Source organism: Sabethes cyaneus, chromosome 2, assembly GCF_943734655.1.
Source record: "Sabethes cyaneus chromosome 2, idSabCyanKW18_F2, whole genome shotgun sequence".
Taxonomy (NCBI): Eukaryota; Metazoa; Arthropoda; class Insecta; order Diptera; family Culicidae; genus Sabethes; species Sabethes cyaneus.
In genome coordinates this window covers 216,621,597-216,865,389 of record NC_071354.1, presented here as the reverse complement: position 1 = coordinate 216,865,389, position 243,793 = coordinate 216,621,597, and the positions used below count along the sequence as shown (strand labels likewise).

At 39.2% G+C, this 243,793-nt stretch overlaps 4 protein-coding genes across 7 annotated transcripts; 2 read left to right on the top strand and 2 right to left on the bottom strand.

The window, feature by feature from the left end:
- Window positions 1–266: 266 nt before the first annotated feature.
- On the top strand, window positions 267–9,548 carry LOC128736646 (uncharacterized). Its single transcript, XM_053831132.1, has 3 exons — window positions 267–417; window positions 9,167–9,410; window positions 9,473–9,548. Exons 1-3 carry the CDS (start codon window positions 267–269, stop codon window positions 9,546–9,548), a joined length of 471 nt encoding a protein of 156 aa, XP_053687107.1.
- A 1,203-nt stretch (window positions 9,549–10,751) lies between these two features.
- LOC128734267 (ARL14 effector protein) lies at window positions 10,752–11,507 on the bottom strand. Of its 3 annotated transcripts, none has more exons than XM_053828349.1 (2): window positions 11,399–11,507; window positions 10,752–11,345 (listed from the first exon to the last, which is right to left on the bottom strand). In XM_053828349.1, the coding sequence occupies exon 2, from the start codon at window positions 11,333–11,335 to the stop codon at window positions 10,793–10,795; it is 543 nt and encodes a 180-aa protein (XP_053684324.1). In that variant the 5' UTR covers window positions 11,336–11,345; window positions 11,399–11,507; the 3' UTR covers window positions 10,752–10,792. The 3 variants fall into 3 exon arrangements, with proteins under 3 accessions (XP_053684324.1, XP_053684325.1, XP_053684326.1); XM_053828350.1 differs by having other exon boundaries at window positions 10,752–11,338; window positions 11,399–11,471; XM_053828351.1 differs by having other exon boundaries at window positions 11,403–11,442.
- Window positions 11,508–14,105: 2,598 nt separating this feature from the next.
- LOC128734266 (methyltransferase-like protein 25B) lies at window positions 14,106–16,951 on the top strand. Its single transcript, XM_053828347.1, has 3 exons — window positions 14,106–14,524; window positions 14,593–15,354; window positions 15,418–16,951. Exons 1-3 carry the CDS (start codon window positions 14,108–14,110, stop codon window positions 15,577–15,579), a joined length of 1,341 nt encoding a protein of 446 aa, XP_053684322.1. The 5' UTR covers window positions 14,106–14,107; the 3' UTR covers window positions 15,580–16,951.
- A 5,708-nt stretch (window positions 16,952–22,659) lies between these two features.
- On the bottom strand, window positions 22,660–230,305 carry LOC128733612 (diacylglycerol kinase 1). 2 transcript variants are annotated; one of them, XM_053827332.1, is made up of 19 exons: window positions 229,551–230,305; window positions 219,420–220,061; window positions 126,184–126,267; window positions 125,787–125,869; window positions 78,815–79,016; window positions 78,501–78,662; window positions 78,244–78,426; window positions 68,015–68,137; window positions 67,548–67,672; window positions 66,942–67,050; window positions 44,412–44,540; window positions 43,810–44,021; window positions 43,106–43,246; window positions 42,530–43,027; window positions 41,729–42,442; window positions 24,450–24,605; window positions 24,158–24,374; window positions 23,922–24,103; window positions 22,660–23,855 (listed from the first exon to the last, which is right to left on the bottom strand). In XM_053827332.1, the coding sequence occupies exons 3-19, from the start codon at window positions 126,254–126,256 to the stop codon at window positions 23,766–23,768; spliced, it is 3,399 nt and encodes a 1,132-aa protein (XP_053683307.1). In that variant the 5' UTR covers window positions 126,257–126,267; window positions 219,420–220,061; window positions 229,551–230,305; the 3' UTR covers window positions 22,660–23,765. The 2 variants fall into 2 exon arrangements, with proteins under 2 accessions (XP_053683307.1, XP_053683308.1); XM_053827333.1 differs by having other exon boundaries at window positions 42,539–43,027.
- Window positions 230,306–243,793: the final 13,488 nt, after the last annotated feature.

Here is a 243,793-nt window from a genome sequence, read left to right as displayed (position 1 = left end):
AATCATAAGCAATAAAGCCATTCCAGAGGGATTGATTTTTTTTGCGACTGCTTCATGCATTGAAACGGTGCGTTCAATTTTGAAATAAGAAAACAATCTGAAAGATTATGGGAAAAAACTATTAAAATCGACTTTGTAAAGTTAACTCAACGTGATAGTAAACATCTATTCCGTTTTAATTTTCCATTTCAGCGCAGCACATCCTAATTTGTTGGCCTCGCCATCCGGAAAATAATCTGCACCCGTTCCGTCGGGTCTCGACCAAAATGAATCTAATGGCACGTAGTCAATCGCCCATCGTTTATACCGCCGCCACACTAATCCTGCTGAGCATATTGCTGTTGGCGTTGGGCGGCCACATGTGCAGCGCACAACCGTCGCTCGAATCCAACAGCCTGTATGGCGTCGACGAAAAGCGTGAGTATCGCTGCATTATCTGTCGTGGGTTTTCCTATCGTAAGAATTAACCTAATGACCGGAAATGGTTTGCACTGAAAGGGGATACACAAGAGGTGCAGTAGAGGACTGGACAAAAAGAAACAGTTTTCATATAGGTATATTTTATCATTGCGACTATTTTGAGGTTATGATTGATAAATTTTTGAATCTAAGCTACGACCATAAATAGGTACGACCTAATCTTGTCAACAATTCTAAACAAAACAAGCACTAATAAATAAAAAACGATGCAGATAAATTTTGCAATATCAACCTCTGGTACTTTTGCAGAATTATCCTTCCCTTTCATCAGACAAATGAAAAGCATATCAATATCAAAGACGCAAAGTGAAGGCGATTTCGAGACTGATATTCCAGGAGAAAAAAAAACGTAAAATAAAAAGATAGCAAACAATAAAGATCTGCCAGTTGATGAAATATTCAGGAAAAAAGTATTTGGTTTCAACTGTATTCGTCTATTCTGAATTGGCTTCCATTCTACAATGGGAAAATATTCTATTACGATACTCTGGATACATTGCACCAAGTGGCAACGGCCTCAAACTGATTTTGAAGAACGTGACAGTGGTCAGTCGAACTGATCCGAAAGCACATTTTAAGATCATCTGCATACAAGAGTCTTGGGCCCTTGATGACCAAATTAACATGGTCGAATTAAAGCAGAAAAATCAGAGGGCCTAGGTGGCTTCCTTGAGGCGGTGCGTGACGTTAGACACACGGACTTTAGATGTTACAAACATTAGGCATAATGGACGTTAAACATAATCGACGTTGGCCATAATGGACGTTGGCCATAATGGATGATAGGCATAATGAACGATAGGAATAATGGTCGTAAGGTATAATTTACAAAACTTCGATCTCCTTCTAATACGCACTTGAACCCAATATCGTTCCGTGATATAATAGAATGAAAGCCGGGGCCGCCCTTTTATTACAAATTCATTTGGCATAACGTCGTTTGCCAAAAAAATAAGAGAATATTTGGCGTTATTCCGCAAAAAATATTTTATGACACTTTACAGGCCATGATTCAGGCCATAGGCAGCGAGTGTTGCCGTGGACCTACCGTCGGAAGCGGCGGCCACTGCGAGCCCCGCCCCTCGCCCACATATAAATCACATCGGTCTAGTTTTTTTTCTAGGTCTATCAACTCTAGTTAGTATTTTCTATCTCTCGCATCGACTCACTGGGCTGGTATCGAATGGACAAAACACCAAATTACAAAAGCTACCTTGCTGTAGCCTGCGTGAGTCGCATCGTTTCTAATTGCGAATTAGATGCACTTAACCTGATTTCTGCTGAGATAATCTATAGATTCGCTATAACGGAGACAACCGGAAAGTTTGACCAAATTGCCTAAAAGTACCTCTAATGCTATGTAACTCAATGAGTTGCAACTACGATACTGATACGTGTCCTGACATAAACCTTACATAATTTGATTTAGCTTTCGCTTACCACGAAAATACGGCGGTTTTTGTTACAGACGAAATGGAAGCAGATTGTAAATCAGATCAAGAAGGTTGGATACCATTCAATGGATACTTGGAAATCAAAAGAACCATCCGGCATTCTTAAAACATGCCCTGCCCGCAGTATTGATTGGGCTTTAGACACTCTTTGAATACTAGAGTCGTTGAAGAATTGCGTGAGTGCTTTTGTACCTCGCCGAGGGTCATTCTTTGCTTTCGTTTCTCGAAAACTCTAATCACTCGCAGGTCCTGCTCGTACATTGTCCACGAGTCATGCCCGTAGAGAATATTCGATCTAATTAGCGTCTTGTACTGGGCCCACTTTGTACGGGGGCTTAGTCTGTTCGATCACTATTAATTGTGTAGTCCATGGTAAGCACGACTGCTGTTAATAAACCTTTCAATTTCACTGCTAGTTTGATTGTTCGCCGTCACCAGTGACGGGTCAAAAAGTCATTAACTATCTCAAACTCATCACCGTCGATTGTAATATTATTGACTCCGATGATTCCGATTAGGTCGGTAGGTCTTTGTTCCGCCAGTCTGCATTAGAGGTGTGCGCCGATCAGATTATCGGCGGCGGCGGCGCAAGAATCATTTTTATTCGGCGGCGGCGTCGCCGGCGTGACGCCGTTCGTTACAATCGGCGGCGGCGGCGGCGGCGTGCATCGGCGTGGGAGTATTTTACACCGCATTTCGTATAAGTTTGGGCAAAATCTTTTTAAAAATCGTACTAAAATTGACGAATAAAACAAATCTTAATAATGCTTCTTTTGTGAATGATTTTTAATGACCCTTAAGTCCTTGAATTATTTTTTATTTGTATGTTTGCGAATACGCGATATGGTAGACACTAGTACGTAAAAGGCAGGGAAGATTGGGATACGCACCCCATCTTTCGATTTTATGCCATACATGTGAACGTCCGATTGCTATAGATCGAATTTAAATTTCAGTTTTCTGCCAATGTTTTTTTTTTTAAATTAAGGGATATTACATGCATTGCGTATAATAGTAAAGCAAAGCAAAGCCTGGGTGCTAATGACGACACCCCATCAACCATATATACCTTTGCCATACGGACGGTTGCCATACACTCAAGTCTTTTTTTACACGGTTTATTTTTTTCGATTACTCAAGAATGGTCCAACTGAGGGACAAACTACGTGACGAATGTCGGGCCGCTCCCAAGTATATTGAGAAATAAATGAATGGTCTCTAAGTTGTCCCGTTCTTAATAATCGAAAAAACAAACCGTGTAAAAAAAGTACTTGAGTGTACAGACGAATGCCATAATGTATGTTTGCCATAATAGACGGGAGCCATACAGGCGAATGCCATCATGTACGTTTGCTATAATTCATATTTGCCGCTTTTCTTTTTATAAAGAGTATCTCGATGCGAGGACTGGGGAAAACTAACTAGAGCACGGTAAACCTAGGAAAACGAATAGACCTAGACAGATGTGATTTCTGCGGTGGGGGGCTGTCCCCCCGCAGTGGCTGGCACTTCCGGCGGCGGGTCACCGGCGAACACTCGCCGTTGCCTGCGGCCCGCTCGCCCTGAATCATCTAGGAAAAGTTGAATATATGGATTATGGTTTCCGTCCATTATGGCAAACATATATTATGGCATCCGTCTGTATGGCTCCCGTCCATTATGGCATACATACATTATGGCATTCGTCTATATGGCATTCGTACGTATGGCTATCGTATTTATGGCTCTCGTTCGGTCACCCAGTGCGGGGTCAGTGCTACGATCCTATTGACTAATAGCCTCTCCCAGCCGTGTATAATAGACGGCGCCTAAAATTTGGCGGGTGAAATCGGCAATGTTGCAAATCGAGCAAGAACTAAAGTACACCCAGTCTGATGCGAGCAAGTATAAGCAGTATCCAGCGCTTACGCAACTGACGAAAACGTACGATAAGCAACCACCGATGCTGCGTCCATACATCCTGCTACCTACTTACTAGCGAGCGCACAATCTCGAAGTGTCTTTCTTCACAACCCGCTTACAAAGCTAACAACTTGTGAGAAGCCAATAGCCCGTGCGGACTAGCGGACTATGGATTCTTATTTTGCATTTTTTTCTTTTTTGTTCGCGAGTGATCGGTGTCAGCTGCTTGGACTGCAATGACGAGCGAGAGCGGCGACTGTGGCCGATAGCTAAATACACACTCGCAACTGTCGCAGTGCATGAAAAAATAAGAGCGAGAGTTCGTAGGAGATACTCATGCCGGCATGTTCGTTAGAACTAAAACGCGCGAGAGAGAGAATTAGACCACACCTCAGATTATAGCTTGATTTGACCCATGCACCTTCCAGCATTGGACAAAAAGAACGAGTCACAACGACTACTTGTTAAGTGTAGCTGCTAATAACCCCCCCCCTCCCCTCTTTCTCATCTTTCCTTCTTTCCTTTCCTTTCTTTTTTCCTTCTTTTTCTTTTTTCTCAAGCTGTGATTAGTTTACAAAGTTCAAAAGTTATAAAAGTCTTTGCCAAGCTTTTACCAATAAAACAAAAAAAATTGTTTCAATACTTTGTATAGTTTTTGAGAGAAAGGTACATAAAGCTTGAAAATCGTGTTTTTACAGGAGCGGCGTTTTTTTCTAGCGAGGTTGTTCCACGCCGCAGTGGAATGCTGATGTGTTCGATCGTTTTTCGGTCACTTCCTGTGGTCGGATCTTTACAAAATTAGTATCAAAATAAACAAAAATGACTGCAGAATCAAAATCTGAAATGAAAATTTGACTTTTTCAAAAATTTTGGTCGCTTATGTCTTCTTAAAAAGAAATGAACACCTGGAAGCAAGACAGAAGTTTGACAGAAAACGTTATGCTAAAGTTCGTTTACGTTAAGTCTTTTCGATTCGCTCTCAGTTGGACGCATGGTTAACACTCAGGGTACAGCAACACGGCAGTTTAATTGAATCTAAATTCAGTGTTGGGCACCGCTAATTCGCTAATTCGCTAACCGATACAATTTGCTCGATAATCGTGGAAATTTCGCTAATCACTAATCGCAAACTGCAAATTAACAGTTACTGTTTGTTTTTGAACATATCGCAATAACTTGCATTGTAATCTATCGCTGTACAAATTATTTGTAATTTATATTTATTACATGGCTTTTCTTAATTTACCTAAGATCAAAACCTATTATAATGGATAAAATGCATTACAGTTTATTAATTTTAAAATAAACAGCGGCATTTTATTTGGAATCATGGCCCAGTAACAATTCGGCTAGTCTGAGTATAAATTATTAAGTATAACTAGCGTTTCTCGATTGGTCGGTTAGCGAATTAGCGAATTAGTGGTGCCCAACACTGTCTAAATTAAAGGTACATTATAAGAATGAATTCACAAAACGGGTTCACTATGTGCTGTCAACATTTTGACCCGCATTTTTGTCAATGTTGGCCTATATCGTCGGCGTGGGTAAATGGTTTCGGCGGCGTGGGAAAAAGGACCTAGGCGGCGCGCCGGTTCTAAATCATCGGCGGCGGCGGCGCGTGCAAAAGTGTCGGCGGCGGCGGCGCGGCGCGGCGGCGCACACCTCTAGTCTGCATGTATTTTATTTTGGTATACCAACCTTCTAAGTTCCGCACTTCAAATGTACTGTTCAGCCAGCGGCATTAATGTTCTGCTGACAATATCCATACCATCAGCAAACAGAAGAATGGACTTGATTTGTTGAAGATCGTTCCTCGTGTGTTGATATCCGCTTAGTTCATAACATTCTTTAGCGTTGACCCCTACGCACCATCTATTCATAGATTTCAAGGTCGCCAACGATACTATCGACCGTGAAGAGCTATGGAAAATTAGGGCAAAAGCCTGGGTGCTAATTCCGTTATTGAAATTTGACCTTCTGTTTTTATACGACAGACTTCGCAACCAGCTATTAGAATACAGGACAGTGCGGGGTCAGTGCTACGATCCTATTGGCCTATGGAAAATTAGGGATAGGGATAGATTACTCACGATGGCGTCGGTGCTGAGTGAGGATTTCGGGCGCGTTATCAAGCCCATTTGAGACATGCAGGGAACTTCGACAAGGCGTTGGTATTTCCTGACAACCCCGCAGAATGGTTTTCGCCTCGAATCCGGTTGGTAGCAGACGCGGAGGTGCGCATGGTTCGTGCTCGATGGTTAGACCAAGTGGAGCAGGATCTGGAAAGTGTGGGACAGTCGAGAAATTGAAGACGCACAGCCAGGGACCGAGTTAGCAGGCGGAACATTATATTGCAGGTCATGTCCTGAGGGACAGCGAGCCAGGATAAGTAAGTAAGAAAGCGTTGACCGGAAGGCATACTGCAATTCGAATGAATCAACCGACCCGAAATTCACCCACAGCTCTGCGTTCTATACCGTTCATTGTAGTCTTAACCAGTCTGATCAGCTTCCCGAGAAAGCCGTTCTCGTCTGTGATTTTCCATAGCTTTTAGCGGTCGATGATATTATACGCGGCTTTGAAACCGATGAACAGATGGTGTGTGGTAGATCGGTATTAAAATTTAGCGAGTAGTTCAACGAAGTCGGTTTGAAAACTATTTACAAATCTGTTAACAATAGGTGAGATTTGGCGAAGGGTATTTTGGAGAGCACTTTGTGGATAGCATTGAGAACGACAGTTCTCACAGTTGAGCTCAACTTTTTAGTAGCTCGAGTAAATAACCCGACACTTCAACTTCTGTGATTCATGCATTCCCAGTTTTTTCAGTAGCTGCCGAGAACTGAATCAAAAGTTTCTCATTTAACTCTTGTAGCTTTTCCATGTTTGTCGGACCGACGATGTTGCTTTCTGCGCTGCTGTGATTCTCTGTACTTTTTACACCTTTCGGTCACTGCAGATCGTCCGTAAAGATTCGGCACGCGGTTCAAAACCTTTGGCGGGATGCGTTGAGTTTCCAGCAGCCTCAGCGTTCGTGTTTCCTGAGAATAATGTAAAGGGTGTCGCACATCAAATTGCATCACGGAGGAAACGCTGTAGAAAATTACCCTTTAGGTATTTTCTCTTGAAAATTTGGATAGAAGTAGTTTAGCGTGTATCACTGTGTTTACACTGTATCTTTATCGCGGTCAGATTTTCGAAAATAGGAAAAAAACGCGTCACCCGAAAAGCAACGCCACGAATTTATTTTGTGCATCCACCTGGAAAGTTCTCAACTCTCTCATCATAGATGATGAGACTAACGTCAAGGCGGACTTCCGGCAGCTTCCGGGGCTACTGTACTTTACTGCCCAGTACAAGTTAGATGTTCCGGAGGAAGTAACGATACAGAAACTTTTTAAAAGTTTGCCAAGAAATACATGATTTGGCAAGCGATCTGCTCATGTGGCATACAGAGTGCGCCATTCGTAACCACCGGGATTGTAAACGGGCAGATCTACTTCAATGAGTGTCTACAGAAGCATCTGTCTCCTCTGTTGAAGCAAGACAAGGGTCCTACGATCTTCTGGCCGTTTTTAGCTTCGTACCACTATTCAAAGGATGTTCTGGAGCGGTACGAAGCTAACGGAGTTACTTTCGTACCCAAGGGCGCAACTCAGTCATCACTAGATAGTGGTTCGAGTAAACGTTAGCGCTTCGATAGGATCTGTCGCTTATAATGTCTAAGAAATGCCAGCTGTCGTTCAAAATGTGGTCGATCTGTTATTCAGTCTGATTTGGTGACCTCCACGTTTACTTGTATGAGAGTTTACGCCGGAAGCAGATCCTACGTACGGTCATATTCCTGGGGTGGCAAAGCTGGTGATTGTAGAACCGGCTCTTGATTCTCAAGCTGCACAATCAAAGACTGATTGCCTCCTACTCAATCACCCGTCTTGCATCTCGCCTATCACTATGATCTCTGGGCCTAGCTCATGTATATTGCCGTAGTTTTGGTATATGATATGAATATCCAAGGATAAATGTACCACTATTGAGCCCTTCCAGGATATCTCCTGCAGTGCTATACCCAACAAACATTTTGGTTGTATAACAGCTTATCAGGCGCTTGTTTGCTGGAAATAATCTGTGTAATGGTTGAATAAGCTGCTCTCCAAATAAAATGTTTGTTGGGTAATGTCAAGCTTGCAGCTCCACAGTACCTCGGAGAGCTCCCTTGGAAGTTGAGAGATCGGCTGTTTCACGTCCTAAGTTGTCAGTTCATTGTTCGTTTTTATTCTGTTGGCCTATTTCAATTGTTTCGGACCGAATTTGTTTGTTCTTCGTTAATTGCGTGTTGATGTCTTATAGCGCCGGCTTCCATGGCCTGCATTACCAGCCACTGTTTCGCCCGAGAGTTATCTTGCACAGTTTAGAGTCCCCCACTGGCACGAGGACTATGATCGACCACCGCTAATACGGAGTACGCACACTTCTTGGACATCCACGTGGAGAATAGACGTTCAGAAGTTCGAATAAGCCTTCCTTTCATGTTAAAATATAACCAATATGATATAAGTCATAAACAGAAAAGATAAAACTATAATTTTTTGAACAATAATAAATAATTTTGCAAACCCTATGCACCATTTTTTTTTAATTCTGATGTTTCGCTGAGGCATCGTAGTCAAAGGCTCATGTACCTGCCGAGCAAAAAACAGCAAATGAAGTCTGAGAAGGTGAGGCACTGGCCTTTCAAAAGCATTTTATCATAGGATGGTCGATCTATATTTATGCAATTAATTTACTTATCGCAAAAATATCTGCCGGTTAAATTAAGAACTGCGGACTTCCGGGATGTATCATGAGGATATTTTTACATTATGCAGATTTCATAGAGAAAGCGGGACACGCGCCGCAATCTGGATACCTCAGTGAACCAGAACTGTACTGAATATGAAATTAGACATGAAATTCTAAATTGTACTTAAATTCGGACCTATTCAGTTTTAAAGCGTAGGCTCAACTTAAATTGGAAATTTTCATGGAGTTCAAAATTGGAGCTGAATTTTTTCTTTAAATTCGCTTTGAAATCAGACATGCAATAGAACTAGAAGCGGGACACAAAACTGGATATGAAATAGGCATTGGCGGCTATATAGCCCCCCAGTTGGCTAGTTGTGCCAATGGAAATAAGACTTCTTGAAATTTGAAATGAACTTCGGGCTTGAAATTAGAAATAAAATAAACTAAAAAGCTATTTTAAAATTTTACTTGAAGCTGGACTTGAAAATTGTGGAAGCGCAATCAAACTCAACTTGAAATTGGACTTAACTTTTTTTTTCTTTCAGATGTCAGTGACAAACGGCCATTTTTCGTAGGCAGTCGCTACGGACGGTCACAGGTGTACGGTGGCAAGGACCTACGGCAGGTGAACGTTGTGCCACGGAATGATCGTTTCTTCCTCGGTTCACGATATGGCAAACGAGCAGACTCGCTGACGAAAGAATTCGTAACGGACAACAACAACGGTGCCGAACTGACCTATCTGGCTTGCTTGCATACGGGCGTGTCCAACCTTTACCGATGCTATGGGTAACGAACTGTTTAGCTATTTGATATCTAACGGAGGGATTAATATTTTATCAAAATTTTAGCAAAGAACGAGACATCCCCGATAGTGGCCAGGGTCTACAGCAATACAAGGAAAATCTGGACTCCTCGGATCAATAAAGAAGTTTTATTGCGAACGCACAGTCAATTGCCTCCGATTGCCAACGCTATCCGTCACGCTGCTGCTATGAAACCGTCAACAAATTACTTAGAATGCATGCTGTCATGAGAATTTGAGTTAGGTCTAATGAAAGTTCATTTTTAAACGCGGTTCACCTAGCTGAGCAAAAATTAAGGTGTATGAAATTTTCCAACTAACGAAAATTTCAAACTAATAAGGCTGGGTAATTTTTGTTCAGAAAGGTGAAACGAGGATTTATTTTGTAAGCGCGCATTAAACCAGTTTAAATTTCAACACGTTTATAGGATTTAATGGGCTCTAGTATGGCTATAGAGAAGTCGTGTATAAAAATTTCCGGAAATTGTGAAACCCGAGACTTAATTGCAAGCAGCATTTATTAAACAAAGTGAGGCTTTATTTTGTACTACAAAATCCAATAAGGCGAAGATGTTCGTTCAGTTTTTCTAAACGCTGAAAATGTCACTTATTGTTTTGAAAATATGTTTCTTTAAACACTTTTCACGAAATTTTTATACTTCTTTAAATCCTATAAAACTGTGTGAATTTTATTGAAGTTTAATGCATCTATTTTTATTATACCAGTTGACTAAACTTTATAAACCGGTAGTCGTTATCTTATTGAAAAATTACATTAAATTGTGCATGAAATATTTTTGAAAATTGTTGCAAATCAATCCAGTGAACAAATCGAACGCATAACAGTACGAGTATGAGACTATACAAATTCACTGTTAACAGCGTTTGTATGTGATTTTAAAGTTTAAATATAGTAATGGCCCTCCTGTATGTAATCATTCACATATTTGTATCATTTGAATTCAATGCAGGTTGATCTCTATCGGCACTGTTCTTGTTAAGGTAGACTACGATGAATCATAATGCTGTGTAAATATATTTTACATTCCAAGAAATGTTGATTTCACATTTGTTTTACTTCTGTGTTGCCCATAACTCGAATATTACATTTGTTCTACTGAGAATTGAAATCGTGCGTGACAAAGGGACCGTTAGCGGCACAAACAGTAGTTCATTTAAATGAATTGGAAAATAAATCTAGTTCTGAAAGGATTGTTATCTTTCTGTTCACAAAAGCAAGTTTCGTAAAAAATTATCAATAGGCTTTTTTTTTAATTTGCACAGTCGTGAATACGACATACATAGAAATACTTTTTTATTCACGATCCAAAATTAACTACAAATAATATATTATTCGCGTCGAAATTCATCTCTTTATCATTAACTTATTTCTAATTATCAAATCTTTCGCATCGTGCTCGATCGTTTCGTACATCCATTTCCGGTTCACCCGACAGTGGGGACCACACCGAGTACTACCGCAACACTGGCACGGGAAGTGACATCCCGGGCAGTTCATATCCAAGCAGTCACACATATCGCGACCGCTTTCCCGATGCACTCCTTTATCGTTATACAAACCCGTATTCTTGGGCGCAGCCGAGCTAGTTTTTCTGTTTAGCTTTCGTTTTTCCCGCCGGGAAGTTTGTGGATTAAAGTTGGCTAGGAATTTTGGATCCACCTCCAGTTTCTTCAGCTGACCCGCTGCGTCTTTGAAACGAGCGCGATTCGCGATTTGGTTGGAATTGCGAAGATTAGCCGATACCGGCGTGTTGGACCGTTCCGAATTGGTCGGCGGGTGCGGAGAAGAGGACGCAGAAGATATGCCTATTCGCTCCGACTCACGGCTGCCCCGTTCGACATGCTGAGGCTCATCGTCGGAAGATCCGATTTCGACGCACTCCTCCATAATCTAAAAACTACTTAGTTACATAATTAACTATCTATTATTTTGATGATATTATGTATTTACCGACGTAAAAATTTTTAATTAATGTTGATTTTTAGCCGGCACTGTGCGCCTGCAGTGCAAAATTTGATTTTTTATACTCTTTCTGAAAAATTCTGAACAAAAAGCTTGTAAACAAAACATAAATGTCAAAAAGTTTTGGCTAGTCACCATGAGAGGGCCAATATATCAAAGAACATTGAACACTAGGACCAGAGATGCCAGGTGATTTTTTGAAAAGTCTTCACGAATCAAGGAAAAATGTCTTCATTTGTCTGCTTTCGGCTTTCCGCCCATTTAAATTGCATGGTGAAGACATGTCTTCAAGTGAAGACATTTCACTTTTTTGTAACAAAAATGTCTTCAAAATGAAGACATGTCTTCACTTCTGGCATCTCTGACTAGGACAGGATATGACCAAGGGCATGGTGTGTTGCTATCTCTTTCTCATGTAGGAGTGAAGAGAGCAACTTTCAAATGGTCCTCGGTAAAGGGGAATTCCCAGCAATTTTTTTAATTCCTGTCAAAATTAACATTTTGGTACCTATGCGTAGGACATCGAAAATGTATGAATTTGACAGCCACTTCACCCCGTAGGATATGACACGTTGTATCGCAAAAGAGCCAATTTGCTGTCAAAAAGGAGCCAGCTTCCTGTTTGGCTGATTTCATGCGTGCAACTGTAGAAACAAAAATTCACAAGGGAAGCGCAAAAGTGTTGCTGGAAACCACAGCAAACCCTGAAACAATCAAGTTTTTCACGTTACTAATGTTTTTAAGAGTTTGTTTATCGTGGCGTGTTAACATAAAACAAACTAAATCGAAATGTAAGTATTACTCGATCAGATTGGATCTATTTTTGTGTAATTATAGTGATCAACTAGGACAAGTGGCTTCTATCATAAACTGCAGCTGCATTCTTGGAAACACTTTTCGTTGCCGTAGTAAATTTTGAAAAGGAATCGCCAAAACAATAAACAAGAATAATAAGAAGTCACATATCATGTCCTGTCCTAGATTGAACATAGCTAGGGCCAGAGATGCCAACATTTTTTCTCAGTACTCAGGATCCCGCTTACGAAAAAGTCGGATGCCTAGCAGAAATCGAACAGAACCAATATGGCGCCGGCTGAATTTGACATTCAGAACCGGTTCATCTTCTTCGTTTTTCGCTCTACTCTCTTTATGTCAGAACAAGTGACAAGAGATGACACGCGCTGCTCGTTGCAGTTTCCGATTCTATAGGTAAATAAGGAAATTAGAAATTCATATCTGCAAACTTCAGTTTTTGTTCGTATAGCCACACTAAACAAATCAAACAATCTGCATCTATAACTAATCACAAAAATGTTTGTTTTGTTTAGTGTGATACATTAATAACCAGACCTTTTTTTCAGAAAATTGTTTCCAGTACCGGTGTTCTTTTGTGCGCTATTTATGCGCTTTATGTGTGTGTGCTTATGATAATGTAAATAAAAAGCTAGAAAAATAAATATAAATTTGGTTTAACGTAATTTGTATGATGACATTCTATCTTTAATAATGAAAAATAATACAAAAAAGGAAAATCAGCCGAACCGGTTCCTGCACCGGTTCTGTTCGAAATGACTGGCAGAAATCGAACAGAACTCGGACAGAAAAATCAAAACAAAACCGTTAGGCGAAATTTCTGCCCGAAACGGTTGTTGCATTTCTGCTAGTTTTCACGGGTTACGGCGGCCAGAAATCCGGCAGAATGTCTGGCAGAAAAAGTTTTTCGCTGCCAGATTTTTGTTCGATTTCGGCCGGGCGCGCCTAAGCGGGATGCAAAGGAAATAAAAATTAGGATAATTCAGGATTTTTGATTCAATTTTTTTAGGAAAGCAATATGTCCAAGTTTTCATGCTAAAAATTCTCTCACATTGCTGCTTATACATTGACTATCTACCACAGTTATTCGCGCCAACATCGATTCATAGGCAAGGTAAAACAGAACGAAATTCATTCGAATACTAACGCCACTTGGCGAAAAACTTATGAAACCTTGTCTACCGATTGAAAGATCTCGGTCTGCAGATGAAACTGGCCGAAAACAGTGATTTTCTTTATTGCCTGAGTTCCGAGATATACCGAGTTAAAGTTAACGTTCCACATCGCGAGTAATCGTGGGTTAAGACGGCATTGCTGTTTCTAGTTTTATCTTCGCAGGGTTCAATTTCGGCAGCTAAACGAAAGTGAACACAAAGTAAAGAGTTATAGTAAAATAGAGATAGACTCATCTAGAGCATAACGCAGGAGAGTAGAGAAATGAGGGTTAAGTTTCTACAGGTTTTTAGTTCAAATGTATAAAAATCAGGAGAAATCCGGATTTTTTTCAAAATCATGATAAACGAGCGACTTGTCAGGATATTAGAAAATACACCAAAAAATCTGGATAATCCTGAAAAATCAGGAACATTGGCATCTCTGCCTCTTTTTGGAAAGATAGGCGAGCTTGTACATATGCGAGTTTATTTAGTTGCGTAGACCCTTTTCACAATTCATTATTGCTAAAATCCCGAATTTGACGTTCGTTTCTAATGTTTAGAAAGTTAAGTTAGAAAACATCAGTGAAACATAAAAAACCAAAACATTCACTTCGTAATTGTTACGAATTACGTTAAACTATTAAATAAATTTTATCGTATTTACGATATTTTTAATTAAATCTAATTTTATTTAATATCAATTCATTCAACGAAATAGCATGTTATTATGCCAGTAAATTTCAACGAAAAATTCGACTTTGTTGCATACTTTGAGCAGTGTACGAAATTTTTAACAGAGTACAAATGGATTTTCGAAAGTTCCAATACCAAATTTGTGCAAGCGGGCATTTTGGAGGAGTTTCCAAAACCATGGATCGGTGACCTGGACTCGACCGCGAATGAGCAGTTCAATCGCATTCCGCTCGGATATGTGAACCAAGATTGGAGTAGCAGTTTTCAAACCTTTCTAAATCGGCTGAAAGGGTTGATCATAAACTATGACCGGTTAGAGGCGTGTTCCGTTAAAGGACCGAACCTGAAAGGAGTTAGTCCCAAGAAGATGTACGAAATTGAGAATCTTACTTCGGTTATTGGAGGAATTTGCAACAACGGTGAAGTGCTGTTGGACTTTGGATCTGGATTGGTAGTTATTTTCTTATGCCATGTACATACCTCCTATGCTTTTGTTAAAACGGTTTATTTTGGTTACAGGGCTATCTCAGTCAAAACTTACACTCGAAACACGGTTTCACTGTTCTTGGTATCGATGGAGATGCCTATCGAGTAACGGAAAGTCAAAACCGTCAAGCGAGGTTATTTCCGCAGTCTGCTAGCCATGTTAAGTTTCTCAACCATATCATTGAAGCGAGCTCATTTCAGCATTTGAAATACTTAGCTGCTGCCATGTTCAATCGCGTAACGGAACCAAATCTGGCTATTGTTGGTCTCCATGCATGTGCAGATCTTTCGATAGATGCCATCAAAATGTTTCTCGACAATGATGCAGTCAACAAATTAGTCATCATGCCTTGCTGCTATCATAAGCTGAAACCAACAGACGAGGCTTGTACCACATTTGAACAGTTCCCTGTCAGTAGTCAACTGCGGGAGATTCTGAATAACAGCAGCAATAGTTTTCTTGGCAGACCTTTTCTTCGATTAGGATGCCAGCAAACGTCTGCTAGGTGGGAAACAATGAATGAAGAGGAGCATGAACTGCATGGCAAGTCGATGTTTGAGCGGAGCCTGGTGGAAGCGGTTCTCACCACTGATGAATTCGTGAAAATTAAAAAATCTTCGGGTAGAGATGAGTCAAATTTGTTGGAAAAGTATTTGCTTTTTCACAAATCGGATCCGCAAACTAATATGGCATGGACCAGTGAACATATCGAAAGATACGAAAAACTATTCGTGAAATACCCGACCGGAGGTCGGTTGGCCGAATATTTGACTTGTCTTCAGACCTGCTTACAGGTGGGTTTAGACAATTTGTTAAAAGTCAATCTAAACTGTTAATACTTTTTGATTGTTTTACAGTCTGTCTGTGAAAATTTGATTTTACTGGATCGTATTTGTTACATCCAAACCGAAGCAAACCAAAGAGACATAAACTTGAACGTAAAATTAGTAAAATTTGCCAACGAAAGCTTGTCTCCACGATGTTCGGTTATATTGGCGCATAAAAATGCTTGTAGGTGACGATGTACTACATAGTATTGTACCTAAATGTTTAGAAAGAATGTGCCACGAATTCTCTCCTGATAATAGAAATGTGCTGAGTGCTCTATTGTTAATGTTGGAGTATCCCGACTTCCGGTGGTTCTCATCGGTTGATAACTTTTACTTATATAAAAGAAGGTTTATTAGGTACCTACCTTTTTATGTAACTGCTGTACAGAGAAATCACTCGATCCGTTGTATGTTGGGCAATTATTGCGTGACTTTCCACTTTGATAGCTCCCATTATGCAAAACAACACCGTTTGACGTTTTGATATGCCCGACTGCTTTGGTCAATAGAAATGGTTTCTATGGTTATGACAATGCTGCAATGTTTGGACTGTTGATTCTTGGAGTTCGAATTTAGAATCTTAGTTATAGAAAGGATAGTATATCTAGCATACTTATACCTAATTAAAACAAATTTGGAGTAAATTTTGGTCAAATTTTGAATTTCCGAATTTCATTTTTAGAAAGTCCGGCACTGCAGGTTATAAAAACAACCATGAGACCTCTCTAATTTACAGGCCATTGGGAGGCTCCTTTTTCACAGTCGCTCACTTTGCCTGACAGGTGCATGGCGCCTCCATCAAGTTCAAAGAACAATGCGGACGCAAGGTAGCACTTGAGCTTCCAAAACTAACGAATTATTGGAAATTTGAGAGAACTGCCCCAAATTAACACCGCTTTTATTCGTCGAGTGTTTTTACAAAAAGCCAATCCGGTATCAAAAATACTGCGTTTTTCTTTGAAATAAGTTTCAAACATAAAAACTAGTAGCGTGATATTATAGTGTTAAGTCGAGTGAAACGTACCTACAAACTGTGTAACTTTTATGATAACTAATTTTATTCGATAAATCGACTAGCAGCAAATAAGACAGCGACCATTTTAGCGCAAAGTTATCAGTTTTGTCTGTTTATGCTTTAGTTTTCTCTTGATTTTCATGACTGCGCAAATTTTACAATGCTGATTTTAGACTTGGGATTTTTATTTGAAATCACATATCGGCTTTTCCCCCTATGAATGTAGTAAATTACTAAATAAATAGTATATAATATATAATATGCACCTACATAGCATAGTTTTTACATTGTATAGTTCGACGGCCCTACACGCGTGAGTAGAATGCTGGCTGTTAGGATTATGCGCCCGTCGTCGACTGCAGTCCCTTATCGCTAGCTGATAATGGTATGATAAATTTTTGTATACGTTTATTTTGATATAATTAGAAACTATGTTTACGCTAGTCGCTTCGTAACTGATGGACGAATATATTTTTCTGTTTCGATCTCACTACTTACGACAACTACAGAGCTCTAGTTTTCTATCATTAGTTTAATAGTTCAAAGCCACGGATTCAACTTTTTACAAGATTTTTTTAAAAAATTCTAAAATTCCAAATCAATTTCAATGGCGGATTTGTTTTTATTTTTACAAGCTTGCGATTGGTTAGTGATAAGTGAATGGAAAGGAAAAAATGAAATAAAATTTACTCTGCTGTTTGAATTGTTATATCTGTTCAAGTGTGTGTATTTTATCCTCTAAAAGTGCCCCGTTTGGTCCGAAAGTGTGTATGTGTTGGCTGTTCAAAAGCTATTCTAAATTTCCGAGTGAAAATTTGAAGAATATTAGAACTAAAATTGGCTATCGAGTTATAGTGAAAACTGTACATATTCTAAAATTTCTTTACTTGTTGGTTTGTTTTGGACTAAACTTGTCTACATTTATTCAGTACGGTCACACTTACAACTCTAGTTAGTTTTCATTAGTTTCGTTTTCAATGACAATGAAGTTGGTTTCAATTGTGTGTTCATAGTTAGTAATATATAATATCTTTGCACGTTGAATACCTATTCTTTGAACGTTTATTATATAAAATCAGTATTTTAGGCCTGAAACTACTATCTGGAGGCAATCGGCTGATGCACGTATCCTCGTCGTTTGTTAATAATAAGTAACCGAACGATGAATATTTGATCGAGTAACTTAAGAGAAAACAAACAGGACTAATAGTTTTATCTGCTGTTAAACCTAAGAGAGCGAGTTATGTTTTCCTTTATTATTATTTTGTTAAACAAAATATGGTTTAGTAGTTCTTTCTCTACGTTTTGCGTTCGCTTTTCTACAGTGTTTTTCATGTTTTCGTCTTGCTTATATTTGTCATTTAAAAACTAAATTCTTAGATTATTCAGTAATACTGGTTTACCTTACGAAGCTATTTTAGAATTTCTTGGTTTATCAGATAGTATCTTCGTCAATACTGTAATTCCCTTTTCGTCAGCAGCAGACGAGCGTTAGTTGGTAATTTATAAGTATTTTGATGTAAGCTTCTATCGAACAATTCTTTTCATAGCACAGAGAACAGACACCAAACTGAGAACACTTTTTCCTAGGAATCTGATTCTGCAGACTCACATTGAAGGTGATATTTTGTACACATCTATATTTACAGCCTGTCGTTGCTCCAATATGGTAGCCTTTTCTCTATGCTAACAGTTCTCTCGCGAGGACATCGATGTCATTATATGAATTTTGAACTCTACTATGTACAGATTGTTCAATCTTTCGTTTGTTAACTGCTACTGTGGTGCTTCTGAAGCTGAAAATAAACTTCAGTTACTTACCAAATTTCACCGAGGACAATGATTTTTGACAGAAATTTTACTCCAATCTAGTAGGTTTGTTTTTGCTGGTAGAATGTATGGGAAAACATGTTCTTCTTAATAGTACCTAGTAGTGAACAGTGAAAAACAATTATTTTTTACTGCCGGTTGCTAGTGGAAGGTAAAAAGTTAAAATAATGTTCTAAAATCAGTTATATTTAACATAACTGGTTTAGTATTGAACATATCTTCTTTGGCGTGGCGTTCTATACGACTAATTCTTTTTAACTAACTCTCCCCGATTTAGCTGAAAATGTTCATAATTGTTTATTATGACTAAATATGTCATTTCACGATACCCGCCCGCCGGCAAATACTTCGTTTGGGACTTATTTATCTTCAACCTAATCTTCTCTGCTTCGCGTTTTAGTCTGACCTTCCACCGCCTCAAATGTAGGAACTGCTGACAGCATTCACTTCGTCGGCAAAGAAGATAAATTGACTGTAGGTATTTATTAAAATTTCTATCGCCGTATGCCTTATAACACCTTCAAGCGCAATGTTAAATAGCAGGCAGGAACGACCGTTTTCTTGTTGAAGTCCCCTGCGAGATTCGAATGGGTCTGACAATCCACCCGAGATTCTCACACAGCACTAGATTCCATCCATCGTAGCTATGATAAGTCAACTAAGTTTAATCGGAAAGCCGTTTTCGTGTAGGATTTTCCCCTGCTCATGTCGGTTTACTCTATCATATGCGGCTTTGAAATCAATCAACAGGTGCGTGGGGACTTGGAATTCGCGGCACTTCTGGAGGATCTGACGCGGGGGAAGGCCAACCTTCCCTGAAGCCGGCTTGATAACTTCCCACGAATCTTTTAGCTATTGGCGACAATCGATGGAAGAAGGCTTGGGAAAGCACTTTATAGGTAGCATTCAGGATAGTGTTCGCTCGGTAGTTCTCGCATTCCAGCTTTTCACCTCTCTTGTAGTTAGGGCAAATAACCCATTTTGATAAGTTCAGCTCCAATACCATCCTTTCCTGTTGCTCTTTTATTCTTTTAACTTCGCATTAGCACCCGCGCTGTGTTCTTCTCAACCAATATCTAACCCATTGGTTGCAATCGTTCGTGGTGTTTATGACAAAAAAAACTGACCGAGAAAGGTTAAGGGTAAACCGTTCGTTACCAGATATCCCATTTTGTTACCGAGAGATCATCCACTGATCCTTGTTACCGAGAAATCATCCTGAGAGATCACCAACGCTACTAGTTGTTTACTCTAATTGGGTAATCATGCCAACCCTGAAATAGTAGTGAACGAATTGCGCTACTGTTACATGATTCTGAGACTTCGCACAGTAGTGAAAATCGTTCCCCAAATGTGTCAGTATTGCAAACTCCAAAACTACAAAAAGCAAATTACAAGTATCTCCGGTCGCGTCGTTACCGTGGCCTATCATATTCGCCCGTTTAGTTATGTCGGAATAGACTACTTTCTACCACCGCCGGTGAAAGTTGGGAGCTCTAACGTTAAACAGGGGATTACACTGTTCACGTGCCTCACTATCCGTGCGACTTTTCAACAGCTTCCTACGTTCCGTATGTTAAGAGATTCGCCTGCCATCACGGTTCGGCAGTTTTTTTTAGTGACTGCGGTACGAATTTTCAAAGTGAAGAATGAATTTTTCGTGAACAGATTAACGCGGGATTCTCGGCAACAGCCAGGAGCCCCATCCATGCTGGTGTTGTATGGGAACGGTTAGTTCATTCGGTCAAGACTATAATGGATTCTCGGATGGAGGGTTTAATACTGATTACGAAGTTGAAACTGTAGTAAACAACAAATTACTACTTTGTATGCAGTCGACCACCGCTCAGATGATGGGTAGCATCATACCCGAAACTGGTTAGCGGATAAGATATTTATGTTTTCTTGTAAGAACCATAAATGTTGTTTCTCGTTTTTCCGATTAATAATGAAGAGTTACAGTTTTAGGTCGTGGAGGCGAAGAGCTTGGTAAAGGGTGTCCCACGTCAAATTGCATCATGGAAAAAACGCTGTAAAAAATTGGGTATTTTTTCTTGAAAATTTGGGTAAAAGCAGTTTAGAGTGTATTGTTTACACTGTATTTTTATGGCTGTCAGTTTTTCGAAAATTGGAAAAATGGCGTCTAACGAAAAGCAATGTCGCGAATTTATTTTGCACAAGCACCTGGAAAATCCTCAACTCTCTCATCGGGGCATCGGAAAACAACTCGGAATCGTGCAGTCGTCGGTGAGTCGTGTGATTAAACTTTAATACGAAACTCTGAGCATCGAACGGAAGAAGAAATGCGGTCAGAATGAATGTTCTATTAGCGATCAGGATCACAAGCGTGTCGTAAAAGCATTTAAGCGGAATCCCAATGTTCGGTCAGAGATGTGGCCAATAAGTTGAGTCTGTCGAAGTCTTTTGTTCAGAGAGCCAAGGACCGGGAGGGACTACATACGTACAAAGTGAAGAAGGCTCCAAATCGTGACGAGCGGCAAAATACGGTTGGAAAGTAACGGGCCCGGAAACTGTACACCCAGTCGCTGAAAAAGCCTCATTGTCCGGCAGCTTCCGGGGCTACTGTTCTTCGCCGCTCAGCACAAGTCTGATGTCCCAGAGGAAGTAAGGAAGCAGAAACTTTCAAAGTTTGCCAAAAAATACAAGATTTGGCAAGCGATCTGCTCATGTGGTAAACGGAGTCGAAAAATCGAGAAATACTGGGCTATTATGAAGCAGGCACTATGGAAGCATCCCAAGGAGGTCAAATCTGAGGAAGACATGACGAAAAAGTGAGTTTCCGTTCAGAAGAAGCTGCAGCCAGATGTTGTACAGAACCTTATGAGAAGAGTTAAGCGTGAGGTGCGAGCTTGCGATTATGGTATTGAAGTTGAATGAAATAAATATGCCAAAAGCTTACTAATGGGTTACATTTTGCTGTCTGAAAAGGTTTAGGCAATAATTTTCTACAGCATTTTTTCCGTGATGCAATTTGATGTGGAACATATTGATAATATTGAATATTGAAGTATGCAAATACCATGCTACGCCATCTCAACACGGATTCTTCCGCAAGCGTTTGGTTGAGTGGAACGTCAGTAAATTCACTTTCTTCTCTATCAGCAATATCGATAATGCTGTACAAATTGATGCGATTTATAAGAACATCAAATATATAATCGGTTGAGTTGATAACATTCATTCCGCTGTGCAAGGTTCCTCAAGGAATTGATTTAGGAGCCCTTCTATTTGCTCTCGTTTTCACGGATGTCTCCTTAATTATAGCAAAAACGGATATGTTTGAAAACTTAACTCATCATCCGCAAGTTAGATGATATGCTCGACAGCGTTATCAGGTGGTGTCTGCTGAATCATCTTGTGATTAGTATCCCAGTCAGCGTTGCCAAATGCACAGTTTATTCTGTGTTTAACAGACATTTGAAAGAAATCGCCTGTACAGAATCTGTATGCATAGAATACAGATTTTCATAGAATACACAGATTTAACAGATTTTTGAGCTTTTACAATTAGAGTGAAAGAGACGGAAATAGACCGAAATGACTCTCCGTCTCTTTCACTCTCCTGGCTTTGCATTGGACAGATTTTTGCATAATTTTTTTCCTCGATGTACAGATGGCCAGATTTTTCCAACAAAAAACACAGAATTATAATTATTATAATTATAATTATAATTATATCCCTGATCCCATGAAATTATCGCACGACATCGGACTGACGCAAGCAAAAGTTCTGCTTGTGGTCGGACGACGTCTGACCGACAATTCTTACTGGGATAGGAAAGTGTTGTGTGATTTCTTATCGGTGTCTGAAGAATACTGTTCTGTTTAACTACTATTTTGACGTGACTACTTTAAATTGTGTCGACCAAATCGTGGATCCGTCATGGTATGTTAGATTACCAATTGACGTAAAAAACTGACCGGTGGTGATGGTGAAAAATCGTGCGTTCGTGTGAGCTGCTGAAAATGCTTAAAGCCACCAATCGTAATTAAATTAAAAAATCTTAGAAATAATTCGCGACGACAGCCTACTAACAACACAATGGAGCCCCGGTTTTCGGCCATATTCCTAATAACATAGTTTGAGTGGTTACTCTTTGGTCAACAAATTATGATTCACAAATATCTTCTCTAGTTTTGATGAAAAATCACTAGCGATGAAAATATTAAAATTATTAACGATTTCTGAGTCAGATTACGTTTACTACTCATTTGCTTTTCAGCCGAATCGGAGAAAATCACTTCGAATCGATTCACAAATTTGCCAAAAACGCCTCTCCAAAATATATGTCCATCAAAATATGTGTTTTGAGTTTTGCTTTTTTATGTTTTTAACTGATTGGTTGAAATTAAAAAAAAAATCTAGTTTCATTACGGTAAATCGAGATGTACATTGCTGTTAGACTATTCTTTCTTTCTAGTTTGGCCCGTAAAGAAATGAAATGATGACCTAATTTTATCTTTCTGTAAGAACTTCAAGGTCCTAAAAGTAACATTTCACAGCATACCCACATTTCTTAACTAGATTTTTTAAAGCACATAAACCGAGCATTTTCATCACGTTGAGTTGTGGTGAGTCTTTGATACGTCGTTAGAATAATTCCACTGATTTACATCGTTTATATATAGGTACTCTAGGATTATCGTGACAGCAGTGTGTCCAACAGCAATAATATATGTAGGTAGCAGGTAATAATAATATCCGGTTCTATGATCACAATTAACAGATACGGGACGTACCTCGAATATCGAAACACAATCGCAACAACATGGGCGTAAGTTTAAGCACACGTTCATGTAAATATACAAATCTCTCGCACCGTACGTTGTGGCCCCCTTCTTTTTGGTGGCCGACCGATTATCTAACAGAATTAAAATTATTCAGCTAACATAACAATTTTAGTCACTTAGGTTTTCTTTTTCTCTACGTTGCTTTGGGTCTATACATATGTTATACTCTTTCGTTAAACGACCTGAGGGGCCAGTTTTGTAAAATGTAGGATCAGTTCTTGTTTGCAAACTTTGGTGGTGCGCTGTGTGTGGGACTATTAAGTTTCTTGTGTGTTAAGGAAGGTGGGAGAAATTTTTGTTCTTGGAGCAGAAACCAATTCCTTACTCTATCATAGTCGAATTTCGATACGAAATCGCTTTTCTTACATTATATACTGTATAATATGTTACGTTTGTCTATTAGAGTCTTCGTATAAAATTAAAAGTAGATTCAGGATCTGGTGTATCCAGCAAATATGGTTTGGAGTACAAATCCCTGGACCAAAACTTGCCGTCGTCTAATGGTTTAAGTTAAATATTACCTACGCTTTGATCTGTATTTTTTGGTATTGGTTCCTGATTAAAGCTATTGTTGTCAGTTGTCGATATTCTGCTTGCGTTGCGTTGGCATTTGTGATACCGTTCAAACGATTTCTTAAAACATGTGACGTTTTTAGGCGTCGGACAGACTCTGCTAGGGTTCGTTGGCCGGAGTATCGGAGTCCGACCTTCTTGTTAGTCATCTTTTCAGGAAGCTGAAGAATCCACCACGCTTCTCGGAGCGTGGGGCCATCAACATCGGAACTTGATTCTTGTGAGTTAGCCGAATCTGAGAGTGCGAAGAAAGAAAATGACCTTTGATGGGTGCTGTTTTCAACAATCACAAACTACCTACCGTGCAAGGAACTTGCATCCATGGTTCGCCGTCTATCTGCATTGGGAACGTCTTTTTGGTGGTAATCACCACTTCACTGCACTGTGCCAATCGTCTACCGGAAGCCCTCAGTCCCGTTCGGACCTGACCCATGTGAAGACAGTTTTCCAATCCAATCACTTCAATTCGACGATCTCCAATATCTGTGTATAAAGAAAAAGTTACCAAAAAATTATGCCTTCTATTAACACCAGTACCTTGAATTGCAATAGAAAGATCAACCGAGTTGAAACTGTTGGCCGACAGCTCTTTGTCGGAGTTTTTCAGCTTCTTCCGAAAGGGACCTTTTCGCATTCGTTTCTGTGACAAATGTTCGCCCCACAGATTCGACCCGCCGTGCGTGTAGGGAATGTTGAGCAGCGCAATGCCCTGCAGCTGTGGCCCATTCGCCAGCTCCAACGAGACACCGTCACACTGTAAGAAAGTTTTGTTAAAAAAAGACTTTTACAAACGACTCCCAGCAGGTGAACGCCAGTGCGGCTAACTTACCACAATCTCTAGATTTTCGTGCAAATTTTTGCACGAAGCAGCGAAAGTTTCCGATGTGGCGTACTCGAAGTACCAAAGCTTGTTTTTCATACGGCTGTTGAACTTGTGCGGATTCTTCTCCCGTTCTAAGTGAAACTTCACACAGATCGCTGCATCCTGTAAGGGCGAGGGAGAACATGAACCATTTTAAAAGCTATGTTTAAGAAGGAATAAAAACAGCAGTGGGAAGCTGGTAAAGAAAATGAATCCAGATCCCCAATCGGACGGACCAGTAATTAAGCGGCTTCCGGCAAAAACTCTTTTCCGTGCAACAGTTTCACCCGGCATCGCAACAATAACAGCCGGAAGTGCGATTAACTTGTGACAAGATGTTTACTGATATTCTCATTATAAAACTTTCAAGAAGTGGCTTCCTTTCCAGCGCGTCCTGTGGTTGTTGGTTGCCCGCCCGCCCGTTTGCATCAAGCTTATCAGCTGAAACTGGTGCAGCCCTGTGCTTAACGCAGAGGAACCAAAAACAACTTTAAAGCAACTGCCGCAAATGACTGCGGCAAATGTGTTGTAACTTATACCAGCAGCGGTCATACAGCCACGCCGGTTCCGTTTACGTTCGGTCGAGTTGTGTTTTCACAGTGCACCGTACCTACCTACTAATGGAAGCAGGCGGTTTGAGTTATTTTCCATATTATTGCAGCTATCGGCAGGAGGTCGGTCCGCTCATTGTTTTCTTGGTGAATCGGAAACGTGCGCTGCATTGAACAAAGAGCCATTGTCGGTCGGTGGTTGGTGAGGTGGTGAAGTGAGGTGAAGTGTAAGCTTGACAAATAATGGTAACTGACACTTAGGATAGTGGTTTATTTCGTTTTCCTACGATAGTTTAACGTTCAGTGATAGCTGCAATTTGCACTAGCATGTAGGAAATCAAGAATCTTATTTTGTAATTGGTTCTTCTAAGTGTTCCCGAGCAACAATATGAGACATTGTTTGTTATTACAAAACTGGCGACCATCATCATCATCATCATCATCATCATCATCAGCATCATCATCATCATCATCATCATCATCATCATCATCATCATCATCATCATCATCATCATCATCATCATCATCATCATCATCATCATCATCATCATCATCATCATCATCATCATCATCATCATCATCATCATCATCATCATCATCATCATCATCATCATCATCATCATCATCATCATCATCATCATCATCATCATCATCATCATCATCATCATCATCATCATCATCATCATCATCATCATCATCATCATCATCATCATCATCATCATCATCATCATCATCATCATCATCATCATCATCATCATCATCATCATCATCATCATCATCATCATCATCATCATCATCATCATCATCATCATCATCATCATCATCATCATCATCATCATCATCATCATCATCATCATCATCATCATCATCATCATCATCATCATCATCATCATCATCATCATCATCATCATCATCATCATCATCATCATCATCATCATCATCATCATCATCATCATCATCATCATCATCATCATCATCATCATCATCATCATCATCATCATCATCATCATCATCATCATCATCATCATCATCATCATCATCATCATCATCATCATCATCATCATCATCATCATCATCATCATCACTATCGTCATCATCGTTAGACTCTTAACTTTTCCTTAATAACTTTTAGTTTTTAACTTTAATCTTTCTGCCTTTTGGATTTTGACTTGACTTCTAATTTTAAGCTTGTGACTTCCACCTTTTAATTTGTGGCGTTCCGGTAAAATTTTGACTTGAACTTTAACTTGGGTTTTCACTTCTGGCAGTTGACTTTTCACTTCTGGGTTTTGGATTTTGATTTTCGACTTTCAGCATTTAACTTAAAGTTTTTACTATGGCTTTTAACTTTCGGTTTCTGACTTCCAAACTTTGACTGTTAATTTTCATTTAACAACTGACTATTGATTTTGGCTTTCGACCTTTGGTTCTTTGGCTAATGCCTTTTGTTTTCTTGTATTTCGATTTATATCTTTTAAATTTTACCTTTTATTTGTGACATTTGAATTTTAATTATGGCTTTTGGTTTTGGTCGTTCATTTTTTTTAGATTTTGCCTTCTGAAATTTAAATTATCATTTTCAACCTCGGAATTTATGCTTTTTATTTTTCGGTTTTTAACTTTTTGCTTGTGACATTCAACAAATTACTTTTGGTTTTATACTTTTTACATTTAACTTTCAATTGAACGGTTGACTTTTATGTTTTACGACTTTCGACTTCTGACTTAAAAGTCCAATTGTTATTTCGGCTTTAAGGTTTAATTTTAATTTCAATTCTATTTCAAGTCCTGTTTCAAGTCCAATTCCATTCGTAATTCAAGGCCAATTTCATGTCTAATGTTAACTCCAATTTAAAGTTCAAATTTAAATTCAATTTACTAATTTAATTGTAGGTCTAATTTGAAATAAAATTACAAGCTCAAATTCAAATTCAAGCCCCAATTTTTATATCATGTGAATTTTAGATAATGTGATTAAGGTGAAACGGTACTGAATCCAACATGGCCGAATCAATGGCACCTATATCCTCACATGAACGCCATTTTTTCGGCCATGTTGGGACTTTAATTATACAGTAATTTTCCGATTTTGTCAGCTCCCGATTTTGTCTACCCCCGATTTTATTACCTTTTTATCCCGATTTTGTCAGCCTATAAATTTTGTTTAAATTTTGTGCTTTTCAACATGATTTATAAAACTTTTCAGCCTGCTTGAAACTATTCTGACTCTCTGGGGAGAGTTTTTGAATAAAATGATGCCTTCTTGCGAGTAATTTGAGGTCAAAATTAGGGTATTCATAGAGGTATACTATATTCAGCAAATGTTATGTATTTTTATAATTTGTACAACTTTGTAAAACAGGAAAAAGTCATGCAACACCTACAAAACCGCTAGAACAGAAAAATTGATTTTAACGATTTTTCAAGTATGAGAAATAGGGTTTTTCTATCTTTGCTGAAGAGATAAAAGAAGAACTTCAATGAGTTATATTTAAACCGAAGAAAAATAAATTTTTTATTGCACTATTGCACTTTTTATTTGAATGCCGCTGGACGATAGAACTTCTAATTTTCGGAAACTCTTCCAAAGGTTTTATAAACCTAAAACCATGTTTTTCCGCTCAAAGCTCTTCGTTATTGCAAGGTCTTAAATTTTGATACAATTCTCGAAAAAAAATCCCGGTTTTTTTAGTTGCCCCATTTTGTCAGCCCAACATTTAACATCGGGCTGACAAAAACGGAACATTACTGTATTCCTTATTCCTTCTTCCTTATTCCTTCTTCCTTATTCCTCATTTCTTATTCCTTATTTCTTATTTCTCATTCGTTATTCCTTATTCGATCCGCCCAGTTAGCTTCGGGGTACGATGCTGACCTAACAAGCTAGTGATCGTGTGTTCAAATATCGACTGGGAGGTACTGCTGTAGAGTCAGCAGGATCGTTACACTAGCCCCGTAATTGTCCTGTACTCTAATAACCGGCTGCGAAGTCTGTCGATAAAGAAGGGTCAAATTCTTAACAGGACGGTTATACCCATGGCTTTACTTTGGCTTTTTTGTTCCTTATTCTTTATTCCTTATTCCTTATTTATCATTCCTTATTCTTCATTTTTCACTCCTCATTCTTCACTGCTATTTCTTCACCATATAATCACTCCTCATTCTTCACTCCTCATTCTTCAGTCCTCATTCATCACTCTGCATTCATCACTCTGCATTCTTGACTCCTCATTCTTCACTCCTCATTCTTCACTCCTCATTCTTCACTCCTCTTTCGTCCACTCTCATTCTTCACATCAAATTGTTCACTTTTCATCCTTACTCTTCATACTTCACTCCTCATTCCTCACTCTTGATTTTTGACTCCTCATTCTTCTTTCCTCGTTCTAATCACCTCCATACCTCTTTTTTCGCTCGTCATTTTTCACCCAAGGAGCACTGCTCATTCTTCACACTTGCTTATTTTTTATTTGATTGTTTTCCTTTTTATTTTAAAGTATTTTTTCGTTTAATCGCCAAAGATTGCTAAACTTTTATTTTAGCAAAAATGTAACTTGTAGCACTAGCTAACTTTATGTATCTGACCTAAAACGAATGTTAACTGGTCAAAGGATCTTGTTCAAACCATAAACTATTTGTCATTGGACGCACTACTTACGGTTTAATGAAAAAAAAAGTAATCTAGGTTATCATTTACAACTGGTTCACATTCGTCAATTTCCTTAAAAATAATTGATATGAAGCACCATAAATAAGAGACAGGTTGATTTGAAATATAATTGCCTTTCAACTAACATAAAAATAACAAGTTAAAATTATGATAATTAAAATATCATCAATTAGCTAACGTCCTCTGCACATTGATAGTTCTTTACGACTCTGATAATAAATTATTTCACACTTAACAGCAATACAATGGAAGGTATACAAAGAATTGCATGCAACTAATTGCAAAGCAATAAATTAAACGCTCAAAACCTATTTTCGGGTCAGACTGTCGTTAATTCATTCTCACTTTAAAAATTGCTGCATCACGTCACATACATGTCAGCCCCTTTTTCGTCTTCAAAACATCCGTCTTGAAAAAATTCTTACAGTACGTGGGTACAATCAGGCGAAACATAGGGTTGTTCGCGCCCTTTTTTATAACTGTTCACTTTCAAATTGAGCTAGGTTTATCGCGGTCTGAAGAAATCTTGTTGGATTGAGACTTATCACTTTTTCTGACGCACTTCCCCAACGCAGACATCAAATTAGTCTAGGTAGGTTTATAGCGGGTCCAAGAAATTCTGGCGTACTTCCCAAGCACGGATATCAATTTTCGTGACGGTAACTAGAATCTAAATTATGGAATGACACCCTGCGATAAGACGTAGTCCTACGTCAAAAATTGACAAGGTATAAGTTATCCACAGCACTTTAACGAGCAGTGTTTCGCATATTGCAATTTGGTTTGAATCTATGATGTATACTAACATACATACGACAAACTTGTATACCTCAGAAAGCACACTCGTTTCCAGATGAAATACTGCCGGAGCATTTAGAGACATCTCGAGTTTATGATAAATTCTGAACTTCAACAGTACCCTTCTCACGAACAAATTGAATAACGAACAATTTGAATTGTATTTTCAACGAGAACATAAAATATTTACCCCTATATGGTGTGCATTTAATAGTTTGGCGTCAGATGCGAAAATTTTGTTAGCACACTTTTAGTTTCCGGTTTGCTACGGCAGCATGGCAGAACGCGAACACACAGTTCAGACTTCGTACTATGTGTGTGACTTGTTTGTAGGTTTGTAGCTACCAGCAGAGACTCTCCACTGGAAGGGTTTCACGCTGTCATTGTCAGAACACTAACCGGAACAGAGAGTCATTGTTTGCCATTTCTAGTGCTATGTATAAAATTCACTGTTGGCGTGGCGTTGGCTACAAACTATAACGACCAATTCACAATTGGGGTCTGATCCATCTTTCTTAGATTGTTAATTCAAAATATAACCTATAATTGTTAGTTTTGTTATAATCTTAGTTTGACTACTTTCACGCACAAGTTCGTGCCTAGTGAAAATTCGCTCTAATGCAAACCGGGCATTAGCGATTAGCATCACTACCCGGTGCACTATCGCGATAGCAAACTAGCCCTGTATTTACAAATCATACTGAGAACAGAGCAAACCGTTCGGCGTATTAAACTGCTGGAACCGGTTAAATATAGGTCATCACCTTTCACATTTCAGATTTTCCACTGCAGTGGCAGCATCAACAGTTCTCTGCTCGGCTCGAACACAGAAATCAAGCAAAAGGATGCCGTTCCGCATGCCAGTTGCACAAAATTTAAAACCCCTGCTCCCCGGTTCCCCACCACTAATATTGTACCGGAACCAGTTCCGATTCTCGCTCCACACCGCACACACTGATACTGCTTGCAGAAAGTTGAACGAATTGGGGTAAAATATTAGACCAAAACTATTTTCCCTACTGCACCAAACATCAGTATACATCAGTACACCTAGCGTGTAGGTTCTTACGATTTTGTGTGCACCATTTTACTCAGTTTCACTGTTTTACTTCAAACTCTCCACACCCCACCGCCTTTCTTGAATTCATACTATTCCTATTATTATTATCATTATTTTGGAAGTGCCGTACCGTGTGACTGCAGCATTGCATGTCAGACACCACTTCATACTTTTATAAGTTCCGCCTCCGGTATCAAACGGAAGAACTCTAAAAATAACTGGCGGAATTTGCTAGGTAGCTAGCTAGATAGCATCGGTAGGTACGAAATTGTTGCCGGAAACACGGAGTTGCACACACACGCACACACACACACATACAATTTGTGTGGCGCTGCTGCTGGAGTGAATGTTAGCCCCCTACCGATAATTGAACGTAATGGCGTATTGCTTTGATCGTAATGTTTAGCAATGTGTATAAAATATAAATTATGCCTGAGCATCTTAGCAGATTCTTAAATACAGAGAGCAAGACATGAGGTACGGATCTTCCACACGATTGTGAGGAACGTGCCGCTCGAGCCACCTATGCAGATATCTGCTAGAGACATGCTTTAGAATTGATTGCTCTACTGCTAATAGAAACATCATATGTCATGGTGAAAAGCTATAATTTTTAATAAGGAAAGTTAGTGGGCCTATAGTGGACCCTTTACCAATACTGGCTCTTGGGTATAAGCTCGGCGTTTATTATACCTTGTACTTCTTATAACTGAGGATATATGACATGCAACAGAAAGTACTACTGAAGTTTTTGGAGCGTCTTAGTAGAATACCAAATTAAATAAAAAGAAAACTAAGTGTTTGTTCTTATAACCTGTATGAGAATCAGGTCATAAGCTGAAATAGTCTTATCGCGCTCTGCAATAAAACCGATTATGCTTTTCGCTGCTCGACAGCCAGCGCCGTAATTTAATAAAGCTTTTCACTACAAAGCTATAAAGCATACAGCATGCGTTGGTGAAAAGCTAAATCCGTTCGCCAGCTTTGTTAACTTGAAAATCCGTGAGCAGAAAAGTTAAATTTTTACTGTCAGATCATCGTGATTGATTTAGTTAGCAGCGACTATAATAAAATATCCCAAAGAATAATTCATAAATTTTAGCAGTTTACATTGGTTGGCAGTACATGCGCATAAAATTTTATCGTGCATAATGACATGATAGGTAGATAAAATCAGCGCGCCATCGAAATTATGCAGATTTCGAAAACTAGTTGTTTTAACAAAATAAATATATTCAATTAGCCAATCTCAGTTTCCAGCCAAACCAATTTAGTTGCTACCTGTGACAGGAAAACCGAGTGATAAAACACTTTCTTTCTGCAAAACACTTTGTTTTATAAATTTTTCTTTGCGAGCTAAAACAGAATACTAGAATAAGCAACCTTAATAAGATCAATTTCGATTGGTGCGGCATATTATATTGATACGCGCACACGTATGGTCAGTTTATAAGAGACATGGTGCAGCCAATTGGTTTTATCGTGGTAATATAAGCAACCACAATAAGTTTTCTTTATTAACAGTTTTATTATAGTTTTATTGCTAGCTACAAGTGTATTTGAACTCGTATCCTCTTGGCATTGCGCAATAACATAATAAAACCAGAGGTAATGATTAATACCGCAATAAAACCCATATAAAATTCAAGTAAAACCAAGTGGCTTTAGAATTGTTACTAGGAAAGGGTCTTTGTGTGGTTAACAAAGCAAAATATGTCGCCATTAGTGGACTCTCTCCATGCATAATACACTAGAATTCCTCTAATCCTAAAGGAAAACGCAATTCCAATATGTTTTGAAAAATATGTAAAATATACAGTTTTACAATATAAATTGATATTTTTAGGCTTAATCGAAAGTTACTAAAGTTAGCAGTGGATGTAAGTGCCATCGGTTGGGTGTTTAGTGTTACCAGTTCAAAATAATTCATGGAAGCAGCTCACGCACTAAATAGTCCACTAACGGTTAATTTACCCTAGTTATTAATGTCTCAAAAGCAAAAGCTCGAAATAAGTTCAACTACCTTATAGTAAGTACAAGACACTAGATTTCTCACAATTTGCTTTCACCACAGTCGTTCCGGTCTTGCCGTCAGGACTGAAAGAGGAGTCCCTCTGACTTCTGATTCAGGCAAGTACCTAGTACCTACTCATCGTCTAGTGACTTTTTACTGTCTGAAGTGTATCCCCATAAACGTTGTTATCCTGCCTGATTTGCCTGAATCTTCAGGATTTATTAATGCCTGATCAGGCCAACTGACAGAACTGAAAATCTTCCAGATTTTCATTCCTGTGCTTCACAAAAAGATCATCAACTCTTGTTTCAAGTAAAATTTTACATCTACAGTGAGCGGTATTTCCCGGAAACTACCTCTCTATACTACGGAATACACCTTGTCAAATACTATGGAACATACTCCACTCATAAGAAGCACGACGAAATTGCTCCCGGTAGTTTTTTTGACGTAGGACTACGTCTTACGGCAAGTTTTGAGATAGGGTGTCATTCCAAAAAATCGAAAAATGCGAGCGTCACGAAAAATGAAAGGTTTTGAGCGCTAATAGCTCAGCGGTTTTACTATCGATTTTCAATATTTTTACACCAATCGCTCGGAAAATCTTCTAAGAATTGACCCAAATGAAGAAAAGTATGGATTCTTGATGTTGAACTATTGAAAAATTGAAAATAATGAACCTATGTTGTACAAGAATTCTCGCTTCGTGATTGGTTGGAAGATTCTTTGCGATGATCTAAACCTATACCAATTTGATATCTGTGCTTGGGAAGTAATCCAAAACAAGTGACAAAGTTTCCTCATTTCAACAAGATTTCTTAACACCGTGGACCGTGGTTAAACCTAGACCATTTTGATGTCCTTGCTTGGGAAGTACGCCAGAAAGAGTGACAAAGCCCCCTCGTGCCAACAGATTTCTTACGAACGCGATTAAACCTAGTCCAATTTGATGTCTGTGTTAGGGAAGTGTGCCAGAAAAAATGACACAAGTTCGTTGTCCCAACAGATCGCAAATTTTTTACTGCGAGACGATTAAACCTCCGCGAATTTGATATCTGTGTTGGAAAAATGTGCTACAGCTGTAGTGTTCGGTTATAATACGACTCTGTATGAAGGTGAAATTAGTCATCATCGATTCTGCCAATTTCAAAAGCAGTTTTTTTGTTTGAAACAAAAATTCGGTTTATGAAAATAAATTCGCTGTGTTCAGATTGGCAAGAAGAATGCAGTATATACATTTTTATAAACACAATCCCGCTTTTGGGCCGAAAAGCTGCTTCCGAAATTGGGCTTTCCAACGAAAACTCAATGACTGCTAGTTTCCCGTGAATACTCATGCTTACCGTTTCATTAGAAGTGTACATTAGAACAGCCATATTTCTGGAGGGCGCCACCGACAGATTTTACACACAAAAAATTGATTACTTCCTTCGAGCCTGTTAATCTGTTCTCTGTGCTTTAAAGACGATGTGTTTGCTCTGAATACTTTTACAGATTCAACCCCGCCATTAGCAATGCTTAACTACCTGAAAACGTTTGTTTATTCTCCCGAAAATGTTTTTATATTCAGTGGCCGGGTTGGAACTAACCCAGGTTAAAAAACCAAAACGCTTAAAAAAGGTATTTTTTTTCCAAGGGGTTTCCACCTACGCTCCTTTGAAAAAAGTTTACTTTACTGATTACCTCTGATTACCAGTAATCAATCTCTTGTGACTACTATAAATGATTACCAATGATTACTTAAGATTATCATTGATTACTATGCTGATTACAATTGATTACCTAATTAATTCGTAAATGATTACAAAAGTAACCTCTGATTACTACGCACTAATACGCCTTACTGGAAACCCTTTGTTTTTTCCAAGGTGCGTAGTAATTATAGCTTTTGGAAACCCCTTGTGTGTATATACCTTGGGCAAAATTCAAGTTTTCTGGCATATTCGATACTGGCAACCAGGCCACGTTCAATTTTATTGTCCATTTTCATTTTGAATCAGAGAACGTTGGTCGTTGAAGATCGCCCGTGCTCCCTGGAAAATGGTAAGTAATTAAAAAATTTAATAATTGATATATTACAGATATATTTTATTTATTATTTTACAGTTTTGCTCCCGTTGCGGATTATTTGCAAAGGTCCCTGTGTAGGCTAAAATAATGGTAAGTTCTATTTTAATAAATTATCTTGTTTTACAAATTTTTTTTCAGTTTTGTCGCCGATGTGGCCTCAAGATGCCGGCATCCACGGCACCAGCAAAGCCGAAACCGTACCAGCAGATGAAGCCGCCGGCACGAGTTGAGCCGCCTAAACAAGTGGATCCGCCTAAACGAGTGGATCCGCCGGCACATGTGAATCCGCCGCACAGTGGAAAATACTGGGACAAAACACCCAAAATGGAGTTGAAGTTTTTCATGAAGTATTATTTTTCTATGAAAGTAGACAGACTAAATAACTATATTCCAAAGTTTCAGAGCACTGGGAATGATACAGCTTTTTGTAGAATTTTTTGAATCTGAGGTTTGTGTGACAACTTCCCATATTTTTCAATCAACGAAAGTTTCGAAAAACTGTTTTTAATCGTATCCTGTTAGATATTTGGATACAAAGAAAACGTGATTTGGTATTGAAATGGTTATAGATTAGCACCTTATTTTGCAGATTGACGAAAATCAAGTACACTCTAAAATATATTTGCTACAAATCTCAAAATAGTAACACACATGTGACTTCGCATTTTCAAAGTTGAGCATCTTTTTTTGGGAACGGAAGGTAACCGTGATTTTTTCATATTTTATGTAGAATTTAGTCTACTTTCCAAAAATCATAACCGCATTTTGCGCAGATTTGCGCAAAGACTAAAAATATTGAAATTTATAGAACCATGTGTTTTTAGGCAATCCTGCTTTGTAATTACTTCTAACAATACTATTGCAGATATTTTTAAAGTAAATCTGTGAGCATTTAGCAGCTAAAGCTAAGTACCAGGTCAGCAGAGCAGAAATGACACTTTGATATTCAAATTTTAGTAAATAAACATGGTTATTGGCTGGAGAAAGAGCAATTTTTAACATTCAAAATTAATTTTAAATTTGGCTCAACGTTATGGATTGCTGAGTGTTACAAGGTCATTACTACTTCTCCTAATTATCTCAATGCAAAAAAACACAAAATGAAAATAATAGTTCAAGTAGTTATAAAACTTTTCTTAGAAAATTATTTTAGAGACACCCTAATTATTGATTTTTTTGAATATTTGACAACTTTAAGTTTTAGTAGTCAATTTAGTTCACAGTTATATACAAAATATGCATGTTTCATACTACTTTACCAATTTTGTTAGTTTTGTCTCAATTTTATTCTAACTGGCGCCACTGTGCGCCGGCACGAGTGGATCCGCCGGCACGGGATCTTGTGGGCTCGGGAGGCGCAGCGGCCGGCACAGGAGGACCCGGAGGTCTTCATCCATGGCGGGCAGCTCATTTACCCCGAGCTGCCACCGGCGTACCTGCCCAGCCATGGAGAAGAAGGCCAGCCAATGGCCTGGCGGTGGGCAACGGTAGCTTTGCCCGTCTACCCACTGGTGCGCCCGGTACGCTCGTCGGCTGGGCCACCAGTTTACAAACTTGCTACAAACTTCAAACGTTGGAAGATTCTTTGCTATGATCTAAACCTATACCAATTTGATATCTGTGCTTGGGAAGTACGCCAAAACAAGTGACAAAGCTTCCTCATTTCAACAAGATTTCTTAACACCGCGGTTAAACCTAGACCATTTTGATGTCCTTGCTTGGGAAGTACGCCAGAAAGAGTGACAAAGCCGCCTCGTGCCAACAGATTTCTTACGAACGCGAATAAACCTAGTCCAATTTGATGTCTGTGTTAGGGAAGTGTGCCAGAAAAAATGACAAGTTCGTCGTCCCAACAGATCGCAAATTCTTTACTGCGAGACGATTAAACCTCGGCAAATTTGATATCTGTGTTGGAAAAATGTGCTATAGCTGTAGTGATCGGTTTTAATACGACACTGTATGAATCCACATGCTTGCCGATGCCGTTTCATTAGAAGTGTAGTGAAAAGATGTGCTGTTGATAAAATAGGACTGAATTGGTAAAATCCCTTCAACGTGGGGAACCATGGGTAATAAAAACAATCTTTAATTTCAGTAAGGTAGCAGGAAAGCAATAGTTTGTGTTCTTGATTTTGTTAAATTGTTTTCAAATGCACAATCTTTTTAGAATTGAACGTATACAATGTTACTACTTTGATAAATGTTACACTAGCATACAACGCATGTAGCATGTATATATGTTGCATATAGCATGTGTACATGAAGAATCGAATGAATACAAGCATGAATACATGCTGCTATCACTGCAAAGAGACTTACGTAGTCCTGCGTCACCTATATATGCGGTCGTGTCTTGTACACAACCCCTCTGATTTTTTTTGTCAAAATGTATGTGGATTGCGCATAAAAATCAATAAATGGTTCGTTGCCCTGGTAGGCGGCGGCGTTCCTCTGCACCAGTACGGTTAAGAAGGTCCGAACTCTAGGAAGTTTGGATGAGCAGTGACTCATCAAAAAGTCATAAAAAGTGAGGAAGAAAAATAAAAAAAATAAAAATTTACACCGGTCTCGGGTCTCGGTCTTGTCTTTTCCTGCATATGCGCTACTGATACGCGCAAATGACTCGAATTTTCGCATGATACTCATCTGTGGGTTTCAGCACAACAAGTTGTCTTTTCCTAGCAACAGGTTAATATAGTTAGCAGTAATTATAGAGTGTGTAATCGATTGCCCTATACAAGAGGTTTGGGTATATTCCAAAATTGTTGTACAAAGTGGATCGAAACTGCTCATTAGCTTTTCGACCACAGGACTTAACTCAGAAACGACATAAACGACACGTTATTATATGACGCTATCTTTGATCATTTCTTCTCCAAGTCAAAAAAGTTCAAATTCATTATTTATTAGCTCACAAACTGTGTAAGAACCTAATGAAAAATACACAGTTGTATTAGTATACTGCATACCATTTTTCACGTCAATTTTTCTCGAATCAATTATTAAATAACTTACCAATGCTACAAATTAGACGAAAACAAGCAACTTTTAGGTCTAACGGATCAATCGGAACTTAAACCAGTGGCCTGGAATTCAGGCGTATCTCGACTTGGGCTAATAGATTGATCATGCCCTCGTAAGTGACGTTCACTGATATCAATCTCCCACAACAAATAGTTCTTCGCTAAATTGACAACTGCCTCCCACAACCCGCCAAAATGTGATTTCCCTTGGGGGATGAACAGCACAGGCAATCTCCAGCTCTGAAACACCAGCCGAGAATTTGCCTTCGATCTCTTTCATTGGATATCAGCATTTTGAGTACTCTGTGCAGCTCATTTTTTAGCACCGTTGAAAGTGGTGTAACGTATAAACTTTTTTTGCACCACCTCAATCTTTATAATCCAGTTAGCTTGAAAAGGGGACCAGACTACATACCAGGACTCAAGTATAGACTGTACTAAGGCGCAGCAGAGCGAACGACGACAGTGAGTATCCTTGAACTCATCAGCAATTTTAAATATAAAACTATAAGTTGCCTATTAGCCATCGTTTATTGTAGTCTCAAGCAGTCAAGTACGGTTTTTCGTAGACAGGTAAGTCCTAATGTCGTCAGCATAAAATAAGCGGCATCCAGTTGGTAACACTACAGAGAGTTTGTTGGTGAATAATGTAAAAAACATAGGTCCTATATTGCTTCCTTGCGGAACTCTCAATACATTGCAAAACAATTCCGATTCTTCTGGACCGACTTTGACGCATAAACTACGGCCGGTAAGGTAAGACCTCATCCATCTGGTGAGTGCAGAGGAAATTTCAATGCGGTATCACTTCTCCATTCAATGCGGTATCACGATCAGAACAATTTTGGTGTATTTTTATATGGCAGACGATCTGAGACGCTTCAAAAACTGCAAATGATCGTCACCCTACGCTAGTTTTCGAGGTGATCTGCGGGTGGGCACATAATCAGAGATGAGACGAGTCTTAATTTGAGTGATGTGACAATAATGTCCGTAAACAGGTCAATGCAACGCCAGTCATCACGACCAATAGCTTCGGTAAGAGCGGAAAAGTCTTCGAAAGTTACACTCTCTTACGTCCAAACTATCTTCAAATGCAGAAGGTGCTGGTAAATCAATCGTGAGCAGATGGATAGTCTTTCAGAGCAGGATGGATAGTCCAGCGTTCATCCAGCATGGAATTGCACTTTCATTGACCAGAACAAAATCGAGAAGACGCGAGTTTCAGTTGACTACCGTGTTAATATGTGCCAAGCCTTGGGGGTAAAAGGCATCCAGTAGAGCAGCGCAAGCCGCCGAAATATGCAACCTGTCGAGCATTGGTGGTGCATTTAATGAAAAAATACAGATGAGACTGGATAGGTTATAGTCGCCGAAGAACAGTGTGAGATCGGAAAGACAGCTTCGATAGAACAAATGTGATCCTTAATGCTAATCTGATCGATGACGAGGCAACCTTACTCTTACCCGTATTTGTTCGAGTGGGTTGCAGATGAGAATGGGATGAGTATGCTCCGCCGCATACTGCAAACCCGGTTAGGCGAATGATTAGGTCATTTGATTGGGAAAATCTTTAACATTCAGCTTATTCGCCAGCCTTGACTCTTTTCGGCTACTACTTATTGTATCGATAAAATACGCACTTGCTGAGCAGTCCTCTAATTCTCACGAAAATGTGGAAAAAAAGAAAACAGGTCGTTTGGAGTGACATTTACTAATTTGGAAACTTTACTTCAACTTGGACTTGGCATTGGACGTGAAAATTATGAAAAAGACACCCTCGCATCGAACTTTGGTCATCTAAGATTTCAGGCGTAAACCTAGTGTAAAAGTTCAAAGTTACAAAGATCAATAAATCATATAGGCTAATTAGCCAGTTATTGACCACCACCCAGTGCTTAGATAATATTGATATTTTCAGTTATTCAGATATATTTGGAAATTAAATAAAAAGAAAATTTATCCAATTTAATTCTACTAGGGTATGTTGCTGCTTCGTCGTAATTTCCTATTCCCGTCCTATCCAACACAAATTATTGAAAATATCAGCATCAGCATTTTTATGACACACAATGCAAAACTAGTTATTCTCTAATATTTTAGTTTGTTGTCTACCATACGCGATCAATCAAAGTGAGCTGAGATCTATTTAAACGCTTTTTATCATTAAAGAAGTCCTAGCAGCCAAATTTCCTACGTTTTTTCGTGTGACGAAGAAGAAAATATCGACTAATCGTTTTAATTTCCGTCATTCATAAATGAAAATAACTCACGCAAGGCATTGTCGTTATTTTATAGCCAGGAAAACTTGCCTGACCTGCAGAAATTTTGCAGAATAACATTTGTCATGCCGTCCTACACAAATACATGTGCGTTAGCTTCGTAAACATTGTTGTAATTTTTAGTTCGGACGATGAAAAATTTTGATGGACGGATTTTAAAAGTCAGTTGCGTAATTTCAATAATATGCTTTAATAATCGCTTTTCAGTGATTTCAAAGCTTACGGAACGGAAGGTAAATGTGTTTTAATCAAATCAACTTTTGGAGTATTCATTAAATCCATCCAACAAATGATGAAAATTAGAATAGCTTTACTTACTACGACGGGAATTGGAAATAAACCCTATGTATATTTTATTCTTGACAGATACGTATTTCGCCTACGACTACGACTTCCTCAGTGTCTGTTTTCGAAAGTTCAAGGTTTCGTATTTTACTTCGACGCTCCAAAAACTTCAGTCAGATATATTTAAAAAATGAGAAGTAACTGGTGACAACTAAAATTTTGGAATTTTTTCGCGGCCCTTATGCTCAATATCAAAGGAGCTCAGAGAGAAATGAGAGTATGTATGTGTTAGCTCTCTCTTTCCTCTTTTTGTTAATATTTTTTGTTTTGTTTATGCTTGCCCAGTTTTGCTAAAAATGGCGTCGAAACAAGAAGCATTCCGGGAGCGCATTGTACACTTCTACGAACTACAAGAGAAATCTCGGCAAAAAGTATACGGTACAACATTTAAAAAGCAAATATGTTGCGGCTTCGACTGTTTACCATATCCTAAGATGCCCAACAACTAGTCGCAAAAAAGCTTGTGGAAGACCAGCCAAAATTATGGACGCAGAAGGACATCGTTCTCTTCTCGTTTCTTCAATATCATCAATTAAGATGCACCAGACGTATGTTTGGAGAAAATTTTGATCCCGTTTCTACAAAAACATCATGCAGATGGACAACACGTGTTTTGGCCGGATAGAGCATTATTGCATTACGCCAAAAAACACAATCGTTCTTGAATATCCATTCAATCCCATTTTTACCCAAGAACCACGACCCGAAAAGTTTGTCTCAGTGCGCCCAATCGAAGATTTCTTCGGGATTTTGAGTTCCTTGGTGTACAAAAATAACTGGAGAGCTACGAATTGGAAACAGTTGATTGGTAGAATCAAGAGATGCATTCGTAAAGTTGACATGAAGGCCGTACAACGCTTCTGTTTCGACGTCAAATGTACACTAATTTTTTTCATCAATGGATAATGTATCTTTAATTTTGGTAAATCATATCTTCTTCATGTATCTTTGTCTTTTTTGACAGCTTGAGAAAAAAGTTCCAAAATTTTAGTTGCCACCCGTTAGGTGGTGGACGTAGCGGGAAGTGCGATAGTTGGCCAATTACATTAGATATTGTCAATTTGTTTTAATAGAAATCCGGTAGCCATCGTTAGAATTAGGAATCCTTTTGTCATTAGTCATGCCCAGAATACTATGGCTCATTTCGATTTGGATGATTATTTTCTAGAATAAGCTTATAATTTTATAAGATAACAAATATGCATCAACTATATTTGTTCGAGCCAACCGCAGAGGACGCCAGCTACATGTACGGTTACGATTAGATAATGAACACTGACGGTTACGAGGCGTGCAATTTAGAACGGAACCTTCAAAGTCAAGAACCACCAAGTAGAATTGAGCGCTCGTAGCGTCCCAAACTAATTGCCTCTAATTATCATATTGGCTTCAAAACCCGCTGTCGGTACATGTCGCAAGCAATGAATACTTACCACACCCACGGAGAAGTAATTGTTGATAATGTTGTACGGTACGGTGAATTCCGAAGCTGCCTGCGGTTTGATCAGCTTGGGCAGGTCATTACTTCTCTCCTTGGTGTTGATCGCCGTCGCCGTCGTCGTCGGTGGTGGCAGTTGAGGTTTTTCCGCCGCTGCAGTTGTCGTCGTCGTTGTCGTCGCCGTCCTCGTCCCAGCAGCACGTGTCTTATCATCGATGCCATCTTCGCCGTTTCTGGCGTGACTGTCGGAGCTGTTTGCGTTTGCCGTTGTAATGGTGGAACCGCCACCCGGAAGTGGTTGGCGGCGTTGGCCGTCGCTGTCACCATTGCCACGGTTGCTGATGGCTTCCGTGTGACACTCGGAACTGCTGCAGCTATTAACAATCATATTCGAGTGCGATGCCGGATCTGCGACTGTGTCCTTGCCGCTGGTGGCGGTGCTGGTGGTAGGGACGGCGGTTGTTTGCTGAATAATTTCTTTCGAGAACGATGCTGATGACGATGACGACGTCATCGCTGTCATCGTCGACTGTTGGTGTACGGAAGTGCTATTATTGTCACTTAGAATGACACGTTTTGTGTTTTCTATCGATATCTCGGTAGTTTTTGTACTATTTTTAAACTCATCATTCGATTGAATCACAGATTTTTCCTCTATTATCCTTTGCGAGAGCTCCACAACTTTATGCACGTTTTCCGATATCGTAATCTGTTAGAGACAATTGAATAGAAAGGTCGAAAAGAAAAGTCTAAATTACATAACCGAAATGCAAGAACTATCATTGTAGCATACGACCTGTAGTACCTTATTAGTAGGTATAAACGGGGGCTCTTCGTGCGTAATGGGATGGTTTTTAACCTCGATGCTCCACCGGTCCAGCATTACCACCGTAGAACGCTGGATCTTATCTAAGATTTTAGGAATACTTTCGCCCTCATAGCCCCCACCCCACCGTAGGCACCTGGCCAGGTCATTCCCCGTTCCTAGCGGTATGACCCCGATCGACGGTTGGCATTGCAGCTCAATGGAATCCATTGCCTCGAGCACCCAGCCAACCGTTCCGTCGCCACCACAGCATATCACATTAAAATTGGGAACGTCTTTGAACATCGTTAGGCCCTCCAGGGGGCCACCTTTCGACAGGTCGTACACCTGTCGCGGATTTAGCAGGTACTGAAATTTCCGCAGTATGCGGTCTCCTTGTCGGCCGCCGCTTTTCGGATTGATGAACACCAACAGAGGGCACGTATTTGCGGTAGTTGTGATTTGAAAGTGTATCGTCGACGGTATGCTCTGGGAAGAAAATGAAAGGAAACAGAAGTTAGCGAAACCATCCACGAAAAAGCAACGTCGGTTGTTCGGCTAACGAACCTTTCCCCTACTGGTGGCGAAATTGATTGACTTCTGACGATCCAGTACGGCCGGGCAGATGGCGGTGGGTGGTAGAACCGCGTTAGCAAATTCACCCAGGTTGCATTCCGCCTTTATCTGCGGTGCACATTTGTTGTGAAGCTAAAGCGTAATAAAAAAAGGATGGGGATTAAATATTCAACAGGATAAATATTCTTTTATGTGATTTTGCAAAAGTTCATTTACAAGCGTTCAGTGATGCAACGGCTAATTGGATTAATCACCAGCGTTGAATAATATTGCCATAACTGGATAATGATCGGCTCAAACTGATATTTAAATTATCCATAGTTGATTAATAACGGATCATTTGATAGCTTTATTTTTCCGTTTATGTTCCATCAATCGCTGCGGTACGATGGCACATTTGCAATTTGCAATTGCAAATTAATTCCCTCCCTCAGTTCCCTCCGATTCTAGTTCACTTTGCTTTATAGTAATAGATTATTGCAACCCTACTTGTGTGACAGTTCAGGAAGTTTGTTTGTAAGTGTTATAATCTGAATAGCTATTTCCTGATCCCTGACACCGGTACAATATTAGTCGAGATCACTTAAGAGAAACGAAAGGATTTATTTTCGACAAGCATAAAAGCAACAAATCCTGACAGACGCAAACGGTAGAAGCCCAACCAGGCAGAGCCGTGCCCGGGCCTGTCCACTTACCATCATGTGGCACCAGCGACAAGTTAATCCAGTAATGCCGTTATAGGCCTTGATTCGCTTCCGACATTTGAAACACGCACCGTAGCAGTTGCCTTCGACCCAGTGATGCTGAAAGGTCGAAGTGGCTTTTGATTTTTTCGACTTGACGTAGGTTGCAATGCAGGAAGCCGGCGCTCGCTGGACGCACCGTTCGTGAACCGTGTATTTGCACACTGTCGGTTTCCGCCGTCGCCGTCGTCGTCGCCGCCGCCGTAGTGACCGCCAGTGCCAGTGTTCGCATCCACGTGGACCAGCACAGCAGAGGATGCAATGATTTATTGCCAGTGGTTGTCCAACGTAGGCGGTCGAATTTGGCATCCGTTTGCAATGGAAAGATCATAATGGTACGTTTAATGGATTATAATATCATTTGCACTGGTGGGCAATTGCACCGCAAGTTTGAATTGTGGTAGCCCAGTATTGAATTGATATGAGTTTTAACGATGGAATAATATTTTGAATTTGTTCAAATGATATGAGAATGAAAGGAGTAGTTATAAGGGGCTGTCATGGTCAGTAAAATGTAATGACAAAACATATAGCCATTGAGTAAGTATACTTACGCACACAACATAAGCCCTTCTTGCCGAGCCCGACCAGCATGTTGAGGCACAGATTGCAGTAAGCCGGCCTTTTGAAATGTTTCAGCCGCCACACGTGGTAACCGTCCTCCTTCAGTGTATTATCAACACCTGTTCCGTTTCGAGTGAAATTGTATTCCAGCAATTCGGGTCAGTCCATGCAAATTAAGAGAACCAATAATAAGACTAGATGAAGTTCGACACACAAAAAAATTGAAAAAATCTATTTTATAAATTAACTGTAATTGTGATAGGACCCGAGTTTAGTGTACCGACATCTTTTGTCTTGGAAATTTTAGATAAACGTATTGGTATGAATCTATTATTATGCAACAGATTAACGTATCGCAGGCAAATATAAGACGATTTCGTTGGGTACTCTAATTTTCCGGATTAAATCACGAAGGATTAAAATTTTAACAGTAAATAACGGTACAGGAGATCAAATGATAGTATGTCACTTATATCAATATTACATTCAGAGCTTCAAATGGCACGACCGTTGTTGACGAAGGTTCAATTCGGAATGAAAAATAATCCAGTTTTTGATTTTTCTTTCAACGCTTATGCCATAAAAATTTATCAACACTATTAAAATGAAAAGGGATTAAGGTTAAGTTATCAAATGATGTGGCCAAACGAATCATTTTAACTGATATTACATATTAGTAGTTTAGAGTGTTGACCAAACTCGTGACTTTAGTCATGACCTTGAAATGCGGTCAGGCATATATTAATATTTTTTTGAAACGATGATTCTACAATTGATGAAGGGACGGTAAGGGAAAGTAATGAAGAAGGATTTTTTCGGGAATGAAGGGGAAGGGTGGAAAGGAAGGGGGGGGGGGTAATAGGTAGCTATGCTTAACAAGTTGTCGTTGTGACTCCTATCTTTTGTCCAATGCTGGAAGGTGCATGGGTCGAACCAAGCTGTAATCAGAGATTATAACCGGATTCGAACCCACAACACCTGCCAGGGCGTGTCGCTCACTGGTACCCGTGTACCTTTGAACCACAGAGGCGCTGGACAAAAGAAGTCTGCACAACCCCCCTTATTAACCATAGCGCGACATGGGTTGTTCTATTTTTAGACACACAAATTGTGCCTCTTCCTCCACCTACTGTAGAAACCACCGACCGAGAAGTTTTAATCTAACGTCTTTTTTACTTTCAGGACGACGACACTATGCAGGCCCTTACGACTTGCAAGGTACTGCGTGTGACGCTGTTCGTCCGAAGGCGTGTTAGTCCGCGTTTCTTCGGAGAAAGGCTCCATTCCTATGAAAATTGACCAAACTCGTGACTTTAGTCATGACCTTGTGTCGCTGCTAGAGCGGAATGATAAAAATAAATAACTTAGCTGGAGGCATTATCGCTTCCAGAGGTAGAGCAAACAAGCTGCTTAGCTAGACGCGCCAACGATGTAAAAAAAAAAATAAACACGCCAGCAAAACGATCCATCTGATCGGGAGTAGGAAAATCAGAATATGAAAAGGAATCTGAAAAACCATCTCGTGCAGGGATTATGTACTGATTAGACTACCTGCTTAGGGCATGAAAGATTAAGCCACTCCCATGTGTCGCATTTAGAATTTCTTTCTCTTTTTATCGTTAGGACTCAATGAGCAGTGTTCAAACAATTATAGTGTTTTAGAATAAGCGCCCGTTAGACTCCAGAAGGAAAATAAATAAAAATTATGGATATTTGAAGAAAAGTCTGGTATCTAAAGGGACATAGTATATAAGTAAATTTTTCTGGGATGCTTTACATAAGTATCCATCGATTATTCAACGCGTAGCTTTAAGACGACAATTGTAACCTTTTTCAATAAAGTGAAGTTTTCCTGGGAACAGTTTCCCACAGTAGTGAAGTGAATTTAGTTAATCAGCACGAGTGAATATCACATCCAATTTCAAAGTACGACCTAGTCGGAAAATTGACTTTGGAGCAACAACGAAAACCACCGGCTAAGACCATCTCTAGCCAAAATAAGTGTTGCTCGCGACAACATTTAATGGTGGCTATCCAGAGAGGATAGTAAGGAAGGCGAACTCACGGAATAAAACCAGGAAGCTTCCAACCAGACTGTTTGGTTGAATTTTTGTGTCGACTTCTGCCACTGGCGGTGGAAGTGACAATTCTTGACCCGCGCTAGGGTAAGAAAGTAAAAAAAAGACCTGTCGCAAGCGTACAGGCACTAAGTCGAGGAAAATAATACTCGCAATTTCAGTCAGAAAGCTGACTGTTTTGAGTCGACTTCTACCACAAGGGTAGAAGTGACAATTGTTGGCCCACGCAAGGGCAATCAAAAGACCTGCTACAAGCAAGCAGGCAAAAGACGGGAAGACTTCTACCAGTTTGGGGCAGCACCCGCTATCATTGGCGCTCAAGGAGGCCGGTGATATCTACCGACAACAGGCGTCGGTGTTAACCAAAATCTCAAGTCCAGTGAGCTGCTTGAGTCACTAGCAGGCGCTAGTGCCATTGTAATCGTCGGTCAGCAAGGAGACCGGTGATATCTACCGACAGAAGGCGTCGGTGTTAACCAAAATCTCAAGTTCAGTGAGCTGCTTGAGTCACTAGCAGGCGCTAGTGTAATCCGAAAAAACACCGGCATACAAGGAGGCCGGTGCAACCCAACCGACGGAAGGCGTCGGTGTTATCTAAAATCTCAAGTTCAGTGAGCTGCTTGAGTCACTAGCAGGCGCTAGTGCCATTGTAATCGTCGGTCAGCAAGGAGACCGGTGATACTTACCGACAGGCGTCGGTGTTATCTAAAATCTCAAGTTCAGTGAGCTGCTTGAGTCACTAGCAGGCGCTAGTGTAATCCGAAAAAACACCGGCACACGAGGAGGCCGGTGCAACCCAACCGACGGAAGGCGTCGGTGCTATCTAAAATCTCAAGTTCAGTGAGCTGCTTGAGTCACTAGCAGGCGCTAGTGCCATTGTAATCGTCGGCGCTCAAGGAGGCCGGTGATATTTACCGACAGGCGTCGGTGTTAACCAAAATCTCAAGTTCAGTGAGCTGCTTGAGTCACTAGCAGGCGCTAGTGCAATCCGAAAAAACACCGGCACACAAGGAGGCCGGTGCAACCCAACCGACAGAAGGCGTCGGTGTTATCTAAAATCTCAAGTTCAGTGAGCTGCTTGAGTCACTAGCAGGCGCTAGTGCCATTGTAATCGTCGGTCAGCAAGGAGACCGGTGATATTTACCGACAGGCGTCGGTGCTATCCAAAATCTCAAGTTCAGTGAGCTGCTTGAGTCACTGGCAGGCGCTAGTGCAATCCGAAAAAACACCGGCACACAAGGAGGCCGGTGCAACCCAACCGACAGAAGGCGTCGGTGTTATCTAAAATCTCAAGTTCAGTGAGCTGCTTGAGTCACTAGCAGGCGCTAGTGCCATTGTAATCGTCGGTCAGCAAGGAGACCGGTGATATTTACCGACAGGCGTCGGTGCTATCCAAAATCTCAAGTTCAGTGAGCTGCTTGAGTCACTGGCAGGTGCTAGTGTAATCCGAAAAAACACCGGCACACAAGGAGGCCGGTGCAACCCAACCGACGGAAGGTCGGTGCTATCCAAAAGCTCAAGTCTAGTGGGCTAGCTTGAGTCACTAGTAGGCGACTAGTGTAATCCGAAACATCGGCGCTCAAATAGGCCGGTGACACTCCAACCGACAGGCGGTCGGTGATTCCAACACATCGGCACCCAGTCGGTGGCAAAAGGTCGGTGAACCGAAGCAGCAGCGTAGCAGCATCGGCAATCAGCTGGTGGCAACCGCATCGACGAACGGTCGGTGAACCCTAGAATCAACAAACACAGCAGGCGCAGGCAAAGGCAAAGAAAAACATCTGGTGAGTGAAAATGCACAAAATATTAGTAAATAATAAAAACGGCAATTGCCGTCTTTGTGAAAAACCCGATAGCATCGGCACGTTGGTAGCCTGCGACGAATGTGATCGCTGGTTCCACGTGTCATGCGCGGGATTAGATCACACTCCCGGCGAAAAGGAGCCGTGGATTTGTTTTAAATGTAAGAGACTCTACGACGAGATCTCGAGTAGGGACAAGAAGATTTCTCGATTAGAAACTCCCGACAGCTCGCATGTCGAGGCATTTAACGAAATTATTAATAAAATAAAAGAAATAAATGTCGAGAAGCATTCATCGACTGACAATTTCTTGATGAAACAGTCGATGATTGACTTGCCATATTTTGATGGGGCATATAATCTTTGGCCCAGATTTAAACAAACCTTTATCGAAACCACGAATAAAGGTAATTTTTCCGATTTGGAAAATTTGTATAGACTGCAAAAAAGTCTCAAAGGAAATGCATTGAAATTAGTCAGTGCACTCCTGTTGGATTCCGCCAACGTCGGAATAATTTTGAATAAATTAGAAGAACATTTCGGCAGTTCCGAAATGGTCTATAATGGCTTATTAAAAGAAGTACTTTCGTTAAAGGCTCCACGATTAGAAATGCCTAAAACGGTAGTCGATTTTATATCAGGGATTGGAAACCTGGTAATAACTATGAAAAGTTTAAATAGAGAGGAATATTTAAATGACCAACGTCTGATTAAAGACTTGGCCTTTAAATTACCAACAACATTGCATCAAAAATGGTTGATGCACCTTAATGAGGAGAGACTCATGTCAACTCCTAAAAACCCCTATACGGCTCCAACATTGGAAAATTTTTATAAGTGGTTGAAACCACAAGAAACTCTTGCGAACATGTTAATCGCGGAAAGAGGCGTTAACTATGAAAGAACAAGACCAGACCGGGTGAATTTCCTCGGTAATAAACAGTCCAGATGCTTTGCTTGCAAGGGCGATCATCGTTTATCTGATTGCCTAAATTTTAAAAGGATGCCACTTGACAAAAGAAGGCAATTCACAAGGGAAAGGAAAATTTGTTTCTCTTGTTGTAATTACAGCAACCATAGAATGCAGGATTGCAAGATTGGTAAAACATGTGGTGTTGACGGTTGCACATTGAAGCACCATCCATTGCTGCACACGCCCTTTAATACAAGAAACAACAATTCAGACACGTCAAGAAGACAACCTGAAAATGTAAATTGTCTTGTGCAAAATAACAAGACTATCTACTATCAAGTAGTGCCGATTACAATAATCGGCGAAGACTGCGAATATAAAACATTCGCTTTCTTTGATACAGGTTCGTCTGTAAGTTTGATCAAGGAACAAGTTGCAAATGATGTTAAAGCAACAGGTTCATGTGTTCCGCTAACGCTTGCCTGGACCAACGGAGAAGTCCAGGAAGAACGGAATAGTCAGGTAATACAAATTAAGGTCCAAGCCGATAATGGACAAATCTTTACCATTAAAAACATGAGAACAGTTGATGAACTGAATTTACCTGTTCAATCAATAGATATGAAACAATTAAAATCACGATATCCTTACCTTCGTGATGTAAATATGCGATCATATGAGCAAGCGGTACCCACCATACTATTGGGGCTACCTCATGCTTATTTATTTAAGGCAATAGCAGAACGCTCGAGGGGAAATAATGAGCCCATTGCCAAACAAACAAAATTGGGATGGACTATTTTTGGTGGTAGCGAAGTTAATACTAACACCAAAAACTTGTTCTCCATAGATGAAGTTATTGAAGAAGAGAAGTCAATTAGAGAAATGATGTCGAATTACTTCTCAACAGAAGCCTTTGGGGTAAAAGTCCCACAAAGCAACCTGATTCCGAAAGCGGATGAGCAAGCCATTAAAATAATGGAAAACACCTTAACAAAAACTAACCAGGGCTATGAGATTGGCCTGTTATGGAAAAATGAAGACGTGAAATTTCCAAACAGCTTTAAAACTGCGTTGGGACGTCTTCTAATACAAGAAAGAAAGATGGATAAGGATCCAACGCTAAGAGATTGGTATAATGCCAAGATAAAAGAATATGTCGAAAAGGGATATATGCGTAAATTAACAGTTGAAGAGTATATGAAAAGTACTCCAAAAACATTTTATCTCCCTCACTTCGTGACTATAAACAAAAATAAGCAGCCGCCGAAACCAAGACTAGTATTCGACGCAGCTGCAAAAATGGAGGGCGTTTCCCTCAATTCTCAATTGCTATCAGGACCAGATATGACTGAATCAGCCTTAGGAATCAAGATGCGCTTTAGAGAAGCACCATTCGCGATTTCAGGCGACATTCAGGAGATGTTCCATCGAGTTGGAATAATAAAAGAAGATCGGCAAGCCCAACGAATCCTCTTTAGGGAAAGTTCCAAGGTTCGTTTGGACGTTTACGAGATGCAAGTAATGACGTTTGGTGCGACATGCTCGCCAGCTTGCGCGCAATTCGTAAAGAACACAAACGCGAAAAACTTCTTAAGCGAAAGTCCTGATGCAGTAGAAGCAATTATCAGAAATCATTATGTAGATGACTATCTAGATAGCTTCCATGACATAACTAATGCGACAAGAATAGTTTCAGATGTAATTCGCATACATGATGGGGCAAGCTTTAAAATAAGAGGCTTTGTTTCAAATTCTAAAGAACTACTCAGCAAATTGCCGGCTGATAGAATATCGCCAATAAAAGAAGTCTCTCTTGATGAAGAGCAAAACTTCGAGAAAATATTGGGCATGTATTGGAATACACAATCCGATACATTTAAATACAAATTAAAAATACCTGAAGCAGTCACATTAGAACCAACGAAAAGAGAAGTTTTGTCTTTCATTATGAGTGTGTATGACCCATTAGGACTCATATCTCACATAACGATAGAGTCAAAATTAATAATGCAAGATTTGTGGCGCACTGGTATTGAATGGGATGATAAAATTCCCGACAATTTGAATAAAACTTGGCAAAACTGGATAAAAAAGCTATCGGTACTTGAGAACTTGAGTATTCCAAGATGTTACTCTCTTCAACAAAAGGAATCTAGAAGAGAACTTCATATATTTTGCGACGCATCATTAAAGGCATACGCAACTGTAATATATATGAGAACTATGTCACATTTGCAAACTGATGTCACTATAGTCGCCGCCAAAGCTAGAGTCGCGCCTACGAAAATTATATCGGTGCCGCGACTAGAGCTGCAGGCAGCAGTTTTGGGAACTCGTTTATTAAACACAGTACAAAGCGAGTTAAGATTAACTATCCACAAAACAATCTTTTGGACTGATTCGAAAACAGTCTTGAGCTGGATAAAATCAGATGTTAGAAAATATAAGCAGTTTGTGCAATATCGAGTAAGTGAGATTCTCGATAGTACAATGGAATCTCAATGGAGATATATAGATTCCGCATCAAACCCTGCTGATGAAGGAACAAAGGTAATTTCATCAGAGTCTAAATTTATAGAAGGCCCATCCTTTTTAAAACTAAAGGAATCCGAATGGCCAACGAAATTCAATGATATATCAATTAAAGAGTCGTGTCATGAAGAATTACGACCCATGTATACGCTAAAGGAAATCGATAAGCCACGGTTCGATATTTTATGTATTACTTGGTGCTCTGATTGGAATCGGTTGAAAAGAGCACTCTGCATAATTAAAAAGTTCGCGCAATTTATTAAAAGTAAAAGGCGAAACTTACCCTTTAATAACATAATAACCGCTTCTGATATGCAGCAAGCTGAAGAGTTTTTGATTCGAACCGCTCAATGGAATGCGTTTCCTGATGAGATGGTGGAATTGCAAACTACTGGAACGGTTGATAAAAGCAGTAGGATTCGAACTCTCACGCCGTTTGTGGCAGACAACGGTATAATGAGATCAGAAACACGTTATAAAAATACGAAATTTGTTCCATATGCGGCTCGATATCCCTACATTTTACCAGATAAACATCATGTATCTGAGTTAATACTGAAACACCAACATGAGCGTTTCAAGCATAAGAAAATGAAGGCTGCTATAGCAGCAGTCCAACAGAAATATCATATCATTCACATTGACGCCGGTATGAGAAAAATTAAAAATCGTTGCCAGCGTTGTAAGAATGAATCTGCGAGAGCAAAGGCGCCTAAAATGGCACCATTGCCCGAGTGTAGATTACAACCATTCGTAAAGCCGTTTACACATACGGGAGTGGATTATTTTGGTCCATATAACGTATCGGTTAATAGACGGTCGGAGAAAAGATGGGGTAATTTACTTATGCTTATTTACATTATATGTGCGGCATTCGGATCCGTGTTTTCCTATGAAGGTTCCGGGCTAATCGCTTATGACTGCGGCAATCCTGAAGTTAACTTAACGAGTTATTCATTATTAGATGTAGCATCTTGTATTCCACCTTCCAACAATTTAACGACGGAAGAAGTGCAAACACAGGTCTTGCAACGTAATGTCAAAAGCGAAATACATGTATTCCAATGCAAGGTGATAATGAAGCGCCGAATTAAGCATTGTGGTATGCATTCGCATACATCTGAATTCGAGAGGGGTTATGCTTACATGGTGAAAGAGTTTACTGCAGAAGAATGTAGACTTTCACATCAACTTAATAGAGTGACACTTACAGACACTCATACGATTCGCGAACTAAAACGAAACTCTACAGTTAGAGGTGAGAAACTCATTGTGGGTTCCGTTTCTGGAAGTAGTTGTGTAGGCGGGAGGCATTGGACACCCGAATATACGTGGGAGAATGCATTGGTTTTTTACGAGTATGAGATAACGTTACAAGATTATGTAGCAACAGTTGACTTCGAAAGCGATACTGTATATTTGAGAAACAGTATAAATTGCTTTTATTCCCAAGGACGATGTTTAGATTCAGAAGACGGATACATCACCTGGGACGTAAACCTTAATAAAAAATGCGAAGAAACTGAGTTCGAAGTTATTTACGAGGGTACAGTAAACAAAACTAAAAACGAAAATAAACACGAAGGTCGTAAAGCGATGAATGTTATCTACAGCACAATCTCCAAGTCGAATTTGTTTTCTATTCGTGCTAGGGAGCAAACGAAAATTTGTGGTAATGTTGGTTTTACAACTGATCACCCACGAATATTAATAGTAGAAGTAGTTGGCTTCAACTCTCCCTTTATTAGACGATCTACATCAGGTAGAAATTTTGACTTGTTTACATACTTCAACTCAAAAATAACAATCGTCGAAAATTATATTGGTCAGAGCATGACTGAACTTTACAATACAGTTATGACTGAAATATGTAAAGTCGATAAAACGCTAATGGAAACAAGATTAACATTAGCACGATTAAATCCTACGGAATTTGTTTCTAGTATAATTAAGCGGTCCGGATATACGGCCGTTGTAGCAGGTGAAGTTTTACACATTTTGGAGTGTAAACCAGTTTACGTAATGCCCAGGTCGGAAGAAAACTGCTATCAAGAGATACCAGTAAATTATAATAACAAATCAATGTTTATATCACCTGTGACCAGAATTCTGCAAATTAGAGGGACGCAAATTGATTGCACACCTTTACTCCCTGCCAAATTTCGAATCGGTGGTAGATGGTATACCACAGATAGTCGTATACGAGAGACTACCGCTCCGTTACAGCTTGCAACGGATATTCTTACTACATGGTCCTACACGCCGCTACCAAATCTTATGCAAAGCGGAGTATATGATGCGGACAGTGTTGAAAAAATGAGGAATATGATATATGAACAGGGAGACAGACGTATAGCGTCTAACGTATTACACAAAATCCTAGTTGGTCAGCGACCCGATGTTCAAGGATTTCGTTTCGATGCGCTTGTTTCAAGTAGGATAGTTGAAAACGTCATCGAAAAATATTGGAGCAAGTTGATGTCCTGGTCAACTTGGCTGGGGAATATAACTTCTACATTTATTGGAATATACATGATTGGTAGGATAATTAAATTTGTAATTGATACTTTTATGCACGGACGTATATTATATGATATATACGGTCTCGGTTGGCAACTTATAGCATCATTTTGGGATTCACTAACGAGCTTCTTGTCCCACCGAGATTCAATGAGAAGAATGGCCCAAAAGAATGAAACAAATGAAATAAGTCTACATATTGAAAGTGCACCAAGGGAGGCCGATCTGCCGGCTGCACCCGAAGCATATTTATATCCAAAAATACAACAAATTAATTAGTAAATCTAGGATGATTTACGGGCCCCGGAATGTCGCTGCTAGAGCGGAATGATAAAAATAAATAACTTAGCTGGAGGCATTATCGCTTCCAGAGGTAGAGCAAACAAGCTGCTTAGCTAGACGCGCCAACGATGTAAAAAAAAAAAATAAACACGCCAGCAAAACGATCCATCTGATCGGGAGTAGGAAAATCAGAATATGAAAAGGAATCTGAAAAACCATCTCGTGCAGGGATTATGTACTGATTAGACTACCTGCTTAGGGCATGAAAGATTAAGCCACTCCCATGTGTCGCATTTAGAATTTCTTTCTCTTTTTATCGTTAGGACTCAATGAGCAGTGTTCAAACAATTATAGTGTTTTAGAATAAGCGCCCGTTAGACTCCAGAAGGAAAATAAATAAAAATTATGGATATTTGAAGAAAAGTCTGGTATCTAAAGGGACATAGTATATAAGTAAATTTTTCTGGGATGCTTTACATAAGTATCCATCGATTATTCAACGCGTAGCTTTAAGACGACAATTGTAACCTTTTTCAATAAAGTGAAGTTTTCCTGGGAACAGTTTCCCACAGTAGTGAAGTGAATTTAGTTAATCAGCACGAGTGAATATCACATCCAATTTCAAAGTACGACCTAGTCGGAAAATTGACTTTGGAGCAACAACGAAAACCACCGGCTAAGACCATCTCTAGCCAAAATAAGTGTTGCTCGCGACAACACCTTGAAATGCGGTCAGGCATATATTAATATTTTTTTGAAACGATGATTCTACAATTGATGAAGGGACGGTAAGGGAAAGTAATGAAGAAGGATTTTGGACAAAAGATAGGAGTCACAACGACAACTTGTTAAGCATAGCTACCTATTACCCCCCCCCCTTCCTTTCCACCCTTCCCCTTCATTCCCGAAAAAATCCTTCATTACTTTCCCTTACCGTCCCTTCATCAATTGTAGAATCATCGTTTCAAAAAAATATTAATATATGCCTAACCGCATTTCAAGGTCATGACTAAAGTCACGAGTTTGGTCAATTTTCATAGGAACGGAGCCTTTCTCCGAAGAACCGCGCTGAGAAACGCGGACTAACACGCTTTCGGACGAACAGCGTCACACGCAGTACCTTGCAAGTCGTAAGGGCCTGCATAGTGTCGTCGTCCTGAAAGTAAAAAAGACGTTAGATTAAAACTTCTCGGTCGGTGGTTTCTACAGTAGGTGGAGGAAGAGGCACAATTTGTGTGTCTAAAAATAGAACAACCCATGTCGCGCTATGGTTAATAAGGGGGGTTGTGCAGACTTCTTTTGTCCAGCGCCTCTGTGGTTCAAAGGTACACGGGTACCAGTGAGCGACACGCCCTGGCAGGTGTTGTGGGTTCGAATCCGGTTATAATCTCTGATTACAGCTTGGTTCGACCCATGCCCCTTCCAGCATTGGACAAAAGATAGGAGTCACAACGACAACTTGTTAAGCATAGCTACCTATTACCCCCCCCCCCTTCCTTTCCACCCTTCCCCTTCATTCCCGAAAAAATCCTTCTTCATTACTTTCCCTTACCGTCCCTTCATCAATTGTAGAATCATCGTTTCAAAAAAATATTAGTTTAGAGTGTATTGTTTACACTGTATTTTATCGCTGTCAGATTTTCGAAAATTAAATAAAATAGCGTCACCCAAAGAGCAACGTTGCGAATTGATTTTCCGCAAGTACCTGGAAAATCGTCCACTTTCTCATCGGGCCATCGGAAAACAATTCGGAATCGTGCAATCAACGGTGAGCCGTGTGGTTAAATGTTACTACGAAACTCTGAGCAACGAACGGAAGCAGAAATGCTATCAGAATAGATGTTCTATTAGTGATCAGTATTACAAGTGTGTCGTGAAAGCGTTTAAGCGAAATCCCAATGCTTCGGTCAGGGATGTGACCAAAATGTCTGTCCAAGTCCAATCTGTTCAAAGTCTTTCTTTCAGAGAGCCAAGGAACTGGAGGGACTGCATACGTACAAAGTGCAGAAGGCTCCGAAACGTGACGAACGGCAAAATACGGTGTGAAAGTCACGGGCCCGGAAACTGTACACCCAGATGCTGACGAGGCCTCATTGGATGATGAGACTTACGTCAAGGTAGACTTCCAGGGCTACTGTTCTTCACCGCCCAGCACAAGTTTGATGTTCCGCAGGAAATAGGGAAGCAGAAACTTTCAAAGTGTTCCAAGAAATACATAATTTGGCAAGTGATCTGCTCATGTGACGAACGGAGTGCGTCGTTCGTAACTACCGGGACTGTACACCCATCGAAAAATACTGTTGAAGTTGAAAGAAATACATATGCCAAAAGCTTATATTTTATTGTCTAAAAGTTTGAAAAGGATCGGTCAATTAGGTAATTTTCTACAGCGTTTCTTCCGTGGCGCAATTTGATGTGGGACACCTTTTATAAGTGAGCTGTGGAGGAACCAAAGCCTGTGAGATGCAGGAATTTTGCCATTCCTGTAATGTGCAATGATAGTGCTGGTAACCTGCTTAACGACAAAACGGCGGTAGCATCCAGGTAGAAGGAGCACTTCCAGACACTGTTGAATGGAGAGGTAAACGCGGAAATCAGCAGGGATAGGATAGGAATTTCAAGCGATGGTTAAGCTGTGGAGCCTCCAAAACAGGAGATGGTTAAGAAGGCAATCAGTGAGCTGAAAAACGGTAAGGCTGTTGGGAAGGACGGTATCCCGGCCGAACTTCTAAAAGAGGGGAGCGAGCTGTTGTACGAAGTAATCCACCATTGTCAGGATCTGGAAGGAAGAACAAATGCCGGAGGAGTGGTTGGAAGGCCTCATTTGCCCAATTTTCAAAAAGGGACATCGACTGGAGTGTAAAAACTATCGAGGAGTTACATTGCTCAATTCTGCCTACAAGGTGCTTTTTTTTTGTTTATAGGAGACTAGACCACTGCGACCAGCATTTAGATCTATTGTGGTAAGCTTTCCCGTATCCTGTTCTGCAGACTGAGACCGTTAGCGGAGTCTTTCGTTGGCGAGTACCAAGCTGGTTTCCGTGAGGGTCACTCCACAACGGATCAGATGTTTACCCTGCGTCAGTTGCTAGACAAGTTCCGGGAGTACAAGCAGCAGAGTGCTGGCAGAAACGTGGAAGTTCAAATGATGTTGGTACCAAGGTGGAGCAGGATGGGTAACTATGTGAAGACTTCGGGGCAAACGCCACACACAATGGATGTGCACTGTTGAGGAAGATGCACGTTCAGCTGGTGTTCGAAGGGATTGGAGAACCGTAGACCGACAGTACTAGAGGATCATAATTCTTTCGGCGAAGGAACGATGTCAGACTGGTGCCACTAAAGTAAGTAAGTTTATGTCGTGATTTATCCGCCTGTGCCACACGCATTCTTATATTTTGATGCCAAGAAATGATCACAGGATCTTACGCTCAAACATACCTAGAGCTCATCGGTCGCTATCCTTCAACATCAATGCTTCATGGTCGTGAAGTACAACCAAGAGAATAAGCGTCTTATAGAGCGTAAGTTTCATACAAAGTGGCAGGCTACGGGACCTCAGTGGCAATGGAATAGTATCTTCTAATGAAATTCTGAATAGCAAATTCGATAGCTGGTCACAAGCCAGCTCGTTATCTCACCCGCTATTCTAACGCTTGACTTTAAACCAAGCGTATTGTTTGAAAACCATGTTCAAATACAATCCGCTACAGCTTATTTCGTTTAAGTTAATCGTACGCCGCATTGAAATTTTTAATCTAATGATTAATCTGTGAGAGGAAGACTCGGAATTTATCAAGACACTGTCACAAGGTAAGCGTTTGGTCCATCGTAGAGTGTCTCTCTCGAAAACTGCACTGAAATTACCCAACAAATGTTTTCCTGCAATGACCTCGGGACACGGGAGAAAATTTGGTAAGCAGACGACCGGGAGCAAATCTTGCTTACCATCTCGTAGTAAGCAAGATTCGCGCCCAGTTGTCCAATGCATTGAAATCGAAGCCAACGAAGAAGTTCATAAAGCTGATGATCTTGAACGATCGCTGAACGAGTAGGAGAGAACCTCAATGAGTAGTGCAACACATCCACGATGCGATCAGTACTACGGTGCGAGAAGTATTAGGAACTGCTACTGCAGTCACTTCCAATAATGCGTTTTGATGCAGAATACCACCGTGAGACCGACGAGACGAATCAAACTTGAGCTCACATGTTAGCTATAACTTTGGCCATTTGTGGTAGAGTGGAGGCTTTTTCTATCAGTACTGGCAGTAACACCAGTAACATTACTATCTTTATGTCAGGTCCTCAACGCGCACAGACGGCCATTAATGGGCTCCCACCCAATGACAAGCTGACATCATGATGTTGCTGGGTTGGGCCCCAAGGCAAAAGTTAAGTTTAAATCTGTTTTTGATTGGCAGATTGACAGTTTGATTTAAGTTTTAATTTCAATTCTATGTTAAATCCTATTTCAAGATCAATTCCATATCCCGTTACGTACCTATCTTATTTTAAGTTTGATTTTAAGTCCAATTCAAGTAAAGGAAGTAAAAATTCTACTTGATTACTTGGTGTTTTCAAATGCTTTTGAAAGGTTGGTACTCCACCTTTTATTTTTGTCTGGACACACCACTGTCTAACAGATTTTAAATTAAGATGATTAGAGATAACTCTTTTGAATAGACGCTTTGGGCACTTTCAATTGATTTTGCTGTAAATGGTTAAAATAAAGCACCTATTACGCGTTCGGTGGATGAAAAGATGTTATCCACCTCTGGACAGCTATCAAAACTAATTCCTATTACATTACTGGAACGTAAGTTCGTAAAACGTAGTCCACTAGATCACCAAAATCCTTGACTATCGTTACGCGTTCAATATTATAGTTTTTTTTATGGAACAACTAGGGTGATAAATCTATTGTGGACAGTGCTCTGCGCGTATATATTTTCGACATTTCCATTTGATTTTGCGTTCGATGTGCATACATGCCAATCAAGGAACATGTCGACCAGCTTTTGCAATTCGATACAATCGCCAACTGAGCGAACTTCAAGGCAAACTTTAAGGTCTTCAGCGTATCGGTTTCTGCGTCCTAGAGAAAGTACTATGCTAACATCATAACTGTTATACAGTAAGAATAGCACGGGTCCGTCGTTGCTGCCCTGAGGAACGCCTGAATTACTTCTGATGTCGCTCAGTATTTCCCCGAGTTTCACAGTTTCTGCGCTAGTTGGAAATATAGGTTTTGTTCCCCTTTATGAACATACAATAATACACTGTAGTGGTTTCGAATTCAACTCAATCCATCAAAAAGCACTCGTTAGCTGACTTTTCAAATGGCATCTATTATTTAGAACCATTCATGCTCAAAAAACATTTCCATGTACCATGGATAGTTTCGTAACCAACCTTTATCAGTTGAGGACAGAGGATTCCTAGCTATTACGCTACACTGGAATGTCCGGCATTATTTATTATGCAAATTTACACTTCAATCAATACCGGGAAGCCCGACTGGGAAAAGTGAGGCACCAGTTTCGAAATTGACGCATTGTGTGTACTTTTAGATTACTACTATTTTCAGTTCAATGTTGTTGCTGAGCTGTTGTTTGCTAGCGTTGCAGCAGCATTGCAGAGTAATCAAAAACCGGATGAAGTGGACGTAACCTGCAATTAAGTGTGGTTGTTTGATTGTTTTGCATGAAATGGGTTACAAATATTCATGCGATGATTGAATGGTCAGTCGAAATGGCTATTTTTATTGCGAAAGCTGTCGTTGAAATAAAAGTGAATTGTGGTAAATTTGACCTGCGTTGATATTATGACTGTAAATCATTCACATAGCTTATTATCTGCGAAACATGAATCGAAACAATGGATAGTTTTTAAAGGTCACGCAGAGAGACCAAATTTTCTAGTAATTGAGTTTATTGATTTCCATCATTTCTGAAATTCTAGGTTAATTATTTATTTGTCAATTTGACAATCAATTTCTACAGCTTACAGTATAGCTCAAATTTCCATCAGATCGTATTGGGATGGTCGGGAATCAAAATGCCAGTGTGCTTCGAGGGAAGCCCTACTATATATTTTTGTCAGCAACATCCATACAACAACGGTATGAAATTCAGTTGTCAACACTTGGTTCAATTTCGTACGATTTCGCATCGAATCGTCGTTCGGCGCTGGTCTATATTTAGTCCAACAAATCGCCTAACAGTAAACCATCTGCGAATAAGGATTCGATAGGCTCGCTCGAAGCCATCGTATCGGAGCGAGTGAGAGGCTCATTCTGCCGAAGGTGGGAGGGGGAGTGTATTACGAAATCACATCGCCTTGATGGATGGTAGATTATCGTCCGACATCTGTCAACAGGCAGAAGAGTGTTCATTTCATTTTCCCTTTTCAAATGTAGGCCTCGTGGGCAGCGACACTGCGGAGAAACGGATGGGAGGAATTCAATCCTATTTTCCGCACACCTTCCGTGTGGGCGGCAAAAGATATATTCCGAAGGTAAATATAACGTTTTAGATTGTGGTGTCACATCGACGCACACTGTCATTAGTACGGTGGTGGTGGTGGTATTTTACCTTGAGTGGAAAGTGATGTGTGATGATGCCATGGCTATGGTTGTAGGCTGCACCGGTCCTGGTTGGGCCAAAGAAAACTAACTTGATAGCTTGTGACACGCTGCCGTCTAACTTTGATACCGTATAATCCATAAAACGACAAATGAATGTTACTCATTTCATTGGTAGTGGAACTATTTTTGGATCAAGTCCAGAAGAGCCACACATAGTGGTTCCACTGGTACAGTTTACATATTGCGGAGCGGAAAGAGCAATGGTTATGGCACTTTAGACCGCTGAAGTTGATCGATGACTTTGCGGGCTAGAGTTGGTTCGTATCAGTTTGAAAATTTCATTTGTTTTACTAGGTAGGGACTAGTAAGAAAGCCTGAGTCAGATTAGCAATCACTTAATTTTCAGCTGTATGCTGTGTAACTATTGGCAACAGAGGATGAAAGTTTATGTTGCGGAGCAACGCGATTAAGATGCGGGTAGGTAATGAGGCTAACTCATACTATGTGCGTATCAGTCCGTGGGAATACAATTAAGTTAAGTGTAGATAATCGGTCCCTTTCTCGAAGTGCCGCTCGCCGTCGAAGTATGATCCGCTGTCTTGATTGCAGTAATTGATTGAATTATGGGTACACTGCATTGCACGCTATGTTCGAATCGGATTACCGGATTGCCTGCAGGGGGATATTGATTCAATTGATTAGAGTATATTCATCGGTTGGTTTGTCAATGAGGTCTACACAATGGAAAGCAGTATTTATTGCTGAGTACGCGATGACATGCAAATAAGACTGTAGTAGTTTTGCTGCATCTTTCAGTCGTTAGCACAACTGTTTATTTTATACCAATCAGCGGAGTTTTTGTATTGACATATAGTAATAAGTAGTCGTGAATTGTGTTCACTATGAAATTGCTCCACTGCAGGTAATTTCTTTTAAATAGCGTTCACCAAAACCACATAACAAAACCAAAATTTACTGTGTTACATCGATTTACTGTAGCTTATGTGGATGAATTTGAACTCAAGTCCTCGGCGTGAGAGATGTGAATGCTAACTACTACACCGGGGTTGAACCCAAAATGTTTCCTTCGTCTCCTGACCTATCTTGACAGTGCAGTGTTAAGATTTTTAGGAAGCGTTTATCGTCTGGTAATTTCTAGCAAATGATTGGGATTTTATCCGTTCAATCATTAAATATTAGTAGACGCTAATTTTCATTTTCCGCTCCAACGTTTCGATACCAATTTAGAGCTTCATCAGGGTTGTTACGATGTGTATTTGTTAACTTCTGTTGTTTGAGATACAATTTGTTTGCAACTTACAAAGTGTTGATCGTTTTTGTCTGAATATTTCGGTACTTTTCAAAAGGGTCAATCTGCAAAATGTAAACAAACCAAGTAAGGATTTTTTTCCCTTACAGAACGAAAAAATGAATCCTGCATTCGACGTAAACTGAAATCCGATATATTTTTCCATCAAATAAAACGTAAACAGCCTAAACCGTTTTTAACCCATTTCCTCCAAGCGTTGCGAAAACGCAACGCACTTTCATTCGATTCTAGAGAAGGCTCTGTTTAAGATATCAACTGGGACCCTGAGAAACATAGAATCTGAAAATCGTGGTTTTCCAGGAGCGGCGTTTTATTCCGCCGATCGTTTTTCGGTCACTTCTCGTGGTTGGATCATTACAAATTTAGTATCAAAATAAGCGGAAAAGACTGCAGAATAAAAATCTGAAATAAAAAAGTAATGATTTTTTCAAAATTTTTAGTCATTCATGTCCCCTTAAACCTATCACATGTTCCTTAACATCAGGAAATCTGCACCTTGGTTGAGAAGGAGAGGGGGGCTAATAAGGGGGGGGGACCATAACTCCGAAACGCCTTGACTGTTCTTTATTAAACTTGGCATACATGTTCCTTAACATAAAAGAATCAGAACTGAAGGGGTTGACAAAAGGGGAGAGGAAGGCTCATAACAGGGTGAGGCTCCGAAATGTTTGCACGGTTCTCGTAGGACAGGAAGGGGGAACTGTTACATGACTATAACAATTTATCCCTACAACAGAAAAAATCAGAATACGAAACACTAAACCGCAATGCTCGCAGCTGCAGATTTCTCAACTGTAATTATGCACCGAATCAACGTGACCAGTATAAAAAGTGTTCGATCATTAGTGCTAAGTATTGTTGGTCAATTGTAATTGTTGCAATCATTCAAACTGTGTGGAGTTAATCTGAGAACACCATGTTTTTCTCATGGTTAACTTTATGTGGCATGTTACAGAGTGGGCTCAACCAATAATTTGTACATACTTGCTCCTGGTGGTGACACTAAAAACATTGGTTACGAACAAGTTTTGTGTTGATTACAATAACTGATGTACAGGTGACTGTGAGACGAACGCGCCCCGACTAAGAACGGGCACTCAGCTAGTATGATATAGAGCTCAAGGTTAGCTAAAAATTCAACTTTTTTGAAACTGTCGGGCCCCTTGGCGAACGAGGGGTCCACTGTTTCGAGGTATTAAAAATGTAATTCTCATTTTTAACCATTTTTAACCAATCAAGTACCAAAGTTGCAATATTTAAAGATAGGTATATGCTGGTAGTCTCCCAGTTGGCTTTGAGGTATGACGCTGGCCTAATAAGCCAGCCGTCGTATGTTCGTATCTCGGCTGGGAGAGGCTGTTAGAGTCAATAGGATCGTAGCAACTGGCCCTGCAATTGTCCTGTACTCTAACAGCTGACTGTTAGAGGCTGTCTGTCGTATAAAAACAGAAGGTCAAGTTTCGATAACGGAATGTAGCCCCTAGGCTTTGCTTGGCTATATGCTGGTAGTTGTTGAAAAGAATGAAATATGAATCATTTCACTAGAGTTCGAACATATATTCGAACAAAACTCATTTTATGCTTACATCGGCATATACAATTAATACAATAAAATTAAGCCATGTGTGTGTGCCACATGGCTCGTTCAATTTTCATTCGTTCCACTCTAATAAGGTTGGCCATCATGACTTAAGTCTTACTTGACGTAGTTTCATTTTCGTATTGTGTATCGTACCAGAGTTTGAGTAACGGTCGTTGATAATAAATAAATTATTAAACGGTGCAGCACTATTTTTCGTGATCTCAAACATCACGGCATAAAAAGCGGAATTGTACACTATACACTAAAAAGATTTGTCGAGACGGGATCTGTTGTAAACCATAAAAAAACGGAAAAAAACTAAGTGTTAAAACTGCAGCGGTCAAAAAGGTTGTTCGAGAAGGAATTCGTTGCAGTTGCGACCGGTCCACGCGGAAAATGGCAGATCAACTGAATATCAAAAGGAAAACTCTTTGTCGAATTTTGAAAATGGATATGAAAGCATTCAAAAAAGGTAAAATCCACGGATTAACGCGAGCAACAAAACGAAAACGGCAGGAAAGATGCAAACTGCTGCTCTGTCGGCACGGTGTTTCAGAAATGATCCATTCTGATGAGAAGTTGTTTGTTCTTCAAACACCGCATCATGCTCAAGATGATCGGTTGTGGTCGGTTCCGATCATGGACGTCCCAAAGAACAAACGGAATGTACTACAATACCAAAATTCATCAACGGTCATGGTATGAGAGGCATTTCAAAGAAAAGGAAACTTCCTCTTGTATTTATTGACAAGGGTGTGAAAGTTAATGTAAAATAGTATCTGAAAATGGTCTTAGAACAAAATTTGATACCTTACGTTCGGGGAATGTATGGTGAAGAAGATTACGTCTATCAGCAGGATGGAACTCCAGCCACACTGCAAATCTTGTGAAGACGTGGTGCAAAGCCAATCTGGCGGATTTCATATCGAAAAAGAAATGGCCTCCAAGTTCTCCTGATTTGAACCCATTGGATTTTTGTAAATAGGGTACATGCAGCAGAAGCTCAATGATCATAAGATGAATTTAAGTTAGTTATCAATAAGATATGGGATGATATTCCGATCTCCGATGGAAGTAGTGCGTGCCGCGCGTAACGACATAAAAAGCGTTTGAACCGTGTCATCCAAGCAAAAGGCGATTAAATAGAGTAATGATTGTTTGTTGCGTTCTGTATCTATGGGTAAACAACTTCTAAAAATTCGAAATTCAGCCTTTATTTACAAAAATATATGGCTCGGTTTTTGTTCGAATACATATGTGTCACACTGTATGGTTCATATATGATTTTTCTGGGCTATTTATTATGCTATTACCTATTTTAAAACTCTACCCGATTATCGAGCAATTTTTTGTCGTAAGCAAATGTTTAAAAAAGCGATTGAACTGTATATGGCTCGTTCAATTTTCATTCGTTCCACTCTAATAAGGTTGGCCGTCATGGCATAAATTAATTTATTTAAATTACGATTACAGTCCACAGTCAGTCCACAATCATGGGTCGGACACTTATGGGTCATTTGAGCTTTTTCTGCCGATTAATGCGTGAATATTATACTAATTGATTGATGAAATTGTTACTCATAAATAGCATTAACTATTTGATTAATCATTAGGTGATATTCAAACGGAAGTTAGCAGCTAAAGCTAAAATGACCCACAATCGTGTGTGACCCATGATTGTGGATTGACTGTATACAGTCTAATAAAATTTCAGAATATTTGATCCGAATGGGTTTGTTCTGAACGTAGAATCGAGGTGGTTGTTTTAACATTTTGACTAGTTCTCAAAATGAAAAATAGTGATGGGAAATATATAAGAGAAGAATAGTTTTACTTTTTTATGATCATAATTTCAAAACAGTGGAATTTTTGTTTTTATATCGACTGAAGTATAAAATCATTTTGATGAAACTTTAATCCGAAATATAAAATCAGCTTTAAAAAAATTCTTAACGTTCATTTCAAGCCTTCTTCTGTATGAGTGATAATTATTCGGTTTCCTGACAATTAGTGTCAGGTACTGGTGTTTCGGTTGGCTGCTGCGGCAGAGAATGGCAATTTTCCCCGAACCAACAGAACAAAAGTCCGTAAAGGGATCCATTACACTGCGATAATAATTATACACTCGTATGCAGACAAAAGGTTCGGTGTACTATCCTTCTTCATCAACGAGAAATATTTTTCATCGCCATGAAACAATTATTGCCTGTACATTTCCAATTATTCTCATGGCTATTGTTCCAAATACTGAAATAATTTGATTCTTTTTTTCGTGACGGATCAACATGGGACTTTATCAAAGGACAAAGAACGTTACCTGCTGTTCCCTACGACCAATTAGCAATTTTATTGTTTATGAAAAGGTATTACTTTTAAAATACTTCAAAGTGAAGCGGTCTGATATAATAAGCTTAAGTGCACAATATGAAAGTATATTACTATCAAATTGACAGTTAATATTTTCACCAACCGACTGTTATGTAAAGTATCATACCGTTATCACACTCTGTTGAGTTATCCATTGGGTACTTACAATTACAACATTCTGCGGTAATTCGAAACTCAGTTTACCCGCTGTGGAATGAACCGAAACGATGTAGCAACGAACCGCCTTAGCAAAAACTGCTTTGAAAATTAAATTACTAAAATAACAGTGAATTTCTGTAGCATATTGCAAACGGGGATTGTTGAGCAAAACCGTGAAATATCGCCGACTCAAATAATTCAACAATTTTTCGACAAAAGTTTTCTCATTTATTCTGCAATGGCATTGCAGACTGATCAGCACCACACACTACTGCCTAGTCTTAGCCCCATCATTCTGACTTCCTCGTCAGAAACTTTTAATCTAAATTAATGCACGTTTTACGGTTCACATGAACCACTTACCGAGTAACACCAGAAGGGGAATGGTGGTTAGTCCTCCCCGTTGCCATTCATCCAGCGAGACGCAACCGTCACCGTCGTAGTCGATTTCCGTCATCATATCTTGCAGGATCTGAAATGACAATAAATCACATTCATTCTGCTAGCAGTTGCTCATGGTAAAGCGGCCAGACATCAACTTTAATAGATGACAATACAGTCTGCCTGCAGTCAGTGATGGGGAGAACTTAATGGTAATACTAATAGCAAATTTCATTTTGTCCTAGCCATCAGTTACGTCGTCGTTTTGGAGGACTGAATTATGCTCGAACGTAAACTGATTGATGGTGGCATGACCTACATTTATAATGCATGTGAGAAAAACTAACACTCTTCTGGCTGGCACTTTACGATAAATCACGGTAGAAAATTTCACCGTTTTATTGTTCGGTTTGTACACTTTTAATTATGCATTGCTAATAAAACTACACTAAGGTATAAATTAAGTAATCAAAGTGACATGAACACAACCGACAGCAAAAAAAACTAAGATAAAACAATCGTAAAAGGAAATAGAACAATAATGACGGAACGAGTAGTGTGTGAAGCTATTGTCGGTGCAACACTTACCGGTCTCAGTTCGGACACATCCCAGCCGAGATACTCTGCGACGGACATCATTTGATTTACGATCGCGTCCGTTTCGGTGGTGTCCAGAACGCCATTTCCGTCGGTGTCGTACAGCCGGAACATAACTGGGGCAGGACGACGACAGGACCGAAAGATGGAAAGAGAGAAGAGCAGAATGGAAATAAAGTTAGCAGATATCAGTCTAATTAATTACACTTCCAGCAGCCAAGCCGGGATGCCGTTGAAGTTTCGGAACAATAGCGCGCTGGGGTTTATTTTAATTACTGCAAACAAGCTGAGAGTGTGCGGGTTAATAACCTAATCTGTCTTAATTTTTTTTTCTTTCGAAAAAAAAAATTCAACCGGAGCAGTGTGGTTCACTGAACAACCGTATAGGATCTAGTTATAAGGCAATGAAAACAGTATTTCTAACAGTGATTGCAAAGCCAAAACCAACCGATACTTACATTCCAATTTATCCTCCGGCCGTCCAGCTTCCAGCAGTGACAGATAGCAGACAACATCCTTCAGTGGTACTTTGAAGAGCAGCGGATCCAGATAGGATTGCTTACGCGCTTGTAGACGAATATCTGTGGGTAGAAAAATAAGCAACAAAACCGGAATCCATAAACAAGTAAACATGAAATCAATTTCGCTCGTCCGTAACGAACGGCGCTGGCCGCAATATATATACGACTAAAGTACTTACTGGTTTGGTTCGAACCATCGAGGGGAAATTGATTGTTTTGACAAAAAAAAAAAGGTTCGGAAAAGGGAAATACATCCTAATCCACCTAGCGTTGGAGGTAAATCTTCGTGATATTGGAATTGATTCCTTTTATCCAAAGAAGAATATTTCTTAGATTATTGTCATGAATTGACAGCGAATTGCAATTGTTTGATACTTATTAGGAATCTGACGAAAGATGCTGATTTAGTTTTGATGATTATTTTAAAATGAGATTAGGAAGCATAAAGGACATCCTTCGTGAAGTGACTAAGAAAAAATTGAAACGTTCAAATTTCGTCAATTTCAACAATTTTACATCAGAAAGTAAAATTCCTAAAATTATCCTGGTTGGAATTCCTTCCGATTGATGGAAGCACTCTGTTTTTTTGACGTAGGACTACGTCTCTCAAAAAATGCGAGCGTAACGAGAACATGAAAGATTTTGGACGCTAACAGCTCTGCTAATTATGAATGGATTTCGATCGTTTGAATAACAATCGATTCATAATAGATGCAGCAATTATGTGATTTTTATTAAAATTTTCATTTTCAATCACTAAAGAATAATAAAAATTGACAAAAAGTTTCAAGGTCAAATTTTCCCATACATTTTCTTCGTGATTCGTCCCAGGCAGGGACGACAGTTAATAACACCGTCTGTTTAGTGTGGTTTCCTCTCACAAAAAATATCAAATACCCTTTGTCACAACCGGTCGAAGATTCTTTACGACGTTAATACTACTCCAATTTGCTATCTGTGCTTGGGAAGTACGCCAGCATGCAAAATTATCCCTTTTGCTTCAACTGATTTTATCGTTTGAATATTAAACCTAGTACAATTTGATGTCCTAGAAGTGAAACGTCACTGAAAAGTGAGCGGGAGCCTTGCCTTTTGCTAGATTGCATCCATATACAGTAGGATTTCGAATTTGACAACAAATGCGGTCCGCCTATGTTGTCAAAAGCGAGGCCCTTTTTGATATGAAAAAAAATTATTGAATTACAATATAGTAAATTATCAATTTGGGTAACATACTGCTGAACATTTTCAAATTGTCAAGCATTGTCGAATCGTACCCGCATTCGTAGTCCTACGTGAACCCATTGTTCGTTCCCCTAGGCACAGGCCTCCATACTTATTTCAAAAAAGACTTGTTAAACCCACTTATATTTATTTTCCATTTTTTAACATTTCTAAAAGAAATTATCTAAAGAATCTAAAACAAAAGTTAGTGGCAGTGCTGGAAATTATTTCTTAAAGCTGTTTTATTGCAAAATGGTAATCTAAAATCTAAATTGATGTAAAGAATGACTAGTTTGATGACTAGATGACAGCTTAATTGATTCTAAATGTATTTGGTGAAACAATAAAAAAGTGAAAGAGGAATTGTATTAGTCTAGCCGCAACAATTTATTGCTTTTTGTCTTACGACCGCGCATTAATTAACGTTTTAGTTAACGAACTCGGGGTCGTTAACAGGTGGAAACAGTTCTACGATGAACACCTCAATGGCGAGTTGCAGAAAAACGCGCAACGAAAGTTAACCTAGGATAGTAATATCCCAGCACCTGATCTCCGAGAAGTCAAACAAGAAATCGGGTTGCTGAAGACCAAAAAAGCCACGAGTAAGGACCGACTACCGGCAGAGTTTTATACACATGACACAGAAATGCTGGAAATAGCTCTACACTGGATAATTTCCAAGACTTGGGAAGAGGAGAAGTAACCGGAGGAATGAACGGCAGGAGTGGTTTGTCCCATCTACAGACAGGGTGATCGACTCGACTGCTGCAACTATCGCTTCATTACGCCGACAGCTAAACGCCACCTACAAGGTACTCTTCCAGATTCCGTTACGCCGACTGTCACCGATAGTACGGGGTTTCGTTGGGAATTGCCAGGCTTTATGGGACTCGCGCAACTGCAGACCCGATTTTTACCATCCTACAGATCTTGCAGAAAAGTCGGGAGCGCAAAGTACCCAGCATCACTACTTTATTGATTTTAAAGCAGCATACGATACTGTCGATCGAGACCAGATATGACAGATAATGCACGAACACGGTTTTCCGGATTATGATCAGAGCTACATTGGATCGAGTGATGGGTTTCGTGCGCATCTCGGGGACACTCTCGAGTCCCTTCGAGACGCGGCGAGGGTGGTTGAGACAAGGTGACGATTTATCCAGCCTACTACCTACTGTCCAACATCGCGCCAGCGGCTTTTTAGCCGGAAATCGGGTCTACTTCGCCCTTCGCGAAACTCTGCGAAAAAGAAGCAGACGAAGCTAACGATATACAAACCCTGATTATACCAGTAGTTCTTCAAGGACTGGCCGTGACGCTGCTCATAGTGCAAAACGACGTTGAACAACATACGGGATCCCCAGGAATCCCCTCGCTGCAACCCTCCGTGCGATTCGAAGGGACTCGAGTATGCTCCCGAAACATGCACGAGGCACAATACACAACACTCGCTTCAATGTAGCTTTGATCAGCCGCGTAAATTTGACCGGAAAACCGTACTCGTACATTATCTGCCATAGCTGTTTGCGCTCGATTGTATCGTATGCTGTTCTGAAATTTACGAAAATATGAAGCGTGGGCACGCTGTACTCGAATTCTCTTGCTACTGGAGATAGATGACGTAACAAAATCTGGGAGAGCACCACGTAGACGGCGTTAAGCAGCGCAATGCCACGGTAATTACAGCAATCACACCTTCCATTCGCTTCCCCGGTAGTTTCTCCTCCTCTCAAATCCCTGAGATTACCCAGTGAAGTGCTGTTACTTCCGGTTCTTGGCCATTCTTGTAAAGTTTTGCCGGGAGTCTTGTTATATCGCCTTTGAGATGCTCATCGAAGAACAGCTTCCGCCTGTCGACCACCTCGCGCTTGTTTGTGACCAGGTTTCCCTTTCAGTCACTACTCCCTACACATAGCAGGCTTCGGTGTGTGTGTCCTCTACGAGATTGGTTCTCCTTCTCGTAGAACTTACGCGTTTCATTAGCCCGGAATAGTGGTATAGATACAACGGGATGTACCGGAATGTTCTTCGAAAAGGACAACAATCCACCCAACTGCCCACAGTTTCACCCAATTCTGCTCGCGTGACTTGGGATTGGGCAGTGCTTTCAAATAGTTTTCTTGAGAATTTTTACCTTTTAACTTGAATACGAATATATGGTACTACTGCCTGCCTTAGCAGAACATCCGTTCATAGCAATGAGCCTATCATGTCAAAAAGAGATGTACATATTCAGCGATTGGTCATGCGTCCCATCTCTTGTATGAAGGGCCAGAAGGGAATTGGTCGATAAGCGACAACACTTACATGTACCAGGGACTTAGATAATCTCCTTCCAAGGGCTAAATCGCCTGAGGTAATCGTTGAATAAACCGTCTTAATGCAGAATGACACCAGCAGGTGGGGGGAAGAGTCCGCTCATTATCCGCGATGTATTGTTAATCGAGCCAAGATTAACCCTAGAAAGTTGACTGTTTCACTCTCCCTAGGCCCACCGCTTCAAACAAGTGCTCTGATGATCCCTCCCTCTTCCCGATTCTAGTATTTTTATAAAATGTGGTATACATTGGCAAAAATAGGTCCGCATAGGTGACGTAGGACTACGTAAGTCTCTTTGTAGCAATAGTAGGATATATCCATGTCCGTAATAATACGATTCTTCATGTATACAACCTACATACGCAACGTTTATCTTAGTAGTAACATTGTATCAATCTTCAACCGATTCCGGAGTTATTTCCATGAATTGATTGAATCTATTTTATTAAAACGAATCGAAGTCACACTAAACCAAACAGTAAATAAATTTTCATGATCTGTTTCTACGTTGAATAGTGCTTTTCCTCTGGTAATCGGTAGACGGTACGCGCGAGTTTCAAAAAGCTGAAAAATTTGCGCAAAACTTTTCTGCAGTTTACAAAAGAAGAACACTGATAATAAAGCATTAAAAGCTGCAGACGTTTTGGAAGTGGCAGAAAATGTCGCCCGTGATCAGAAAACTTATTCCCGCCATTTGTTGGACGTCCGCAATGGCGAAAACTTCAACTTTTCCCTCGTTGCCTGTGTTATTATGGTGATAACTGGGCAAGAAAATACAACAAACTCTTCAATCGTTGTGTGATCCCTAAAAGGACCGATTGTTTGATTATCATAACTCTAGCTTGCAATAAACTTGCACTAATGCACCTAACGTAATTCCCTTTTCGGTAAATTGAAGTACCGATAACCACTAACCAGGCACGGCTTGTTGCAACGAACCAGCCAGAAAGCCTCAGCAGCTATGCGAACGACAAAGACGATCGTGTATGGTCATGAGTCACGCTCACGATTGAATACCAGTCCAGGTGGCCAACTGAAAGTGACGTGGCATAATTCTGGTCGTTTTGTTGTCGCGAGCGGCATATTTCCTGCCAATTACAGAACTTCAACAGCCAGATATTCCATCACGGCAACGAGACCAGTACTCCAGCTCCAACACGCTCAGCATACTTTCCTTTCCTCAGAAGCCGTTGAACACGACGAACTGACGACGTTGTGCACCGTAAGGCAAACAATGTTTTAAATACAACCTTTAAAAGTATGCCACGGATGTGACTCGAAAGCTGCCTGTCCGATGTGTCGCAAGCTAGCTGCTTGCCGATGTGTCGCCAACGAAAGCCGCTGACCGACTGACCATGCGCAGTAAAAGGCATAGCAGCCAAAACCATATCGTTCACTGGCGGATCGGTTTGTTGGCGTCTCGCTTGGTGAATTTGGATGTCTTCATTGCCTTATCCGGGAAGTAGTAAGAGCGGAAGCTCAACAATTTTCGATCGGTTTCTATAGAGCGTCAATTAAATACAATCATAAGGAAGCTTAACCCATAGCTTATATCGTATATATTTCTGCCATCCGTGCTAGGGAAGCACTGGCGTGGGAAGGTAAAAAATGAAAATAATTCAATTTTCCAATGACGTGCATTGAAAATCAATAGTTTTATATGTTTTCAATATTTTCCAAATCGATTTTCCGATCAATTGGTGTAAATAGCTTGCACATCTATTGAAAACTGACTGAATTATAAACCGAAGTGTGAAAACGCATTTCCACTTTGATGACGTCATTTCCAACCAATCACGAAGCGAGAATTCTGGTAAAACATAGGTTCATTATTTTCAATTTTTCAATAGTTCAACATCAAGAATCTATACTTTTCTTCATTTGGGTGAATTCTTAGAAGATTTTTCAATCGATTGGTGTAAGAATATTGAAAATCTATCGGAAATCCGCTGAGCTATTAGCGCTCATGACCTATCATTTTTCGTGACGCTCGCATTTTTCGATTTTTTGGAATGACACCCTATCTCATAACTTGCCGTAAGACGTAGTCCTACGTCAGAAGTCCTCTTAACTTGTACAATACAATAAATTTTAGAAAAACACTGAAGGGTTTTAAGCGGCTTCATAATTATCCTCGCCCATTTTGCAACTTTATAAACGAAAATTAAAGTGTTCGTATTCATGGTTGAAACAATGAAAAAACTTTTACCTGTATTTTCTTTTACTTGATTTTTTATGTCAACTATGGGATGGCAACTTGGGATGGTAAATTTAGTTTGATTTATCCTCAATTTCGTCAAAAAAAGCTTTGACTAATTTTCTGAATGAACGCTTTACAGTTAGGTTATATCAGGATTTTTTATTGTAAATCCCTTCTAAGAGTATTTTCTGACCACACCCCTGCTATCACAGTGAACCTAAAAACCGAAAGTTGAAAAGCTGTTTTCAAACAATATATAAAACAGGCCAACTTCGTTAAATTTTGAAAAACGTCACTCGTTTGAAATGAAAGAAAAACGTAAAAAATTAACCGATTCAATATCGAAAAACATGTAGAATGTTAGAATAATGGAAACTTAATTGAAACGAAATGATGTTGCCTTTTGTTCGTGATATCCCCCCGCCGATGGCCGACTAGAGCCAGGTTTTCGTCATGCTCTTGGCACGTTTTTCCGCACTTTATTGTCAAGTGCGCATAAGAGAAAATTATTTACTCTTGCCTTGCCGTCTTAGAGGTTACGCTTTTCAATTAGCGAACGACCGTTGTTTTATTTGGTGGTTCTTTACTCTTTATGATTGCTTTTATTGCTCTTTTTGCTCTATGAAGCACTATGAAATGTTTATTTTGTCACTAAGAAAATCGTTTCAATCGGTAGAATGATTTCTATTAAAAAAAAAAGATTTTGTTCTTTTGTGTACGGTGGAAAGAAATTTAAAATTTATATTTTGTTCTAAATAAGAGGTGATGACTGAACAGGAAAGTAAAATTTTAGATTCTGTTGAGAAAAACAGACTTAAACTTTATTTCGATTCTCTACGGTTGAATTTGACAACCATCGTGATGGGTACCCGATCAGGAGGGCATAACAAGATAACATCAAATTTATAACACATTCTGATATTTATAACACATTGTGTTACAAATCGGAAATAAACTGATCAGGAAGTGAAAACAAAAGTTTCAAATTTGTAACAGATTCTGATAGTTATAACTCATTGAGTTATATAGGAGAATTAGGGCTTTGGCCACTACTAAAAATGTTACATATCATCACTGGTGTGCCCGGGACACACAATGGGGAACGTGCCATACATTTTCTATAAAATTTAACGCAAATTTTATGTGTAATTTCAAATCTGATTTCAAGCCAAATTTTACATGCAATATCAGCCTAACTTCAAGTAAAATTTCAAGTACTATTTCAAGTCAAATTTCAAGTTTATTTTGAATTAAATTTGAATTCTAAATTTAATTCGAATTTAATGTCCAATTTCAAGTTTAAATTTTGGTCCAATATCAAATCCAATACCATGTACATTTGACATGCAATTTCAAATGAAATTCAAAGTAAAATTTCGTGTCTAATTTCAAGTGCAATTGCAAATTGCAATCTAAGTTTATTCAGTTGTTCAGTTTTCTGTGTTCAGTTTCAGTGCATCAGAACGAAATAACGATTACATGTAGCGAATTCTTATATCTACCAATTTTGCATTAAGAAAATTTTGTTGTCAATTCTAGACTTTTTTTGTTTATTTGGATAACAATTTTTTTAAGCATCCAACAACAGCAAGTATATAAAATGAAAACATAAACTATTGCAGTTAGAAATATACTCGATGCAAAATGCCGCTCCTGTTAAGCCATCTTTTATGTATTTTCTGCACTTTATTAGGTTCTAACAACGAATTGAAACGAACAACGAATTAAGATTAAAAAGAAAATCTCTCAAACTTTTATTTTATTGGTAGATGCTTGGAACCAAACGTAATCGAGCAAACACATTATGAAAAAAATAATTAACGATAAAAGAAAATGTTTTAGTTTTTTTCTCGGTTTACGTCTTGTTTACAAAATTTAAAAGCAACAAGTGTTTTCTCCAATCCTTTACTAACAAAACCTCGTATAATTGAGAAATATTTTCTTTCACGCATCATTAAAATAATTAGGTTCATAATTGTTTTTAATCTTTACTGTAGTTGGTTCCTACCAAAATCAGCAATAACATTTATAGAATCAAAACCTGAAATATAAAACTCATTTAAAAACAAAGTTTGAATGGCCAGGTTCACTTCAATATATTTTCTGGTATATTTGAAAGCACTTCGAGCAACACTGTCAGAACGGTGCAACACTGATAAAACGGATTCGATTTCTTTTTCTTGATCACAGTCTCGTACCAAAAGAGATCTATTTATAGACAGCTCGAACAGCAAAAACTGACAACTGACAGAATAAGCTATCGGTCAAATCATATGAGCATTTAAACTACCTACATTCAAGAGTAGTTCTGGTACAGTGGTTAAGACGATGGCATCGTGTGCGGTATGTCGTGAGTTCAATTCCGACTGAAAGGGTGCGGTTTTTGAAATTGAAAGAATATGTGAAAATCTTTTTTTGTGGCTATTTGTAAATGTTCCCGATAAATAGTTGTACTATTTTTGACAATAGGTCGGGAAAATGTCGATATAGCAGACAGAGGTAAAGAAGTTTTTGTTTTATCAAAATTATAACACAATTTGTTAGAAATATGGGAACAAATTTTGATATAATTTTGTTCAAAACATAACAAACTTTGTTACATTTTTGCTATCACTGCTAAGCAGTTTTGTTAGAATTTGAGTTATTTTAACCACTTGCAGTAGCTAAATTATAACAGCCGTTGTTAGCAAAAAATCGGTCGAAAAATAACAGGATCAGTTATAATTTTGTTACGCCCTCCTGATCGGGTAGGGCACTGTGCTACATCGCTTTTTCACTCTTAAGAAACGTAGCAAACAGCACGTGATGTAGCGACTGCGGCCGGCAACAAGCTCTACGCCGCTTCTAAATTACACATTTCACGTGTAAATGGAAGTTCATTGTCCATGAAATATTGCCATTCCCTAGCATGGCGAACAAGCGAATCTCCGGTGCTTCGAAAGCAATTGATTTGATACCGGTTCCGGTTAATTTTCGTTCGTGTTGCCGTGCCCGGAGGAGAGAGGTGGAGGGTGGGCCTGATATACGTCATAGAGCAGACATTGAAAACATGAGCTTGCGTGACGTGACGTTAGGGACGAAGTAAAGGAATGTGCTGGTTGGGTGTGAATTTGATTGAAGTAAAATTAATAAGAAAACTAGATGAGTTTTCCGGGTGTGATAAACTGGTGCTTATTGTTATAATTCGACCCTCAGAATTCCTTTTTTCTCTCCCAGCAGAATATGTGTGTCATTTAGTTTTGAAAAATTTTTGGTTTCAATTTATGGGGATCTACAACAAATGGACCTATTTCTAGTGTAGAGCGACCATTATATTAGCCAGAGTAGGGGAATTGTGTATAACGTGCCCCCCCTGGCCAATGTGCTCCCCCTTCGTTTTTTCGCTAAACAAGCGAAATCAAAATGCAAAACCACCAAGAAACCATAGTATTTGATTGAACTAGCCTACTATGCAAGTATGACAGTTGTCACATGCTGTAAAAACAAAACAAAAATAAATTTGTTTTTGAGCAGCTTCCGATGGAACTTTTGGCGTCATTTCCATAAGCTATTTTCTTGTCAAAATCTGTAAATAACCGGTTGTTGCGATTCGATTGCCTAAAGTGAACTTCAAAAAGACATCCCTGCCAAAAATAACGGTATGACACGCTTGGTTGGCTTTAGCATTTAATATTTTTTCAAATAAGTAAAAGCAGGCCAATATGCCCCACTTGCGGTGATGCAATTTGCCCCCTTGCAAATGTGGCTATAAACATAGGTAAACAGATCTAAGTTGAAGCCAATTGCCATTATTTAATTCAATTAGTATTGTAGAGCAACCGTGGTGGGAATAATTTATTACCAATGTCCAAATTCTAGGTAATTCAACTACCCGGTACAAAACGCCACAGCTGCAGTATGATGTGCCCAATGCAGAAAAGAAAAAGTGCACCAGAAGGCCGAAACTATGTTTATTTTACATAAAATAACGATATTTTGCAAAACAAAGGAAATAGTTTTACTTTCTACAAAATAGAGTTGGTCTGTCACTGGTAGAAATACTCAAATTACCGCATTGGGCATATTATACCGCAGGTGGGGCATTTAACCCCGCGCAGACGAGAAACACAACATTTAGGTGCTTTTATTAAATAATTCCAAGCATGTTTATTCCACAATACTAAATGAAATAAACAATTGCAATTGGTTGTCAGCTTAAATACCAACATATACACGTAGTTGTAAAGTTAATTTGGGGAAGTATAACGGAGATATAACCATTTATTCTTAGGGGGGGGGGGGCACATTATACACATTTCCCCTACCGGAAATGATTTGCTTCAATCTATTCCTATCTGAATTGGATTATCAGTGACAAATCGCCGAACCGTCACGGCAAAAATTAATTTAACATACTAACATGCCCTGAGCATAAACCCACCTTCGATTCGACAGTTGACGGAGTTGTTGCTTTTGCGGGAGGAGTTTCGTGAAATTTGCGAATGGCTGTGACTGTGACTGTGCGACGGGCTGGAATCGGCCGACCGCCGGAAGGGAGCCTGCAGGATTGACGTGTTGCCTCCCATAGGGCTTGGCGTCACCGTCAGCATGGGGTGGACAGTTCCTGTGAAATTATTTTATCAAAAACGAAAAAAATCTGTTAAATTCCACACAAAAAAGTGCTGCCGCATTGCTAACCACTTTTGCCTTGCCGGTCACTGCTTTCATGCCCCAGGTGACCCAGAGATTGGAGCTTGTCCGTGATGCCGTGTATCCGTTCCACGAAGCTATTTCGCTGGGATTCCTGCGAAGGCTGCGGTGTTGGCAGGTCAATGACGTTGTTCAGATTGGGAATAGACCCTGCATCATTTCGGAGCGTAAGATGAATAAAAATAGAAACCGATTTATAGATGAAGTTTTTTTTTCTGCCGAGATTCGTTTCGGTTTGTTTTCTTTCTTGGAATTGGGAGCTGAGGAAATTCAATTGTTTTTTTTCTGCGAGTGTCACTTACCCCGATTATGAGACGTCACCGGAGCACAAGCTGCATTGCTGCTGATAGCAGCCATTTGGCTGAGCGCCTTCCCATGAATTTGCTGTGCCTGGTACAGGGCAGGCCTCAGGAATGATATGAATAAATGCTTGGACAGCTCCTCCGGCGTTTCACAGTCAAGGAACGCATCCAGAAAGCGGCGAAATCCTTCGTAGTCAACATCCTGCGAAGTAAAATGAAAACAAAAACAAATCGTATAGTAACGTAAACATTGAGGAGTGGTTTCAACAAGCAATCATTCCCAAAAGCACGTGTATGATTTGTTCCGTATGCAATTTTAATTCAGTACACATCGAGGTAGAAAAAGTTGTTTAAAACAAATTCTGGCTGAGTAAATATTGTGTTCAAAAAGTTGAAAACATTCTTTTCAGCAAGCGCTTGAGGGATTGCACCCCACGCCCTCAATCAAGTACAAACACACACAGAGATTTTACCTGGCTCGAAAAATCACGTACTTTCGTCCCACTCTGTAGCCCGTAAGATTGCCATTTCCTGACTAGTAGTTGAAGAAACGATGAAGAAACTGGATAACCCTCCGTCTCATAGTTTGATTAATCCGATGGAATTTAATCCATCACAGCTGAAATCCGCTCAAGAACGTCAGCTCAAATGGAAAGAACGATTACTCACTTGCGGAACGATAAGAAAAGGTAATGATTACGGTCCGCCGCAGTGCCGGTGCGTTCGGTTTTGTCCCCTCCCCTACTGCCTCGGGGATCTACGCGGGGAGCGCACGATTTGTGCTGATTTGAACTTCAGGCTTGGTTCATGGAAAAGTTAAAAACTTAGCTTTCGGATACTAATTGGCGGATGGTATACCACTTTCGGGATGGTTTATTTCATTTACAAAATGCTTTGTGAATGGATAATTTGATATAACCTTTTTACTAATTAGGCACCAATGAACTCTTTTCGGATTGACGATGACGACGTGATGGAGCGCCTTCACGTCTAAAGTGATGTGAAGACAAAAGCTTTTGAATTTTTAGATTGAATTCACCAAAGCAATGATAACAAGAATGCTGACGAACTGGTGGATATAAAAATGTGGACTGTTATAATAAGTGTTGCCAGCCTTTCAGATTTGTCTGGATTTTTCACCCTTTATGATGCCGAACCAACCAATAGACAAAGCCCAATTTTTTCAGATTTTGCGGTAAGTAAAAGCTCTAATTTGTAAATTTGTAAAAACGTGACAGGATGGGAGGGAAAACGGGATATAAAAGGGTGGAAACGAAGTAAATAGGAGAGAAAAATAGAGAAAAAGTGGTAAAAAAGAAGATAGGCCAGCAAAAGAGAACGAGAGAAATGAGCAAAATGAGAACGAAACAGAGAAGAAAAATGAGAGACACGAAGGAACACCGATACAGAAAATGAGAAAAAAATGGGAACAAAGAGACAGATAAGGAGAAAAAACGTGACAGAAAAGGGGATCGAAAAAGATGGAAAACGAGACCCATTCTTGTCTGGTCTCGGAACAGGAAACAAGTGAAACCAAATGGAAAAAGAGAACAGTGAGTAAGATACGAGGAGAAAATGAGAAAATGGGATAGAAAAATAATAAAATAATAACGGACCAAAGAAAATGGCAAAAAGCGAAAGAAAAAAATCAGAGGGGTTGTGTACAAGACACAACCGCATATGGTGACGCATAAGTGACGCAGGACTACGTAAGTCTCTTTGTAGTGATAGTAGCATGTATTGATGCTTGTAATCATTCGATTCTTCATGTATACATGCTATATGCAACATATATACATGCTACATGCGTTGTATGTAACATTTATCAAAGTAGTAACATTGCATACGTTCAATTCTCAAAAGATTGTGCATTTGAAAACAATTTAACAAAATCAAGAACACAAACTAGCTTTCCTGCTACCTTACTGAAATTAAAGATTGTTTTTATTACCCATGGTTCCCCACGTTGAAGGGATTTTACCAATTCAATCTTATTTTATCAACAGCACATCTTTTCACTACACTTCTAATGAAACGGCAAGCATGCGTATTCATACAGAGTCGTATTATAACCGAACACTACAGCTGTAGCACATTTTTCCAATACAGATATCAAATTCGCCGACGTTTCATCGTCTCGCAGTAAAGAATTTGCGATCTGCTGGGACAACGAACTTGTGTCATTTTTTCTGGCACACTTCCCTAACACAGACATCAAATTGGACTAGGTTTAATCGCGTTCGTATGAAATCTGTTGGCACGAGGGGGCTTTGTCACTCTTTCTGGCGTACTTCCCAAGCGAGGACATCAAAATGGTCTAGGTTTACCCGCGGTGTTAAGAAATCTTGTTGAAATGAGGAAACTTTGTCACTTGTTTTGGCTTACTTCCCAAGCACAGATATCAAATTGGTATAGGTTTAGATAATCGTAAAGAATCTTCCAACCAATCACGAAGCGAGAATTCTGGTAAAACAGGTTTATTATTTCCAATTTTTCAATAGTTCATCATCAAGAATCCATACTTTTCTTCATTTGAGTCAATTCTTAGAAGATTTTCCGATCGATTGGTGTAAGAATATTGAAAATCGATCGGAAAACCGCTGAGCTATTGGCGCCTAAAACCTATCATTTTTCGTGACGCTCGCATTTTTCGATTTTTTGGAATGACACCCTATCTCAAAACTTGCCGTGAGACGTAGTCTTACGTCAAAAGCTTAGCTACTGATTCAATACTCTGAAATTTTATTCTCTGTTTTAATTGTCGCTGGCTGTGTCGCGGTCCAACGTAAACTATTTTATTAAAGTGGAGGAGCATTTGGTGGGAAGAATGGTAGACTGGATAAAACTGTGAAACTACGATATGAGGCTAAAAATATATTGCGTAGTTCAATTGGTAAGTGGTACTCTAAGTCACACTCTCTCGGTTGGCGTCCGAGTGTTTTGACAATTAAACTATCACCATACGACAGCATCATCAGCGTGCACTGTCCGCTCGAAGGTATACCCGACGTTGAGAAGGAAGCCCGCATCTGGAGGTAACATACTACAGCTGTTTACCACAGGACATCGAGATCTTCATCGAGGATATGAACGCCCAGGTCGGTAGAAAAGAAATGTATAAACCGGTGATAGGATCTCATAGCCTGCACACCAACACGAACGATAAAGGCCAACGATATATAAACTTCGCAGCTTCTCGAGAGGTAGTAATCCGTAACACTTTTTGCCCATGCAAAGATATCCACAAACTGGATCCACTGGAGACCAACCTTCAATGAACCAGCTTGACCATTTTTCATAGATGTCCGACAGATTTTGCAGAAATGTCGGGAGTACAACGTGCCCACGCATCACATCCCTAATGACTTCAAAGCAGCCTACGATAAAGTCGATCGAGACCAGCTATGGCGGATGGAAGCTGGTGTGACTGATCAGAACTATCATTCGATTGAGTGATGTGTTTCGTGCGCATCTCGGGAACGCTCTTGAGTCCCTTAGAGACGCGGCGAAAGTTTTGCATGTTGTTCAACATCTCTTTTCAGGGTCATTCGGCATGAGAGGCATTTTTTATCAAAAGTAGCAAACTCCTAGACCTCGCAGATGACTTTGATATCACAGTCAGCAAGTTTGCGACGGCAGAGCCAGACTGAAAGCGGAGTCTAGGCAAATTGGGCTAAAAATAAATTGCGTCGGAGACCAAATACATGAAAGGAAGAGACTCAAAGGAGACGTGCGCTTCCCACGGATGGTAACGGTGATGGCGACGAATTTGAAGTGAAAGATGAATTCGTGTACAGTCAACTTTCGTTCGTTGAGCTATCTTTAACTGGGCTACGTTTTAATCGGGCTCCCGTTAATTGGGCTATAGCCCATCCAAAACGAAGTCAAACGTCATTTCTGACAGCGTAGTTTTTCTTCCGAGGGGCTCTTGAATATAGTTCATTCAAGTGTGGAAAATAATTTATATAGAAAATATTAAAATTAATTGAATGGAACACAATTGCATCATATCGTTTTCCGATCCCTTACGAACTTGACTCTCCTATTTTGAGCATCACGGTGAAATAGTTAAAAATGCCAATATATATTAACATTGTAGCATGAAATTCAGCTATTTACTTGTTAAACAATCTAGAACTGAATTTCAACAATGAAAAGATTAGGTTCCACTTTGATTCTGTATTTAATATAAGTGTATCTTCTTCTTCCCGAGTTATGAAGAAATTTGTGTTCCATTTGTATGGGAGCCCCGCCTTCTAGAGGGGGGAGGGGTCTCAAACCATGCTAACAACATTCCTCATTCCTCACACAAACGCAATGTGTATGCCAAGTTTCATCAAAATCCGTCGAGCGGTTTGCGAGTCTATACCGGACACACGAACAGCATTTCATTTTTATATATATAGATTATGCACAAACCCCCTTTCAAGAATGGCGTAGCAACGCGCGCCGGGTCATCTAGTATTTTTATAAACCTTTCTGCGACGATTTCGACAAAAACAATCGATATATCCCTCGGTTTTGACATCTCAGCCCAATTGACGAAAGTCTTTCACTAAACGGGCTAAGAGCTTAGTGCAATTAGCGAAAGTCGACTGTACTTGGAATTGTTGTTCACCGCGGACAAGAACACTAGTAAGGAGATCTAGCGGAGCATTTAAGAGGGGATGTCGGGCTTATTTTTCCCTTTGCAAAACGTTGCATAGGAAAGGAAAGGAAGGAACGGAAGGAAGGGAAGGAAGGGAAGGAAGGGAAGGAAGGGAAGGAAGGGAAGGAAGGGAAGGAAGGGAAGGAAGGGAAGGAAGGGAAGGAAGGGAAGGAAGGGAAGGAAGGGAAGAAAGGGAAGGAAGGGAAGGAAGGGAAGGAAGGGAAGGAAGGGAAGGAAGGGAAGGAAGGGAAGGAAGGGAAGGAAGGGAAGGAAGGGAAGGAAGGGAAGGAAGGGAAGGAAGGGAAGGAAGGGAAGGAAGGGAAGGAAGGGAAGGAAGGGAAGGAAGGGAAGGAAGGGAAGAAAGGGAAGGAAGGGAAGGAAGGGAAGGAAGGGAAGGAAGGGAAGGAAGGGAAGGAAGGGAAGGAAGGGAAGGAAGGGAAGGAAGGGAAGGAAGGGAAGGAAAGGAAGGAAGGGAAGGAAGGGAAGGAAGGGAAGGAAGGGAAGGAAGGAAAGGAAGGAAGGAAAGGAAGGAAAGGAAGGAAAGGAAGGAAAGGAAGGAAAGGAAGGAAAGGAAGGAAAGGAAGGAAAGGAAGGAAAGGAAGGAAAGGAAGGAAAGGAAGGAAAGGAAGGAAAGGAAGGAAAGGAAGGAAAGGAAGGAAAGGAAGGAAAGGAAGGAAAGGAAGGAAAGGAAGGATAGGAAGGAAAGGAAGGAAAGGAAGGAAAGGAAGGAAAGGAAGGAAAGGAAGGAAAGGAAGGAAAGAAAGGAAAGGAAGGAAAGGAAGGAAAGGAAGGAAAGGAACAAAAGGAAGTAAAGGAAGGAAGAAAGTACAGAGTCATTCACCATAATTAAGTATTTTGAAACATTTAGTTTGATTTTTGATTTAATGTCGATTTACCATTACATTTATTCAACCATATTAAAACCAGTCACTGAATTTTTTTATCGAATTTTTGAGTTTTATTTGATTTGCACTGATTTTAACCAAATGTTTTATCCATTTTTGCCCTAAGTTGGATCAATTTTATCCTTTAATTTGCATCAGAGTGCTGTCTCAAATTAAAACAAATAAAAGGATGTGTGCCTAGGGGCATAAACGCGGGCTTGACCTAGAACTCCGAATGCATACGCAGTTCTTCTTCCCCCGCAACAACATCTTTCTTTGAACTCATTTGATTTTCACCCCATGAAGCATCAATTGAATGAAAGATCAAGAAATGAGGAAAAAGAAGGAATGTAAAACAGTACATGTCTCAGGGCCTACAAATAATATCTAAAATTCATATTTTCAAATGCGACCCTGCAGTTTTTGTCATTTCAATTTCTCAATGTCAATCATAGGGGAAATAATTTTCATCCTAAAGATACCCATTGAATAAAATGAAGCCTTTGCATTTAGAAATACTCAAACACTCTATATTAAGATGTCGCGGAATAAAATAAAAAATAAACACATTTTAAGTCAATTTAGATTGCCATTCACCGGTATTTACTCTGATGCTTTCGTTACCGTTGAGTATCTTGAATTCCACGAAGCCGGTATTATTATGCCGCGCACGTGTCGTCTTTTCGTTAACGTGAAAATTGGGAAAGAAAAAAAATCCGTTTTCGCCTCTCAATTATATAAAGAGCAATCATCAGCGATTTCTTGTCACCTACGCGTCGTTTCGGGTGCTGAACTTTTTTTTCTCATTTCTAACCGTACCGTATCAGGAGGTGTCTTATATAACCAAATGTGTCTTTGAACATCAAAAATCTAAACAATATTACATTCCCTCGAAAGGAGTTTGCAACACTCTCCCACCCTTGGCGATGGTAATCAACTGAATTGATGTTCAACGGAAAGGATCCGTGCTCGATACCAACCGACACATTCGCAGCCACTTTGGCTTTCGCACTTGATCCCGGAACTCCACGTTGTGCGTTGTGCGTGTTGCGACGCAAGATCCGCAAATTCACACGAGCTCAATCTCAAATTTCCCCACGGTACGTACGGGTACGGTGTGAAAAAGCACTGTCGACAAGCGGATTGCCAGAGAGGAGGAAAAAGAAACGGAAAAAAGTATGTCTAATAAATTATTCAAGCATCTCGGAATTGCTGGCACGCACAAAGCTCTTCAGTGTGCTCAGTGATGCCGTTGTCTAGCAGCAGCGCCGCTTTATGTGGCATTCCCATCCCGTTCCGTTGAAGCGCGCGGAACAGGGATTAGTTCTGCGATTGTGTAGCGCCTGTCGTAGATATGTCGTTTCACCTTTCGATCCTATCCCGATGGAGCCGACGACGCCGCGGAACTAGACTACCGGATTAGTTTAATTGAAATTGGCTCATTTTTATCATAATTGAATGTTTTTCTTTCTCGGGATTGGAAAGATGATTTGTGATTCTTGATAATCAGCGATCAGGTGCTTTTATTAGTTAGTTAGTTTGAGTGCAAATAAAAACAAATTTCCTTCAAAAGCGAAGCTTTAAACCTATAATAAAATAACGGATAAAAATGTTTTCAGACTCGCTTCCAGACTAAGAGATTACAGGTTCATCTATTTTTATAGAAACGGATCTTAACTGAGAAAACAATCCAGTGCCTGAAGGACAAACTAAGCACGAAAAGCATTAATATTTCATAGCATTATGTACAAACGCTTACTTTCTGACGAACGTCGTTCACCTCTCTTCGGTTGACCCGAATACTCGTGACAGTCCACTAGAGTTGAGGATTACTTCAAAGTAATTCTAACCTCAATAAACAATTGAAGGGTAAAGCTAAACCTTGACCACTTTTTTTTTTTCATTTATATCAAATTCCAACGAAACGTTAGCTCTGCTACTTCTAATCGACGCTAAATTGAGAGCAAGAAGACCGTCTCGAAGCACCCTCCGGTAAGATAATGCGATAAAAGCGCAACCCTATCAGCACTGAAAACGGATGGAAAATAACCCTCTAAAAAGAGTCGTAAAAGATCTACGATAAAACCAAACTCGCACAAACCGCAAGCCTGAAGCAACCAAGCCACACGCTATGTCTTGTCGTCTCTGCTGTTTGTAGTACGAAAAGATTATTATTTACGTGTTTCACTTGGTCACTTGGGACTTGGGACAACAAACACGCGGTCGTCAGACTGTAAGGCAATGGGACATTTGGTGAGCACGAGCGGATCGGAAATGTGGGGAAATTAATGGAATAAATAGTGGTTTGATTTAATCTTTTTGGAACGTGAGGCATTAAAACGCCTAATAAAGGATCCCGCGAGTCCTATTACTCATTTCCCCCCAGCTCCAAACTAAAATAAGAAGGTAATTTAATTTAAAATATTTGTGGAAAATAAAATTTCACAATAATCCAACCGATAGATGCTACATAGTGAATGTTTCCACGACAATTACAGTTTGTTGGCCAATATCTTATCATGATAATTCGATCGTTGGTAGCGTTCGTGCATTGCTCCTAATATCTGCAAAACCCGTTTCAACCGTCCGCAGTTCACCAAACCCTAATTGAATTGCAGGAAAGCTGTATCCTGTTCTGACACGGCCACATCATGCGAAGCGGAACGTTGAAAATTTCCTAATTCAATTTTGGAAAAATGTGTGCTTCATAATTCCTTTCCATCTTGCTGCTCTTGTGCCACGTATTGCCCAACCGCATTATCGCAGGCCGCAGTACACTGCTGTGTTCTGCTAGCTTCATTACAATTGGCGAAAAATTTGCATATCTGCGGTGTGCTGCTGTTGGTCTTCTTGACAATAATGTTTATGCTAATACCAACAATTGAAATACTTGTTACCTCGGAAAACATGACACTAATATTTGAATTCAATGAGAGCTGCAAAAATTTGGCAACGAATAAGCCAACAAGGAAAACGGTAAACATACATATTTTTCCGCCTTTCGTTACTTTTGCGAAACTTTCGCCAGTCGAACCCGACGGTAATGACTTTCTTATGAATATTGATGATTAGGGTCCATCCCTCGAAATGGCGTCTCAAACATCAAACGGAACCCAGCCGAACGGTCGACCCTTGTTCAGTTTAAGTATTGTAATTTGATTTTATGGCATGTCACGCGAACGAACGAAAGTCAAATAATAATCAATTACCCAGAAAAAGTACCGTGCTTTTCCATCAAAGAGAATCCAATGGAGGCGCGTGGTACTGAACGGAGCTTCACGGCCAAAAGAAGAAAGCTTCAACAATTTTACGCCTTACTAGAGGAACTCAACCGAAGTTAAAAGGAAGACTTGTTTACGTTGAAACAAGGCAACAAATCAAACACATTGTCACAACCGCAACTTTGAATGCAACTCAATCAAACTGTGAAAAGTTTTCAAATTAACAAACTATGTGTGAGCATTCAAGATTTTTATGAGCTTTCGCAACACTTTGTATAGAATACCGCAAATAAAGTGACATCCTCCCCAGTGGCGAATGACGTGTGAGTGTGTTTCTGCGTGTTTGAATAGGAATCGAAAGAAAAACTTTGAAATGCATTGGGGTACATTTTCGCCAAAAACACTCACACTGTGATATTCCAGTTTTAATTAAAGTATTTTTAAATTGAGTAATATATTTGCTGTGAACACAAAACCGAACCGTCGTCGTCGGTTCGTTTCGGCAACGTATGAGAGCTATTGAAAAAACTCAATTGAACGAGTTTTATCGGCTTTCGGGTAATTGGAAGCAGACACTCGCATCGAGCCTTGATAGGCGGCAGCACAAAAGCTGTGCAGCAAATTTTAAACCAATGCTGGCATGGCAGGTTCGGTTTTCATGTGCCTATCGGTATCCTGCAAGACTGGGGCTTTTCGCGCGCCTAGTGCTTTTGGGGTGCTGCTAAATTACCATTGTTCCGGTTATGATGGTGAATAATTAATTAATATTGTCGTTTTAACTGCATGCATTTTTGTCTTGAGCGTGAATGAAATTGACATTATTCGAACTATACCGATAGTTATATTTTTCATAACTTCATCAAGCTGCGATATAGATATGGCAATAAACAGAGATAAGTTATTGAAATTATATATTTTGTAGTAATTGGGGAAAAGCAGTTATTTGGCAGAGGATACAATTAATAAAAGCTTTTTTCTAGGGTCAAATGAAGGTTAAAAAATTCGGAACCCACTTGCACACGAAATCCTGTAAGGAACTACCAACGTATATTCATTAAAGAATCAGCTATAAATAGTTGTTTTTTTTTTTTAGTTTTCTTTAATGACATTTAAATTTTAACTTTTAGTTTTAGACATTGAGTGCCTGCGATCAGGCTTGGCATACACTTTTCGCTTCGATTTTGCTCTTTTGATTACTGCTCCTCAGCCAAGCAAAATTTGAAAAAGTGATGTATGGGGCGTTTGTAGAATTTGTTATTATCTACAATATTGCTGAAGTAAGCATTACTGTGCATTTTGTACTTATAGCGCTATAAGGCTGCTACCCTCTTGGTAGCAAAAAGAGCGCTCTTTTTGCTACCAACGGCATTGATGCCCTACAGCACCGTAAATACTAAAGATAAAACTTCACTTTCTTCAGCAATATTATAGATAATTACTAGCTCTACAAATGCCCCATACACCACTTTTTCAAATTCTGCTTGGCTGAGGAGCAGTAATCAAAAGAGCAAAATTAAAGCGAAAAGTGTATGCCAAGCCTGCCTGCGATACATTATTCGTACCTGGTGGCCTGATAACTGGATATCCAATGAGGAACTCCATCGTCGGTGTCATGAACGGCCGATAGCCACAGAAATTCGTGAACGTAGGTGGAAGTGGATCGGGCACACCTTGAGAAAAGGAGAGAACGAGGTTTGCAGAGAAGCACTCGACTGGAATCCACAAGGGCAGCGTAAAAGAGGTAGATCCAAAGGCTCATGGCGACGCATCCTAGCCAACCACATCCGGGCTGTAGACGAGAACCTGTCCTGGCGGCAGGTAAAAGCCATGACGGGTAACCGTCAGCTGTGGAGCTCTGATTTCATCTCTTTGTTCTGCCGGACCGGCGGACATGGACACATAAGTAAGTAAGTAAGTTTTATATGTGAGATAAAAATAAATATAATCTCACGATCGTTTGTCACCCCACATAAACGAATTAACTTCTCCTTCTGCCTTTCAAACAAAGCAGAAAATAAACGTTTTATCGTAAACCCAGCGGAGAAGAAAAGCTATCAATCATTGAGTTTTTACGTTTTCCAAACTTACTGTTTACAGCCCAGAAGTTCTCAGTAGTGAAACAGGCTTCTCTAATGCTCAAAAAAATCTTATGCATTGAATTTGTAATTTTCAATCACGATGTTTTGAGCCTTAATAGAGATATTCAAACAAAACCACGAGAAATAATTGAAAACAATTCAACAAAATCAAGATCAAAACTACTGCTGTGCTTACAGAAATCAAAGGTTGTTTATATCGCAAATCCTTCCTCCACATTTTACCACTTCGATCCCTTTTTATTAGTAGCACGTCCTTGCCACAACGCTATACATTCACTTTTCACTATTCTTCAATTGAAACGGCATAGGTGCGCATACATGTAGTGTCATATTTCAACCGAACACGGCAACTGTAGCGTACTTTTCCAACACTGATATCAAATTCGCCTAGGTTTAATCGTCTCGCCGTAAAGAATTTACCATCTGTTGGGATAAGAGTCTCAAAATTAATAGTCTGAATAGTCGTAAAAAATCTTCGACCTGTTGGAACGAGGAAACTTTATTACTTTTTTTCTAAAAGGAAAGTAATCGAAATCACAGTAAACCGATGGTGTATTTATCAGTCGTCCCTGCCTGTGAAGTAAAGCGATCACGAAGAAAATGTATGGCGATATTTGACCTTAAACCTTTTCGTTAATTTCAGTAACTAGTCTTTCAAAAAGGAAATTTTAAAAGAAACCACAGAATTGCAATATCTGTTATGAGTCGATCGGTATCTAAACCATGAAATTCATATTCATATTCTCGTGACGGCAACTAGAATCTAAATTCTGGGATAACACCCATTCTTTCATTCCTTTTTCTTTCATTTTATCATTCTTTCATTGTATAATGTTTTCATTCTTTCATTCTATTACTCTATCATTCTTTTATTTTTCCATTCCTTCATTCTAACATTGTTTCATTTTATCGTTCTCTCATTCTATCATTCCTTCATTCTTTCATTCTGTTACCCTTGTATTATGTCTTTCCATAATTTTTCAGTCATTTTTTTTATCATTTGTTTATTTCGTCATTCCTTAATTCTATCATTCTGTCATTCGGTCACTGTTTTATTCTTTCATTCTTTTATATTTTCATTGTTGCATCCTTTCTTTGATTCCTGCTGCATGATATGTGATATGTGCAGTGCTTATCGTCACTGATATCTAGTCTAATAGGTACATACTTTCGTTTACCTGGCTTTATACCTTTTCGGCTTGATGCAATAGGCAAGTTAGTGATTCATCCTTCGTTTCCACATACTGTGCTCCTGCTCACTGATAGAGATGACTATTAACCGTTCGAAAACTCCGTTGGTACGATGGCCTTTTTGCTAGCGATAGTTATGAAACCAAAGTTGCTGACTTGTGAGACGAACCTAGTGCTGCGTTTATACATCATCTGAATAATGTAATAATTAGGAATAGAATGCAGAAGATGTCTCTTGATTGAACGACTTTGCTCATAGTTTAGAGGACCGGAAACCCCAAGGAAGTAAATTGAGATTTCTGAGGTTCTTTTTCAGTGGTGTTGCATCTTCGCTCGGTTGTGGCTGAAAGCTAGTTCATGCTGGCGATCTAAAATTATACTTTGTACTAAATCGAAGGTGGAGTGTATTTTCTAGAACTAAAAAGGCCCTGGGCTTTCCTTTTCTTCTAGGACTCCTAGTATCTTCTCCTGGCCTAGCACAAACTACTGCAACAGCCGAAGGATGCACTAATATTATGTGTCATGGAAGCCAACACACCCCCCGCCGCAGTCGAGCTTCTCTCAGTTGAAGTTTTATTATACTTATCAAATGGTTTTCAACACCAAGTTTATAAATCTGCTAATAAACTTAGAGATTCTCTTAGAGACTTAGACAACCTTCTAACAACAACTATAAAATCATTATACTGCTAAGTGACCTACTCTTCAGAAGGATTTTATAACCACTTTAAAAGTAAGGTTATGAACTCAAGTAGTTGCACTACGTTCTGCTGAAAGCAGCAATAAAACCGATTTAATTACGGGAGGGTATTTTTAGCAGGTTTCTAAATTCAGACTATTTACCTTTTCTTTCGCCAATAAAAATACTTTGCCGACATACAATTTTAATATGTTAGGCCGAAAAAATAGATGCCATCGCTTAATGGGCCGAAAATACCCTCCCGTGTACTGCTCATTCTTTGCTGTTACTACACTGTTAAATGATTTTACCCGTAAAATGGTTGGATTTAGCAAAAAATTAGTTAAAATTACTTAAAATGTCCTTAAAGTGTGCAAACTCGGACTTTGAGTAATTTTTCAGCCGAAAAATTCGTAGTAGGAATTTAGAGAATAATTCAATTACCGGTAGCAAACAGCCAAAATTGATAGAATTTTTGACCCAAAATTTGAGTTTGTACACTTTAAGGCATTTTGAGTAGTTTCAATCAAATTTTAGCTAGATCGGACCTATTTACAGGTAGAATCATTTAAGATTGCAGTGCAGATGAAATGATCTCAGCTTTACCAACCTGAAACCTACGATTCTAGCAAATCACTTGCGTCATGTTGTTCGTTGTCAATCATGTTCGTGTTGTTCTCTCTATTAATTCATTCTCGACAATAGAGAACGAAATCAAACGAGAAACATTCCGTCATTTTGAGCTGCCGGCAACGGCAAACGCACTTATAATAAACGTAAACATTGCTCCGAAGTTTTAATTAATATCCCTCAGCCAGGTTTTGATTGATTTTATAAAGCAGGCAGTTGAAAAACTAAACTCTGAGATATAAAAAGCAGTCAAGCGCAAAAAAATGCCACACAGATTGGTCGAGCAATCATTTAGCACTGCAATTCATGCATAAATTCTTTTGAATGGTATAAAACTAAGAAAGGCAAACATTGCTGGCAATTCATGTCCATGGGCTGATAGATAAAAGAATATTATCAGGGGTAAAACTGTATGCACTAAATGCGTCTTATATTCGCTTTCATGCAGGGCTGTCAATTTATCGAGCGCTGATGGCAATATGGCCTAACATAGAAAATATTTTCGGTGTTGAATATTATTCAAAATAGGGTAAACGCACCATTAGTGGTGGTAGTACCAGTAGTGGTGGAAACTCGAATTATTCCATTATTTTTGCAGATTTTGGTACAAGTTAGATACTTATCAAATAATACTGTTACTGGTAGTTCGATACTTAATAAACTTGTACCAAAATATGCAAAAATAATGGAATAATTAAAGTTTCCACCACTACTGGTACTACCACCACTAATGGTGCGTCTACCCTAGCAGCAATAAATCTGTTTGGTCAGAGTGTTAGCATTTCAATAGAACTATAAAACTTACATATTTAATATTATTTTAATAATTTTATTATTATTATGATGTTTCATTTGAGACACTTTACCACTGATGCCACAACAGTGATGCCACAATCGTGCCTAATTTCTAACTAATGGTTTAGCACATACAACTGAAACAGACGTTCTATGAAAATCTGGTAGTCAATTAACTCGTCAATCAGTCAATCCGTTCAAAGTCTAAGCCTCTCCAAAAAAGTAGAAAACATAATCTATACTTTGAGTACTTTTGAAATTTATAATTTACAATTTACTTCATTTAATTCAATTGGTGGCAGCACGAAATTTGCCGGGTCAGCTAGTAACCGCAATAGGCTCAATTTTATATTGGAACGCTATCGTATTGCTAAGCTTTCTCCTAGAAACACTTATATTATGTTTATAAGAAATGTGGCGCAGCCAAGCAGTTTTATCGTGATAATATGAGCAATCACAGCAAATTGGTTTTATTAACGGTTTTTTATGGTTTTTTATAGCTAGCTATAAGTATTGTTTGGTTGACTGTTCTCAACCTGCAGCGTGAGTGTGGAAATTTCAACACAGCATACGACGGGTTAATACCAAAACTCCGTCGCATACAAACGAAAAACAACCCAACCCACGGGGAATCAACACAACAGAGAACCGAGGATACCAGGGAATAGACATTGAACGCTTAAAGTAACTAGACGTGCCTGTTTTGTAAGTGCAAGATTCGTGTTAATTTAGATTTGTGTGTTATTGTAAATTGTATCATAACTGTTCACTTTACATTGACAAGAAGCTCGTTATTTTTTGTAAAAAATCATTGCATATGTGTGAAATATTAAAATTAAAATAAAATAAAATTCTACACTTCCGCAGGCGTCCGAAGATGGCCGAAAAAATGCGGTAGGCTGAAACGCGTCACGCATAAAACAAACATAGTTATCATTTCACCGAAAATAATCGAGCAATCTCAAATTTGTGATTTATTGTCTCGTTTATTTTGTTCAAAAAAATGCATACGGCAGTTTATGCGAATAAACACATTGTTTGTTGAACCTTTACTCTCATAACTTGACTTAAACCCCGTGAAAAGCAGGTTGCTAATTGATAATGCCGGGAATTACGCCAACTATGAAACCATTAGCAGAGTAGCGTTATTTTTCCAGATTCTTCGCATATTTTTGAACAAACTATTGTTATTTCCACATGAGGCGTGTATATTACATAGTTAAGAACGCGACGGACCGAAAAAATACATTTTGGTCATTTTGGCTTCTACGTCAACTATGAAACCATGGGCAGCGCCGTCGAGCCATTTCATCCAGCGACCAGCTGCGATCCTGCTCCTGCAGGTGGGCTCAGGAAGCGGGGTTGCCAAAGTCATCTGTTAGGAATCGCATTTATTCGCTTCCAGCTTATCGTCATCTCACCTACCAGAAATCTATCTTATCCACGTATACTACCAAAATGTTAGTAGTTTCAACGCGGAGTGGAGTGGAGTCTGGAGTGTTCCAGACTACCAGCTTGCATATACCAACAGTGCGACAGAATAAAATCATGAAATCGTATAGTTTGTAATTCGACAAAATTATGACTGAACCGACACATCAGGCAACACAAGATCATAAATCATGATCTTGTTGTGTCTTTAATTCACAAGAAAGATATATTTTTCTCATTGAGGAAATTGAATTTGTTTCGGTAGAGGAATCAGAAGAAGAAATTTCCGTAGAATCCGACGAGTGCGGTGAAATATTTCACTTGAGAGCCTCTCGTGGAAAGGTATTTCACGGCCTTTGTTATATGAGGTCAAGCATTGGCAGGAAGCAAAATAATTTTAGCAGGTCTTTTCGTGTGTTTCGGTTTTCCTTCTGCTAATGCACTACTCGAACAAATAGACTGCCTTACCGCTCGTAATAAAATCGCCAGGTTTTAGCAGCTCATAATACAAACCACCCGTTTGGTCCCGAATGTTGTGCATCTTTGAACGTTCATACGTGAGTACTTGAATATATTTGGTTTTGGTGCAGATGTTCAGATTGATGGTAATGATTGGCCGGGCATAGCGTAGTATCTTCTCTTTTTGGAATTCTTGTAGAATATCCGTTTATTACACCCAGTCACGATTAGATCTAACAAAAAATTTTTTCTTTGTTGCCTTTGTACCAGCTACTCGCAACGTCTCTTAGTTTCAATTTATACGGCACAAAATTTCCCCACTTTTGAGTTATTTCCATTGAATTTAAATGCACAGAAATTATATCACTCTCAACGATTTAGGAAGCTTCACTTACGTTTTCCTCGGATCTTCATAGTGTAATACCTTCAGTTCTTCTTTGTCGAACCTGTTTCGTTGTCCATAGCAGGACGTATGTTTAACACTGAAATTCTTGAAACAAGTAAAATGTTTTCTCTAATGTTGTCTAATGATTGGTAATCTTTGGCCAAGCGTAATAGTTTGCAACGCCAATCACGCTGGGGCGGTCTGAAGTTCATTCACTACTCCAGACTAAAACAAATGACGGTAAACGAACACCAACTGTATTCGCGCATAAAATAAATTATATACTTCTCCAAAGTATTTAAATTGTGCTTACCCTGTTGGCGGTCGAAATTGAGCGCTAGTTTTGAAAAACTTTTGCGTTTGGCTTGTTTCACTTTTTGAGTTTTGCCTGACGCCACGAAAATAAATTGATTCAACTATTCTACGGTGCACCAACCAGTTAGCCGAAACCGTTCGTACCGTGAAATTAAGATCCCCGATTTGCAACTCCATCATTGAATACTTTACTAATGAGGAAGTATTTTGATCTCTAGCTTCGCATCATAGCATTTTATTAAACCCTGTAGTGTAATATAAGCTTGTATAAATATTAGGGCTGTCGGTATTGGGCCCTTTTGATGAAAACCGGTATTTCGGTATTGGCGTGGAAAATACCGGTAATACCGGTAAAATACCGGTATTGGCAGATTATTCGAAATCAATAGAAATGATGATGATTTTCAGTGAATGTATTTATTTTCATACTTTAGCTTCAGTATTGGTGCTTGACAAAGAAGAATTTAAGCAGAAAAAATACGCTTAGCGATTTACGGATTTACGATTTACGAGAACGGATTTTGTTGCAACGCATCCAACGATTGAAAAAACTTCCGCTTTCATCGAAGTCTGACGAACGGATCTAAGCGCATCAAGAATTTTCTTTCATTTCTTCGAGCTTATAGTAGGGAAACCTGCTTTGAACTATTTTCAAAAATTCCGGAATTGCAGCTTCCAGCATAATCAACGCACCAGCTTCTTACAGTATTTTCATGAATTTTTTCTCCATCCCAAACCGAAACACTTTTGTATCCTCTTCATTATCGTTCACAGATACATTCTCTTCTCTATTATCAATCCGATCATTCGCGAATTCCTTGAGTATTTTGTTGTATTCAGATTTTGTTTCGTGTTACAATCGGGTACAACTTGTGTGCTTCAAAACTTCTAAAACCAACCATCTTCTTTGCTTTCTAGCCGTAAAATTGCGATCTTAACCAGGCAAGAAATGCTTACTATAATTTATTATATACATAATACATACATAATTCAAAATAACTCGGTGGAGTTTTGAAAAATTAATGCATTCTATGCTACTATTCTCGAGCTTCTTCTTCTTAGTAGAACTTCCGAATATACGAGTAAACAAATAAATTGTTGTCAAATTAAGTGGAAGTCCTTTCCCGTAAAGCTTCAAAAGTCTCTGTTATTAATTCGACTATTCGCAAATAGAGGCTTGGAGTTTGATCAATGTATCACTCGAAAGACTGGAAAAATGTTCCAAATTCTTTCCTGACAAATCCTTTGATGGCAAGAATGCTCAAAAAACGCAAAGATCGCCATTTCTGATAAATCTGGGGTCTAATGACGCTTCTCTTATCTTTGCTTCATACATGGATGAAGCGACTTGTTTCATTTGTAGAACAGAACATTTCAAGTGAGCTCCAGCTGAAGTTAGTGGCTGTTTGAAATGAAGACGACTGACAGTTAGGCCCGATTTGTCGATATTGAGTAGGTTAATTACAATATGCGTTAAGTTGTAGAAAATGTTACTCAAATTCAATTCAATTGCATTATTGGGCCCACAGCTTCACCCGCTTAATTGCTTGCATGCTCATCAGAATTAATACCAAGTTGTTTTTCTATGAGTTTTACAATCTTCTATCAAACTTAGTTTGAATTCTACGAATATGGAGATTAAAAAACTAGGATATTAGAAAATACCGAAAATACCGGTTTTTTGCCTTTCCAAAACCGGTATTTCGGTATCCAAAAATTGGTCGGTATTACCGGTTTCGGTACTACCGGTACTACCGGTTAGACAGCCCTAATAAATATATAATTTATAGGAATCTATTTATTATTTTGCTTTTTAATTTTCTAAAACGGACAGTGTGTTACACAAACCCAATTTGTTTTCCTCCTAACCACATCGAATAGAAAAGTTACCCAACTGTCCATCCTTTTCCGTCCAGTAATATGCATTCCAGCTGAATGCTAACAGGTGATATTGCATCGAAAGCTGTTTCCTGTATTCTGTTCCATGAAGCATAGTGAAAACCCTCATACCTAAACGCCAGCTATTGTGGGCAAACTGTTGAAGCGGAAGCAGCTGCTACCTATTGAACTCAGTTCCACGAAACACAAGCAACGCCGCCAGATCGGAGAAACCAAATCCGGTCACACGGCTGGTTGCTCCACAGTGCAAGAGGCGTTTGGCAAGGGAGTCAATCCGTTTGTGTTTGGACCGGCTCCAACTCGCCGTTAAGCGCAATTGCTCGCGGAAAATTATCGATGCAATCATGAATATAACTTTTAATTATTGCCAGTGACACTGCGGGGGGAAGGAGGATTTCGCAGATGACAATTGGATTACATTCATACATATTTTGTGTTGATGCCTTCCGGTTACCAGGTCAGGAAAACGGAAGAGATTGTGGGCCATGCGGGTTGCTAATAAGTCAATTGATTTAAAATGATGATGAATGAGAACTCAGTATGCATGAATTGCAAAATAAACCAATTATTACAGCTGAATAAGTTTTCAGATGTTAGAGATGATTTAATTCAGAGCCTAGACTGCTCCAGAGTCCCATAGAGGCAGATATGGAGTAGGCTTTTCGTTTATCCTGATAATGAAACATATTGGGTTTGCGGTTTTCCTTTGTCGATTTATTTTTTACTTTCCAAAATGGTGGAGTATTATACAACAGATGTGGGCATATTGATTTGTATTATATTCATTAAATCAATGAAAAAATATTTTCACAATATTTTCATTTGCCGCTGGCAGTGTGAGCCAAAATGGAAACACGATTTCATTCGTCTTGAAAAGAAGCATTCAGCAAATCGCCGAATCACTCCACAAAACGTAAAACTTAAATTATATATTGCAATACATCCTTTGAACAGAACAACCTCCTCCACCGTCGAATGTGTATTTATATTTCCACAGCGGAGCTCTTATCATCTGCTCGAACACTTTTCTCTTTTCCCGTCTTCCCAATGGACACCGACCGAGAAAGCATCGTATAAATTGAATATAAAATTAAGTACACACACAAATAGAAGCAAGGAAAAATAATGAAACGAGCTGTAAGCGGAGCTCCCCGATCCTATTCGCCACTATCGTATCATTTGTTATAATTTATGGCAGCCATATTTCACTCAATTTGCATTTTATTATGGAACCATCGACGTCGACGTCGACGACAACAACAACGTGCACGACGACGACAACGACAACGACGATACGATGATGGTGACGACGGATATAGCACTCTATACCTACTAGGTAGGTAGTACTGCGATAGTTTTTTTTCCCAGTTTTTCTTTCCCCCTTCCGGAACCAATCGGCGAATCTCCCGAAAGCTGCGTGTGTATGCCCAGCCTGGATAACGATATCACGATGATAGGCCATTAGTTGTTGGTCGTCCTTGGTTTTCCGCGAGCCAGTCGAGCCGAGGGAATTTCGTATACATACATGATGCGTGTATTCGAAGGCGCATATCTCTTCCGCTTGCATGCAGTCATTATTCAGTGAACGATACATTGCCGCTCTACCGGTGCGCACTGCACTGTTGCGCTGGGACAATCAAGGGAACAATTCGAGCAGATCCTCGGTCCGCACGCTATGCACTATTCTATTTTTGGATAAACAAAACGATGCCAAAAATTTGCCAACGCGGCTGAATACGCAACAGATGTGGTACAGGATATTAGCGGTTCATAAGCGCGGACTGGCCCATTCGCAAAAAAAAAACCGTTTCATGGGTATTGCGTGCTATTTAGTTATAGTTTGATCGGTGGACCACACAACGCATTGCCTCCAACATGGGAGTCCATGGGAAGCAACAGGATTTTGGTTATCAAACAAAAACAGTATTGGCCAAATGTTCGGATGGTACGCCAATGATAGCGATATTTCGATGAAACTATTTTGTCTACAAACAAGGGCCGTCAGATTGTTTTTCGGTAACGATATTTTTTTTAGCAATTATCAATTCATACGAAATCGATGCAGTTTTTGTAATTGAACAATAATTGAATCTGAGTTTATTTATTTCCTCACTTGGAGCGCTGGATATTTTACACATTCCGCTACACACATTTTTGTGAAACGCGCTAAAATATAATCTGTATTATCTGTTACCGTGATTGAAGCCTAATCTAACTTTCTGTGGGTCATATAATTTTTTATTTGATTCGAGTCCCGCTTCAGAATATTTTCTCAACCGGATACGAATTTCTACAGACAGTAAACGGGAAAAAGTTGAGGGACATGAATTATTTCCAGGTAGTGAAGTATAAAATTTTAGAACAACATAAATCCTAATAATTGCGGCTAATTTGGGAACTAAACCCAAACTGTTGAGTTGCTTTGAAAGCAACGGCTGAACGGTTCAGATTAAAATAAGGTTTTGCATCGAGAACTGTCCACAGGTCGTGGACATGTTCAATTCACTTAATCATCAATATTACAATCGAACAGTGTTGGGCTCCAAATGCGATGAAATTACGTTACATGCTGCTTTCAGTGAGAAAAGCAATGGTCCCGTATTGCTTCTTTGCGGTACATGTGATTGCTTAAGGGGCACCGGAGTTTTGTAACCTAAAAAATACGGGATTTGACCCGTTGGATGAATCTTGTTGATGAGGGGCGGCCTAAGACCAACAAACGTGGAGACAATTCCTGAATTCGGCACTGATGCGATAAGCGGATTGTCGCCGAAAAAGTAAAGTAAGTGTGCACATTTACATTTAATTAATTGGTTTTTTTGGCGATTACTTCACAGTGCTCCTATTTGCAGACAAAGGAGAATAATTTCCTCTAAAAGTTGTTTGGTTTGCCCAAAATTGCACAAAATTTAAAAAAAAGTTTTTCCGCCCCGTTTACTCTGTTTTTGACCCTTTGCTCTCCGATTTTCCTTTCTGATCTCACGTTTTTTCGTCTGTTTCTCGCCCGTTTGATCTTTTTCTTTTATTTTTTCTGTTTTTCTCTTCTTCTTTTTCTGTCCCATTATAACATCCCATTCCCATTTTTTCATATCTTTCTCCTTTTACATCCCGTTCCCATTCTCTTGTCTTGTTTTTCTCGTTTCCTCTATCGGTTTTCTTTTTTCCTCTCGCTATTTTCCTTTCCTCTTTTGGTTTCTCTTGTTGTATAATCCGTTTCCCTTTCCTGTCTCGTTTTCCCTCTTTTTCTTTCCCGAATTCTCACTTTTTCTGTCGCGATTTTTTAATTTTCTATCCCATCTTCCCTCTATCTGTCTAGTTCTCACTCTCGTTTTTCCTTTTTCTGCTTGTTGTTTCCTCTTTCGCTTCTGTTTTTTCTCCGTTTGTCGCCCTTCTCAGTCCTGAATTTCCTCTTGTTGTTCTATTTTCTGTTTTTCTATTTTTCTATTGTCTTTTCCTTTTTGTTTTTTGCATTTTTTCTTCCGGTTTTCCTCATTTTCAGGACCGTTTCTTCTTTTTTGTCCCGTTATCTTCTTTTTTATTTTTATATTTTTGTCTGTTCCGATATTCTTGTTATTATGTCTTACTTTTTCTACTTTTCTGACACGTTCTGTTTTTCTTTTCCGTTTTCTCCCGTTTGTTTCCGTCTCCATTTTTTTCTCCTCATTTTTCTTTTTTTCTGTTCTTGTTGCTCAATTTTCCTATTGTCGTATTTGCTCATTTTCTCTTCCTCCTTTTCTCTTCCATTTTTTCTCCTGTTTTGTTGCTTTTTTCTCCTTTTTGTGGCCGTTTTTTATGGCTTTTCCTTCCTTTCTGTTCGGTATCTTTTTTATTGCTTCGTTTTCCCTTTTTTCACCCGTTTTCTTCTTTTCCACGTCCCGTTTTTCCTTCCATTCTGTCACGTCTCGTGATTTTTCGCTTTTATTGTTTTCATGCCAGTTAGTTTGTCTTCTTTTTCTCTATCGCATTTTCTTTTTATTCTTTCCCATTTGTCCAGGTTTTGTCCCGTTTTTCCCGTGATCTGTTCCGTTTTTACTCTCCAGGAGCAACAGGAGCTAGTTTTCCCACCTTTTCTATCACTTTTTTTCTTTTCTGTCGTATCTTCCCTTTGTCTATCTCGTTTTGCCTCCTTTCCTCTCTCGTTTTTCTATTTTTCTTGCTCGCTGTTTCCTCTTTCTTTTCTTTATCCGTCCAGTTTTTCGTCCTTTTCAGTCCTGATATTTCTCTTGTTTTTTTTTGTTTTTTGTGTCTTCTATTTTCCTTCCGTTTTTCCTCATTTTCAGGTCCGGTTTCCCTTTTTTCCTGTCTTGTTTCTTGTTTTCTGTACCATCGTTTCCTTTTCTATTTTTTCGTTTTCGTCTGTTCCGTTCTTCCTCTTATTAAGTCCTACTTTTCTGTCACTTTCTTTTTTCCCGTTTTATATCGATCCCATTTTCCTCTCCCGAGTTTTCTCCTTTTCTTTTCCGCCTTTTCTCGCTCATTTTTTTCTTTTTTTTTTTGTTGTACTCCGATAAACTTGTTCGAGTTTTTCTCCTTTTCGGTCGTCCTTTGCTTTCTCATTTTCTTCGCTTTCTTTACCGATTTTCCTTCTTTTCACTCATTTATTACCTTTTCTTTTTCGTTCTCTCTCTTTTCTGTACAGTTTTTTCCTTTTTTACCTCTTTTTTCTTCCGTTTTCTTGCATTCCACGTTCCACGTCGCTCCAATTCTGTCATGATTTGTTTTCGTTTTTATTTATTTCATGCCAGTTAGTTTGTCTTTTTTCTGTCTCTTACGTTTTCCTTTTTTCCAACTCGTTTGTCCAAGTTTTGTCCCGTTTTTCCCCGTGCTCTTTTTCTGTTTTTACTCTCCATGAGCAGCAGGAAACGGGTTCGAAATAAGGAATGCAACAAGGAAGAAGTGACCAACATAGCTTTGGCTATCCCCAGCCCGTACCTAGCACCTCCACGCGGCCATGCTTCAATTTGTACAACCTCCCAGCAAAGCGGGGTCCCGTGGTTTTCAGTTTCTGATCTCGTTTCATCTTTTTCTTGTGTTTTTGCGACCGAGAAGTCTTAATCTAACTTGTTTTTACTTTCAGGACGACGACAGTGCAGGCCCTTACGACTTGCAAGGTACTGCGCGTGACGTTGTTCGTCTGTCAGTGTGTTAGCCGCGATTCTCAGCGCGATTCTCAGGTCGGTGGTTTCTACAGTTGACGGAGGAAGAGGCACAATTTGTGTGTCTAAAAACCAGATAAGTCGCTACACCAATAAGGGGGGTCGCGCAGTCTCCTTTTGTCCAGCGCCTCTATGGTTCAAAGGTACAAGAACTAGCGAGCCACACGTCCTGGTGGGTGTTGTGGGTTCGAATCCGGTTATAATCTCTGATTATAGCTTGATTCGACCCATGCACCTTCCAGCATTGGACAAAAGGTAGGAGTCACAACGACAACTTATTAAGGGTAGCTTCCTATTACTCCCCCTCTTACCTTTCCACCCTTTCCCCTCCATTTTCCAAATATTTTCATTACTTTGTCCTGCCATCCCTTCATCAATTGTAGAACCACCGTTTCAATAAACATTTTTTATTGCCATTCTGCTTTCTAGTTTCTAGTCGCGTTTTGTTTCTTTTTTCACATTTGCCCACCATTTCTGTTATTTTTTTGCTTTTCTGTCCTTTCTTCTCTCTGTTTGACTCGTTTTCCCTCCTTTCTTCTTTTGTTTTTCTATTTTTTCTGCTTGCTGTCTTCTCTTTCTCTTCTTTATCTTTCCAGTTTTTCGCCCTTTTCTATCCTGATATTCTTCTTGTTGTTCTCTTTTCGGTTTCTTCTGTTTTACCTTTGTTATACTATAACAAAGGTTTAAAAATTGGTCGAAAAACACGAAATCGATCCGAGGCCCGGAGGGCCAAGTCACATATACCAATCGATAGGGTTCGACGATTTGAGCAATGTCTGTGTGTGTGTGTGTGTGTGTATGTATGTAATGATTTTTTCTATCGCCTGTTTCTCAGAGATGGCTGAACCGAATGGTTCGCTATTACTTTTGTTTGAAAGGTGTTATTGTCTAGTAGATCACTATTGAGTTGCTTCGTGATACGACGTTTCGTTTAAAAGTTATAAGCAAAAATGTGAAAAATACGTGACACGGGTTTCTTCGAAACTACATGACCGATTTCATCGATCTTAGTATCAAATGAAAGCCCTAATTAAAGGTAAATTGTTCAGGAATTTTTAATTGAAAACAAACAAGTAGTTTAAAAGTTAGCCTTAAAAAACCTGTTTTGACAAGGTAATAATTATCGCCTGCTTCTTAGAGATGGCCAAACCGATTTATGCGCTATTAGTCTCATTCGAAAGATAATATATCCTAATAGATCACTATTGAATGGTTTTTTGATTGGACGTTTAATTTGAAAGTTACGAGCAACCGTATACACCACACCAAAATTAACAAAAATTAATTCAGATTTTAACCAAGATAATTAACCCAATTTCAATTATTTTAATATCAAACGAGAGGTTTTGATACTAAATATATATGCAAAATTTCATAAGAATTGGTTTTACCGGTTAAAATATATTAACCGTCGAACACTCGCGCCAACTTTTGTAACACAGTTACTCGCGCGCACAACAGCCCCAAACCAAAGAAAACGTGTGCACTAGAGTTTTGACTGGGAAAACTTGGTTTTAGGTTTATCGAACCTTTGGAAGAGTTTCTTGAAATTGGAAGCTCTATCGTCTGGTGGAATTTAAATTTTTATTAATCCCCCTAAAAGTGAAATAAAAAAAAAATACTTTTCTTTAGTGTCAATATAACACATTGATGTGTTCTGCAAAGTTATAGAGCATATTATTACAAGAAATTTTGCTAAAGACAGTAACCTTCTATCTCTGCAGCGAAGATAGAAATATCTTATTTATTGTATATGAATTTGTAAAATCAGTTTTTCTATTTTTGCTCTTTTTGTAATTGTTGTATGACTTTTTCATGTACTACAAAATTGTACAAATAGTAAAAATACACAACTTTGCTGAAAATAGTATACCTGTATGTTTGCTTGTTTAGGAACTGTAGAACTTTGATTATAAAGAATACCCTAATTTTGACTCCGAATTACTCGACTACCAGCAGACGGATACATTTTAAACATTTTACATTTGCTGATAGTTTTGCTGCTTACATTTTCCCAACAATTTAAATTATTAATGCATTGAATAATTATGACGTTTTGCTCACAATAAGTTTGTTGAAGAATATACGTTAGTTAAACAACGATTTGTAACTTTACAACAATATGGCGTTGAAAAACCTACACGTGTTGTATAAAATACAACAGCGTGAGTTAATAAAAATTGATGAAAATTGTTCAAGAAAACTCTATTGATGTGATTCAAATAGAATGGCATTACAGGAAACTATGCATAGTTCATAAACCTATAAACTAGACCTTTACTAGACAATGTATGTGCTAAAGGATAAGATTTCCTCTTACAACTTACTTTTATTTGCACTTACTCAGATTAATAACAACTTACTTATCCTTACTCAGCAATTTCATGAAAAAAGGATCCATCGAAATTTAAAAGTGTTCCTATTTTGTTCAAATTTTGTAAACTTTTTCAATTTTCAAAAATTTTATGTAAACCAACACACTACGCCACGATAACCAATAGATGAATTATGTTCCGAAGACGTGTCGATTTCTATCTCAAATAGCAAGTAAGACCGTATAACAAAGGTTCCTTTCACCACTAGGTGGATTAAATCGGGTTTTTTCTTCCATTTTCCCTTTTTTCCTCTCGTGTTTCTTGTTTTCTGTTCCGTCAACACCTTTTCTATTTTTTCGTTTTCGTCTGTTCCGTTCTTCCTCTTATTAAAACCTGCTTTTCCTCCTTTTCTATCAAGTTCCTTTTTTCCGCTTTATGCCGATCCCATTTTCCTCTCCTTTTCTCCTTTTTCCACCTTTTCTCTACCATTTTTTTTCGATTTTTGTTCCAATATACTCCTTTTTTGTTCGATTTTTTCTTCCTTTTCTTTGTTTTTTTACCGTTTTTCCTACTTTCCACTCATTTATCACCTTATCTCTTTCGTTCTCCCTCTTTTTCTGTCCGGTCTCTTCTTTTTGTGCTTCGTTTTCTCTTTTTTCTACAGTTTTTTTCTTTTCAACATCCCGTTCTATTCCATTTTTATGGCGTTTTTCCTCGAGCTCTTTTCCGGTTTTTTTATTCAGGTGCAGCAGGAAAAGACGGGTATGAAATAGGAAAGACAACAGGAAACAAGCGCTCAACACAGCTCCGGTCATTTCCAGCCTCTACCTGGCGCCTCTATGCGGCATACCTGGAAATACTCCTATTTGTATACAATTGATTAGCCAAGCAAGAAGGTGTGTGATCGTGTGGTTTTCACTTTTTGCTCTTTCAACTGTTATTTTAGGAAACTATTGAATTTTCAAAGTGTTTTCCGCATATCGTTAAAATTAATATTTTTGGTTGCTGGTGTCTGTAATCTATTGTCAGAGAGCGAAATAAGGCGCCATATCCGTGGCCTATTGCAGCCTATTGGTTTCGGATCTAAATGCCATTAGTTCATTCTCGAGGATCCGCAGTATTACTCAACCTTTATTGGTAAAAATATTCCCAAGGACCATTATCTATATGGGAGGCGTTTGATACCGCTGTTTCAAGGAGTTGAATGGATTTAGGTATGGATTCTGGTTCCACTTGATTCCATGAAATTTTATCTGTGGTACATACTGCGCCATTGGCATAGTCGTTGATAAGAAAAATGATTGATTCATGTAATCGTCATTTTCCAGGATCCTTTCAAAAGTTGGCTGCATTAGATTAAGGTTTTATAGCAGGGGGAGTGCAAGAACAGGCGCGGCTTGTTCCCGTGAGTTTCCAAGTCGAAGTCTCAGGAAACTATCAACCAAACGCGAGTGTGTCGGTTTTTTTTTGTGGCTTTCGATGGCAGGAAAGGAATTTGATTACACCAAAAAAGACATTTAGAACTATTTTTCTCGGTTTGCATCGATAAAATTTGCTGAAATGTGGTTAAATTTTCTCTTTTCGAGAAAGTTACAAGGAACAAAAGAGTGCTGTAAGCAACCCAGTTAACCTCCTAGTTGGCTTCGAGGTATGATGCCGGTCTAATAAGCCAGTCGTCGTATGTTCGAATCTCGACTGGGAGAGGCTGTTAGAGTCAAGGCTGAGGGAGGCTGTTAGAGTAGTTTTCATGTTATTAGAATAAATATCAACAAGCGATAATTTAGTGATTTAAGAATAGTATTTCACTGCAATTAGATTTATTATGTTCGTTCATCGTGTTCCAACTAAAATGTCGTGTTCACCGTCTGCAAATACGACTATTCGATAGTCACAGTTCTCCAACTAAGAGGATAGCATTTCTTTCATTACGGCTGTATCAGTCGGCATATCTGCCTGCCTGCTTGTCGGTCTACACGGAGGATGCAGAATCGACACACTATGGAAGGTGGGAGAAAAGGGGACAATAAATTCCTTCCGTTTCCCGATGACATGACAACCTAGACATTTCCCGCTGGAAATGAAAGAGAGACACACACCATATGCAGTTTTAGTACTGTGCGCTTCTTTGCTGCACCCGCCCAGCCGTAAATCAGAGAAATAAGGAAATCACTTCTGCCGTTCGTAGAATGTTTCCTGTGCTCCGCCTCCGATTGCGAGAATTACGCGTCTGACAGATCAGTATGCAAGCTTTAGTTTGCTGTTAATTACTATTCATTGCATTATTTGCTGATTACTTAACCGTTAGGTTACTCATTATGATATTTTAATAAATTTCAACACCTTTCTCTGAATTTCTTAACCAGCTTAGTTAAAAAGAACTATTCCAACTTTCTGTTCGCCATAATTTCCAGCTCCTAGAGCGGGTAAAATGTCCGGATGCGGTGTGCCTTGTGTGCCAACGTTCACCACCACCGGGACGTCGTTAAGAAAATAATAAAACATCTGGAAAGTCATCATGAATAAAGCATTCAGCTCAGGTACTGAAAAGAAACGTTTTATCGTTAAAAGATTGTTAACAACCAGAAATGTACCGACCGTCACTGCAGCAGGTACAAACAGTTGAAAGAGGATTGTCCTTATTAAAAAAAAGAAGGAAAAGAGTAAGGCCACCGCTTGAAACAAAACGGATGAATGCCAGTTAGCCCTGGCAAGGCAAGAGAGAGGATGAGTTTCAGAATATTTGCATTTCCACACTGGTTTAGATTTTTTTTTTCGTTTGTTTTCACCCCTCTCAATTGCGCTGGGTAGTGTGTTCAGCAAGTTGCTGTTTACTGTTTTTGGGGCAGGCAGGATACTTAGTGTGCCGTTTTGTTTTCGTAATTGTAATACTGTTCTTTTGGCATAAGCGCATTACGTCAACGAGCTTTTAGCAGCTTTTGGCAGTGAGAGCGGCTCTTGTGGGTGCACTTGACTTGAGACACTTTTCCGGTAGGCTCAGCACGAAAGGCAAATTTGCCCCATTTTATTTTCGTTGCGGCAGTGCTTTGCCGGTGAGTTTTTCTCCGGCTAGAAACGATTCTTTCGTTTTGCCTTTCTACTATATAAATATATAGTATAAAGGTATAGAAATCACTTGGAAAACCGGAAATGGAAAGAAGGTCCTGCGGGCCGAATGTCATATACCATTCGACTCAGTTTCGAAAACTGAGCATTTTCTGTGTGTGTGTATGTATGTGTGTGTGTGTGTGTGTGTGTGTGTGTGTGTGTGTGTGTGTGTGTGTGTGTGTGTGTGTGTGTGTGTGTGTGTGTGTGTGTGTGTGTGTGTGTGTGTGTGTGTGTGTGTGTGTGTGTGTGTGTGTGTGTGTGTGTGTGTGTGTGTGTGTGTGTGTGTGTGTGTGTGTGTGTGTGTGTGTGTGTGTGTGTGTGTGTGTGTGTGTGTGTGTGTGTGTGTGTATGTAACGCTTTCAATCTCACTCACTTTGCTCGGAGATGGCTGGACCGATTTTAATGTTCTTAGTGTCAAATGAAAGGTCTAGGTGTCCCATTGGTCGCTATTGAATTTCAAACTGATCGGACTTTTAGTTCAAAAGTTATGTATAAAAATACGAAAAATATGGGACTTCATTATCTCATAGATCCCTTAACCAATTTGAACAAAATTGATTGTTATGAAATATGAAAGAGGAGCCTTACAAACCCTTAACTTCCAAATTTCATGACGATTGGACTTGTGGTTTGAAAGTTACATAAAGAAATGTGAAAAAATAGTATTTAAAACATATTTTTGTAACATTAAAGAATTAATTCAATGAAAAACATCACACATTTTATTATTATTTGAAAATTACTGCTGAGATCTATCAAACGAAACCGAGTTAATTAAAAACGGACGGTTCATTCAAAAGTTATTCAAACTTTAACACTTAACCACCGTATATTAAACCGTCAAAATGTGTGAAATCATAACATATCAATCAAATGTTGATTGTATTCAATGTGTGTGTGTATGTATGAGTGTATGTATGTATGTATGTATGTATGTATGTATGTATGTATGTATGTATGTATGTATGTATGTATGTATGTATGTATGTATGTATGTATGTATGTATGCATGCATGTATGTATGTATGTGTATGTGATGACAATTTGCAATGAAATTCAAGAAAATTCATTCATTCAAAAGAAGCTTAAGTTTTGATTTTCATGCAAAAATAATTATCTGAAGGAGCGCCAGCTAAGAAAAAGTTCAATTTCTCTTTTTCATATCTAATGCTCTATTCAGTTATTTTTTCTAATTCAGATATATTGCAAAATTGAAGCCAAGCAAACTAAGAGCAAAATTTTGAGATTAATCATTTTGTTGTAGATATCCTTTTTCTTCAAAAGCGAAGTATAATAATAATTTTTCTGAGCTCTTGTTTTTCAAAGATGCTAACTTTTGAACGTATGGTATTAATATCAAAATATCAAAAAAAAATCTACCCTTTGGGTTAAAACCACTCAAAAAAAAATATCAAAAAATCTGCTATGAACACATATTTTATATTGTCAGTTCAAAACAAGTTTCGTGTGTGGCTCTGAAATCCGAAAGTTAAGGCCGACCGATTATAAAACTAAATAAGTTCATCATAAGTTCATAAGTGTTCATCAAATAACATAAATGACGCTTACAAGTATTTACGCACCCAAGGAAAGAAAATATAATTATTCTGCGCAATACGTTGTGAATTTTACTGGCAAATAAGGATTTTGAGGAATACGGAACGGATATTTAAAAATATAGTCAAGTTAATTATAGATGTTCCTGAGAAATTAAATAATGGTTATTGTGGCAGTAGAAAGGCTAGGTCACGCCGCTAGGTGGATTAATTCGGGTTTTACTTTTGTTTTACTTCCACTTGGTGACGCGTGTGCATAATATTGCCATATTACCAGATTCGCTTTGTTTGTGATGGGGCTTTATTGGTACGACAAGCGGCATTTTCGTTCTCTTTCTCCCTGTTTTCCATTGGGGGTTTCTTTATTTTATGATTGCTAAACCTTTGCATTGTGGAAATGCTTATTGTTGTCAAACTGTTTGGTCGTATTGTTTGATTGTGTTGTAAAGAGACAGTCGTTATACATGGACGTATGAAATACGACAGGATAAAGCTTTTCAGAGGCCGAGTAAACATTTGCAAAGCCCTGGTTTTGAAGTGATTAGCAAATATTTGGTCAACAACTGGAAGAGGAGGTTTGATTACGTGCTCTCAAAGATGAAGGCAATTTCCGGAATACACATTTTCTCTATATTGAACAAGAATATAACTCGGGATCGGATTAAATAATCGTTCTTATTTTTGAGGCAACTGATTTCAATAATGCGTCTCCATCGGTGTTTAGCTCGCCTACAAACAAGTGGAGACGCATTGTCTACGGTGAATATGGGCATATAAAAATGATACCTTTCACATTTGCCACGTCTAAAGTGAAAGTTGCAAATGTTTTTGCTGCTTTCATCGTATTAGTCATCAAATACTCAACTCATCACCCAATTTTTTCTGTGCTCTCGAAAACGTCAGAAATTAATAATATAATTTTCTACGGAGCAAGTTCTTGTGATGACGTCAAAGCTGAATAAATAATAGATGAAAACGAATATATCTTAAGCTACAGCTGATAAAATAACTCTGTACCCCGTCAAATGTTGACAGGTGAAAAATGAGATATCTTACAATTGTTATGGCAGCGATAAAAACTTGTGTCACTGAAATCGTAACACCGATTTTTTGACTAAAAATAGACAGAACAAAAGATCATTACTCTATTGCTGGCACATTTCGATTCCATTCAAGCCAAATTGTGCTCCTTCCGGCGCTTTCAAAACGTAGCTATGTATACATGTTTTCGTATCATTCTGAAGCGTAATGATTGAGCTATGAGCCGGTTGTCTTTTTTACTGCTCAGCATAATTCCCAGTTTCCCGTGGTGAAAAATGTATATCAGTCTTCGTAACGCGAAAACAGGAAACTCCATAAAACCGATGTGAGGTATTATCCTCGGTCGGGGAACTGAGCAACCACCGAAAAACCCCTGCTACGGAAGGATTCATACCGTGTAGTGCGCTACACTGGATAGAGAAGCGAGAGTGAAGAAGAATTTACGACACGACATAAATCATATTCCCTGGTTGGAAGATACATCACTTGACACAGGACACCGTAGTTCAATTTGGCGTTAGGTTGCTTCTGACGGGGCTGCCGATGTGGGAGCTTCCATTGGCTGTTGCCTCCAACAGCTGTTCGGTTTATTGGTCATCGGCCGCCACGCTGCTGTGTGGGTGGTCGGTGGGAACAAGCTAGACCGCGATAAACATAGGGGAAATGTGTATAATGTGCCCCCCCTAAGAATAAATGGATATATCTCCGTTATACTTCCCCAAATTAACGTTACAACTACGTGTATATGTTGGTATTTAAGCTGACAACCAATTACAATTGTTTATTTCATTTAGTATTGTGGAATAAACATGCTAGGAATTATTTAATAAAAGCACCTAAATGTTGTGTTTCTCGTCTACGCGGGGTAAAATGCCCCACCTGCGGTATAATATGCCCAATGCGGTAATTTGAGTATTTCTACCAGTGACAGACCAACTCTATTTTGTAGAAAGTAAAACTATTTCCTTTGTTTTGCAAAATATCGTTAGTTTATGTAAAATAAACCTAGTTTCGGCCTTCTGGTGCACTTTTTCTTTTCTGCATGGGGCACATTATACTGCAGATGTGGCGTTTTGTACCGGGTAGTTGAATTACCTAGAATTTGGACGTTGGTAATAAATTATTCCCACCACGAATGCTCTACAATACTAATTGAATTAAGTAATGGCAATTGGCTTCAACTTAGACCTGTTTACCTATGTTCATAGCCACATTTGCAAGGGGGACAAATTGCACCACCGCAAGTGGGGCATATTGGCCTGCTTTTACTTATTTGAAAAAATATTAAATGATAAAGCAAATCAAGCGTTTCATACCGTTATTTTTGGCAGGGATGTCTTTTTGAAGTTCACTTTACGCAACCGAATCGCAACAACCGGTTATTTACAGATTTTGACAAGAAAATAGCTTATGGAAATGACGCCAAAAGTTACATCGGAAGCTGCTCAAAAACAAATTTATTTTTGTTTTGTTTTTACAGCATGTGACAACTGTCATACTTGCATAGTAGGCTAGTTCCATCAAATACTATGGTTTCTGGGTGGTTTTGCATTTTGATTTCGCTTATTTAGCGAAAAACGAAGGGGGGGCACATTGGCCAGGGGGGGCACGTTATACACAATTCCCCTAAATTGGGAAAGTGCAGAATTTTATAGCGAGGACGGTAGGTCAATGCGACCATCATTGATTGGATCGGATGCGGTTTGGCGCTGGTTTCAAATGTCATGACCGCACAGCATATAGGTACCTACATTGGTTTGGGTTTCTTCAAAGCGAATCGTCACATTTTACGATCGATTCGACACTGTTGAATTTCATTTCCATCTCAACAACTGCAGCGTTAACGATATTTTTATCATTGAAATATTACCATAATATTTTTTTTCAAATTGTTACGCGTAACGCGTAAATGTATAATAAAATTGATTCTCAAAAATTTTACCACACTCTTGAGTTGCATTACGGATGCATAGAATAACAGCACCTTCAAACGGCTAGAAGGTTAATCGCGCAAAAGTAATCTGTACCTACTGTTATATTTGAGAAATTTGAGTGAATATTGACAAGAATTTGGTTGTTGAGGAATGCAAACAAACAAAACAGGGCGACGTACAGTGGCGCTCCTTCATACAAAGCTAGTCAAAAATAACTTCAAATCGGCTGAAAATTACATCTCTAACTAATATTGGATCACTGATCTCAAATTAGGGACCAAAAATCGAAAAAAATATCATTTTTCAACAAGGTCAACTTCAGACATTTATCAAAAATTCATTGTAACTTCAAATTGGCTAAAATTTTCAGGCTAACCTCCCAAACAATTCCAGAAAATGACAAAAATATAATAATGGCAAAAATTTGAAATTGGATTTTGGCCAGCTTTGCGCCATAGTGCGACGTGCACCAGGATCAAACGGTAAAATTTTCATGCGCTTGTACACCAACTCGGTCTTTTAACGAATAATTCAATTTATACTTCTGGTGAATGACCAATTGGTTCAAACCACATTAGAAAATAATAAGAAAAATTAACCTATACTTCATCGGTGTAAGTATCCAGTACCCCCCGGATGGCCACGAGGTACAACACTGGTCTAACGAGTCAGCTGTCGTCCGTCCGGATCTCGGTTTTAAGGCTACGTGCAATTCAGTTAAACTAAATTAGCTAATGCTAGAACATGGTTTTCCGATGTAGCAGGTAAAGGGGCTTCGTTCCACATTGAAAACTGAATGAGTTAAAATCATGCATCAGAATAGTGACTGAAGTTTTCTGAAAATGTAAGTTCGAAAACAGATACTGATGAAGCCTGCAAATCGTAGAAGAAATACGTATCTGTCGTGAATTAAACTAATGGTGGAATTTAATCGTGAAATTTTTTTCTATCGCACAAAACTGGTGCTCTACAGAAATCTAATCCTTTCGTTGACCCCTTACGGACATGAATCATGGACGCCAAAGGAAGCTGATCGATTAGCGCTTGGGGTTTTGGAGCGTAGAATTTTGGATTTACACATATGTACGAATATGCTGATATAGTAGAGGTAGTACAATGTAACAGGCTGTGGTGGGTTGGACACGTGGCCTATCGAAAGAGTGGCCAAAATTATTTTTAAAAGTAAACCAGAACGATATCGTAAACTGCAAGGAGATGATGCACGTTCAGCCGATGTTTGAAGGCATTGGAAAACGGCAGCCCAGGACCGGCAGTACTATTTTTATATTATTTGTTGTGATAGAGTATCAAAATTATACGTCAATTTTGTATTATATTTAGTTAGGTTCGAATTCGGTTATAACTGGCTCCCATTATAGCTTGGTTTGCTCCGCGAATCCCCCAGCTTGGGTAAAGGGCAACGTTATACAAACTTAATAAGCGTTGCTTCAATGACCCTCCCGTACCTAATTTTTTGCTCTTTCCTTTGCACGCGTTTCTCCCCTAAGATACTATGAACGCCTTTGTTTCAATTACTTTCTTCTACCGTTACCTCCGCCGATTGTTATAACTACCGTTATAAAAAACTTCTATTTTTGTGCCATTTTGTTTTTTTTTTGCTTTTTCTGCCTTTTTAACATTTTGATGTTTATGTTAGTTTAAGCGTCACTTCTGAACTATTTTTGTGATACTTTTGTGCCATTTAGCAGTATTTTTTCCATCATTTGTAAATAATTTTTGCATACTTTTTTCATCTGGTTATCATCTTTGTCTGTGTTGGTTTTGTATCCATTTGGTGTTGTTTTTCTGCCAATTTCGTGCCTTTTTAAAGTAATTTTTGAGTTATTTTCGCAGAAATTTGGTAACTTTTGTCATTTTTGGGTAATTTTTCTTTGATTTTTAGGTCATTTTGTTCTATTTTTGATTTGTTTGTTTGTTTTACATTTATTAGACACACTACATTTTTCGGTGCATCTCTAACGTTTGAAAATGTGTCCATTATCTTCCCTTTACAACAGTTTGCATAGTTCAATTTCCTTCCGGTAATTCACTATTTTGATTGATTCGTATGCTCGGTTTTTAGCGATTGTTGGAAGCTTGCAGAATTTTTTCAGCTGATTTCTGTATCATTTTCGTATAATTGTTGTGCCACATTTAGGTATAATTTTTGAATAATAACATTTGGATTCCACGAACCGATGATTGCATATGTCCTGACTTTCACTCGGGTTGAAGAACTCTTCGAGTTTGGAGAGTCAACTGAAAAATTCACGCAGCGACTATGAAACACTGATTTGATATAATTTTTATATTGTGACTATAAATTCATTAAAATTTGTCAGATGGATATATTAAATAAATAATAATAAATAATATAAGATATTAATAATAATAATATCTTGCATCAATTTTGGGTCATTTATACGTGTAACTAAAATCGAGAAACGGCTGTTTTAAATTTTAATATTCCTGTAAAATACACTCCAGTCGTGTTGTATACCTGTCATTCTCTCAAAAGCATTTTTTATCAGTATTACTTTTAAATAATGTTTGTATTATTTGTTACATTTTTGTGCCATTTTTCTATAATTTATTTTATGTCATTTTTGAATAATATTTGTCACATTTTTTTGTCATTTATGAGTGATTTTTCGTGCTGGTACCATATGACCGAAAAACAAATAGCCAAATAACAAATAGCCGAAATGGCCGAATGGCTGAATGGCCAAATGGCCAAATGGCCTGATGTCCGAATTTTAAAAACTGTCACAGAACTGTAACGTAAATATTTTCGGCAGAATATGACATTCTATCATTCATGTTTCGGCCAATTTGTAATTCGGCCATTAAATGCATTATGCCATTCGTTATTTCGGCCATTTGTGATTCGGCCATTCGTAGCTAATCCCATTTTTCTGTGATTATTTACGTAATTTTTGCACCATTTGAATATCATTTATGTGTCATTTTATCACGAAATCTTGCTGTTTTATTTGCTTAATACGGCGTGAATAGAAATGGTTCACTTATATTCCAAAATACAGTGGTGGTTTGGTGGTTTCATTACGGTGATACAATTTTCGTTTATTTAAATGCGTTCAAAAAGGTATGGTGCCTTCAGCAAAGTTGTAGAACACATTAAAATAAGCAACTTTGTTAAATACTGTAACTCTCTATTTCTTTGGCTTAACGAGCTATAAAAAATTTTATCAAAAAATAACACATTTTTCAATTGATTTTTCTGAGATTTCTTTGGAGCCTGATGGAAATATTTTTTTTATAGATATAACATAGTACTCTCACCTAATGGTCTGGTTTGTGCGAAGCTGCCCGAAATTGAAATTTTTTTTTGAATATTCCGATTTTTTTTTCATTTATTTTATAACTTATTAAATATGCGTCCTAGCGACAAACAGTCTTCAGTGAAAATATGTATTTTAGCATACTGAACAACTCTGTAGAACACTCGAAAACAGTAAAAAAATCGTGTGCAAAATTATTAAGCATAATTGATTTTTAAGTGCATCTTTTTAACACATCATTATATTTCGCAACAGCTAAGAGTTAGATAGTTAATGTATTTGGCGAAGTTGCTGATTTTAGTATGTTCTGCAACTTTTTGAAGAATTTTTTTTTAATATTTTAAAAAACAAAAGTTCATGTCACCCTAATAGATAAATTCACGGTCACCCTAATAGTGCAGGAAAATTCGCTATATTTTATTATTAAACTTCTCCGAAGACACCACCCTTGAAAAATTACGCATTTTTTACCCAATTGCTTCGCGTTTTTTTTCAAGATTTGACCACTGCGCGCGTGAGGAAAAATAATCGAAATTTTGATTAAAAATACTTGACAGTATAAAGGTCAGTCCCGGCACAGTGGTTAGCATTCACGCCTCTCACGCCGAGGGCCCGGGTCAAATCCCAACCCCACAGAAGTCATGAATGACCCAAGCTGGTTAAAGTGACTATAATCTAACCAAAAAAAGTTGACAGTATGTTGTATATATTGGAAGACAATTTAGTGTTCATGTGCAGCCATTTGTTTGGTGTCAGACTTGTTATAGGTTTCACCATTCATCACATTGTAGAGCGGTTTTGTTATCCACTTCCTGTACAGCTTCCTTGTGCGAATTTTGGCTGCCCTGTTCTGTTTGTCACTCCAGTTCGGTACCTTCCGAATTTTTTAAATGTGTAGTCCAAAGCGTTTCATCGATTTTTGCACAAAGCAAATCGATTTTTTGCCTTTTTTGCCACTTTTATAAACGAAATGTAGGGTTGCACGCTTGGCATGGCTGGCATGGCATTCTTCGGGTCAATGGTGCTACGTTTCCTACTGCTACCTTTCCTTCTGCTTGGCAGATTAATGTTTCTTGAACGTTCTGATCACTTGGGATACGGTTGAGTGTTTGATTACAAACTGTTTATCGCTCCAACGATCATCATCATCATCATCATCATCATCATCATCATCATCATCAACATCATCATCATCATCATCACCATCATCATCATCATCATCATCATCATCACCATCATCATCATCATCATCATCATCATCATCATCATCATCATCATCATCATCATCATCATCATCATCATCATCATCATCATCATCATCATCATCATCATCATCATCATCATCATCATCATCATCATCATCATCATCATCATCATCATCATCATCATCATCATCATCATCATCATCATCATCATCATCATCATCATCATCATCATCATCATCATCATCATCATCATCATCATCATCATCATCATCATCATCATCATCATCATCATCATCATAATCATCATCATCATCATCATCATCATCATCATCATCATCATCATCATCATCATCATCATCATCATCATCATCATCATCATCATCATCATCATCATCATCATCATCATCATCATCATCATCATCATCATCATCATCATCATCATCATCATCATCATCATCATCATCATCATCATCATCATCATCATCATCATCATCATCATCATCATCATCATCATCATCATCATCATCATCATCATCATCATCATCATCATCATCATCATCATCATCATCATCATCATCATCATCATCATCATCATCATCATCATCATCATCATCATCATCATCATCATCATCATCATCATCATCATCATCATCATCATCATCATCATCATCATCATCATCATCATCATCATCATCATCATCATCATCATCATCATCATCATCATCATCATCATCATCATCATCATCATCATCATTAAGAGGCCCAGTAAGAATTTGTCGTGCGACGTCGGACAGACGCAAGCAAGAGTTACGCCACGGCAACAATTCTTACCGGGGGGTTTATCAAGAATAAAACCATTTATGACACCTAAAAGTCTAAAAATATAACATACTAGAGGACCCGGCGCGCGTTGCTACGCCGTTCTAAAAAGGGGGTACATGCATAATCCTAAAGATTTGATTAATTGTAATCTTGCAACCAAGAGCTTTCTTGTTGACAACCCAAGATATTCCTAAATCATGCCGCTTCTTATCCAACGCATCAGCATTTGTGACTCGAGCAGCAAGTCCAACGTAACGATTTGGGTGTTATTACCGACCCTTAAAATGATAATGTTGGCAAAATCGTAATAAAATATCAGTGCAGTGCAGGAATCTCAATAAACCATAGAAAAAAATTTTGCCTCCAGTAACCCCCAAATTCATTTGCTTGATTAATAGTCGAGTTATGGGGAAATTTGTGTTTTATTTGTATGGGAGCCCCCCCCCCCCCCCCTCTTAGAAGAAGGAGGTTTCTCAATCTACCATAGAAAAAAAAAATTCCATCTCCAAAAACCTTCACATGTCAAATTTGGTTCCATTTGCTTGATTAATAGTCAAGTTATGAAGAAATTTTGGTTTTATTTGTATGAGAGCCCCCCCCCCCCTCTTAGAGGAAGTAGGGTTCTCAATCTACCATAGAAAAAATGTCTGCCTGCAAAAACCTTCACATGCCAAATTTGGTTCCATTTGCTTGATTAGTTCCCGAGTTATGAAGAAATTTGTGTTCCATTTGTATGGGAGCCCCCCCTTCTAGAGGGGGGAGGGGTCTCAAACCATGCTAACCATGTCAAGTTTCATCAAAATCCGTCGAGCGGTTTGCGAGTCTATACCGGACACACGAACAGCATTTCATTTTTATATATATAGATAACATAAAAATGATCGAGTTCGAGGTAGTATCATGCAGAATGAAAAGCTTATAAAATTATGTTTAAAGAGAAAAAAATTAAACAACTTTTAGGCTAACCAAGTCGACAAAATCCGGAACGCACAAATTCGGAACATTTTTGTAATTGGATTTTTTTGAATTATTTGTATAATTTTTGAGTGATTCCCTATTTTTGTTGTTGTATTTTGTTACCATTTTTACTCCATATATAGGTCAGTATTGTTCCATTTTTGAATCTTTTGTTTGTGATTTATGTATGTTTTGTATCAATTCTATGTTTTTTTATTCTATATTAGAGAGGTTTTCAGCCTGCGGCTAATTCTATGTTATTTTGTTGCTAATTTAATAGTATTTTAATGATATTTTGTCCAATGTTGCTTCAAATTCCTAAGAAAGGGAAAGATGAAACTTTCTCGTTTAAATCTACTATTTATCCATTATTTTGACAGATATGAATTTTGTCTGCAATTTGCTTCATCAAATTCGAAACAGGCACTGATTGTCATAAAAATGTTAGCAAATATTCTTAGCAGTCCAGAAAAACACTACTGGGTTTCTGTTTTTTGCTAGATAGCTGAAAAATCTTTTTTGCATTTTCGCAAAAAAAACCAATTCTGCGATTTCTGGGTCAAAAGTCATAATATTGAAACAAGTAATGTCGAACAAAATTGCTGTTAGAGTTTTATGGAAAAACCAGTCCATAGACTGAAGTTTTCTGAGCGTCTATCACAGCTATCACAGTTCAGATTTGAACATAAGACGACTGGCTGGATTAGTGCGTACTTCGAGGTTAATAGGGGACACTGCACGCAATAGTATTAAGGTGAAATTAGTCGTCATCGATTCTGCAAATTTCAAAAGTTTGTTTGAAACAAAAATTCTGTTCATGAAAATATATTCGCTGTGTTTAGATTGGCAAGAAGAATAAAAAATGCATAGTAGAATTAAATTGGATAAGTTTTCTTTTTATTTAATTTCCAAGAAGAATGCAGTGAATACATACCTATAAACAGAACCCCGCTTTTGGGCCAAAAAGCTGCTTCCGAAATTGGGCTCTCCGACGAAAAGCTAAAGACTTCTAGTTTCCCGTTAAATAGAATTTTTGAATCTAAAACAGTAACAAACCGCATTGTTCCTCGTCAAATGCTATATTGCCTTATTGCATATTACATAGAGAAAAAAGTTTAGTTCTAGTTTGCATTTTTAAGTGAACAGCACAATGCACAGTGGTCCAGAAACGAAAGTTAAGTGGAAACTTACTTTTGCGGCTAAGCGTTTTATAATAGCTCCCTACAATGTTCAGCAAAGTTGTACAACTCTAATAGACAATTAATGCGAAATCAACGACTAAGCTCCAGTTTGGCTTGTGAACACATAATCCATAATAACTTTTTATAGGAAAGAGATAGAAGGATAACTTCTCCGACAAAGTTGTATCTAAAGATTATATAAGCAACTTTGCCAAAGACTTAGTAGGCGTATTTTTAGGCGTTTCTAACTTACAGGGTGTTTTACAACAAGACCTCTCAAAAATCACTTTTTCGCTGATTTCTTCAAATGCAGTGGTTTTATTGCATCATAATGTTTTACAAAGTTGGTTATCTTATCAAAAGACACATTTTTGTAGAACATTGTATGTTAAAAACTCATACGTATAACGAGTTCTAACGTTTTTCCTGTGTTTTTTTAGTCTTTTTTGGAATAGAATATCTCAAAAAGGGGCAAACGAAAAAAATCAAACTTGGCCGTTTCTGAAAGCTTGGAGTTTTATCTCAAGCATATGTGAAAATGAAAAACTGGTTTTTTCTCTAACTCGAGTAATTTCAATTTAATTATTTCATGTTTGACCATTTTCTACTATGCAGTATTTTCCAATATCTTCTTGAAGACGATTAAAGTCAACATTTCAATAGTAAAAAAGAAATTTGTCGTGTCTTGACACAATTTCTTCTGATTGTCACGTAAAATAGTCTTCGAACTCCAGATATGACATCAGTTTTCTATCAGCACCAGCTGTTTTTGATAAATATCTATCTTTCAATTTTTATTATTTTGCAAATATGCTCAATCTACCATCAATAATGTTTTAAAATTAATTTTCAATAAAAAAGCAAAAAATATTGGTTATTTCATACGTAATATTGTTAACTGTTATTTTAGTTTTATGTCATTTTTTAATCGCAGGTAAGTATATCAAAACAAGCAAAGAGGTAAAAGAGAAAAAAACCTATAGATCCTTTTCGAACTTCAACCACCTTATATCAGTATATCGTTGATTTGGAAAACAAAAAGGGTAGTCATTTATTTGAGAGATTCAATAAATGTTTTGTTTTCGAAATATTTTATTATTGTTAGCAATATAATAATTTATGATATTAATAATTGGTTTGCGCTTGGTGGAAGCTCCAGAGTACGTCTACAATACGAACGATTTTGTATTGCAATTACTGGATCGGACGACAGCAGGAGGCGTTTGAACACATCCTCCAAATTGGCAATCCGGTTAAATTTTCTGACGTGACATTCCTTGAACTTACAAATACATTTATTTCGCGTTTCCTGTACCTCTTCGCTTAATAACCCTATGAGTTGTGCCGTGGCCTTAATAATATCTGCGCCGTGTACTAGCATTTTATTAACGGTTGGCGATATAGCTAATATGGAATTGAATGGGAAATAATCTCCTAAACTGCCGAATTACTTTCACGACCATTTTATATACTAATTTAAAATAACAGTAACGGTACCCTCAAATCTTTTGACAAAAAACTCCAGTACTCTAATAGGATTTGCTTGAAAATGTTCCTCCTTTTTTACTACGATCATAGTCATGTTCCTGTTCCTGAATACGTATAAGACATCAATTTTGAAGACTTCTCAGTTTTCTGACACTAAAGTAATTTAAAAGATTACTTTAGACTAGAATCAGAAATATCAATATAAAATGTAATTTCATGTGCATATATCCAAGTGAAGATTTCCATGACTATTTGTAAAATAATGAAAATTGTAAGATAGATATTTGTCAAAAACAGCTGGTGCTGAGCTCCATTTGCAGAGAGGACGATACGACAGTCATTATTTGAAATTCAGGATAACTGCTAAGGCGTGGTACACTAATTACGTAACGCAAAAATTATAGTTTTTTGACCCCCTCCCACCCCTATGTAACAATAAGGAACGCTTGGCATAGCCCCCTCTTAAAATTACGTAACGTTAACTAAACCTCCCCCTATCATTGAATGAAAATCGCACAATCCGTTTAATTTTTTTAGTTTTGCAAACTCAAGACCGCGCGCCGCATGTGGCCCTTTGAAATGATTCGTGCGGCCCGCGGACTGATTCGAAAGCTGGTGAAATTAGGAGAAAATTTTTTGATGACATAGGAGTCCCTCAGTTTTATCGTTATGCCTCGCGCATGTTGGGAATCTGAATGCTTTCCGGTTCAAATCTCATGGTGATTCCTAGAAAATTGTTTTTGTTGTCGCCTATTTTACATATTGTTATGCACAGGAATGGCCAGAGATTATTGCGGCCCGCGGCATTCATGGGCGATCTGATTTGGCCCGCACCACGCCTATACCTGGGCACCACTGATTTAACACAACCAAGTCTGAGTTCAGAACAAAAATTTTGATCAAAATGGATTTGATCAAGTGGAAATCAAGACTAAAATAATGTTACACAGCTGAAACAGCAATTAGGCATCACCCCATGTTGCATGTTGGGCCAAACGGTTTTCAGCTGCTCAGATTTATTCAGCAAAAAATAATTCCGAATTTTTTCAATTTGATAAATTTGTTACGTAACTCTTCTCAAGACTCCCCCTCCCCCCCACGTAACAAAAAGTAACGCTAGCTTGTCCTCCCCCCCCCCCCCTTCCCCTATGAGCGTTACGTAATTTGTGCACGAAGCCTAACCAGAGTACAGTAGTTCTGTGGAGACCAAGGCCCTTCACTCTAAACCACCGTCGAACTAACTACGCGCGCAATGAACCAGCCTGCCGCTGTATGCAGCTAATGAACAATTTTAGAAACATACTAAACTTAAACATGTCGACTGATACTATTAAGAAAAAACTTTCTGACTATTTCTGAAAGATCAATTACATGCACACTAATACCACTGCATTTTATATTATTTTGTATTTGGTATTATAATTTATATTTATATGTATGGATTGGATGACGGGCGAAGTCCATATATCTTGCCAATAAACAATTGTAAACACTACCGTTATAAAAACTTATTTGATGAATATATCAGCAGTGGTTCGAAAACTAGCACAAGGTCAAAAAACTAGATCTCTTAACTTATCCGGAGTTCGAAGACTATTTTACGTGACAATCAGAAGAAATTGTGTCAAGGTACGACAAATTTCTTTTTTACTATTTACATTTTGACTTTAATCGTCTTCAAGAAGATATTAGAAAATACTCCATAGTAGAAAATGGTCAAACATGAAATAATTAAACTGAAATTACTCGAGTTAGAGAAAAAACCAGTTTTTTATTTTCACATATGTTTGAGATAAAACTCCAAGCTTTCAGAAACGGCCAAGTTTGATTTTTTTCGTTTGCCCCTTTTTGAGATATTCTATTCCAAAAAAGACTAAAAAAACACAGGAAAAACGTTAGAACTCGTTATACGTATGAGTTTTCAACATACAATGTTCTACAAAAATATGTCTTTTGATAAGATAACCCACTTTGTAAGACATTATGATGCAATAAAACCATTGCATTTGAAGAAATCAGCGAAAAAGTGATTTTTGAGAGGTCTTTTTATAAAACACCATGTAAGTTAGAAACGCCTAGAAATACGCCTACTATGTCTTTGGCAAAGTTACTTATATAATCTTTAGCTACAACTTTGTCGAAGAAGTTATCCTTCTATCTCTTTCTTATAAAAAGTTATTATGGATTATGTGTTCACAAGCCAAACTGGAACTTGGTCGTTGATTTCGCATTAATTGTTTATTAGAGTTGTACAACTTTGCTGAACATTATGGGGGGCTATTATGAACCACAAAAAACTTTCCACTTAATTTTCGCTGCTGGACCACTGTGCAATGGTTTGGTTATAATTTACCCGCAACTGAGTGGTAAACACAGCTGGGGTGTTCTCTAGTATATCGCGCAGTAACAAAGTGTTAAGTCGCGTTTAATAAACAATCCGAGAGTAAAAAAACAACTTTCACTTCACAGCTCCCCGGGATTGTCTCTTCCTGTGTGTTTGCATTTCAATTAGATTTACTGATTTAATTTTCGTTTGTACTGCAGCTGCAGCAGCGTACAGCTGTTTCGTGCTTCTCATAAGAGTCGTGGTTTAACACAAATGTATAAAACAGGGAATAAAAAGTTTATAAATTCTCTTAAACTGTTTCAGTCTAGTTTTTCAGCATGGCAGATAATAGTTTCGTGAAAGCTTTGTGGTTTTTTCCACCTCAGTAGCGTCCAATTTTTTCACTTTTTAATTTTAAACAATCGTAATGCTGTCCACTGTTCCACTATAAACCGACCGCGCTGTGAATCGTTTGGTCTCTTTTGACTTTCATTATTTTATTCTATTCACATTTTTTTCCGTTCACAGCATTCAGATGCAGTTATGCTTTGTGTCCAGTGTGGCCACTCGAGGAGAGTTTTTTGTTCTTTGACGCCACAAATCGTTGTTCTAACCGTCCGTCGTCGTCGTCGTCGTCGTCGTCATCCGGAAAACGCTAACCCTCCGTCGCCGGTGCTTGACATGCAGGCAACCGGACGCAAGAAATGGCAAATTAGCCCCCGTTGCCGGTTGAGTAACGATGCGGGTATTCACGTCGTCGTTGTACGTCGGAAACGGTTTTTGAATCATGGTTCTTGGTAAATACTGAAATGAATTTGAATTTTATATTCGATGAATTTTACATGCACGTGCAGTTAAATTGCTTTTTTCATTGAATTTAATTTTAAACATTATAATTAATATCATTACAGTGGAATGTGAGGAAAATTGCATCGTGCTTCAAACTTTATCTGAAGTTGATCCTTTTCAACTTTTTTGCAGGCTACCGCAAAAAACGTTACGTTGAAATGCTCAGCATAAGCTAGTCGTGATAAAACCGCTCACTATTACCGCATAATAGGATAAATATATAACTACATAAATCATGCATCTCATTTATATCGAATCTAACTTTGCCATCTGGTTTTTCGCTTCGTGCCGGGTTATCCTATTACATGAAATAAATTACCCAACCGCACAAACATTATTATCATTATCATCATCATCATCATCATCATCATCACCACCATCATCATCAGTTTCCCTTAAACTTCTCATTTCCCGTCCCATCTAACGGAAGGGGTTTCTCACCTCAACCAGACTCGTTCGTACATAGCTTCAGCTTTAACAAACCGCATCCTGCCATGCCACTGCTGCTGGTTGACTGGTTTGAAGCACCCTGCCATTTAGCACGCTTTCTGATAAGCAGCAACACGTGGCTTTCTGTGTATACGGAAAAACATACCATCATTTTCGTTGGGTAGATTTTCATAAAATTAGATTAAAAATTAGGAACCAATCCCTCTAGTGAGATCAAGTCAATGTCTCTAAAATGAATGCATTTGCATTTCGAATTGAAAAAGAATCATGTTCGACATGACAATGAAATATTTGTTGACATGACAATGATATTGAAAGTTACAGAGCTGTCCTTCATGGCGCAAATCAAACCCATTTGGCCAGCAAAGAGACTGTGCCTAAACGATGTTACAGCAAACTTAAATTATCCATCCAATTCGCCCGACATGTCTAGAGGAGCATGTAACGAATGTAATGAACTTCGCGTGGCGGAAATTTCACATTCCATTTGCCAAGAGATTGGATTACATTATAACGGAGCCGGTGCCGGAGCCGGAAAAGCAAAGTCCTTCCCACAGAAATGCGTTTAATCGATTGCCGGCTAAGTGAAGTCCACCGGAGGAGGACCGGAGGATGCATAACGGCGAAATAAAACCGATTCGCTACTTACCCCATCCGGTTGAAATCGTGACGCTGATGGAGTGGTGGCCGAGTAAAATTCGTGCAGCACGTTCTGCAGCTTTTTCGTAGAGTCTGCAAAAAAAAAGCAAGAGTGAGTAATCAGAGCGAGAGAGAGAAGAAAAAAGCCGGCTAAATAGATGAGCACATGTCCCGGCTTCAGCTTCCGAGTTTCGAGAAAGGAAAAAAGCAATCTAGTGCGGGAACTGCTAATTCGAAATCCATTTTAGATTGGTGAGGAGGAGGAGACGAGGATGGTGAGTGAACTTGAAATGAAACCGAGTTGTTTTCTTGGTTGATGAGAAAAAGGTTTTCGCTGTGCCAATGCCGGATGGATGAATGGGATGTGACAGCGTACTGCTCGGTTGCGTTCGGTTTGCTTTACTTACACGATGCTAGATCCTGCAGCTGCTGGAATTCACTTGGCGAGAGTTTTTCCCACTTGAAAACGTTGGTTGCCATCGTTAACGGATCTGGAAGAAAGAAGATCGGAAACGAGGATGACTGATTACTAAAGTTTTCCTTTGGCGGGGTGTGAAAGTTTCGTTAACTGTACACATGACGGTTCGGTGGATTGTCGCATAGCTAGCGGTATTAAATGCTTTTTTTTCTCTTTCTTCTTTATAATTCAGGTTTTCAATCTATCCGCAAGTTTAAATTAAAATGCAATATATTGCGGTAATAACGGTTTAATGAGACGCTGGTGAATTGAAAATATAAAACTTTGTAGCAGAGACGTAGCTCTACCGAAACGATTCTATGCCAAAATTCAACTTAATGATATTGTTCAAACAGAACAATAAACTTTTTTTTTAGTTTGTTGTACAGCTCAAACTGAAATTTGGAGGTTTATTTATGTTACAGATTATTTCTTTTCACAACTTTTCATAACTTACAATAAATAATTTTCGCTTATGTTTTTCCCTCCGTGCACTCACAATTTCTTTACAGGTATTATTCGTTTCACCTTTCCCAGGGCTGGTTGGCTAGGTCCTGGGACCGCTTGTAGGCGTCTCGTAGAGCTTCGGCAGCATCGATGGAACTATCCACTCTTCTGTCCGCTATCGTAACTGTTCCCCGGAGAAAATGGTTCGGGGTAATCACTTTTTCGTTGGCTGACTCCTGCGGCATATACATCAACAGTCGAGAGTGTATTGCATCTTCCGTCTCCGCTAGGACCGGCAGTAGCACCTCATCCGTGAAGGTTCATCCATCGTCCAACACTTTCATGCTTACCTTCACCGACCGCACCATCCGTTCCCATATTCCGACCAGGTGCGGCGTTGCGGGTGGATTGAAATGCCATGCTGTTGATGCGCTCCCTAGAGATTCTGCCCATTCGTAGTGGATTTTTTGCTTCTCGTTGGCGATACCTTGGAAGCACGTAGCATTGTCCGAAAAGATCTCTGTCGGAGTTCCATGCGCTTTGCCGAACCTCTTGATGGTCATCTTACAAGACTGGGTATTGAGGGTATGGACTACTTCCAGATCTACCGCGCGTATGGCTAGGCAGGTGAAGACCGTGGTCCACCTTTTTATCTTCCTCTGGCAGACGATCACTTCGATGGGGCCCAAACAGTCTTTGCCCACCGCGCTAAATGGCCGAAGGAAGGGCTTCACTCGCTGAATCAGAAACGAAACCATCCGCGGAGCTACTGGAAAACAGCGATGTACTGTGCACCAAATGCACTGTCGTGTCACCTCGGAAATTACACTTTGTACACTTTGTACACCGCTGGCGAAGCTCATCCACCACGGTCTCCCGATTAGCGTGTCCGAATTTCTCGTGGTAGAACTGAATTACCTTTCCCGTCAGCCCATGCTTTCGGGGAAGAATGATGGGAAATCTCTTGTCGAACGGCATTTCGGTCGACGCATCCATTCGACCGCCCATCCGTAGAATACCGTTCCGATCTAGGACCGGAGTTAGTTTGTAGATGCTGCTGGATCTCGCTATCCTTTTGGGTCTCTACCCTGTCTTCAGTTCTAAGTTCGTCATCAACTACACTCATCTCATCAGGAAAATCGTCGAACTACGCTTGTTTCCACAGAACGGTCTCGGCTTTCTGGAATTCCTCCTGGCTAAGAGGTTTTTGGACCGAACAGTACTGAGCTTTGATCAGCAGCCGTTGCTTTTCTGTCCTAGGACGGCGGCCTTCAGCTCCAGTCGGCGAACCGACTGGCGTTTCAGCGTAGCTACCTTGGACCGAGACATGACCAGACTGCATCGCACTACTCCCTCAGCTACGACACGCAAATTTATATCCACGTAGATACGAAAGAAGCTGCACCAAGGAGAAGAATTCATCACCACCCTGGTTCCACAGAATTCCCAGCACGGAACTGAATTTTGCTCACCCAGACTCTGCAGCACTTAGGGTGAATGGGACTACTTCGCTTGATCTACCTTCAACAGTGTTGACACTGTCGAAATAATCGTCGACGTAATAGCGATGGATTATTGCTGCTGCAGCTTCCGGATACTGTCCGGCGAACGCCTCTGCGTTGCGATTCTTCAGACATTGGGCTGAACAACGAGGACTTGTCGACCCAAACGTGGCGACGTTCATTACATCATAGACACTTGGAGGATCTTGAGAGTTTCCTTGCGAAAGAGGAACCGTAGAAAGCGCTTATCTTGAGCGATCATCTGGAGCTGGTGATACATCTCACGCACGTCACCGCCAAAGACGAGTCTACGCTCTCGGAAACCGACTAAGACGGACATCAATGGAACAAGCAAGTCGCGTCCCTTCAGCAATTTGGAGTTGAGGGAGACACTTTGTACAGCTGCAGCAGCAGCCCAAATGAGCCGCACGTTCCCTGGCTTCTTAGTGTTCCGGACGACGTTTAATGGAAGATACCACACCTTACCTGGTTTCGTTCTGGCCAGTTCCTCTGCCACTGCCAAGTGCGCGTACCTCTGCTCCTGGTACTCGTCGATCTGTCGGCAGACGTTTTGGCGTAGCTCCGGGCCCTTTTCCAGCTTCTTTTCTACTTGCTTCAGCCGCTTCAAGGCCATCAGATGGCTGTCGGGAAATAGCGAATCATCTGTGTTCCATAGAAGTCCAGTCTCTAAACGATCACCGATTCGTTTGGTGGTTGGCGCCAATATCTCCCGCGCTTTTTCGTCTTTAGCTGACCCCCGCGGCACGCTCACCACCGATTCCTCAAACGCGTAACGTGTTTTTAGAAGATCGTGCAGACTTTCGTTAGTGATTCCACGGTGGACACCTAGATTTGCACCATTTGCTTCAACTGCGTTTGCTTGCCCAGGGCTTCGACCAATCCTTTTTTTCTACCGCAGTCACATCAACGCGCATTAAAGTTCACACCGTCCGTTTAGCGGTGGAATATGAACGCAATGCATAACACAACTGGCAGTTTGATCAGTCAAACGCCGATTGCACGCAGTAGAACGAACGCGTTCTAAAGCTTTTTAACATTTTCGTTTCGATCAAGTTGCCTTTACCGTTTGGAGCAGCGAATGACTGCAAAACAGTCAAATGACTGGTAGTCACCACGTGAACGAAAAGCAATCGCACAATCGTATGATTCAATACCAAAAAAAAATAACGACTACATGTGCATGGAAGAAGTCGGTCGGACTCCGTCCAATACAAACGAATATTTTGCTTGCGTCGGACCGACGTCCGGGTGACAACCTATTACTGTTAGCAACCGATTTGGAGACAAAAAGAGAAACACATTCAACTTGCGATCCCTTTTCAAGCCCTGTGCTTGCCTCGACCCGTAGACTGTTCAGCCGATTTTACATCGCACTGCAATCGGATCTACTACGGAGCCGATCTTCGCTTTAATCAGGGCGAACGTGTGGATGTTGCTCAACCCGATAAGCATTTCCGGCCGGCCGTTGTACGACGTGATAGGTATTCCGCTCATGTACGCATACTGGTCCGACAGCTCTTCAGCGTTTAGTTTTTGTTGGGGCAGTCCATTCAATTGTGAGCTTCTACGCGATGCCGACAGCCTCCAGCCTATCCGCCAGGCTATTCTCCACTTACGTCACTGATGCTCCTTCGTCTGGGAACGTAAGAACTGTAATCGTCCGTTCGCCGCAGTGAAGGTTCACATGGATATGAGCGCACCGGATGTAGGAGAGGATTATGGACTCGTCTGCACTCGCCGACGTTGCACCGTAACTTAAACTTGAATTGTGCTGTTCCGTGCTCATTGAGGCACACATGGCACAGCTTGAAACGATCGACTATTTTCATCGGAAATAATCTCCGAAATGAAACTGGTGAAGGTCCGTAGTGTAACCCGCTTTTTGCCGCATTTGTAGCGCACTCACTCACGCCTATCGTCGTCGGGGAGTTTGTCCACTAGATCCTGAATCAGTAGTGGATTCACAAGATGCTGGTTCAATTCGGCTACTCCCATGTGCTCGCAAAGCTGTTCCACTGCACTCCCGAGCGGAGCGAAGCTCGCTAGTTTTCCCACTTTCGGCGGCTCCAGCTTCCGAACTTTCTTTAGATGACACTGGAGTTGTCCTGGACGACCCAAGAAAGTGCCCAATTTCTCAATAACCTTCGGTACGAATTCCGGCATGAGTAATTATCCACGGACCATTTCTAAGGCCGGATCCTTCAAGCACTCTTGAAGTCGAACCAGGTTTTCAATATCACTGAACCCACGCTCGTCGTTGGAGGCTCGGAAAGAACTGTAAAACAGCGGCAGGCCTCCGATGCGCATTCTTCTACAACCTCGTGTCGTCGGTGATACTCACACAGCGATAGTGAAACCAAGTTTGGCAACCATCACATTCGATCATCTCTTCATTCGATGTCGAGACATCGCCACATGGTGTTTGTGTTAGGTCTGCGTTGGTAGACTCGATCATGATGTTTTGAGTGTTTCCGAGTTCTCTTTTTATTCAGTTTTGAATGTGCGGATAGAACGATAAACTTTTTTCTGTAGCAGTAGTTTGTTGTACAGCTGTGTGAAACTGAAATTTGGAAGTTGGTTTATGCTACAAATTATTTCTTTTCCCAACTTTCTATCTCCGTGCACTCACGATTTCCTCTACTAAGCTTTGATGATTTAAAATTTCCTATCTCCATTCACTACTTTTGCCTGCTATCCGAATCGATTATTTTAATATTCACTATTCTTTTCTTTACAGGTTTAGTATAACAGGTACCATGGTTGAGATGAATGACCTTTTAATTATCACTAGCTATCACTCTGGAACCATTTCTATTTTTGCAAATTTAAACGCGTTTGACTCTAATTTGCTATTACTTTTAAAATAATTCTGAAAAAGGGCACTACTTCACTCGCTAATGGTTGTTTTGTTTTGATTCCTTTCCGCTGTCCAGCAGCTGCCGGTCGGAAGGGTGCTTATAACAACTCACAATCAACAACCCAGTTCAAATAACATTCAGAAATATTTTACTAATACTGCAAATTTCGGTACGGCAACACGTTTTCAATCAAATATGGAAATGATTATCAGCAAATAGTTTTGCTGATATCTCTACGCTTTTCGTTTTACAAATGCTTTAAAGCATGCTTCGTAGTTCCTCATCTGTTGTGCAGATAAAATCATTCGTTTCATATAATATTCATCCTTACAGAAGATTGCAAATGAATGTTGGCTGTTGTACTCAAAAGCTGTACTCTACGCTGTGGTATGCAGACGGTAGGAAAGCAACTGAATGAAACGAAAAATGTTAATCAAAGGTCGTACGTTCTACGGTACCGGTACCGTTCACGTTGAACGAGATAAATTCCTTGAATAACAAGTATGCAAACGAAATGCAGCCGAAATTTCCAAAATAAAGAAAGCCATAGTTACGGAGAGAGATCATAGTTTGGCTGGTAGTGGTTTTTCTACCCAACCCAACCGTATCCGTCGTGGTTGGTTCCGCGGTTTCATACCGTTTGCCGAAACTTGAATAAAATCAATATTAGATACGGCCGATGATTTCGCGAAGTGACAGGCATTTCGCCGAAATTCAGTTCTACAGAATGGTAGGTCCAACACAGAGATGCGACTGCTACTTGAAAGACTGCTGCTTGAAACTGCTAGAAAAATGGCGTTTTAAATTTATTTCTGACAGCTCCGATTCGTTTAAAGTGTACTATTTTATTTAGTACTGTTTATTATACCCTATGGCGAACCATGTACATTGTACATATAACTGGCCGTTGTAAAAAAACTTAAAACACAACTTTACGGCGAACTGTTTGTATTTCCAAACAATTGTAATCGTTTCTCCGAGCATAAACTATGTCATTTAACTTTTTTGGCCTTTTGAACCACGGTGTGGTCCTGCTGGATGGATCGTTAATGGGATCGTTACACTAGCCTAGCACTGCAATTATCCTATACTTCAACAGCCAGCTGCAAATTCTGTCGATATGGAAAGGTAAAGTCTTAAAGACGTTTGTGCCCAAGGTTTAAAGTTTAGTAGCTTAGAGTGTACTGATTACACACTTTACACTGTATTTTTATAGCTGTCAGTCTATCGAAAATTGGAAAAAATGGCGTCACCCGAAAAGCACCAAGAAACTACCAAGTTATCTGCATTTGTATTTTCACCAAATTTCTTGTTATAATAAGAGTGGTACTTGCTTTTGAGGTGCGAATGAAGCCTCTTATTTAAAGGCAAATTATATTTGTTGCATCACCTAGTTCTAGGAACAAGATTGGCAATGCAACGTAGTAAGGAAAAAGACACTTTGTCTGCTTTACCGACCATAAAGCTTCCAGGTCGAGGCTAGTTACAAGAATGGTACTTGCTCGAGGTGCGAATGAAGCCTCTTGTCGATGGACAAATCATGACTAGTCTCCGCACGTCCTGGCTCTAGAGAGCGTGATTGGTTGAAAAGTAGTAAAAAGCATAAAAAACCGACGCTTAACCACGGAGCAAGCAGTTTGCTTACTCCATAGCGATACTGCGAAAAGAACGAAGTGAGGAATCCAAACTTGAGTGATATCACAATAGATCAAAATACTGGTCGTAGTGATAATGTCCACACAGAAAAAATATGTGAAAACACAAAAGCAGAAACTTAATAGTTTCTACACAGAAGCTGATGCCCGCCTTTTTTTGAATCCGTCCCAATGTGCAACGTCGCGAATTGATATTGCGCAAGCACCTGGAAAATTCTCAACTCTCAACATCGGGACATCGGAAAGCAACTCAAAATCGTGCAGTCAACAGCGAGTCGTGAGCGTAAACGTTAATACGAAACTCTGAGCACCGAATGGAAGGAGAAACGCGGTCAGAATGGATGTTCTATTAGGGTGTTTTATATATTTTGGACAAGCGTTTCGCGTACTCTATTTTGGACTTTTGTGGTACTATCATGTGTGAGAATCATGTGTGTCTCACAATGTGTGCGAATATGCTTGAAACTAGCAATGCCTCCCTGTTAAATACAACAGATGTCGCTGCTTGGTAACGCATATTGTACATATTGTAAAAAACTCAATTTTGCACGACAATAACTTTACTCAGTTTGGCAAGAGCACTCTCTCATTCATTTAAGTTTCTTTTGTGATTATCGTTGAAGGCGGTATAACGTTTGACGCCTGAATCAACAAATAGTTGGAAAATATTGTAATTATTTATCGGGAAGTTCAAAGCTTCGTTTGTTTCTTGATGCTGAGTGAATTAGCCAAAAATGCCAGAAGGCACATAATTGTCATGGCATACAAGCTCCAAGTGATGTTTCAGGCCATATCTGAATATCATCCATTAATTGGCCCTTGTAAAGGCCACCAAGAAATAACTGTCATGAAAGACAATTGAAGAAACTATGTAAAGAATTGCAAGCAATTGACTGACCCAAAGCAGCGAATGAAACACTTAAAAACTATTTTCGAATAAGACTGTCGTTGATTTTGCTCGTTTTGAGAATTGCTGCTTCACGTCACATGCAATGTTTTCTGATGTTCAAATTTGTTTCTCACCCCCGCTGGATTACCCTTGACGATCACCGAAATTTTTAAAGCAGAAACCGTTGAATGTGTATAAACAACGTCGATGGTTGCTAACCAATCGCTCCGCACACTTCTGTTCTACAAACTGTGAAAACTAGATCCCCTATTTTAACTCACCTTGGTTACATGCACAAATATCCCTTCAGCTCTGTTTCCGTGCAAGACAACAGTTCCAAACAAATTCTTGCAGTATATGGATGCAATCTGGCAAAAGGAAACGATGACCGCTCACTTTCAGGACATCAGATATTTCACTTTCAGGACATCAAATTGGACTAGCACTATGTTAAATGTTCAAACAGTAAAATTGGTTAAAGAAAGAGGTGGTTTTGCACTCTGACGTACTTCCCAAGTACAGATATCAAATTGGTATCGATTTAAACGTCGTTAAGAATCTTCGACCTGTTGGGACCAGGGGTTATGTTACCTTCTTTTGTAAAAGGAAACCACACTAAACAGATGGTGTGCTTAACTGTCGTTCTTGGCTGTGAAGCAAGGTAATCATGAAGAAAAAGTATGGGCAAATTTGACCTTGAAACTTTACATACAATTACACTACTAAGCATAAAAATGATTGTTATGAATGTATTACCATCAAATTGCTGGACATTTTATCTATGCAACGATAAAGTTGAAATGTAGCACATCAGATTACTGATTGTTGATCGGTTCCTTAAGAAGCCGTGCTGAGTCTCTGAGATGACAGCTGCAACTGCGTTGTATAGCACGCTGAGAACTGGAGACCAAACAAAATCATTGGTGAGAACCAGTTTCGAATTCAATTGCTGTGATTTAGTCGATCACTGCGCGAAACGCAGACGCAATCCAAGCAAATGCACGAAGAGGTGATTCTACTGCGTGACAAGGCTGGGCCTCACGCTGCTAAACCCATTAAGACCAACTTAGAAGGTGTCGAATGAGAAGTTTTACCCCACCTACCATATTCCCCAGATATTGCACTCTTCGATTATTATTATTGAGATATCAAATTAAAGCTGGAGTCGTAGATAGCCTCAAACGACGAAAACTTTTACAAACTAGATAGTTTTTAAAGCAGTAGCTAGATGAACAAACAAAACTAATTTATAAATTTTTGTTATGAGTCTTGCTTACAATGTAGACAACACATCAATATATGACTGACAATAAAATAGATTTTTGGATCAAAAAGAAGTGTTGACAACGTTTATCACCCTGTCGATTGAAAACAGTAGTTCTCAATCTTTTTTGGTTCCTGCTGGAATTCCGTATACTATTTTGCTGCGAGCTAAATTTTTGGCGTATCCCTATTTGGGAGAAGCTAGCTTAAAACATCCATTCGGCAGCCCGCAATCAACACTGATTGTTATTTTAAAGTGCACTTTGAAAACTATGGCCAGCTGTGAGTGGTGTACGCCCTCAAACTTATACAGCTAATTTTAGAAGCTAGGATAATTTTTGAAATATTTTACTGGGACAGTCGGGGGGGATATTCAAATCCTATCACGCATCTCAAGTGAATGGTGGGAAAGTTTTGCCCTTTCGAAAACCCGGATCACGTTCCCTGGTCTGCTCACTCTGCTCAGGTACCTACTTCATGCATATGAACCAATCTCCTGTTCGACCAAAACCGGACGTGATTGGATGCAGAACAAACATAGTTCAGGTTGAGCATAGCCAATCGAGAAAATTTTGATTCTGTATCTTCCGGTGTGAATTTGGGGGTGGGTTATTGCTCTTGGCAGGATATGGGTGTATAGTATCACCCATGCTGCACAATCACAGCTTCCACACGGGAAGGACTCGCAGTTTGTGCTTCATCGTCACGTATTTGCCCAACTTTCACGTATCATTAGCAGGGAACAGCTGTTCCGAATGCACCCGATTGTGGTCATCAGGCTGGAATTCGGTCTCGTTTGCGCTATTTATATTACCATATTAGAATATCTAAAATGTTGAAGTGTACCAATCTCTATTCAAAAGATGAATTCTGGTGAATATCTAGCCCTCATTAAGGTATGTTGAATGTCTGACACAAAATATATGAATATAGAGAAATGTAACCGGCAAATAACTTTCCGATAATATTTCTCGTTGGTTTCCAAACGGTATTATGCAGCCAAAATTTGCCTCAGTATTTGATCCTCGCTAATTCAATTGGCCGGTTTTATTTTCACACAGTATTCTCTTCCTCTAGCATATTGTCGGATTTTAAATTTTCATCACTGTCCTTCCGCCATTACTTTCCGCCTATTGAACTGCCGCTAAAATAGAAATTTGCACGACGTCTGGCTTCATTAATAAGTCAGCACAAAGGCCTAGCAGGATCGCTTAGTTTATTTTATTATTCCGACTAAGTGTATAAGCTTGGGAAAGACCGGATATAAACCGTAATAAAAGCTCGGAACGCTTCGTCTCACGACAGACCGGAGATAATTTTCGGTCTTATTCCGATTCGCAACATAAGCCGGTAATTTGCTGCTTGCCCACGCATTTGAGGCACCGAAAAGTGGGCGGTTTCTTTAGCATAACAAATGTCAAACGCCGCCAGCCGGACGGGGGACAACGAAGCGACGTCGACGTAACAACGCCTGGCGCACAAAAAAAAGAAAAACATGAAACAGACGAAAGCTATCGCCAATGTCTTCATTCAAGCGGGCTCTGTCGTTTGCAAGGAAGCGACGAAAATTAATCAAAATAAAATGTGTCTATGGGATGGATGTTTGCTTTTATGTTTCACTATAACTTTTGCATTTTGTAAATGACTTTCCTACTTATAATTTACTTTTTCCTAGTAATTTAACCAGCAGGAGAAATCCATCCAATCAGTTGGTGGCACTCAGCCATGTTTTACACGAAACTTGTTGAAAACTTCAATTTAGTTCCGTTTCCAGGCTCTTGAAAAATCGATAAGTCAAATTAAATTGAAAAAGAAAACAACTTTCAACTGTCTCAACGGAAGATATAAATACCAGATGACTCAGGAAAAGGATCAGTTCGCAGTATCCCTTCTGAACTTTGTACGACGTTCCGGTTAAACCACCGTAACCGAGAAGTGAAACCGAAAAATAAGTAAACCCCTTCTCCATTCGCTACAGAAATCCCATCTGAGATATTGACTCAAGCACTTTCTATCGTATCTTCTGGTGCTCTTGTTTGATTTGACAACCTTTTCTTTGGATTGTTCTGATTTCACGCTGAATAGCAAGGACGGCAGAAGATTTAATAAAACGCTTTTATTGAGCATTGACGTACGTATGTATTGTGTTGTTGTTTGATGGCTGGCTGCCGGTTGCTCGGCGACAGAAATGTAAAAAAGCTGTTTCACTTTGGCAAACACACCTACCTACCAACCTACAAGTAGGCATATGTATAATAAATGTGTGAACACAGGGAAACGAGTAGCGACTGCGAACATAATATATTCATACCTACAAAATTGAGTCGCGTGCAAGTAAAAATCAAAATTAAATATTAACCATCCGGTTGAGCATGTCGTGTCATTGTGCTGTCGCACGATAACGTTTCGTTTTGCGCTGAAAGTACTCGAATTTTTATAGCACTGCGATTTATCAAAAATGTAAAAACCTATTCAAAATCATTTCTGACTTCGTGAGTCCTTGAAGCCCTCAGGCGGTATAAAAAGAAACATCAAAGTTTATTTGAAGTCGTAACGTAGGACTGAAATGCTGCTCTATTATGTCAGTTCATTGTTATCATTACCCGAGCAGGAGCGAAGCGCAAAATAATATCAAAATGTGTTATTGGAAATCGAATAACTCATATCAAAATTTGGTCTTGTTTTTATGCCAGTTGGTAAAATAATATCAAAATTTTACACCTTTAAGGCCAAAAGAATAACTTCTTGTGTTATTTGAATATCAAAGCAATAACATGACTATATTCAGAGTTTAGAATAACATATTTTAGTATTATGAGGGTATTGAATAACAAATGCAGTAATTTATGAGATATTAAAAAATCATTTTATAAATTTTTATAATCTAAAATCTCTTTGATCAATAAAAAAAATTGTATGGAATATATCGAATGTCATTTTAAGACCAAAATAAGATATGATAACAAAATCAGTTATTAAACTCATCTTACAACCATTGTTTTAAATATCTACTCAATAACAAAATGTGTTTTCAATGTTTTTCCATATCTATTCAATAATAAAATATACCATTGTAACACAGTTTGATATTGTTTTATATTATTTTGCTCTTCTCTCCTGCTCAGGTATTTCTGTCACTTGCTAGCGTGTTTTCAGTGCGATGCTTTCAATTGTCCATCGTTTCTGCACATATTTGCGTTCATCAATGTCCTCGAAAAGAGTAGACCTTTAAAAGCACCACTTTTTGTAACAGAATAATTTGGAGGATAGATTCATGTTTTGTTTGGACTCATAAAGAAGTCAGGTACCGTGAACGTACCATATTCTGCGCAGTTAAGACAATTTTATGATTCTCCCGCTATTCTAAGTATTCTAGATTTAAATTACCAACGTGGATAGCAGCAACGTGTAGTGCTACGGTCTATAATATCTGGTAAAAAATATGGGAATTATAAGTCGACCAACAATTGAGTATATTTTTCGTTTGGTAAACTTATCCACGGTTCCTAATTCTGCGCACTTTCTTGCACATGTTCCTAATTCTGCGCATGTTTGCTCTTAATTCTGCGCACCCAAAAAGTGAAAATAAATACTCTTGCCATGCTGTTTATGTCTTTATACACCGAAAGCACACCAAAAAACCGGCATTAGCCATTACCATAATTAAATCCATGATCCGGCCTTCTTGTGCTGTCCGGGTGGCAAAGGAATATTGTTATCATTTTGATTGCTTCAATTTAAATATTTTATTCTCGATAACGTGAAGGGTGAATTGATTCGGGTTTTCTGCATACTGAACATTACACTTTAGACTAATACTAAAAATTGTGTTTTCATATAGAAACCACTCTCTGACAGCTCCATGAGGTTGGACATAAAAAAAATAGAAGACATGATATCATGAATTGGCGCTCGTAGGTTCGGACCCCGAGACACAGCACAGGATTCCAATCAATGCAAGTTAAAGATTCTACTTGAATTTTCATGCCTCTATACCTCAGCCATTTGGGTGAGATTGCGTATTCTTTCGCGATTTCTTCGTAGGATACATTACTGCGCAGAATTTGGAACATGTATAAAAAATCTGTGCCTAAATCTGCGCATTATTGCATCGCATTTTTCTAAGAAAAGCAATACATGCAATCACTCTTTTTTGTCTAAAACATGACTAAAACTAATTATTCGTTCTAGTTATGCTGGGTAATTTGATCATTGCAAAGAATTTCGATCATAAATTTGTTAATTTTCTGGAAGGGCAATCTTAGCGTTGGTGCTAACGACGATGTTTACTGCCATAATAAATAAAATACTTTCAGTTTCACGTTAAATTATTTCGCTCTCAAATATTATGACCCGTTTGGTAATAATGGCGTAATATTCAACAGACGTTTATAAAAAAATAAATGATTATAGTTATGCACAATGTTAAAAAATCTATACCTATAAAAAAGGATTTCTGCCTGTCTGTCCCTATGTTCTTTTTAGAATCGAAAACTACTGAATCGATCAGCGTAAAAATTTGCATGTAGGGGTTTTTGGGGCTACGGAAGGTTCTCTCGATGGCAAAAGACCCCTCCCCCCACGAACTATGCAAAATTTGGACCTATTAATCAAATGATGGCAGTTTACAATATACATTGCAACAATATTGGCTTCACAATGTCCAAAATAAAACTTAAGCAATAGTTTGGTAGTTTACTCCGCAGTAATAATGCCTAACATTAATTTAATAAGCTAGATCGTAAGATAATATTAAGTGTTTCTCAAAATGGCCTACAATATTGATTGGCGACAATAAATAAATAAATAAGACTCCCATACAAATCTATGCCCATAAAAATGGATTTCTGTTTGCTCTAGGTTCCTTATAGAATCGAAAACTATTGAACCGATCGGAGCGAAAATTTGCATGTAGGGGTTTTTGGTGCCAGTGAAGGTTCTTATGATGGTTAGAGATCCCTCCCCACACTAAGAGGGGGGGCTCCTATACAAATGCAACACAAATTTCTGCATAACTCGGGATTTAATCAAATAAATGGAACAAAATTTTACGTGTGGGTGTTTTTGGAGACCAGAATTTTTTCTATGGTGAATTGAGACCCCTCCCCACTTTAGGAAGGGGGGCTCCTATACAAATGAAATACAAATTTCCTCATAACTCAAAAACTAATTAATCAAATGGAAACATATTTGGCATGTGGGTGGTTTTGGAGGCATGAATTTTTTCTATGATGAATTGAGACCTCTTACCTTTTTAGTAGGGGGAGCTCGCATACAAATGAATTACAAATTTTCTTATAACTCGAGAACTAATCAAGCATGTGGGTGTTTTTGTAGGCAATTTTTTTTATGGTGAATTGAGACCTCTCCCCTCTTTAGGAGGGGAATAATGACCCCTCTCCCTTTTAAGAGGGGGGGCTTCCATACACATGAAATACAAATTTCCTCATAACTCGAGAACTAATCAAGCAAATGGAACAAAATTTGACATGTGGGTGTTTTTGGAGACAAAATTTTTTCTATGGTGAATTGAAACCTTTCCCCACTTTAGGAGGGGGGGCTCCTATTCAAATGAAATACAAATTTCCTCATAACTCGAGAATTAATAATTCAAATGGAACCATATTTGGCATGTGGGGCACGAATTTAGAACCTACTTTTTTAGAAGGGGGGGCTCCCATACAAATGAAATACAAATTTCCCCATAACTCTAGAGCTTATCAAGCAAATGGAACCAAATTTGGCATGTGAGGAGTTTTGGAGGCAGGAATTTTTTCAATGATGGTTTGAGACCCCTCGCCTCTGTGGTAGGGGGATAAGGACTATCATACAAATAAAACAGAAATTTTTGCGTAACTCAAAAACTAATCGAACTCGAGAAATTTTAGACTCTTTCATAAAACATTATTCATTAACAAGACCACCAAAAACTATCAATAGTAACATTAGATAATTCAGCGCGAGACGGCCACAGGCCGCGAGTGTTGCCGGCGACCTGCCGTCGGAAGCGCCGGCCACTGCGCGGGGCAGCCCCCCGTAGAGATCACCTCTATCTAGGTTTATTTATTTTCCTAGATCTGCTGACCTCTATTACTTTCCTTCAGTTGAGTCACCCCGCGTAAGGTTTTTCGCGAAATGGTATTCTGCGAAACTCTATATTCCGCGTTATGATCAACCGAGAATTGGTGTTCCGCAAAATGGTATTTGGCGAAATGGTTTGTAATGATGGTGAATATTTAAATGCTATCCGCTTTATTTTATCAGGCTAAGCAATGCACAGTGGTCCAAAAAGCGAAATACGTGATCGTGTGATATTGCGCCAAAACGTGAAGTTTTTCGTATATAGTGTCTTTAGGAACATTTCATGGTATACCAAGCCCCTTCTTGTGAGGAAAATCTTTGGGTGATTAATTCCCTTAAAAGTGAGATACGAAATTTATTTTCTCGTACATTCGAGATACAGGTTTGGTACTTTCAGCAAAGTTGTAGCAAATATCAATGCAAATAACTTTGTCAAAGACACCATACTTGTATCTCTTCATGGAAATTATCTATGAAGCGTTATTCGAGGACAAACCCTTTAAAACAGTTTTTAAACCCTGACTTATTCTGGTCAACTTTTACGTGTTTATAGTATTCTAGAAAGTTGTTTATCTTGCTAAAATCAACGTTTTTATGGAACATTATTATACGTGATTTTCTGAAGTTTCGGAGATTTTGAGCTTTTTTGATGAAAAATAGTATTTCTTTGAGCTTAAATATTTCCCAAGGTGGCAAATGGTGGCAGAACGAACAACTCGTACTTAAAATGACAACAAAAAGATGTGTGGCTTATTTTATATTTGGTTTGATTAAAGTTAATTGTTAACTGCTTGTTAATTCGTGTTTTCTAATTAAATAGTTATTTAGTCATTCCGAGAAAATTCTGCCTTCTGTGACTGTTGCTGAAATTCGGTCATTTGAATTTCGGCCACTCGTGATTCGAACATCTGTATTTCGGCCATTCGGTACCAGCCCATTATGAGTGTAATCTTTTGAAAAGACACCAATCCAAGGTATTGAACAAAATAGACTTAAGTTAGTTATTTGGAAGCTTCACTCTTATTAATTGCGCCAAATAATTTTAAGTCTACATTCATTTTCGACTCGAAACTAGGCTAAAAAATTGCTGGTAACTCAACTTGTTAGAAAGAGATTGTCAACGTAAACAAAATGGCGTTTATTGCATCCGAAGTACATTTTAATCTATACCTATAAAGAAGGATTTCTGTCTGTCTGTCTGTCTGTCTGTCTGTCCGTATGTTCCTTATAGAATCGAAAACTACTGAACCAATCGGCATGAAAATATGCATGTAGAGGGTTTTTGGGGCCAGAAAAGGTTTTAGTGATGGTTAGAAACCCCTCCCTCCACTAAGAGGGGGGGCTCCCATACAAATGAAACACAAATTTCTGCATAACTCGACAACCAATCAAGCAAATAGAACAAAATTTGGCATGTGGGTGTTTTCGGTGACAAGAATTGATTCTATGGTAAATTGAGACCCCTCCCCTCTTTATAAGGGGAATTATAACTCCTCTCCTCTTTAAAAGGGGGGGCTTCCATACAAATTTCCTCATAACTCGAGAACTAATCAAGCAAATGGAACCAAATTTGGCATGTGAAGGTTTTCGAGGGCAAGAATATTTTCTATAGTAAATTAGGACCCCTCCCCACTTTAGGAGGGGGGGCTCCTGTACCAAAGAAACACAATTTTCCTCATAACTCGAGAAGTAATTAAGCAAATGGAACCAAATTTGGCATGTGGATGTTTTTGAAGACAAAAATTTTTTCTATGATGAATTGGGACCCCTCCCCGTTTTAGGAGGGGGGGATCCTATACAAACGAAATACAAATTTCCTCATAACTCGAGAACTAATCAAGCAAATGGAACCAAATTTGACACGTGGGTGTTTTTGGAGACAAGTTTTTTTTCTATGATGAACTGGGACTCTTCCTCACTTTAGGAGGGAGGGCTCCTATACAAATGAAATACGAATTTCCTCATAACTCGAGAGCTAATCAAGCAAATGGAACAAAATTTGGCATGTGAAAGTTTTCGAGGGCAAAAAAATTTTCTATGGTGAAATAAGACCCCTCCAAACTTTAAGAGGAGGGGCTCCTATACAAACGAAATACAAATTTCCTCATAACTCGAGAACTAATCAAGCAAATGGAACCAAATTTGGCACGTGGGTGTTTTTGGAGACAAAAGTTTTTTCTATGATGAATTGGGACCCCTACCCACTTTAGGAGAGGGGCTCCTATACAAATGAAATTCAAATTTCCTCATAACTCGAGAACTAATCAAGCAAATAGAACCAAATTTGGCATGTGGAGGTTTCTGGAGGCAAAAATATTTTCTATGGTGAATTAGGACCCCTCCCAACTTTAAGATGGGGTGCTTCTACACAAATGAAATACAAATTTCCTCATAATTCGAGAACTAATCAAGCAAATGGAACCATATCTGGCATGTGAGTGTTTTTGGAGGCAACCATTTTTTCTATGATGAATTAGGACCCCTTACCTTTTTAAGAGGGGGGGCTCTCATACAAACGAAATACAAATTTCCTAATAACTCTAGAACTAATCAAGCAAATGGAAACAAATTTATCATGTGGGTGTTTTTGTAGGCAAGAATATTTTCTATGGATTTCCCCACTTTAAGAGGGGGGGCTCCTATACAAATGAAAAACAAATTTCCTCATAACTCGAGAACTAATCAAGCAAATGGAACCAAATTTGACATGTAAGTGGTTTTGGACGCAAGATTTTTTTCTATGGTGAATTGAGACCCCTCTCTTCTTTAGAAAGCGAGTTATGGCCCATCTCCCCTTTAAGAGGGTGAGCTTCCATACAAATGAAATGCAAATTTCCTCTTATCTCGAGAACTAATCAATCAAATGGAACCAAATTTGGCATGTGGGAGATTTTGGAGTCTTGAATTTATTTTACGATAGTTAGAGACCTCTCACCCCTGTGGTAGGGGGATATGGACTCTCATACAAATAAAACAGAAATTTTTGCGAAACTCAAAAACTAATCGAACTCGAGAAATTCGAGACTCTTCCATAAAACATTAGTCAATACAAGACCACAAAAACTATCTATAGTAACACTAGATCATTCAGGACGAGACGGTCGCGAGTGTTGCCGGTGACCCGCCGTTGGAAGCGCCGCCCACTGGGAGGCTTGCAAAACTCGAGATTGTGACAAAGATCATCCGAGATTCATGATTTATGTACAACACAGGTTAATTTGTGGCAATACGAAGTTTGTCGGGTCAGCTAGTTGTTCTATAAACATGACTGAGATGGATTTTTAAAACAATTATAACTTTTGAGGATACAAACATATACAGCCAATTGACACTTGCTTTTAAAGGTTTTTTGTTGTACTTTTAAGTAGGAGTTGTTTGATCTGCCACCATTTGCCACCTTGGGAAATATTTAAGCTCAAAGTAGTACTATTTTTCATCAAAAATGCTCAAAATCTCCGAAACTGCAGAAAATCGCGTATAATAATGTTCTACAAAAACGTTGATTTTAGTAAGATAAACAGCTTTCTAGAACACTATGAACACGTAAAAGTTGACCAGAATAAGTCAGGGTTTAAAAACTGTTTCGAAGGGTTTGTCCACGAATAACGCTTCATAGACGATTTCCATGAAGAGATATAAGTATGGTGTCTTTGACAAAGTTGTTTGTATTGATATTTACTACAACTTTGCCGAAAATACCAAACCTGTATCTCGAATGTACGAGAAAATAAGTTTCGTATCTCACTTTTAAGGGAATTAATCACCCAATGATTTCTCTCACAAGAAGGGGCTTGTTATATCAAGAAATGTTCCTAAAGACACTATATAAAGACACTAAAAACTTCACGTTTCGGCGCTATATCAAACGATCACGTATTTCGCTGTTTGAACCACTGTGCAATGGGGGGAGTTGTTTTCTACTTTACTGTGAGGAAAATTTGTATATTAAAACACCCATGAACTCCTCAGAAACTTGCAAAACTCAAGATTGTGAGAAAGGTCATCCGAGATTCGCGATTTATTTACAACACAGTTTAATTTGTGGCAATATGAAGTTTGTCGGGTCAGCTTATACTTATATAAAGAAAAATGCGCAGAATAAGGAGCGGTCACGGTATTTCTTTTTATTATGATAGTCTTTCCACTAGACGAAAGGGATAGTAGAAGAAAGTAATGTAATAAAGGTGTTTGATAGTATCCCTAGGGTGGGACAAGGCATGTAGTGAAAGATGGCGGAGATTGAAAGACTTCGCACGCTAATATAATGGCTATAGAGATTACTTTTTACTGGTCTTCTGTGGTTCAAGAGCTACGCAATACCGGCAAATCATGAAGCTCTTTGAGAAAAGTGGGTTCAAAACCGGCCATAATTGGTACCGATTACAACCCACCCAGCTAGCATTTTCATATGTATATCATCAAAAAATCAAAATCAAAAAATCAGCATTACGTACAGATACACATGCTAAATAAATCGTATTTCATGCGCAAAATTGGCATATCCGTACTATTTAGGAGGCGATATACGTGATCACGAATAATTTTGAGCGTTACGACTATATCAGTATTTATATACAATAATGTCCGATTAAGCGCAAGTTGCTCCGTACTACTGTACGATTTTGTGCTGAAAATCGAATGTATGTCAGTTATTATCATTATATTCGACAGAAAATCAACTTGATCCTACTTTATCCAGCTTTAGTTACGATGTCGAGTTTGTTAGGAGATATTTACGATAGTTTTCGTACATTGATATACGAGTTGATGCTAGGTGGGTAGTTCAACCGATGAATCTCCTAGTTTCGTAGAAAGTAACAAACTATGAAACTGGTGCTGCTTTAATGACCTTCTTTTATTTAATTTTTCACTAGTTTCCCTTCTAAGAATTGAAGTTGGCCTGGCCGTTGAAAAGAAAAATGATTGATTCAAGTAATCGTCATTTTCCAGGACGCTTTCAAGAATTGGCTGCGTTAGTGTGAGATTAGATTAGATTAGATAAATTGCAATCGAGAATAATTACCTACCAAAAGCTATGTTCAAATGAAGACATATATGGAATGCTTTTTTTTGTGCCGGTCACTATATGGTGCATTCGCATATAATTAAGTAGCTTGTTAAATTGGGGATTTCCTGTTACTTTTTCATCGTATTACCACGCAAAATTTGAATAATAGATTTGAAAGTCTTGCGTGGGATTTTGTACAATAAAATGCTTACTATGTACTATCGCATAACATGAAAGTTTTCTTATTCTCATCAAGCAAACCAGGGTACTTTGGAAATTTCTGCACGCACCACTAACTCTACCAAATTGGTTTCTAAGCCGAACTGTTCATCTTCTGCTCACTCACTCAATTATTGAGGCTGCCCTCTGGTTTTACAATAAACAACCAAAGCTGGCAGCCAGCCCCAGCAACAAGTAATGGGAATTAAAGACATAATCCACCTCCAATTACCTGGGAAACCATCAAATAAAGGAGAAGAGTTTACGCTGATGGGATGCTGGGGATGGGAATAATTATCACCCCGTACCGAGCCTGGAATCTAATTTGCGAGGCTTGTATAATTGGCTAGATTATTAATGCGATCCTATCTGTTGCTTGGATAATTCTGTACAGAGTTATTACTTTATGCATGCGGCAGACGACGCTCTTCTATACATAAATAGAAGCAAATGATGAATTATATCTATAATCATGTGATGGATTACCACAATTATGGCTTTGGTCAAAAGAGAGCGTAAGCGTAAATTGCGAATCCATTCAGAGCTCAGTGCTCAAAGACCGTCTTGATTTATGATATTTAGGTTATTTTGAATACACGCCAGTTGTGTCATTTGAATGTAAAAATGCCTCTGGCCGTACTGTAATGTGCTGTCGACGGCAACATTATGCTCGGAGTGGGAGTTTGATTTGAATATTCATTTTCGACTCATCGTTCGGGTTTGTGGTTTCCAAGGGAAACATCACTTGCTCCCCCTACCCAATCGGAAAACTTTTGAAGTAACCTGGCAGTAAAGCTTTCATTTCGGTAACCAGGAGAAAATATCTTCTAATAAAAGTAAGGAGTACGAGCAAGTAAGTTCCTGCGAAGTGACAAATCGTACATGACAGATCCTCTTGTGCACAAAAGAATTAGTTTGAAAGTGCTTTCGAGCATTTTTTATTTTTCCATTGCGAGTCTGCCGGATGCGGCAGGAGCACACATGCGCGAGCTCAGACGAACATTACTTTGGTTCGTTCGCCCGAAGGCAATGCAGAGAGTGCCATCGTTTGGCTGGCCGGCTGATGAAGTGCATATTAGTTGCTGCTGCTTGTGTTCCGAGCCAAAAGGAAAAAGTTTACCGAAATTTCTGTCTAATAAACTGTCTTTACGAGCCCGGCAAACCAATTTTATGTTTGCGACGGAATGGGAAAATTGAAAGCGAAAATGTTGCCGTCGGAGAAGAGGCATTTGGTAGAATTCATCTCGGAGAATGTTGGCTAAAAGTTTGCGGTTAAAAGGCGGTGAAGCTCCGTGATTAACTCCTGAGAAATGGCATTTACGAGCGGAATTGTTTGTGCTGTTGATGATTGGACCGGAGTCCCATTCCTAGTTGCATAAATCTTTTTGCCAATTGAGTGCGAGAACAATTCGTTTCAAGTTGTTGAGGGTAATTGCTTTGATATGTATGAAAGTTTGCAACTTTAAAAAAGTAAAAAAGACGCCCTCTGGTGCAAAAAATAATAAAATTCACCCGGTTGAAATGTATGGATCCTATTTAAGTCAGCTCGCCCCATAAACGGAACAGTTTCAAACAGAAATCACACAGTTTATTTGAATAGCAAATAAATAATTCCCGCAGTGAATTAACGACCATTTATCGATTCGCCAAAAAAGCAATCGCAACCGGCTGCGGTGGTACATATCATAATTCATGCTTATTTCGGAAACCGATTTTCAGCTTTCTGTCGGCACCGATGAGGAAAAGTAAACACCCGCGAGAACCGATTGTGCTCACTCCGGCCGAAAGGAACCGGCTGGCTGGCTGGTTGGCTGCTCGACTGCCATTCGTATGTTGTTTATTTTTTCATGGTTCGACTGGGCTACAGTGAGTTCTGATGTGGTACAAAGTGGACAGATTTTACCAACCTTGAAAAGTTTGGTACAATTACAGCGTTAAAAATATTATCCCTCATTGCACAAATTTAGCTCAATGTGCTTTTCACTGTGGGTCTTTAACAACATAGCGAATCTAGCAGTTTACATGCGCTTCAATTGATCATTTTTATATTGGTTGCATAATGTCAACAGATAAAAAATCTGTCAGATTTCCAATTCATCTAAATTTAGTATTTAATCCACCATAATAATTAAAATTAAACCGGATAATAAACATGTGCTGCAGTAACTCATGATTAAATTTCCTAAAATTACCTCGTTGCTTTATCATTTACCTCAAAAGCTTAGAATAAAATAGCATTTTGCCATGTTAAATACTTACTCTTAAAGGAAACAAAACTCTTGATTAACGTTCTTCGGCTTTCACTTTTGATTAATAGAATTGCAATCGGATTACAACAAATTCTATCTGCATCCAATTTAAAAAAATTGATAACCATTGCCGTATCACATTTTTCAATACAATAAAACAGAAAATAATCTTTTCCACCACACGAACTACCCACATCGTCAACCACTGACAGCAGCCGGTGGTGAGCGGTGACTGGTTCACCAATGTGCACTTTGATGGAAAATAATAAACCCAAAAACTGAAGCGTGAAGATAAATTGCCATCAAGATAAGCATATTTCATCATCAACGTGTCGCTTTGCGCTGAACTCTGGCTCGTCATCATCCCGGACCGGCGCTACGGCGGATGCATGTGTTTGCTTCGGGGAAGCTATTAGTAGCGTTAGTTCACATCCCTTTTTTCCCCGTTGTACATATATTCTTCACCAACCATCGCATCGTTGGTCGTCATCGTCGTTGTCATCTTGACAGACATTTTTCCTCCGAACCTGGCTGCTGGCTGGCCGTTTTCGGGGGGCGAAAAGCGTCTTGGTGGCAACGTCGTCGTCGGCGTCTAGTGGTTGCACGGACGCTGCTTAAACATCCTTTGCCTTTGCTGGTTGATGCGAATTCAAGCCAAATTCAATTACATCAGTTGATCAGGAGTAATATTGTTTACCGTCGAAAATTCTCCGAATTAAACTGCACGGGAGCTGAAAACTGTTTGCAACATTTTGCTCCGTTTTGGCATTTTGAGGAGCGTCTGGTTGGCAGCTTGAAGCGGACTTAGCATGCGGAATGATGTTAAAAACTGAAGATTATGGGATACAGCTTAACATTGGCAAAGAGACGGAGAAGCTTGCAGAATGGAAAAGGTCATCATCGTAAAGTGCTGAACTTTTATTGTGGTGGAAAGCTTCCTCTGGGAAGCGATTGCATTCTTCTATTCTCTTACCTAAACCACTGAGACCAATTTTCGGTTTCCGTCTGTTAGGACAGAGAGCGACAGCTCTTTTCGTAAAATATATAAGTCTTAAAAAGTAGAAAGTAAAAAGTAAAATGTAAAAAGTAAAAAGTAAAAAGTAAAAAGTAAAAAGTAAAAAGTAAAAAGTAAAAAGTAAAAAGTAAAAAGTAAAAAGTAAAAAGTAAAAAGTAAAAAGTAAAAAGTAAAAAGTAAAAAGTAAAAAGTAAAAAGTAAAAAGTAAAAAGTAAAAAGTAAAAAGTAAAAAGTAAAAAGTAAAAAGTAAAAAGTAAAAAGTAAAAAGTAAAAAGTAAAAAGTAAAAAGTAAAAAGTAAAAAGTAAAAAGTAAAAAGTAAAAAGTAAAAAGTAAAAAGTAAAGAGTAAAAAGTAAAAAGTAAAAAGTAAAAAGTAAAAAGTAAAAAGTAAAAAGTAAAAAGTAAAAAGTAAAAAGTAAAAAGTAAAAAGTAAAAAGTAAAAAGTAAAAAGTAAAAAGTAAAAAGTAAAAAGTAAAAAGTAAAAAGTAAAAAGTAAAAAGTAAAAAGTAAAAAGTAAAAAGTAAAAAGTAAAAAGTAAAAAGTAAAAAGTAAAAAGTAAAAAGTAAAAAGTAAAAAGTAAAAAGTAAAAAGTAAAAAGTAAAAAGTAAAAAGTAAAAAGTAAAAAGTAAAACGTAAAAAGTAAAAAGTAAAAAGTAAAAAGTAAAAAGTAAAAAGTAAAAAGTAAGAAGTAAAAAGTAAAAAGTAAAAAGTAAAAAGTAAAAAGTAAAAAGTAAAAAGTAAAAAGTAAAAAGTAAAAAGTAAAAAGTAAAAAGTAAAAAGTAAAAAGTAAAAAGTAAAAAGTAAAAAGTAAAAAGTAAAAAGTAAAAAGTAAAAAGTAAAAAGTAAAAAGTAAAAAGTAAAAAGTAAAAAGTAAAAAGTAAAAAGTAAAAAGTAAAAAGTAAAAAGTAAAAAGTAAAAAGTAAAAAGTAAAAAGTAAAAAGTAAAAAGTAAAAAGTAAAAAGTAAAAAGTAAAAAGTAAAAAGTAAAAAGTAAAAAGTAAAAAGTAAAAAGTAAAAAGTAAAAAGTAAAAAGTAAAAAGTAAAAAGTAAAAAGTAAAAAGTAAAAAGTAAAAAGTAAAAAGTAAAAAGTAAAAAGTAAAAAGTAAAAAGTAAAAAGTAAAAAGTAAAAAGTAAAAAGTAAAAAGTAAAAAGTAAAAAGTAAAAGGTAAAAAGTAAAAAGACAGAACAGAACAATTCCAAGAAACAATTTGGGTTCAATTACACTGTTATGATTGCATTTAAGACCAGAATTGGTCATGAAAACTGCCATAAGAGTAAAATAAAACTTGCATCGTTGCTTGGGTATTACGGGATTAATGCAACGATCCTACTGACTCTATAGCAGACGGTACTGGCAGCTGAGATTCGAACATACGACGACTCGTTTATCAGGCCATCAACGTATCCCGAAACTAACTTGGCGGGATGACAAAAAAAAAACAAAAATGGCCATATGAATTTCCAAAAAAAAATAAAAGTAGATAATGATTATTGTTTGGTCTAGCCTTAAAAAGTGGAGAGTAAAAACTAAAAACAGTGCAGGGTAAAAACAGTAGTGTTAAATAAATAGAGACTAAAAACAGTGGAGAGTAAAACCAGTGCAGATTAAAAACAGTGGTGAGTAAAAACAGTGGAGAGTGAAAACAGCGGAAAGCAAAACTGTGCAGACAGTGAAGAGTAAAAATTGTGGAGAGTAACAACAGTAGAGAGTAAAAAAAAAAGTGGAGAGCAAAAACACTGGAGAGACTCCAGTGTGGAGAGTGAAAACAGTGGAGAATAGAAACAGTGCACAGTGGAAAGTACAAAAAGTGGAGAGATAAACCAGTGAAAAATAAAAATAGTAGAGAGTAAAAACAGTGGAAAGTAAAAACAGTGGAGATTAAACACAGTGGAGAGTAAAAACAGTGGAGAGTAGAAACTGTGGAGAGTACAACCAGTAGCGAGTAAAACCAGTGGAGAGTAGAAACTGTGGAGATTACAACCAGTAGCGAGTAAAAATAGTGGAGAGTAAAACAATGGAGAGAAGAAACAGTGGATATTAAAAGGAGTAGAGTTGAAAGAGTAGAGAGTTAAAACAGTTGAGAGTAAAAACAGTGGACAGTGAATACAGTAGGGAGTAAAAACAATACAGAATAATAACAATGGAAAGTAAAAACAGCGGTGGGTAAAAACAGTGAAGAGTAAAAATAGTGGAAACAGTAGAAAGTAAAAACAATGACAAGTAATAACAGTGGAGAGTAAAAACAGTGAAGAGTAAAACCAGTGGGGAGCAAAAACATTGGAAAGTAAAACGGCGGAGAGTAGAAACAGTGGAGAGCAAAAACACTGGAAAGTAAAACGGCGGAGAGTAGAAACAGTGGAGAGCAAAAAGAGTAGAATAGAAAAAGTAAAGAGTTAGAACAGTGGAGAGCAGAAACAGTGGAAAGTAAAAAGAATAGAGAATAAAAAAGTAGAGAGTAAAAGCAATTGAAAGTAAAAACAGTGGAGAGCAAAACCACTGGAGAGTAAAAACAGTGAAGAATAAAAACAGTGAAGATTAAAAACAGTGGAGAACAAAAACACTGGAGAGTAGAAACAATGAAGAGTACAAACAGTGGAGAGTTAAACCAGTGGAAAGTAAAAACAGTGGGGAATATAAACAGTGAAGAGTAAAAATAGTGGAAACAGTAGAAAGTAAAAACATTGGAAAGTAAAAACAGTGAAGAATATAAACAGTGAAGAGCACAAAGAGTGAAGAAAAAACAGTGAAGAGTGAAAACAGTGGAGAGTAAAAACAGTCTCAAGTAACAATTTTTCTCTTATGATGGCATATAAGACCAAAATTATACTACAGAAGTTCAATTCAATGGACAAAGTAGTCTAAGTCCTCCCTAAAAAAAGACCAAAATTGATCATGAACACCGCCATAAGAGTACAATACTCACATTGTTAGTTGGGGTGGTAAAGAGTAAAGAGTAAAGAGTAAAGAGTAAAGAGTAAAGAGTAAAGAGTAAAGAGTAAAGAGTAAAGAGTAAAGAGTAAAGAGTAAAGAGTAAAGAGTAAAGAGTAAAGAGTAAAGAGTAAAGAGTAAAGAGTAAAGAGTAAATGATTTGCACCTTCAATTTTTTCACTTTCCGATTTTTTAACATATTTTTACAGCGTAATGCGTTTATATTTGTTGGCATCCGTACTACGAAGAATTTTAGTCGTTTACCATCGCACCATCGCAGCATCGCAATCGCATTTCGAAGAAAATTTGTCATTGGAGAATACTGTGCTAGAGGAATTGGGAACACACAGGAATTCTTTGGATAAACTTCTTTAACAAAAATACAATTTGCAGTGCATTATGTGGTATAAATTTGACGGCAAACAGTACCCTGGATATGAGAAATTATGGAATTTTCATTTCAGTGATTCTGAAGGTTATTGCGTGTTTCGCGAAATTCAAAAATGAAAGCGTCAGGGAAAGAAATATTTTTCTAGTGAACCCAGCACTCCAGCAGCATCAGAAATGTAGAAAAGGGGACTGATTTAAAGTCAACCAAGAAGAATCGAAAGTCGATGAATGTGTAGAGAATATATAGAACAGTTTTTGACAGTTTTTAATGTCGCAATGTCCTATGCCCTCGTAATTTATAGCTTTTTTATTCTTCCGTTTTTCGAATCGATCGATTTCATTTCGATCGAATGACGAGATGCTGCTGAATATTCAAGTAATAATTTTTAAAAATTCGAAATTAAAATATTACAAGTATAAAATAATGTTCTTTGGTATGCTAAAATTTATAGAGTAAGGAGGGGTAAAAGTACGATGCGGGTAAAAGTGCGATTCAATGATTTATCGGTGCAGATTCCGAGTTAATTAACTACATTGGCATAGATGGGTGACTACTTTGACAGCTTGAATCTAACGTAAAGTTTGGTTGCTTACGATACATAGTGGCTGAATTATGTGCAAATGTTGTTTTAGGGTGGTTTTGATGTAATTTTTCGTTATACGGCAAATACGATATCAACAGGAGGATATTACTTGTTGAAAATTTGTAGCAGCGTTTTACATCACTCACATATCTGTTTTGAAAATACGGTGAAAAGAATTTACAAAATATATTTCGCTTTTCCGTAATTTAATCTAACCCCGTCAAGCGCTTAGCGGGGTAAAAGTGCGATTCATGGACGAGGCAAAAATGTATAGCTAATTATATACAACTTAAGACACTATATTACAGATACTAGAAACGGAAGTTCTGCTGAAAACTGTGTGCTCTACAGATGTTGGCCGAAGGAAAACAATGTTTTTCCGCTGATGAAAAAAAACAAAACGTTTGGAAAAGTTTCGATCTGACGGAGGCTTCAATACACCAGCGCAAAATAGAAAAAGTGCAAATTGAGAATATTTCTTACCAAAACATACCGTAGATTGGAGATAATATGGTTTTGTTAGCTACTGTTGTGCTAATTTCAAGGATTCGAGCTTCGCGCTTTTGCCCCGCGGTATTCGCACTTTTACCCCGCTAGTGGGGTAAAAGTGCGAATCGGCACTTGATCAGAAGAAAGAAGAATTTATTTTGCAAAACACTATTACCGCAGATGATTTATAGTTGAATGTAAAGACATTGAGTTACTGTATCACTATAAAATAAATTCTGTTGTTGTCCTTCTTTATATCTCACGAAAATCGATGACAACTTCAAACATCGCACTTACGCCCCGCCCTACTCTATGCATGTGCATAAAATTGCAAATGAGAGACAACATTAGGTTTTATACACCTGCTTTGAACATGCCCCAACGATTCCTATACGTGAACAACAGCTTAGATGTGGTGATTTTACTACAAAAATCAGAGAACACGAAACATCAAAACCAGCGGAAAAATTGAAGCCGTAAAGTTAACGGAACCATTGAGTAAAAATCCATGTCAAAAGCAACAGGTTTTGCTAGTCCAGTAAGATTAATACGACAAACCATTTCCTTCCGTATAAAATCATTAAATTTAATTCAAAAACAATAAATGTTCCTGCTATAATTTGCAAAGCTTCTGTGTCGCTTAAGATAAATAAACGAGTGGATACAAGTCATAATAACTGTCCAGAAACGATTCGTTTAGCATGCTTCAAAGATGGTCATAATCCTGTCAAGCACTGCGGGGAACGTTTCCATTGCTTTATGCAAACATTGCTGCATAAAATAGAACCTACAGGACCAACTATTTTAGCCAAGAAGCAAAAAAGAAAAGAACGTAGTGGAAAACTCTCTCTAGGTAAAACGCCATCCATCTTTTTCCACTTTGAAGCGTCATGTCAACAGTTTGCAATTCATTATGGTTTCACCGAGGCGCTTGCCTTGGCAGCTGTCGGCTGCCTGTGAAGCTTAGAGGTGGTAGTTATGGAAACGGTTACGGGATTCCTCCGAACTGCTCGGGCCCGCCCGCCTGTCACTTCAGTCACTCTAGAGCTTCGTTACTATTGAATAATGGATTTCACAGAACGCCATCATTCGTGCAAAACTGTGCGGAGAAAAACTCTGCCTTCCAAAGATGTCGTGTGCAGCGTGTAGATATGTAGGTATATATGTTTGCCAGTCCTACATTGTTGTTTTGGATAGGAAAGTTTATCGATGGAGCAGCTCCCGATATGAATATGTTGAATATCAATTCTGTAATGTTTTATCAATTTTCACTTTCGCTTCATTGCGTCATCGAAATGTGTTATTAGGTAGAGGAAACAATGTTTTAATACACTGCATAAATATTAGAACTAAGGATCAGTACAGCGCTGGAGACAAGCTTAATTTGTGCCAACCACTTTGTATGCTCGAAGTTACTTGCCTGACAACGGAATTGGACCTGTGATAAAAGAACAGGATCTCTTCAGCTTTTTCCACATTTTGTAGGTAAACTTGAGCCTAAAGGCTACCACAGTGTTTTATTTTATTTGATACAGTTATTTTACTACCGTATTCACTATTGTGTAAATTGATTTCGAAATGAACGATATTGATCTGATTTTGATGGTTCTTCACTTTCGCAATTGTTGAATTATTACCAGCTGGACATACCAATTAACTCACTTCTAACTTTTAACTCTAACTCAACGCACGTTCTGCTTCAAAACGGACGACTTTTAATCAAAACCAGTGGCTTTGTTGATAAGGTAATAAAATTGTTGTTGATCTGCATACACCCTTACGAACGTTACGATCGAGAGGGTGCTCTGTCCAATCCCTTATTATTCATTGGACAAAGTGCACCGTCAACTAATTAGCAATGTGTTAATTGCTTTATGGACGTCTTTGTTGGCATAACGATCATCAGACGTGACGACACTCAGCAAGGTAAATAGTTTGTTTCTTGCCCACTATTTATTTTAAACAATGCAACAAAAAAGTTGAACAAGATCAAGTTCAAGATCGAATAACATGGCTAAAATACACTATAAGTAAAGTACCTACTTCATAAATTGACTTCAAAAACATTTTTAAACTTGAAGTGTACCAGTTCGAAATTAGTTGTGCGAACAAGAAAAGGAAGTTCAGATGCCGTCCTAATTTATGGTTTCTGGTTCCATCCATGAAACGAAAAATAAACTTCCCTTCAGCGACTGTAAATTTAGTGAAGAAAAATTCAGCTTTCATTGTTCGTAAAATTTACACAACCATGTTACATATTTGATACGCTTGTATTGTTTTGGATTCGATCGAGTTCCTAACCTACCTCCATTCTAGCTTCAATGAACACCGGAAAAAAGCATGTATTCAAATTATAGAAGGTCCAAACCGTAAAACTGATTCCGAGCAAATTTATCCGGTCATTCAGAGGCAACAACAGCAAAGTACCCCCATCCGTGTTGTTCCTTTTTGTTCTTGTAACAAAAGAATGCGGAATGGAGTAAATTAAGCTCCCATTTTGAGCAAAGTTTTTGGGGTACTTTTCCGGTTGAATTAACTTCGGGTTTCGGCTTTGTTAGTGATTTTTAATGTTCTCGTTTTGGAACCAACCGGAAAATGCTGGTTTAGCTTCATAATTTAGAACCCACCTAATTAGATGGGTAAAGTATTTCCCGTATAGCTGCCGAGTTATGATGAAGCTTTTGGGAACATTTGTTTTCGGGGCAAGTGTTGTTAATTGCTTCCGATATTATTGAGACCGTCAGGTGTTCTGATGAAGAAAAAAAGTTGTATTTTTGCATACAATTTAATGTTTTCCACATTTTTTTGCATACCATATTCCAACGTTTTTTTCTTCTTTTTGACGATTTGGATTGGATCCATTTATTTTCCTGAACATGTCCGCAAAATTAATTCATTCATGGTCAATATTATTTTTTCGTTAATTATTGTTCTTTTTAGTTTAAATGAAAAACGCTTACCGTCTTCATTCGCTAGATTAATTGTACCTCAGACACCACTCAAACCATTTGCACAAAAGAAAGTTTCTGCTACGGTATAGTTTCCCTCAAGGTAAACGTCGGCCTAAGACAAAGTTTTTTAATTACTTCCTTAACGGCAATACTTATGACATTCTCTTTGTTGCGGGTTATCGGCTTCCGGTTTTTTTCCGAGTGATGTAGATTAAAAGGAAATCGCGGTTTGCACGAAGCTAGAGCATGCTCTATCGGTTTAATTTTCCCCATCATGGCCTTTTAATCTTACAAAGAATTGCTACAAAGGTCCCTAGCTGTCCTTGGAAACCAACTTAACATCGTTATCACAGTCGTCAGGTCTAAACTATGCTGCAATAAAGAGAAAGCTCAGAAAAATTGCTTTCGGCGAAAGAGACAGTTTATGTTACTGCCTGCCGTTCTATACTCGCAGACAAGCTCAAGTGTTTAACCTTTGCGGATGCTTCCGATACGAACTTTAAAGTAGTGATTTAATCAATATATTACAATCTAATCCGGGCTGTAAAGGTTAAATGCAGGACTAATTCTATAATTGCAATTCGTTGCCCATGGTCAGTTGAGTTAACAGGTCGATGTAAAATTAAACATTAAGAATTATTTTGTCCTTTCGTATATATTTTTATATTAAACTTTATGCGTTCAACTTCATAATCGTCGGAAGTGTATCCTGACATTTTCTGTAATTTCAAACCAAATTAGGGTTCAAAATTTTTATATAGACCATTTCTAGTTACCAATTTTTACATCAACAATGAATTTAAGAGTTTATAAAACTTATTTTATAGTACCGTTCGCTGACTGATTTGCCTAATTGGGCGCTCGCTGATCCAAAGCGCTCAAATTCGCCTAACCTAGAAGCCTTACTGACTTACCTGTAAATAAAAAGAAAAGAAAAATGTCATGAAATTTCAACATTAGCAAACAGCAATTGTCATAAAATCATTAGCGTACGCAGACATGTACAAAAGGAAGGGCACCCAACATTTCGGACGGAGTAATCGTAGGATGGCGAATTTATTCTTGCTTATCACAAAATACCAGCCGATTAGTTGCAAAAATTGTAATTTTCATGTGCAACTAGATTTTAAATTAAAATTGAAATTTGACTTGGAACTAGACTTGAACTTGGAATTGAAATCGGACTTGACACAGGGTATTTAATTAGACTTGAAATTGGACTGAGTGGGGCTTAAAGCATTACTTCAAATTGAACTGAAAATTAGACTTAAATTGGGTATAACTTGGTCCACCGAAAATTTTACTTGGAATTGGACATGATATCAGACTTAAAACAAAATTTGAAGTTTTTCTTTTAAATTGAACTTGAATTAGACTTGAAATTTGACTTATACATATTTGATTTGAAATTAAGATCAAAATTGAACTTAAAATTGAAATTAAAATTGTACTCGAAATTAGACTTGAAATTGGAGTTTTAATTGTATTTGAAACAGGACTTGAAATTTCTAATTTTGTCTTTCGATTGAACCTTAAATTGGTTTAAAATCGAACATTTGATTGAACTTGACATTGAACATTAAATTAGACTGAAACTTGGACTAATTTGAACTTGAAATTTTACTTGAACCTATAATTAGACACGAAGTTTTACTTGAAATTAAGGTTGACATTTTCGTCGTATTCTCTCACGCGTTTTATCTCTTTTCAGTTCCGCTATTTCTTTGTCCCAGGCTAGTTTCTAGTTCTTGCTTTGTCCCGTTTTTTCTCCTTCGCTGTAAGGTTTTCCTGATTTCCGCCCTCTATTTCCATCTGGTCGGTGTTAAATCAGACCGGATCAAGTCGCAAAATTTAAACAAATAAGTCAATAGCAGCAAACGATCAATACTTTCCTTAGCTACATTTTAGTCCAATCAGATTGCATAAATGTTGCAAACAGCCAGAGATATGAAATGATTTTCAACGATTGAGAGCTTTAAACAACACAGAGTAGCAAACTTTGATTTCGTTTTTCTCGAAATCAGATTTTTGTTACTTGGTTCGGTCTGACTTAACATCGACCATCTGTTCTGTTTTGTCCCGAATATTCTCAGTTTCTTTTTTTCTGGTCCGTGTTTTCTGTTTAATTATTTTGTTTTTCTTCGTTTCTTGTTCCATTTTTTCTCTTTTGCAGTTTTGCAGGAAAAACACCTTATGCTTTTCACTTGTATTGTTATTTCATTTTCCGTTTTTAGCTCTTTAGTTTTAAGCGTTTTTTTCTCTTCGCTTTTCGCTAATTTTCGTTTTCTGTATTTTTCAAACTCTTTTCATCACCTTTCCTTATCGTTTTCGTCTTCGCCTGTTCCAGTTTTCTTATTTTGATGTCCTATGTTTCATCATTTCATTTTGTTTTTGGCGGAGCCTTTTTTCTGATTCCGCAGGGCCTTTTTTCCCTTTTCTGTCCGGTTTTACTTTCTGTTTCCCGTTTTTCACTTTTTTCTTCCGCTTTACCTTTTTCTTTAGTCCATTTTTCCTGTTTTTTCTGCTTTTTTTCTGTCCCATTTTTATGTTTATTGTGCCATATTTCTGCTTTTATATCGCATTGGACCTATTTTACCGGGTTTTCTTGTTTTCTCTGTTTTCTTTTTTTTCTGGCGTTATTTTTCTTTTCCCGTTTGGTTTCTCTTGTTTTTTCCGTATTCCCTTTCTTGTCCGTTTTTCCTTTCATCTGCCCGCTATTTACTCTTTCTCTGTTCATTTTCTCTCCTGTTCCGGTTTTCGCCCTTCTTCTGAGTCCTGAATTTCCTCTGTTTCATTTTTCGTCTTTGTTCTTCCGTTCTTTTTTCGTTTTCCCCGTTTTCGGGCTCATTTCTCCCTATTTTTCAGTTCTGGTTTTCGTGTTAGTATTTTCGTCGTCGATTTTTAGTTCCTTTTTTATCCCGTTTTTTGTTCGTTTTTTCTCATTCTTTCTCTTATTATATCCTTCTTTTCAGTCATATTCTGTTTTTATTTTCTTTTTTTCTTCCGGTTACATTTTTTGCTTCCCATCTCATTTTATTTTCTGTTCGGTTTTTCCTCTATTTCTGTTCTTGTTTCTTCATTCTGCTGATTACGTATTTTCTCCTATTATTTTTCACTTTCCTATCCCGTTTCCTTTTTCTACTTTTTTAACCGATTATTTTTCTTCTTCCGTCCAGTTTAGCCTAATTTTCTTTCTTGTTGTTTTTATTTTCGTAACTACTACTTACTACTAACTTTATCTTATTATTCTGCCAGTATTTATTCTTTCTTTTCTTACGTTTATTCACTTTTCTGACCAGTTTGTCCAGTTTTACGTTTTCCTTCGTTGTCTTTTTCGTTTTTTCCTCTGTCTTATTTTTTCTGTTTTGTTTTTTTTTCTGGAGAGTAACAGCCCCAGTAACAATTTCAAGTTTTATTACGTTCCACTAGTGGTTTTCATGACCAATATCATAAAACTGCTAATAGAACGATGAGCTCCACCAAAACTTTCTGATGACCGCTATAAATCACGCTCGTTTTATCACGCTCTGTTGAAAGCAGCAATGAAACCGATTATGCTTTTCGCTGCTTGACATCTACCGCCGTAAATAATTTAATGAAGCTTTTCACTACAAAACTTTAAAGCTTGATCTGGTTAGCACCGAAGCAGTCCATCAGCTTTGTCAATTTGAAAGTGAGCAGAAAACTTGAAGTTAACTGTCACTGACCATAACAAAATATCCCCTGGAATATTTAATAAATTTTGAGCGATCTCCGTTGGTTTGCAGCATATGTGCATTAAATTTTACCGTGCATATTGATATAATAGGTGAATAAAATCAACGCGTCATTGAAATTTTGTAATTTTCGAAACCTGGCTTTAACAAAATAAATATATTCAGTTAATCAATCTCAATTTCTAGAAATATCATTTTAGTTGCTTCCCATAACAGGAAAACTGACTGATAATAACTTTCTTTTTGCAAAACACATTGCCTTGAGGAATTTTTGTTTGCAAGCCTAGAATATGGCGATATGGCCTCCCAAAAAAAAAAATGATTTTGGTGTTGAACTCTAATATGCTTCATAATAGCAGCAATAAAGCAGATTGGTCAGGGTTTTACCATTTTAATCTATACCTATAAAAATGGATTTATGTCTGTCTGTGCGTATGTTTCTTATAGAATCAAAAACTACTGAACTAATGGGCGTGAAAATTGGCATGTAGGGGTTTTGGGACCAATGAAGGTTCTTATGATGGTTAGAGACCCCTCCCCCCACTAAGAGATGGGGCTCCCATACAAATCTATACCTATAAAAATGGATTTCTGTCTGTCTGCCCGTATGTTCCTTATAGAATCGAAAACTACTGAATCGATTAGATTAGCGTGAAAATTTGCATGTAGGGGTTTTCGGGGCCAGGAAAGGTTCTTATGTTCTTAAGAGGGGGTGGGCTCCTATACAAATGCAATGCAAATTTCTGCATAACTCGAGAACTAATCAAGCAAATGGAACCAATTTTGGCATTGTGAAGGTTTTTGGAGGCAAGAATTTTCTCCATGGTGAATTAGGACCCCTCCTCGCTTTGGGAGGGGGGCTCCTATACAAATAAAATACAAATTTCCTTATAACTCGAGAACTAATCAAACAAATGGAACCAATTTTGGCATGTGAAGCTTTTTGGAGGCAAGAATTTTTTCTATGATGAATTAGGACCCCTCCCCTTTTTAGGAGGAAGGGGCTCCCATACAAATGAAATACAAATTTCTTCATCACTCTAGATCTTAACAAGCAAATGGAACCAAATTTGGCATGTGGGGGTTTTGGAGGCAAGAATTTTTTTTATGATGGTTTGATACCCCTCACCCCTGTGGTAGGGGGATAAGGACTCTCAAACAAATGAAACAGAAGTTTTTGCGTAACTTAAAAACTAATCGAACTCGAGAAATTTCAGACTCTTCCCTAAAACATTAGTCAATAACAAGACCACCCAAAACTATCAATAGAAACACTAGATGATTCAGGGCGAGACGGCCGCAGACCGCTAGTGTTGCCGGCAACCCGCCGCGGGAAGCGACGGCCACTGCGGAGGCAGCACCCCGCAAAGATTACCTCTATCTAGGTTTATTTATTTTCCTAGGTCCACTGACCTCTATTACTTTCCTTCAGTTGGCTCTAGGGCTGTCTAACCGGTAGTACCGGTAGTACCGAAACCGGTAATACCGGCCAATTTTTGGATACCGAAATACCGGTTTTGGAAAGGCAAAAAACCGGTATTTCCGGTATTTTCTAATATCCTAGTTTTTTTAGTTTCCTTATTCAAAGGAGAACTAAGTTTGATAAAAGATTGTAAAACTCATATAAAAACAACTTCGTGTTAATGCTGACGAGATTCTTCGACTACTAGCAATGAATAGGGTGAAACTGTGAGTCAAATAATTATAGCTCTTGAACCCGTTTAAGGCACAGTATAGCATCTTTGCTGTATGTTTCATGCAAATGTTTCAGTGTATAAGCCAGGCGTCACGTTTCAATTTATTTTCGAACAACTTGACTTGATACATATGTACAAGCCACCAAACTATTCGAAGCTCTCACTTAACGAATTTAGGAAACAAAATCAGGGCCCGTCGCTTACAATAGTAAATACAATAGTCACTCAAGAATGAAGTAATGAAACTTCAGTTTCAACTGCAGCAATGCCGATTCGTTTCAAAACTGACTTCAACCATGAAACCATTTTCACTTCACCATGACGACCGGTTTCATTTGCATATAGAAAAATTCAAATGAAACTTGAAAACCGGTCGTCATGGTGAAGTGTTAATAATTCAAATATTCACTAGAAGGCCAATAACTTTGAATTTACTCAACATCGATAAATCGTGCCTGACTGCCAGTCGTCGTCATTTGATACAGTCACTAACTTCAGCTGAAGTTTGCTTGAAACGTTTTGTTCAACAAATGAAACAAGTGACTTCATGTATGAAGCGAAGGTACGAGAAAGTCAGCTTCATTTATTTGTTTCGACGATGCCGGTCCGTGATTAGAATATGGGATTTTTTTTTTGGGGGTATTCTTGGCATCAAAGGATCTACCAGGAAAGAATTTGGAATATTTTTCAAGTCTTTCATGTGATATATTGATTAAACAAGTAGATGAAATCTCCAAGTCACTATCTACGAAGAGTGGGATTAAAAGCAGAGATGAGAAGGTATCTGTGCACGATGATGCAAGGACTCCGGTTTAGGGATAGAGGAAAAATTCGTGAAGAGACTGTAAGAGACCAGTGCATTCATTATGCTGGAAGCTGCAATACGGAGATTTTTGAAAATGGTTAAAAGAGGGGTTTTCTACTATAAATTTGAAGAAATGATAGGAAAATTGCTGATGCGCATAAAGCCGTTCGTCAGACTTTGATGAAAGCTTTGAAGAAACTTTCAATTGTTAGAAGCGTTGGCAACAAAATTCGTTCTACCAAAGGAAATAAATCGCTAAGTGTATTATTTCTGCCTTAATACTACTTTGCAAAACAACAATACTGAAGTAATAGTTTAAAAACAAAGATATTTACTGAAAAACATCAACATTTCTATTGATTGCGAATAATCTGCCAATACCGGTATTTTACCGGTACTACCGGTATTTTCTACGCTAATACCGAAATACCGGTTTTCACCAAAAGTGCCCAATACCGACAGCCCTAGTTGGCTCTGAACGAGCGACAGCGAGTAAGGAGAAGATAACCCCTGCGAAATGATACTTTCCACGAAAACATTTTCCGTGAAATGGTACATCCTACGTAAGGTTTTTCGCGAAATGGTATTCCGTGTTATGGTCAACCGAGAAGTGGTGTTCCGCAAAATGGTATTTGGCGAAATGTTATATAATCATGGTGAATATTTAAATACTATCCACTTTATTTTATCTAGCTAAGCCATGGGAAGAGTTGTTTTCTACTTTACTGTGAGGAAAATTTGTATATTAAAACACCCCATGAACTCCTCAGAAACTTGCAAAACTCGAGATTGTGACAAAGGTCATCCGAGATTCACGATTTCTGTACAGCACAGTTTAATTTGTGGCAATACGAAGTTTGTCGGGTCAGCTAGTAGCTCTATAAAACAATAAACAGATTTATTGCGGTTTGACAAGCAACCATAATAAGATCAATTTTGATTGGTGCGCCATATCGTATTGCTACGCCACACTTATGGTAAGTTTATAAGAGACGTGGTGCAGTCAATTAGTTTTATCGCGGTAATATAAGCAACCACCTAAACTTTGCTTTATTAACAGTTTCATTGCGGTTTTATAGCTAGCTATTAGAGTGTTTGTATCCTCTTGGTATAGCGTAATACCATAATAAAACCAAAGGTAATGATTAAAACCTATATAAAATTGAAGTACTTAGCCACTTGGCTTAGTGGATTTAGAATTGTTACTTGGGCATGAAAATCCATTCATAATTGGCATCTAGAATCTAGATTATGGAACGACACCCTGCGTAAGACGTCGATAAATAGAAGTAATTTGTTTCGAGTTTCATGAGTTTTTTCAAACTTAGAATTTAGTATTATTTTTCGTTTCTGTGTCGGTTTTTTATTAATTTTTTTTAGCTTTTTGTGTTTTTTTGTCTTTAAATTTTATTTTGTTTATTTTTATTTTGGTGTTGCGTGATTTTTGTACATCTTGTATCATTTTTGTATGTTTTCTATATGTATTTTGTAGCTATTGCATATTATTTTCGTTTCTTTTTTGAACCATTTTTGTACCGTGTGCATGCTAGGCCTGTGTTACTACACCTCGCGTCCAACTGAAAGTTAATCGGTGGTACCTAATTAAGTCTACTATAATTTCGGCGTAAAAAACATTTTTGCTGCGATAATCTATTCACTATAACGGATATAACCGGAATGTATGACTAAAACGTCTAAATGTACCTTTAACGTCAATGAGATGCAACTAGCTTACTGATGCTTGTCTGGAAAAATGCCTGAAACTATGTCAATGTATACTGTCGATTTAGATAGTCAATCATTTTATCACGATAACTGAAATTAAAGGACAGACTAATGTGGATTTATTTCACTGTAAAAATTTATTTCAGCTTAGAATTGAAATGTAGTGGCGGTTTTTTAATCATAGGATCACCGTAAAGCAATACATGGTGCTCAGATAAATCACTATCCACATTGCACTATGAAATCATGAAATGATAAAAAAAATGGAAATTGATGAATTCAGTCGCTGTGCAATTCATGATTTTACCGCACATCCGCAAAAACATCAATTGGCTTTCCAATCTGCTAAAATTTGATTGGCAGTGTATGACAAACGCTCACAGGCTCTTTCATCAAATCTTCACTCGCTTATCGCTTGTGCTAGCGGTCCGTGTCCGTTCGGAGACATAAAACAACACTCTGTCGAGTGTTTCGAACAACCGAAAAAAAATGGCAATACTAATCCTGAAATGATAAATGCACTAGCGTGATTCTAGGATTAATAAATGTGTATGTGACTAGAAAAACTAGATCTTTTTTTTATGGAACAGCCTCTTTATGGAATCATAAATGGTTGGAAAAAATCAAATTTATAGGTTATGACAAAAATGGATAAAGTCGTTTTATCACGCATTTTGATGTGTAGGAATAAATACGAATTTTCCAATATATGAGGCAGCTTATCTGAACTCTGCAGTCGACATGCCGCACTGGTGACAGAACGAAATGAATCAGATACTGTTTTTTTCCGGGCCGCCGATGTCACGAAAGTAATGAAAAAGTGATTTTTCCCCGATAGACAGCAATCATTCCCCGATGAGCCTCGAGGGCTCAATGCCAGCTCAACGCTGGTTGAGCAACGCAGGAGGATCCGAACTGGGTGCTCTACGTCTTTCTTGACTTAAGAATACCAAATACGTTGGAAACAAGCTGATATGTTTGGAAGGTTGCCCCAGAGCGCAGTATTTACTTATTGTGAATCGTAAAGAACACCAACTTGCACAATGTTTTTAAATAAAACATCGCTCCTTGTAAAGTGGCCAGCTGCTGCAATCCTTCCTTGTTTCGAAAAGATAACAAGAAAATCTACTTTGTCAGTTAGTTTGCGAAACTGGAGATATCGGATTTATCATTCTTCTATCTAAACTCGATTCGGTGTTGTTCTTTGATTTGCACCGCCGCGAATGTTGCTCTCACCCACGTCTAGCGCCTTCACAGCGACATCGATGCTGGCTGAACATTGTTATCTCATTGTTACGGCACTGTCGCCGGAAAGTGAATTTGAATATTTATAGTTACTAGCGTCACCAGTCTGAATTGGCATGAGTCTTCTTTGCATCCAATCCCCAACTACAAATAATCCTTTGCAGCTTGAGAAAAGTCACGACCTGGGAACATCCTCTGTTCCATTCGTAACGGATAGATATCAACTAGAGGACATATGGAACGCCGAAGCACTCGAGCGTCTTGCAAGTGCACTTGTTAACTGTTTCTGTTTAGAAATGCTATGCATTCAGAATATAGTTGGCCCCATTTTCCGGTTCAGCTGGCGTGAAAAATCACTTGAAAGTTGAGAATGGCGTGCTTTCCTTCCACTGCTGGGTGGATTAGAACTGTTTCTATTTATATTGTGCACAATATGGATATAGTTTTCCCGACTTGACCGAATCATCTATGCAAAGTGCATATTGCTTTTTTCTGCTGCTTTCTGCCAGCTCACTCAAACCGACTGCCGGAGGCGGAGAGGTTGAGAAAGTCAATATCATCTGTGAAACGATTGCCGAGCAGTGTGGTGGGTTGGAATTTGTTCAGTGGAAAAATTGTAAAACGAATCGTTCGTACAGGAGTGATTGCTGTGAAACTAGCAGCATCAGCGGCAGCAGCAGCCAATCGCATTCATGCGACACGGGGTATCAAGTATTTCCATTGATTTACTTTGGAAATATTTCGTTTTATTTTGCACATGGTTTAATAACATGCATGTTTGAGTATTTTTGCGTTTTTATTAGCATAACCATTATTTTGAAATTGGTATTTCGGACATATAAGAACTATTTGAAAAGTGATTACTATGACATATCAAAAATATACAGATTATTGAAAGCGAACCAGTGGTGAACAGTATTAATTCCAGTTGAATAAAAAAAATTAAACCACAACACATGAACGTCAGCTGGCCATTGAGAAAAGTGCACAATTAATCTACTATGAATGGGCTCTATTCTAGACTCCATTCAGCTTGCCACGAATAATATGTCATTTGTTCATGAGCAAATTTACACAAAAAGACTGGCAGTCATTCTGGTTTTCGCGGAAAACTCCTTGTCCCATGAGCGCGCGGTTTCCAGTAATGTACCTATAGGCAACCGACAATAAAAGGCTCTTCGTTGCCTTCGTTTTCATTGAATGACAGCCATGATGGCTTGATGGCTTTGATACATTATCATACTGACTGCGTATCATAGAAATAATTGATAAGAGTCAAGCTTGGAGCTCTTTTCAGAGTAAATTTCATACGTTAGCATTCTGCAGCATTATATAGAAAATGGGTCGGATTCTAAACGTATCTATTTCTATGCATTTTTGCTCATTAAAATTGATAGCATCGAATTTAATTTGTTTGGAGTGCAAAATTAAAAAAAAAAAAAAGCGATGGTAGAACCTGTATTTGAAGGGAAAGAGATTAACTTTTTACCGTGAAAAGTTACACAGACATGAGGGCTAAAGACTTGCACGCTTCCATTATCATTTCGCAAACAAATGGCTGAATCATATTACAGTTTCATCTAATGCCAGCATTAACTCTATTCATAGGTATACTTAACTTAACTTTTTGTTCAGATTTCTTCTATATGTTGTTCAGATTTCTTCTACCGGGTATGAAATGGGCAAGGCAAACAAGAGAGCGACAAACATAGCTCTTGTCATCTCAAGACCCTACTTAGCGCCTCCACGCGGCCATACCCGGTAATGCTCTATTGAGTAGCTAAGCTAGGAGGTGCGATGTTGTGTGGTTCCTGGCTGCCTGATTTTAAAACTGCGATTTTGGGTAGACGACTGAGCCACACGACTAGGTAAGCCTAATAATAACGGGTGACAACTAAAATTTTGGAAGTTTTTTGAAGCCCCTATACTCCACAACAAACGAGATCAGAGAGAAATGAGAGTATGTATGTGTTAGCTCTCTCTCCTCTTTTTGTCAATATTTTTTGTTTTGTTTATGCTTGCCTTGTTTTGCTTAAAATGACCTCGAAACAAGAAGCATTTCGAGAGCGCGTTGTACAGTTCTAAGGACTGTATCGAAAAGTCTTTAGCAACATCTATTCGTGAATAAAAATGAAATACGATTATTATTTCAATTTTTGTTTTCGGTTTATTAAAGATCAGGACGACTTGAAACAATAACATGGTTTACATTAGTCAAAATATTAGGTTCTAAAGAATGAGCGCACTTTTGATAAAACTCCTCCCAGCAAATTCTGCACACTAGCTTTTGTGCATTTCCTGAATGCTGCTGTTCAATTTTTCTTACATTCTTCCATGCTTTGGGAAACTGTTCCTTCCCTTTTGAAGATCCTCTTCACAATCGACCAGTAACGTTCAATTGGTCAGAGCTCTGGACAATTTGGTGGATTGATGTTATTCTCGACGAATTGGATATTATTGTCTGAAAAGCACTGTAGTACTGGTTTAGCGCAATTTACATATGCCAAATTCGACCAAACGAGAGGGGGAGACTGATACTGTTTGTTGAGGGGCCTCAATCTTTTTTACAATTATTCATCTTTGTAAATTTGAGCATTTATTGCACACTTTGTGAAGAAAATAGGCATCGCAGGCCACAAGTACAAATAGCTTACTATACTAAAACCTTCTGCCCAAATTTTTCCTGCGCAATCGTGCTATCGGTATCGTCCACCACCTTGTCCATCGATTTAGTGTAGAATTTTGGCCCTGGAAGCGCTTTTGAATGCTGTTTGAAGTAAGTTTCGTCTTCCATATAGATGCAGTTGTTGCCGTTGTCTATTATCCGTTTATAGTTACCGTGGCCTTATTTAGACTCGAGATTGTAACTCTACGGATTTCTTAGATACCATATGATTCTTGTATGTCTTTACGGAGCTCCTGACCTTTATTCACTGAATTATCGCAATGCTTCTTTTAAGTATTTTAGCCAAATAAGACGTTGTCACCAATCGGTGTCGTTTAATATGAGTTATTACATCAGAATCTACTGGGGGCTAACTGGAACCAGGTTTTCTTCCGGACCAAGGCAGATCCTTCAAAGATAACTCTTCCTTATTTATCAATGATATTTTTACGCTTGTGTGGTGCACTTTAAACCGTTTTGCGATTTGGTTGATAAAAAACACCGTTTTCGGTGCACCAAGTGTGCAGAATTTTTTTTCTGATTTCAAGATCAATCCGAGGCATAGCGAAAAGTAAAAAAATAATCGATAATCGAAACAAATCGATTGCACAACTCTTTTTAGATATTTAAGCAAACTTTTGCCTGCACGCACATAAAAATTACTTCGCCCATTTTTGAGTAAAATCATTTTAAAAGTTGCTAATTACTTTTCGATACAGTCCTTTCGAACTGCCATAGAAATCTCAGCCTCGTCAGAAAAATTTAAAGTAGGATAGTTTTTGAGCTATGCACGAGAGAGAGAGAGAGAAAGGGGGGGGGGGGGTATTTGTTGCATGTGAACAAGTAAGAGGGGGGCTGCGTAGCCGCAAGGTTATCGAGTCTGTTTTGACAAGCGAGTGGTCGTGGGTTCGAAGCTTAGTAGAATCAAGCCATTCGATGTCAAGTGACTTTAGCATGAGTTTATTCTCAGGCCCCTTGACAGTGTAAATGTCCTCCTATAGTTAAGTGTACTGGTCAGAGGTACGAGTGAGTCCTCGCCAGGGACAGCTATAATAGTACTGGCAGCGAGGAATAAATTGGGTAAAGTAGATCAAGCTTTGAAGCTTTGTAGGAAGGGTAAACCCCAATACACACAAGCACGCATAAAATTTAATAAGCATATCGCTCATTCAATAGCGATTATAGCAAAATGAAATGCAGTGCAGGTCATACAGCAAACACCCGGGCAGTATCACAATATATCAACTATGCTGGTCGCAGTGATGAGTCCACACATGGAAAAAAGAGGGTGTTTGCAAGAGAATGACATTCAAATGCGCAGACATTAGATTGTTTTAGTAAAATGGTCATAATTTCTACAACTTTCAACCGATTGTTGTCATTAACCCTCTGATTTGTTTGTTTTTTAAAATTCATATAAAATGAAATTTTTAAAATGCGTTTAAAATCTTGTCTAAAATCTTTGATAAAGTTGAAATTATTCCAAAAAAATGCATTCTTTTTAGTTTTGTTGTGAACAAATTCTCAAATATCTTCAGTACTAATATTCTTACAGAAAAGTGAAGTTCAACTAATCGATAGCAAATTTTCTCTTCTTTAGTATGAAAAAAGGGATTTAAAATTGGTGCATCGTAGCCGGAGAATTTTGTATTTATGTACATGTACTTTCTTTATTTAAGCAAAATTTCCACTTTAGTACATATCTCAAAAACTATTCTTCCGTGAACGTACCATATTCTGCGCAGTTAAGGTGAAACGGTACTGAATCCAACATGGCCAGACATCCTATATCCTCACAAGGACGCCATTTTTTCGGCCATGTTGGGATTCAGTACCGTATCGGTGTATAATATCTGGTAAAAATATAAATTATAAGTCGACCAACAATTGAGTATATTTTTCGTTTTGTAAACTTATCCACGGTGCCTAATTCTGCGCACTTTCTTGCCCATGCTCCTAATTCTGTGCATGTTTGCTCCTAATTCTGTGCACCCAGAAAGTGAAAATAAATACTCCTGCCATGCTGTTTATGTCTTTATACACTGAAAGCACACCAAAAAATTCGGCATAAGCCATTACCATAATTAAATCCATGATCCGGCCTTCTTGTGCTGTCCGGGTGGCAAAGAAATATTGTTATCATTTTGATTGCCTCATTTTAAATATTTTATTCTCGATAACGTGAAGGGCGAATTGATTCGGGTTTTCTGCATACTGCAACATTACACTTTAGACTTATATTAAAAATTGTGTTGTCATATAGAAACCACTTCCCCACTCTTTGACAGCCCCATGAGATTGGACATTAAAAAAATAGAAGATATGGTTTCATGAATTAGCGCTCGTTTGGACCCCGAGACACAGCACAGGATTCCAATCAATGCAAGTTAAAGATTCTACTTGAATTTTCATGCCTCTATACTTCAGCCATTTGGGTGAGGTTGCGTATTCTTTCGCGATTTCTTCGTAGGATACTGACCAAACCTCGTGATTTTAGTCATGACCTTGAAATGCGGTCAGGCATATACTAATATATCCCTTACCGTCCCTTCATCAATTGTAGAACCATCGTTAAAAAAAAAATATTCGTGGGATACACTGCGCAGAATTTGGAACATGAATAAAAAATCTGTGCCTAAATCTGCGCATTATTGCATCGCATTTTTCTAAGGAAAGCAATGCATGCAATCACTCTTTTTGTCAAAAACATGACTAAAACTAATTCTTTCTAATTATGCTGGGTAATTTGATCATTGCAAAGAATTTCGATCATTTGGATCCTATGAGCCAATAACTGCCTGCATCCGGACTTTTTCTATTGTGGAAAGTTTATTTGAATTTAATGAACCATCACATAAGTTCGCTCAAAAATTGTATAATGTTAGCTTTTTATAAACCGACCAGAAATATTCAATAAGACAATCCATGTCAGTTGATTTTTACAAATAAACAAATAAACAAATCATAAATTTGTTAATTTTCTAGAAGGACAATCTTAGTGTTGATGCTAACGACGATGTTTTCTGTCATATAAAATACTTTCAGTTTCACGTTAAATTATTTCGCTCTCAAATATTATGGCCCGTTTGTGAATAATGGCGTAATATTCAACAGACATTTATAGAAAAATAACGCAATGATCATAGTTATACACAATGTTAATAAATACTTATATAAAAAAGCGCAGAATTAGGAGCTGCACAGAATTAGGAGCGGTCACGGTACTTTAATTTTTTTCTGACCTCATCTTCGGATTCAGCGGCCAACTTTACATGAAAAATTACCTTCAGCTTACTGAATTCATAAATGCTGTTAGCTAGTGTTATTACTCTACGATAGTTGGTTCAAAATATATAGATTTTGGAAGTCGGTAAATGTTCGGAAAAGTCTAATTTTTAGGCTAGAACTCAGAAACTATGATAAAAGTTATCGTGAAATTTTTTACACTAAGAAACTAATAATTTACACGTAAGAAAAATATATGTCTATAATTTCCCGTAAAATTACCAGAGTTTTCTTTAAATTTTCCGCCGCCATAAAAAATCTTGTGAAAATTTGTTTTGACGTAGGACTACGTATCACGGTAAGGTTTGGTTAGGTAGGGTGTCATTCCAAAAATATAACTCGCAAAGAGATCTGGTTTTGAACGACAAACATAGTGGTTTTCTGACCGTTTTTTAACATTTTTGAACATTTTTATCAAAAAAACTTTCACGCGTCAATCCAAATAAATAAAACTATTGATTTATAAGTTTATGCTTTTGCTTCGCAACGAATGCGCCCTCCTCGGCTATACATTCGGCAATTAGACGCGTACTGGATGAAGCTTAGCCTTTCTCTGTGGAGCGAGATGCTTCGACTTTCGAAAACAGATGGAAAAAGATACGCTCTGCCAGTATTGGGACCGCAACCATGATACTAGGTGAAGAAACCTCGAGCGCACGATTAGTTTGACGGCGAATGCCAACAGCGATGGTGGGTAAAAGGACCTTGAAAAAACTATCTAAGCATTGCAACTAAGGAGAAACTGGCAATGTATCGGCAAGCGCGGAATAAGTTGTACGCACTCCTGAGCAGGAAAAAGCGCCAGAAAAAAGATTTGGGCTAATGAGACGTTTAAGTTCTGAAAAAAGTGAACCAATCGAGTGATATGTGTAAGAACGAGGGGGAAAACTGGTCACAAACGAAAGTGGGGTAGTCGACAGGTGGAAGCAGTTCATTGAAGCGCATCTCATTGGTGATATAACAGAAAGAGACAGAATGGAAGTTAACCTAGGAATGCCTACAAACGATAACGGCGTTTCGTTGAGAGGAATGGATGGAAGCAGTCGTCTGTCCCATCTACAAAAAGGGTGATCGGTTCGACTGTTAACGCCGTCTACAAGGTGCTCTCCCATATCCTGTTACGCTGGCTGTCACCGATAGCACAAGGTTCGCAGGGAATTTTCAGGCGGACTTCACGTGGGTTCACGCCACTACGGAGCAGATTTTCACCATCTGACAGATATTGCAAAGATGTCGGGAGAACAACGTGCCGACGGGGACGATGCGTCTTCATTGATTTCAAAGCAGCTTACGACACAGTTGATCGAGACCAGCTATGCCGCAGATAATGCACGAACACAGTTTTTCGAATAGACTGACACGACTGATCAGGGATATATTGGATCGAGTAATGTGTTTCGTGCGCATCTCAGGAATACGCTTGAGTTCCTTCGAGACGTGGCGACGGTTGAGACAAGGTGATGGCGAGTGGGTGATCTGACGAGCGGGCATCGAAACGAGAGGCATGATTTTAACCAAGGGTAGCCAACTTCTAGGCCTTGCGGTTGACTTTGATATCATAGCTAGGAACTTTGCAACGGCGGAGGCAATCTACGCTAGACTGAAAGTGCCGTCTGGGAAGATTGCGCTAAAAATAAATACGTCGAGGACCAAATACATCAAAGGAAGAGGCTCAAAAGAAACAAAAGCGAGCCTCCCGCGGACGGTAACCGCTGATGACGACGAACTAGAAGTGGTAGATGAATTTGTGTATTTAGGTTCGCTAGTGACCGCGGACAACAACACTAGTAAAGAGATCTAGCGGCGCATTCAAGCGGGAAATCCGGGATTTTACCGGTTAAGTATTAAAATTCGTAAATGTTTTGATGGGCATTCTGCCTTCTTGTTTTCTCACGATGTCTGAAAATTCCCAGCATCATTTAGAACTTTCAAATTTTAATAACGTACAGAAAAATTGAAAATAGGCCGTGATTCTGCGTGCGGATGTATCTTTTATGTCATCGAAATTAAGGGGGCATAGTACTTTTAACACCAAGTTTTTTGCCTTATTTCAAATATTTTTTTCTTGATAACGCGCAAAGCGAATCGAATCGGGTTTATTGCTTTCTAAACAATGCACTTTATACTAATATTTGCAGTTTTGTTTGCATATATGAACCTCTTCCCCTCTCCCCTACGGCTCCTTGAACATGATCATTCGAAAAAACATGATTTGCGGTACCATGGATTGGCGCTGGGGGGCTTATCCGAATTGAAAAATTCTAAAACGACATGAAAGAATATTAAATTATCTCGTGTTTGACCCATCCTTTTTTTTAAAATCGAACGCGTAACAAAATGGCGGACATTCAAACATAAAAGTAAGGTTTTTAGTCGAAAAAATTGACTTTAAACATTTCTAAAAAATACAAACATTGTAGTATCGAAAAAAGGATGGGTCAAACACTAGATAATTTTGTTGACTTTGAAACAAAAAAGAATCATGAGAATTGCTTCAGCCGTTCTTGAGATATTTGTGGTACCGACTTTCAAAACCTAGTTTCGAGAAAAACGACGTTGAAGTTTTTATTCGCTGTGTAATCGCTCCAGACATGCGCGGTACAAATAGCTGTAACTTTGTTAATTATTGGAATTCATCGAAATGACTTGAAACACATATGGTCAAAATGTTAATCTTTCGAAATAATCAATAAAAAAAATTTCGATTTTTTTAAATTGATAAAGTACTATGCCCCCTTAAGCTTTTTGAGTGTTTTAATTCTAATACGTTACCCATAACATCAAGAATCTCGATTTAATACCTTTTCAAGGACAGTCTGCCTTGAAAAAATAGGTAATTTTATTTGCATATGAAAAATGTGTAATGATGGGGTGAAGTGGACAATTGTTAGTGTGCGTAACATGGTCAGTGAATACATGTTATAATAAAATTGTAAATTTTGCTTCTTAGTTGAGTAATTCTCGCTGAAACGGGATCACTACTGACACGAGATGTTCAAATATTGAAACTTTTACGCGTAATTGGTTGAAAATGGTTACAAAATAAGAATTACACATGGTAAAAACGGCGATTTTTTAATAAAATCCAATATGGCGACCAAATCCAAGAAGGCCGCCAAAAAATTTACTCCATTTGAAAGCCCTGTTCTTCTTCTTTACAGAACCTGGCCATTTTGTTAGTTGTTTCACGGCAAATTTATAAAATATCACATGATACAGATCTCAAGGTTTGCTTAAAATTTAACTTTTTTTTAAACCGGTTAGGCCCCTTAGTAAACGAGGGGTCCACTATTACGAGGTATCAAAAGTGTTCCTATTTTTTTTACCATTTTCAACTAATTGAGCCCTAGAGTTCCAATATTTGAAAACCTCGTGTCAGTAGTGGCCCCGTTTCAGCGAGAATTACTCAGTTATATCTCATACCTATAAATGAAAATTTAACCGGCAAACGTGAGCTTCAACCAGATTACTACCGGCCAGGTATAAAATAGAGTTTGGAATGCTTGTTCGTATTGCCGCTTCCGAACAATTTTCGATTGGCAGCCCCTGCCCAACAGCTCTCTAGTTTCCGTCTTAGTTACTCTGGACGAGTTCTTTTCTGAGTTCAGTATTCCATTCAAACCCATTTTCTTTTAACTTCATGGAACTTCATACCAATTTTGAAAAAAAATACAGTGATTTTGTTGAATTGATTTGTGGGGTTTTTCAAGTAAATGTTTCATATGCATGATTAGTGAACTCCAAGAGCGATTTGGATGGCACTGCAATGCATTTTAGAATGATTATATAATATTCTAGGTGCATAAAATTCGATTTGCAGCTTTTTCCATGAGATTCCGCTACTGGACACACTTACTAAACTCTCCCAAACCATTCAAAGTATAAATCTTCATAACCGAAAAGTGACAGTTTAAAGCGACTGCCAGCCGGCGGTACCTACTAAAGGGACTAACAACTTTTAAAACGACAATGAAAACACCATTCCTGCTAACAACTTGCCCGCCCGACTGATGTAAAGCAATTTGCTGTTCTTCGAAATGAAAATAAATGGTGTGCATCACTTCTTGTTTCAACGAAATGCAATGCCACAGTACAAACTTCTTGAGGCATATTGGATTTACTTTTGCACGAAGTAGGTACGCGAATTGCATCATGTTTATTAATAATAATAGGCTAGTTTTAATTTTTGAAAGCCACAAATAGTCACGACAAGCCAAACCTTATTTTAGCTGAGCATTCAGCTAAATTTTAGTAATTTTGCTACACAATACAAAGTAAACAATACAACCTGTACAGTTTGATCAGGAACGATCCCAAGAAAATGGTACATAGTAAAACATTAAAAAAAAATTTCATGTTTTGAACTTGAACCAAAGCCCAAGTAGGAACAACTCCATCATGGCCTTTAGACCGTAATAACAGTATGCCGAATCCGGCCAAAACGACACGGAAAAATCGTGTGGTCCACCGAAAAAGCATTACAGAGTTGATTCGGTGATTTCGCCAACTCGAAGTGCGGATACTTTGAATTTTCGTAAATGACGGTTAAAATTTTGACGCACCGCTCCTCTTGTTGGAACGCCTTTTGACTTGCTTGAACGTCGCTATGATAACTAAAAATCAAATTTCAAAGTCAAATCCGAAAGTTCGTGAAACGGGTGAAGGGCTTTCTAGTTTTCCATTTTAAGCCACCTAACTCAATGTCTTTCTTCCGAACTGCTGATCCGATTTCTACGAAGTTTTTAGCATCGAGTAAAAAGTTTCATTTTCACACAGCTTCATTCGAAGTGACGATTGCATATGTTGTTGAACTAATTTTCAATTAGTCACTTCTGTCTCATTGTTTACTTTCGGACGTTTTTAGTCACATTTGAATAAAAGTCATCATTCCAATCTTAGTATGAGAAGAAAGGTTTCAATACCCTGAACGTTCATAGATTTAACATCGGCTCGATGTTAGTTGTAATCAAATTCATCCGTACAGCCGGTAGCTACCTATATTGAAAAATTTCAATTTTGAAATACAGGTACAAAAATGCTGAACGGCAGCCAATGACTTGTTCGGCCAACCATGTGGCAATAGAAAAAAGTCACAGCAAGAGCATCAATGAAATTGATTTCTTATTTCTTTGAAACTAGGAATTGATATATATTACCACTTTCTTCGCTTACTCGTTCACTAACCAACGCTTCCAACCAGCATTCCAACTGGGGGGCTGGAAACGGAACTTTCTTTGAAACGGACGACGACGACGACGACAGGCACGTTTGCCACCGTCCGTTGCGATGTGTTCGTTGGAAATGTTCGTAGGCATCCTGCCAAAAGGCTATAAATATACCGTGTCGAGAACAAATGAAGTTTAATTGGAAATGTTTTGTCACTCTGGCGACGTACGAAAATGGCAAATGGTCTCTGAGCACGAACTTGCAATGGATATAGTCTACAGGAAGCTGAGGAAAATATTTGGCTCTAATTGTCCAGCCACAAGCAAACCTCAGGTGGAACTCGCATTTTAAAGAATAAACAGATAGAAAGCTGACGGTCTAGGATTAAAATTCACATTTTTGCTATGAAGACAGTGTTAGTCGAGAGCTTTCTCATTAGCACGTGGTGTCAACTGTCAAATATCTGTCATCTATGATCGTCCTACCATACATGTATTATATGCATCGTCAACGACGCCTGTCTACAAGTCAATGGGTTGTTTACTATGCAGCACATGAGGTACTCGTTTTAACATAATTACACACATCTCCGATCTGGTTAGGCGGCCTAGCTCATATTATCAGGCCCATCCCGTCATCAAGAAAGGTCATCATCGTCAGTCAAGCAGGCAGAGCAGCGGCAGCATCATCATTATCGTCGTTGTCAATGTCATAAACATATCCAGTAGTAGGTAGTAGGTGGTGGTGGGCTGGTGGAAGCAACGAAAGTCGTTTGTTTGATGAGGCGGCCGCTGCCGTCTCTCGGAAGTGGTAAAATGATATCTCGCATATAATTTGACTGGGTTAGTCCGTTAATAATGTGCGAGTTCCAAGTTATTTTGAGGCACGGCGAGGCGGCTACGGTGATAGCACGGCACTGTGAACGTCATGCATAGTTAATGTTTACAATCATAGTTGTTTGCAGAACACAAGCTTTAAAACGATAGATCTAAATTATCTAGATTCTTAAATTCATCCTAATTTCATTTAACGTTGTAAACAGATTTCCTCTGGCATGTCTGTGTAATGTTCAATTGTATTGAATACAACATTTTAATTATTATGTATTGGACATTGATCATTGGTCAATGCCTGAACTAGTAAATCGATTCATAACTGTGCTTCACACCCGATTGTCCTCAAATTATAGTTGCACTCGAAACAAAAACAGATAATAGCCCAAATGCCCGTCTGAACTATACAACTCTTTTGGCTAACAGCCCTGAAACCATTATTGTGAGCTCTCCCTCGTGCCAAACTTTGTTTCACTTTCACTCAATTTGCCAAATCTTTACTTCCCATCTTACGCGCAGCACCGTTTGGCCAGCATCACTGATAATGATAATGAAACTTTTTAAGATCCGGGTTAACGTTCTTTGTTAGTTTATTTAATTGGACTCTGTGTACTTACTGTTCGTAGCTCGTGGGATTACTGATTTGCTGATATCATTCCACCACCACCGAACCGTACTGTCCCAATTATGACAGTATCTCGTTCAAGTGGCTGGCTATGTCAGCCACCCGTACCTAGTTCGTATGATAGCGAAGCGAAGATAGGTGCACTGCCTTTCAGCCGTACCGTATTCTTTAGGAAGCAAGAAAATGTGTATCACCCATAGTCAACAGAGATTCGATCAAAACTGATGTCAAATTCAAGACTTTCTCTGTGCTACTTTCGCACGATAAGGCAACTAAGTAGAGTCAGAATGTGCCATCGTCAGTTCTCAAATCGATAGGGCAAATAATGGTGCAGATATATAGATGTTTTCCGCATTAGTGGACATCAATTTCAGACCTCAAGGCCAACCGTTTCATAGATTAATATCTCGATAATTGCTCTCCGAGTACACGGGGGGACGGTCGATCGGTAATGGGTGGAAATTTATGGTTGAAATGCCTGGTTTCAACAGCGTGTATCTATACACATATGTGGTTGTTCCACTCTAAGGGGAACAACAGAGATGTTATTATTTTTGGACAAATTTTGGACTTTTTGAGTGCTTGAAAAGTTGAGACCGGAAAGATTTATTTTTCGTAACCTATGAAATCTAAAATAATTTTGGTTTTTTACTTGATCAACCCTAAGCTTTAATGTAACGTGAAGCGAGCACACTAGAAGAAAGTTCTGGCCATCTATTTCATATTCATATAGATGCATCTATACCGCTTTCTTCTTGCCGTCTAAACTGCTAATAAGTTTTAACAGAATTACTGTCTATCTGTCCTTCGAAGATTGAGTTCCAAGTTATTGAAACTGTTGCGCTTGATTGGATATTGTTTCACTCTTTATCATTTAATGAATATCGACATAGTCATAACAGACATTTAATACTGTAAATCGGTAAGTTCAGCTTATTTGTTCTGTAATTATGATGCCCTTTGCTTCATCCAGTCATAACTTGTTTACTTGTTTATTGTCCAGTAGGGTAAGATTAATATCCTTTTAAAATTGCTACTTCCGGTTCTAATAAAAGGTACATCATAATAATCATTTAATTAACTAATTAACACTTATTTATGCTAATTATATTGTCATATCATATTTTAGTTTATACGGTTCCAAAAGTTTATGTAGTCTCTCTTGAACATTGCTTCCGTTGATGAACGTTTTACTTCGGGCGGTAGCGAATTCCAGTTTACCACACCTCGAACGAATAGTGAAGCAGCGTAACATGTAGTGTTGTTGGCTGGACGAACTTCTTTGGAATTATGAAGAAAAAGTCCTAAATACAGTTTTCATCATCCAAACGGTACTGGATTAGGTCACAGGTTTGCAATCATCCATCTTAATCATTGCGTCAATTGAAACTTCAATGTTTAAATCTTATTTTGCACCAAAAATCTAAATATACATATAACAATGAGCGTGAGTGCGTATGTTTGTATGTTCCGCCATAGCTCTAGAACACCTTGACCGTTCTCCACCAAACTTGGCACAAGTTCCATGACATAAAGAAATCAGCACTAATTCTAAATAAAAATAAAGGTCTAAATAAAATGTGTTATTCTCGCATTTAGACCGATTGCAATTGCGCAAGTGATTGGGAGACAAGAAAGTAGGGGATTATAGAAAGAGGTTAGGGAAAGCGGGGGCGGATGAGGGATATATGAAAAAAGGCGCTGTTTCTCTTCTGTTAAATGGATTTTCAGAGAGCAAACAGATGCATAACTGGCCTCGTGACAGAAGGGGGAGCTGACTAGGATGGAGCCAACAGGGGAGGGGGGGGGGGGGCGATCGAGGAACGTTTATGTCATGCGTTTCTCTTGCATTTAAAGCGATAGCATTTGTACAAGTGACTGGATGACAAGACGGTATTACTAGAAGGGGGGAATAGGGTACCCATTTTTTCTCATATGGACTCATCATTACGACCCGTAACGTTTGATCTATTGTGATATCGCCCGGGTGTTTGCTGTATAACTCGCACTGCATTTATTTTTGCTATAATCGCTATTGATTGAGCGATATGCTTATTGAATTTTTTTTATGCGTGCTTGTGTGTAATTGGGTACCCTTGCTACAATGCTTTACTCTACTTTACCCACCTCGTTCCACATGACAGCGCGCAGTCCCCAATTATAGTCATCCCTAGCGTGGCAAACCAGTGCATTTTTACTATAAGGGTCTTATTTTTACACTGTCAATAGGCCATATCGGGATAGTATAGAAGTCAGCATGAAGGAAGGGTGATGAGGGGCCTGAGAATAAACCCATGCTAAAGTCACTTTGACAGCGAATGGCCTGATTCTACTAAGATTCGAACCCATGACCATTCGCTTGTTAAAGCAGACACGGTAACCTTGCGGCTACAGAGCCCCCCCATTGACAAGGGGGAAGATCAAAAACGTAAAAAGGCTTTGTCTCGCTTTATTGGGATTACCGAAAAGAAAACAAATTTATAAGTGTCTGTGGGACAACGCGTTGCAACGGGAGGGGGCGCAGACAAACGGTAGACACTTTCAAATGAAGAAAAAGGGTTTTGACTCTTACATTATGAGAATTTCGTTAGAATAACAAATGTACGAATGGCTGAGAGACAACGGGGCTCCGAGTAAAATCGGGCAAATAACTAATGTACAATATTTTTGGTAGGAGAGATATTTTATATTGCCAAATATGAATGCTTTTGGCAAAGATGAATTCGGAGAATGCTAAATTTTCACTCTGTCATCCATTCACAAAACAAACCGCATTCCTGCTGTATTTCTATTGCATAAATTAACATTAGCAAAATATTACTGGTAATAATAAAGTAGTCAGAAACGTGTACAGTTGTCTGTGTTAGCCTAATTGAGGAATTTTAGAGACCATAACTTCGATGATTTTGACTAGTTTTTAAATAATTTATTTGAACAGCACTCTTCCAGGTCTCTAAAATAATGTCAGAGCTTCGTATTTACCCGTAGTTCTCCGAATTTAAGAAATTTTTACGGACCTACGGAGCTAGTGTCTCGCATCTACGGATTTCCAAAAACTTTACTAAAGTCGACAAAACATGCCGAAAAAATCAGAAGGGTTGTATTCCAGACACAACCGCATAACTGGAGTAGAACTACGTTTGGCGGACTCTTGCGAAAAAAAAACCTTGAATATTAGAGAAAACTTTTTACACCATATTGACCTATGGATGACGCAAAATAACGTTAAGTAAATAATAGTGCTAAACAATTCTTTCGTGTTTTTGGTATGCATTTTGTGTATTTTGTGATGCAAAAAACAAATACTTTTACCAGTGTCAAAATTGGAGTACAGCCTGAATTCGTTAATGGGATCACGACTGCACTCCAGCCAACCCCCGGGCATCTACCATGCTTCCTGAAATCGCCACATTTTGAGATGGCGCTACATGCGTTTTGCTTTTAGTAAGCAGCATTCACACAACAGTGGAAGTGATGCGGCTGACGTGACCAAGCCAACGAAACTTAATGACTTATGTATCAATTGTATTTTTTTATGAATAGTTTATTGATAATTATAATTTACATTCAATTAAAAGAAAACATCATTTTTTAGATGAGATATATGATAACCCAACGAAAATTACTGTGGGTGCTGCAGAAATACCGTGCGATTCGTACTTTTGCATGACACTTGCATACAAGTGATCCAGTGATCCAGCAGATGTTGGCTTCACTTATTTTGTTCGCAAACGTCATAGTTGCCACAGGGGTTACTCTAGCTAGTTCGCTAATTGGACCGACTGACAGTTGTTATAAATTTCTAAACTCAGAAGTTCAATAGAATTTTGATATTCAAGTTGGAACATGGCCGAACTAACAAATACCAAATTAACGAACCGTCCAGTTAATGAACCCTCAATTAGAGAATCATTTCTGTAATGTGGAATAGAAATCTCCCTCACGCACCCAGCTATTAACAAAATTCTAGGAAAAAAATTAAATCTTTAAAATAATATATTATTGGCATTAATAAGAGCCATTTCTTAATATGACTTCACCAAAACTCAAATAATACTATATTTGGCATTCGTTTGTCCGCGCTGACAATTATCAAAAAGCAAACTTGCCATGCAGATACCATTTAATTCCATTCTTTCCCATCTGAACATATTCGTTCTTGTCTGCTCTCTCAATCCGCGGTTGCAACCGTCAAGGCACGAAAATTGCTTTACATTAGCCAGTCCGTCACTGCATACGTCGCCTGTTTGCAGCGTTATGTTGCTAGCAGAAAGCCGAACGATAATGGCTTTGGTTGTCTTTTTACGTAATTTCAATAGTCTTCAGTGGTTGGAGAATTCGCGAAAAAGTGATCGTTTGAATCGATGAACATCCCTCATGAACACACACTATTCGCCTGCCTCGCCGATAATGCACGCATCAGCTTTGAATTTTATCACGAACAGAACCTCAATGTGAACATCAGAATTCGTTCAAAAATTGAATATTGAACATTGAGTGTGTTCGATTTATCGGATATAGAATGCCCGGGGAGGCCGGAAAGTATTCAAAATAATATTATCACGAAAAGGGAATAGTTTAAAGTAGTGTTAGTGGCTTTACAAGCAGCAGAAAGCAGTAATTTGCACTTTTGCGTTGCTCACGATATTCGTATATTCAGCGATGCTATGAAGCGTGAGTGTATGTTGCTCATTGTTATAGGCGAATTGAATCACTCGCGTAGCTGTTTTATCATGATCAAAACCGTTTGCCGATGCTCGGCGTATCTATTCATTTTGCTAGTTTTCCAACCTCTGATAGTCTTATCAAGAAGGCAAGACTACGCAACTGCCGCAAATTTATTCTGTTTCTCTGTCTTGAAGCAGCAGCCACTACCACAAGCTTGCTGAATGTAATCATCGTCCGTCGATGTATAGGAAAATGCACAGGAAAATATTAATTTGAAAGTTTTCGTTGTTTTTCATTGTGTTGCGGTTAGAAAACAATCTTTTCAAGAAAGTCACACAATTGCTGAATCTTTTATGAATCGAATGGTATACGAACCATCAAAATCCGTTCTAAATTGGAGGAGTTATTAGCGTTCAAAATTTTTCATTCAAAAAATGGCAAAAAAGTGACACAGAGACAGCAAAAAACCGGTAAAAAGACGACAAAGGATGACAAAAAAAACAAAGAACAGATGATAAACACGAAGAACAGGCACTAAAATGACAAAAATGACGACAGAAACGAAAAAAAAACACTGAGAAAAGTGACAAAGAGCGCCAAAAACAGAGGTCCAAAAACATCAAACAGACGACGAAAATGCGATAGAAAGATGGCAAAAACACCATTTGCATCACCGTGATAAGCGATAGACAGGTAACGAAGAGAATCTCGCATTTGCCCATAAGCTCTTTTCACATGTTATGCGAGATTTATAGTCTTTCCGCCTACTTTTTTTTTGTTAGATTATAGTCACTTTAACAGCTTAGGTCATTCATGACTTCTGCGGGGTTGGGATTTGAACCCGGGTCCTCGGCGTGTATGCTAACCACTACACCGGGACTGACGCCTACTTGTCTTCACTTCTTGTCATCTTTTCGCCATCTTTTCACTGCCTCTTCGTCGTCTATTTATCGTCTTTTCATGGTCCTTTGAAGCCGCTTTACTGTATTTGTCATCTCTTTATTGTCTTTTCTTCGTATTCTGCACCTCTTTGTCATATCTTTGTCGTATTTTTGTCGTCTTTTCGTAATCTTTTGCCATCTTTCCGCTGCATTTTCGTCGTTTTTCTACCCTCTGTTTTTGGCACTCTTTGTTGGTTTTCTTGACGACTTCTTTTCGTTTTTGTCGTCTTGTTTGTTGCTATTTTATTACCTTTTCGGTATCATTTTTTGTCGTCTGTTCTTCGTTTTTTCGTCTCTCGTTTGCACATAAGAGTAATTCTTGTTGAAATGGGGCCACTACTACTGACACGAGGTCTTCAAATATTAGAACTTTTGTACTTGATTGGTTGAAAATGGTTAAAAATACGAACTACACTTTTAATACCTCGAAACAGCAAACCTTTCGTTCGCCAAGGGGCCAACGGTTTAAAAAAAAAGTTGAATTTTTGGGATCTTTTTAAATGTGATATATCCTAAATTTGCAGTGAAACGACTAGCAAATGGCATGGTTCTATGAAGAAGAAGAACAGGGCATTAAAAAGAGGTAAAAACTTTTTGGCAGCCATCTTGGATTTGGTCGCCATATTGAATTTCATCATAAAATCGCCTTTTTTGCCCCTAGCCGCCAACCGATATTCATTTTAAGACCACCGTTGGAAAGTTGAGGAAAAATGCTATAGGAAGCATTCATTAATTTCAATGTGCAGTGGAATTAACCCGATTAAACAATTAATTTTCTGCCGCAAGATTTAACATTACATGAGAATTGCAAACCCTGCTACAGATAATTAATTGTTTCATTTAGTTAATGCCACTGTACACCTAATTTGGTGAATGATTTTTGTAGCATTTTTTTCTCAGCTTTCCAGTGGTGGTCCTAAACTGAAAATCGGTTGAGAGGATCTCAGTTGTTTTCACTTCATTTGAAAGCCTTGCCCTTCTTTATAAAACCGTGCCGTGTAGGTTATTTCATGGCAAATTTTGGAAATATCACTATAAATATATGAAAATTGTGAACCTTTCTACAAATAATTAGTTGTTTCATTAAGTTAATGCCAATGCACACCCAATTTTACGAATGTTTCTTATAGCATTTTTTCTAAGCTCTTTGTCTTTACAAAACCATGCCAATTGTTAATCGTTTCACTGCAAATTTAGGAAGTATCATATGATATATGTAGATCTCAAGGTTTGCTAAAGTTCTAATATTTGAAGACCTCGTGTCAGTAGTGGCCAAATGACAATAGACAGACGGCAAAACAGTAACTAAAAATGTCAAACAAGACTACAAATGGCGATTAAAAGAACTCATCAAGAGCTACTAAAGAAAACACACACAATAGGCAAAAAATGACAACAAATCGCACAAAAGAGACAAAGGCCGATGTAAAGATAACAGAATGCTGAACGTTAAAAAGAACGGACGTTCTAACCAACAGACACAAGGTATTCAGCCTCGGAGTACACAAAATGATTGGTTTAAGGGGAATGCCAACAAGCGGTGGAGGGGAAAAAACTGTTTGGAAAAATTATCTGAGGAGGAAAAAGCGCCAAAAGGAGGACAGAGATCGTGAAGAATTAGAACAACTATTCCGAGCTAATGACACACGCAAGTTTTATGAGAAGGTGAACCAAACTCGGAAGGGCTTCACACCGAAACCTGGCATTTGTAGGGACGAAGGAGGGAATCTAATCACAAACGAGCGCGAGGTGGTCGACGGATGGAAGCAGTTCTTCGATGAACACCTCAATGGTGAAGTCGCAGAAGGAGGCGGAACGGAAATTAACCTAGGAGCGCCCATGGAAGACAGTAATGTCCTAGCACCTGATCTCCAAGAAGTCAAACGAGAAAGCGGGCTGCTGAGGACCAATAAAGCCGCTGGGAAGGACCGCCTGCCGGCAGACTGCTGCTACTATCGTGGTATTACGCTGATAAACGCCGCCTACAAGGTACTCTCCCAGATCCTGTTACGCCGGTTGTCACCGATAGCACAAGGTTTCGTAGGGAATTATCAGGTGGGTTTCATGGGGGCTCCCGCAACTACGGACCAAATTTTTACTATCCGACAGATCTTGCCGAAATGTCGGGAGTACAACGTGCCCACGCATCACATCTTTATTGATTGCAAAGCAGCATACGATACAGTCGATCGAGACAAGCTATGGCAGATAATGCACGAACACGGTTTTCCGGACAACCTGACGCGACTGATCCGAGCTACATTGGATCGAGTGATGTGTTTCGTACGCATCTCTGGGACACTCTCGAGTCCCTTCGAGACGCGGCCAGGGTTGAGACAAGGTGACGATTTATCCTGCATGCTGTTCAACATCACTCTTGAGGGGATGGCCCACTTCTAGGCTTTGCAGATGACTTCGATATCATAGCCAGGAACTTTGCGACGGCGGAGGCAATCTACGCCAGACTGAAAGCGGAGTCTAGGAGAATTGGGCTAAAAATAAATGCGTCGAAGACCAAATACATGAAAGTAAGAGGCTCAAAGGAAACAAACGCGCGTCTTCCACGGACGGTAACCGCTGACGGCGACGAACTAGAAGGGGTAGAGGAGTTCGTGTATTTGGTATCGCTGGTGACCGCGGACAACAACACTAGTAAAGAGATCCAGCGGCGCATCCAAGCGGGAAATCGGGCCTACTTTGCCCTTCGTAAAACACTACGATCAGGAAGCATACGCCGCCGCACGAAGCTAACAATGTACAAAACCCTTATTAGACCGGTAGTTCTTTATGGACTTGAAACCGTGTTCGCCGTGTTCGAGCGAAAAGTGCTGCGGACGATATTTGGCGGAGTACAAACTGAAAGCGGAGAATGGCGGAGGCGTATGAATCACGAGCTACAGGCACTGCTTGGGGACACTCCGATCGTACATCTAACGAAAGTTAGCAGGCTACGGTGGGCCGGACGACAGTACGACGAAAATAATCCTCTTCAACAATCCCACCGGCACCAGGAACAGGGGGGGCCTACGTGCACGATGACTCGACCAGGTCGAAAGCGATTTGCCACTTCTGAGACGACTAGGGAATTGGCGACGAGTGGTCCAAGACCGAGTTGAATGGAGACGAGTGCTTGAAACAGCACGAGTCACCCCGGTTCTATTATAACAGCACTAACTACTACTCGCTTATGTTTACCGGCGCGGACGGTTATTTGAAATATACTTTAGCCTTTGGACTTTAAGTAATAGCCCGTGGTAGATCAACTGATCTCGGGGTTGCTTGCGGGACTAAGTTCTTTTGTTAGCGATAGCCCGATTGGGGTCGCATTAAACGCACAAAGTCTGAAGTCGAAATGGCTTGCTTTATTGTTTGAAAGGTTAGCTTTTATAGTTAAATTTTGGTGGAAAATATCGGTAATGCATATCGATATTTTCCTTATTCTAAATGCATTCTTAAAGCTAAAAAGAGATAGACTACTGGGACAGAAAGATTCATTGTTCGATACATTGGGTTCTGGAATTGTAATTCGAGTCCTTACACCGAGTCACATATGCCACCGACCGGTCGGAGAGCTAGCTCAGCAAAATGCGTGCACTTGTGAAATGTATGCATGGCGCTGGTGCTTGCGTTCGGTGCCCGCCGTGTGTCTCAATACGATCGGAGTTGTCTGTTTTGTTTTGCTTGTTGCATAATATTTATTTACATGATGTTGTGCATGGTTAGGGTAGAGTACGGATGGTACACTATGCCGGGGCCAGAAAAACGTTAGAATAGAAAGTGAAAGCTTTGGTCGCTGAGAGAAGCAGATTTCTCTGTCTCTAAAGCCTAATCAAGAGAACAGAGGGACTCGGTCACTGTCATCTCGGTCTGTGATGGAAATAGTTAACAGATAGAGAGCATGAAATTATCGTCCGTGCCTGTGAAGCTAGGTGATCCAAAATAAAATTACGTAGAAATTTAATTTAGAAATTTTGATTAAATTTCACTACCTGGCAATTGAAAAACAACCTTTCAATAAAGGTCAAGCATTTGCCGTTGAATCGGTTGATATAAAAACTATCAAAATGTTGGCAGAGCTATCAGCTTTTAAAATCTTGCAGAGTTTCGTAGCGCAAACCTGAATCAATATTATGGAATGACACAGTAATATGTGATTCTGTTCGCAAAAATGGCTCCGTGCTGAAATACGGCGCTCGGATGCTATAGCTTTGAAATGTCATCCCATCCATTCGACACCCATTTTAAATTGCGTTCGTAATTTGAGTCCCATGCGGCTTAAAAATTTTCCAAATTGAAAATTTGTTCAGTATTCCAGGTTTTACGATTCAATTAATTACTTTATTAACCATGCAAGCTAAGCTTTGTTTGGGATATCTTACCCTTGCAACATAATAGCAAGAATAAAATATTTTGCTTCGAAACAACGTTCTCTCATGATAAGCTGAAAATAATTACTATCACGGTTTGAGATCCATGTATTCACTATTAACAACCCACTAATTACACCGGAACGCTTGCCTGACCTGCAGCAATCATCCACTCCGTAGCCCAGTAATGAAAACATCTAGCCAAACGAATCGGACCGTAGAATAACCCCAACCCAGGGGGCCGGCAAGTTATTCTTGTCCGTGTTCCGCAGCAAATTATGCAGCTATGATTATTAAATTATCAGCACGGTATAATTTATGATGCGGTTTTCCCTCCGCCAGGAATCGAATATTATTACCCGTAGAGAATATTGCCCTGATCGATAATAATCGAACCCAATCCGGCTACGATGTTAGACCGTCGCCGCTTAAAATTCATTAATCACTTCCGGAAGCACGACAGAGGATAAAATTAGCATACCCCCGAAGAACAACTTCTTTATTCGGCGGACTCTGACTGAACCCGGGTCCGGGAGGCGCATGACTATGTAGAACATAGTACGGAAGCACGAAAATGAAATTGTCATGATATTCGAAACCAGCCTCCCAAATAACGATGACCGTTTGATGTTTTACAACCCCGCAAACGGTAAACACGATTACCGGCTAATTTTCACAGCCAGTCCCGAGAGCCACTCCCGACGATGCCCGGAGCCCGGCGGCGCCCGGACCGTTTGACCGTGACGGGCATTATTTCGGTTCAGTCACTTTGTGCTCCGGCCTCACCGGTCCGATCCGTGAATGAAAACAAACGTCTATCGGTATGTTTCTCGAAATTTGATCCTTTCCCTTCGGTCGGAGACGGTAGCTTTAGGTTTTTGTGTGTGTCTAGAATGAAACTCTAATTTACGTTAGGATCATTAGAATGAAAAAAATACTGATGTATGATCTGTTACAATAATACATCACAGCACAATTATGCCTTGAATAGATTTTATTTCGAAATCGTATGATTCGTTATTGAATTTAAATGCACAATATGCGCAGCTAATGCTAAATAGTGACATCCAAGGATAGTTTGTCAAACGTATTATTACAGCATAATGCATCGTAAAATTTTATTATTTTGCAACATATGGAAACGATTTTCATATGCACATATAAAATAAAAACGAACATCACTATACAATTAGCGCACCGCAATGATAGTCCTTCCGGATGGATCACAAAGCGCACCGCTAGCTAGGTGCCTGTGACAATTTCCATTTGCATTCATCGAATCCAAATTAGGACGCTCTCGGGCCGGCATGCAGCAGTAGCAGCAGCAGTAGCAGTAGCAGCACTGTTGTATACATATATGCACGGCCATAACCGTTTTGGTCCATTTGCTCTTGAAATAACCGATGATTAATTAGCATTTGCACGCGGCAAACACCGAACGCAACCTTTGAACAACCAAACAATTTCGCGCGCCCCCCGTCGCGTCGCGGTTCGTCTGTCCGGGCGAACCGATTGCTGGTCCCGGTCTGGGCCACGCAAAACGGCCGCAAACTCACACAAGGCGCACAGCACAGCAGCACGGCTTCCAATTACGTCAGTCCAGAAGACCGTTAATGAACCCGATATTTCGAATTTCGGTCCTCCGGCTTCGTCCGGTGGACGAAACCGTTCAGTTTCCGTTTGTTGAATTTTAATTGCAAAACGTGATGGAGGATATTGTTTCAGGCGTGGCTTTAAGTGCGTAATCAGAACGGTTTGTTTATCTCGAGCGAAATAAAAGTTGATTTTCTTCGATGGTAACAATTAATTGGTTTTGGCCCGACGGCACAACCGGAGCGCCAACGCTAGTGTTTGTTTGTTTGCAGGCGAACATTGTCTCGCTCACGGTCTCGGTGTCAGATTCAATTAATATTGTTTGCTGAAATGTTGGTTAATTTCGAGCATACCGGCTCTATTAAAATCAGTTCGCGGACGCGCTTGGACTCTTAAACTTAAATTTAAATTTACTTGAGTTGAAATGTCGACAGCATAACAAACCTTTTCTAACCCTTTAAAGGATTAACGAAAATTCATTTCAATTCAGGCAATGAATTTTCGCCTACGATTCGATGGATTTCGTGCTACTACTTTAACATCAATTTTCGCATCAAGAAAATCGGTAACTCTTTTACAGCTTGTTTCGATTCTCGCCAATTCCCTGCCGTAAATGGTTTATCTCCATTTATACACCCAAGCTGTATAATGCGAAGCGCCGCCATAAAAAGATATAGCGCAAACCTCGGAACGAACGATCCGTACCGAGGAGCGAAGAGTTCAGTGTGGCCATTTTTTCCTCGAGCGGACAGCATGAAATCGAGCATACAAATCCGATGAAGCATTAGCTGAACAGCAGCGCGCGGCTGATTGGCTGGCCGGGCCGGAGCCGCAGCCGGCTGCCGGAGAAGGGTGGACAGTAAAATCCTTAAACGGTATGACCGAGCACAGGGCACCAGGTTCGTCGGGCAAGCAAGGCCGTAGCGAAGATAAAGAACCGACTTATTATTCATCCTATTTCTTTCTCTCCATTTATTCGGTCCAATTTTTCATCACTCCGTATGCCCAGTCCGGTCACTGCTGGATGTCACCTTCCGTAATGTGCCTTGGCATGGATGATGGCGTCATCATTGCCGTTATCATCGTCTTTGTCGTCGTTGTCGAGAACTGCAAACGGCGGTTTACCGAGCTGACAAAATGTATTGCTTTATAGCGGTAGAAGAGTGCAGTTTACAATGGAAATGAAAATCCATGTGGAATCTCTTCGGTTGGTTACTAGTCAGAGGACACTACTGTCTTGAATAGAGAACTACTCATTCCACAGAACTGTTCGATTGATAGGTCATGGCAAGTAGCATGGACCGTACATTTATGGCCTGGACAAAACTTCCGTTAGGACACCCGTTGCTTCAGCTGTGTTTTACTGCAGTTTAGAATTTGTTTTTTTATTTCTACGCAGTCTTTTGAAGGAAGATTCTACTCGTAGAGTTTATGAATTTAGAATGGACCAGATTGGAAGAGACTTTTTCCGGCCCAATGCTACATGGTAGCATTGCATTTGGCAGATAGCACAACGTGAAAACTAAGACCAAATTAATTTATTTCACTTTTCTTCGTACTAGAACTCGCAACTCGATTGAGTGACATAAGAGGATTTAGTCTCTAGGCAAATATGTATGTATCACTATGCATCACTAGTCCTCAAGTCCTCATGGTGATTCATAATGAAAGTGTACCGGCAACCCATATTTTCTTTTATTAATTCCTGAACGTCAGCACAATGATTTCTTTACAGAAGGAATTAAATTCTGCTATGAAGGGTAAAAAGCGATTAAAAGATGGTAGAAACAAATTTAATGAGCTTGATTTTTTTATTCGTGCCTATTATATTGCCTCTATTTTGTTTCTTTTATTCCACTTCTTTTTATTTAAACTAGCTAAAAGTGGTCAAAATAACTGTGACAAACCTTATGGAAGTGTGTTCGGAGAAAAGTCTGAAGACTACGAGGTAAGCCAAATTCAGGAGAAAATCAAAACCAGGATGCTGCACAGTGACCGAGAAAAGAGCGGTCAGCTTTTTCTAACGTAATCCTATCCTTGCTTTCAGAGATGTCGGAAACAAATACAGGGACCCAATCGAGGGAACAAGTGAAACACCAGCTAGAGCACGTAAAGTGATGTTGTTGACCAACTTTGATTGCGTCATAATAAGTGATGAAACATATGTCAAGCTGGATTTCAAGCAAATCTCAGGTTAAAACTTTTACATGGCTATCGCCAAAAGAAAGGTTCAATATAATTTTGAGTAGAAAAAGTAGTCAACTTTCTCCAAAATCTGAAAGGTTGTGTTCTAGACACAACCACGTAGCTGGCGTAGAACTACATGAAGTGGGTTCTTGCGACGAAACCTTGAATATTAAACAAAAATTTTCACGCAATATTAACCTATGTATGGCGTAAAACGGCGTTAAGTAAATAATAAAGCTAAATAATTGTAGCGTATTTTTGGTATATATTTTGTGTATTTTGTAATGCCAAAAACGAATAATTTTACCAGTGACAGAATTGGAATACATATTACAAAATAGAAAAAAAAAATTCAAAATAATATGTCATTGGCGATAATAAGAGCCATCTCTTGATCTGGCTTCACGTTTATCCGCACCGACAATTATCAAAAGGCAAGTTTGTCGTGCAGATGCCATTTAATTCTATTCTTTACCATCTGAACATATATATTCGCTCTTGTCTGCTCTCTCTCTCTTACTCCGCGGCTGCAACCATCAAGGCACGAAAATAGATTTACATTAGCAGGTTCATGACTACATATGTCGCCTGTTTGCACTGCTATAGCAAGCCAAAAGCCTGAGCCTATTAATTGGCTTCGAGGTACGACACTGGTGGGGTCCAAGCTTAGATCGAAGTAGAAAGTAGCTGTAATTAACTCGGTAGTCGAGCAGCGATTGAATGACGACAATGGCTTTGCTTTTCTTTGTATGTCATTTCAATAGTCTTTACGCGGCAAGAAGGCAGCACTACGCAACTGCCACAAGTTTATCCTGCTTGTCTGTTTTGAAGCAGCAGCAGCAGCATGCATAATCCCGAGCTTGGTGAACCTAATCGTCGTCCGTGCCTGGGAAGCAAGGCTATCAAACGAAAAATGTATGGGAAAATTTTAACTTGAAAGTTTCCGTTGATTTTCACTATGTAGCGATCGTAAAACAACATTTTTAAGAAAACCATAAAATGACAGCATCTTTTATGAATCGAAGGGTATACGAACCATCAAAATCCGTTCTAAATTGGAAGAGTTATTAGCGTTCAAAATCTTTCATTCTTACGTGACGCTGACTTCAATCCAAATTTTGAATTGACACCCTGCGGTAAGACGTAGTTCTACGTCAAAAAAACTTGGTTTGACGATTTCCTTCTGTGGGTTAAAAGCGAAATTTGAGTGAGTACTGGCAATGTCAACAAGATACTTATGTTAATGAACACAGTTACTCCGTGCTCTTTTGATCACACCTCGCTTGTTTTCGGTGTCGCTACAGAACACGGATCAAATTATGCCAACAATGAAATAAGGAGAGTTATTTTGAGGAAGCGTCAAATACAGCTCTGGCTCTCTCAAGGCCCTACCTAGCGTCAATGATGACGATTGATAGCCATACCTGAAAATGCTTCATGTACATAGTGGAGCAGCTAAGCTAGGAGAAGCGAACCTGAGTATCTGTTCCCCATGTGAGGGGTGGTTAAACCAGCGTCTGTCTCGGAGTGAGCGGCTGGGAAGGGAAAGGTTTGCCAGCACTATCATTGCACATCACAGGCATGGCAAAATTCCTGCATCTCACCGTTTTATAGAAACTCCGTATGTCGTTGCTGGCGTATTGCTCCTCTGCGCCGGCGAGCACGTACTCCTCATACTCGCGCGTTTCTTTAGAAGGATGGATTTTTTTCCGCAGCTCTAGTCTGTCTGTACCTCTCTCTGTTTTGACGCGTTGCCGCAGTGAGCATGCGACTCCTAGCCTGGTTCTTTTCATCTGTCACTCTCTGGCATTCAGCATCAAACCAGCTGTTACGCTGTCTTCCACGTGTCGTGCCTACCACCTCTCTCGCAGCTGTTTCGATGGCACCATGGATGTTCCTCCACAGCCCATTTATATCATCTCCTTCTACCAGCTGTTCTGCGATTCGTTAGTCAAGCTTCCTGGCGTACTTCACGCCGCCTGCCGTTAACCGCTGGATGTTGAAACGCAGCGTCCTCTCAGTGCGAGCTTTCGCCGTGTTCGACAGCCTTGCGCGAATCTCCTTATGTAGAAGAGCTAATTTAAGGCAAACCGAAAACTAAAAATGTTTAATAACACTGTAATGATTCAGATTTGAATATATGCGCAGAAGGGAATCACCGCCTGAAATATTTGCACTAAGTTATCGAATCGCGCTGACGCCTGCGGCAAGGGGATGGACTGTCCTGTATGATATTCAATAGCGCTACCCAAGTAACAATTCTAAAACCACTTGGTTTTACTTGAATTTTACAAAGGTTTTATTGTGGTATTAATCATTACCTCTAGTTTTATTGCGGTATTGCGCAATACCAAAAAGAATTCGAGTCCAAACACATTTATAGCTACCTAGAAAACCATAATAAAACTGTTAATAAAGCAAATTTATTGTGGCTGCTTTATTACCACGTTAAAACTTGTCGGCTGCACCACGTTTCTCATAAACTTACCATGTGTGTGTGGCGTGGCAATACAAAATGGTGTACCAATCAAAATTGTTCTTATCGCGGTTACTTGTCAAACAGCAATAAATTTGTTAGTTTTATAGAGCTATTAAAACGGTGACCCTGACCAAACAGTTTTTTGCCGCTATTATGAAGAATACCAAAGTTCAACGCCTAAATCATTGTTTTATGCGAAGCCATATTGCCTTGTTCTAGGGTATGAAATGGGGAAGGCGACTAGGAAAAAGCACCCAACAGCTCTAGCCATCCCAAGCCCCTACCTACACACTTAAAAAAAAGTGCCGAAGTCAGCAAAATTTTGCCGAGATTTGGACAGCCGAGCGTTCGGTAAAATTTTTTATGATGCCAAACGTTAGTAACGATCCGTAAACGTCGAATTGCAAAACTGAAATTTTTTCCGAACGCTCGGCTGTCCAAATCTCGGCAAATTTTGCTGAGTTTTTTAAGTGTGTAGCGCCTCCACGTGGCCATACCTGGAAATATTTCAATTTGTATAATTGAGTAGCCAAGCTAGGAGATGCGAAGTCGTGCGGTTTTCAGTTCCCAACCTTACGAATGTAGTTTTAGGCAACCATTAAACCACACGAATTTATTTTCAAGTATTATATGATTTAAACTAATATTTTTGGCCAACTAATCTATTTTCAGAGAGCGAAATAAGGCGCTATAACCTTGGCCAATTGTAGCCTGGCTTCTGGTCTAAATGCCATTAGTTCATCCCTGAGGGTCCGGAGTATCACTTAACTTTTCTTAGCAAAGATACTCCCAACGAACGTAAATAAATCATTATCTATGTATATGGGAAGCGTTTGGTACGGGAGGTCCATGCTTTCTTCCTTCCTTTGATTTCAAGGAGTTTAATGGAATTAGGTATTTTTTTTGGTTCCACTTGATTCCTTGGAATTCTCTCTGCGGTACATGCTGCGCAGTTGGCCTGGCCGTTGACAAGAAAAATCATTGATTCAAGTAATCGTCGTTTTCCAGGATGCCTTCAAGAATTGGCTGCGTTAGTGTGAGATTAGATTAGATTAGATTAGATTAGATTAGATTAGATTAGATTAGATTAGATTAGATTAGATTAGATTAGATTAGATTAGATTAGATTAGATTAGATTAGATTAGATTAGATTAGATTAGATTAGATTAGATTAGATTAGATTAGATTAGATTAGATTAGATTAGATTAGATTAGATTAGATTAGATTAGATTAGATTAGATTAGATTAGATTAGATTAGATTAGATTAGATTAGATTAGATTAGATTAGATTAGATTAGATTAGATTAGATTAGATTAGATTAGATTAGATTAGATTAGATTAGATTAGATTAGATTAGATTAGATTAGATTAGATTAGATTAGATTAGATTAGATTAGATTAGATTAGATTAGATTAGATTAGATTAGATTAGATTAGATTAGATTAGATTAGATTAGATTAGATTAGATTAGATTAGATTAGATTAGATTAGATTAGATTAGATTAGATTAGATTAGATTAGATTAGATTAGATTAGATTAGATTAGATTAGATTAGATTAGATTAGATTATCGATGCACGGTCTTTTCGGGGACCAAATATCGATTCTAACCATTCTCTCGTCGTGTGTAAGATTCGCAAGGTTGTCGAGCACGGTGAAGGCTCATACGGAGGGGATGCTACGTTTCGCTATTCAGCGGTTGACGGCAAATGGCGTAGCAGCGAAGTACGCTGGAATGCATGATCAACGAATCGCAGAACAGCAGGAAGGAAGGGAAGGTATATGTGGGTTGTGGAGGAACCTCCATGGTGCCATTGAAGTAACTAGAGAGAGGTGGTAGGCACGATGCCTAGAAGACAGCGTAACAGCTGGTTTGAAGCCGAATACCAGAGAGTGACAGATGAGAAGAAACGGACCAGGAGTCGCATGCTCATTGCAGCTACACCTCCGTCGATCCGACATGACATCTCATACATTTGCTTTCAAAAACTTGTGTCCGAAAATTCGAATCAAAATACGTTAAACAGTAACACCATCTGCCCAACGAATTGCTATTTATCTTGGAAAAGTAGAGAACAGGTTTGGCAGAATGTCACTCGCTAACTATGTGTGACCGACACGAAAAAATAAGAACACACCAACGGAACAAGTGGATGCATAAAGCCCTTTGTAAAAATTAGTTTATCCTTTTTTTGCAATACACAAAGAATTACCTGGTTATTTCCAATATTCATACAGATTTCCGGTGAAACAAACTGAATTTTTCATAAATCTGTCTCCCGTACCTTTGTACATCGCTCTGCTGTTTGACATAAGCGATCGCTCACTTGTAAGCAACTGGTCGTTTGCTTGCAAGATCTATACCGCCGCGGCGGTAGCAGTCAGGTGGAATGTTGTGTCCAGATGTTGTTGAATGGAGAGGTACGGAGATCAGCAGAAACAGAATAAGAATTGTGAGCGTTGGGCAAGCTGTGGAGCCTCCGGCAAAGGAAGAGGTTTAGAAGGCAATCAGTGAATTGAAAAGCATTAAGGTATTCCGGATGAACATCTAAGAGCGGGAAGCGAGCGACTGTATGAAGTAATCCGCCGGATCACTGTCAGGATCTGGGAGTAAGAACCAATGCCGGGGGAGTGGCTGGATGGCCTCATTTGCCCTATTTTCAAAAAAGGATGTAAACTCAACTGTAAAAACTAGTGAGACATTACATTGCTCAATTCTGCCTAAAAGGTTATTTCCCGTATCCTATTCTGTAGACTGAAACCGTATGTGCAGTCCTTCGACAGCGAGTACCAAGCTGGTTTTCGTTTCTATCCACGACGAATCAGATATTTACCCTGCGTCACTTACTAGACAAGTTGCAGGAGTACAACTTGCAGATTCATCACCTGTTAATGGACTTTAAGGCGACGTACGATTCAGTTAAACGAAATGAGCTGTGGCAGATAATGCTAGAACATGGTTTTCCGACGAAACTAATTACGCTGATTCGTGCGAGGCTGGATGGGTCAAAATCATACGTCAGAATAGCGGGTGAGACCTCAACCGCTTTTATGACGTTGAATGGACTGGACTGAAGCAGGGCACGGCACTCTCTAACCTGCTATTCAATATTTCCTTGGCAGGCGCAATACGAAAAGTCGATGTGAAAAGGAACGGGACTATCATTACATGACTTTTTCTGTTTTACTTGTCTGGTTGTGTGGTAACAGTTTAATTGCCAAAACACTCGGGCACCGGCCGAGAAAGTGTGGGTTGGAGTCCCACTTACCAATTGAACTATATTTTATATATTTTTATATATTATATTTTTGGCCTCATATCGAAATTTCCTAGTTTCATCCAGTCTATCATTCGTTTCACCAAACACTCCTCCACTTCTATAAAAAAAAACAAATTGCGGATGACGTTGATATCATCAGAATCACCCTAGAACACTGAAAGAGACCTTTACGCCTTTCAAACGGGAAACAACGAAGTTGGAACTTACCTTACCTGGCAGGGAACGTGGGATGGTACGCTCGTGACATGTGACAATGATGTGAGCTGTGAAGTCAAACGACACACAGCAGCCGCGAATTGGGATCGCTCTACAGTACACTAATCTTCCCGGTAACTCTGTACGGACATGAATCATGGACGCTAAAGGAAGCTGACAGCCGAGTGGGGGTTTTGGAGCGTAAAATTCTACGATTAATACTTGGTGGCAAAATAGAAAAATGGAGTGTGGCGCAGACGCATGAACCACGAGCTGTATCAAGTATACAAATATGCTGATATAGTGATGGCCGGAATGCCTGACGAAAGAGTAGCCAAGATTATTTTTAGCAGAGAACCAGAAAAAGACCGTAGACTTCGGGGCAGACCCCGCACCCCATGGATAAGTAAAGTAAAATAGGTGACCGAGGACAACAACACTAACAAGAAGAGTCAGCGGCGCATCCAAGCGGGAAATCGGGCCTACTTTGCTATGATCAAGAAGCTTTATGCGGACGATATTTGGCGGAGTACAAACTGAAAGCGCAGAGTGGCGGAGGCGTATGAATCACGAGCTACAGGCACTGCTTGGAGAGATTCTCATCGTACATCTGGCCGAATGCGGTAGACTTCGGTAGGCCGGACGTATCATATAGATACCGGATGACAGTGCGACGAAAACGGTTCTCTTTAACAACCCCACCGGGACCATGAACAGGGTGGCTCAACGTGCAAGATGGCTTGATCAGGTCGAAAGTGATTTGCGACTTTTGAGACGCCTGAGAACTTGTTGTCGAGAGGCCCACGATCAAATTGAATGGAGACTGACGATGATGACGACAAAATACTTCAATGATTGCGTAAAAAATGAAGACCACCAAGAGACGGTTGTAGGAAACTCTTGAAAAAATACTCGATACCTCTCTTACTTAGTGCCTTGTTTTTTTGAAATTCAATGTATCAGTTTCTCGTAAGTTAAGCAACGTATTGAAACAGGTTTTTTTTTGTTCTCATGGTGGACTTTTACAACTTTTCAGATGTATAAATAAAATACTGCCTGGAAAAAATAGAAAGAAGAAAACGAAGATGTACAAAACAGCAAAATGTTGCCATTTTTTTGTTCTCCTGTTTTATTTTGTTTACAAAGCTGAGAAGATATAAATGTTTCGTTGGTAGAATAAAAAGGTCATTTTAATTCGGTGTCTAGTTTCCAAGAAAATAGTACACGAGGTTCGCAAAACATAATTTTCCGCTGAAATACTTGAATGCACAATTTTTTATCCACATTCCCTGACATCGTTACACTTTTTTCAATGATTAATCCTAATTTTGTATCGTGATTGTCACTGTAACTGCTGTGCACTATAAAATAAAATTGTTTGACGAATAGCGATAACGTCCAATCGATTACACTTGGGGTACAACAAAAACATGCCATCAATTGCAAGTACCGTTCCGACTGCGCTTCGAATCCGTCTTAAATTAAACAAACAACCATTCTCGAATCACAAATCAGAACAGCGCATCTCGGACCTACCCCAAGCCGCTTCTCGTCCGTTTCGTCGTTCCGAAACCAAAACAGTCAACATGGTGCACGAAAACAGATCCCTGCAGTTCCACCCAGTCTGGTCCAAGTAGATCGAAGAAAATTTAGACACAAAGTAAACGCGAAAGCGAGCTGTGCTGATTGGAAAATAAAACACGACACCCGGCTGGATGCTTCACCTACTGCTCCTCCTCCTCAATGAAACTACGAAACGATTTTTAACGCTGGCATGGCGTGGCGGTGTGGTGCCGTGGAAGGTGCTGATGACGCTAGAGAGTAATCACTAGAACATGGCGAACAAATATCAACACAGTGCGCCGATCGTGGCAGTGAATGAATAACAGCGCTCGCTGGTAAAGAGCATTTGGTGTTTCTCCTTGGATATTCCGGATTCTCCACTGTCTGTACCAATTACTTTTACGGGCGAAAGCGATGCTAACTGCCACCGAACGGTGACGTCAAACGTGTCCTCCAACCGGCGCTGGCGGAAAAACGGGCTGGTTGGTTGGTTGGTTGGTTGGAGTTTTCCCTCCGTCGAAACGGGATCTGTGAATGTGAAATTTCTAGTAATAAATCGATTTGAATACTTCACTCCAGCACATTCGTTTCGAACTTTTGATTTAGGTGATTTGTCCGTCATAATTTTTCACTTTTCAATCATAGATCTAATTAAAAATATTTCTAATAGTAATTAATATACCTGTAACACCTTTCGAACACATTCGAAAGCAATAAAATCCATTCCGTCCTTGCTGAGAAAATCCAATAAGGTGCAACCGTTTTGCGAACCTTAATTAAGAAAAAACTTCGAAGTAAAATTATAGCCTCACCTGTCGACGACGAAAGCAAAGCAGGATCAATTAGTCCGGACTTGGACCGTTTAGTTGTATTCCTCGATAGGACTGAATTTATTTAGCAAACTGTCTGCACTGTTTAATTACCGGTAATCTCAGCGGAAGCGGAACTTTTCTGAGCTATAAACTGCACTTGAACCTTTAGTTCCAAATCAGAGCCGGTTTTTAGTGGGACGAAAACCGAAGCTATTGTCTCTATCATGCATTGAGATCGTTTGGAGGTAATCAGCCTTTTCAACTAAATAAAACTATAGAAATAAAACTGCAGGATTACAACCCTACATTAGTTTACGGTGTAACTTTCAACTAGTATTAACTTCGAGCATGAAAACAGTTTCTCTGACCTTAGCCCTAAGCTGAATAACATCTACCTGTCGTCTGCTAATTGATGGATAAAAAAATTCCACAGTTAACTCTTTCTTTTACTTCTCAATTAATTACTAAAACTAAAGTTTCTCGGATAGGAATAACATTTGAAATTCAAATCAAATCGATTTTGTTCTTAGTACAAAAGTGCATCAAAAACTTTGCATTGGTATAGTCTCGTTTTCCTTCATTCAGCGGAGCGGTAAAATAACCAAGCCTGTCTTATGAAAATAGTCATGGATGGCAAACCAAAAATGGAAATTGATTCATTGATTCACGGGATCCTTATTCGGATTTTTTTTTCAACTAGTCGACATAAAAAACCAAAAGGAATGGAAAATCTTTTCCTTCGCCGAGAATGCACTCCCCTACCGTTTATTTGAAAATGGACCCCGACGAGCAGCGCACTTGAATCTCGATAACAATTTATCATCTGCCCGTGTAACCAAAGACCAAACACGCAATATTGTCGGATAATCTATATTTGAGCAGCATCCGATGACACAGCAAATGGAGTTTGAATCTGAGTGCTTTTCATACGGCTACTACTTGCTTGACAGCTGATACTCCGTCATTCGCCACTTGAACTTTTGGCTTGCATACTATATATACGATTGGGTGGCATCAGGCGGGATAGCCTTAGAACGAGCAGATGGGGAAGAAGCAGATTTTTTCCACATTTCAGAGTAAGCTTTTCTTGAGAAAATGGTGAGTGGTTTCCGTGGCCTCAGAATCCTTGGCATGCGAACTGACCAGTGCGGTTGTTTGCGATTATGCGGGCAAATGTTGTGCCCTCAAAAGAAAGAAGAAAAAAACTATAACAAAAACAAACACATGGAGGGAGCAGTGTTTGAAATTAACCCAATTAATTATTTTATACTGCTGTTTGTTTTTCTTTTTCGCGTGGGGGAAAACAGCTGAACAGCATTCGAATCGGCAAAGACATGAGTGTGTTTTTCTGAGCGCGCGCGGCAGCAGCGTGACTTGAAAAGTAGCACACACCAACAATGAATGAGGGGGAGTAATGAGGACGGAAAATCTAAATACCTACCGAAAGTCTAGCGACTTGATTATAATCGTTGTTGCGGAAAACTGTCTCCGCTTTAACGCAGCACTAATTGGGGCAGGTTGAATGTTGGAGAAAACTCAAAGAAGCAGCACAGAAGCAAGTCGCTAGTCTAGCAAAATTGAAACCATATAAAGGCAAAACAAATAAAAAGAAATTGAATATAAAATATGTATAGGGGGTTATCATTTTGCTTGCTATATATAAAAAAACCCATTTGCATAAATGTAATAAGCTGCAATAAAGAAATGAAGGGTGTTTTTATAGAAACATAGAATTTTAAACGGAAATAAAACGCTAATAAATGGTGTTAAACACTTGAATTAATGACGATGAATTTGACGTTATTCGCAATACGATTCTATAACATTTTTAATAGATTACTCGGGACATTTTAGTATTATATGTTAATTTTGTGCCATTTTAACGTGATATTTGTATTTCTTTCATATTATTTCTGTAGTTTGTGTCATTTTGAATTATTTTTTATAAAGTTATCCGTTTTTTTTTAATTATGCCAGTTTTGTAAAATAAAAATCATTCATACGGTTTAATGTTGTCGCTTCCGACGGCAGATCGCCGGCATCACTTGCGGCCTGTGGCCGTCTCGCGCTGAGTTATCTTCTGTTACTATTGATAGTTTCTGCTGGTCTTATTATTGACTAATGTTTTATGAAAGTGTCTAAAATTTTCTCGAGTTCGATTATTTTTTGAGTTACGCAAAAATATCTGTTTTATTTGTATGAGAGTCCTTATCCCCTACCACAGGGGTAAGGGGTCTCAAACCATCATTAAAAGAATTCCTGCCTCCAAAACCCCCCACATGCCAAATATGGTTCCATTTGCTTGATTAGTTCTCGAGTTATGAGGAAATTTGTATTTCATTTGTATGGAAACCCCCCCCCCGCCTCTTAAAGGGGAGAGGGGTCATAATTCCCCTCCTAAAGAGGGGAGGGATATCAATTCACCATAGAAAAAAAATTGCCTACAAAAACACCCACATGCTAAATTTGGTTAAATTTGCTTGATTAGTTTTCGAGTTATGAGGAAATTTGTATTTCATTTGTATAGGAGCCCCGTCTCCTAAAGTGGGGAGGGGTCTCAATTCACCGTAGAACAATTTCTTGTCTCCTAAAACATCCACATGTAAGATTTTGTTCCATTTGCTTGATTAGTTCTCGAGTTATGCAGAAATTTGTGTTTCATTTGTATGGGAGCCCCCCTCTTAGTGGGGGGAGGGATCTCTTACCATCATAAGAACCTTCCCTGGCACCAAAAACTCCTACATGCATATTTTCACGCCAATCAGTTCAGTAGTTTTTGATTCTATAAGGAACATAGGGACAGACAGACAGAAATCCATTTTTATAGGTATAGACTAGCTGACCCGACAAACTTCGTATTACCACAAATTATACTGTGTTATACAAAAATCGTAAATCTCGGATGACCTTTGTCACAATCTCGAGTTTTGCAAGTTTCTGAGGAGTTCAACCTTCATTCATTCATTTAGCAGCCGAGAGCCGGGGTGGCTTTTGCCGTATCAAGAATTCCTCTCCATTGTACTCGGTCCTGGGCTACTTGTCGCCAATTCGTTGCGCGTCTCGACACACGGAAGTCAGCTTCAACTTGATCGAACCATCTAGCACGTTGGGCCCGTCTATTCCTGGTGCCGGTGGGGTTCTTGAAGAGAACGGATTTCACTGCACAGTCGTCCGGCATCCTTGCGACGTAGTCTCCCAACTTTCGCCAGGTGTACGATGGAAATCTTTCCAAGCAGTGCCTGTAGCTCGTGATTCATACGCCTCCGCCACTCTCAGCTTTCCGTTTGTACTCCGCCAAAAATAGTCCACAACATCCTTAGTTCAAATACGGCAGTCCTCCGTAAGCAAAGTTACTGTCTCAAGTCCGTCGAGGACTGGCGGTGACCAAAGATCCCAATTATATGAACTCATCAACCACTTCCAGTTCATCATTAATAGTTACTGTCCGTGGGAGGCAAACGTTGCTTTCTCTGGAGCCTCTTCCTACCATATATTTGGTTTTCGACGCATTGATTTGTAACCCTATCCTCCTAACCTCCGTTTTTAGTCTGGCGTAGATAGCCTCCGCCGTCTCCGCTAAGGTTTCTAGTAATGATGTCGAGGTCGTCTGCGAAGGCTAGGAGTTGGGTACTCTTGCTGAAGATCGTTCCTCTCGTTTCAATGCCCGCTCGCCGGATCACACCTTCAATAGCGATATTATTATTATTTATTGAATAAAATTCATCTGACAAAATATTATCTTAATGAAAAATAAAACGAACACAGGATCATGAGAGTCTTCTCATAAGAACATGTAATGGAACGTTAAAGTCAAAAATGCTGTAAGCGAGATTGAATGCACTGGCAATGGCACGGATTGGCTCATTTTGTCCGTATTATCGACTACGAGCTGTGAGGTGTAAAAAGTTGCGTTGACGTATAACTCTATCTGGAGCATAGAACTGCCGGAGTAGTTCAGGCGAATCGACTTCCGAAGTGATGATCTTAGCAGCAAAGAGAGCTTGTGAATCTTCTCCGTTCTAGGGTATCAATTCTAAGTAGCCGGCAGCGGTCAGTGTAGGAAGGCAGGTTCGTAGCATCACGCCATGGTAGCCAACGAAGTGAGTAGCGAACAAACTTTTTTGTACTCTCTCGAATCTAGCAATCCAACACGCTTGGTCCACACCACACTACTAAACTCAAGAACTGAGCGGACTAGAGCGCAATACAACGCCCGTAGGCACAGCGGGTCGCCAAAGTCTTCGGAGATTTTGAATATAAAGCCAAGTTGTCTGTTAGCTTTCATCAGAATATCGTTGCAGTGAGGTTTGAAGGTCAATTCACAGTCAAGAGTAACCCCCAAGTCTCCAATTTGGTAGACCCGTTGAAGTCTGTGTCCAGCAATTGAATAAGTAAACATGATCGGTTTCTGAAAGGTTATCACATTGCATTTGTTGATATTAAGTGTCAAAAAATTCCGGGAGCACCAACTCTGCATACGATCTACACTTAGTTGCAAGTAACCGCAATCATTAGTATTGTTGATGATGTTCGTTATATATTTTGACATCGTCGGCGTAAAAAAGGCGGCATCCAGATGGCAATATGACAGAAAGTTCGTTGATAAATAACGAGAACGAAAGTGGCCCAAGGTTACTACCCTGGGGAACACCCGAAACATTCGTCAACACTTCGCAACTAGAAGCTCCGATCTTAACGCGAAGCGATCGGTTTATCAGATAGGATCTGAACCAGGCGACTAAGGATCTGTTGACTCCAAGTTTTTCTAGTTTCCTTAACAGTATTTCGTGATCCACTCGAACAAATGCTGCCTTGAGATCAGTGTAGACAGCATCAACTTGTCCACCGTTGTCCATTGTGCGAACGCATAGTGATGCAAATTCGGTCAAATTTGTCGCAACAGACCGCTTGGGATAAAAACCATGCTGAGCAGTTGAAATGTAATTCTTACATGAGCAGAAAAGCGCCTCATTGATAATAATCTCAAAAACTTTAGAACAGTAGCATAAGGAGGGGATGCCTCTGTAATTCCGAACGTCTCTCTTATCACCTTTCTTGTGAACAGGGAACATAAATGAGGATTTCCATAGTTCAGGAAATTTGTTCTCTTGCATTGACCTGTTAAACAGTTTTGTAATATACAGTAATGCCAATATCGCTTTGGATTCCTGCACAGAGATGCCTGTGTACGGAGAACATATCGTTGGTACAGAAATCTATTCAGTTTCTTGTAGTCGTTACTCGCACGGTTGAATTCCTGTTTTGTGAGATGAGAACGATTCCGACAGTATCTTCGTAGGGCTCTAGCCCTTAGCCGTTTTAGTCTGCGTAGGTGATTGTTCGACCAAGGAGGTTTTAAAGCCGGGTGGGCGTCGGGTACAAATTCACTAATTAGGTTTAAGATTGTTCGCTGGAAATAATCGACGACCTCGTCAATACATGTAGCAGAGTTTATTGTTTGCCAGTCAATGCGAGAGATAGCGGATCTGATTCCATTATGATCAGCTCGGCGAAAGTCCGGTGTAACAGGACGTCCAAAGCAGGATGGTCTGCGTCGAGAGTGATCAAAGGCTCAATTGCTTCCGAAACGGTGCAGACTGGCGTTGCGGCTTCGTCAGTCAAGACTAAATCAAGAAATCTGGTGTTTTTTAGAACTGGCAGCAGATAAAGCCATTGGGGAGTCGACCTGGAAAGACCCGTCGCTCGACTTGCACCACCGGAGCTGAGGTTGATTATAATCCCCAAACTGCAGAACATAGTCACTGAGTCCCAAGTTGGAGAAAACAGCACCGATAGAATCCACGTACTCATGAATGCTGCTAATATCGTTACGACGATCCGGGGGCAAATAGATGACACCCACACTTACTACTCGACGAGGCGTAGCGATTCTGACCCATAGCTGCTCTATAGCATTGGACACAGGCGTCAAACCAATCATTTCGTGCACTCGAGGTTTGCACTCCTAGCACCGCGGTTGCGGCCTCGTTGACGGCTAGGCGTATCATACTCCATCCGTTTTCAAGGGTCGAAGCATCTAGCTCCACAGAGGAAGGCAGAGCTTCATCCAGTACGCGCGTGTAGTTTTCGGCAACTGACGGGTTCTTAAGCTACCGAATGTTTAACCGAGGAGGGCGGCTTTATCGCGAGGTATAAACCGTCGATAGCTTTGAGCGCGCGTGTACTGCTACTAGGCAATGGTCCGAGTCGATATCCGCACCCCGTAGGGAGCGTACGTTGGTGATGTTCGAGAAAAATCGGCCCTCGATGAGAATGTGGTCGATTTGGTTCGAAGTTCGTTGGTCAGGTGATCTCCAGGTGGCTTTGTGGATATCTTTGTGGGGAAAGAAAGTGCTTCTGATCACCAATCCTCAGGAAGCTGCAAAGTTGATGCAACGCTGGCCGTTATCGTTCGTGGCGGTGTGCAGGCTATGGGTCCCGATCACCGGCTGCGCATAGAACGCTTCCTACTCGTCGTCGGGTCTACCTTCGTGTGGACAATGCACGTTTAAGATGGTGTAATTGAAGAAATGGCCTTTTATCCATCCTTTTATACATGCACATCCTTTCATTGATCGCTTTCCAGTCCATTACGCGATCCTGCATTTTGCCCACCACTAGGAATCCCGTTCCTAGCTCGTTGGTCGCTCCACCGCTCTGGAAAAATAACGCTTTGCCGCCACGGATCCTCCACACTTTCTCGCCTTTGCGACAGATCTCCTGCAGTGCCACGATACCAAACTTTCGGGGTTCTAATTGATCGAGCAGCACCAACGAAATTAAGCGATCTGCACTTCCAGGTACCAAGTTTCCATTCCATGTCCTTATTTCGTCACCTTAATCCATCCCGAATGTTCCGAATAAGATTTTCTTGACTCTTTTTAGCTTTTAGGGTTTAGGTAGCTACCTAGGCCTACGCTACCGAGTCTCGTGATGGGGCTGCCATCTTACAGTGTCAAGGTACACTGTGACACCTTCCCTGTTGGTATACGACCTTTGTTTCCACCGGGGTTGATTATCCGATCTCCGCCAAGGTTGTTCGTATTCCGGCTGGTATCACGGTAGGAGGGGTAGGAGTTGCTGGATAAGAGGCTAAGGACCACTATGGGGTCTGTTTTGCGCAATATCCAACCATTTACCAACCAAATTCATCAACCTTCAGCTCAACCTTAGATGATTCATATTGGCAGTTACGAAACTATGAAAGCATGAATTGCTCCCACATTGATTAGCCTGATAAAATAAGCGGAAAGTAATATTCGCTGTGATTGTATAACATTTCGCCGGATACCATTTCGTGAAAAACCCTGCGCGGAATGTACTATTTCACGGAAAACCTTTTTGCGGAATGTACCATTTCGCAGGGATGATCCTCTCCTTACTCGCTGTCGCTCATTCGGACCCAACTGAACAAAAGTAATAGAGGTCAGTGGACCTACGAAAACAAATAAACCTAGACAGTGGTGATTTCCGACGGGTGGCTGGCCCCCGCAGTGGCCGGCGCTTCCGACGGTGGGTTGCCGGTAACATTCGCGGCCTGCGCCCGTCTCGCCCTGAATCATCTAGTGTTACTATAGATAGTTTTTGGTGGTCTTAGAATAGTCTAAAATTGCTCGAGTTCGATTAGTTTTTGAGTTACGCAAAAATTTCTGTTTTATTTGCATGTTTTTATTTGTCCTTATCCCCCTATCACAGGGGTTGGGGGTCTCAAACCATCATAAAATAAATTCATGCCTCCAGAATAACCCACATGCCAAATTTGTTTCCATTTGCTTGATTGGTTCTCGAGTTATGAGAAAGATTGTATTTAATTTGTATGGGAGCCCCCCCTCCTAAAAAGGGAAGGAGTCCTGATTCATCATAGAAAAAATTCTTGCCTCCAAAAACCCTCACAAATTTGGTACCATTTGATTGATTAGTTCTCGAATTATGAGAAAATTTGCATTTCTTTTGTATGAGAGCCCCCCCCCCTCTTAGGGGGGAGGGGACTCTAACTATCATAAAAACCTTCCCAGGCCCCAAAAGCCCCTGCATGCAAATTTTCACACCGATCGGTTTAGTAGTTTCCGAGTCTATAAGGAACAAACGGATAGAGAAACAGACAAACAAAATTTATTTTTTTATGTATAGATTCGAAATTTTCTTGGTTTGCGTTAAGTAGGTTGTTAATTCTAGTCATCAATTTTCGTGAGATATAAAGAAGGACAACAACAAAATATATTTTATAGTGATGCAGTAACTCTATGTCTTCACATTCAACTATAAATCATCTGGAATAATAGTGTTATATAACATAAATTCTTCATTCTTCTAATGAAGTTCCGATTCGCACTTTTACCCCACTAGCGGGGCAAAAGTGCAAATACTGCGGGACAAAAGTGCGAAGCTCGAATCCATGAAATTAGCACAGCAGAGGCTAACAAAAACGTATTATCTTCAATCTGTGGTATGATTTTGGAAAGGAATATTCTCAATTAGCTCCTTTCCTATTTTGCGTTGGTGTATTACAGCCTCCGTCAGGTCGAAACTTTTCCAAACGTTGTTTTTTGTTTCATCAGCGGAAAAACATTGCTTTTCTTCGCCCAACATCTGTAGAGCACACAGTTTTCTGCAGATCTTCCATTTCTAGTATCTGTAATATAGTGCATAAAGCTGTATATAATTAGCTATACATTTTAGTCTCGGACGAAAAACATAAATATATTCTGGAAATTCTTTTCGCCGTATTTTCAAAACAGATGTGTGAGTGATGTAAAACGCTGCTACAAATTTTCAACATCCTCCTGTTGATATCGTATTTGCCGTATAACGAAAAATTGCATCAAAACCGCCCTAAAATAACTTTTGCACATAACTCAGCAACTGTGCTTCGTAGGCAACCAAAGTTTACGTTAGATTTAAGCTGTCAAAGTAGTCACCCATCCATGCCAATGCAGTCAATGTACTCGGAATCTGCACCGATAAATCATTGAATCGCACTTTTACCCCCATCGCACTTTTACCCCTCCTTACTCTATTAAAAAAAACAATATCGTGTAAAAAGGACTGAAGCGTAGAAGTAACAAACACGTGCTATAAACATGCATTTTTGGAATCTTTATAAAAATATGTTTTTTTAAAAAATAAAAATCAGAAGGGATATGTTTCAGATACGACTGCATGGTTCACGTACCAAAATCATCAATTTAAAGTAATGTAATTCCTTTCCAGCGCCATATTTTCAAAATATAACAGATTAACCTAATTGATTTCTAGAGATCATCAATCTCTGAAAATAGTTTAACGTGTCGTAGCATTATTGTTCGGACTATAAGATTAATCACCGACGCACAAGAAGTGAAGCCCAAACTTTGTCTTGATGCAATGCTCTATCGATGTGCTGGCCTGGTATGCTATCGGTCGCTCCGTTGACAAAAGCGCTGTAAGCGCACAAAGTTAGCCTTAAGGATGCACTTCAAGTTTCGCAGTGTATGCCTCAGAACCGTCGTAAAAAAGTTTACCAACAAAAACTACCATTTCGCAAGCAACGGTTTTTGCGAAAAGGTACTAGGTAGATAGCGTCGAAGAGTTTACTTTTTTGTTTTATCTACAGTTTTTCAATTTGAAAACTAGACACCGGTTGTGGTTAGTGTATTAAAAACATTTTTATTAGTACTAAATATAAATATTTTTCGAAATCAAAACTAAAACTGATTTTTATGATTGTAGACATTCTAATCTAACATTGCTTTAGTTTGTATATTAACAAGTTTTTCCGTGGGAAAAATCGAAACAGATTTTCTAATGGATACTTAAATTTAAATGCTAATAGACAATGCGTCCTTCGGTCAATCTCGATGATTACGCCAACCGAACCAACTAACGAACGATCCGGACGTTGGTTGGTGATCACAGAGACGAACGAAATGAGCCGGGAATCTAGAGTGGGTAGTAAAAATACTTCCGACGATGTAGATACGTGGCGTGGCAGCACGCGTTTTAGATGTTCAATTCCATCGGATCGACACACCCGTTTTGCGTTCGCGGCGACACCCGCTCCCGTTTGTACGTTTTTAAGTGTAAATTGTTCGTCCAGCATCTCCCGGCACGTAGGAGGTGTCAGATAAAATTTTCTAGATTGGTTCTCAGAAAGATAATAAATCATACGCTAGTCGGCTAGTCCTAGGTACCGATAATAATGTGCCATAGTGTGACCACCCATTTTTAACCTTTATTCGAGAGGATTATGCTGATTAGAGTGGGTTTAAGAAAACGAGTTTTGAGTAATTTTATACGGGAAGAAGTCCGGCATCTAAACTACTTCACAAGTAAATTAGCTCAAACTAATTCTGCTAGTCACTCTACTGCGGAAACTCCACAGCGTCAAGCTGCGCCAATTTTCTTTATCGTTTCCTTTGAGAGCAACTGATCCCTTTGAAACGCAATTCAATTCGAGTCATGAGAGTAGCTACTAGGCACTGCCATAACAGGGATTATGAAAACGAAGACGATGGGTTTCGCAGCAATATTTTTCACATCCACGCGCTGGGGTGCTAATTGAACCGTGGAGTGAAAAATTGTTTCTTACATCATTAGCTGCCGTTTCGTTCCAGGTGGGAATTCCACACTGTCAAACACGTGGTTAACCTAAACATGTTTCCCACATGGTATCACTGCCGTTGTCTCGTAATTTTTCGGAATTACTGGGCTTGTATATTGGGATGGCAATTTTTGTATCCAACTAGCTTGAAGTTCAGAACAAGTTTCTCTCTTAAAAGCTGAGATTTAATAAAGACAGGATAATTCTTATTAATTGTCAGCAGCTTATTTTCCTCTATGTTTGGCTTTTTATTTCATCCAAAGAATTCTGACATTAGCTCAAATTTTCAGGAGAGTAGAAAAATCAAGCATACTAAACTAAACTAACATTATTTCTCACGTTAGTCAACAATGCTAGATCACTTTTTCTATTAATATAAAGTTAATCGTAAATCGTGAAAATGTTTTCACATTACGATTTTAAAATTTCGTGTTTCGATCATAATAGTATCTTGTTACGACGGTGCCACATTTTAAAAACGAAATCCTCCTGTACTGGAGTGGAGAAAGTAAACGGATCTCAACTCAATTTATTTTCTCCACTGCAGTACAGTTCAAAATCATTGTTAAATTGTACAACAACCCAAACGCAAAGTTTGATGAATCGCAAGCCCAACATATTCTTTGGTGTACATTTTTTTATAGAAATAAAGATATGCGAATATGAGCTGCAAATTATTATTTAAAAAGATTAAACTCGTGAAAAATAAAAAAAAATTAAAATTATAAAAAAACACAAAAACAACAAATGAGTAGTTAATTGAAATTTCAAAACCAGAGTGCAGCAGTTGTTAATAGAATAGTTGCAAATAAAGAAATATTCTATCTTCAAATAAACAATTCGAAGAAAATTTGTTGAAAATGACCTCAATTTCTGCATGTAGGTACGCAGTATAATTCGTCTTTGCATGCAGTAGGTATAAGAGAAATGAGTTTGATTTCACAAGGCAGTCAGTTTGTATGACTTCTGGGTTCTCGGAAAATGTTATGTTTACTGATGAGATCTGCAAATCTGGGCTCCAATTGTGAGATAGCAGCAAGGAAAACAACCGATTCTGATTTACGGCGTACAGTACACACGAGAATGGTTGCTGAAATGTACATCGTTGCAAAGCAACCGACATCTCTCCCATAGTCTGCAAACTTCACCGAACGAACCGCAACGACTTGCAATTGAAGTTTGGATTCCTTTATCTTAAGTCAACTGAAAAGTTGGTTGAATCCATAGCATGCCGTCTGCTGCAAGTCGTAATTGATGCTCAAGAAAGGCACATGAGCGCCATTGAAATGAATTTCCTAGCAATCAAATCGATAAGCGCTCAATTTGGGGCTAAAAGGATTATGGATTGGCCAAACTTTTTGAAACCAAAGATCTTTGATTAGACGGATCATATAGTTAGTAATAAAGTGTTCCTTTTGTGCTCTCTGAGTGCAATTACTATAGTTGAAACAACCTAAACTTGAAAATCGACAGACAGAAGCTAAAATGCTATCTGCCGAGGGAAAGTTGAACTAGCGTATGCTAGTGTGTGATATATTAGAATAGGGATGAACGCAAACTTGTATGCAATGCATTGCACACAGCTTTTACCACCGCTACATTTACATAGTGCTTCCACTTTTGTCGGGAGAGGTTGCTAATTTTACTTATCATTTATACGGGTCGTGGAAGAGATGCCAGTTTTCTTGATGAAATGTTTTTCGTATGATGTTACTTAGGTGAGGGGGGGCTCAACTAGTGCTTGTTTCCGAGCGAGCGAATGAAGATGACAGACCCATTAGGGGGTGTAGATACCGCGACCCCTGTAAGCTAGAAGGATAGGGTTACAAATCAATGCGTTGAAAACCAAATAGGAAGAGGCTCTAGAGAACGCAACGCGTGCCTCCCAAGTACAGTAACAATTGGAGGCGATGACCTTGAAGTGGTTGATGAATTCATATATTTGGAATCTCTTGTCACCGCCGACAATATTACGAGTAAGGAGATTCAACGACGCAATCAAGCGGAAATTCGACCTTACTTAACCCTTTCCAATACGTTTCGATCAAGGTCATACGCCGCGGCACAAAGCAGATGAAATACAAAACGCTTATCTGACCGATAATCCTTTCAGACTTCAGACTGTAACTTTGTTTAGGGAAGACATACGTGCATTCGTCGTATTTGAACGAAAGATGTTGCGGACTGTTAATATTCGGCAGGGCAGTCTTCGCTTGTTGGTTTTGGTGTTGAAAAAGACACCAACAAAGTATCGAAACGTCGGGAAAACATCAAACTTCAGTCTTGATAAATTTCTCCGAAGACTGCCCTGCCAAATATTAACAGTTACATTTGAATCCAGTCGATAAAAAACACAACCTGACCCAAGATGTTGCGGACTAAATGAAAGTGGAGAGTAGCGAAGGCGTGTACCTGACGAAAGTTGAGACGCTACGGTGAGCTGACCGCGTCGCAAGAATGTCGAACGACTATGTAGTGAATCCTGGTATCTTCAAGAACTCCATCGGTACCAGGAATAGAGGAGCCAAGCATACTAGATGGCTCGGCCAGATTGAAGCCGATTTGCGTGTGTAGAGACGCTCAAAGATTTGGCGACGAGTAGTCCAGAACAAGTTCTTGATACAGCACGAACCACCCCGACTCTGCGCTGCTAGAAGAAGAAGAAGATGTACTACAGCAGTGGTGGTAAAAAAGGCAGAGTGTGAGCTCAGTTTCGTAGTGTTGGGAGAACAAAAACAGCTCCGATGGAGGACCGTAAATGACCGTATATGTTTAGTGAGAATTACGGGAAAGTTCTTCAATTACAGTTTAGTCAACGTTTACGCACCGACAAGCGATAAATCCTGTCATTGGAAGACAGTGCCTTCATCTTTCGACCAATAATAACGGTTTGGAGCTCAAATACTTTGTCGCAGCCAAAGGAATGGCCGTCAGCAGCATCTACTTTCCAGGTCTAAATATTCGGAAACACAGTTGGAGGCATCCAAATGGAGACTCTTGCCCTTAGATCGATCATGATTTTAATTGACGGTCGACATTTTTCGGATATCATCGATATACGGTCTTTTCGGGGACCTAACCACTAACCACTAAATCATCGAATGTATGATCCGTTCAAGATTATTGAACGCGCTGAGAGCTCGCAATGAGAGGACGTTACATTTCAACAAGTAGACATGGTTGTGATAGAAATTTAATTTCCGAAATGAGCAAAATGACTCATTTTTTATTGAAGGATGGAGGAGCGTTTGATGTGGAAGAATGGTAGACTGGATGATATTGCGAAACTTTGATGTGGGGCCAAAAATATATTGCGTAGTTCAATTACTCAGTGGGACTCTAACACACACTCCCTTGATTTGCGCCCAAGTGTTTTGACAATTAAACTATCACACGCCCTATATTAGAAAATCTCACATCTAGTTTCGATTGGAATAATCGAAACTAAATATAAGATTTTCTAATATAACATCCTACTTGTACTAATAGTTCAATTGTCAAAACACTTGGGCGTAAACCGAGAGAGTGTGGGTTGAAGTCCCACTCAGTAATTGAAGTACGCAAATATTTTTGGCCCCACATCAAAGTTTCGCAATATTATCCATTCTACCATTCTTCCTCATCAAACGCTCCTTTACCTTTCAATAAAAAATGATACACGTTGGACCGCGACAGAGTCAAAGACAAGTCAAACAAAACAAAAATGACTTATTATTTCAGGTTTCCAGCTTATGTTTTATTAAAATACACCATGAATAATAATCATGATATCACGAACTTCTTGCAGCGCAACCCAGCGCAACAATTCAAAAAGAAGCGCTTAGTGTTCGCAATATAGCTACAAAGCAGGAAAAGTTTTTTAATAATTCAAACTTATGTACCAACTACTATCCTCCATGACCGCAATATGTACACTCTCCAAAATAGATCAAAAGACGTAAATGATATTACCCCTTGAAAAAGACACCAACAAAGTGTCGAAACGTCGGGAAAACATCAAATCTATGTCTTGATATTTTCTGAAGACTGCCCATGCCAATATCTCGATAGTAACAAGTGAATCTAGTCGACAAAAAACACAACCATATGCTACGTCAGTTATTAGACAAGTTCCAGGAATACAACTTGCAGACTTATCATCTGTTTGTGGACTTTAAGGTGGCGTACGATTCAGTCAAACGAAATGATCCGTGGCAGATAATATTAAACAAAGTTTTCCAAAGGAACCTGTTAAACTGATTTGTACCACGCTGGATGAGTGAAAATCATGCGTCAGGTTAGCGAGTGAAACCTCATCCGCTTTCGAGACGTTGCACAGTGGTGCCGATTCACAAAAACACGATCATTAGCATTTGCGTTAAAAACGCGTAATTTTTGGAGGGTAGTGACTTTGAAAAAGTCTATTAATAAAATATAGCGCATCGTTTTGCATTAATAATGTGCTGGTGAATCCACCTACAAGGGTGATACAAACTTTTGGTTTTTAAATACATCTAAAAAGAATTTTGTCTTCAAAAAACTTGTAGAACACATTTTAGAAGAACTTTGCTGATAATAGCAACTACCTGTACCAATCAATTTTGCTCATTACCTTTACAAACGATTTTTTAGTACTATCAAATGTTATAAATGTCAAATGCTACAAAGTTACTCAGCATAATAAATGCACATTTTCTCTAACGACTGTTTATCGCTAGGACGCATATTTAATGAGCGATGAAATTATTTATAAAGAATATTCACTCCTAAAAAAAATTCAAATTGGGGCCGGTTTGGGCAAATCGAGTAATTATATTTTGTTTAAGAAAAAACTTCGACTAACTGCACTCCGCAGGATGCCCTGAAAAAAACGTTTGGAAAATGAATTATTAGCTGTATAGTGTAAAGTGATTTGTGGGTAGAATTGGTAGATTCGGGGGAAGTTATCACCCCGGTTTTGTAGATGGGCGATCGACAACGGACCAAATCTATGTGCTGCGTCAGTTCCTCCTAAAGTGTCGCGAATACCAAGTCCCTACGCGCCACCTATTCATAGATTTCAAGGCCGCCTACGATACTATCGGCCGTGCAGAGCTATGGAATATTATGGACGAAAACGGTTTTCGCGGGAAGCTAACTAGACTTATTAACGCCACGATGGATGGTGTTCGGTGCTGTGTCAGGACTTCGAGCGCTTTATCAAGGCCTTTTGAAACATGCAGGAGACTTCAACAAAGCGATGGTATTTTCTGTCTCCTATTCAATATCGCGCTAGAAGGTGTTATGGAACATGCGGGTTTTAACAGGCGGGGCACCATCTTCAACAAATCTAACCAATTTATCTGTTTCGCTGACGACATGGACATTGTCAGAAGGACTTTCCAGGCAGTTATCGAGCAATATACCAAATTGAAACGTGAAACAGTAATGGTTGGATTAGTGGTGAATACATTCAAAAACAAGCATCTGTTAGCAGGAGGAATCGAGCGCGATCGAGCTCGCACAGGCAATAGTGTGATAGTCGACGGGGACGATTTCGAGTTGGTGGACGAATTTGTATACCTCGGGTCGTTGATGACGTCGGATTACAACTGCAGCAGAGAAATACGCAGACGCATTCTACCCGGAAGTCGTGCTTACTACGGACCCCACAAGACCCTAAGGTCTGGTAAGGTTCACCCCCGGACCAAATGTATCATATACAAAACGCTAATAAGATCGGTAGTCTTCTACGGGTACGAAACGTGAACAATGCTCCATGGGTAAAGTTATTCAAAGAATTGAGATGCGGCAAAGAAACGAACCATTCTTGTGATGATACGAAATGGGGTAAATTCTGACGACACCACTCTTATGTTGTTTTTGACTAAAGAGTAAATGCAGAATCCTGTTGAGAATAGTTGTTTCCATCCTTGCTTAATTTCGTAGCATAAATTAGCAAATGATTCTTCAAAACAGAAATATTTTTTCGACGTAAATAAACCACGACGACCGTGACCGTCGCATCAACTTCCTATTTGACATCATTCTAACCTGCTTACTGTGATGATATCTCCAATCGACGATTGAGGCACATTTAAATCCACGGTCAGTGACCGCCGGATTGTTCAAAATTCCGGCGAATTTTGATCCTTAATTCGGTTCATCATAGTTTTGGTCCGAACCGGGGAAAAAGGTTCATGACTGTTCTACTCATCGAACTGTATGTGTTATTTTACTAATTTTATCGTCATTATTGCATTTGTTAATTCTACAGGGTTTAATTTATTTCCCTGAATAAGAAAACTTGCCGCTCGATTGAGACTGTGTTACTACATTGTGTCAGAATAATTCGAAATAAAATAAGATCTAGAAAGGAAAATCGAATTTCTTCTATCACTCAATTGATTGCATCGTTTTCACATACCTACATAAATCAGGTCAAAGAGTCTTATCTGAAATGGAAAAACAACAGAAGAACTCATTCCTAGGGCCAATCGGGTACGCCATTCAAGGGGGAAAAAGGGCACCCACGCCGCTGCGCTGCGCTGGAGTGGAGCTAGAGATGATGTGCTAAAAGAGAATCACGAAGCCGCTGCTGACTGCTGTACCTCCCATCCCTTCTTCCGGCTTCATCCCGCTATCAAATGCAGAGATACGAGACTAGTGACAATCCGGTGTAATGATGATGATGATGGTTATTATTATTATTTCTGCTGTATACAGAACACAAACCAGAGGCGATAGCTTCCACCCGGTTGCGGATGCTGCCGCTGCTGCTGTCTGTTGTTGGAAGGAAAACATTTGGCGGTATGGTGTTGCTTAGCACTAGGTACTCCACACTGACTGGCACTGGTGCGCTGCTGTTGTGACAATCTATCCAGCTGTCACGCTTCACGCCGATCTACGACAGAACCTATTAGATGGCGTCGTCGGTCGACGATGGACTAAAGGATAGAAAACCCATTGACCCCCCCCCCCCCCTACCCTTCCACCTCCCATCATGGATTTCGACGAGCGCTTCTGGCAGGTTGACACAATTAATTAAAATACAAATAGTGTCATTCGATTTGGAAAATATTGACATTTTTCTACACTCGAGTGTGATCAGATTTCGTTGGTAATTGAAGATGAAAACAATTGTTAGCAGGACAAGGTAAAATGCAATAACTTTTGAAACCATTATTATCGAATATAGTTAAAATGAATTACATTGTAGTATGTTAGTGCTGCAATCGACGATAAATTGAACAACAATTCTGGTAAAAACGTATTCATAATGTTTGTAAAGTGTGCTGTCTGAAAAATACCTCCAAAACGTTACCGCCATGTTTTGCATTTCTATAGAATATATTCATTCACACTCAAGGCATTAGTTAACGGGATTTGTCTGTGCCAAGCCAAAATAAGTTGCATACCAGTTCTGTAGGAAGTTGAAAAGTTGGCTCAAGTTAAAGTGCACAATAACTGTCTGTGTGAAAAGATATAAAGTATTTGCTGAAACATGGCAACAGAGAAGAGGACTGAGAGATGTAATGTTGTGTTTTGGAACGAATCATTCATTGACCGGTTTGCCTAAGTGAACAGTATAATTTAATGCACTGTTGAAATAGTGAGAAAGTAAAGGGAGACAACGAAATTTTGCCAGAACATGCGAAATTTTCTTAGAGAGATATTAAATTTCATTTAATGGCAATTAGTACTTTCGACCGTTAAGCCAGGACTATGGAAACATCACAACTGTGCAATGTGCAATAAATAATAATATTTATATCTTAGCCAATAACTCAAACAAACAATTTGACAAACAATATTGAGGAGCCTTCAATTTGATAAATGAAACGTCACGGTTTTAAAACAACAATCACAATGAAAAAGAAAAAAATTTTTTTTCGTTATTTGCCCACATCACTAAAAAACCATCGATCTCTTTGATGGACCAACAATAATGATGAAAATAAATTATAAATACGGAATACAGCCCACTCTTCGGGTGGGCGCGGTTTCAGAGCAGCTGATCACGACACCTGCCATTCCAACGAACGATGATTATCTACATCTCATCAGCGACCGACCGACCGGCCGACCGACGGACGGGACCGGACGGGGCGAGAAGATGTAAATATAGGCAATTGTCTCAGCTGCCCGGGCGGCTGCTGCTGCTGCTGCAGTAGTCGTAAAATTTTATTATTCAGCACGCGCAAAAGTCCAACTTACGAAACACGCGGCTTGTCTTACGGAAACTTACCTTCTCACCTCGGGATGTCTTCTCCGTTACTAGTTGTACTGGGTGTTAAAGTTCACCCCTGCTTCTTGCTATCTTTCGCTGCTGAAAACTTGAGGAAAACTTGTTTTTCTTTGCCTGTTTGGTTATGTTCACTTGAGTACATCAAACAACTTTCGTCCCGATCAGGAGACGTTAGACAGGTCTTACGTCGCGTGGCGATGACGTTGCGGAAATAATTTCCTCACTAACTTGCGCGTTTTTCGCTTGCCACCGGAGTAATTCCCTCGGAGCACTTGTACACACCGCACTTTACTATACACATGTAGTAGTAGGTGGAAGATATATTTTCCGATTCAATAAATTTTTCACTCACGAATAGCTTCCGATGTGTATGTACAGCTGATGAGACATGAAAACATTACGCCGATGATGGCACCTCCCGGCTTGCCTGGTGGTGAATTCGCTAAAAGTTTTTCAAAACTCGCTGCCCTTCTGGTTCGATTCAGGGCATTTCAGCGCTCCTACCGAGTGAAGCGATGATGACGCAAGCGGAGGGAAAAAGTTTTCCATCTTGAGCTTTGCCTAATCCAGGTCCCCCCGTATATGTGTCAGCTGATGACGGTTGGCACGTGTTTTTCGGCGTGTAATACGGCGGACAAAATCCTACGGAAGAGGAAAAACGAGAGAAAAAAAGTTAATACTGATAAACTGTCCCCACTGACAGGACGACAATGAACGGCGGTGATGGTTGCGACCTGGTCGATGTGCTGAAAAAAAAGTTTTTGGGAGTTCGGCAAATTTCGTTTTGCAGCATGACTTGGAATAGTGGTAACTGATGCGAAGTATTTGCATTTCGAATTTGTTTTTCATAAGTTATAGCTTTAGGGAATAGCGCGGGTGAGCTTTGGTGATTTATCAAGAACAAAAATTTTTTTTCGCAAAACCTATAATGCTTCTAGCGAATATCAATGTGACTTCCATGTGTTCAAAATCACACATAAATTATTAAAACTTATACCTCTAGCACTCTGAGATACTATTCTGCATCTACCACGGCATGCAATCTTCTACGAAAAATTACCAACCTAAACATTCATCTCTATGTAACGATTGACACAGGTTTTTTTTCGTCTCAGCTGCCGTTGTTTTTGGCCTCCAGTTAAAGCTGATATTGCTAACTATGACTGCATTTTTAATCGTTAATATGGTATTAAATCGTCATAGATTCTTCTATTCTATAGTCCAATATCAAGTTTTAGTACGCTTTTCCCATTTTCTAATTCTCCACACATTTACTTAGCGAGAGACGGACCCGAATGACTTTAAGTTAAAAGGTCCTTAATAAAACCATCATCATCATCACTTAGTGAGAGTATATTTTTATGACTATCATTGTTTTTGCCACACAGATCGATAAACATATAACTACTCAGTTTTTGCTTAGTAGGTATTTTCTTAAGCAATCATGAACTGTACGTAATGTTAATCCAACCAAAATATATCGCCATAACTCTTATAAAACTATGCTGTAGCAATATAACTGCGTTCCGATCCAAAATTGATCTTGTCGTGGTTGCTTGTCAAACTGCAATAAACCTGTTAGTTTTATAGTACTATTGAAATGATAACACCTTTGACCAAAAGAGTTTATTGCTGCTATTATGAAGAGTTCAACACCAAACACCTTTTTTCATGCTAGGTAAAATTACTGAATTCTAGCATTTTTTGGCCGCTAAACAAACATTCATCAAAGCAAAATGTAAGTTGCAAAAAGGCAGTTAGGTATTTTCAATCGGTCATTCAATTTTTGCAACTTATCTCATTCCAATACGCACGATAAAATTTAATGCGCATATGCTACACAACTACAAATACGGCTGAAAATTTGATCTGACAGTAAAACTTTAACTTTTCTTCTCACGGCTATATATTTTCAGGTAAACAAAGTTGGCGGCTGCTTTACCCTATGCTTTATAGCTTTCTCGAACAAAGCGAAAAGCTTCATTTAATTATGACGGTTGCCGTCAAGCAGCGAAAAGTAAAATTGGTTTTATTGCTGCTTTCAGCAGAGCTCAATAAGCCTACTTGAGCCTTATGCTGCCTGACTCTTGAAGAAGTTATAAAAGCCTTCTAAAGAGTGGGTTTTGTTGACCACTGGGTTTTTGTTGAATGGTAGCTTATTCAAGCTTTATATAGTTAATTATCGGGTAACAAGCGCTTGATAAGCTGTTATACTATAAAAATGTTTATTAGGTAGTCATCGCTAGTATCGGCTCTGCAATGGGTTATTTCCGAGATTTGGGAGGAGCAGACCGGAGGCTAGGTGAACGGCTGAATAATGTACAACATAGATCCCATAGTGGTCGTTAACCTCTTATCCAGCAACTCCTATCCCTACCTCCTCGTAGTAGGTACCAGCCGGAATACGAGCAACCTTTGCGAAGATGGTTTTTAGAGGTTATGGTTTTGAGTCATTGCATCGTGTCATTGGTCATTCCTCTACGCATTATTTTTAACAAATTGTTTGAACAATGCCAATTCCCGAAAGGAAGCAGTCGTGTGTAGGGACGTAACATGTGTAGGGACCTGACATGTGTAGGGACGAGGGAAGGAATCTAATCACAAACGAGCGCAAGGTGGTCGACAGATGAAAGCAGTTCTTCGATGAACACCTCTATAGCGAAGTCGCAGAAGGAGGCGGAACAGGAATTAACCTAGGAGCGCCCATGGAAGATAGTAATGTCCTAGCACCTGATCTCCAAGAAGTCAAACGAGAAATCGGACTGCTGAAAACCAATAAAGCCGCTGGGAAAGACCGTCTACCGGCAGAGCTTTATAAACATGACGGAGAAACGCTAGCAAAGGCTCTACACTGGGTTATTTCGAGGATTTGGGAGGAGAAAAAGGCTCTACACTGGGTTATTTCGAGGATTTGGGAGGAGGAATGGATGGAAGGAGTGGTTTGTTCCATCTACAAAAAGGGTGATGGGCTAGACTGCTGCAACTATCGCGGTATTACGCTGGTAAACGCCGCCTACAAGGTACTCTCCCAGATCCTGTTACGCCGGTTGACAAGGTTTCGTATGGAATTATCAGGTGGGTTTCATGGGGGCTCGCGCAACTACGGTTCAAATTTTTACTATGCGACAGATATTGCAGAAATGTCGAGAGTACAACGTGCCCACGCATTACATCTTTATTTATTTCAAAGCAGCATACGATACAGTCGATCGAGACCAGCTATGGCAGATAATGCACGAACACGGTTTTCCGGACAAACTAACGCGACTGATCCGAGCTACATTGGATCGAGTGATGTGTTTCGTACGCATCTCTGGGACACTCTCGATCCCTTTCGAGACGCGGCGAGGATTGAGACAAGTTGACGGTTTATCCTGCATGCTGTTTAACATCGCTCTTGAGGGGGTGATCCGACGAGCGGGCATCGAAACGAGAGGCACGATTTTTACCAAGGGTAGCCAACTTCTAGGCTTTGCAGATGACTTCGATATCATAGCCAGGAACTTTGCGACGGTGAAGGCAATCTACGCCAGACTACGCTTTCAAGTCTAGGAGAATTGGGCTAAAAATAAATGCTTCGAAGACCAAATACATGAAAGGAAAGGAATGATTTCAAAAGCATTGCGTTGCGCCAGCTCAGATTTATCACGAAAATTGGACGGGACTTGTTCGACCGCTGCAAGAATTGTAACTTAGTATTGCCTATTGAACAAGTGCAGAAAAATTTATCCGGGATTGCGGCATCCACCATGGAGTAATCCTTAGGATTTACCACCATATTCTGACCGTTGCCGTCTGCACGACCTTGATTTACTAGAATACCGGCGTAAAACCCATCAGACTGTTTTTCGTGGGTGGCGACAGGGTACTGTTCGGGCAGTTAGAACCCCGAAAGTTGGGCATCGCGGCACTGTAGGAGATCTGTCGCAAAGGCGAGAAGGAGTGGAAGATCCGCGGTGGAAACGACTTATTTTATCAGAGCAGTGGAACTACCAACGAACACACACACGCTTTTTACGCGGTTTTTACGCGACTATTTTTGCGCGGATTTCGGAATTTACGCGATTTTTTTACGCGAAGTTCGGAATTTACGCGGTTTTGATCTACGCGGGACGTATCCTTCGCGTAAAAAGCGACTTGAGTTTACTAGACTTTGTAGCATTGGGCAGGATTGCAGAAATGCAGAATTGAGGGATAGTTTTAAAGGCGACCAACGAGAGAATGTGAATATACGACAGCTATTCGTAAAGGAACTTCAATATAAAGTGTGTCCTACATCAAATTGCATCACGGGAAAAACGCTGTAGAAAATTACCCGATAGGTATTTTCTCTTGAAAATTTGAGTAGAAGTAGTTTAGAGTGTATTGTTTACACTGTATATTTATCGCTGTCAGTTTTTCAAAAATTGGAAAAAATGGCGTCACCAGAAAAGCAACGTCACGAATTGATTTTGCGCAAGCACCTGGAAAATCCTCAACTATCTTATCGGGACATCGAAAAAGAACTCGGAATCGTGCACGCAACTGTGACTCGGCAGCTTCCAGCACAAGTTTGATGTTCCGGAGGAGATAAGGAAGCAGAAACTTTCAAAGTTTGCCAACAAATACATGATTTAGCAAGCGGTATGCTTATGTGGCAAACGGAGTGCGTCGTTCGTGACTACCGGGACTGTAAATGGGAAGATCTACCTTAAGGAGTGTCTACAGAAGCGTCTGCTTCCTCTGTTGAAGCAACACGAGGACCCTACGAACTTCTGGTCCGATCTAGCATCGTGCCACTATTCAGAAGTGGTACGAAGCCAATGGAGTTACTTTCGTAGGACCCCAAGTACATGAAACCCCTCCCCCCCCCCCCTCCAACACACTGGAACTAAGGTCGATCGAAAAATACTAACCTATTATGAAGCATGCACTAGTATTAAAGTTGCATGAAATAAATATGCTAAAAGATTACTAATGGGTTATATTTTATTGTCTGAAAGTTTGGAAAAAAATTCGGTCAACTAGATAATTTTCTACAGCGTTTTTTCCGTGATGCAATTTGATGTGAGACATCCTTTAGTCATCGGGAATATGCACATGGAATGTGTAAACCGAGGATAGTGCCGACACGAACGCTAATGGTCAACGTTATAAAAACTTTGCAACTTTCCGAGGCCTGATGATCACGTGACCAACTACCGCTGAACTAGGAATGGGAAAACTAGCATTAACTACTGTTGACGCACGCACTGTGCGATCGACATAACTGAGTAGGGGAACTGTGGGTAAAATGAACAGGGGGGGTAAAATGAACAGGCAGCCAAAGTCCCGGTAAACCGATTAAAATCTGTTCAAGATCAATAGGCATCTTCTCCTAGAAGTATTCCAAGCTGTTTCAGACAATATGTGGTGATCATAACCTTTCCAATGTTAAAAAAATTGAAAAAGTAAAAAATATTTACAGAAATTTAACGCCGATGGTAATTTCCACTCTTAGTAAATAAGCTATTTTGGCGAAACAAATTAAATTTCGACGATTGGTATCATTTAGTGTTGTTTGCTTATCACTATACTGCGGATCTGTCGAAAATTCCAAATATTTTTATCAACTGTTTGTTTTAAATAAATATTTGAAAACAATTGGTGTTTTGGGGGTAAAATGAACACCTCACTATGGGGGCAAAATGAATAGTGTGTATAATGATATTTTATTTTTCATTTATCAGCAGCCACGAAATAATTACAATTCCAGCAATAAAAATGATCGAGTCCCTCGAAAAATGACGGAAAATGACCGAGTGCTGAAAAATCATACGAGTTAAGTCAAGCATTGTATGAACATGGCGAAGATACATTATGTTAACTTTGTGGAGTCAAATTAAAATGGATTTCAACAGCCCTGTTGAATATCTACGGTTTATGTAGAACAATGATTATGTAAAATAATGTTTAATTTATCCAAACTGCATGTTAACTGTAGTTTTCTATGACATGTTCATTTTGCCCTCACTGCATGTTCATTTTACCCACACGAAAAAAATCAGGCTCGAATGTGACGGTTTCGAAACAAAGAAATCTTTCATGATAAATCGTTCTTTTTCAAACACCTTTATATATTGCTACGTGGAATATGAATCCAGCTTTCAATTCATATAGTGCGTTCAGCATTTGGTTGGTTCCTGGGGGAGAAAATGGCGAAATTGCTAAGGGTGTTCATTTTACCCCCAGTTCCCTTACCGGTTTCGCCTTTTTGCACATTCAGTCGCGACTGCCAGTCTGACAGCGCTGCTAGTCTCAGAGGAAACAAAAGAAGGAAAAAGTTAAGTCATTTCGAGTTAAAATCAGAAAGCTAAAATCAATGTTGATAGAAGTTAAAAGTTAAGAGTAATAGAAGAAGTAAAATTTAATAAAATAGAAAAGTTTTGTAAATGGGAGGTGTTTTGAAAGTTTATTGATAGTGAAAGGTAGGAAAACTAATAGTTGTATTTAAAATACAACTTAAAATTATGAAATCTATAGGACAAAAGTTGGAACAGAGAGGAGGAGAAACTAACCTATACAACAAAGAACACTAAAAATGTAAGTTCAAAATCAAATTAAAACTTAAATCTAACTGTATATAGTTATATATTATATATTAAAATAAATTGCAGCTTTGAAGCTGCGCCAGTACGTGCTGCTGAAAGACAGGTGTCTTATTACTTTTCCTCGAAAATGTCGCCAACAACTACTGATAGTTATCAGTAAGCAATAATATCACTGAGGTTATCAATTATATCAGTAAGTTTTTGCTGTTATTGATATTTACTGATACAGTTACGTCGTCCCGTTAGAGAACTTTATTACCCAAGTAACCATAAGCATTAATCTAAAACCGTATATTGAAAATAATTCCACATCCCTAGTGCCAAACTTTTGTATATTAGCATTAAAGCATTAAGCATTAACGTAAATCAGCATTAAAGAAAGCAATATATGCGCATATAACGTAACAATATAATGCATTTAGTCAATTGCATTAAAATGAACCGTAAGTGTTGATAAACGGCTTGTACTTGACTTCTTATTTTGCTATTGTACGGCCACTATTCGTGCCCTCTTCCACCTAACGAATGCCGTCTTTTTCTACCCTATTGGTAATGCAGGACAAGTAGCTATAATATGAGAGGGAATATCACCAAGATTTAAATACGACTAATTTCAACTCAGTCAATCACATTCACTATGGTTTAGATAGCAAAGGTGCAAGGAAACGAATGAGGTTGCATGACTAACTCCCGGTTCGAGCCCTGTCTACGTGGTAACATTATTCTGCATTTCAAAAAATGGTTCTGTGTTTATCCTGCTCTCCTTGAGATGCAGGAAAAAATCACTTGCTTTTTTAGTTTTTTAAATCCCAACCGAATCTATTTTTATTTTCCATAACAAGCAAACGATATGCCGTCGATACTTTTTCGATACGTCGATAATGTAGACAAAATGACATTTCGATTAAGCCTCAAACAAACACTGATAATGTGTATTGGATGCTTGTGGCGTAGCATTTTAATAACCCGCTATTTCGCCTTTTTAGCATTATGTGAGTTCTACAGAAGTATATAAAGAAAAATGTGCTTTTAATCATAGTTCTGTATGCTTATACAATGTTGTCCAAGGACTAGTGTTTAGTGCTTACTGGTTACTTGGGTAGGTTAGATACGCTGAACCAAATCGACCATGTTCTCAACTATGACTGGTTTTTCTTGAACATCACCAACATACGCGCCTTGCGGGGTGCGAATAATAGCTCAGATCATTACTTAGCAGCAGTACATGTGCACTCCAACTGGATCAGGCTTTGCCTACCCCTGTAGAGCTAGGTGCCTCGACCCTCGCAAGATACGCTTCCACCGTCAATGAAGCCACAATCGCGGCGCTAGGTGACGAAATCCCGAGTGCACGAAATGGTTGTTTGACAGCGAATGTCAACAAGCGATGCAAAGGAAAAAGGGCTTGTAAAAATTACCTAAGTATTGCCACGTTGAAGAATTCGGCCACGAACATATGAGTGCGGAATGAGTTGACCACGATCCTGCGGAAGAAAAAAACGTCAGGAGGAGGACAGAGGGCGTGAAGAGCTAGAACAACTATTTCGAGCCAATGAGACGCGTAAGTTCTATGAAAAGGTGAACCAATCTTGTAAAGAGCACACACCATAGTCTGATATGTGTAAGGACGAGGAGGAAAACCTGATCCCAACGAGCGTGAGGAACAAGTTCTTCGATAAGGTGCTCTCCCAGATATTTTTACGTCTATTGTCGTAAAGCAGATCAAATTTTTACACGACAAATCCTCTGAAAGTACTATGTGCTCACGCAACATATTCTTGAGCATTTCAGGGCAGCATACAATAGTGTCGAGCGCGAGCAGATATGGCAGATATTGCAACGAAAAGAACGATCTTCAACAAAAGTAACCAACTCTTAGTCTTCGCAAATGACCTTGACAGCATTATTAGAAACTATAGGACGGCGGAGGCAATCTACGTCAGACTAAAAACAGGGGATAGGAGAGTTGGACTAAAAATCAATTAATCGAAAACTAAATATGTGATAGGAGGAGGCTCCATAGAACACAATGTTCGCCTGCCGCGAACAGTAACTATTAACGGCGATGAACTTAAAGTGGTTGATGAATTCATATATTTGGGTTCACTGGTCACTGCTGACAATGATAAAGTGAGGAGATTCACCGACGCATTCAAGCTGGATGCCGTGGCCTATTTTTTCTCCGCAAGACGTTTCAGTCTAGGAGCATATGCCGCCGCACAAAACTGAGGATGTGCAAAACGCTAATCAGACCGGTAGTCCTTTACGGACTTCAGACTGTAACGTTGCTTACGGAAGACATAAGTACACGTGCCGTTTTTAAACAAAAAGTGTTGGAAGCTGGCGGTAGGCCGGCCACGTTGCAAGGATGCCGGACAACAGTGCTGTGCAATCCGTTATCTTCAAAAACATCAAGAATAGAGGAATCCAACGTACTACATGGCTCGACCAGATTGAAGCCGACTGATGCATGTCGAGATGCTCAGCGAACTGGCGGCGAGTAGCTCACGTCCGAGTACAGTAGAAATAAGTTTTTGATACATAGTTCTTTTTACTATAAAAAAAGAGAATAAGTGTAACTCTGCCCAGCACAACGATTAAAAAGTGGTAACTAAAGCTCTTTCGATATTGTTTCTGTCTCTGTGAAGGTTTTGGCATGGAGAGGAACAACAGCAATATAAATAGATGGCTCACTACTTCGCATTCGCACTACTTCGATACTTTTACCTCCTGATTTAATTTGATTTTAACACTTTTGCTCTGTATGCTCTGATATTGTGCAGATAACAAAACAGTTTCATGATAATGCCTCAATTAGAAAACAAAACGAAGAAACTAGACAACAACAGCGAAAGTAATCGGTTAGTTTCGCTCAGGAAATTTCTATGTCACAGATGAGCCTCATTCTGGTTAACCAATTACTTAACAAGTTAATGCAACCTCTGCTAAAATTGAACTAAACCAGCACATAAGTAGCGTGATTATTGTTGACATCGACCGAAAAACGTTTCAGCAAAGCTGGCTTCACAAAGATACTTGATATTTGGGTGCCGCATTAATAGTCCGTAAAAAATATAATGGGCCGAATTTCAATCTGCGATAATTGCAACTAAAACGAAATGAAATAGAGCAATTTCCGGAGTAAATGATAAAAATGAATCATAAGCGTAAAATTCATGAAGATTGGTGTACTATTTATTTTAAATTTTAACTTTTTGTTCTTAACATGTATATTGTATGTACTGGTCAGGAACACCTAGACTAGGCTTCCAGTTCGATTTTTGGAAATAAATTTATTGTCTTGTTAACAATACAATAGTATGTATTACCACTTCAAGAGTGGTCGTAAACCTTTATAAACCTTTATTTATTTAACTCCTCAAATTTCCACAGTCCAAAATTTGGAAATCTATCTTTTATGGCACAACCCCAGCCGGAGGTTGCTTGCCAACGATTGCATAAATTAATTTCAATTATGACACTACTTTGTGATAACCATCAAAATCCGATTAAAACTAGTCCTATTCGACCACCCACAAGCACCGCATATGGTTAGACTTACCGTTAACGAAAATTACACCGCTGCTGGTACGTATTCCCAGGACTGTGTTGAATAAACTAGTACCTCTGATCACGAGCCACTGTCTGTGCTTCGTCCTTTCTGCTTTGCGTACATTTCGTAGATTGCACTGATTGTACAATTAAATTTTAGTTCCCGCAGCCGTAACAATCGGGGCCTTTATTTTCGGTTGAGTACTTTCACATTTTACCGCTGCTACAAACTGTTTGCGTTCACGAAATTGTTTCTCGATAATTTGACCCGGCGGTAATATTAATTCACCATTTTTCCTCCCAAAACATTCTCATTCGTTGCGCGAGCTTGTTAAATTACACTCTGCTTTTATCAAAATGCTTGTTTTCATTGACGCCTCGGCCTAGAATTTAACCCACACATGTAGAAAATTGTAGGTAATAAAACCACGCTTGCATGCTGTTCACCACTTACTCGCTCACTTCTTCTCTACACCAATTCGCTATTTAATAAGAATTTCGACTACGTCGACGATAAATTACACATTTAACATCTCACTTTGTCACGGCTTCCTTACGTGTTGGTCGGTCGGTAGATGCACACGGTATAGTTAGCTTCCAGTTTACCCAAAAAAATAACGAACACTTGCCTCCCACACCTCGGCCACCAACGATTCACTTGTAGGGGTATAAATGACAGGAAACCACTTGGCTTGTTGTAGGTCCAACGTCAAACCTGCCAAACTCACTGCGATCACGGCAAGCACTGATTCCGTGGTCACCAATTACGGAACGTTCCGCTACTGCTGCTTGACGGTCGGTCGGTTGGTCTGTCGGTTCGCTCGTGTACTTCACGCGAGCACGCACGCTTCACGGTACTTGACGCCGAGTGAGTGACCGATAGGACCTGCTCCTATCGCTCCGCTCACTCTCTTTTATCCAACTCACTTTATAATCAGAGTTTGAGTTCCAGCGCGCTCCTATGACGAAGGTGAGCCTTTCATGAAATATTGCATTCACGGCTCGAAGCTGTAGCACACACCTCACGCACGTAAATACTACACTGACTGCTGTCGTTCGATTTTATAGTATGTACCGTTGAATACCGTTGAATGGGCCGGATTACACCTGGATCATTTCCCGCTCAATTGTATGGGTCTCCAGATGGGGATTACAAGGATGAGCTGAAAAGGCGAACAAATCGATGTTTAGTTTTGTTGTTACTGGATGGCCGTTTTGTATGGTATATTCTAGTAACGCCCGCCATGGCCCGTCTCTAATGGTCGAGCAAAAGAACGCTAGGCAGGCATCGATAATTGCGTCTATCATTTTACTGATGACAGGCCTCGTTCTCGTTCGTAATTGAGTTTCAATCTGAGTCCCCCGGTCTGGAAATGATTTTGTTACACTTCTCAACAACAGTGTTTTCCACAACAATAGCGAAAACTTGTTATTATTTTTGCAGTAACACTCTAACATGCTATTAGTTGCCCAAAAGTTACAGGCTTGTATTGTTTTTTTTTTCTGTCAAATAATTTATGCATCATTCGTTTTCCAAACTACGTTCATACTTCTTAGTAAAGCGTTCAGAATTCACTAATAAACTGGAAAGTTTCAAACAAATGCCACCTTCTTCACTGTGGCAATTTATGGACTGCTTTCCTTACTGACTGAAGTTTTTGGAGCATCTTAGTAGAAGTAGGTTCGAAAACAGACACTGAGGAAGCCTGCAAGTCGTAGGCGAAATACGTATCTGTCAAGATACGTGAAGTTACCGTGAATAGTGTGAAGACCTGGTGGAATAAGATAGCCAAAACGATGGACGAAGAAAGTGTGCGCCGCCTAATGAGCCATATCACAGGAAAAGTTCGAGAATTCCTTCGAAACCGTGACGAATAATTTTATCCGTATTTTTTCTTAAAAGTATGAAGAAAATGTTACATTTGTGCAAGAGAAGACCTTGAATTCATTAAAAATAACTGAAATACACGTAATTGTTTTTGTTCCAATACAATCTGAAGCAAGCTTTAGGCCCTTTTCACATGTTGCAATATTCAAAATAAAATGTACAGTTGTGTAAACGTCGGTAGGCTGAAGGTTTTATGGATTTGTCGTTTATTTTATTCGTTTGTTTAATGTTTCATTAAAAAGTAAGAATTGTTTGTATTGGTTAATGTGTCCTCACACAAGATATCTCACAGAAGATTGAAATAGGTCACGGATCCCACAACACCTTCTAGGAAAGCTCCTAGCACTAGAGTCAGAAATAGAGCCATATACCCCAAGTACGCAGCCCACAACCCATCGAGTTTCCATCCGCTACCACCAGGGGAAAAACAGGCAGCAAGGAAATAACCGCGTCGGATGTCCCTGATGGTGCAGTTGATCTGGATGTTTTTGACATCACGCCAGATATGGTTATTGCTGGTGCCAAGAAATTGAAGAGATCCTACTCACCTGGTCCCGATGGTATTCCAGCTATTATTCTTTATCGCTGCGCTACTGTTCTTGCCCTGCGCTTCAGTCGGATTTTAAACAAATCGTTTGAGCAGCGAAAGTCGTCCTACGCTGTGGAAACAGTCCTATGTGTTTCCCGTATTCAAGAAGAGAGGAAAGCGAGACGTAAGGAACTACAAAGGCATTACAAGTCTTTCTGTTGGATCAAAGCTTTTCGTATTAATCGTCAGTAGTGTAATCCTGAACAGCACCAAAAACTATATTTCCGGGTCGTTCTGTGTCGACTAACTTGATCGAATTCACCAGTACCTGCATCCCACTAAAGGAAGCCGGAACGCAAATCGATGCTGTGTACACAGATATTAAGGCCGCGTTCGACACTGTAGATCGTCAAATATTCTTGCACAAGCTCTCTAAACTGGGTGTTTCTGACAGACTGACTTCGTGGTTGAGCTCATATCTTACAGACCGTACTTTACGTGTCAAGCTAAATTCGACAGTTTCACTTGAATTTTGAAATACTTCTGGTGTCCCACAAGGTAGTAACTTGGGGCCTTTACTTTTCGCCTTGTACTTTAACGATATTGCTATTATTCTGGGTTCCGGTTGCGTACTGGTATACCGAGCCAGCGTTGCAGCGCGCGAGGCCCTGTACTGATTAAGCAGCGAGGCCCCTTTTTGTATACCATTGGGCTGAAAGGTCACTGTGACATTCTTAACGATCGTCTTTTGGCGCAGGTTTCGATTGCTGTACACAGTTTCCGGACTGCTTATACCCATTGATAAAGTTGAGCTAGATAGTTGTAATCTTGTGTCGTGAATGAACTTTTGGAACATGGGTTCTATACTCGATATGGAGTAAGCAGTTAACTTCCGAAGAAGTTATGCCTAGATAAAGCAAGAGCTCCACAATTACAGAGCAGATGCGCTGAACTTTCAAGTGCAGAGTTGCAAAAGCGGAAGGTGTTGGTATCATTCGATACTGTTTTAATGATAAAGAACAGGACTGTGTAAGACAGTTAGTAGTCCCCTGATTGTGCGTAGCTCACTGTTTAACTGTTTAGTCTGCAACCCTGTATTTGATTCCAACGAGATGCTATCTTACCAGGTAATATAAACTAGCAGCTAAGTTTAATTTTTTATCCCAAAACTTTCCTCTGGCGATAAGTACTACGTCCTCGACGTAAGCAATAGTCTCGTAACCAAGATGTGCTGCTTGTGAATGATACGCTATCGAAAGCGCCTTCAATATCAAGGAAACCGCAAAGTGCCTCCTCTTGATATATGAGCGATTTCTCAATTAACGTCACAACGCAGAGCAATGTAGTTTCCGCAGTTTACCATGTTAGTTTGCATGTGGATTTCCATGCAACGGAGAGTTCTTTGAAAACTCATTGCGGATATGATTACTCGCGATTTCCTCTATCAACTCGAGAAGCATTGATGTCAAATTTATTGGTCTGAAAGCCTTTTGCATGGTTTTCTCTTTTTTATCTGTCTTAGGTATACCTTTCGGTATCTGCCTACTTTCCGCTAATTCTCCAGGATATGTCCCAAAGTGAAACCTCCTTCGAAAAATGTTAATAAGCTCGGACATTAAAATGCTGTCCATTTTCTGTAAGAAACGGGTAGAATACCATCTGGATCTGGAGATTTCATTGGTTCAAAAGAGCTAAGTACCCGCTTGATTGATTCCTCCGTAAACAATCGACGTGAAAGCAGAGCCGAGTCGTTTGACACCTTATGTAGCGACACATTCTAAAGCAGCGAGGTCTAATTTCATCGATTTTTTCCCAACACTTCACACTCAACATTTAAATAAAAGAGAAAACGAAACAATACAAAATGTACAAATATTTCTAAACAGTGAATTGTGTTGTATACAGCCAGGGATTGTCCACTGAATTTTTAACATTTTTCTCTAGTCATCACCAAGCGCGTGGCCCCCCTGAAGCGCAAGGCTCCGTTCCAACGTACGGGTTTGCCGGCCTAAACGCCGGTTCTGCTGGTATATGCCGATGATCTAAAGATCTATCTAGTTGTGAAATCTGTTGACGATTGCCGCCGATTGCAAACACTGCTGGACATCTTCGCTGATTGGTGTAACAGAAACAAGCTAACCAAATGTGTTGCTATATCACTTCATCGTTGCAATGGGTCTATCTCATTTGACTATCAGATAAACGGAGTTGTTCTAGAACACGTCGATCAGATTAATGATCTTGGAGTTCTGTTGGATAACAAGCTTACGTTCAACCAACAATATACTGCTGTCATCTCAAGAGCTGCGCACAAAAATCGCTCGTGACGTTAAAGATACACATTGCTTGAAAGCATTGTACTGCGCATTAGTACGACTAATACTTGAAAACGCCTGTATCATCTGGAATCTCCATAGCTTGTGCTGGACAACTAGAATAGACGTGAATAGAATAGAACGCCCCGGTTTTACTGTCTCGAATTGATTTTAGAGCTTCACGAAGACAGCTTCGTTCATCGAATCTGCTGACAACTAGGGTTTATTCCAATTCCCGTCGTAGTAAGGAAAGCCACTCTAATTTTCATCATTTTTAGGTGGATTTAATGATTACTCCAAAAGTTCTGCTGCTGATTTGACTTAAACACACTTACCTTCCGATCCGTGCCCTTTGAATTCACTAAAAAGCGATTAGGCTTATACAAATTTGAAAAAAGTTTATGTCACCCCCCCCCCCCCCCTTCAAAAATTTTCGAAATTTGAAGGGGCAAAAAAATAAATTGCAATAATGTTGCATTCTTTAATGGTAAGCAGATTTTTACAATTCAACGAGTTTGCATCTCTAAATTACCCAATTCGTGAAAAGTTGAAGTAATTATCCCGTTAGTCTCGATCAACTATCCTACACCATCTTAGCTTTCTGATTCCTGCTACAGGTCACAGGCGACCGGTCACAGGCGATGGTCCGCCCAGTTATCTTCGAGGTACGAGCCAGTCGTCGTATGTTCGAATCTCGGCTAGGCGGTTCTTGCTAGATAGAGTTAGTAGGATCGTTGCACTGGCCCCGTAATTTTCCTGTACTCTAACAGCCGGCTGCGAAGTCTGTCGATAAAGAAGGGTAATGTCTAACGACGGTATAAACCCAAGGCTTTGCTTTGCTTAGGTCACAGGCGACTATTGTGCTAAACCTTTAAGTTCCGACGTCGAAAATTGGGGTGCTTGGAATTAGGCTGGCTGGCTCCATTTACTTTAAATTTTGTTCCATTTTAATTCAACTTGCTTCAAAAGAACCGAATTAGATTGAGGCATCAATCAACTAAATAATGTATTAGTGAAATTTGCTACCACTTTTGACGGAGATATTCCGAATTGCTGTGGGATTATATTTTGCTGTCATAGGTAGTAGATAAGATTAAAATAAAAATACAACAAATTACACACTCCGGAACATCAGCTTTCGGTGCTTTCGGGGTTCCAAATTTATTGTTTATTTCATATTCTCCAAGTACCTACCCTAATTTTGGAAGTAAGGGACGAAAAACTTATAGATAACATTTTTTACCATGCATTGGACGCATGCAGAAAGGATGTCACTGAACTGTTCGAAACTTTTCTGACTATTGTCATGTTGTGATTATCATTGGGATCAACGGTGGCCCCGACCATTACATCAAATCAAGTCATGTTAAGTTATATCGCTTTTTTATTGAGCTTTATCTGCTTCTGCTTTAAAAATGGAGTATTAGTATGGAAATGTATGAAAGTGGAATTAAATTGGAATAGCACACGCTATGTCCGAAGGTACTTATTAGTTAACTCACATGCACCTCAGATTTTTCTTCACAGGATGTTAGTATTAATCAAAACAATTAATTTAGAGAAGGTCTTAAAATATTCTATCTTGGGTTTTTTGAAAAATTCAATTTTCAAGGTTATTTAGGGGTCATCCCCTCTCAAGAGATCATATTCGTTGTAATCGACCACCTCCGATTTCAACCAAATTCGGTATAATTGCCTATTCCGACCCCACATTTAGTTTCTCTAAGTTTTGTATAGATTGAACAATCCCCCTTGCTGTGACATGCAGTGAAAAATGAGTATTTTCGAAAATCTGGGAAAAATGGAGAAGCGTCACTGCAAGGGGGATTGATCAACCCGTACAAAACTTTGGGAAAATGAAGGTGGGGTCAGAATGAGCAATTATACCAAATTTGGTTGAAATCGGATGTGGTCAACTACAACGGATATGATCAGTTGAGAGGGAATGACCCCTAAATAACCTTGAAAATTGAATTTTTCAAAAAACCCAAGATAGAATATTTTAAGACCTGCTCTAAATTAATTGTTTTGATGAATACTAACATCCTTTGAAGAGAAATCTGAGGTGCATGTAAGTTAAATAATAAGTGCCTTCAGACATAGCGTATAACACTTTCATTGCTCGGCAGTCGAAACAGTCTGATCTTATAACAGGACATTGTCCAAACCGCTATCATCTGAAGCTTATGAGGAAACTGCAAGGTGATATATAAATATGGATCACTCCATGTGATTATCAATAAAAAAAATATTTATTACTTCACAACTTATTACTAATTACATTCACTTCTTCACTCAACAAAACGATAACTTAGACTGAACTGAGCTCCTGACTAAACGAACCTAACTACCTGACTATCACTGGCCACACACCTGCTGCGTCAGGGATTCCGCATCCGCTCCACCGCTGCTGGTGAGTGCCCGGTGCCGAAGTCTTGCTGCATCAGGGAAACCGTATCCGTTGCGCTGGCAGCATGTCTCCGTTTTGGTCTGGAATGTTGTGTTGGCTGCTTTGCTGACGAAGTTACTATGATGAAACTTGCGAAGAGCCCACGTGTTGCTGACTTTGTAGATTCGGATAGTCGGCCGTCTGGTACACGGTGCGGGAATGTCCATAACTTCCCCCTTGCTAGATTGAAACGTCTCGGTTCAACCTATGAACTGGATTCGGGAACTCGAACAGCCGTCCTCCGCCTAAGTTGTTGGAGTTCCTTGATGATGTAGATCAGAACAGCTGTAACGATCATTGTTAACATGATGATGCTTCCAAAGTTTGTCAGGTTGTCTCGTTGATTTGTGTTCTCTAAACGATTTATCCTGTGACGATTGCTAAACTGCAAGTCCTGAAGCTCTTCCATGGGTTTAACTTTGGCGTTGATTTTCTTAACATTGACGAAATGAAGTGGAAGAATGATAGGTTCTGAAGAAAATTTGAAAGTTTTGCTATCGAAACGCTGTTGGTCGATTTCAATCGAACAATTGTCGAACGTTACGAAAAATGATCCGGTGAGATTTTTTGCTCCGAATCCGCAGGTGTTTTCAAGATGAACGGGTTTGATAGCGTTTTTCACCAGTATTCCACTGTTTTCCACAACTTGGATTTCTAACGAATCAGGGTGGCTGGCGAAAGTACATCTGCTTGGATTACCATGGAACAATTGATGGTAGCATTGATCATCGGTAACATTTATAAGATTCTGTATGTCACATAGGGATGTTCCTTCGATTTGACCACATTTTTCGTCCAATAGAAAAGATTCGACATTGTTGGTAATAGCAAATTTACTAGTGATCTCAATCACCTTCCTATCAATCGGAATTGGTTCGATACGGAGTAGCTGGTAGTAGCCTTCTCGAATTTTTGGGATTTTTATAATGATGATTATCGAACCGTCGTGATGGTATGCTGCAGACTCCAGGTATTCATACGTTTGATCATGGTTGCTGATATTTATGCCTTGCGACTGTAGAATTTGCGTGGCCAACTCTAATTCCTTAGGCAGAAGAAGTGCTGTCGAAATTACTCCTAGTCTGGAGAGCTGGATTGCGCCGAAGATGATGTCTAGATGGTAACGTATGTCGTCCAGGTTGAAGATGATATTATGAATGTGAAGTGTGTGCTGCCAGTCGAATGATTTGTCTAGCCCTAATCTAGCTTGTTTAACGATTTTACCAATTTCGACTGATTGCTTGAATATTTGCTTCGTGAGGTTATTCATACGTTTGCCGAACATGTCATTTATTCTAATTTGTTCATTATTCTCATTTATCAATATGTTATTAGAATTTCTAATATTTTGAATTTGATTGGTTAGCTTTAAAAGGTCTTCGTTATCAAGGTTACCCGTAATTGATTTGATTACTGAACCTAATATTTCAATGCTTCTTTTTTGTTTGTATCTTAGAGTTAATGTTTGTAATATTGTACTAGCTTGCATGTGTTTTTGTTTTACAATTTTAGTGATTTCATCTAATTTAGGGTTCCCTTCTAAATCAGTTATTATTGCTTCGTATTGTCTAAGTATTGAATGGAACGCATGTAACTTGAATTCATGAATAAGCTTATGGTAATCTTGTTTTAAGTATGTTCTTCCAATTTTCAAAGCAAAAATACCAGGATTGTTGTTCAAATCCGTAATTTGTAAATGAGATAAGGGGTTGGTTGAGGTTGTATGGATAATGATGAGGATGATGAGGGTGGTGTGGATAACTGTTGTCATTTTGTTGTAGGCTGAAAAGAGAAGAGCTAAAACAGAACCAGAAAAAAATGGGTATTAGTGTTATGTTGGTTGGATGGTTTTCCTTTTTCTTTTCAATTTGGTTTTGTGTATCTTTTGTCCAGTATCGTCTATAACATTGACGTCTCTGTTTTCTGTGATTTTAATTTCTTTATATCTTTCCTGGTGTTTAAGATTATTTCTTTTGCGCATATACGCTATGTCATTTGGGTAGAAATGTTCAGGATTTTCTCTTGTCTTGTTTATCTTTTCAAGTTGTTTTTGCTTCGCTTTTGTGTTATGAAGAAAGAATTCCTGATAAAACTTTTCTTTCAGGCGAATGCGTTCTTCTAAGTCTTCGGGAAGCTGTTCTTGGTTTTTTATGCCATAGAAAAGCTCTTTTGGTGTGTAGTTAGTTTGGGAGTGGATGGAATCATTGTAGATGGACACAGCTAGGTTTATTTTTGCAGTTTCGGAGAGGTTTTTTGTAGAGGGTTTGTTGGATAAAATGTTATGTAGTTCCCGTAGGGTACGGTGAACGATTTCTATTGTCCCATTTGAGGATGATTGTCCAACACTGGTATAATGGTATTGGACTTGGTTATCTTCGAGGAATTCGCGTATTACGGCAGATGTAAACGCTGGTTCTTGATCCATCACTATGAGGGAAGGTTTTCCTAGTGTTCCGAGAAATTTCGAGATAGATTGAAGGATGTGCACACTGTTCCGAGTTCTAATTGGTAGTGCAAGTACAAGTCTAGAAAATTTATCACAGAAGGTGAGATAATGCTTCTCTTTGATAATAAAAATGTCCATATGCACAATTTTAAGGGGTTTATCTGGGATTTCAGTTAATAGGAATTTTTGTTTGTAGGGTCGCCGTTCGTACTTGGATTTTTGGCACAATTTGCATAAATTTATATAACGTGTTACTTGGGACTTCATGTGTGGGAAAAAATATGTTTGGGCTAGGTGTCTCGTAGTTTCGTTGATACCTCGATGGTTGGCATCATGTTGGTTTTGTATAATTTGGTTTTGCTCTAATTCATCGGTAACATCTGTGAGAATTTTTTCAGTCCAATAGATTTTGAATGTTTTTGCTCTAGAGAAATAATTCTTATAAATCGTTTGCAAATTAAGGAGTGTGTGTTGGTCACAGAAAAGGCCGTTAGCACAGTTCGGTGATGCACGTTCCTTTAGAATGTTTATAAGTATAGCGGGGCTGAACACTGGTTTTTTGATAATTGTTCTATGGTAGTTTCTAAAGATTGTGTTGCACTCTATGCTATTTTCGTTAGAGATTTCTAAAACTATTTGGTTTCTAAAATCATTGAGCGGTCTCTCGGTTGAGGGAATGAAATCACTGTCGTCAGTGTCTGCAGAATGTTGTGTCATGCTGTCACTGGAAGTGTTTGCGTTTACTTCTATTTCAGGTTGAATTCTGGAAAGAGCATCTGCGTTACTGTTTTGTGTCCCTTTTTTGTAGTTTATTTCGAATTCGAATTCTTCTAGGGCCAATTTCCAATGAAGAAGTCGTTTGTTGAGATCGTTTTTCTGTCTAAGCCAGATTAACGGTTTGTGATCTGTTCTGATTTCAAACTTAGTTCCAAATAGGTAAGGTCTAAAATGCTTTACGGACCATACGATAGCTAATAATTCTTTTTCCGTTGCTGAATATCCCACTTCGGTATCATTCAGTGTACGTGAAGCATATGCAATTGGGTGTTCTTTGCCATCGTCGAAGCGTTGGGACAAGACAGATCCTAAAGCAAAATCGCTAGCATCGGTTTCAAGAATAAATTTTCTTTCGAAGTCAGGGTATTTCAGCAGAGGGTCTGTAGTTAGAATTTTTTTACAATCATTGAAACATTGGATGAATTCCGCATTATGTATAATCTGTGCATCTTTTTTTAGACATTTGGTCATTGGTTTCGTTAATTTCGCAAAGTCTCGGATGAATTTTCTATAATAACCCAGAATACCGAGAAAGCCTTTAATTTCGGTTGGTGTTTTTGGTATTGGCCAGTTTATAATTTTATCGATCTTGTTCGGGTTCGGTTTGATTCCATCTTGTGTGACTACATGTCCCAAGAATTCGCATTCTTTCTGAAGAAACTCGCACTTGTCAAGTTGTATCTTCAAGTTTGCTTTTTCTAGTTTGTGTAGTACTTTGTTCAGGTTATCCAGATGTTGCTGCAACGAGTTTCCGAAGATTATAATGTCGTCTAGATAAACTAGGCAACAATTTCCAATCAAATCGCCTAAGATGCTGTTCATAGCTCTCTGGAAAGTTGAGGGAGCATTTTTAAGGCCAAAGGGCATTCTGATAAATTCAAAGTGTCCTTTGTCTGTGCTGAACGCTGTTTTCGGGCGGTCTCTTGGATTGACTTCGATTTGATGAAATCCAGATTTAAGGTCAAGGGTAGTGAAGTACATGCTTCTTCCTAACCTGTCTAGAATTTCATCGATATTTGGAATCGGAAACTTGTCGTCGATTGTCCGTTCATTTAGCTTTCGATAGTCTACGACTACGCGCCATTTCTGTTTCCCGCTGGCATCGGCCTTTTTTGGCACGATCCAGATGGGCGAGGTCCAGGGTGAAATCGAGTGCTGTATTATTCCATCAGCAAGCATTTCATTGATTTGTTTTTCGACCTCTTGCTTATGAACGTGGGGATACCGATATGTTTTTGTATGGATGGGTATGTCGTCAACCGTTTTTATTTGATGTTGTATGGATGAAGTGCACGATAATTTAAAATTTTCGTCGTGTATAATATTTGAATGTTTCGAAAGTACATTAAGTAAAGCATGTTTTTCTTCTATGTTCAAGTGCGAAATTCTAATGAGTTTCGCGACATCCTGACAGCTTAGCTTTTCGTGTTCTGAAGTTTGGTTTAAATTAATTTCGACTTTTGAGAGAATTCCGTGTACTTGTGCAGGTTTTGTCCATTTGAATGTGATTTGTTCCCCATAATTCATGCTTAGAGCTTTAATAAATCCATTTTGAGATTTGTAGAGTCCGGCAGGAACTTCTGCGTCTCCTATCCTGATTGGTCTTTTTAGTAGAACGTCACCACTTTTTTCTGTTACTGGTATTTCCAAAACTGTAGCAGTGTGAGCATTAAGTTTAATTTCCGGTGATCCAAGATTTCGTATGTTCAGCTTGACCGTTTGTTTTGGTAAAACGAGTCTGTGGTTTGCAATATCCAAAATTGCTTCAAGTTCTGAAAGAGTTTCATATCCCAAAATACCATCAAAAAATGAATGGAATCTGAGAAGGTAAAAATTAGCTTTTTCGCCAGTAGCAAACAATTTAATGGCTACCTTTTCACTGCTTTTGTGACTACCTGAGCTATTTGAAATTTTAATTGTTTTGCATGGAATCCGTACGTTTTTTGGAACCAAATGTGGAGATATGAAATTTTTATTTGCACCACTGTCTATAAGGATTTTTGCCTGTTTGCCAAAAATGTTAAATGTGATAAATGGTAGGCCGTTAGTAGCATTTATTTCATAATGTCCTTGTAAGAGCCTATCTGAAAATTTGACTCTTCTTCCGCTTCTGAAACTTCACTATCTGTTTCAATTTCTTCATCCTTCTCGGCAGTATGGTTAAAAAGCCTATTTCGTTGATTAGATCTAAGGGATGGGTCGATATCCATGGGCGTAATTCTGTTTCTGTCCGATGATGGTCCAGGTTTTGGATTGGAATAATTTTTCTCTTGATTGAATGGTTTGTAGTTCTTTTCTTGGTTAAATGGCTTGTAAACTTTGCTATGGTGAGGTTGCTCGTGTGCAGGTTGTGTTTGAGATTTCGTTTTTTCTGCGTTTTGGAAGCGACATAAGAATGCGTATGCCGTTTCTAAATCGCTTGGCTGAGCAGTTTGGGCATACCCAAAATATGGTTTACTCAGTCCATTGATAAAAGCTGCTAGAACTTCTTGTTCTAAGAAATGATTTATTGCAACCCAGTGTTGGTTGTAAGTATCGTTTCGTTTGGCTAGAGATTTCATGTTTATCATGATCTCTTTCGTACGTTTGTAGTACGTGTGCAAGGAATCTTGCATTTTTGTTGACCATAGTTGTGTCTGGTATGTAGCAATATCGTTACGATCACCATAAACACTTTCTAGGACTGTTGCCACCTCTTCGAACGTCGAAGGGTTTCCATTAACACAGATCGTATCACGGGCTTTGCCGTCGATCTTGTTTATTATAGCCTGTTCGTAAACAGCGAGTAATTCGGCTGTTACGAGTGGCCTGAATAAATTTAAAGTTCTTCTAGCTGATGTCAGCCATGAACTTAATTGTTTCTTATTCCCATCAAAAGAGGGAATCGTTCTAATAGGATCAGGAATCCTATAGAAATCAATTCGCCGGTCCTCCACAACGGGGGCCTGCTGCTGTCGTTGCAACTGTTGCTGTTGCTGATTTTGTTGTTGTCGGAGATTTTCATTTTCCAACTGGAGAGCGCCGATTCGCTGCTCCATATTTTGAATCGAGTCAAACAGGTGTTGGAAGTTTGGCTCCATTTTTCTAGTATATTTTAATGCGTTAACTCTAGGAACGGGGTTAAATCTTTTCATAAAAAGGGAGAGGAAATAAGTTACTCACGGTTCTTTACCCTTGAAGGATGAAAATCCACCAACTTAGTTGTTTCCGGTCCGAGCACCACAAATCGCCTGCGGGTTGAGGGATGGCCGTCGTCTTCTCGATGAACACTGTAGCCGGGTTCTCGTAGTCAATGGTTTGACACTAGCACTTTGTCCGAAACAGTTTTTGATTGTGCACTATTTTCTATGCCACGGGTTGGGCCTTTTCACTAATAGATTAATTTAGCTTGCTAGTCCGAGTTTTCACTAAGTCGTAGGGTAAGCCGTACGACTGCGCCAAATATGGATCACTCCATGTGATTATCAATAAAAAAAATATTTATTACTTCACAACTTATTACTAATTACATTCACTTCTTCACTCAACAAAACGATAACTTAGACTGAACTGAGCTCCTGACTAAACGAACCTAACTACCTGACTATCACTGGCCACACACCTGCTGCGTCAGGGATTCCGCATCCGCTCCACCGCTGCTGGTGAGTGCCCGGTGCCGAAGTCTTGCTGCATCAGGGAAACCGTATCCGTTGCGCTGGCAGCATGTCTCCGTTTTGGTCTGGAATGTTGTGTTGGCTGCTTTGCTGACGAAGTTACTATAATGAAACTTGCGAAGAGCCCACGTGTTGCTGACTTTGTAGATTCGGATAGTCGGCCGTCTGGTACACGGTGCGGGAATGTCCATAACTA

Coding starts and splice junctions, on each gene's coding strand:
- LOC128736646 (XM_053831132.1), top strand. CDS start 267: ATGAATCTAATGGCACGTAGTCAATCGCCCATCGTTTATACCGCCGCC. Junction 418..9,166: donor GTATGGCGTCGACGAAAAGC/GTGAGTATCGCT, acceptor TTTTTCTTTCAG/ATGTCAGTGACAAACGGCCA. Junction 9,411..9,472: donor AACCTTTACCGATGCTATGG/GTAACGAACTGT, acceptor TCAAAATTTTAG/CAAAGAACGAGACATCCCCG.
- LOC128734267 (XM_053828349.1), bottom strand. CDS start 11,335: ATGGAGGAGTGCGTCGAAATCGGATCTTCCGACGATGAGCCTCAGCAT.
- LOC128734266 (XM_053828347.1), top strand. CDS start 14,108: ATGCCAGTAAATTTCAACGAAAAATTCGACTTTGTTGCATACTTTGAG. Junction 14,525..14,592: donor TGGACTTTGGATCTGGATTG/GTAGTTATTTTC, acceptor TTTTGGTTACAG/GGCTATCTCAGTCAAAACTT. Junction 15,355..15,417: donor GTCTTCAGACCTGCTTACAG/GTGGGTTTAGAC, acceptor ATTGTTTTACAG/TCTGTCTGTGAAAATTTGAT.
- LOC128733612 (XM_053827332.1), bottom strand. CDS start 126,256: ATGGCAACCAACGTTTTCAAGTGGGAAAAACTCTCGCCAAGTGAATTC. Junction 42,443..42,529: donor CTACTAATAAGGTACTACAG/GTCGTATGCTAC, acceptor TGTCTCTAACAG/ATTACGATATCGGAAAACGT. Junction 24,104..24,157: donor TCTTTCTATTGCAATTCAAG/GTACTGGTGTTA, acceptor CTTTATACACAG/ATATTGGAGATCGTCGAATT.